The 247,476-nt window shown below is 40.7% G+C and overlaps 2 protein-coding genes across 3 annotated transcripts; one reads left to right on the top strand and one right to left on the bottom strand.

The window, feature by feature from the left end:
- Positions 1-74,416: 74,416 nt before the first annotated feature.
- SYN2 (synapsin II) lies at positions 74,417-245,051 on the bottom strand. Its single transcript, XM_082415737.1, has 13 exons — positions 244,466-245,051; positions 121,777-121,834; positions 120,415-120,506; positions 118,056-118,212; positions 113,225-113,314; positions 102,957-103,019; positions 102,408-102,550; positions 96,969-97,043; positions 96,437-96,539; positions 95,118-95,267; positions 81,997-82,057; positions 77,872-78,121; positions 74,417-75,322 (listed from the first exon to the last, which is right to left on the bottom strand). The coding sequence occupies exons 1-13, from the start codon at positions 244,843-244,845 to the stop codon at positions 75,187-75,189; spliced, it is 1,758 nt and encodes a 585-aa protein (XP_082271863.1). The 5' UTR covers positions 244,846-245,051; the 3' UTR covers positions 74,417-75,186.
- On the top strand, positions 104,942-115,788 carry TIMP4 (TIMP metallopeptidase inhibitor 4). 2 transcript variants are annotated; one of them, XM_082415798.1, is made up of 5 exons: positions 104,942-105,303; positions 106,492-106,589; positions 107,002-107,116; positions 110,040-110,164; positions 110,847-115,788. In XM_082415798.1, exons 1-5 carry the CDS (start codon positions 105,165-105,167, stop codon positions 110,943-110,945), a joined length of 576 nt encoding a protein of 191 aa, XP_082271924.1. In that variant the 5' UTR covers positions 104,942-105,164; the 3' UTR covers positions 110,946-115,788. The 2 variants fall into 2 exon arrangements, with proteins under 2 accessions (XP_082271924.1, XP_082271923.1); XM_082415797.1 differs by having other exon boundaries at positions 105,064-105,303; positions 110,828-115,788.
- Positions 245,052-247,476: the final 2,425 nt, after the last annotated feature.

Genomic DNA, 247,476 nt, shown 5'->3' with positions numbered 1-247,476 from the left:
TGTTTTGTTTTGTTTTGTTTTTTTCCTCAAGTTCTTTTCGATGACATTCTTTAAAAAAAGAAAAAGAAAAAGAAAGAAGAGCATATTTAGGATCACCTGGTTTTTATCCCATACCCAATGGCGCTGCACACTTTCTGCTCCCCCCCTTTCGCATTTGTACTTCCCACTGGTATTCATTATTCACTTAAAGCGTCAAAGTTTTAATTGCAAAAATTTAAAGTATTCATTAACCTCTGACAGAATTTTTAAACTTCTTTAGCAGTGTTTTTTACGCTGAGGGACCCGGACACATGGTGCGGGGCTGGGGCGGGACGCGGGGCATGGGAATCTTAAGTTTGGAGTTTGAGGAGCAGTTTGGGGTCGAGCTTCCTCGTGCATGGACCAGGGGGACTCTGGGCAGCTTCGTTTCCTGCCGCTCCCCTTATCGTGACCCATCCAAAGGGGGTTGATAGATACCCAGCCAGAAAGCCCCCTAGTCTTCTGGACTTGAGGCCTTACTTTCCTTACCTTTTTCCAATCCCATTTACTGAACATCCTGTTCTGGGCCTGGCCGTCCTTGGGGAGCAAAGGTGCATAAAAACTGTAATTTCAAGAAGCATATCAATTACTTGCCCAGGATTACTTGCTCCAGTCCTTTAGCGTCTTAATTGGTTGGGGATGGCTAGTTCTTTTTCCTCTAGGGCAGCTGGTCCTTGTTTGCAGTTTAAAGTAAAACATTATGAGGATAGTTATCACCTCGGAGAAGGTTCAGAGCTTAATTCAATAGATTCATGCCCTCCACCTGTCCCATAAAGTAGGAAGTTAAGAGCCACAGCTGAATAGGGACTTCAAAGAGGACCATTTTATTTATCACTGAAAAACGCCATTTCCTTGCCTGCCATTTAGGTAGTCAGATTGACACGGCTCAGCAGTCTACACTCCAGCATAGAAGTGCTGCATGCATCCCACTTCTTCTTTTTTTTCTAAAATAAATAAATTTATTTATTTATTTATTTTTGGCCACGTTGGGTCTTCATTGCTGCGCGTGGGCTTTCTCTAGTTGTGGTGAGCAGGGGCCACTCTTCCTTGCAATGCGTGAGGTTCTCATTGCGGTGGCTTCTCTTGTTGCGGAGCTGGTGCTCTAGGTGTGTGGGCTCAGTAGCTGTGGCTCGCGGGCTCTAGAGCGCAGGCAGTTGTGGCGCACAGCTTTTGTTGCTCCACGGCATGTGGTATTTTCCCAGACCAGGGCTCAAACCCGTGTCCCCTGCATTGGCAGCCAGGGAAGTCCCTAAATACCGTACATTTTAAATGTACAATCCAATGATTTTTAGTTTGAGAGAGTTTTTTCCCCCCACTTTTATTGAGAAATAATTGACATATATCACTGTATAAGTTTAAAGTGTACAGCATGATGGTTTGATTTACATAAATTGTGAAATGATTACCACAATACGTTTAGTTAACATTCATCATCTCTTATAGATACAATAAAAAGAAAAGAAAAAAATTTTTTCTCCTTGTGATGAGAACTCTTAGGCTTTAATCTCTTAACGACTTTCCTATATATCATACAGCAGTGTTAACTATAGTTATCGTGTTGTGTATTACATCTCTAGTACTAAATTATTTTTCTTCCAGTTTTATTGAGATATAATTGACATATAGCACTGTATAACTTTAAGGTGTACAGTATAATGATTTGACTTACATGCATCATGAAATGATTATCACAGTAAGTTTAGTGAATATCCATCATCTCTAGTACTAAATTATTTTATAACTAGAAGTTTGTACCTTTTGACCACCCTCCTTTAATTCTCCCTCCTCCCACCTCTGGTGGCCACAAATTTATAGGTTCAGCTCTTACATTTAGGTCTATGATCTATTTTGAGTTAAATTTTGTGTATGGTGTGAGGTAGGGCCAATCTGCTTTTCGTGGAGAAATACTCATAATTCAACAATATTGACTAAATGGAATCCCACCACAGTGAGCTTATAACTGGTGCAACATTTTAGAGTTCATCTGAATACTTTCTAAACTTTCTTCCAGATTAAAAAAAAAAGCGATTTTCTACTATATATAAAATAGGTAAACAACAAGGACCTACTGTATAGCACAGGGAACTATACTCAATATCTTGTAATAACCTATAATGGAAAAGAATCTGAAAAAGAATATATAAATGTATAACCGAATCACTTTGCTATACACTTGAAACTAACACAACAGTGTAAACTAACTATACATCAATAAAAATTGTCATTTTAAAAAGTGATCTATAGTTAGTAAAGCCTAAAAATGTAAGAAGTTAAGCAATAGAAATAGAAATAGCATAAATCTATTTTTTAAACTACTGGTCTTGATTTATTAGTGGATTATGAAATCAGTTTACTGGGTCATAACCAAATTTTTTTTATAAGTCAAATAATACAGAACACAAGAGAACAGAAACTATCAGAATTCTTCCCCTAAAGTGTTGCTTCATAACTTTTGTGTTATGTGTGTGCGTGTGTGTGTATTTGTATGTACCAGGAGTTGGTGTAAAATGTATTTCTTACTGTGGGGCCGCATTTTCAAAAGCTGGAGAAACACTGTATAAACTATAATGCAGAATTCTTTCATTCCACAAACATTTACTGAGTGCTTATTTTGTGCCAGGCCCTCTGCTAAGTCCTGGGGACAATATGATAAATAGCACATGGTCTCCACCCTGCAACAGTGCACACATGCAGTTCCATCCACATTTAGCTTCTAGAGATGAAAGATTGTGCCTTGGTTCACTTTTCCCCAACCACAAGGGCTTCTTCCAAATATTGAGGTTTGGTCCTGAGGCACTTATTTTTCTGCAGTTAATGCTCAGTTGTTAATCTCATTTGAGATTTGCAGACATATTTGCTTTTCTTCCAACTAGGGGAACTTTGTTCCCAGGTTCATAATTGCATACTGTGTTTATTATACTGGGAAGGAAGTACAGGTCTAGTAGTGGGAGTTGGCCTTAACTGAATTGATTCCCAGTTTACTCCAACTATACTTGAACTAGCCCTACTGACGGACCTCAGGTATTTTTAAACACTGGTATATTATTTTTAAAGGGAAATATTTTGAATCATGACAAAAATTTTATTTTCAAGACATTCAGCGAAACAGCATTGGCATCAATAGTGAATGACATGTAACCATTTTGCAGATTGAGTTTAGGAAAATTAATGTGCTGTATTTCCAGTCATCCAGTGGGGGCGGGGGGAGGGTCACTTATTTACAGCAGCTGTGTGCAGTCATGGCTCTGACATTTGCTCCTCTAACTGAGATACCATTTCTCAGTCTCTAGACACCATAAATTCTCAGGAGATTTAGATGCTCTTAATTTAAAATTAAAAAAAAAATGATAACCAATTCGACATGTTGGACAGGTTAAGCACACACACACACACACACACACACACACACACACGCACACACATCTACTTTGTGAATGACTCTGTTGTGTTCCCACATATGATTTTTAAGTCTAGTTATGAAATTTTACCTGCAATCTCCCAATTTGACTTTGAATTTTATTAAGGTCCTTTTCTCCTACTCTTGCTATTCTGTCTTATCTTGCCCCTCACCAAATGACTTGCTCATTTTTATAAGGTCTTAAGTACCAAAGCCAGGCTTGTAACCCATTTCTTCTGATTTCCAATTGCCTGATCCTTTCACTATACATCTCTGCTTAGCTTACATTCTCTTTCTGTTTTGAGTGATTGCCTATAAATTAAAAAAAAAAAAAGTTGCTGGAATATTTTAATAAATACTTGATTATATACAAATCATTAGTTTACAATATAATACAGCTATGTATTGGTTCAAAATTAAAATCATGGAAGATATACACCAATTCATATTTTATTTTCTCTTAATACCCCAATTTAGAGCTTTCTTTTAGATAATTTGAAAGAACTGAAAGAGACATAATTTTAAGGCCATTTCTTCAGTAATACGCTTTTCTTTAATATTGAATGAGATGACTCCTATTTTTGAAAATATTTTATTTCTCATAATCTTTAAGCACCTATGAAATTAATAATAATATTTAATTCCAAGGAAATTCCATTTGGTAATTTCAATAGTTTTGAGTTAGACTATTTAAATTTTAAAGTTTTAATGGTTTGAAAATATCTTTTAAAGGTTCAAAAATACTTTTGATATTCAGGAAATTTAAAAAAGAGGTTTTTGCCCTGCTTTATCAGTTTTTCTTCACTTTTTCCCTCAGAAATTGATGTATTTTGCATATCAGATTGGCTTGTAAGTATCAAGAGGTAGGAGGTAGCTATTAGGAAGAAGAGAATGCCTGGCAGAGTTTTCAGTTCAGGAAAATTGTCCTACTTTCTGTCTTTTCTTTTCAAGAGTTTGGTTTTAATTAAGCACTGGTAGAATGGAAAGAGCCCTGATTTTTATCTCTGCTTATTGTGACCTTGAGCAGGAGACTCACCCTCTCTGAGGCTTAGTTCCCTCATCTATAAAATGGAAATATATTCTCATAATCTCATCAGTGAGATAACATGAGAAAATGCCAAGTCAGGCTCCTAGTAGGAACTCAGTAAATGTTGTTTATCAACTATGTGAAAGCAATGAGAATATTTTTTTCTGAAAGTCACTCACTAATGTGTTAAAACACAGTTTGGATGCTAAATTGAGGGGGTTTTTTCATATATGTGTCATATTTAGTCATCAATCTACATGGATACTCTACTCTCTTTCTTGTAAGTAAAAAATCACTAGTTGAATAAGTAGATTTTGAAATAGCTATGAACCCCAGATTTCAGCATGAGAATGGTTTTCTCATGACATGCATGTGAACTTATGGGTCCTAGGCTTTGTCACATAAAACTGAAACAAAAACAAAAAACAAAACCTTTTTATGATGGAAAACATTAGACAAATATAGAAGTAGACAGAATAGTGTAATGAATACCCCTTGTACCCATAACCCGGTTTCAGTCTATGGCTAACCCTGTTTCATCTATACCTTCACCTGCCTCCCTCTTCTGTATAATTCTGTAAATCCCCCAAATGAATTTCATCATAAAACATTCAAACTGTTTTAAAATGTTGTCCTTAAGTCTTCTGTTTAAAAGTTGGTTCAAACAATTTGCCCTGGTAGATTTTGGATTTATCAGAAAAGTTTCTCTGCTGAAATTTTCTCAACTCTTAACGTCTATCGTGGGCGAGTTGTAAAACGCGTTCACTGCTCAGAGGACCGCCATCTGCACACTCCGGAGTTTAGCGACCTAAGGACATAAATGCCGTGTCCAGGCTGAGTAATGGGCAAGGAGCTTGGACCTGGGGAAAGGCAGTTATGGTACTTCAGTTGCTAACAACAACAAAACCTCCAAAACAAAAAACAAAAACAAAACCCCAACGCTTGCGTGCCCATGAAGTGTCTATCTTCCCTTACTTCCCTTATCTTGCCCAAGTACCTTGACAGCAGAAGCCATGGTTTATTGATCTTTTTACGCCCACGACCTGTTGCCCTACAAGACCTGAAACCAAATAAGTGGACAATCAATGTTTGTTGAATGATTGATTGCCAAGTGTTTAACTTGCAACCCAAGCCTACTATTAAGTAAATAATTCAAATGTCAGTTCATCAAGAGGTCCTCCATCACTATTGTTCTTTATTCTCTTAACAGTTTTATTTTTCTTCCTACCACTTATCACTACCTGAAATTATATTTTTTAACTTTTATTTATTTATTGTTTCTCTCCCCACACTAGAATGTGAACTCCATGAAGGCAGCTTTTTTTTTTTTAAAGTCTTTCTAATTTTAGAGCAGCCTTAGGTTCACAGCAAAATTAAGAGGAAGGTACAGAGATTTCCCGTACGGCCCCTAAGGCAGCGATTTTTTTATTTGCTGTTGTAGCCCTGGCTGATGGTATGCCTAACATACGGCGTACATTTTTATTATTGAAAAAATAGTAATGCCATAAATTCAGTCACCTTTAGAGGTTGTATTTTCATCCTTCATGATGTCTACAAAGTTGATGAATATCATTTATGTAAATTCTCAGGCTCAGCTACTGACCTGAGCCTTACTTACGTAGCCACAAGCCTTTCTGTTTTTATGAACATAATTTTATTTTGAATATTTGGACCCATGTGCCAACTTTGCTCTTGATACAAGGAACTGCTTCTATTGATACACAATTTCTCTTTTGAGCAGACTGAGGACAGGGAAGTTTGAGCAGAATGCTGGGGAACTGGGCTTTCTATTAGAGTGATTTCAGCTATTCTGTTTCCATGGTGATATTCCAGTAATATCATTTCCTTTATTCCTTTTTACAGCAGAGGTTTTCAGGAACGCAGGTGCCTACTTCTGAAATGCCTTAAGGTATAAGGATGCAAACTAAGCTAGCAACAGACTTCTTGCTGCCCTGGCCATCCCCACAGCTCTCTCGCCAGTCTCTAGCTGGCCAGCCCTGGCACTGACACCTAAAGGAGCATTTTTCATGCATCCAAGACAGGAAATTTGGAGCCACTTTCTGGGGATGGCACTTTGGCCCGGCGTAGACTTCTTCCTTCTGTTTTGCATTTTTACTGCGTTTTAAATAAGTAACTGGTAGGTTGATCATGAATTGCATTTATATGTTTAGAAACTTTTGTACACTAGTGGGAGGAGGTAGGGAGGGAGTTGGGAGATGTGTATGCTTTACCAAAGGGCTTTGTTTATTGACATTATGTCTGGCAGCCACTCTTCCTACCACTGTAACATGGATACATGGATATTTTTTCCTCCCCAAAGTATTTTTCTGATTTTAATCTCCTATAATTATCCATTTATTCTCACAGTAAAATTTCAGTAGATCAATTCTTTTAGGTCAATTTCTGCATACCTTCACCTAGGATGCAGAATTTTTTAAAAATTATTTTATTCCTGTGGTAGTAAGAAGTTGATTCTTCCATGTACAGGGCTTTAAAAAGATAAATTTAGTTGACGTCTTTAATTGTTCTCCTGCCAAATGGAATTGCAGTGACCTAGATGATTTGCATAATTTATTAATGACAGAAATCAAATTATTAGCATTTAGGGCAAAGTTTAGTCTGGTTTTACAGAACAAAAGTCTCACTATAATTTTTCAATTATTATATTTAATCCTAGAATATCACTAGACATTCCCCCCACCCTCAATTTTTAAATCTATGTATCATGTAGCATGTTTAAAGATGCAATGTTGTATAAAACAAATAAAACGTTTACAAACCACAAAATTAATAACAATTGTAATATAGGGGCAACAAAAGTCAGTACAACCAAATAATGGAAGGATACTTAAATCTAAGAGGAAAAACAAAAACAAAATAGAAAATAAAAAGAAATCACAGCCTTGGACTTTTATATAAATTGTGACTTTTTTCTTTTTAATTATTTAAAAAGTTATAGAAGTGATATAAGCTTCTTGTAAAAAGTCAAGCCACTTGTATACCAATGTTCATAGGAGTACTGTTCATAGTAGCCAAAAAGTGGAAACCATCCCAATGTCTATCCATTGATGAATGCATAAACAGAATGTGGTCTATCTATACAATGGAATATTATTAAGCCATTAAAAGGAATGATGTGCTGATAATACTACAACAAGTATAAGCCTCAAAAGCATTATGCTAAGTGAAAAGTCAGTCACAAAAGACCTCATACTGTATGATTCCATTTATATGAAATGTCCAGAATAGGCAAATCCATAGTGACAGAAAGACGATTAGCAGTTGCCAGGGGATTGGGGTTGTGGGGAGAAAATCAGGAATGATTATTAATGAGTACAGTTTCTTTGGGGGGTGATGAAATGTTCCCGTTAGACAGTGCTGACGGTTGCACAACTTTGTTAAATATACTAAAACCTACTGAATTGTACATTTAAAAGGGTGAATTTTACAGTATGTGGATTATATCTCAACTAAAAAAAATGGAGAAAAAAATGATTATTTGTATCCTTCCCTTACCAAATAACAACCAGCATGTTTTATTCTTTTCTCCAGCCACCTACCTCGTTTTGTCATTCTCTTATTCCAGGACTGCAGCAGACTGCTGTGCAGGTTATAACTCTGCCCAAAAGGGCTAGCCAAGTGGACAAAGAGGGTCTGAAGTCCTAGTCATGCACTCATTCTACCTGAAAGAAGAGGTGTCTTTCTTCTAATTTGCACAAAGTTTACTTATAGACTAACAGTGGCCTTAACCATTTGCCTGGGCTTTTGGAGTAGGGACAGTTGGTAAATATAGGTACTTAGTTTGCTATCTTGGATTAAAAGTCAAGCACTTCATAAATCAGAAAGAGAAAGACAAATACCATATGATATCACTTATATGTGGAATCTGAAATATGGCACAAATGAACCTATCTATGAAACAGAAACAGACTCTCAGACATAGAGAACAGACCTGTGGTTGCCAAGGGGGAGGGGGTTGGGGGAGGGATGGAGTGGGAGGTTGGGATTAGCAGATGTAAGCTTTTATATATAAAATGGATAAACAACAGTGTCCTACTGTATAGCACAGAGAACTATATTCAATATTGTATGATAAATCATAATGGAAAAGAGTATTTTTAAAAGAATATATATATATGTGTGTAACCAAATCACTTTGCTGTATAGCAGAAATTAATACAACATTGTAAATCAACTATACTTCAATAAAAAAAAATGATAAAATTAAAAAAAAAAAAGTCAAGCACTTCATTTTACTCTAATACTATAGTGGATTATTTTCCAGACTAGAACACTCTTTGGCCCTCTCTTTGCACATTGGGTTGAAACTTATCTGATTAAGCTTAAAAAGTACATTTCTAGTTTAAATGTTGTCATACAGTTCCTTTAAACTTGCCTTTTTTGTTTAAAAAGGAATTGGTGTATTGTTCAACTTTACATTATGGTCCTCCAATACAGTTTTTATGTTTGACACCACCACTACTAAGAGGATTTCCTGATACTTACTTGTTCTAACAATGCAACTTTTCTGACGGCATTCTTGTATAGATTTCAAAAGAGCTCAAATAATAGTATTTTCTACACTAAATTTAATCAGTGAGTCAACACACATTTATTGAATTATTATTATGTTCAAAATAACATTCTATTCCAAACAGGAAGAACCCCCAAATCCTGGTACTTTACATACAAATTACTTATGTGCTTGGCATATAGTAGGTACTCAATAAATATTAGTAAATGAATCAATGAATAAGAGCAATTTTGTTTATTTGTGATACCTAAAGATTAGACACTTTGACAAATAATCATAGAATTTAATAGGTCCTTAATTCTACCATTAGAGAAAGAAGACAAGATGATGTAAAAATGTGATATAATTAGTGACTACTTCTAAAATAAATCCCACAACTCTGGCAAACTAACAATTATTTTAGTGTTAAGTATTTGTAGCTGCTAGTTTTCTTCAGCAATTTTTTGTCTACTTTGCCAGTTTGTTTGTTTATGAAAGAGTATTTACTGCTAACTTCCATGATTACTCAAAGTGTTTCCATATAGAAAATAGATAATCAGTGGTTCTCAAATCTGGCTGCACATCAAACACTTGATGTTTCTGTTTTGTGCTTGTTTGTTTGTTTCCAATCCTAAAAAGGTGGAATCCAAGATTTCACCTGGTTGAGCTCGCAGATGATATTTTGAGTTTTATTTTTAACTACACAAATTGTACGTGAACAAAATTTTCTTTAAAAAAGTGTAAAGATTTCAGGACTTGCCTGGTGGTGCAGTGGTTAAGAATCTGTCTGCCAATGCAGGGCACACGGGTTCGAGCCCTGGTCCGGGAAGATCCCATATACGGCGGAGCAACTAAGCCTGTGCACCACAACTACTGAGTCTGCCCTCTAGAGCCCGCAAGCCACAACTACTGAGCTCACACGCCACAACTACTGAAGCCCATGTGCCTAGAGCCCGTGCTCTGCAACAACAGAAGCCACTGCAATAAGAAGCCTGCTCACCGCAACGAAGAGTAGCTCCTGCTCGCTGCAACTGGAGAAAGCCCACAGGCAGCAATGAAGACCCAACGCAGCCAAAAATAAATAAATAAATTAATTTTTTAAAAAAGTGGAAAGATTTCAAATAATGCCAAATTCTCATCATCATTCCCAATCTTGGTTCTTTCTCTCCTTCCCTGACACAGGTGTACTTCTTATGCACATTAAAATTTGGGAACCATTGCTGTAATGAACAGGTCAGTAGTAGTAAACTGAAAAATTGTGTTAGAACTCAAATATGAGGCCAGATTTTTAATGTTTTCTCTGTTGTGTGAATTACAGAGTCCAAGTCCCAATCAAGATAGAATTACCTCTTCAAGTATTTGAGGGCCATCATTTAAGATGATTTCTTACCGAAAGAATCTCTTCCTTCTCACGAAAAAAAAAAAAAAAATTTCAATTACCCTCAGTAAGAAATGTAAGCAATGGAAATAGTAAACATATTCAGTATATGGGGAAAACAGTTGGTATTCAGTAAACACCAAGTAATTTATTGACTTGGCAAGGCTCCCTTGAACTTTAGTATATAGTTAACTCTTACTTATCTAGGAACAGATTTACTATTTTGTAAGCTGTAATGTCATCGAGCTTCTCCCCATCATTTTGCTAAATTCTAGGCTGTTTTACAGTGTGCCTGAGATAGCAGAAGAATTAACCAAGCTGAACGGGGCAGGGGGAGGGGAGGCTGGTGTAGGTTCACTGTCAAATACACTGTGTTAGCTGAAAGACAAAAATTCTGCTTTTAGGGAGCTCACTGTCCTGTAGAGGAGGCAGACAAGCTAAAGAAAATTAGAACACAACGGGTAAGTGCAATGAAAGAGGTGTTATATAGTGCTGGGGGGTACATAGAAAGGGGAGGAATCTAACTCAGGTTGGAGAGGGGAGTAGTAAATGGGAAGGCTCCCCACAGATGTAATACCTGACCTTAATCTTGAAGAATGAGTATGATGCAGCCGTACAAAAACATTTAGGAGGTAGAGTACAAGACCTTTAAAAAAAAAGATTTGCTCCAACTTGAGCAGTGGATGGGCTGCGTTTGGGACATGCTGAGTTTTCGGTGTTTGTTGGTGGGGGTGGGTATCCAAATGAAGATGTCCGTGGACGATAGGCTCCCCACTCCTGTAACTCTGGAAGGGAATCTCAAATGGAAATACAACGTGGAGTTGTCATCGTACACTAGCAAATGAAGCCTTTGATGTGAAAGGATTGCCAGGGAGAACAAGAAGAAGAGGAGGCTGAGGAGAAATCTCTGCAGAACATGAGCTTGTAAGGGATAGAGGGACTCTGAGAAGGAGCAGCTGGAGAGGTGGAAAAAAGAAAAATGAGAACTGCCTGGTACAATGAAGGTCAAAGGAAGAAAGCAGACAGTACTCTCAGATGGCACAGAGATGTCAGTTAAGATGGGCCTGGTGACTTGGGTGAAAGAGGAGAGGGAGGTAGAAGCCTGTGTCGGTCAGGAACATTTACTGAGCAACTACTATGTGCCTGGCATTGTAAGGTATCGTGCTGTTTAACCTTCACCACAGCTCTCTGAGGTATTAATGCATCATCCTCATATTACAGATGAGTAAATGGAGGCACTGAAAGGCCTTGACCAGAGTCATACAACTAGCCTGCAACAGATGAAAGATAACTCAGCTCTACCTAACTCCGGAGTCTAGCCTCTCAGCTACTGCTGGTTACCAATGGTGGTGAAAAAGTGGACATAATGAATGTAAACAGCTCTTTTGAGATGTTTGTTTGTGAAGGGAAGAGGGTTGATTTTACAAAGGAGAAGCTGAGTCTAAACAAGTTGGTTTTTATTTTTGTTTTTTAAGATGACAGAGGTTTGCACATGATGATAAGCTGAGGAGAAAGAGCTAGTGAAAAGAAAGACACTGAAGTCTCCAGAATGAAGGGGTTGAGGCATTTCTAGCCAGACTTCTATTTCTGTGGCTAGATCAGAACAGATCTGGGGGGAAAAAAAAAACATATCTGGAAAGAGGCTCTCAGCTTGAATAACTGAAGCTATGTGGTACTGTATCAGTATGTTTTATGAAAGAAATCACCTGCAGTAAGTGTCCATCCAGTTTTTTCTCACTTTGGAATCCATTAATATAATTAATATAATTCATGATGAAGTAGACTGAATTTCTTATTTCACTACAATTCGCAACAGTAGTCACCATATCAAACTCGGCCCTATCTATCTAGGTTTAAGATCAATACTAACAGTCAGGGATAGGCCCCATTTACACCTTCCTTCCTATGTTCACACTATAAAATCTAGCATCCTATTTCCTTCCATCAGCTGCTGTGCTCCTGCGGAATGCCCAGAGTTCTTTCTTTCGTAACAGAAAAATTGGTGCCCATTGTAGAGCTCCTAGGTGATCCTGCTGTGGTACTAGAATTCACTATTTTCATTTCTCCCAAATCTTATTTTCAAAAAAAATATGCCATTTGTGGTTAAACTTTATTTAAACTGAGCTTCTACTAATTATACTAGAAAGGGCAATAAAATTCAATGTGTTTAGTTTACAAAGGACTTACAATGAATTGCCTACCGAGACCCACCAGAGCTCTTTGTAGATTCCTCTCCAAAAGATCATAGTTTTGCTGCGCTGGTGGCTTCTAAGTCATAGAGAATGAACTTATGGTTACCAGGCGGGAATGGTGGCGGGGGAAGGATAGATTGGGAGTTTGCGATTGACATGTACACACTGCTGTATTTAAAATAGATTAACCCACAAGGGCCTACTGCTTAGCACAGGGAACTCTGCTCAATACTCTGTAATAACCTAAATGGGAAAAGAATTTGAAAAAGAACAGATACATGTATATGTATAACTGAATCACTCTGCTGTACACCTGAAACTAACACAACATTGTTAATCAACTATATATACTCCAATATAAAATAAAAATTAAAAAAATCATAGTCTAGGTCATTACTTTGTACATTCAAGACAGACACACTAGGACTTCTTGTGCCAAGGCGCTAGTGCCAGGGCTGTGGGGAAAATGCAAAGTACCACGCATGTATCTCCTCTAGGAGCTTTCAACTTTCTTAGGAGAGATTAGCTGGTTACGGAAGTGACTAGAATTCAGAGCAGTGAAGGGCCAGTATAAATGGTGAAAGGATGTTAGGTCACCCTAATTTCTTCCACTTAAAAATAATTACACCAGTAACGCAGGATTTTTGTTGAAGGGAATACAGAAATATCTAGAATAAACTGTAAAAGTTCCCTCTTACTTCCTCCCCACTTCCACTTCCCTTCCCAGATTGAGGCGTTTTTTGCATTTTCATAAATATAGAAGTACATATGGACTTTAGCACACACACTTTTATAGTTGTTTAGCAAAAATTATTTGAAATGCATTGTTCTGTGAATTTTTTACTCAATAAGGCCTTTCATGTCAGAACATACAGATCTATTCTGTTTAAAGTCAATGTAGAATACATTTTAAAATGTATCTTAAGTGAGTGAAACAAAATGCCTAAGTTCTAAAACTTTTGATTGGCAAACATTAGTGATTATATTCAATTACTTCCATGTTTAATTTCACATTTGAGAAAACTAAACCTCATAGGAATTTCCTCAACTTTTCCATCTTTTAAGAACATAGATTTAATGCATTATTTTGATATATAAGACCATACATAAGTATTTTGTTCAAAACAAAGTATTCTTAAAAGGAATACATAAGTAGAATATACTAGAATACTACATAACAAGCCATAATAAGCTATAATTGAAAGCTATGGATCCCATGATGCAGAAACAGATTGAAATAAAAGAAAAAAATTCTTAAATATCTAATAATAATGGTAATTCTAATGGTACCTAAGGGCAATGGGGGTTCTTTTTAAAATTTTCAGTTCTTTTCTCATCATTGTTAAACTGATAACTAAAATCTTTAAAATAAAAACCCAAAATGCTACATACATCTTGTTTAAAAAAATATTTACATACACATGTATAGAAAAATGCCTAGAGAAAAATAAGTTTATGTTTTAACAGTGGTTATTGCTGGGTAGTGGGATGCGTTCAAGGTGATTGTTATTCTTTATCTTTTTCTGAAACTTTCCAATTAAAAAAATAATGAATACATATTCATTTTCTTAATTAGAAAAACTATTGAAGCAAAATAAAATGAATTAATAATAAATGAACTGAATGACTATGTCTCTAGATTTAAGAAAAAGAACTGTGCCCTCCTTATATTTCCCCACATTACTTTTACTCAAGTAGATGTCAAACTTTAAAAATTTATAAAGACAAAAAAATAGCATTGGATCATTAAGTATAGTGTATAAAATTATAACCTCATGTCAAATAAACTCAAAAATAGACTTGTATAAATAAGCACAGCATCTAAAGTAGCTTATTCTAGTACTGTTAGGCCAGCTCACAAAATACATTTCTATTGACTAATATGTTAAATCTCTTTTGTTAAATAATTACTATTTTTAATTTATAATTTAGCAAAATTCAGTTTTTCAAAAAGCTTATTCTTGTCATTTCCAAAAAAAGACAGGGGAAAGGAGAGAGGAAGCTGTGTTTACTGGGAAAGTTGCAACATTCAGTTCGTAAGTACTTTTTGCTTTAGATATTTTTTTCAACTACTTCTCTTACATAAGAGTCCTGTAATATCTCCATAGGGAGAAATAACACTGGGCTACATTATGTCTTTTTAATTTTTCCTCCAGATAGTGTTTACAAATCAACATGTAGCAGTGACTCCATATTCAAAGTTAGCCAATTTAGGTGTCCATTTGCCATTAAGGACAATTGGTAATTTTAACAATCAATGAGAGTTTATTTTAGGAGAAAACTTACTGAAATTTGCAGGAAATAACCTTTTTGTTCCCAAACAGCTGTCATTGAACACCATTATATCTACAACAATTAAAATTATCTCTGGTGACTTTTAGCATTTGGCATTGCTCCATTATTGTTCAGTTAAATATTTTTCAAGTTTGCTAGGACTTTTGCCCACTGTGTGCTTACGGCCCTTTATTGTCAATATGTATCTTAGAATTCACCTTTGTGACATTATTTTTTTGCATTGTGGGAGAGAATGTAATTTCTGAAGCGAATTGCCTGAGAAATCAAGTAATATGTATTAGGAAATTGCAGTACAGATTTATAAGTTACTTATGAAAATATGATTACAATGTATCCCATCATATTTGGCAACAGATAGTCCCCTTGTCTGTGTTTCTGGATCTTTGCAAAAAATTTCCAGTTTAAAGGATTAGCTAATGTTTAGTGAACAAAAAGAGCAAGGGTGACACGTGCTGTCATCTTAATAACTTGAATTTTGAAAATTGTGATGAAAAATTCTAAGACCAGACCATCAATGCAGGGAATTGATTGTCAAAACCCAAACCAAACAAACCCCAAAACATTCTATTTTGCATGCCAATGGAAGTCATAAACATGTTAGCTCAGCACCCACCCTAAATGTACTGTCTTAGAAAGAAATAACAAGCTTCAGGTAACCCAGTTTAAATCTTAAACAAGACTTCATGTTTGTTCATTTAATTTTGAAAAGAAGTAAATGTTTGTCTTCAGAAATGATTAGTTAAATACTGAAACATAATAAATAGCTTATGAACCCTAAACACATCATAGGATAAAGTATCTTGGACTTTGATCACTATTACTTGTTTACTATATTTTGAGGGAAAGCATTTATTTGCCATGATTTATTCAAACCAAAAAGTTATTTGGAAAATATTTAACAATTATTACTCATTATTTAAACCTAGGATACTGATACCAAAGAACATTTCTTATAACCTAATACTTTACTGAACACTTCCAAGCTCATAAGTAACTGTTCAGACAAAAACAAAAAAAAACAAACCAAAAACTGGAAAGGATTAGAAGGGCTCACAGAATGAAATTTATTTAAGCAACTTCAATCTGCAGGAATTCAAAGCACTGTAAGCTCTGTGTTTATGTATTTAGGGCTCATCAATTTGCATATGTTGTCTTTAGGCTAACTCTCTTTGGTGGTCTTCCCTCTGTTAGGTCACAACAGATATTTTTATTTCTGAACCCTCCTCCCCATTTCACATAATTAAATCCAGGACTTTTCTGAGGAGGAATAGTAGCTAATAAAACTGTTTTCCCATCTTAGAAAGTTGTAAATAAAGGGCATGCAATATATTATTTAAAAAGCAGATGCAAAACTTTCATAAAATTTAAAATCGACTAAAAACCTGAAGACAAATACCCCAAATTGTTAAATGGTCTTATCTCTGGGGTATGGAATACTGGTGATTTTTCTTTTCCTGACATTTTCTGAACTTTTCAGAAATTCATGTATTACTTTTATATTTAGCACAGTATGGAGAAACCGGTGGAAGAGTATCCCATTGATCATGAAAATGTGAATAAAATATGTAAAACACTGAGTTTTCTAAAGTAAATCACTTTTTACAAATTACAAAATTACTTTTGTAAAAATAATCCAGGCCTCCAAGCTCTTCCTCTCATTTGTGGAACATAAAGTATATTTTGGATCAAGACATGGAACATTCCAGACAATGTGAAATCTAGAAAGGAACTGCACCTGTATCCCCATGCAGCGCCAAAAAAATGTAGCTACTGAATAAATAGTCTTCCTAAATTAGAGAAAAGAATTAAAGCCCACTTTTCCACTTACTACTATACACAGAAGTGAAAGTTTTATCCTTGGCATGAATATGATAGAATTTGTGGGATAGTAATTATTAGTAATAAGGTATTTTTTCAGAGTTTTATTATAGTGAACAGTTTTTACATGGAAGAATAGATATTGCAGAATATAACTCAGTGCTTAACTGAAAACTTGATGATTTTGAATTAAACTATAGCTATTTACAAGTTTTAGAAATTACTTGATTAATTATTTTCCTCAAAACTGCTAATTGTACCAAACAGAAAACATTGTGTATTTGAGGATTTGTTTACCTAAACAGATGCTCTTGGTGGGGGTGAATTTAGCTTCAGCAGAATTTTTTGTAAGAAAAATAACATTTATAGAATTGCAATTCTAAAAAAAAGGATCTTTTTCATAGAAAAATGTGAAGCAATGTATGTGGAAAGCTGCAAAGTCTGGAGTTACAGGCAGATTAAGCAAGGGACATTTGGTAGTAAAATAAAAAGAATTAAATGATGGCTAAAGTTTTTTTTTGACAGAAGTAACTAATATATGGAACAAACTATTAATAAAACTTTGGGGGATGAACTATTAGTACAACTGTTTAAAAATAATCAGAAGTTGTAAAAGAATTCCAGTGCAGGAGAGGCATGAGATAAAGAGGGAAGTTGAGAAAGAAGAATAAGTATGTGACTAGACATGTGACATTGTCATATTTTTATTATCTTTGCAGAAAACCTCAGACTAATGAGGAAAGAGGATTGAGGAGAAGACAAGCTAAAATTGAGGTCTCTAGATGAGATCTTTTGCTTGGATTTTATAGTCTTCCTTTTTTTAAAAACACGTTTTTGGAGTATATTTCATGGTAGAAAAATCTCTCAAATAGTCTATAGTTTACAACAAAAATTGAAAAGAAAATGAAATATGTGGAATTCTTCTCAGATATAGATAGAGACGAAAAATAAATCTTCACCTTTGCATTTCAAAGTTCAACAGAAGTGTTGTAGTGGTTAGAGTCTGATGTTTCTGCTGCTTTTATTTTTGCAGTCCTTTTTGCCATAATCTTGGCAAATGCTTAAGGAACCTAAATTGCTAAAACCATTTCCAATCCAGTAAAATGATCTGTATTTCTTTCTTCATTGAACCTTTTTATTAATCTTCCATTTATCAGAATTTGAAGCTACTCTTGAATTTGCACTCTTCCATTTGAAGGTTTGATCATGCAATCCATTGTTTTATTATATATAAAATATATATACGTGTGTGTGTGTGTGTATATATATATATATATATATATATATATATATGCCAAGCATTGTGCTAGGCACTTGAGACAAAATGCTGAACAATTCAGAAAAGTTTCCCATTCTCACTGTACACCAAGTTCTTTCCCCAAAAAAGCTTGTAAAGGTTCTAACCATCTCTACAATGGTATCAAAAATAATCTCTCTTTTCTAATTTGGAAAACCAGAACATTAGGCGTTATTTGTTTCTTAGTAGTTTTCCACATGCCAGTCATCCTATCTTGGAACTCCTCAATCTCAGACCAAACCCCTCTACTAGTGTATGTTTTCCCATGTGACTCTTTAAATAAATTCTAAGATTTTTCCCATAATTAATTAATCTCAGAAATCAAAATGAAACATGTCACCAGGGTGTTATTTAAAGCCAAGAAATTTATTGGCTATTGTCCAGGCTTCTTTCTAAATTAAACAACCCCAAAGACTACTCTCACCATCCTTACGTCTTGACATTAGGCATTTTCTCTTTAGAGAACTAGGGCACATATAAGAAAGAGTTTTGATATGTCTATGCTTTAACCAGGACCACATTTATTTCTTATTTCAATGATACCTAAGGAAATTTTCCTCTAAAATTTCCATATCTGTGTTTTCTTAAAAAGATTTATGCACCCCATCCTTAGTAATAAAATGCTATTATACCATTTTTCATTATTTGAATGATCCAAACTATAGCAGCTCAAACTCTTTTCTCAAATCTGAGTCTTTAGGCCTGGTAACAACTTAATGTACAGCTAAATCTTTATGATTTATACATGGATTACTTGAATTATACTTTATCTTTGGTGACTCAGCTCTTTCCCACTTCTGCCACCTGAGCCAGGTTCAAGGATGCTGAAAGGAAGCTGAACTGAGTCAGGGTCAAACAAGCAGAATGAAATCGTGGGATGTGTGTGTGTGTGTGTGTCTGTGTGTGTCTGTGTGTATGAGACAGAGAGAGACACACAGAAAGACAGAGACAGATTTAATTCCCAAGTCAAACTCAAGATTGTCCATGTTTTAAAAAAAGGTCTCTCTTTTGCTGAGGTAGACAAAAAAATTACATAGAGCTAGACATACCATATGATATGACTTATATGTGGAATCTAAAATATGACACAAATGAACTTATCTATGAAACAGAAACAGACTCACAGACATAGAGAACAGACTTGTGGTTGCCAAGGGGGGGTGGGTGGGGGAGGGATGGATTGGAAGTTTGAGATTAGCAGAGGCAAACTATTATAAAGAGAATGGATAAACAACAAGGTCCTACTGTATAACACAGGGAACTATATTCAATAGCCTGTGATAAACCACAATGGAAAAGAATATGAAAAAGAATGCATATATATGTAAAACTGAATCACTTTGTTGTATAGAAGAAATTAACACAACATTATAAATCAACTATACTTCAATTTTTAAAAAAGTTAAAAAAAAAAGAACTAAGGAGAAAGTTGGGTACCTTTTCTTTCTCCTTCCTTCCATTCCTCCCTCCCCAGGAAGAATTCTTCCTTTTTCCTCCTTTTTCCTCCCCCTCCCTCCCTCTCTCCCTCCCTCCCTCCTTCCTTCCTTTGCAAAAGTGTTATCTCAGTCGAAAGCACAGGATTCTTTGGCAGCAGGGTAGGAGGTACCTACTCATCCAACCTTCAGCTTAATTGCATCTGGTCCTTAGGGAGATGTTGACCCAGCTGTTAGGACCACTGCACCCCAAACACGAAGACTGTGGCCTCTGAACAGTGCTGTGCCTCCACTAATGCACATCTCAGAGCCCACGTGCCTTGCTTCCTGTATTTCCTTCTCCCTCCCCCTTTTGTTCCCTCCTCTGTCTTCCACGTTTGTCTTTTTCTCTTTCTGTATCTGTCTGCCTGCCTCCCTCTGTCTCTATTCTGCTGTTCTCCCTGTTTCTCTTTCATTCACTAAGATTTTTTCTGTTTTTCTCGTAAAAACCTCTACATTATTATTTAAAACATTTTCTTTCTTGAATTTAGATGAGAAAGCTGGTGCCTTGATAAATATATACTTCTTCAAAGATATAGCTGTTGTAACTTCTAATTTTTGTTTCTATGTGTCAGTGATCTTTGACAGAATGAAAGCATTCTCACTACAGCTTACAGCATTACCACTTAGGAAATGTATGAGATATTCTAAGGGGCTCCTGTTAATTTTTTCTTAGTTTTTTAGGATAATTTTAGAAAGAAACTATCATAAACATTGAAAAGCATAATTATCCTTGGGTAGGGTTGCTGGATTTAGTAAATAAAAATACAGGTCACTCAGTTAAATTTAAATTTCAGGTAAACAGCAAATAATTATTTAGTATAAGTATGTCCCGTGCAATTTTTGAGACATATGTATATTAAAAAACTATTTGGTATTTATCTGAAATTTAAATTTAACTGGGTATGTTTAACTGGGTATGTTATGATTGACCTTTTATGTCTATATGCAATATTTGTAAGCTGGGTGTTTTTAATTTGGGGACTAATTGTATTTAGAGTTCCTTGCTGCTTCTATATTTAGAGTTCCCTGGTGCAGTTTCCCATTGAGATTTTACTCCTCCGGTGGATGGCCACAGGATAAAGACAAGTGACAGTGAAAAAAACTATAATTAAAATTAATTAAATTTTCCTATTTACTTCTAGCATGAGGCTCTGTGAGAGCAAACAGTAAATTTCTCAGTTGTTTGTCCCCCACTAATTCTGAATTCAAAAGAATGTCCTGACTTTATATTTTCCCCCTTGGATATATATATTTTTAATTTCACTTCCTTTCTGTTCCATCTAAAACATGCATGGTTTAAGGAGAAAAATGTACCTACATGTTCCATTCCAGATCACCTCCCGCTGAAACAGGCATGTATTTACTTAATAAACACTGTAAAAGGCAGCATTTCTGAACCTCTTATAAAAGTCAGCCTTGTGAATTGCACTAGGTCCATTTTTTTTTCTTAATCTCTCTCTCATTTTAAAATAAAATATCTGAAAGAAAGCGTGAGTGACTATAGTAATCATAATAGCTAACATTTATTGATCACTTACTATTTGACAGGCACTGTTCAAGCATTGTATATAAAATGGCTTAAATCATTTAAATCCCCCAAACCAATAAGGTGGGTACTATGATTATCCTCACTTTAGAGATCAGGAAACCGAGGCAAGGGGCAGTTAGGTAACGCCCAGTTCCTCTGATATTAACATTTTACATTAGCACGGTACTTTGTCACAAAATATATATTATTATTAAAGTCCATGCTTTATTCATATTCCCTTAGTTTTTCCTAATGTCCTTTTTCTGTTCCAGGATCCTATTACATTTAGTCGTCATGCCTCCTTTGGCTCCTCTTGGCTGTGACAGTTTCTCAGACTTTCCTGGTTTGCAATGACCTTGACAGTTTCGAGGAGTACTGGTCAGGTATTCTGTACAATGTCCCTCAGTTGGGAATTGTGTTTGATGTTTTTCTCCTGTTTAGACTAGGATTATGGATTTTGGGGAGGAAGACCATAGAGGTTTACCTGTTGCCATTCTCATCATATCATGTCAACCTTGATCTCTGGCTGGGGTAGTGTTTGCAGGGTTTCTCCACTGTGAACTGACTCCTTTTTCCCTCTTTCTACACTGCCCTCTTTGGAAGGAAGTCACTGTTCCCCACCCACACATAAGGGGTGGAGAGTTATAACTGAGCTATTATTCTAATAACAGTTTTATTGAGACATAATTCATATACCGTATGATTCATCTATTTAAAGTGTACAGTTCAGTAGTTCTCAGTATATTCACAGAGTTGTGAAAACATCACCACGATCAATTTTAAAATATTTTCATCACCCCAAAAAGAAACGCATACCCATCAAAAAGTCATTCCCCTTTTTCTCTTGTCCCCCTCCCCCAGTGCATGGCAACCTAATCTACTGTCTGTCTCTATGGATTTGCCTATTCTGGGCATTTCATACATATGGAATCATGGTGTTTTGTGACTGTCTTCTTTCACTGAGCATAATGTTTTGGAGCACGTCTGTGTTGTAGTATGTATCAGTATACTGCATTGCCCTTGATTGCTGAGTAGTAGTTCTACTGTATGGACACACCACACTTTGTTGCCCATCCATCAGTTGATGGACATCTGGACTGCTTTCCTTTTTAGGCCACTATGAATAATGTTGGTATGAACATTGTACACAAGTTTTTATGTAGACATATGTTTTCATTTCTCTTGGCTAAACACCTGGGATTGGAGTTGCTGGGTATAACTGAGCTATTTTTACAATAAGAGAAACATGACTGACTAGGCTGTGGGCTGTCCCTGCTTTCAGCCATCCACAGGGCTAGGAAAACCTAGCCAAGTGCCCTATAAAGCCAAAACAAGGCCCCACCTCTAATCTGTTGGCAGGTACCCAAACTGCAAGCATGTTGACTAAGATGAACGAAAACAGCTTCATAAAAGCCTGCCTACACATCCCGTTCTATAAACCTATGGCAAATAACATAGTTTATATGCGCTGGAAAAAAAACAGATCCCATTTATCACTCATTGCTGCTAAAAAGTTATGATGAGAAAGCTCTGCCTGTCCTAGGTCTAGATGTTCTTCAAGGTGCATAGAGTAAGTTGTTTGCCAAAATCCTCTTTTTGAAATTCTTCTAAGGCTGACACTATCATTATTAGGACTAAGTATTTTTTTTAAATATTTATTTATTTATTTGGCTACAGCGGCTCTTAGTTGCAGCACGTGGGATCTTCGTTGCCGCGGGAGGGATCTCTTTTAGTTTTGGCACGTGGGCTCTTAGTTGTGGCATGGGGGATCTAGTTCCCTGATCAGGGATCAAACCTGGGCCCCCTGCATTGGGAGCACGGAGTCTTAACAGCTGGACCACCAGAGAAGTCCCAGGACTAAGTACTATTTGTAAAGAAAACAGGAACTAAGGAAGGGGCAGTAGCTAGTACTTTCCAGTGCAAGAGATGTACACATCATTTTAAGGAATTATTTGGTGGAAGGCAAAAAGACATGATTATACAGATATTACACATAGACACTGCTACACAGGGACAGAAAAAAACAATGAATCTAGAGTCTAGAATACCACTCCCTACAACCACTCACGGTAGGAACTAGTTTAGTTATTGATTGGCATGTTTAAAAAGTCAGAAGATATTTGATCATTCTCCTCTTCTTGGTGGAAAGAAATTAAACCCAAGTACTTTGTAGTGGATATCATTTAAATTATTCCCTTAAAAAATAAGCCGTCTGTCAGCGCTTCTATGTAATGCCTTTGACCATATCCATTGTTCCCTTGAAATATGATCAGCAAAATTAAGCAGGACACTTTCAGGCCTAGTCCTTTAGCAGTGAAAGGACTTATAGCAGAGAATAAGAAAAATGGAAATAAGTCTGTTTTTAATGAATAATAAAACACCAGAAGATCGTGGTCTACACAAACCCATCATGTCTTCTCTTGTTTTCGTTCCTTGTTCTCTCCCCAAATCCCACATGCAACCCGAGAAAAATAACCGTTGGCTGATTGCTAACTGATTTACTTCAGTATCTACTTGTAGAGTTTTGCTGACCCCTGATAGAAAAGATACTTATTAAGCAATCTGTGAAAGTACAAGTCAGAGCCTGGTCACTGAGTAAGGTATGCGTTATGGAGGGTGGTTTACAGAAGAAGAAAGTGTGATAGGAAATGGCTTCTTTAAAGAATGCACTCACGAGTACACACCTAAAATAAAGTCCCTAAATGATAGTGGTGGCCTAGATTAGCATGGCGTTTGAAATAAGGGATCTCTGGCTGCTATTCAAACAGGGAAATCTGATAGCCAAAGGAAAAATTTACCTCTGAAAGAGGGGTAGAATGTCTTTTCCCGGGGACATTTCTAAACAAAATAGATGTACCTCTGGCTAAATGATGTAGATCAGAGCTGGTGTGCAGGGAATGTGTTTCGGGTGTGCAGAGATAGTGATCGTTTCAGCCCTAAGGGAAGCTGGGCAGGGCCTGTGGCCCACAGAGACCTAAGGTTGACCATCTTTGTCCACAAGTGTCCTCTTGGATTTAGCCCTGTGTGCCATATAAATGCCATTTTCCATGTGCTCCACAATACGAAAAAGTTTGGGAAGCTTGAATTTAGACAAAGCTTGACAGAGGTTGAAGTAGATGACTATTCAGTAAGGATTCGGGATATACTAAATTCTCCATCATGCCTTCTCATGAAGATAAATGATGAAAACAATAATTGCAAGTCATTTTTTTTTTTTTTTTTTTTTTTTTTTGCCGCACTGCACAGCTTTCAGGATCTTGGTTCCTTGACAAGGGATTGAACCCAGTCCTGGCAGTGAAAACGCCAAATCCTAACCACTGGACCACCAGGGAATTCCCTAACTGCAAGTCATTTTTAAATTTAGCTTTAGAATTTGATTTTGTTTTTAGACAAAATATAGCCATCTCCCATATCCTTAGGAGTGGGAATTGAAGGGTTTTAGCCCAGCAGCAGAGGACTCAGCATCAAGTAGCTCTAGTTACTAATTTAATGTGTTTCTTGGTATCCTGATTCTGATAACTGGGGTTCCTCCCTATTCCTCTCTGCCTGAGTTCCTGTCTTAGTGTTTTGCCTGATACCCCAGACCCTCTCCACCTTAGGCCCTGTCTTGTTCTTACAAGTCTTTTCTCCAAAGGAATGAATGTCTCTGCTTCTGAAATCAAGCCCAGGGCATTCCAGGAAAAACAACAAAAAAATCCAGCATCTGTAGATAAACATGGCACGTTCAGGGAGATTTAGCAAGAGGTTTCAGCATGACTGAAATGAAGGGAAAGATCTGCGAAGAGTAAACAATAAAATTAGTAAAGTAAGTAGAGAACATATCATGAAAGCCCTTATATTACATTTTTAAGGATGTATATGTCCCTATCCTGCCAGGGACACATTGTGGATATATAGATATTATATACGGCATATATAAATATAATACATATTTTAAAATCTACTTCATTGTAAAATAATGTGTGCTCATTAAAGAACATTTGGAAAATATAATGAAATTTAAAGAAAAATAAATAAATATCGCCTATCATCCCATTACCCAGGTAGTTTCACTGAGGATATTCTTTTGTATGTGTGTGTGTGGTTGAAATGTTTATTTAAAAACTAAGTATCTAAAAACAAAAAACAAAAAACTAAGTATCTAAAATAATTTATATTTTGTTTGTTTTAAAAGCACGTTTGAATTATATTCTTCTTAGAACACTGAGGATATTCTGATGTATTTCTTTCCAGATTCATTTCTTGTGTATAATATATCATGATTTAACATAACTAGAATAGTCTGCTTCTTTTGCTCAACAGTATACTTTTACTTTTCCCATGCTGCTAAAATTCTTCCAGAACACAATTTTAATGATTAAATATTATTATACCTAAAGTAGTAAAATTTACTTATGCACTTTCCTAGTACTTGACATTAGGTTGTGTTCAATTTTTTTCTTCTTATTAGTAACAGTGCAAGAAATGTTCGTGTACATAAATACCTATATTCTCCTCAGGTCATTTCCTTGGGGTGGTTTCCTGGCAACAGAATGTCTAAATCTAAGTGCAAAATCCTCAAATATTTCTTTCTAAGAATTTTCAAATTACATTCCATCAAGATTACATTCATTTTTATTTATATCAGAGTACCTCATTACACTCTTCTCAACAGTTAGAATAAAATCTTTATCTTTGTGAATTCGATGAGCAAATAATGGTGTCTTCTTTTAATTTGAATGTATTTGATAAACACTGAGGTGAACATTTTTAATGGCTATATGTACTTTTTTCCCTTAGATGGCTTGTTAATGCCATTTTCTGATTTTCCTATTGAAATTTTAGTGTTAGACTATTAATATACATGCCCAACTGACCTTTTAATGTGTGGCATAAGTTGGGTATATCTAAGTAGAAGATATACTTGTTAAAAAATCTGACAGGGGCTTCCCTGATGGTGCAGTGGTTAAGAATCCGCCTGTCAGTGCAGCGGACACAGTTTCAAGTCCTGGTCCGGGAAGATCCCACATGCCACGGAGCAACTAAGTCCGTGTGCCACAACTACTGAGTCTGCGCTCTAGAGCCTGAGAGCCACAACTACTGAGCCCGTGTGCCACAACTACTGAAGCCCACGCACCTAGAGGCCATGCTCCGCAACAAAGACAAGCCACCACAATGAGAAGCCCGCGCACCACAATGAAGGGTAGCCCCCGCTCGCCACAACTAGAGAAAGCCCGCGCGCAGCAACGGAGACCCAACGCAGCCACAGATAAATAAATAAATATATTTATTTATTTATTTAAAAAAAATCTGACAAAAGTCATTCTGTGAAAACCTAATTTATGAATATCTTGTAAGTTATTAAATTTCTTCATGCTCTATGTATTTATATTAAAGGTAAACTAATAGTGGGTAAAGAATCTTTAAGATAATGCTACTCACTAACCTAAATAGAACTGTCTGCTCTAAGTATGCTCTTATTGTAGTTACTCCTTTCCTGAAGACTTAAAAATAGTCAAATGTATTTTGCTTAAAAGATCCTTTCTTCCATCTTCTTCTGGGCTGTAGGTTGCTTGTAGGAATAAGCATGTAAAAATAGCAATAATGACCACAAAAGATATTTTAAAGAAGACCAGGTGAAAACACTCAAGTAAAATTTTGAAGACCTGATTTCCCATAGAAAATTTCAATGCAAATAATCTTCTATACTTAACTCAACCACATTCACAACAGGAAAGATATATACAATATGAACTTGGAAAGAATTTTAGATGGTAGTTAAAATGCGACATCACAAAAGAATTTTCCTCTCCTAAGTTAAGCCAAATGTACAAAATGAAGTGACAAGAGCAAGTAATATACAACTTATGGAGACCCCCTGCAAGGGTCTCCATCTCATTCTACAAACTTCAAGAAACATCATCAGATATAACACAAATTTTGCCAAGTTAAAAGGAGATACAGGGAACAGACTCTTGACTTTCTCTCTCAGGAGAGAAATGCAGTGGGATGATCAGTAGCCAGAGAAAATTCTGGGAAACCTCAGTGAGGTTTGGTATAAAGACTGGGAATAAAGAAAACAAAATGTAGAGAACTTCTAACTAAAAGCTCCTCCTTCCGACCTTAGATAAATAGTTCATGAGCCTAATTTAGAAAAACCCATAGGATTTGCCTCTTTTTCCCTTTGGCCACATAGAAAGAGAAACAGGTTTTTTGCTTTGTTTTGTTTTGTTTTAAGTAGCAAATAAAGTCTCTGGATGGTGGGTGGGAGGGAGGAATATTAGGCCACACCAAACTAAAAGTTAAAACACCCAATGCTTTCACCCTAAATACACTAGCTTGATGACCCTAAAGCAGGGAAGCATACTGAAACTCAAGAGAACCTCATTGTCTCAACTCTTTGTCTTCACGGACAGCCCATCTCCCCACAAACTCAACAAAATGACCTCTTTATACAGGACTCATTAGGAAGGCTGGTGATAAAGCTCCATGACTTCATCTGTTCCAAGTCCCAACCCTCTCAAGCCCCTTCCCACTCTCACAGGACAGAACATAACCACAACCCATTAATATGAGCCCTTAAACTCATGTTCTGAGGGGAGAATTCAAATATTACCCAGATAACAAGGTCTAGAGTCAAGGAGAACTTACCTTCTTCATTTTCCGGCAAAGAGGCCAGGATAGAATTGCTGTGGCAAAGGTGATAGGCAAAGCAAGCTGAAAGGGGAGCTGTGCAAAAATTTGTTAGTCTCCTCTCCATATTTTCCTCCCCTCGAACCCCCCGCAAAAAAAGAAACGTAGCAAAGAATCCAAATTGGAAGAAAACTTACCCTGGAAAGAGAAGAAATGTTTAGATATTATATTCTTCATACTCTTGAGGAAATGAAGAAGAAAATGAAATAACAAAATGACACAATAAGGTCCAAAAGAAGCTGGCCAAGAAAAGGAACTGAGGAGAAAACAGCACAGTCCCAGAAAAAAGAAATGTGTTAGAAATTAAAAGGCAAGGAATGAACATGTGGAAAACCATGTCAAAGATATATTCAGTGATGGAGAGAAATGTTTCTTAAATGATTAGTTCAATTTGCATATCAAAAGGTTTTAGGGAAAAAATAATAGAAAATAATTAACACCAAGAAGAATACAGGTGGGCTGCTGAAGACCAAGAAAAATTGTTACAGAACAAAAAAAAAAAGGCCTCCTGAAAAAGGGGTCAAACCATCTACATAGGAAGAGGAATCAGGCTGCCTTGAGCCTTCTTCACAGGAACATCTGAAAACAGAGAAGCAACATCTAAATGTTTTGCGTCGTAAGGGATTTTTGACTGAAAAACTCTGTACCCAAGTGTCATCAGGCAACAGATAAACACAAGCAACATACAGGGAATAGATAGCCTCTAATAGGCAAAGATTCTGGAGATAAACCATTTCTAGAAAGTCTACGTGATGATATAATTAAGTCAACCAAGAGTTGAAATAAAATGAAAAGCTGCAGTGTCTGAGTCACAGAGAATGACTATTTTCAAATTTATTAGCCATTGCCAAAATGCTCTTCAAAATGATCCTTTAGATTTATGCTGTATCTATCAAGCATACACAGTATCAACTTTCCCACCTGCTTGCCAACACTTAGTATGGTAAGAGTTTAAAATTGTTTCCAATCTGATGTGCACTGTTTTATTTTGCATTTTTCTGATGTGAAACTCTACAATGCTTTGCAAAGGGCTGTACCAACTTTCACTCCCATTAGATGCATATTAGCATTTATCTTGACCCATATGTTGTCCATGCTTGAAATGTGGGGAACAACGATGGTCACCAGTTGGCCTGACATAGCCTGAAAATTTGATATAAACTCTTTTAACCATGTAAATACTTCTAGACCCTCTCTATAAATATATGAATATTGCCCCCATTTTAAACACAGAGTGGATATGATGGTACATATCATGACCTTTTTTTATTCAACTATGCATTGTGGAGGGTTCCACAATCCCCCTTCCCTCTACCCCTCACCAACAACAAATTCTGTGAAGAAATTGTGCAGGAAAAATATTCCTTTCTTCCTTTATTACATAATTCAACTAAAACTCAGTAAAGTTTTAATGGAGTATCAAGTTGAAAATCCTAAACAACGTATGGATTTTCTTCCTGTTGATCTAGTGGACATCCAATGCATCTTCTTTTTCCTACACTACGTCACTGAGAAGATAAACTTTACCTGAAAACTGGCTGTGGTTTCACACACACACACACACACACACACACACGAATATTTATAAATAAACTATTGATTCAGTCAAATTGCTTAATTTCCAGTTAGTCATGGGATTATAAAATACAGTTTCCTTAAATACCTAGGTAATATTTTACTGAATGAATCCCTCTGTGATAAGTCAAACTGCACCCTAGGCAGATTATATTTTATAGTCACTCTCCAGCTTTGTTTTGTTTTTTTTTTTTACTATATAGAGTAAACCACAGTTTCCCTATTTCATCACTGTAACCTGGGTTTGTCTGCATTTCTGCCAAAAACACATTTTCTCCTGATGAGGATATTAATGATAATGTAGCAAGAAAATCTAGGAAGTAAGCATCTAACATTGTGCCTGGCACATAATAGGTGTTGGACATTAGTTTTGAACATGCAAAAATTGTCTTGTTTTCTGATTTAATTTTATATTAAATCTATCCTTGTATTCCACGTTATATTTGAATTGTCATTTTAAATGGTGAAGTGTAGGTCATTTGCATCATATCCATATGATAATCTCCATTACTGGGTCTTCTTAAAGTTGTTCCATTTTTCTAGATCCATCCTGTGAAGGTATGTGGGTCAATGCATATGAAATACAATTTTACCTATTATGTAAAGAAATATGATGTAAATAGTTTTTCTTGATGCCCTTCCCTGAGTAGCTACATCACATTTCTCCCCTACACTAATCCTTTAGGATCATGTCTTTCCCCTTGATCACAGAACAAACTTATGTGCACAGAACTCATACCCAGAAGCCATTTTCACTTGAACTGGAAAGGATTAAGTGAAGGTAGCTAGAATGCTGATTGTAATCTTGGACTTTGCTTCTCTTATCCTGACTCAAAATTTTGTTTGCATTCCAGTTAACAAGGTGGATCAAATCCATATCTTTAGTCTGTTTCCCTTTGAAGCATCTTCAAAATGACAGAATAGGAACTTGAAATGGCATAAATTCTACAGCACAAGGGAATGGGAGAGGAGACAACAACGGATAGAGGATTCCACACATTTCTAAAAGATGGAAAGTAGAAGGACCTGTGATAATTGATTTAGTTGAGTGGACAAAGCTAAAACCTAAGTCTACAGATGGCAGAGGGCAATGAGAAGAAAGTTCATTCTATGGAACCCTAGAAAGTTCAGGAATTGGAGGCATCAGGGGAACTTGGGATGGGGAGGATTGAGGACTGGTTGAAAGTCTGTATCAAGAACATCTAGTTCCCCACATCTCCTCCATTACTCCACCCAGTTAAGTGACTACTCCTCTCTTACCCTGCACAAGAATGGAGATTTGTTCTTCGAAGAAATTGAAAGAGAGAGAAAGAGACACGGGACTGTACGCATAATGGAGGGTGTGGGTGAGCACTGTGAAAAAGCTCCTTCTTTGTTCTCCAGCATCTAAGCTTATATTGTCCTCTTCCCTCCAATCATCTCGCCAATCATCCCTCCGACTCCCCATCCTCCCCCCTTCCCCCAACACACTTTCCCCCAAGGTAAAGAGTGGATGATATGCCCCCGGAGAAACTACCTCAAGAGAAAAAGAAATCTATAGACACTGAGATTTAGGGGCATCTCAAGAAACAAATGTGTCCTACCAAATCACATCACAGTGAAGCCCACCAGGCAGCCAACCCTGCTCATGTCTCATTCTTAAACATACTCTGTCAAAGATCACTAAACATTTGAGGAGCACCTCCAGCATGAAAGGCACAACAGTAATTAAAAACAAAAAACAAAAAAACCCAAAACAAATCATCTGGAAAAAAAGGAACTCAGGGAAAAGAAACAGAAACAACATAGGGAGTAGAAAACAGGTTCAATAATATTCCAAGAGGCAAAAGAGTATACATTGCATCTATGAAATAAGAACAATCAGAAACAAGAAAAAGCTCTTGAAATGATAGCTAGAATTGAAAATATTCCACATAAGAATTAGGAGATAAAGTTAAGAAACTGTCCCAGAAGGTAGAATTAAAAGATCAAGAGGTGAAAAATAGGAGAAAAAAGATAAGAAAATTAGAATATCATGGCAGAATTTGAAGAATAGGAATTCTAGAAAGAGAGTAGGGACAGTAATGAATTATAAACCATGGGGGGGAGGGGAGAAATCTATGAGTCAATCCATACCAAGGATAAAGAGATGATAGGGTAGATAACTGATGATAGATAGATAGATAGATAGATAGATAGATAGATAGATAGATGGTGGGTAGGTAGACAGAAGGATGGATGGATAGATGGGGAGAGAAGGGAGGGCTCTTGCTCTTGGTGGAATGCTGAGTGCTGACTGCTAAATGCAGGAGTTAAATCATCATTTGCAACCATCAAAGTAAAGATTGTTTCAGGCAAGAGTCATCAATGGATGTGAAATCTAGGGGGAAATTTCAATGATGAAGAGGATATTAGCATGGCCTTAAAGTGTCTTCCTGCAGATTTCTTGTCACAAGCAAAAGAAATAACTATCCAATGGGGAAAAAACTGAATAGCACCTGGACCAGGTGACCAAAATTAACACTATCAGTGAGAAGTGGATGGACACTGGGTGTCTCCAGATGTTACGACTTGGAAAGCACAGCATCTCTTTTGTTGTATTCTGACCAGGAATGCATAACTTGAATCTCACCACGAAGAAACACTGGGAAACCAAAATGTGGAGCATTCTACTTAAAATAAAAGGGAGGGGGACTTAACTCTTTAAAAAACAAAGCATCACAAACGATAAAGATTGGCTGTGGAAATGTTCCAGATTAAAGGAGACTAAAGAGACATGACTACTAAATGCAATGCCTGATCCTAGGCTGGATCTGTACTGGAGGGAAAAAAATAATACAAAAAACATCTTTGGATCAACTGACACAATTGATTTATTGGAATATGAATGATAGATGAAAGTATTATATCAATGTTAAATTCACCAAAGTTATAATAAAACTATAAATATATAAGATAATATCTTTATTCTTATGAAATATATATTGAAGTATTTAGGGATAAAGGGCCATCAAGTTAAGTTTTAAATGGTTCAGAAAAAATATTTTTATTATATGTATACACATCACACTTTGTGTGTGTGTGTGTGTGTGCAAATGGGGCAAAATGTTACAAATAGGAGAATCTGGGGAAAATTAAAATATATTCACGTAATCTTGAAGTCATTTACAAATATTTATATTTACAAATATTTATATTTACAAATATAAAGTTGTTAAAATTGCCTCGGACTCACCTTTTCTTAGGAAGTTAATAGGTGATGTAACTCCAACAAAGAAATGGAGTGAAACAATTACAAAGAAGAAAAAAAATCCAGGAGACTGGGAGCCACCATGGGGGAAAGAAAGGGCAATTCTCGGGATAATGGTAAAGGCAAGGTTGACAAGTTCACAGGAGACCAAAAGAACCACTGATCCTACCTGGAGCAGGAGGATGGAGAGATTCCAGAAAGATATCCCCCCAATTCCCCAAAATGATATCAATAGATTACCTGACTGCATTGAAAGGAGTTTACAGTTCTTTTAGAGGGTCTGGGAAGAATTAGTGGTAGTAAAAAAAAAAAAAAAAAAAGGCAATTAGTAACTCTAGGGGAAAATAACTTTGTACAAGAAAAGTAATGTAATGATATACTATTTGGCTCACTTGTGAACAATATTTACCTGGAAACAATACATGGGAACACAGAATGTTCATTTGTCCAAAAATTGTCATAAAACTGTACTGAGAAAAATGAAAAAAATGGAGTGAAGGAAAGGGATGGATGTGGGCAGACGGGGGTGTAAGAGCACTAAATTCACAGCCTCCATAGCTGCAAGTGAGCTAATGCCCAAGTTGACTGATAAAGAAAAAGCAGCATAAGCAAATCATTTAGAAATATGCGGGAAAATATCAGAAGAAACAGAGGAATAGCAGAAGAAAGAGGTGAAAGACTGAGAAGTTCTGAGAAGAACTCAGAGATGGTGGTGTGACAAGTGAACTGCAGTTTTTTGGGGTTTTTTGTTTGTTTGTAATAAACTTTGTAATACTATTTGATTTATATACATGTATTGTTTAGATTAAAAAAAACATTTTAAAACTCCAGATTTCTGCTCAGTATGATGATTAACAATTTATTTTGCATTTCCTTTTTTGATAGTACTAGGATATAGGTAAAGCCTAGGATATAGGTAAAGCTAAGGCGAGCTGCCAACTAAAAAAGGTGATCATTATACTCACGATAAAACTTTGTTTCTTATGTTAATTGTTTAAAGTTGTGAGTGTGGGGTGGCGTGTCTGTGTGTGTGTGTGTGTGTGTGTGTGTGTGTGTGTTGGTATTGAAAGGGAGAGAAAAAGAAAGGTTTGAGTTTTGAATAATTCAGGTATTCGCAAAACTCAAGAAGGAACCACTAGTCATTTACATGCTTTATAATATGCTTGTGCTCAAGAGAGTAATTAGGACCCAAGTGGAGTTTGATGCCTAAGCATAAGAAAAGGAAGCACAAAGAGAGGGGTTCTGATCAGATAGGAGGTTGTTGTCTTTAATTTTGGGTACAGAACAGGATGGAAAGGGGGAAACATAGAAAAGATGTTTATTTATTTGATTTTTACAGATTAGGCACTTGACATAATGTGGTACAGCTGGGGAATTATTTTACCTGCAGGACAGGTGTAACAGAGCAGGGCGCAAGAGGAGTTTCTACATGTTACATGGGTTTCAAGCTGATATTTCCCTAGGGAAGTGGGGACGCCAAGGAGAAGAGTGTGGGCGGTACCAAGTAGCTCATTCTGGTTGGTGGAAATTTCTCGGCTAGGCAGAAATACGTCGAATTTTCTTCGGCCAAAAGACATGTGTAAGAATACCAGTGATTTCTTAATCCAATTTTGCAAGTACAAACAGTGACTGTGTATTATAAAAAGGGCTATTCAGATTTAGATTTCTTCATAGTTCCAATAAGGCAAAGATCAAATTTTAAATGTAAAAAAGAAAAGACAGGCAAGCAGACAAGGAGTGAGAACGCTCTAAAAACTTGAGAGGCATTTTAATTGCTTTATAGTTTATGGCAAATGGAAGCCAACATGCAAAACTGAGTTAAAATGTTATGGTTTTGGAGTTTTTTACTCTCTTGTGTCAATCTGAAGTAAAACGAAGCATATGCTTTTTCAAAGGCTGATGATGTCAACGTTATTGATTGGAAATGCTTCTTGGTTATAACGCCAAATATCCCATCAAAACGAAAGTTTTCGAGTCCACGATCTGGATGTTTCCAAACATCTAGATATTCAGTGCCATGTAGACAAAACATACAAATGACATAACCCCAAACACACAGACATTTCACAGAAACTTGCAGGTTGTGTCCAAATATTTAGATGGTATGACTAGATGTGCCTTGCTCTTATCTCAGGCCTGAGGAAGTGGGCTGTGCAAAGCGCATGACTTTATTTAAATCTGTCTTAAGTTAGCTTGGCTTTTTGCTGAAATGAGTTATGACTGCAACTCTTTAATAATCACATGCACAAGTTTGACTGTGTTGTTTAGCACATCAAGAAAAAAAAAAAGATTTGTACCCTGGGGTTTCTAAACCTGGGTCAGGAGTTTGTTACATTTATTTTAGTGATCAATTTGGTCTCAAGTGGACAACCTGGTAGCTGAATTTTTAAACATAACAGAAATCAGGTGTGACCTGTGTTTTTTTTTTTTGGTTGAACTGAGGACAGTGCAAGAATGAGTACCCTCTCGGATGACAGTATTCCCCTAGGAGATTCAAGAATGAGGCGCACCCAGTCTACCAGAGGAACATTTTCCTAAACTCACCTACTAGCCCAAATTTTCAATTTAAGAGAGGGGGGAGAATTTAACCAAATGAGTTAAAAAAAAAAAAAAAAAGAAACGCTTCCCTTACCAATAACTCCTAAAGTTTTTAATAGGTACGTGTACATACATAGATACGGATGTAGAGACAACAACAAAAAAATCTACCTCACATAGTTCTAACATCTAAGTGAACAAAGTCCCAAATCAAATCCTCCTATGTGGTAAAGAAGTAATGGAGATGGAAGCAAACAAAAATACTTCCTGGTTTTCTCAGTTTCTGAGGTCTTTAGTGAAAGAGAGCATTTTTCTTGGCTCTGGACTATTACCTTTTCACCTGTGACCCTGTGGGAGGCTTACAGTTCTTCCATAACAATATAGGATTCTCTTTCCAGAGCTACCTATGGTTTGGTCCCCATTAAATGATGAAATTGCAACACATGAGAGCAGGAAAGAACACCTCAGAGGAAATTCAGCTCAACCCTTTTGCCCTCTCCACGAGGGAAGCAAGATGTTAAGGCTCTGATCCCGGGTCCCAGAGCTAATGGGAAGCAGAGCCCCGGTGTCCCATCGCCCGGCGCTGTGCCCTCTGCTGTGCTCCGCTTGTCACACTACTTCTCATCCGCGAGAGGGACTGGCATCCCTCCCTCATTCCCTCTCGACTCTCGTAACTTTTTCCCAGACATGCTCTTGGCTTGCCTCTGATCTTTTTCTGATTCTCCTCATAAACTAATCCTGTAGCTTCTAACCTTAAAATGTCTGAATTTTTGCTGAGATAGCATCTATAAACAACTTATTAATGCATTTTCAAAAACGTTATGGCAAAATAGCGCAATGAAGAGAATATTACGTTTGGATTTAGGAAACCTAGGTTGTAATCCTGAGTATGTCTTTAATTTTCTGTAGCTTTGGGTAAGTCGCTTTGCCTTTCTCCTACACAGTTTTCTGATCTATAAAGTTAAATATTTTCTATTTCCATAGTTGTATGATTATTTTGCTTTTTAATAAATTTAACTATGGAAACAAACAAAAAAAACTATTTTTCTTAATCGTCATAATTCCTTACCCACCGGAACAAATCTATATTCTTCATGTAGTGCCTTGGTCTCAGCTTCCCTTCCCACCCAGCAAAATGGGAATTGTCTCTATGTAGTTCTCTTTATACACTGCTTACCACGGCACCCTACAGACTCATTAGCTTAATAAGTATTTTTCAATGTGATGATGACAACAATTATAAAATATAGTGCAAACGTTGACATTCTAACGCCTGACATTTAAAAATCTTTCTGTTTTACTCCTCCTTTCAAAACATGAGTTTTGGCAAAAGAAAATTAATTAAATTGCTTTAGGGTCCATCCCTAGCCAAACTGTTAGGTTAATTAGGTTTAGAGGGATCCTAGGAGAGGCATCTTTCTTTCTTGGCCCCTAATAGCCAGGCTTTGCTTAATCTTTTCCAAAAAAGTTGGAATTCAAGTGGATAAAGAAATATTTGAGGGACTTCCCTGGCGGTCCAGTGGTTAAGACTTCACCTTCCAATGCAGGGGGTGCGGGTTCGATCCCTGGTCGGGGAGCTAAGATCCCACATGACTTGTGGCCAGAAAAGCAAAACATAAAACAGAAGCAATATTGTCACAAATTCAATAAAGACTTAAAAAAAATGGTCTACATAAAAAAAAAAAATCATTAAAAAGAAAAGAAATATTTGAGATAGAGGCTAAATAAGATTTTAGCCCTTGGGAAGACTATGGTATTTCTTTCTTTTTAAAAGTGTGTTTAAAAGAAAAAGAAACACCTTTTTAGGAGATGAAAGCAGGTAACTGGTTTATAAATAAGACTTACTTAGGTTTATGGTCTCTAGGATTTGCCATAACATGTTCCCTGGAAAAGGAATTCCATGCTATTGGAAGGTGTGCAGTATGCCTCAAGTCTAAAATGAATTTGAGTAGTCAAAGGTAACTACCCAATAGCAAATATGAGTCATCATTCCAAATGATAAGCAAAGGACAAAAATTAAATGAGAGCAGAAAAAAAGCAGAATTACTGGAAGCTTTATTGGATTATCCAGAATGTTAGTGCACCTCCTCTGCTTACAGAACTGGATTTGCCTTTTGAAGACATTCTAGCTATTAGGCACCATGCTAGCTAGCATGGCGGTGTGGCTTCACTAGTTTATTGGCAATTACAACTTTTTTCTTGTCTGATGGTGCTCTGTGTTAGAGAGATGGTTTATTTGTCCTGGTCTTCCTGAGAAAATGGATGCTCATTTTGAACTTTCTCCTGCTTGACACTGGTGCTAGGAACATGGGGGTGGCTTTAAATATGCTATGGGAGAGATTCTTGCTTTATTTGGCATGACACTTCAAGGAAAGAGCAATAAAAGGAAAAATGGCAGGAGGGAACTCTTAAGCCAAGTGCAATTAAAAACAGTGAACATTATCTGATCTTTCACTCTCACAACTCACGGTGAGTGAGAACAGAAAGTCCATTCATTAGGATGAAGCCTGACATGCAGATATTTGGGTCTCTTGCTGGAGAATAAAAGATGAGCTATCATTAAAAAGACATACAGGGCTTCCCTGGTGGCACAGTGGTTGAGAATCTGCCTGCTAATGCAGGGGACACAGGTTCGAGCCCTGGTCTGGGAAGATCCCACATGCCGCGGAGCAACTAGGCCCGTGAGCCACAATTACTGAGCCTGCGCATCTGGAGCCCGTGCTCCACAACAAGAGAGGCCACGATAGCGAGAGGCCCGTGCACTGCAATGAAGAGTGGCCCCCGCTTGCCACAACTAGAGAAAGCCCTTGCACAGAAACGAAGACCCAACACAGCCAAAAATAAATAAATAAAATAAATAAATTTTAAAAAAAAAGTGTAAAAAGACATACAGGGAACCACAAATCTTCATACTACTGCGTTCGGAATGACTAGGGAATCTCCTTGTCAACCATAAGGCCAGCTATGAATTGACCACAGTGCCTGAACGTCTTCTAGGAATTTAGAAGGATATATGTGCCATTCATCGAAATGCTTTTCAGAGGAGAATTTCTTTTCAGGGGTTCACCTTCACAATCCATGTGTACCCCGTCATAATAGAAACACATAGTTCAAAAAAATCCCTTCTGCCAAGTTGGACTTCAGTGAAATAAAGAGTTGATAATTCCATAATGCTTGTGATCATTTCTCTTCTACCTTCCCTAGGAATTTTTTTTTCTTTTTTTGCCGTATATCCCTGCTCACTAGCTTCTCCAACAGAACAAAGAGGAAATTTTAAAAGATGGCGCTCAAACAAGAATTTGAATCCTATGCAAAAGCAGCAGGTTTGGGAAAAGGTTCTAAGAGGAAGAGGCTGAAACTTTATTTACCAGGAATTTGAGAATTATGTTTTAACTGTTTCAAAGTCTGCCAGTGAGAATTTTTCCGAATTGACCACCGGAACAAACAGGAATTTTGAGACAGGCAAATCAGTAAATACCTTAAAATCACATTCCCAAAGGCCTGTCTCTCATAGCTAAAGTTTCACCATTAAAGAGATGGCCAGGGCTTCCCTGGTGGCGCAGTGGTTGAGAATCTGCCTGCTAATGCAGCGGACACGGGTTCGAGCCCTGGTCTGGGAAGATCCCACATGCCGCGGAGCAACTGGGCCCGTGAGCCACAACTGCTGAGCCTGCGCGTCTGGAGCCTGTGCCCCGCAACGGGAGGGGCCGCGATAGTGAGAGGCCCGCGCACCGCGATGAAGAGTGGCCCCCGCACCACGATGAAGAGTGGCCCCCGCTTGCTGCAACTAGAGAAAGCCCTCGCATGAAACGAAGACCCAACACAGCTAAGAATAAATAAATAAATAGAGTAAAAAAAAAAAAAAAAAAGAGAGATGGCCATTTGAATTATAACCTACCATAAAGCAAATATTCCCTGAGACATGATTACATATTAATGCACTGTTATCTCTTCATACTGCCACAGGGTGACTTCTGTAGTCTGATTCTATTTCTGGAATAATCATTGCCTGAGAGTAAATTTGAAGAGCGTGTAGGAGTGATGGGGACCCTAGTGGGGAGTGGGGTGGGGTAGAGATGGAGGGAAGGAGATGATATACGAACCAAGTAGAGAAAGTGGTGCAAAGCAAGGGCACTGACCCAGGAATTTCTGGGTTGAGCCCAGTGAGCACGTCTTGTCTGCCTGGGAGCTGCATGGGCCGCTAAGCAGCCAAAGCAAGGAGAGGAAGGAGAGGAAGGGGATCCTGAAATAAATTTTATCTTCACAGTTTGGTTTAGTTCTGACTCTTGGCCACCTAGAGAGTAGACAGGATGACAAAGATTTTAGCTTTGGTGACAGGTCAACTCTGGGGAGGAGAAGACTGCAGAACGGAGGAGGATTTTGGCCTGCCACGGTGTGTGTGTGCATGTGTGTGTGCGTGTGTGTGCATGTGTGTGTGCGTGTGTGTGCATGTGTGTGTGCATGTGTGTGTATAGAAATCGGAATCAGGAGTTTGATAGCAGAGCAGGCCCTTCTGGTTTGAAGAGCAGAGTCATCTTGGTAAGCAAACAGAAACGCATAGTAAGTCGAACTAAGAATCAGAAGAGAGGCTGGATTTGGGGGTTAGAGGATGGGTGGTGAGGAGCTCTGTGGCTGGGAAAAGCTGTACTGATCTTTGCTCTTTTTGGCATTGTGCCTTCTTTGTCTTTTTCTCTCTTGTCATTTTGTGCTTGTCTCATCTTTCCTTCTTATTTGTTTGTTTCTTTTAAATGTGGTAAAAAAAACATGACACAAAATTTACCCTCTTAACCATTTCCAAGTGTCCAGTTCAGTAGCATTATGTATGTTCACACTGATGTGCAACCAACCTCCAGAACATCTTCATCTGGCAAAACTGAAACTACTCCCATTGAACAAAGTCCCCATTCTCCCTCCCCTCAGCCCCTGGCAACCACCGTTTTACTTTCTGTTTCTATGAATCTGATGATTCTAGGGATTCTGTAAGTGGAGTCTTAACAGAATTTGTTGCTTTGCGACTGGCTTATTTCACTTAACTTAATGTCCATGTTGCAGCATATTTCAGAATCTCCTTCCTTTTTCAGGATGAATAGCGTTCCATTGTGTGTATGGACCACATTTGGTTTCTCCGTTCTCTTGTCGATGGACACTCGAGGTGCTTCCGCCTTTTGGCTGTTGGGCATGCTTTCCATTTCTAGCAGTTCCTTTCCCTCTTCCTTAATTGTATACATCAGGAAACTGAAGTATATATTTTACATTATTTATTTACTAAATAAATCATCAGGAGAAAGGCAGGAAGCATAACATATGGAAATCAGGTTAGTTTCCAGTTAACTGTATGACCTTGGACAAGTTAATTAATATTGCTAAGTCTCTGTACATCTGTAGATTGAGGGATTTGGTCTAGATGAATGTCCTCCTAAGGTCCATGATTTTTTGTTCTCTCTTTTTATGTTTAAAGCAGGAGGGTTAAATTATTATCTCAAATCAAGTAGATAGTTCCTCACTTGTATGAGACTATTTTGGATTTTTTTCCCTTAGAGTAAACAATATCTTAAGAAAGAAGCCTCCACTTCTGAACTCTTTTTATGAGACTGTTTATATTTTCCACTTGTACTGCATTTTATTTGTAATGAGTTTCCTAAGTTTCCTATAGATAAACTCTAAATTTGTCTGTTTTAAACCTAGCCTCAATCAAGTTTTTTTTATTGCACAAATATTCATTGAGCACTTATGTATGTCCAGAATTATGTTAGTCACCATGGAGGCTTTAAAAAAAAAAAAAGAGAAAAAGAGCAGTATAAGACAATGGTACTGCTCTTAAGAAGCTCAAAACCGGGCTTCCCTGGTGGCGCAGTGGTTGAGAGTCTGCCTGCCAATGCAGGGGACAGGGGTTCGAGCCCTGGTCTGGGAAGATCCCACATGCCGCGGAGCAGCTGGGCCCGTGAGCCACAACTACTGAGCCTGCGCGTCTGGAGCCTGTGCTCCGCAACAAGAGAGGCTGCGATAGTGAGAGGCCCGCGCACCGTGATGAAGAGTGGCCCCCGCTCGCCACAACTAGAGAAAAGCCCTCGCACAGAAACAAAGACCCAACACAGCCATAAATAAATAAATAAATAAATAAAAATTAAAATTACTCCCAGTCCATCTATCTTCCTAAGAGTTTGGGGTGTTCTCAAACCCTTTGAAAAAAAAAAAAAAAGAAGCTCAAAACCTAGTGAACTGCATCCCAGGTTTAGGGGATTATTAATTTTTTTAAATTTCTTTTCAAGTTATCCTAAGTTATACCTGGATTTTATCTTCACTACTGTTTCTAAAATTGATTAATCCTGTGATATTTCTCTGGTTTTCCTTCCCCATTCAGAACATTAGGTATTTTCTGATCTGGTGGATACTAACAGAAATGCAGGCCTTCATAAGCTAAAGTCCTTGCATGTATGGCATGGTATGCAGTGTTGTGTACTTCACCCATGAAGGCATATCATGAAGAAGAACTGGAGGGACTTCCCTGGTGATCTAGTGGTTAAGACTCCACGCTTCCAATGCAGGGGGGCTGGGTTCGATCCCTGATCTGGGAACTAGATTCTGCATGCCACAACTAAGAGCCTGCATGCCACAACTAAAGACCCCGCACGCTGCAACTAAGACCCAGTGCGGCCAAATAAATATTTTTTTAAAAAAAGAAGAATTGGAAACAAAATTTTTAAATTATTCAGAAGAACTGTTGAGTGTATGCAAGCAGTCTTCCTAATCTGGAAAGATGAAGGATTATGAGCACACCATCAAAGTCTAATAAATATTGATAGATGTTAATGAAGGACACTGGAACTAGGGAGATACAACAGAAGTCGAAAATGGACTCTGGACCAATTAAATAAGCCAAACAACATTTAAGAAATGTGCTACTCTGAAGAAATAGTATGGGCTTATTGAACACATTAAGTCTTGAGGCGAGGCAGAGGCTGTAAGCACAGCTTTAAATAAGAGTTTGATAGATGAATACAACAGGCTTAAAGGAAAACATGTAGATAAAAGGCCCGCCCTTCCACGTGGTTTGGCAGCTGCTGTTACTTGTGGCTGCTTCAACTCCATGTGGTCCCTCTGGAGACGAGGAGCCCCTGTTGAAGCTGTTGTTTCTATGGGCTGAATTGTGTGTCATCCCCTAGTTCATATATTGAAGTCCTAACTCCCAGCACTTCAGACTGTGACCATATTTGATGACAGCACCTCTACAGAGCTGATGAAGTTAAAACGAGGTCATTAGGATGGGCCCTAATCCAATATCACGGATGTCCTTATAAGAAGGATAAATTTGGACACAGGCACAGAAGGAAGACAGTGTGAAGACATAGGGAGAAGATGGCCATTTACAAGCCAGGGAGAGAGGCCAGGAACAGATCTTTCCATTGTGGCCCTCACAAGGAACCAGCCCTGAGGTCATCTTGATCTTGGACTTCCAGCCTCCAGAACTGTGAGACGATAAATTTCTGTTAAGCCGCCCATTCTGTGGTATATTTATGGTGCCCTGAGCTGACTGACACAGTCGTGACACACATCTTTTTTCATTTATTTAACAAACACCTATCTAGAGCTTACTATGTACCAGGCACACTTTAAGCACTTTACAAATATTAATTTAAACCTCATAATGGCTCTATGAGGTAGGGACTGCTCTAGTCCCCATTTTGCAGATGGGGTAACCAAAGCACAAAGAGAGTAAGCAACTTGCCCAAAGTCTCCTACTTGGTAAGTAATGGAGCCAGGATGTGAACCTGACCAGCCTGACTCAAGTCCGTGTGCTGAAACCCCACTCCATACTGTCTCTCTTCTTTTGTCTCCTGGGATTTAACCAGGGGTTCCAAGATACAGGTTAAAACCTGTCTCCCCAGAGAGAGAGAGAGAGAGAGTGTGTATGTGTGTGTGTGTTTAAATCTAATATCATACCATCCCTCACTGCCAAGTAGATAGAAATCACATTTCATAATGTTTTTCTAGATTTTTAAGCCTCACATCAAGGAAAATAATCCAGGATTCCTGCAAAACATTTGCTGGACCTTCCTGAGAGGCAGACCCTCGGACTCCCTGGGCTTTGAATGAATAATTCTTATTTCTTACCCAGCAACATTCCACGGAGGTATGAGAGGAGCGATGTTGTCTTCTCTGTGGGCCTGCAGGTAACTCCTTCTAGCTCTGAGGGACACGAAGAGCTGCAGGAAAGATCAGCCTCTGCGTGCAGGCAGAGGGCTTTCCTGACTGTGCTCTTGGCTGTCAACGGACCATCATCCGACATGTGTGCAGGTGCCTGACTTCAACGTGTGACAAAAATCTCTCTACAAAATCAACCAGAGAAGCCAAATTTAATTACTAAACGTTTCAGAACATGAGAAACTAGGGGAAAACATCAGTGCAGGGAAAGACAGAACTCTTTATCCCTGGCCAGAAAACACAAGGCTTTTGAAGCTTGGTGTTGTCCTGGTGGCATTCTCCACGAGGAGCATCGGAAGCTGGACAGCAGTGCAGCGGGGAGAGTTAATTCCTTTCTAATTATTAAATGGAAGGAAAGTACACATGTCCAACCTGCTGAACATGCACTGGGCTGCACGCGTTCCCACACCCTACCCTTGAGAGTTTCAGGTTGAAAGACTTTGTTTGCACTCCTTCATTGCTCAGAGTCTTGAGTGGAGGAGCCAGAAACACACCTCTTTACTCCTTCCCATTTCAGCTGACTCACCTGTAGATTTTATGGAGGTGATCACGAGAAGCCAAGGTAGGGCAGTGGAGGTCAAGGTGGTGCCAGCAAAAGTTTGGACTTTAATGAATCAACATACTTAGTGATTGAAAAGATAGAGGGAAGGACTTCTTATTTTTCATGCATTCAGTGCTTTTTCCCTTTCCTCAAGTTGATACCGGAACCCAAGTTATGCAGTGAGCACGTCGGCAGGAGAGCAACAAAGCTTTTTCCAATTATGACCAAGGAAACAAGCCAAGGTACGCTCAGCAAGAAGGGGGCTCTTCTACACCTCTCACGTCCAGTCAAAAGCCTGGTTTCTTCAAAACGATCTGGGTGGTTTTCTGTCTTGTTCTAATAGGAAGCACTGACACTTTTTTTTCTCAAGTTATCTCTGGTATTTCCAAGCAGGCCCCAGTCCTAAAATTTCCACTGCAGAGAAACCCTAAGCAAGCTTGTTGGCAAGTCTCTCCTGTTGATCTGGGAGCCAGCTCTGCCCCAGGTGTTCTAATGTTGACCTGCACTGCAGCGAGCCGACTTAGAACATCTGAAAACAAAAGGAGAAAAGCATTATGAAATGTGATTGCTACCTGGGATATGTCAGATAGGAAGGAAACAAGTCTTTTGTAAGGAAGCAGGTCTCAGCCTGAATCTCAGTGCCCCAGTAAAGAATGCCAGGAGATTGGTGGTTTGATGGTGGTGGTGATGGTGGTGGTGGTGCAGAAGGAGAGTCAAGAATTTCTAAATGAGAACACCTGGCTCTAGAGAAGCAGCTTGATGCACTGCCATTAGGTATCAGCACCTACCAAACCTGTGACAAGGACATGGTTCATTCTGGTATGGTCCATTCACTTCAGGCAAATATAAGAAGCAAGATCAGGGGCTTCCCTGGTGGCGCAGTGGTTAAGAACCCGCCTGCCATTGCAGGGGACACGGGTTCAAGTCCTGGTCGGGGAAGATCCCACATGCCGCGGAGCAACAAAGCCCGTGCGCCACAACTACTGAGCCTGCGCTCTAGAGCTCCATGCACCACAACTACTGAGCCTGTGCTCTAGAGCCCGTGCGCCACAACTACTGAAGCCCGTGTGCTGCAACTACTGAAGCCCACGTGCCTAGAGCCTGTGCTCTGCAACAAGAGAAGCCACTGCAATGAGAAGCACGTGCACCTCAACAAAGAGTAGCCTCCACTCACCGCAACTAGAGAAAGCCCGCGCGCAGCGACGAAGACCCAACGCAGCCAAAAATAAATAAATTAATCAAAAAAAAAAAAAAAAAAAAAAGAAGCAAGATCAGATCCACCCACAGCAGGCTTGTGAGAAAACTTCACGAGAAGCCAGGGAACTGGGAAATATTTCTATAACTGAAACCTTTGTAGATCTGTGATATCTTTGGAGATGTTGCTAGAGGATGAAGTTATAGATAAGGTCAAGACTGGGTTTGCCTTCTTTACTGGGTAGTTTAACTCAAATTGAAGGCTCTGGAGAGTTCTAGTTCTTCGTGTCATGCTGAAGGCAAAAAAAAAAAAAAAAAAAAAGAAACACGTTGCAAACCACCTCCCACCCAAAACTGAAGTTCTTTATCACTCTTTTAAAGAGATACCATGACAGCATAGCAGGTAGCTTTATGCTCCTTCAGGTCCTTCTAACTCGAATAACAACATTGCTAGTTTATCATTTCCAGCTAAGTCAGGCAATACCTGCTATGCAGGATTTCTAAGCAAAATGATTTACTGCAAGAAACTATCAATTGCCTGTCTGTCTTGGTGACTCTAAAGAGATTGACAAAGTCCAGAGATATGAAAGGAAAATATTTGTGAAATTAAATCAGAGTCCCTGCTCCCTCCACTTGGCACCACTCGTATCTTTCTAGAGTAATTCTAAGACTCTTATTCAAGTTGAAAGCTCACCCTGCCTTTCCACAATGAATATTCGTATAATTGGATGTTCGTTTCTTACTCATTTAGCTAACCAATTTATTTCAGGTGCAGCCTAAGTGTATAGGGTGTGAACCAATTTGCATGTACTTTTTGATCAGAATAAGAGTTTCATCCTACCACAAGTGAGGCTAAAATTCACACAAAGAAGCATAGTATGTAAGGCACTTTGTAAAAGGAACCTGATTATTTTCTGATTATTTTAGTACACTGGGTTCAAGTAGAGCTTGTAAAAAGGTCTTATAAGGTTATTCTTTAAAAAAAAAAAAAGTAGGTGGATCTAGAGACTGTCATACAGAGTGAAGTAAGTCAGAAAGAGAAAAACAAATATCGTATATTAACGCATATATGTGGAGCCTAGAAAAATGGTACAGATGAACCAGTTTGCAGGGCAGAAGTAGAAACACAGATGTAGAGAACAAACGTATGGACACCAAGGGGGGAAAGCGGCGGGGGGGTGGTGGTGGGATGAATTGGGAGATTGGGATTGACATGTATACACTAATATGTATAAAATAGATAACTAATAAGAACCTGCTGTATAAAAAAATAAATAAAATAAAATTCAAACATTAAAAAAAAAAAAACCTGATATTGATGAAAGTGCCTAAGTATTTTCTTACCCAAGCTAATTTGTGTTGGTTAAGTTATGCTGATGGATTGCATAACCGAATTAGGAAGCAGGAATGCTAGAAACCCGCTTGAGGTTGAAAGGGCAATGAAGTTAAAATAACTGTGGTCTCCAAAGTATTGACTCAAGAAAATGCTCTGGGTTCATGGAGGGAGTTGGAGAGAAAGTCAAAGGAATTCAGTGGTTATGTGGTAGAGTAGTAAGATTTCTTAATCAATAGTCAAGGGATCTAACTTCAGATTTCAGTGTTTGTCGCCTCACCCTGGGGAATTCGTTTCTTCTCTCTGGGCTTTGTCCGTAGAATGAGGTGCTTGGATTAGATGATCTTTGAGGTCCCTTCTGTGTCTATTAGTCTGTAAATAGGTGACATCAGTTTAGAGGATGCTGGTTTTGATCAGTAACACATTTTTTGTTTATACATGATTTAATTAAATGAAAATTTGTACTATAGTAGCATGCCGAGGATTTTTCCAATGGCTTTTCCAATCCCTGCATACGACTTGGTTAACCAGGCTATTTAAATGGTTTAAAACTAGAAACTTCCAGGTAGAATTAATGGGGTAGGACTGTCGATTATAGCTCAATTAAAAAAATTAATGGGGTGGGGAGATTATCAGAGAAAACTGTCAAAATAGCAGGATGGGGCTTCCTTGGTGATGCAGTGGTTAAGAATCCACCTGCCAATGCAGGGGACACGGGTTCAAGCCCTGGTCCGGGAAGATCCCACAGGCCGTGGAGCAACTAAGCCCGTGTGCCACAACTACTGAGCCTGCACTCTAGAGCCTGGGAGCCACAACTCCTGAAGCCCGGGCGCCTAGAGCCCATGCTCTGCAACAAGAGAAGCCATCGCAGTGAGAAGCCCGTGCACTGCAATGAAGAGTAACCCCCCCCCCCCGCCACTTACCGCAACTCGAGAAAGCCCGTGCACAGCAACAAAGACCCAATGTAGCCAAAAAATAAATAAATAATAGCAGGATGGAGACCTTAAATCAAACAAAAGAATGAAGGTATATAATACTTGTCTAAATTTTAGCAGCAGGAATATGAGAGCTAGGGAATTTGAAGGCCACAGTAGGAAAATATGTGTTCATAAATATTCTTTTCCTTTGGACGATAAACTTTGGTTTAAAAGAATAAAGAAAACACAGAGGATGATCAAAATAAATATTTCTAACATTGAAGAAATAAAATAACATTAAAAAATCCTTGATACTTCATAGTCTGCAGGCAAAGACATAAAGCCGCTTCAATAAAGGTGGTTAACTGAATAAATGTTAGCCTATAAGCTATCTTTGGAAGCCTAATTTTTATAACCTCAACTAGTCAACTTCAAAATCTCCACACAAAGAAGGAATTCTATAGAAAATATGGAAGTCAAGAAGCGGGAGCTGAAGGGAGGCAAGAGAGAGGTCCTGTCCTGAGGCACACGTGCATGTCCCCTTGCTGTGAAGGGCACTGGCCAGGCTGCGGTCAGCCCAGCTCACTACTGCCTGTCTTAGTGGGCGTTCCCTGGGACACAGACCCAGAGACGGAGATTTGCCTGCAGGAGGGTCAGTGGGAATTCTCTCAGGAGTGACACCTGGAAGGGAGTGAGGGAAGCAGGACTGGGCAGGAGGAGAAGTCGAGCGGTGATGCAGTTACAACAAAGGCCTCAGCCAATTCCGCGGGAAATTTCTGGAGCTGGGATGGCCTTTCCAAGTTGGCTCAAATCAAAGCAGGAAGGCTGGGCCTTTGTACAATCACCTGAACTGGTCACTGGATATAAGCTGCACCTGGGAAGAGAGCATAACCTTGGGTGAAGCAGCTCCCTGGGACTGAGGGCAATGCCCAAAGAGAAACTCAGCTGTGAGTTTTAAGCAGCCAATACTGTCAGCTGCTGGGGGAAACAGCCCTGACCTGGGGGGAAGGGGATTTGGGGTCCTACACTAGATGTCAACAAGTCTATGCACCACAGATAATGAACTTTATTCACAGGAGTCTCTGCACAAGAAACTTGGCAATACATGGTCTATGCCCATATCCAATGAGAAATAACACATTAAAAGAAGAATTTAAAATGTCTTAATAACGGGAAGTTGTGACCACTAACAACGTATCTGTGAGGGAGAAGCCAAAGAAAAATGACATGGAGAAAAAAATCCAACTTAAAGGGCACAGGTGTCTGGAATTAGTGTCATAGTGAAAACATGTCCTAGCATCTCACTATGCCTGACGGCATCATCCTATTACATACAGCCCATCACTGTGACTGATATTTATAATGATTAGATCTTCAAGAAAATAGAATTCCTTACATTTTGTTTATAAAGGAGAAACAGATTTCAGAGTAATTTCCTTCCAGAATAGTTAATGGTTTACAAACTTGACTGCTTACAGCTATTCAGACTCCACCCCCCTTCCCTGAAGGATGAGCGTAGCCAAGTTTTTACTATATGCATGGATGTGGCGATTAAAGGTTAATAGGCATGGCTTCAACAAAGGCTTTATTACGTAGATGCTCCTAGTGCAGATCTGTGGCAGCAGCTCTATATCCTATTTCTTTTCTTCCTTAATCAGGTCCCCTAGGGAGTACACTTGATAAGCAAGAGACCAGGTAAAGATTCATTTAGGTGAATTCTTTCTTTCAGGTCAATTGTTAAGTTTGGAGCATGCTCTTTGCCTCATCAGTCATCTTGCCCTTGCTAACCTGGCTTAGGAAAACTTTCTGCCAACACGTAGAATTCTGCTCTAGCTCAGCCATTCAGCCAGAGCCTCTTTTCTAACATATAAAGAAGACATGGTAAAAGCAGATACCTAACCAGCTTTCAGAAACTACGCCTGCGGCCGGGGGAGGGAGTGAGCGGTTGTTGCCTTTCAACTGACTCAGCCAAGTGTGAGGAGAAAGTATTCCTGAAAATTAACCTAACTGGAAAGTCAATGGAAGTACATTTTTTTTTTTTTTTTTTTTTTTTTTATGAAACGCTGAATCATTCTGATGCATGGAGCCAGAAGTTTATGCAATTTCTCTTTTATCACCGGAAGATCTTTAGTAATAGTGGGCACTCCTCTTATTTCAATAGCTTCAGAGAGGGATTGTTGACACCTTAGATTAAGCCAGTGGATACATGCCATCTTTTTCCATTCATAAACTCAAAGAACCAGGCATGTGCTAAAAACCTGAAAGTCGTTAAAGAACTGGACTTCAATTTTTTTTTAACCTTGAATTCTTTTTAACATTCCTGGGGACTTCCCTGGTCCAGTGGTTAAGACTTCGCCTTCCAATGCAGGGGGTGCTTGTTTGATCCCTGGTTGGGGAGCTAAGGTCCCACATGCCTTGCGCCAAAAAACCCCAAAAAACATGAAACAGAAGCAATATTGTAAAAAATTCAATAAAGACTTTAAAAATGGTCCACATCAAAAAAAAAATCTTAAAAACAAAAATTCCTGTAAGACCTCTACACCATGAAAACAATTAGGAATCCTCTATTTAAAAAAAAAAAAATTGTCACCATAGTAAGAACACTTAACATGAGATCTACCCGCTTAACAAATTTTTCAGCATACAATATAGTATTGTTGACTCTAGGTACGAGGTTGTACAGATATCTAGAACTTATTCATCTTGTTTAGCCCATTGATTAGTAACACCCCATTTCCTCCATCTCCCCGCCCCTTGCAACCACCATTGTACTCTTTGATTCTATGAATTTGACTATTTTAGATACTTCATATAAGTGGAATCATGCAGTATTTGTCTTTCTGTGACTGGCTTATTTTACTTAGCATGATGTCCTCAAGGTCTATCCATGTTGCCTCATATTGCAGACTTTCCTTCTTTTTGGGGGCTGAATAATATTTCATTATATGCATACGCCACATTTTCTTTATCTACTCATTGGTCGAAGGACATTTATGTTGTTTCTATATCTTGGCTATTGTGAAGGGTGCTGCAATGAACATGGATGGAAGTGCTGATATCTCTTAGAGATCCTACGAGTCTTCTAATCTTAAATGCATCAAAATCATATCCATTCTCTGCCTCTCTCTTCCCCTCATCATTCTTTGTCTTCAGACAAGCCTTCTGGCTTATATGGCATTTCTAGCACATGCATTGATTGCTGTGTTTTCACAGTGTGAAAAGCATAACACTTTACACCCTGGCAACCTCTCTGCTAACTAAATCGAGGAAACTGGCCATAATCTCAAAAGCAGGATCTTACATTTTTATATCTTACATCTTATAAAGAAAGACTTTATTTTCTCTATGAAATCATATACAAATATTAGTATACTTGACCTCAAAAATATCATTGGATGACTTAATTCCAATAACCTTGGAGCAAACTGAAGCTTATTATTTGCACGTCAGTGATTTAAGACACATTTGGAATATACTCAAGTCTTCCTAATTTTATGTAGAAGGGAATCACAGAAGACAGCTAATGTCACCGGAGGTAGAATTCTATCGTTGTTAAAGATCAACTAAAGGCCCATTGTGAAGGGATAATTTCTAGAATATGCATGGCCTGGGAGGAAGAATGGACCTTAAGTTAAACTGGCAATATAACTTAAAGTATTCTTGTTTAAAGTGAGAAGTTAAAGTTTCTCCAGTCTATAGGAGATCTGATTACATGAATGGTGATTTATTTTACTATATTTCATTCATTCCTACTTAACCTTGAGCAGGAACACAGCTATAAGCTATCATTGTTCCATGAGACTAAAAAACAGATTATAGTTCTGCTTCCAGCCATGATGGAATAACTAGTACCAGACTTGCCCTCCCACTAAACAACTAGAAAACTGAGCAAAATTTATGAAACTGTTTTTCAGACATTAGACAACAGAGAGCACAGGACTGTGATCCTTGACAGAAGACAAACAAAAGAGGTAACTCCTACACTCACCCCAGGTTTCCGCCAATGTACTTTCTGGACTACAGCGTGGGGAGGGGCAATGTAGGCAGAACATGTATCGATAGGTCTTGCTAAGTGAGGAGACAGAGGTTGGAGTTCTGGGAGCCTGGGGAGGCTGAAGTTCATGGGGTAGAGTAATAGTGAGGTGGGAGCTACACTGAGAAAAAGCTCCAGAAGTTGTATGAGCCTGAATACTAAACTGAGCATGCATAGATTGAGACCACAAGGCAGGGCTAATAACAACTATAACAATTACTGGGGAAAACATAACCAGCAGGGAACACAGTTCATACAGGTCACACAATGCCAGGAGACATTCAAGTGTAGACCTCTTTAAGCACCTAGATCATTCTGTAGAGACCCCAGAAAGACCATGCCTTAGAAGTAGGGCTAAACTAACTATAGATTAAGACTATTCTATACATACATAAAACTTAAAAACCAAGGCTTGAAAAGACCAAACTCATCTCCAAGTATTTTAACTCCCTACCAGAAGCCCATAATACTCTTTGAAGGAAGATAACTAAATCCAAACAATCAACACAAAACATCCCAATGTCCAGTACCCAATAAAAATTTGTTCGATTTGTAAAGAAACAGGAAATGTGATCTGTGGCCATAGTAAAACTTAGTCAATAAAGACAGTCCAAAAAATGACAGAGATGGTGGACAGACAAGAACTTTGAAAGCTAATGTAAATATACAAGGGTTTGACTAAAAACATGAACACAGGGAGGAGTGAAATTAAAGATACCTAAAAGGACTGCATAAACATTCTAGAGCTGAAAAATACAATATCTGAAGTGAAAAACTCACTGGATGAAATTAACAGTACTTTAAAAATGTGAAGGAAGATCAGGGAACTTGAAGCCGTAGCTATAGAAACTATGTAAACTAAATACAGAAGAAAAAAAGATCGGGAAAAAGATGGGCAGAGCCTTTGTGACTTGAGTGACAATATTAAGTGGTCAAACATGAATGTAATTAAAGTCCAAGAAGGAGGGGAGGCAGAAAAAAAAATATGGAGAAATAAAGGCCAATTTTCCCTCAAATTAAAAACAAAACAAAACTAACCTATGAGTCCACAAATCAAAGACATTCAATGAACCCCAAGCAAAATAAATACAAAGGAAAGTACATCAAGGCACATCATAATCAAATTGCGGAAAACAAGTTACAAAGAGAAAATCTTAAAAACAGACAGAGGAAAAAAGACACATTCTAATACAGAGGAAACAAAGATAATAATGACTTCCAACCTCTTCAGAAACCATGCAAACTAGATGATTTTTAAATGCTGAAAGAAAAAACAAACAAACAGAAAACACCCTTAAAAAGTATCCTTAAAAAATAAAGGTGAAATAATGACATTATCAGGCAAACAAACCCTGGGAGAATTCAGCAGCAGCAGACCAGCACTGCAAAAAATTCTTTTTTTTTCAGCCTATCATTACAGTTCAGTGGCTTTTTTTTTTTTAAACATCTTTATTGGAGTATAATTGCTTTACAATGGTGTGTTAGCTTCTGCTTTATAACAAAGTGAATCAGCTACACATATACATATATCCCCATTATCTCCTCCCTCTTGTGTCTCCCTCCCATCCTCCTTATCCCACCCCTCTAGGTGGTCACAAAGCACCGAGCTGATCTCACTGCAGCGCTGCAAAAAATTCTAAAGGAAGTTCTTCAGGATGAAGGGTAATGATGTCAGAGGGAAATCTGGATCTAGATAAGGAATGATGAGTCTCAGACATAATAAATGTGTGGGTAAATATAAAAGATTTTTTTCTTTTTTATTTCTTTTAAAGATAATTTACTATTTGAAGGAAAAACTAACAACAATGTATTGAGTGTTTATAATGTATAGAATTTTAAAAGTATACAAAAGCAGGAGGAGGAATGGAATATCATTTTTGAATTTTATTGTGCATATATATATATATACTATATATGTATATATATATTGTGTGTGTGTATATATATATATATATATATATATATATATATATATAAAACACATTTGTCTATTTCCAAAATATTTTCATCATCTAAAACAGAAACTCCATGCCCATGAAATAATAACTCCCTGGCATAACACTCCCAGACTTCACACAATACTACACAGCTACAGTAATCAAAGTAGCATGGTGCTGGCACAAAAACAGACATATAGATCAACAGAACAGAATAGAGAGCCCAGAAATAAACCCACATACCTATGGTCAATCTACAACAAAGGAGGCAAGAAAATACAATGGAGAAAAGATGGTCTTTTTAGTAAGTGGTGTTGTGAAAGTTGGACAGCTACATGTAAACCAATGAAACTAGCCCAGTTCCTCACACCATATACAAAAATAAACTCAAAATGGTTTAAAGACCTAAATACTAAGACATGACATCATAAAACTCCTAGAAGAGAACATAGGCAAAACATTCTCAGACATAAATCAGGGCAATATTTTCTTAGATCAGTCTCCCAGGGCGAAAGAAATAAAAGCAAAAATAAACAAATGGGACCTAATCAAACTTAAAAGCTTTTGCACAGGAAAGGAAACCATCAACAAAACAAAAAGACAACCTATAGAATGGGAGAAAATATTTGCAAATGATGCAACTGACAAGGGCTTAATTTCCAAAATATACAAACAGCTCATACAACTCAATATCAAAAAAAACAAACACCCAATCAAAAAATGGACAGAAAACCTAAATAGACATCTCCCCAAAGAAGACATACAGAGGACCAACAGGCACATGATAAGATGTGCAACATCACTAATCATTAGAGAAATGTGAATCAAAACCACAATGAGGGGTTTCCCTGGTGGCTCAGTGATTGAGAATCTGCCTGCTAATGCAGGGGACACGGGTTCGAGCCCTGGTCTGGGAAGATCCCACATGCCTCAGAGCAGCTAGGCCCGTGAGCCACAATTACTGAGCCTGCGCGTCTGGAGCCTGTGCTCTGCAACAAGAGAGACCGCGATAGTGAGAGGCCCGCGCACCGCGATGAAGAGTGACCCCCGCTTACCACAACTAGAGAAAGCCCTCGCACAGAAACGAAGACCAAACACAGCCATAAATAAATAAATAAATAAATAAATAAATAAATAAATAAATAAACATGGGGGAAAAAAAACAAAAAAACACAATGAGGTATCACCTCACACCAGTCAGAATGGCTATCATCAAAAAGTCTACAAATGATAAATGTAGGAGAGGGTGTGGAGAAAAGGGAACCCTCCTTCACTGTTGGTGGGAATGTAAGTTGGTGCAGCCACTTTGGAAAACAGTATGGAGGGTCCTTAAAAAACTAAAAATAGAGCTACCATATGATGTAGCAATCCCACTCCTGGCCATATTATCCAGAAAAGACAAAAAGTCTAATTTGAAAAGATACATGCACCCCAAGGTTCAAAGCAGAACTATAAGACATGGAAACAACCCAAGTGCACATCAACAGATGATTGGCTTAAGGAGATGTGGTATATATTAATACAATGGATTATTACTCAGCCATAAAAAAGAATGAAATATTGCCATTTGCAGCAACATGGGTGGACATAGAAAATATCATACTAAGTGAAGTAAGTCAGACAAAGAAATACAAATATTATATGATATCACTTATATGTGGACTCTAAAATATAATACAAATGAATCTATGTACAAAACAAAAATAGACTCACAGACATAGAAAACAAACTTATGGTTACCAAAAGGGAAAGGGATGGGGGGGAGGGGAGGGATAAATTAGGAGTATGGGATTAACAAATACAAACTACTATACATAAAATAGATAAGCAACAAGGATTTACTCTATAGTACAGAGAACTATATTCAATATCTTGTAATAACCTATAATGGAAAATAATCTGAAAAAAATATGTATAACTGAATCACTTTGCTGTACACCTGAAACTAACAAAATATTGTAAATCAACTATACTTCAGTACTAAAAAAAAAACTCCCCATCACCCACCCCTCAGCCTATGGTTGCCTCTATTCTACTTTTGATCTCTATGAATTTGCTTATTCCAGTTATTTCATATAAGGGGGATCATGCAATATTTGTCCTTTTGTATCTGGCTTTTTTCACAATGTTTTCAAGTTTCATCCATGTTGAAATGGATGAAATGGAGTATCAGAACTCCATTTCTTTCTGTGGCTGAATAATATCCCATTATATCTATAGGCAGACCTTGGAGATATTGTGGGTTTGGTTCCAGACCACCAAAAAGTGAATACTGCAATAAAACGGGTCACAAAAATTTTTTGGTTTCCCAGTGCATATAAATGTTATGTTTAGGGACTTCCCTGGTGGTCCAGTGGGTAAGAGTCCACGCTCCCAATGCAGGGGGCCCGGGTTCGATCCCTGGCCGGGGAGCTAGATCCCTCATGCCGCAACTAAGAAGCCCACATGCCACAACTAAAAAAGATCTCACATTCTGCAACTAAAAGATCCCGTGTGCTGCAACTAAGGCCCGGTGCAGCCAAAATAAGTAAGTAAGTAAGTAAGTAAGTAAATAAATAAATAAAATAAAATAACAATGATTCTTTAAAAAATTAAAAAATTAAAGTTATGTTTACACCATGCTATAGTCTATTAGGTGTATAATAAAATTATGTCTACAAAAAAACAATGTACATATCTTAATTTAAAAATACTTCACGGGCTTCCCTGGTGGCGCACTGGTTGAGAATCTGCCTGCCAATGCAGGGGACACGGGTTCGAGCCCTGGTCTGGGAGGATCCCACGTGCCGCGGAGCAACTAGGCCCGTGAGCCACAATCACTGAGCCTGCGCGTCTGGAGCCTGTGCTCCGCAACAAGAGAGGCCGCGATAGGGAGAGGCCCACGCACACACGGCGATGAAGAGTGGCCCCCACTTGCCGCAACAAGAGAAAGCCCTCGCACAGAAACGGAGACCCAACACAGCCAAAAATAAATTAAAAAAAAAAAAAAAAAAAAAAAAGTTCTTCTTTAAAAAAAAAAAAAAAAAAAAATACTTCACTACTAGAAAATGCTAACCATCATCTGAGTCTTCAGTGAGTTGTAATCTTTTTTTGCTGGTGGAGGGTTTTAAATATTTCAAGGATTACCACAATATGACGCATACACGAAGTGAGCAAATACTATTGGAAAAATGGCTCCAATAGACTTGCTCGATGCAGGGCTGCCACAAACCTTCCATTTGTAAAAACAAACAAACAAACAGTATCTGCAAAGCACAATAAAGCAAAGTGCAATAAAAAATATATATGTATGTGTGTTCATAGATGTACATATATAATTTAATTTTCAACAAAAAATTTCAAGGTAATTCAATAGGGATAAAAATGTCTTTTCAACCAATGGTGCTGGAACAACTGGATATCTCTGAGGAAAAAAATGAGCCTCAACCTTCACCTCACAAAGCTAGCTTGAAATGGATCATAGATCTATGTGTAAAATCAAAAATTGTAAAACTCTAGAAAAACATTTGGAGGAAAATCTTCATAACCTTGGGATAAGCAAAGATCTCTTATATAAGATGCAAAAAGAACTAGCCATAAGAGAAAAATAAACGTAAATTTGACTTCATCAAAACTGCAATCTGCTCTTAAAAGAATACCACCAAGAAAAAAAAAAAAAAGAATACCACCAAGAAAAGGAAAAAAGCCACAGAATAGAAGAAAATATTCATAATACGTATAACTGACAAGACTTGTATCCAGAAAATATAAAGAAGTTATACATATTATGAAGACAAAGAAACTAATTATTTTAAATGGATAAAAGATTTGAATAAAAACTTCACAAAAAAGGATATACAAATAACCAATCAGCACATGAAGAGATGCTTAATAATCATGAGGCATAAGGGAAATGCAAGTTAAAACCACAATGAGATACCACTATACACTCTGGAACGGCTAAAATTAAAAAGACATACTATCAAGTTTTGGCAAGGATAGAACACCTTGGACTGCTATATATTACTGGCTGGAGTGTAATATAGCTCAACCACTTTGTAAAACTATTTGTCAGTCTTCTATAAAGTTAATGTATCCTTACCATCTAACCCAGAAATTTCATTCCTAGATACTCCTCAAGAAAAGTAAAAACATAAACCACACAAAGACTTGCAAATGGATGCTTATGGCACTTTCATTTACAATACCCCCAAACTATAAACAGCTCAAATGTCCATCAACAGATAAATGGATAAACCAATTGTAGTATATAAAGAACTACCATTCAGCAATAGAAAGGAACGAACTACTGGTATATGCAACACGGATGATTTCAAAACCATTATGCTAAGCAAAGGAAGCCAGACACAAAAGAGTATCTGCTACGTGATTCCATTTAATGAAATTCTAGAACAGGTAAAACGAATCTTTAGTATTAGAAGTCAGATCAGTGATTGCCTATAGCCCGGGGGTGGGTGGGTGTTGAAGTACCAGGAATTGACTGCAAAGGGCACGAGGGAGCTTTTGGGGTGATAGAAATGTTCTCTATCCTGACTGGGGGCAGGGGTACATGAGTGTATACATTTGCCAAATCTCATCAAACTGTGTATCTTTTAAAAATGAGTAGTTTTATACCTCAAGAAAGTTTATTTCTAAAGGTTTTTAAAAAGCCGATTATAATACTAACATTCAGTTAACAGTCATATTGACTTAAAGCAATACAACTTTTTACGATATGCCGAGGAAATACAAAGTTCAATTAGACGTGGCCTTGCCCTCATATACCTTTAAGACAGATAGGTAAATAGATAATTATTGGACAAAACAAACTGTGATCACATCCTTTTATGATTTCAAAGTTCTATAAAGGGACAAAACTTAGTTCTAGCCTTCCAAAATCTTACAGAAATAATGTGGATTCAGCTGGTGGGATCATGGATTAGGGCAGGACACTCACCATAAAACCTACATACAACCATGTATGACAAAGCATTAAACATGTTAGCTCAGATCCTATTAATTATAAATTTGTAACAGTATGTGAAGTATATTTATGAAATTCTTACTGAATAGGAAGTTATATAACTTAGGACATTAGAGGTATAATTAATAGATAATGAACCAATGGGTATTATATATTTTTTTCTTTATCACATTCTTTTATGGAGATATTGGCATGATGGAGCAAGTGTGGGCTTTGGAGTAAGATCTAATAATAATAATAATGATAGTAATAATAATGATAATAGCTAGCATTTATGAGGGTTTACAAGGTGCCTGGCAGTGTGCTAAGCTTTTTTCATGCTTTACTTTATTGAATCTTCATAATAAATTAATCTGTGAAGTAGGTATTGTTATTATTATTACCCATTTACAGATGAGGAAACTGAGGATTGTAAAGGTTAAGTAACTTTGCCCAAGTATGCACAGCTTATAATTGACAAAGCCAGGAATTGAACTCAAGTCTATTGATCCTGGAACCCAAACTCCTAACCACTTTACTGCCTTAAATTCCAATTTGGTACTTATTAGTTACATGTCCTTTGGCAAGTAACGTAAGGTCTTTGAGCCTCAATTTCTTGTTTATAGGGCAAGAATAATTTATGAAGGGCTGTTGTAAAAAATTAAATGAGATTATTTAAGATAAATCACTTAGCACAGTATTTGGAAGGAATACAATAAATATTAGTTTCTCTTTCCTATTTACTTTACACTTAATTTATAACATGTATAACATAGGACTTTATGAGGATCAAATGACAGAATTATATAAAAGTCCTTTGCAACATACATACAGAACACGATATAAATTCTGATTATTACTATAAAGGAACTGGGACTTCCCTGGTGGCGCAGTGGTTAAGAATCCGCCTGACAGTGTTGGGGACACAGGTTCGATCCCTGGTCCGGGAAGATCCCACATGCCGTGGAGCAACTAAGCCCGTGCGCCACAACTACTGAGCCTGTGCTCTAGAGCCTGCGAGCCACAAGTACTGAGCCCACGTGCCACAACTGCTGAAGCTCACACACCTAGAGCCTGCGCTCTGCAACAAGAGAAGCCACAGCAATGAGAAGCATGCGCATCACAATGAACAGTAGCCCCGCTTGCCACAACTAGAGAGAGCCCGCGTGCAAAAACTGAAGACCCAACATAGTCAAAAATAAATAAATAAAATAAATACATTTAAAAATTAAAAAAATGAATAAAAAATTATTACAAAGGAACAGAGATATGAGTAGAAACTTAGTTGTGGCTTTTTAAAATTCAGTATGTAAAATTCAAACTCCTAAGACTTCCCTAAGAGAGGAGTTTCCAAAGCTGGCTACCAGCAGAATCTTTAGAGGAGCGGTTGTGAAAACCAGATTCCTTGATCACATTCTATCTATACAGACCTACTGAATTTTAAATCTCTGTATCCCTGGAATCTAGATGATTCTAATGTACTATTAAGTTTTAGGATGACTGCCCTATTTTTATATGGTATGTTTATCATTCATTCAGCAAATATCTAATGTATTTCAATTATGTCAAAGCACTGTTTAGGCCCTATGCTCAATGATTTGCAGTTAGTAATGCCAATTATTCATAATCGGATGTCTCTAAAGTGTATGAGAGCGTTCTCTTTAGTGTCTTAAATGTTCTAAGATCTTCTTTATATTTTAAATTTATCTAGAAAAACCATTTCTTTTTTTAAAAAATTTCATTGGAGTATAGTTGATTAACAATGTTGTATTAGCTTCAGGTGTACAGCAAAGTGAATCAGTTATACATATACATATATCCACTCTTTTTTAGATTCTTTTCCCATATAGGTCATTACAGAGTATTGAGTAGAGTTCCCTGTGCTATACAGTAGGTAGGTCCTTATTAGTTATCTATTTTACATATAGTAGAAAACCATTTCTTGATAAAACCCCTTTTATTATTGACCTATATAGATTGAATTAAGATAGTGAAATAAATGTGAAACAAATCCATAAATTCCTCCCATGCAAAATTCTATGTAATGACAGAAAGATATACGTGTATAAAGAATAAATAGTACGAAAAAAAAAACCCACTCACAGACCAGATTAGTGGTTTCCTAGGACTGAGCAGATAGTGGGGAGTGACTGCTAATGATACAGGGTTTCTTCTGGGGATGATAATGTTTCAAACTTAGATTGTAGTGATAGTTACACAAACCTGTGAATATACTAAATAATGTTTAGTTGGACATTTCAAGTAGGTGAATTGCATGGTATGAAATTACATCTCTTATAATAAAGCTGTTAACAAATGTGTATTGTAATCTCTAAAGTAACAATGAAAGAAAAATTAAAAATTGAATAAATACAAACTAAGAGAAGGGGTAAAATAAAATAATAAAAAATTTAATTAACCCAAAACAAAACATGAAAGGAGGTTAAAAAGGATAAAGAACATATTCAACAAATAGGAAAAAAAATTAGATGGTAGATTTGAGCCCAAATACACTGCACTTACATGAATGTAAATAGACTAACAACTCCCTTTAAAAGAGAGACTGTCTAAGTAAATTTAAAATAATCTACTTATTTATTGCCTATACAATATCCACCTTCATTATAAGGACACAGAAGAGTTGTAAGTAAGCAGGAAAAGACAGGCTATGCTGTTACAGACTGAATTGTGTCCCCTCAAATTCATATGGTAGAGTCCTACCCCCCACTACCTCAGAATGTGACTGTATTTGCAGACAGGACTTTACAAGAGTTAAAATGAGGCCATCAGGGTTAGCCCTAATCCAATCTGCTGGTGTCCTTAAAACAGGGGTCCCCAACCCCTGGGGACTGATACTGGTCCGGGGGCTGTTAGGAACCGGACAGCACAGCAGGAGGTGAGTGGCAGGTGAGGTGAGCGAAGCTTCATCTGCCTCTCCCCATCAGTCCCCATTGCTTGCATTACCGCCTGAACCTTCTCCCCCACCCCCCCACTCCATCCGTGGAAAAACTGTCTTCCACGAAACTTGTCCCTGGTGCCAAAAAGGTTGGGGACCACTGCCTTTAAAGAAGAGGAGATTGGGATTACAAGAGACACCAAGGATGTGCATTCACAGAGAAAAGGCCATGTGAGGGTACAGCAAGAAGGCAGTCATCTACAAGCTGAGGAGAGAGGCCTCAGGAGTAAACAAACCTGCCGACACCTTCATCTTGGACTTCCTGCCTCCAGAACTGTGAGGAAGTAAGTTTCTGTTGTTTAAGCCACCCAGTCTGTGGTATTCTGTTATGGTAGCCTTATCAAACTAATATACTAATGATAACAAAAAACAGTTGTTGTAGCTCTAATAATATTAGACAAAGTAGAATTATCAATATTTGGAATGAAAAAAGGTACATAAATACATGGTACTGCAGATAAAAGAATCATGAAAAACTTTATGCCAAGAAGTTTGAAATTTTAAGTAAAATGGACAAACTCCTAGAAAAACACATACTACCGGTACTGACACAAGAAGATATAGAAAATATGACTTGTCCTATATCTACTAAACAAACTAAATTATAATTTGAAACTTTCTCATAAAGAAAATTTCAGGCTCAGATGACCTCATCAGTGAATTTTCAAGTATTTAAGGAAGAAATAATATTACTCCAATGAAAAGCTTTTACAGAGAAAATAAAAAGAGAGATCATTTTCCAACTCATTTTATGAGGCCAGTATAATTGTGACAACAAAACTTGGCAAGGACATCATGAATAAAGAAAATTCCAGATCAATCTCTCTCATAAATACAGAAAAAAGATCTACGCAATATATTAGCAAAGCAAATCCATTGATATATAGAAAGGATGATCCATTTTGACCAAGTCTGGTTTATTCCAGGAATACAAGGTTGATTTAAAATTTGACAGTCAAATGATGTAATTCACACATTAACAGAATAAAGAAGAAAACTCATATGATCATCTTAATAGATGGAGAAAAAGCATTTGATAAAATTCAACATCCACTCTTGATTAAAAAAAAACCTCTTAATAAACTAGGAATATAAGGGAACCCTGTTAACCTGATAAAGAGTAAAAATTAACCAACCAAACAAATAAGAAAAGACACAGCAAATATATTTAATATATAAATATAAAATATATTTAATGGAGAAATATTGAAAGCTTTCCTCTTTAAATCAGGAACAAGACAAAAATATCTGCTATCACATCAGCCAACATTATACTGGAAGCCCTAGCTGCATAATAAGGCCAGAAAGAAAAAAAAGATACAAGGATTGGAATAAAAGAAATAAAACTATCATCATCCACAGATGACATGATTGCACATGCAGAATCCAAAAGAATCTACAGACAAACCATTAAATTGCTAGATATCAGATCAACATACAATACAAAAATATCCATTGTATTTTCATACACTAGAAATAAAAAATTAGAGAACACAAAATTTTAAATGATTATTTTAATATATATTTATAAACATAACATATATATTTATTTATAATATGAAAAAAATCAAATATCCAGGAAAAAAAACTAGCAAAATATGTGGAAGACTACACAGAAAAATACAAAACATTACTTAGAGGAATTAGAGAAGACCTAAATAAATAGAGGGATACACCATATTCATGGGTTGGTAGGTTCAATGTTGTAAACATACCAATTCTTCCACAATTGATACAACTCTAATTAAAAAGAAGGCTTTTTGTGGAAATTGACAAGGTGAAGGATAGGAGAGATAATTCTGAAGATGAATGTTGGAGGGCAAAGCTACTTGATAACAAGGTTCACTATAAAGCTACAATGATTCAGACAGTGTGGTATTTACAAAAGGATATGCCGATAAAACATAATAGAGAGTTCAGAAACAGACCTCCAGAGATTTATGATAAAATACCTAGGAAAAAAACCTAGGAATAAACCTAGCTAAGGAGGTAAAAGAGGGGATGCACCTATGTTCATAGCAGCACTACTTACAATAGCCAAGACATGGAAACAACCTAAATGTCCATCAACAGATGAATGGATAAAGAAGATGTGGTATATATGTGTGTGTGTATACATATATATGTAAATACACACACACACACACACACACACACACACACACACACTGGAATATTACTCAACCATCAAAAAGAATGAAATAATGCCTTTGGCAGCAACATGGATGGACCTAGAGATTATCACACTAAGTGAAGTAAGTCAGAAAGAGAAAGACATATATCATATGATATCACTTATATGTGGAATCTAAAATACGATACAAATCAACATAACTATGAAAAAACAGACTCAGATATAGAGAACAGACTTGTGGTTGCCATGGGGGAGGTGGTAAGGGAGGGACAGAATGGGAGTTTGGGATTAGCCGAGGCAAACTATTATATATAGGATGGATAAACAACAAGGTCCTACTGTATAGCACAGGGATCTACATTCAATATCCTGTGACAAACCATAATGGAAAAAAATATGAAAAAGTATATATATATATAACTGAGTCACTTTGCTGTACAGAAGAAATTAACAGGACATTGTAAAGCAACTATACTTTAACAAAATTAAAGAAAAAGAGGAGATGCAATTTAAAATAGGGTGGTCAGGGAAGGCCTTGCTTAGAGGGACAGTGTATGCTACACAATGGGAAGTCTTATATCATAGAGATGTCAGTTCTCCCACAAATAAATATGCAAATTCAAGGCCTTCCCAACCACAACGTCGAAAGACATTTCATGGAACTTGACAATTTGGCCCTAAGTTTCATATTGAACAGGAAGAAATGCAAGAGAAAATAACTGAGATGACTTTGAAAAGGAAGAAAAGGCTTGGATTTTCCTAACACCATCAAAACATATTGTAAAGTTATAGTAATTAAAATGGTGTGACACTGGTCCACAAATTAAAAAATAGACTAATGGAATAAAACAAAGAGTAAACAGAAATGTGGCATGTTAAATAAGTGGGGGGAAAAGACCTAATTTCCTGCTTCTTAACTAAGTTCTCTAAATATTTGTAGTTTTCCATCAAGTCTCTTGGTTTCTCCCCAAAGAGGTAATTTTTTGCTTCTTTGCCAATTGTTATGCCTTCGGTTGGTTTCTCTTATCTAACAGCATTGACTAACACCTCCAATACCAGGTTAAATAATAATGGTGATTGTATTCACCCTGACTTTAGTGGGTGTGCCTTTGGTGTTTGCCATTAAATAAGATGGTAGCCTGGGGCCTGGGGTATCTCTAGTCTATATCTCTGTCTCTATCTTTATCTGTTTGTATTTTGCAAGCCTCATGCACTGCTCCATGCCAAGATTAGGTGCCCTCTGAAATTCTTTCCAATTTTAAGATTCAATTATTCTATATGTACATGTAAATTAGATTTAATTTTTTTTTTTTAGTGAATGTTTCTCTCTGAAAGATTTTACAGCTCTCAAACAGAAAGCAAATGTCCTCGTTCTGTGCCTCACATTTAGACTGACTGCCAGCAAGTAGAAAGCTTCTTGAATGAGGTGAGTTTAGAAAAAAGTGGAAGTAGCAAAAGTGCAGGAAATGGAATACAATTCTGACCGTTGCCAACCAGAGCCCCCTGCTTTCAGGACCACCACCCAGTGTCACTTCATCCTACTCAAGACACTTCACGTTGTGTTCAGAAATCACACGTATGGTTTACCTCTAGCAACAGGAATTATGCAGCAAGGACCCAACTGACTCCTATTCATACAATGACAACCTGAAAACACCCATGCCAGCGCCTTGCTTCTACCATTCAATAACCAACCGTCTATATTTGGAAGAAGGCCACCACTGACAGCACAATTCAGAAGAAGCAAAGAGATTTTTTTTGAATTTTTTATTTATTTATTTTTGGCTGCGTTGGGTTTTCATTGCTGCGCACGGGCTTTCTCTAGTTGTGGCGAGCAGGGGCTGCTCTTTGTTGTGGTGCGCGGTCTTCTCATTGTGGTCGCTTCCCTTGCTGCAGAGCACGGGCTCTAGGTGTGCGAGCTTCAGTAGTTGTGGCGCGTGGGCTTAGTTGCTCTGCAGCATGTGGGATCCTCCCCAACCAGGGCTCGAACCCATGTGTGCTGCATTGGCAGGCGGATTCTTAACCACTGCACCACCAGGTAAATCCCGAAGCAAAGATATTGATGCTAGGTTTTGTGTTGTGTTTCAGGGTTCTGTTTGATCTCCTGAGTTCTATGTTCTGAGGGTTCACCAGGTGCTTTTCTCAGAAACACTGCTATGTTTCGCACTCTTTGATAATCACGTTATCCAGCTGGCACCTTGCTAGCATTTTACTCTTGGGCTGGTATGTGTCTACCAAAATCCAACTTTGGTTGCTTTGCTTCTTCCCAGTTTGGTTTCTAGCAGCCACACCCTTCCTCACAGTAGAGTGTGGAATCCTATGCTCAATTTAATATTGTATTTAAATACGGTATATTTAAAATGAATCACTTCCTATCATATAGAGTTATGCCTTTCTCTCTGCCCTTCTCTCTCACGAGTCTGGGCTTTGAGGGTTTGTTAGGTGTTTGCTAGACCATAACACCTAACTCAGGGGCGGGAGTGGGAACTCTGGCTTGGCCCTCCTGTGGGTACACCAAGAGGCTCTGAAGAACCACCAGCAGGAAGTCAGGCTTCCCATTTGTGCTTATCCATGATTACTTGTCACACAGTACTTTTCCTTAGTTCATTTGGATGTGGAACCTGGCATGAGGAGTCCCTCTTGCCACACTGCCATCTCTAAATGCTTATTGGTTGTTAAGAAGCTCCCTTTTCCAGAAGGAAAATACGTGTATTTTGTGATCCTGGAAGATCCCATCTATTGAAGCCTTGAACTTCGTAACAGAAGAGAGAGACCTGAGAGGGCGTTAGTGACAAAACGACAATATGAAACACATTTTTAATCTTCTCTACACTTAGTCTTTGCAACCTTTCATTAGACTAATCCTGTCACTTAGGGTGAATGTTTTAATTAAACTGATACTTCAAACAGCCAGTGGCCCCGAGGCTTAAAGCAATTGTAAGGAATAAAATACTGCCAAAGAGCCCAACCCCATTTTCCAAGGTACCCTCTTGTGGGACCCCTCCTGCCTGCCTTCCCTGGGCCGGAGGCAGTTGGCTCTGACCCAGAGGTGGACATTGCAGCCACCCCTTGTCGCTCTGAGTGCTTTGGCCAACCCTGACTGTTGGTTGACAGTTCCTGACCTGTGCATCCCAGGGGGATCTTGATTTAAGCAGCTTCTACTTCTTCATTTTGATGATGGTTATAATATGACCTTAGCTCAGATTCAGCTAAACAGGAAGTCTAAAATCTTATATTTGAAGACAGGCTGGGTGAACAATCATCAGAGATGTTGTAGACTAGATAGCAGGGTTGGACTAGACCAGCGATAAACTGGTTTTTTAGACACTGGGCTTTCCATGCAAGGAATTCAGAGATGACCTTGGGGTAAAGGGACACTAATAAATAATAATGGGGAATGATAATACAAAGTACTCACGGTCCTCCCTGTTGATGACAACCATTCACTCAGCAAGTTTTTAGAGTTATCTACAAATGGTCTACTTACAAATATAAGATAAATTTTAAAAAAGAAACAAGAAAGAAAAGACAAGAAAGCAAGTCCCTCCAGATATAATGTGTCCTTTGAAATGGCAGTTTTAGGGAAAAGGATCCTGTTGGGAATGTCCTCAGTTAATCCATGAACTTAGCTTAGGGCCAAACTGGCTTCAGAAGTCTAAAGATGAGACACCAAGCCTTGATAAATCTCTGACCTACTCCCTTGTCTTGAGACCAACCATGGACCCATTTCTTTACCTTAGAACAGCAAAATAGATCCCAACAGAACAAACATGGAAGAGAAGCTGAAATCCATAAACCATTCAATAGGAGAGAAACTTCTAGAAATTTCCTAAGGGAAAGTCATGTTTCACTCACAGTCTACTAGGAAGTTACAACTCTAGAAACAGGTAGCAAGTCCAGCTCAGGAGGCCACTCTGAAATCCTTATATCTGTAATTCTTTGATCCCACCCTATATGGGGCTTCCTGAGAGCCTAGGATTCCTTTGCCTGGGTTCATATGCTTCCTGCAGTCTGACCTGAGCATCTCTGCTGTAGCTCCCGAGAGGCCAATGTTTCTACTTCGTAGCTTTACTGAGTGGGCTCAGGCTGACATCTCCATGGTCCTGAGAGTCTTTTCTTCCATGGAGGCTTCACTTTCAACTGCCTATAGCATCTGATCTCTTCTGGAGGAATTTGTGAGGTGTCTCTTATTTTTATAATAATTTTACACTATAGTCACTTATTCACGTAGGAAAAAAAAGAGTACAGCATTATTATACATGAAAACCTTTGGAAATCAGTAACAGCGAGGGTCTGAAGATCAGAACAGTAAGTAATGACTCCTCTCAGAATCAGTTTTCTAACCCACCACTTAGCTGGATCCCCGTGTACTTTATTAGTTAACCATTTGTAACAACCTGTTCAACACCTACCTTCCCCATGAAGCTGCAAGCTCCATGATGGCAAAGCCTTTATCTGTTTCATTCATCACTATATTCCCTAGCAGAATACCAGGCACATTGTACATGATCAGTATATGTCTGTTGATCAATTGACCAGTGTTGGACTAATTGCTTAGTATTTTAGGGCTTTTAGTTTTTTCATCTATAAAATCAGTGGATAAATTAAATCATCCTCAAAGTCCTTACCAGATGGAACTAATTTGTATCATGATTTGTGAAGTGCACTGATGTCTGCTACTTACTGTGAAATGCATTAAAAACATAAGATTTTTTTGAATCTCATGCATTGTTGAATGCATAGAGGAATGGATAGATATGGGATAAAGCAAGCATAATACAATGTTAATTGTAGAATATAGGTAGTGAGTATACGGATGTTCACTGCCAGTTACTTCAACTTTCTATGTAGTTATAAAGTTTTTCATAATAAAATGTTTGGGAAAAAAATGGGGGGTTCAGAATAGCCTAAAACATGGACTTTGGTAGGCAAAAAAGCTGAAGAAAGTAATTCAATATAAAAGTCATCAACAAGGGTTCAAGATTAGAAAAAGAACAAAGAGACAAAATAGACGTACACATTTTAATAGAATTGTGTGAACTTGCAAAAAACTTATTTAAGTAGTAGAGGCAATACATGTTTGGTAAGAGTTTAGAGGAGAGAGAGCAATCATGGGGGACTACCAAGATGGGCAGAAAGTGCTTCAAGGACTAGGTGATATTTCAGCAGGGCCTTGAAGGTTATGCATAATTTGAATGGGTAATGAGTTTAAGGAGGAATTTTTAAGGGGCTGAGGACAGCTGAAAATGATAAAGTGAGCATATGTGCGGAGCAAGAAAACAAGCAAGGACAGTGAATTTCACATTGGCTTAGCTGCAACTAAATAGGGAAAGTTAAGGTTGGAAAGTAATGATGATAAATAAAATTTATTAGGATCTTCTGTATATATTTGAGGTACCTGCACACAGCACTTTCCATGCATTCTCTCATTTAATTCTCGCAACAAACATATAAAGTATTACAATTACAATAGTTGCTAGTAAGGAAACTAAGGTTTAGAGACGTATATAGTCATTTGCCCAAGGTCACAGCTAACAAGCAGTAGAACCAGATTTGTCTGACCCCAAAGCCCAAATACCTAACCATTAGACATACTGCCTCCCTGGTAAAGTGAGGCTAGACTCTAGGGGGGCCTTAAATACCAAGGTAAAAAGTTTGGGCTCTACTCCCTAAGCCTGGAGATCCACTGAAAGATTTTTGATGATCAGAGATTTTTTTAAAGAAAATTGGCAGAAATAGGCAAGAGATTGAAGCTAGGAAGCCCAATTAGGGAGCTGTCACAATAAGGTGTGAATAAAAGCCCTAATCCAGAATAATTGCTATGGGGACAGAATAAAGGAATAAGAAGTCTTTAAGAAGAAATAATCTACTGACCTCTTCCTACTAATATTATACTGAAATATATTGAGACGTTCACTGTTTTGGTATCAAATATTCCAGTTAAAAGTATCTTTAGATCCCACATGTTGTATTGTATTAGCCTGGTGAGACTCCAAAGACAAATAAGCAGCCCAAATGTCACTGCAGTCCACTTGCCAAGCCACTCAGGCCTCCGGGATGGTTTGAGGGTCTTCAGAGTGTTGATAGGTTGATAGGCTTGTCTGAGCTGCCCACAGGGATCCTTTGGGCCTACTCTTGCAATTCTCTATCACTACTGATGGGCTCCAGAATGGATCCAAGAGGCCCAAACCTGGTTGTCCCATCAGTAATCTGATAGGGCTAATCTCTCTTCCCCAAGAACTGGATCTAGAGCAACTAGGGTTGGTTAGGCTGCCACTTAACCTGATCCACTGGGAGGGCTGTGGCTTTCTGCTGTGAGCTGCCTAGAGGAGTTAGCTGAAGGGTGGGAATTCTTATCAAAAGAGATGTGTGTGCATATGCAGGCGGATGAAAATGCCCAGGGAGGTGGTGTTCCCTGGGGAGCATCTGTTTACATGTGGGTTGGGGTCCCTGAAACAGCTCTCTGGTGTTCCCTCCTCCCCTGTCTCTCCAGTATTTCCCTGACAAAGTGACATGCTGGGGAGTACAGACCATGAAACAAGAGAAGAAAAGACTCCTGAAAATATAGACCAGTGGACAGGCACAAATATGCGTGTGTGTGTGTGTGCATGTGTGTGTGTGTGTGTGACTATATCAATAGCCAAGATGGAAAGCAAGTTCTCAGACAGTGAGAGGGTGTTGAATAAGAGGAGGGTCTACCAGAGGGAATGAAGAATTGCATTATTTTCCCACATGTTTACAACCAACAGGCTTTGAAGTCCAAGGAGATTTGTAGGAAGAAGAGTACTATTCAAGTATGAGCCCAAAGCTCAGACACTCAGAAGTCACTTATAATGAGGGTTAGTTAGGCTCAGGGGACTATTGTCAGAATCTAACAAATTGAGAGATGAATCAGTGCTTTATAAACTGTAAAGTGCCTTTAAATTACGAGGTGCTATATAAACTGTAAAATACTACACAAATGTAAGGGAGAATGATGACAATTATTTGGAGAGGAGAACATTTTTCTGAATGTAGACTGTGACTTGAGTATTAGTAAGAAAATTTTTTAAACAAACAACAGAATTTGCCTGTTGAAATGTATCTTCTCTCTTTCAGAATCAATAATCTTGATGGGGCTTGACATTTATTTCAAAGAGAAACTACTCAAAACATATGAGACTCCTTTTCTGGGATTAATTTCCTTCAGAACCAGCTTACAATCCACACAAAATTATCTCATTAATTTATAGTCACACTGTGTTTTGAACCTTACATATTATCTAGCTTAATCATTAGAGCTGACCCCAAAAGAATTTTAAGTGTTTTTTAAAAATCAAAATTCACTCTCTAAAGCAATGATTCTTAATCTTTTGTGTGTGTGTGTTGAGGACCTGCCAAAATGCACAATGCACAGGACAGTTTGCATGGGAATTTCTAGATCCCAAGGTAAAGAACTCTTGATCTTCCAAGAGTTATAGAAATTCAAATTTGAGGGCTACAGATCTGAGGGCAATTATTTTCTGAACATAAGCGGCAGGTTTGTTGGAATAAATGTTTAGCCTCCCAAAGGAATTGGTTGAAGGAAACCACACCACTGTAGGAATGATCATATGGTATGAGTGTTTAAAAATTAGTCTGTTAGAGTCATATGGGGTTTGTGTCGTCATTTCTGTAGCTGCAGTGGTTTTTGCCGTGTGTGTGTGTGTGTGTGTGTGTGTGTTTGTGTTCATTGCTAGTAGGATGTTTAGGCAGCAGCATTTGCCTCCCCAGGTGTCTACCCTCAACTCAATTTAACCAACAACCTGAAAGAGCCATAGCCCTAGGAAAAGGAATCAGATGGGCTGAAATTGCCCTTGAGGCCCACCTGGTTACAGGAGAGGAAGAAAGGCATGATTGGCATTTGTGTAGCCGCTCTCGGAGGAGTCCTGGCCAAGCGGGTTTGGAGCTTACACTGCTGTTGTCTTTTTGAGACGGTGGGGATATCTTGTGATCCTCTCACATGCCAACCACTGTTAGAAACAGACTTCAGGTGAATTAGTTAATTTAACTCTTAACCTCCTCAGAAAGATAGTATTGTTCTCATAGATGAGAAAACCGAGACACAGGAAAGCTAAGGGTCTTATAATCAAAGTCAATTAGCTAACAATTAGCAAAGCAAGCATTTAAACCCAGAACTCCTTCTGCTGCCCAACACTGACTCTTCCATTTCTTCCCAGCCTCTGGGAAATGTTGCCATGAGCTCCGCCCTCCGTGGGGGCCCCTGGAAATGAAAGCCATTCACTTATCTCACCAAGGACACTGTCCCGAAAGGCCTGCCCATCAGACACCTGGGAGTAAGGCTCATTTGCTTCGATTACTAACTTCCTTCCTGACCTTGGCAAGCTCCTTAAGTTATCTGGGTTTTCTCATCTGTAAAATGTGAGGATAGAACCAGATGAAACTTCCAGCTGAAAAATTCAGTGACTGAATTCTGTGCGCTCACCCCATTCCCTGCAGCTGGCAGGCCTCCCGATCCTGTGGGCTGCTCACAGCTCCCCACTGGGTGCCACCTTCTCTGACCGCCCAGCTAGAAGGATGCTCCACTCCAACCACATGTACGGCTGCTGTCCACTTTACACTTACTTGGCTTATCTTTTCCATTTTTACTTCCATATCTTATCTGAATTCCTCAAATATTTTTGCTTATTTCTTTAACTCTTATGTAGTACTCCAATGTATGAATAAACCAATTTATGTTTTAATTCCTCCACGAGAGACAGTGGTTGTTTCCATTTTTCACTAACAATGTTGTGACTAACATTCTTTTAGTTGCCTCCTTGAGTACTTGTGCAAGAGATTCTCTAGAATGAATGTCTAGAAATGGAATTGCTGAGTCATAGGGTTTGTGTATTAGGTACTGCCAAATTGTCCACTGAAGTGCCAGTACCAACAAACGTTCCCACTTGCAATGTGTACGAGTTCTGTTTCTCACATCCTCACCAATCCTATCAAGCTTCACATCTTTCCAAACTAGCATTTTGACTGCATTTGCCTTATGACACTCAGCACTTTCTACTTTATATCTGTTTATATGCTACCTCCCCTACTGGCTGTAAACTTTGTGAGGGCAGAATCCTTGCTTAATTCATTTTTATATTCGTCCCACAGAATTTATTGAGCTTAGTAAGTACACAATAAAGAGTTATGAACAGATAAATGATAAGCAAACTGAATTCATTTTGACCCAAGGAGATGGGGATTCCACAATGGCAGGGATAAAGTGTCTATCTCTATTCATCTGGGGTGAGGATGTGGGTAGGGAATCCCCATCAGCTGCAGTGATGGTTGCACAGTGGTCAGAACTGGGTGACAGACCAAAGGTTTCAAGATCTATAAAGGACTCTCTCCAATCTTTGGAGATCCCAGCTTTAGAAAATTTTTTTATCATGGTATTCATCAGCTATTTATTGATTGTTGGGAGTAGCAAATTTCCCAGTCTCTGGGGCCATCTTTTTATATACCAAGAGTGATGTTTCTGAATGGAACTCCCCCACCTCTGGCTCCACCCCATTACTAAGGGTTGGATAGAATCCATGTGTCCTTTGGACTAGGAAGGTGCATGACCTATGGTAAATGCCTCCCCCTTTTGACACCCCAGCAGTTCCAGGCTGACTCATTTTCTAAATAAGCCACTTGTGGCTTTTGGTCTGACATCACATGTGGAAGAATGAGTAATTTTTCAAGAACCAGAGTTATATTCGATCAGAATAAGATACATTGTGTATGTTACTCATGGTTCTAGGACAAGGGGTCAACACTGGTAACAAGTACCCTAACCTTCTCCCACCCCTCCTTTCCCTGGGGCCAAGGGATAGAGAAAAGGCGAAGGAGAGGTGGTATGGATGTGAAGAATTTTTGTGTACATCTCTAATTTTGTTATCACATCATGCACAGTTTAATAAAATTGTCTTGTTGCCTCTGCTAGATTAAATAAAAGTAATATAGCAAAGTAGGCAAGGCCATGGGGCTCCGCTGCTTGGGTTCAAATCCCAGCTCCACCACATACCAGTTGGGTGACCTTGGGCAAGTTATTGACTCTTGATTTGCTTCCATTTCCTCATTTGTAAAATAATAATAAAATAATAATAGTGCCTATAATGTAGGGTTGTTGCGAGGAATAAATGAACTGATATATATGGATCACTTAGGATTGTGCCTGGAACTTAGTATGCACTATGGAAATATTAGTCAATATTTCCTTGAATCCATCACAATGTTTATGCTCATGTTAAATGCTCAATAAATGCTTTTTGATGAAATGAATTCATCTTATTAAAACATATTTGGAACTGGGAGATAGAAGTGACTACAAGTGGTAGACTCTTGGTTGGAAATGGAAGGAACCATAAAGATCAATTCCCTTGAGCACAGGTATTACCTGCCTGCCCCGCTTTTGTTTTGTTGGTTGTTTGTTCCCTAGTTATGTGCACTGTGGTGGGATAAGGTCTGCCCCCACCAGGTGTCACTCAATGGAGGTTCTACTTGCTGTTTTTTAAGTGTAGGAAGAAGGCACAAGTCTACATCCTCAAACCCTGGAAGCATGGGCTGAGTTAGAAAGGAGACCCTGGCACCAGAGAACTTCATTCTCTGACTTCTCAGCACCTACTGCTTGTGAGGAGTTAGCAAGACAGCAGCATTAGGATGGGTGTTATTTTGTTGAGTTGTTAGTAGGATGGGAACACGTGTAGGAAATTATTTAGATAAGATGTTAATATCAATGCAGACGTGGTATGCATTCTCACAGCATTTGTGGTTTTTTTGGAACATACTCCTGAGTACCGAGAGTCACGAAGAAGCCATGGTGAAATCCCTCGAAACCCGCCCTCTGTCACAGACTTCTTCAGGATGCCGGGGGAGTGGCGGACCCCATTCGTGAGAGCAGGCCCATCCTGCCTCATTGGCACCTCCGTGTGGGTTTTAGGTGAGGAGACTGATGGGCCAGACAAGTACCTCCAACTGGGCCACTACAGAAGCAAGGATGCTATGCTTATTCGAAAGGCTCCACGTTCAGTACAACTGGTAGAACTGCTGAGTTACCAGGGCGGTGTCAGGAAGCGCAGCCTGGGGGGCATCTACAGGACAGCCGTATTCTCAACCACTTGCAAAGACAGTCACACACACACACCGACACAAACAGCTTCACCCTCTTGGGTTTTTCCCTTCCCTATACTCACGCGCACACACACGCGCATGGCTCACGTACACTCTCTCAGTCAAAAGGGTGGCCTAGGGGAGACCTCATGGCTGAATCAGATGCTGGTTAATGCTGCTGCTTTTATTACACCAAAGGTCTTAACATTTATTTGGAGAGGAACACAAAACTTGGCATACTGGCATGCATTCTCTACAGCACAGTTTCGGAGGAGCTCAAGATCACTGCGCCCCACACAGGAGAACGGTGCCGGAGGTGGCAGGGGGACTGTAGGTCCTTGATCTCTCCGGTCAGCAGACTACAGGTGCTTCACTACCACAGCAACTGAGGAATCATCTGTGCTGGGCAGGTGTGTTTTCAACAGCTAAACAGGTGTGGCAAGGGATCCAGGTGTGGGTGAGTCCCTAACACTTAGAGCCGAGAGTTATTTTGGGGTAAGTATATTCTCCCCAAACAGGTAGCACTGACTACAGGGGGGCATGCTTAGCACTGCATCTGAGCTCGGTTAAGCAACCAGGTGTCCTCAGTGAAGGGAATCCTGGTTTCAAAGAAAGAATAAGACATGATGGCACTATCACAATAAGGCCACTAAAGTCACAGCGAACGAGGATCTCAGAGGAAGCTCTCACGACTACAGGAAAGCAGCTCTATCCTCTCTGACATCAGGTGCCCCTCACTGGGTAGGCGGCTGCTCTGAGACCTTCACCTGGTCCTTCCTGAGCTGCACCACATCACTGAGCACAACAGAGCAGAGGAGGGGGCCACACACGTCAAGGTCATGGGACATCACCACCAAGTGTGGCTGACTGTTGTTGGCAAACGTCTTGGATGCCTTTCCCGGTTGGGCCGGGTGCCCCTGTGTGTCTGGAGAGCTAATCTGAAAAGAGGCTGGCAAAGGACTTCCTCAAGCTCCGGATGGTCTCTGCCTTGGCTTCATCCTCACTGGCTGAAGACCGGAAGAAGGAGGACTCAGGGAAGCTGAAGGCATTTGTCAGGGACTGCGACTTGCTTGAAGATAAAAACCAGAGAGAACGTGAGAGGGTGGTGTTCCCAGTGAGGCAGGGAAGGACGGTGACACGAGGATACACGACCGGAACGCCCACTCCCACCCCAGGGAGACTGGGTGACAGAGGAGAAAGCCAGCGTGGGGCATGCTAGCGGCCCCTGGGAGGTCCCTGTGCTCTTTTCTTCACCTGCAGTGCTGCTCAAACAGGAAAGGATGGAGGCAGCGTGGGAGAGAGGGAGAAGGGGGAAAGAGAGAAGAGAAGGAAGGAGAAGGGAAAGAGGAAGAAGGGGTGGCTCAAGGCTCTTTCTTTTACTTAATGTGAAAGGGCCCACAGGCTAAATTTCAGAGCCCCAACTTGGTGAGAACTAATCCAGGAATCTCACACCCTTCCCCTTGGATGAAATGTAGCAACCAGGGGCCGGTGGACTCTTGTGCTCTCTTTCTCATCAACTGTCCAGTAGTGGAGCCAGCGTCGGAAGACCTGGGTCAAAGTCTTGGTCCCGCCTCTCACTCACTCTTGACCTTAGGAAGCCACGTGCCTCTCTGAGACTCGGTTTCTTGTTTCGTTTCTTAATTGTGTTATGTAGATGTCTGGTAAAATGATCTCTAGGCCTTTTCAGCTCTTTCTTTTTTGCTTTTTTCTCTGATTCCAAAAGAACCTTTTGTCTTGGCACGAACTCTAACAACTCTATTTACCGTCCTTACAATGGGCGTAATCGCCCTGGCAGCCTTCCTCAGAGGAGCCTAATGTGAGGTCTGTGAGTTTCAGCGTGTCCAGGGGCAACAGAGATACACATCAGGCCTACACAAGGTTACTGGGTAGTTTTCTAATGAAAAACCCCAAACTGCACACATTTTAGGGACCAATTTTTCCCTTGAGACACTAGTGAGTCAGAGAGAAAAACCATGAAGGCAAGAAGGTGGAGGGGAGGCCAGGCCCAACACTGCAGGAGAGGACACGTGGTCTGGCGTCTCCATGGCCGTCTTCTCTCCTTCTTGACTTCTGCTTGTCTCCTTCCTGCTGGTTCCTGGCTCCAGAACTCCTCTCCTGGTATCTCAGCTCTCCCAGCCCTCCCCTGAACTTGGACACAGCCCCAGAAACTCCCTTCTGCATGGGCATGAGCCTGTCTCTTCTCCCGCAGTGGCTGAACAGGTGCCCTGCCTTTCACTGGGCCTGGGATGAGCCCCAACATGCTGGCCTCTGGGAGTGGGGACTCCTCGGCATGCACAGGCCGAGGGCACAGGTACAAGCCTCCCGCTTGTCATCAGAGGCTGGCTCGATTCAACAGCTTCAGCCCAAAGGCAGTGACAGCCCACAGATCTGTCCTCAGACTGGGGCCAGAGTTGGCTCAAGAGAAGGTAGGCGAGATTAAAAAGTCAGCTGCAGAAAACGACTGGGTTGAGGGGAGGTTGTGAGGCAGGCGAGACATGAAACGTACCCTTGGCCAGAGCTGCGGAGCAAGGCCGGGGGACGGCCCTCCCATCATGCAGGACTGGAAGACCCAGAGAAGGTGGTCACCCGGACCACCCGAGCCCTCATCCCGGCTCTGCCGCTAACTAGCAGAAGGGCTTTGACAAAATCAGATCTCTCTCAGCAGCGTTTTCTCATCTGTGCAGTGACTAGAGATGATCTCTGAGTGGCTCATTTGAGCCCCAAACTCCACAGCTCCCTGTTCTCTGTCCCTGAGAGTTTCATCTCTTTACTGAGATGCACTCACGGAACGCTTCCAATACCCAGGCTGCAGCTGTCCGTGCTGACAGTCACGACAGAGGTGTGTGGTTGGGGACCTTGAAGAGAGCCGTCTCTGGTTCTGGGGGAGGGTGGAGCTGAGCACCCAGGTGCAGCTGTACTGTTTCCTAGGGGCCCTCAGTTCTGCCCTCTGAGGCAGGATAGTGTGACACGGGTCTCTAGGGTTACTGTTGGGGATGAGGGAACCCAAGAGGATGGAGTTCCTCAGGGTCTCTATATGGACCTCTCCTCTGATGACCACACCAGAAACCAACCTCCTTCTGACAAAGTTGAAGGTAAAAAGTTGAAATGGATTTAACTACTTCCCCCTTTTCCTTCTGGGCAGCCTTGCTGATTGGCACACCCTAAACTGTGAGTCAGAGGCAGAAAAGAGAATTAAATTTTTTTTTTTTTTTTTTTTTTTTTAAGAAAGAGAAAGACACATATACACACAGAGAAAAGGAATGGAAAAAAGAGTGGGAGAGAGGATTAAAAAAAAAAAAACAACGCAAACCCTAAGCGCGTACAAGAATGGGAGGGGGGTAGTAACTGCCTTACTGCCACTCCCCAGGAAGAAAGGGGAGGGTTTGAGCTTCTAGCTAGACCTTAAGACTTTCACTTCCCTCTTTCTTGCCCTCCCCAATCAACCCAACCATGCCCCCCACAAAAAAACCCACCAAAACCCAAACCCCCAAAAAACCCCACAAAAATATCTTTAGGAGGAGGTCTGATTGAAGGTGCTTCCTAGCAGCTCTGGAGCCCAAGGCCTGAGAGGAGGGGCAGGAAGAGGGGAGGGGAAGGTGCTGCTGAGTCGTCTCTTACTTGAGCTGTGGGTGAGGCTGGGGCTTCTGTGGTGGAGCAGCCGGGGGTGGCTGGACCTCTGCCAGGGAGCTGCTGCTGGAGGGTGCATCTCCGTGGGTGGTGGGGCCGCCCGGCCGCTGAGGAGCCGAGAAGGAGGAAGAGGAGGAGGAGGAGGAAGAAGAGGAAGGTGGCAGTGATGGTCCAGGGGGGAGCCGGCGTGGACGCAGCACCTCGCCTGGGGGTTGCATTCCTTGGGGTTGCCCAGGGCCCCCTAGGTTCAGTACAAGAAAAACTTCATAATTTAACCATATCAGAGGGTTTCCTTATTAGAATCTACGTCTCAAAGGGTGTGGTTATTTAATTACCAAAGGATAAGCTCTATGGCAAGAAGCCACCCGAGGCTCTGAAGGGCTCCAGAGCGGGTCCCTGGCTACCCTCAGACATTGCCACTACCAGCTCCTCCTCAGACTCACAGCGACTCAGTCACAACAGAGGGCAGAGCACGGGGGAGAAACCATGGGATGAGCGGCCCCCATCAGAGGTGAGCTCTCTTACGGAAGGCCCCCAGACCACAGGGACCACCCCTCTCCCCCAGAGGTTCCTCAGGTACAGGCCAACCTGGCCCACGGTGTACTAGGAGGTCTCAAGTTCCACACGGCAGACACGGTACAGGGCACTGGAAAGAGCCCTGGTCTGGGGGTCAGAAAACCCAAGACATAGTCTATCAGCAACTCCCTGAGCAAGTCAGCAAACTTCTCTGGACCTCGGTGTTTACAACCATAAAACTGTTAAAAATTAAGACCTAGTCTTAGTTATCTTTCAAGATAGTAGTGTTGCAAAGATGACAATGGACAAGAAAGTTCTTCAAAAAGTATTCTGTGCCTTATGATCATCGATGATCACTGACTTACATTGTTTTTTTGGAGTTGGCCTTAGTCTGTCCCGCTCCACGCCTGCATGTCTGATTGCCGTACCCCCAGCAGGGCTTCCTTTCAGCATTAACTCATGCCCATGACTAGGACCTTTCATGTCCAGTTGCCTCTTAGTACCATCCTCAGGGGCTCCAGTCCCTCCCAGGTGTATGTGGTGAAATCCTCCAGAAATCCAAGTCCCATTCTCTCCCTGGAGATGTTGTGAGCACCATTTGGCAAAGAAGAGGCCCCCCCAAAAGGACCAGGATCCCCTTCTCCCAGCATGAGACAGAAAACCATCTGGTGACCTGGAGATCTCATTTCTCAGTCTCAATCCCAGAGTCCACGTTCACGTGCCCACTGGGAGGAGTGGGCTTACAGAAACTCAATGACAGCTAAGAGTTGTACTGTAACTTAGTTTTCTAGAAACGCCAGGACACCTGTACCCTCTGGAGAGGCAGAACTGTATGTCTATACCATAGTACATCCATGATTGTAAGCCAGTTTCCCCTCTGCACGGCATGGACTCCACTTTATCATCAATGACCAATTAATACCAGGGTGAGTTACACATAAATAAGGAAATAAGTAAATTAATGGAATTTTGCATGTTGAAGAAGTTCTAAGTTCAAATCAGATAACTAGTGAAGATGATAGATTAGCAGAGCATTTCATATTAACCAGTTTTTGTCTTTTCCAAAGTTTGACATCATTTGTATCTGCATTTTCTTGTAAAGTACTGCTCGTTGATAGCTCAGCTTCTTGTACCAGAAACCTGAGTGCTTTCCCAACTGTACAGAGATGCTTGAATAGCCAGAAACTTTACAACTTAACACTGAAGACAGATATAACTTTTCCTTTATTGCACATTAAGCTGTACAAGAGTCACAAAAGAGAGGTACTTCAATCACACTTCCAGCATTGGCTGAGGTTCTCCCAGCTGGATTGGTACAAAAAAAGGCGACAACATCAGAAAAGAAATGGGTACAAAACACCTGAACGGCAATCCTATACTGTGACACGGATGCCCAGGCCACAGAGTTGTCCTTAGCATGCTGCCTGAGGGCACAGGACAGTCAGGGTGTGCTGTCTGCTTGTGTTTGGCACTGGGAGGGAGCCCTAGTCCCTTTCTCCCTCACCTGACAGACCGTGGCTGACACCACCCTGGAGCCTGACTAAATTCAAACGGCAACTTCGTATTTGTGGCTCACAAATGTCACATGAAAAGCACCTGAATGTTCACACTGATCACATGCAAAGAAGCAACACCACCGTCAGCTCACCGCTTGGACAAAAATAAATTAAAAAAATAAAATGTATTCCTCCATTCTGGGAAATGTTTCTTTATTCCTTTCTATCATTTCATCAGATTGGGAGGTATTTAAGGACCTGATTCTTATGCAACCCACCTGGAAGTGCTTAACTGCATATATATGTATATATTTACAACAGACCGACTACCATCGGCATCTACATCGTCTAAGGGAGGAATCGCGGACAAGAACATTCACACTCAGTGCATTTCCCTGTAGCTCAGAATTTGCCAGCAATCAAGACAGAAACCAGGGCACGTGCCCCTTGACACAGAAATCATGTAACACACCACCAACACCAGTTATTCCTCAAACCTGGCAATCCACAGAGGTGACATGTCAGTACAGAAGTGGGAGGGAATGCAAAAGTAGAGCTAGAAGCACTTCTTCTAAAAGGCAAACTGCTGGCGTGAACTCCCACAGCCCATGGTGCTAGAGGAGGCCACTTGGTGCCCGATCCTGGCCTGGCCAGGACACGGCAAGATGAGGCACTGACCCGAGGCCTGGTCTGGTAACTGCCTCATCCCTGCCCAGGAGCTGCATGTCGGAGGAAAGAGGACAAACGGGTGAGGGCTCTTTAAGAGCCACCGCTGTGGAACCACAGCCCCAAACACACAAGCTAAAATCTGAGACAGTCCCTCTCAGGAAAGATAAAGCTCTTCATTCTCTGGACTCTGGAGGGCTTTTGGAACAGCTGACAACTAAAGCAGGTGCCCACCTCAGAGTTCTGGAGGCAGTGTACCCACTCGAGGGAAACGGGACAGTTTCGATTCGCTCCCGTGTCGTGATGCCTCAGGAGAGGCCAAGAGAAGAATGGTTGAATCCTTCCCAGACTTTCAGTAGCTCCCTGCATTCTATGTCCCAAATTGCTAAAGAATCATCTCTGTATACAGTAAGCTTTGGGGAAAACGAAGCAGCCTCAGTTCCACAGAAGCGCACAGATGGCCAATTCAGAAACGGCAAAGTAGAAACAACTTAGAGGGACTAAGATGAACACAGGGAAAGTACTCACAAGTTCACTTTGATATTGCACATCAGCGGCCCCATTTTTTTTTTTTTTTTTTTTTTGTCTAATCTCATAGCTAATTAGTTAATAATAAAACGAAGGGTACACTGGAATGTCAAATACAGAACACATTCCTGGAAATAGCTTATTCTTTATATTTCATGTCATCACTAAAAACACAAGAGCTCTACAGGCACGGCCAGCCTATTCACATAAACTCAAATGCACCAAATTTTAGCAAATGGAGAAAAAGATGGATGCCTTCAGATTCAACGGATGAAGCTACGGAAATTAGACCTCGAAAATCTCTTAAACTTCTATCTATTTACCCTAGTCATGCAGAAAGGAAGCAAAAAGCACAGTTCATTGAAGATCCCAAGCACACTCATGGAGGTAAGCAGGGGGTGGGGGGCGGTTTATCTGAGTCTGGGGGGAGAAGGAGGGGAGTTGGGTTTTATTTTTGTGGTCTTTGTTTCTCCCCTGTCCACCCCCCCCCAGTCCTATTTCACCCCACATTATGTAATTAAAATATACTATCAAACCACCCAGAAGCTAGTCACACTGAACTTGGGAGAGGCACAATTCTTTTGTACACTGTTGACAAACAGCCCTGGAGTCACAAGGTATACAGAGAAACATAAGTGAGCGTTACAAGCACGAACAGGAACAGGTAGACAACCAGACAGAGGCGCTGACACTGCATAGGAAAAACACAGTCCAGTCAGCCTTGAAAAAACGCAGAAATGGCACCAATGGGAGGGTCTGTTGCTCCCCTCCCCGCTTTCCTTTCTTTCCTTGTTTGTTTTTGGCTTAAAATTTCTGCTTTGAAAAATTAACTACCAATCGCTTTAAGAAGCTTGGACTTGTTTTGGCCCTACTGCAATGCCATTACAGTCGAGAATATACTGTAAACAACCTTGGGGGGCTGGCCGCTGAGGTGGGGTCTTGCTCGAGTCCGGATCCTTAAGTGTTCCACTCTGGAAGACAAAAATGCAAAAGAGATAAAAACAAAACTCCAAGCAGATTCCAAAGAGAAACCCTGTGGCTCTGTGGCATGGCTGCAGAGGGATCCGGTGGGATCCAGCAGGATCTGGCCCAGGGGTTTCTGCTGTTCCGGAAACGCCTTAAAGGGATTCTCAGCCTCTGGGTCATTGCCGGGGCCGAAGTGTACGCAGTCTGGGGCTCAGAGCCACTCTGACAGGAGTGTCTGACACCTCCTTACCCTCTTTTCATTTCACTCCCTTGTAGACACTCTTTCTAGAAGCTTTGAGACTTCCAACAGCATCTGGTTTCTTCTCTGGGGGCTGCCCAAGGTCCAGCTCCCCTGGTACTCACAGGCCCAGCTTCCTGAGGAAGGATCAACACCTAACTCCCGAGAGAGTGGCTGGAGTGCCAGCGGGGGCTGCACCAGGTGATTAGCCTAGCCTTGGCTCACTTCTCCTGTGGAGTTAACCCTGGGGTGGGATCAGCTCTGGGGCTGACTCAGGGGTCAGAGCCACTCTTTGGGCTGGGCTGGAACTCCCACAGGGAGGGACTTGAAAGAGGGGGCAGTCTTTTGTTTCCCAGGACCCTCCTTAAGCAGAGGGAAGGAGTAAGATGTTAATGTTTGTAAAAGTGCTCAAGGCCAAGCTGTTTTTCCCTCTCAAACAGCATAATTGCATTTTACCCAACAACATGGCTCTACTCCCAGGCTTCCTCTCCTCCCAGCTGTGATTCTGATTATGCCCCGACAGGATCAAAGATGCACGTGACTTCAGTTTGTCTAACATTTGTACCAAAGGCAGTGAGCATTTGGAGCTTGAATTTGGCAAGGGGGAAACGCTCTGTGAAGCCTGGGGGCTGCCGAGTGTGCAGATGGTGATGTCAAAGAGGGAGATTCGGAGGCAAGGCTGTGAGAGGCTCAGCGTGTCTTCAGCACACCCCACTTCCTCTTTCACTGCTCCTCTCCCTTGTGACAGGCCCCCCCAGCCCTACTCCCACATTAAAACTGTTCCCCATTCCCATGGGCCTCCGATCTGGCCTTCAGGCCCTTTTTCAGCTCCACTACCGGGAGAGCAGAAGTGCTACCCTCTCCAGTATTATGGTCTGTTAATGACAGCACTGCCTAAAATTGTTCTACCAAGAGGATTTCAGATAGGAGGAGGCAGGGGGCCTTTGAAATGTCCTTGGTTCCACTGCATCAGAGGGTGCCCATTCCGTCTACAATCCCGACCTCTCACAGATCACAGCAAGAACACCCACACTTCCTTTCCTTTCTTCCAAGGACTTTCATGGGATCCACGAGGTGGGTCTGAACCCCAGCAATGAAACACTCACACCCAATAAGACAGCTAGAGCCCACACCATCCAGTCAGCAATCGAGACCCATCAGTTTTTCCTTCTTGGCATCTAAGATTCGCCATCTCTTCTTGACCAGCTCTGGTCAGGCCTGTATCATTTCCTGTTTAGACTACTAGAATAGTCTCTCAAATCTTTAGTCTCTTCTCCAATCGATGTTCTGGATACCTATTATTCTCTTAAACCCCTTCTCTAACTGTATCAGTTTACTGCTCTAAATAATTTATAGCTAACACTATATAGTGCTGGGTAACATGATGGACAACTTTATGCAGTACTTCCCTTAAACCTCACAACAGCTCTACGAGGTATCAACATCCCTAATTTTTAGATAAGGAAACTGAGGGCCAACTAAGCAGGTAATTTGCCCAGGGTCATACAGAGGCAACTGGCATGTGAGCCCAGGCAGTTTGACCTTCTCTTCCCATTGCCCACTGGATGACGTCCACATTCTTCAGGCTGACACCAGAAACTTGCTTCAGCATGGCTGGACTGGCCCTTCTAGCCTCTCCCCCTCATGTTCTAAACTTACCTGACCCTTTACTGTTTATTCTCTAGTCTAGGCCACTCCAATGTTTATGCTAAGTACCCTCCAGAAATACCTTTTCTCCTTTTCTACCAATCCAACCCAACATATCCTGGAGGTCTAAGTCAAATTCTACCTCATCCATGAAATCTCTCCTCTAATTGCCCCTTTCAATTCTGATCTCCTCTCTGAAATCCTATAATAGCACTTAATAGACTGTCTGGTTATCCTGAAGACTGGGATGATGCTTCTAGGGCGGTTGCCAGATCCTTGAGGGCATGCGCTGTGAGTCTTCATCTTCTCATGAATTCCTAACAATTACAGTGCCCATTTTTTTCCAAAGAAAAGTTGGGATATATGGTCTGATATGGTAACTATTTATTAAAAAGGTAAAAATACTTAAAATTGGGAGTATTTTGGAAAAATTTAAGACTATCGCCATTTTACCAATGTCATCAAGCACAGGACTGAGCACATAAGAGGTCTTTCATAAATGCTTATTAGATAAATGACCGTGCAACAACAGTGAAGTCCAAAACGGAGTAGAGTATAAATAAGTCTTTTATGAGAAAAACGTTGTTAAACCATAGATGTTAAACCACACTGTATCTGATATCGACTCTGATTAGCAGCTCTGAAAATGCTCAGGTTAGCGAATTAAACATGAGGCCTGCTACATGTGCCTGCATATTAGGTGCAGAAGGGAAAGTCAAAACAAGTCTCGAAGAAGCAGAAATTGTTTCCTTTTCTTACATCAAGCCTGAGTAATCCAGTCATGGTAGGGATACTTAAGTTCCAAGAGTTCTTTCCCATTGTGAGCTCTTCTTTCTCTTGGCCTGGCTGCCAACTGGAAGAGAAGTCTGCAGGATGGTGTTTGGTAATGGGCGCACAGGATACCAGGGCTGCCTTTTTACCCAAGCTGGGTGTCAACCCCACCCAACACACACACACACACACACACACACACACACACACACACACACACACACACTGCTGTTGGGTCTCCAATAGTAAGTCTTTAAGATTGGGTAGCAGAGTGACTGAGGAATTTGGGCTTTGGGGTTAGGAAGACGGTGGGTTAAATCTAAATCTCCCACTTACTAGCTTTGTGACATCGGGCAAGTCATTTTCCCCCCTGCACCTGCCTTTCTTCAAATGGTTTCTATGATAAAAAGTGAGGTTGCCTATTTATCTACCTACCTACCTACCTACCTATCTATCGAGACATCTATTGAGATATCTATAAGTACCTGTTCCTGGCAGGTGCTACAAAAGATACGACAGATGATGGTAATGGTGATGCTGACGGGGCCTTTTCCTCTGAAGCTTTGTTGCTTCTTAGGTCTCACTCTCATAATGGAATACCCCCTTATACAGTTTGTGGAGCCACTAGGGGCACTTGCCAGTCCCCTTCCCCAGGCCTCACCTTGTACCACTGACAGCTGCCAATGATTCACCTCAGACATTGATCAAGAGCAGCTTAAGATGCTCTCCTCCCAGAGAACTGTTATTTTCAGAGACGGTTATGGAAGACCATAGGGCACAAGGGCAGAAGAAGGGCCAGTGGGCAAAAGCTCCAAAAGGTAGACTTTCACTTACAGGAAGAACTTCCTATAGTAAAAACAGTGGGAGAGGCTGTCTTGGGAGATGGCTATGCTCGTGCAGAGGCTAGAGAATTGCCTGACAAAGATACAGTAGGGAATGTACCTTTATTGAATAAGAGATAGATTAGATGAACACTACAGTTTATCTTCCAACTCTGAGAACCTATGAGTCCAGGGAAAACTTTAAAAATCCCACAGATTAAGTGCTGATGGGGAAACTCACAGCATGAGCTGATAGGGGTAGTCATACCATGAAGCCTGGTCCTGGCTCTCCTCAGCCTCAGAAATACACAAACGAGACACCCAAGGATGAACCGAGCCCAAAAGTTCCCTTCCAAAAGCTTCATGGGGAGAGCTCCCAGAAACTTCCTTTGCACTGGAGCCTGGGAATGTGCCTTGGCCACCCTTGTCTGGCGCCTAGGGAGCTTCTCCTGCTCCCGCCCCCTGGAGCTTGTGGACTGAAGACTTCCCAGGGGTTATGGGAGCCAGGAGAGTCCCCCAGGACTGTCCCTTGCCAGGCTGAGACTCTCTGGCCCTGCCTACAAGCCTTCTGTCTGCTGGGGCTGGGGGCCTATTCCCTATGGGGTTTGGCTACCATGGAATCTGTCTCCAGTCACCAAGAGCCGCCTGGGATGCCGCATTCCACAGAAGTCTGGCCACTCTGGCGTCACTGCCAAAGTCTGGCCTGTAGCCAGCCCACAGCAGGAACTCAGGGCCACATTGAGCTGCAGCATTTCCCTCAGGAAGCTGAGTTGACTCAAACAGGTAAGAATGTGAGGGCCAATGCTTGTGCCCAGCTGCACACAAAAAAGGAGAATAAATGGCCTTAGAGCGGCATAAGGAAAACCCCCAAACAACCCTGGGCTTAGAGAAAGACGACAGGCTCAGAGGGTGTCAGCTTGTAATGCTGCTGCCAAAAATGTGATGCAGCTGGAGGTGCATCAGTGTCCCAGCGAGGGGAGGTCACAGGTCCGCTGCTCTTGTGGCTGAGAAGCCTCACAAGAGAGCACTGCGATCATCAGTGCTGGGTACCTTTTTTAAGGTGGACACCAGTGGAATAAAATGGGTACATGGAGCAGACAGGATAGTGAGAAGTGTGAAATGGCATCTTTCCTCATGGGACTTTGGGCAAGTTACTTAATCTCTGAGTCTCAGTTTCCCAAATGAGGCAAGTCTAAGGATTAAATGCGGTAACTGGGGAAGCCTCCAGGATTGAATAGAAGATCAAAGTTAGTCAAATGTAAATCTGATCAAGGTCAAGGGCTGGTGTGGGTAGTAGTGAGCCTCCTGGCATTAGTGTTTAAGCAGGGCCTGGACAAACTGTCAGAGATGCTGTGGATGGGCTCGTGCAGTCGCAGGCAGGCGACTTCTACAGGCTCTTCTGGCTCTGGGCTTCCATTAAGTCCTTCCTACGTTTTTCGGTTCTTTAGGTGTCTGAGGTATGAGACAAGCCCTCCTTAGCTGTGGAGTCTGGAGCCCAGCAAGAAGCCCCGGAGGTGTCCTGCAGGCACAGGCTTTCAGGAGAGTGTGCTGGGGCTCCCCATCCAAGCCGACTGGGCTCGGGTCCCGCTGTGCTGAGGCCACTGGCCTTAGTGACCAGGGAAGCCAGGGAGAGGAGAGCAGGAGAGAGCTGGTGAAGCACGGGTGCCTCCAGGTTGGGAGGTGCAGCGCGGGGCTGTATGAGGAGGAGGGCGAGGGTTTCCCCCCACGCAGCACAAGGGCCAGCTCTCTCCATTCTTACCATCCGTATGCTCTGGTGGAGCATCAAAAGGGCACAGTGCAGGTTGCTGCAGAGCGTTCTTGGAACTGGGGACCAGAAGATCCAGCTTTCCTGCGTATAAGCTGTGTGACCTTGGACAAATCATTGACATTCTCTTTGCTGATATGTAAAACAGAGTCAGAAATACCAGCTCAAACCGTCTCACGTAAAGGTTGTGAGGCTCAAAATAATGGCTGTGCTTTGTAAGTCATAAAGTGCCAGGTAAAGTAATGATATGAGCATCATTACTATTATTTGAATAATAATAAATATCAGTCCAAAGGAATGACGCTTTAATGGTAGGATTTCATGCATCAGTGGAGAAGATATTGTTGGGTGGTTTCCTGTCACCTGGTGCACAGTAGTTTAGGGTGGGCGGGGTAGGGTGTGGACTCTGGGCTAAGCTATGCCATGCCCTCTGTATATCACTGACTTGTTCCAGCGAGGTCCCTGAAGATGCAGAAAAGTCACTTCAAAAGCAGTAAATGTCAGCTCTTGAGCTGACTGGAAAGGAAATCACGGGTCTGGGCGAGAAACCAAGTCCATGGTTGAGAGTTTGTGGGGTTTTGCCAAAGACACCTTTAATTTGCCATCCTGTGGCTTTCAGCAGACAAGCTGGGAGAGAGGAGCTCCTATCTGAGGTCCCAGCAGGCTGGAAAGCTGAGGAAGGAAAGACATTGACTCAACTCTTGAGAGTTGCTGGCCTGAGTCCAGCTGCCCCACCATGGAGGAAAGCCTGTGCTTGCTCAGCATATCTGAGACAGGAAATTGAGAAAGGGTCTCAGGGTCTGGCCCCAGGAAAGAGGCCAGGCCAAGCGCCTCGCCGGACACGCCACAGAGCTATTCTGATCAGCTCCCCAGGCCCCACTCCCCCGGTCCAGGACCCCAGGGGGAATGAGGCAGCAGGAAGGAATGTGGTCGGGAGGCTGTAGGTTCAGCCAGAGCAAAGGGGACAGTATGTTTTCAGGCACCTTGGGACCTTTCTGGGATCACTCCTGCAGTCCCCAGTGCCCAACTGCCTTCTTCTGAAAGGGTATAAAAGGCACCCAAGGATGAGCTCCTCCTCCTTTTGTGCGGGGAATTGCTGCTCCAAGGGCAGAGCTCATCGGATTGGAGCCCTCCCATAATCAGTGATTCCCTAACGACACAAGAAATGTCCTGTGGGGCGGTCCATGAGACCTGTGGGGACCCAGAGGGCCAGGTCACCCCAGGTCAGAATGTCAGCTACAAGTGATTAAAGATGTCCCTTAAAAGTTATGACAGCCCCAAAATAGTCAGTTTCCCTGAATAGTCTGTTAAGGGACCTGGTCACTACTGACTTTATCTGAACCTGCCTCAAATCTCACATTTTCAGCTTATACTCACAGGGGAACAAATTCCCTAAAGCAGTCCAGCTGTGGGAAGCAGGAAGGCCTTTCTTTGAAATTTACTTCTTCTGAACTGAATGAAGCCCTCTTATAGTCCCGTGTTTGGGATCTGAGTTGTGTTTCCTCCTTAACTGCATGGCCCTTTAGACTCCATTGAAACCTCTTCTCAATCTTGGTCTCCTTGTACTCAAGAGACTTCATCTTTATGAGCCCTCTGTAGCTAGAAAGACCTGGCTGGAAAGGTTTTTGAGTATCTCTTTAGACCAGAGAGCCAGTGAAAAAGGACTTGCATAATGCCCCGGCAGAGGCCAGAGGTTATCAGGCCTCAGTCCTTCAATTCGGAACACTCATCACTGCCTTTCCCAGTTCTGTGGCTAGCACACGGCCTGGATCACAGCATCTTAGATCTGGAAGGAGATTTTTAAAAGTTGCCTGTTCCAACAGCCCTAGCCCCCAGCCCAGCCTTTCACAATGTGCCTGACAAGTGGCTTGGAAATCAGCAGTGACGTGGCAGCCACATACCGCTTTCCCGAGCAGCCATTTCCTCTCTTAGCATCAGAGACTTTACTCACGTCTTCCAGTAGGTTTGCCTTTGGCACCAGTTCTGCCCCCTGACAGCTGTTGGAGAGCTGAAGATACTGAGTCATGGGCTCCTTGAGACTACTGCTGCTTCACGGCAGTCCCTTTAACTTTTACTCATAGAACAGATCTGCCAAATGCCCCAACCTCTAGGTCTCTCTCTTCCGAGCACCGTCCAGTTAGAGTTCGTCCTTGTTATGCTGTGACCCTCAGACTGGAAGCAACATGGGAGGTGTGCTCTGATCCGCTCAAGATCGGGGAGGAGCCTCATCTTCCTCCTGGACACAGTATGTGTATTAATGTCTCCAAAGGCTGAATCTTAGAATCACTCCTCATGGGTCTAACCCATAGCCAAATAGAAAGCCCATGGTGTCCGAAATCCCTTCATTAGCAATTCAGCCCTTTGGCTCTGGAAGATTTTACAGGAAAATAAAAAGGGAACCATGTAATGGGAAATGAAAACAGACTAGCCACATGAAGAAGAGCCCTAGGACACCACCTCTGCAGGCATGACCTGAAAGCTCTGTCCACCTGCAGTTCTCTCCCTGGTTCCCGGGAGTCTCAGGAGTAGCACCTCTCCAGAGCCCCAGGATGTAAGGCCCAGCTCAGATCCCAGACGACAGAGCCCAGGATCGGTGAGTGTGATGGAGAGGGGAGAGCAGGCCTACAGGGAGGAGGTTCTGTAGGTAAATAGCCTAGAGGCTTTGGCCACCACTGGCCACCAGGTGTCACTGCCACCTTGAGAACAGTATCCTAAGGCACTCCAGAGTAGAGGGTCCTTTGCCGTGGCCAACTCTCAGGGCAGCCCTAAAGCCGGCAGGCCAGCCAGGCTGAGGCCAAGCTGTCATCAGCCAGATAAGGCTTTGCCACACACCCCCTCCCTCCTCTCAGAGACTTAGCGCCTCTTACACCCTCAGAACTGGGCACAGCAGGTGGCCTGGGCCCAGCCCCATGACTTTGCTCTCTGTTTTCTATAATCAAGCCACTTTGGTCTAGGCGGTTGGCTGACAACAAGGTAAGGGAGGCCCTCTGCTCACCTCCCCTGTCCCTAACCTCCTTTAGGCTCTCTTTTAGAGTCAAAGAAATGAAAGCTTTAACGGGGGAGCTGTAGGCAAGGATAGAGAGGGAGAAAGAGAGAAAGGTAGACAAATGTCTAGTCATAAGTCTGTCCTGGTCTTGACCTAGAATACTGGGCAAGAAGCAGCATCTAGGGCTTGTGACTCAGGCCAGAAGCTCTCGCAGCCTGAGCTGCCAGAGCCACAGAAGACAGAGGCCAGCAAGAGGGGCCTGACTGTGAGGAGTGGAACGTGAGTTAGTGGCAGCACCTGAGGGCTCAGTTCGCCATTCAAAGTCCTGGCTGGGACCTAGGTAACGGGCTTTGGTTTACATCTCTTCCATTTGCACTCTACTAAAATTGTTCATAGAATCCCGACACCAACTCCAATATGCTGCTAGGGCTGTTAAAGACACTTATTCCAATTGGGAACTCGTCCAACAAATATGTATTGCAATGGCAAATCAAGAGAGGGGTAGGTGGGAGTGGTTTATCACTGTTGTTTATATAGAATTGCTGTCACATGGTGATAATAAAAAGCAGACAGATGAGTTTTGTTATTGTTGTTCGACTTTTCTACCCACGATTGACTGTACCTGGGCAGACCATGCCCCCACCCCTCCTTAGTGTACCCAGGGTACATCCAGTGGCTGCCAGGGGCTGGCTACTCTGCCAGACCTGAGGGACACAGCAGTGAACAAGCCCTACTCTTGAGGCGCCGACATTCTAGTGGAAGAGACAAAGAAACACAGATGAGAATGATCGTGGCTGATAGCAAGTGATGTGCAGAAAATTAAAGAAGGGAGGGGTGGTAGCCAGTGACTAGGTGGCAACTTTGGATTGGAGGGTTTAGGAAATATGGTATACAATCAAGAAAGAGCCAGCCATGCAAAAATACGGGACGAGCACTTCAGAGAGAGGACACAGCTAATGCAAAGGCCTTACCGGCACGGCGAGGGCACAGTGAGCTAGGATGGTACGAGGGCACTGCATTTATCACTGTGGCCCTAAGTTTATTAACTAATTTTAAGCACATACTTTGGGGTAGGCCTGTGCTAGTCAGTGAAAACACAGACAAATAAGGCTTGAAAGTATTTGAGAGACATTTGCTAAATTAATTTAATTATGTATGTAGTAAAGAATTTGGCCTTGCCCAAAGAGAGATCTGGCCTTTACTCACAACCCCCTCCCCCCTTGGAAAGTAGCCTCTAAACTCTTGGAATTTCCTGAGTGACAGGAGTGTCTCTGTTATTCAAGGTGGGGGCCCCTCAGCCCACCTGATGGTGCATGATAATGAGGTGACTCATGGTGGGCCCCTCAGGCCCCTTGGTATTAGGCTGACCTCCAGGGAGGGGAAAGTTGGAGACTGAGTTCAAGGAGGTGATCAATCAATCAAGCAAGCCTACAAGATGAAACCCCAACAAAAACTCTGAACACTGAAATTCAGGTAAGCTTCCCTGGTTGGCAACACTCCATGTGCCTTATCACATATGGATGCCAGAGGATAATGCATCCTAAGGACAAAAGAAGCTTTGTGTTTGGAACCCTCCCAGACTCTGCCTTATGCATCCTTCTTTTTTTTTTTTTTTTTTTAAATTTATTTATTTATTTTTATTTTTGGCTGTGTTGGGTCTTCGTTTCTGTGCTAGGGCTTTCTCTAGTTGCGGCAAGCGGGGGCCACTCTTCATCGCGGTGCGCGGGCCTCTCACTATCGCGGTCTCTCTTGTTGCAGAGCACAGGCTCCAGACGCGCAGGCTCAGTAGTTGTGGCTCAACGGGCCTAGTTGCTCCGTGGCATGTGGGATCTTCCCAGACCAGGGCTCGAACCCGTGTCCCCTGCATTAGCAGGCAGAGTCTCAACCACTGCGCCACCAGGGAAGCCCTGCATCCTTCTTTCACTTATTTTTGACCTGTATCCTTTCCCATAATACACCTGTGAGTATAATAGCTTTCAAGAAGTTCTGTGAGTTCTTCCAGAGAATTACTGAACCCGAGGGTGGTTTGGGGAACTATCTGAACTTCCTGCTGCTGTCAGGAGTGAGGGTAGTCTTGTGGAGGACTTAAGGGCCTTTAGACTTTGCAGCTGGGCTGACTCCAGGTTTCATGTGACCTTAGAATTGAAAGGGATCTAAAGATCATCTAATCCAATTCCATTTTATAGGTGAGGAAACAGGTCTAGAGATGGGAACTGACTTACCCACGGTCACGTGATGTCACGGCAGAGTGAGACTAGCCCCTGAGTGTCTTGACTCCCAGCGTGGTGTGCTTTCCACAGTTTTACAGTTTCTGTTGTAACTTCAAATGTGAGGCTCAGCAGAGAAAAACTTACCCTGAAGCCACACTGGCTTTGCTACAAGGAAGTTTTGCAGGTGTGCCTATATTTAGGGAAGCTCATTCCCTACCAGGTTTCCTGCCTTGACTCTGACATATTTCTCTTTAAAATATTTGAGTTGAAATATTTAATGTTTACAAAGTAAGGGGGTTATATGAAAGAAGAATCAATGCTTTCATTGGGTGAAAACACTTTTTCTGGTCAATTCTTTCTTTGTTATTGAACTTCTATCATTTTCATATTATCTGAATTTTATTGTTAGAAGAGATCTTAGCGATTTTTTTTGTTCAACCCTTCATTATACACGCAAAGATGCTGGGGCAGAGAAATAGAAAGAAATCTACCAAGGTGACCTGGTGAGTCAGTGGCAAGGACAGGCTGAACTCAGGTCTCCTGACTTTCAGCGTAGCCTTCATTCAAGTCAGGATGATTTCCCTTTAGGAGGCCAAGACAGTGTTGCACACATTTATAAAAGTACTTAAGCAACCCTCACAGAATCCCAGAGAAGCCCATTTTTGTTCATCTTGCCTGGGCAGCATCAGGCTCTCTTACTCTGTCATAAATTCTTTAAGCAGCTACCAGATATTCTCTGTATTTCTCAGTGGGTAAGGGGGGAAGGGGGCTCTTGTCACTTTTCCTCTAGAGCAGGAATGAACATCAATCTGCCAATCCCATCACTGAGACAGTGTGGACTAAAAGGCAAGACTAGGACTCAAACACCTTGATTCCATCAGATTTACAAAATCATAAAATCTACTGCGGGACTCATATTATTTTAACCGGGAAAATCTTTTTATCACCTCTAGTTAAGTACAATATTTAAATAATGGGCTTGTATCTCTAACAAGCAACTAAGGTGTGTAGTCTTAATTACCCTACCTAATTATCTAGTGACTACATTCCTGAAGCACAGGAACAGATTCTTGCACTTGGTCAGAGGCCCCCAGAGCGTGAGTCACCTATAGAAGGTGTGAAACAAACACAAGAGCTGATCTATGGTAACATCCTGCCACATGGGGCCACTCCCAACTTGGATACCCAAAGACAGCACAGCTGTCTCTATGTTTCTATGCTATGATTCTGTGATGTTCAAATGATGAGAAGATAAATGTGGGCTAATTTGCTTCTATACTAAATAATCCAGACTATTTTATCTTGTTTTTTTTTTTTTTTTTTGCCCTCTCCCCCTCCTTTTCTTCTTTCTTACTGAAAGATTTCAAGAATCCAATTACTTGGCTTCTGATTGCAGTATAATCCCAGCACTGATCTTTAGAAAAGGGAGTGATGATCTCAAAGCCTAAGGCTGTAGGGAACCCACACCCAGAGGCTGCTTACGTAACAACACAGGTGGCCTTTACTGAGCATTTACCACGTGCTATGCCATGTGTTAGGTTCTTTACTTCATCTGATCCTTGTAACAACCCTAGAAAATAAGGGCTGTTGTTTAGATCTCTCCTGAGCCACAGATACGGTCATCGTTCAAGGTCACAAAGCCCGTAAATGGAGGGTCCAGGATTCAAATTTGGATAGTTCCTGCTTCAAAGCCCACATTCTGAATCACTATTCTATTCCACCTCCCTAACTGAAGTAGGATCTCGAAAGCAAGACTGCTGAGAGATTTTCATTATAAGGGATAAAACCTGAGCCCTGGAAAGGGTAGTAACTTCCCCCCAGAGTCACACAGCTGTTTAGGGGAAGAGCTAGTCTAGGACTCAGTTCTTGGATTCATTGTCCCAAGTTCTTACTACTCTATTATACGGTGGAGAGAAGAGTTTGGCGACATTTTTGAAAAATGAGCTACCTCCTAGATGACTGTCTTTAGCCCACTATAGTGCCACAGGGCCTGAGGTTTCACAAAAACCTCAGTGTGGATTTCCCACTAGACCTGCAGCTGGAATACTGTCACTGTGAATGTGACTGCCCGGAGTCACACACCACAGTCAACTGGAGAAAGCTGCCTCGTCTCCCTTAGGAAGGAAAGCAAAACTCGAATATGAGTTTTACCTTGTCACTCCTGCTCAGAATGAGGGACCTGACTCTCCCCTCTCTCCAGACTAGGAGATTTCTCAGAATCACCCTTCTTTCTCTACAAATGTGGCAGACCTCTCAGGCAGTGAAACAGCTAATGAGAGATCTGATCCAGCCCTTCCTCAGATACCTCCCAGTTTAAAAGTCCCAGGGGAAACAGGTTCTGGTTCCCTGGAGTCTTCAAGTTCAGAGGGAAGGGATCCAGTACTCCATCTCTGGACAGTTCTATAGCTGATCCTGCAGCTTGCTAATGAGAAGGTTTCTATAAGGGGTGGTAGAAGATAATCAGGTGTCCAAAGGGGAGGGAAGGGAAAGAGAGGGAGAAGGAAAAGACTACATAAAGCCCATGCAGGCCTGTAGGTATCTGACCTCTGCTCCATCCTAGAGCCACCAGTCTAGAGCAGTGGGCTTGGCAATGGTTCTTGGCTCTCCTCCGTCTCTTCCCTGCTTACCTGTGGCTGCTGAGTGGTTAAGGGTCTCTGAGGAGACAGGATAGGGGTCCTGGACAGCAGCTGGTTCATCTTGCTGATGGCCAGGTCGGTGATGAGCTGCCTGTCCTCCACTTGGTGTTCCCCCATCAGTGGCATACTACAGTCCATGACCTGGTGGAGGAAGTGGCCCAGATTAGGAAAGGGCCTGGAAACATCCAAGGCCTGGTACAGTCTTTCAGAATGAGCAGGACTTAAGCCAGCAGAGAGAGGTTGGGGTGAAGTTGGTGCTTTTGTCTTCGGCTGGAAGCATGTTCCTTTGCATATATTGGCCTTTATCCCCTTCTCCTGCAAGCCTTTGCCTTGGGCCTCCCCCAGACTTCACCCATGCCAGGGCTCAGTGAGACTTCAGTCTGGTGGCTGAAGGTGGTGGGGAGAAAGAGAAAGCAAGGAGAGAGGATGCCTTCTCTTTTTACCACCAATCCAATTTTTCCCGTACCTCAAGGTCCAGATCAATATTTTCCTCCTTTAGGGAGTGTCTGCTTGCCCAGGATCATAGACTCTGTAGTCCAACTCTCTCATTCATGGATAAGAAAACTGAGGCCCACCGAGAGGCGGAAGGTATGACCATCCAGAAGTTACGTGCCAAGCAGACCATGGAGTAGATGCCGAAGCCCACTTTGGGCTCCTGACGTGAATCCTCTGCAAATACCACCAATTCTTGGCAAGGAGCCTCTCCTGCTCCTGGGAAGACTGGACGGGAATGTGTGTGAAAGACCATATGGCCACTGACTCTCCCTTTAATACAGGAAAAGAGTCAGCAAAATTGTGCCAGAGGCTCAGGCTGAGTCAAGTGTCTCCAGGCTCCGAGAAGGGCTAAGGAGAACCTCCTGCACCCAGGAGACCTGCGTTCTAGTCCAGGCTGAGACACCGATTCACTGCATAGCCTTGGGCACATGTTCATGGCATTAGGCCTCAGTTGCCTCACTGGCAAAATGAGCAGACTGGACCAAATGATTCCCAAGACCAGCTTCCTGAGACCAAGAATGGCAAAACCACTCAAGTCTTCCCAGAGGAGTGGCAGGCTAGGACCCAGGAACCCAAGTCTGGCATCTCTTACCAATGGTGTGGGTCAGCCTAGCTGGTTAGAAATAACATCTCCCACTGGCAGGTGTGTTTTTGCTATGCATACCCCCTGGCTGTGTCATCTGGAAACCTTCCCAGGGCTCAGGAGACTCTAACATAAATGCAGTCCGTGCTGCCCATGTAGGTCTCAAGCCAAAAGCCTGGCCTCCAGCCTGGGGGGTTGTCTCGTACTGAGATACTGTGTGGGCCAGACTCACCTCAAAAATGTAGTCTTTCCCATCTTTGCCATGTACAGCTTTGACAGCACAGATGTCCAGGCCACCAAACATCTCAGAGCAGGTGTCTACCCACAGCTTGTACCTGGAGGGGAGGGGAAGGTGTCCCAAGGCTGGGGCATTAGTCCCATGCTCTCCTTGCTGTCTCTACCTCTCCCAGCCCCCGCCCCATCCCTCCCGCCCTCCACCACCATCAAATACACTGCCTTGTCTACAGGGCCCTCCTGCTTTGCTTTCCAGATCCTACCTGCCTTCCCAAGCTCAGAGCAGGTCTCACCTACTCCAGGTGGCCTTCCTTGGCCATGCCAACCCACAGTAACTCCTCCTTTCCTGGACCTTCTATGGCATGTCCAGTCTTTATCTCCACAATTCAGCACATAACCCATTCCTGCCTGATCTTGTTAACTGGGTGCTTGGGCCTTTGTGTTCCATCTGTCCGGCCTGATCAGAGGCTCCCTTTGGGCAGGGCTCATTTCTTACACCTCCTCATCTACAGAGGCCTCCCCTTACTTACCTGTCTGACATGGCGATCTGTTCCAGCATTGCAGAGCCAGTGTTTGTCTTCCAGTTCCCTGAGATCGACGTCCTCCTACAACAAGGTCCCGCCAGGACAGGACAGACAGTGAGCCGGGCCAGCAAGAGGAGGGCTCACCGCCACTTTCCCCACCTGCTTCTCCCGCAAATAGCCGGGGGCCTGTCTGCTGAGCCTAGAGCCTGGCTGCCTCTGCCAAGCCCCGCCTGCAGTGCTCTCCTCCTTTCTACACGAGTCCCACCCAGACTGCTCTGGCTCCACGGAGCCTTCACTGATCCTTTCAACCAGATGGGCACTTGCTCTCTTTAGAACACCTAGGGGACTTTGCCTGCACCTCACTTAAAATCCTGCGTCTACTTTTTACTTTAGTTATTTGAGCTTAGTCTTCTGTCTACAAGTCTATTAATCACTTGAGGGTATATATTTTGTCTTGTATTCCCAGCAGCCTACCCACTTGGTATCTGGGCTGAGTTGGTATATACAAACTGAATTCTATTGATCCTGGAAATACCTTCAGGGTTCCTGTGAATATCTCCCCATGGCTTCCTTACTAGCTCACTTATTCATTCAGTAGTTAATTTTGAGGGCCTACAGTATCAGCAACATGACTCTGGACAAGTCAGTTAACCTCTTCAGGCTTAGGCTGCCTCATCCATCACATGGAGCTGATGGAATCAAGTCCCCAACCCCTTCTCTTCCGTGCCCTCTGCGCCCTCCCTCCAAGAGCATGTGTTAGAGTCAACTAGTCTTGGACTAAATAGGAGGCAGGTGACCTGGTTTCTGGTTCTGGATTTGCTCTTGACTGGCTGGATGACCTTGGGTGAATCACTTCACCTCTCTGTGCCTCCCTTATCCCTATGTAAACACAGGGTTGTCATGAGGACCAACTGATACAGTTTTAAATAAACTGTAAAATACCAAAAATATGGCTTTTAAATTATTAGTCTTCGCTCAGACACAGTCAAGAGGAAGGGGATGGCCTAGGGGACAGAAAAGCCCTGCTCAACTACTGACAGAGCCCTTCACCTGCTGTCTTTATCACTCACTATGACTGAAGACTGGATGATGTGCTTCTCTGCTCAGCAGTTCTCAGGAGTATTCTCTCAGAGATCTGATTTCAGACACTGAGAAGCCGAGACACACGCCTGGTACTTCAGAGCCCGAGCCAGCCCAGTGAGCCGACCAATATGGTAGAAACAACCCCTCACATTTGTATAGTACTGACTACCTTCCAAGGTTCTTCCTTTCCCAAATCCCTCGCCAGAACCTCACTGCAACCGCCCTGTTTTGAGTAGGCTGCGATTCTTGCCCCCATTTTACAGACAAGGAGATTAAGATGCAGAAAGGTTAGATGACTTGTCCAGGATTGTATATCTAGTCAAAGTAGATACAAGATAAAAACTCAGGACTCTTGGTTCCTTCATTGTGCTGCGCTTTTCCCTACACCCCACTACCTAGTTCAGAAAAGACAAACAACTGACAGCTGAGTGGCTTGCAAAATATGAATAGAAACACAAAGGCAGATCATAGTAAAAATAATGCTGTCTTCCTAACACTGGTGGTTCACAGGTGTGTTCCTGTGGTGACGCTGGACTCCTCAAGGACAGGGGCAGAGAGTCCCTCACTTCCATGTCCCCAGCACAAGGCCACGGTACATAATAGGGTCTCAGAAACTTTGAGTAATAATAATGTCCCTTATACTTTACACCTTTCTCTAACAACGGGATGCAGGGCACAGATCCATGCAGGCTACCTGGAGCATGTGGGAGCAGAGGGGAAACTGAGAAGCCGTTTAGGGAGGCTCACAGGTCATCCGACCTCCACAGAGGGACCCACATTATTGCCTACTGACAGTGGAGCAGGAGCAGCGCATTCTTCCCACCAACCGTGGCTGTCTCTAGGTCTCTACGGTGAGGGCTGGGGGAGAAGGGAAGAATCGCAAACCTTATCTTGACTACTGCCAAGTCAATTCCTTCTTCTGAGAGCAAGAGAATGGCCAAAAGTTTGGGAAAGAGGAGCTGAGAGGGCCTAAACATTCCCTCAAATAACTGACGGTCCCTTGCAAATAAAAAAGTAAGTAAATGGTCATCATCAAAAAATCTACCAACAATAAATGCTGGAGAGGGTGTGGAGAAAGGGGGACCCTCTTGCACTGTTGGTGGGAATGTAAATTGATACAGCCACTATGGAGAACAGTATGGAGGTTCTTTAAAAAACTAAAAATAGAACTACCAGACGACCCAGCAATCCCACTCCTGGGCATATACCCTGAGAAAACCATCATTCAAAGAGTCATGTACCACAATGTTCATGGCAGCACTACTTACAATAGCCAGGTCATGAAAGCAACCTAAATGTCCATCGACAGATGAATGGATAAAGAAGGTGTGGCACATATACATAATGGAATATTACTCAGTCATAAAAAGAAACAAAATTGAGTTATTTGTAGTTAGGTGGATGGACCTAGAGTCTGTCATACAGAGTGAAGTAAGTCAGAAAGAGAAAAACAAATACTGTATGCTAACATATATATGGAATCTAAAAAAAAAAAAAGGTTCTGAAGAACCTAGGGGCAGGACAGGAATAAAGATGCAGACATAAAGAAGGACTTGAGGACACGGGGAGGGGGAAGGGTAAGCTGGGACGAAGTGAGAGAGTGGCATGGACTTATATATACTACCAAATGTAAAATAGATAGCTAGTGGGAAGCAGCCGCATAGCACAGGGAGATCAGCTCAGTGCTTTGTGACCACCAAGAGAGGTGGGATAGGGAGGTGGGGGAGGGAGACGCAAGAGGGAAGAGATATGGGGATATATGTATATGTATAGCTGATTCACTTTGTTATAGAGCAGAAACTAGCACACCATTGTAAAGCAATTATACTTCAATAAAGATGTTAAAAAAAAAAGGTCAGTAAATGTTTTCTAAAGCTGCTCCAGTCACCCACCCCTCATCAATGGTTGGGGATTCTTTTTTTTTAAATGTTGATTCTGGCCATTTAAATTTATTTATTTATTTATTTACTTTAAAAATATTTATTTATTTATTTGGCTGCGTCAGGTCTTAGTGTGTCAGGCATGAGGGATCTTTGTTGCAGCATGCGGCATCTTTCTTTGCAGCACGTGGGCTTCTCTCCTGCTGTGGCGTGTGGGCTCAGTAGTTGTGGCACGTGGGCTTAGTTGCCCCGCGGCATGTGGGATCTTAGTTCCCTGACGAGGGATCAAACCCGTGTTCCCCGCTGCATTGGAAGGCAGATTCTTAACCACTGGACCACCAGGGAAGTCCCCTATTTTTTTTGGCTGCGCCTTGCGGCATGCAGGATCTTAATTCCCTCACCAAGGATAGAGCCTGTGCCCCGTGCAGTGGAAGCACGGAGTCTTAACCACTGGACTGCCAGGGAAGTCCCTGACTCTCTTATCTTATGCTTCATTTAAATTGTTTTCAGAAACCCCAACCTTTAAAAATGTGGTGTCTCTTTTTAAGGATGAAGACATTCTTGCTCCACTGTCATAACTGTTTTGAGTTTATTTAGGGGATTTTAAAATTAAAGGATAGGATACCTGCTTTCCTAGGTGCTGAAGTCATCAATTCTTCTGCTTCTTTTAGCTAGTTTTTATAATGGTCTTTTAAATTATCCTGTCTTACATTGTGCATAATTTTAAAGCAACCCTAAATTCCTTTCTGAAGCAGAAAGGCTTTAAATAAAAAATTATAACTGTATGCTAACGCATATATATGGAATCTAAAAAAAAAAAAATGGTACTGATGAACCTAGTTGCAGGGCAGGAATAAAGAGGTAGACATAGAGAATGGACTTGAGGACATGGGGTGGGAGGGCGAAGCAAGACATATACCCTACCGAATGTAAAATAGTTGGCTGGTGGGAAGCAGCAGCATAGCACAGGGAGATCAGCTCAGTGCTTTGCGATGACCTAGAGGGGTGGGATAGGGAGGGTGGGAGGGAGGCTCAAGAGGAGGAGGATATGGGGAAGAGTATGCATATGACTGATTCGCTTTGTTGTGCAACAGAAACTAACACAGTATTGTGAAGCAATTATACTCCAATAAAGATTTACTAAAAAAAAAATTATAAACTTAAAAAAGTAGGAATCGGGTGAATAAAGGTAAAAAAGATTCTGTGCTTCAGTTCTTCACAAGGGCTCTTCCCTGCATACTTACTGGGGGCCTACTACACGCCTGCTACTGTACAAGGAAGCAGGGCCACAGAGATGACTCCAGTTCCGCCCAGAGAGCTCAGAGGAGCGTGGTACAAATACCCAACGTGTGAAAAGCGCTCAACTAGAAGTGTGCGAAGGGTTACAAGAAAGGAGTGCAGGGAAGGAACTCCTAACTAACTCCAGGGGTGGGGAGTATACACACTAAAAGGAAAGATGAGGGAAGAAAAATGAAAATAGATGGTGATGGAGGGAAGCTGCTCAACCCTGATGTCTGCTCAAGTCCTGAGTGGCACAGATCAAATTCATATATTGTAATGTTCTCTCTTTGTAAAGAAGAACACTACCTTAACATTTTTTACAGTGTGAAGTTAATATTTCCAAAATTGGACTTGTAAGCCATTTTTATTCTTATGTATTTTATGGAAGATCAGGTAGTCTTGAAATCTTTTCTTTTTCTAAATTGTATTGGAGGAAACCTTTACCTTTCCATTCTGGCAAATGGACACAGTTACATGGAGGAATCATCTATTCTCATAACCACTAGGCTTTTAATGTTCTGTAGTGTTTGCAGGGCTATATCGCTACGTCAGGAGTTTTTAACTTTTTCTGTGCTCTGGCCGCCTAGTGAAGCCTATGGATTCCTTTCAATGTGTAAAATATATAAGACGTGTGAATGTAAAATAAACTACAGAGAACAACAAAGGAACTCAATTATTTAAAAGAATTTACCAGAAGAGTTATCAAAAATAATAAACAAATCTCAGATTAGTAAAAAATATGTTTCTTCGTAAATAACAAATGTATTCACAGGTGTGAATGCAGTGGCAAGTCTAACTACCATGATTCTTAAATAGTGATAAAAGTAACTGGTATTTAGAGAGATCTGTCACAAGTGTATGTGAAACAAAAACCTCTGTGATGACCATTAGTGACAAATCACACATGCTGCTGCTGATACTCCAGTCTGCTCATAACTGAGGAGAACGTCAGATTCCACTTAGAGGCTAAAATGAAAATAAATACTCATTTTATTTCTCATCTTAGTTCAGGAACCCCTTCTCTGCCTTGAAAGGAAGCCAGGCTAAGACTCCCTTGACTTGAATGGCACCCTTTCTCTGTTCTCTGCCTTGTGGGCCAGAGGAGGCTAAACTGAGAGGTGGCTACTACCTGGAGGCCGAGAGTCTCCCCAGAGCTGAGGAGACAGCGAAGAGCATCTTTGGGGACCCCACCCCCACTCACATGTAAGCCTTGTAGTTGTTGCCTATCTTCTGGACCCGGATGTCATACTTGGCGTCAATGAAAGGCTCTGCTGTGGCGTAGGTCTGGGTGAGGGCCACCACGCTAGCAATGTCCTGGAAATCGTAGTGGTTTTCCACTTTGACCTAATGTTGGAGGAAGGCAGAGAGGGAGAAAGGGACACATACACACACACACACACACACACTGAGAGTCACAAGAGCCCTGAGCCCCCAAACCCATCAAGATGTTTCCATCCAGATGCAGACCTGAGTGCCACATCTCCCTAGGAAGTCCCTACTCTTGAGCTTCCCTTCCCAGGGCTCAGGAGCCACATTTGCTGCAAAGAACACAGGGACCAGTCAGGTGGCCTGCACTCTGCTTGCTGCAAGAGGACCGTTTGGGTAACACTCATGGCTTCAGAGGGGCCAAATGGTCTTCTCCTTGTAAAGAAGTCATCAGCAACAGAGGCAGAAGAATAGTCCACAACCAGGCTCTCTGAAAAGTGCCCTTTTTGTCCTCAACCCCAGAGCACAGCAGCCCCAGCCTTACCTTGCCCATGCCCGAGTGAGCATGGCCGATCTTTACCACCACAGGGAACGTGGGCAGAGTCAGCTGAAAGCAGAGGAGAAAGGAATGAATTGGTCAGAGTGTACGTGTGGAATCTTACAAATATTTTTCCTGGGAACACCCTTGGAAGGGGTCTTTAAAGAACTAGTGCAACCTACTTGCCTCACAAATTAAAAAACTGAGGCCCATAGGGTGACAGTGACTTGCTTAAGGTCACAGCATATTAGTAGCAGAGCTATAAGGACCCTGCTCTCCGACTTGGTACTCTCTACATCTTTAAAACTTATTGCTTCATCCTTCATGTGTCCAGCTTTCCTGTACTGAACCTGGCTTTTCTCCCCTCTTTCACACTCTCTTCCTTGCTCACCAACACCCCAAACTCACCACCAAACACACCTTAGTATGCGAAGGCCCATTTCTGCCCAGCTTGGGGTTTGGAAGAGAGCTGACATAAGAATTCAACATGTTTATCACTCAAAAGAGATCCTTAAGAGAGTAAACATTACCTTGAGGTAGCCGTATTTTAACAGAGGAACTATGAAAACTTAAAAGAAGAAGAACTACCCTCCAAAGGCAGGATTTCAAGCTGTTACAAAATGGCGATGGAAGAAATAACATGGTGGAGGGGAAAGAGCGCTGGACCAGATGTCAGGAGACTGGCATCCCAGTCTCTCTGCAAGTCCCTTTACCTCCCTGGGCCTCAGCCTTCACGTCTGCCAAGTGAAGAGCCTGGACTGGATGCTTTTGAGATCCCGTGCAATAACACCTCAGACTCTATCTTGGTCGGGTGTTCCATGAAGAACCAACCTGGACACCAGATCTCATCCTTCTCAGTCAGGCTCAGCTCTCTTTCAGTTTCCTTCTTTTCAAACATCACCACCACATCAAGACGAAAACATGTCTTTCAAAGGAAATAATGTTGACTCTGAAGAAAAGTCAGATTCCCATGGGAATCCTGAGTGTGTGACCAGATACTGGGAGTACCTGACCTGAGGATTTCAGTGTTCCTGGCTGAGGCCAGTTGAGACTGGGGCAAAATCATGTAGTTCAATCCTACTTTACGGAGCAGGAAGTGAGGCCCAGAGAGGCAAAGGTTGCCAAGCTACCTAGTGACAGAATCAGTACCCAGCCTGCTACCTTCTGGTGGAACACTGTGTGGAAACATCCTACGACAATAATCCCATGGGTTTCTTTCTGTTTGGAGGCTCGGAGCACTATGCCCTCTGTCAAACAGTGGACAGGACTCCAGTCCCTGGCCCCAAGTGCTTTGCTTCTTTGTTTTCTAAGCTGCCCCACCCTCTATAACAAGATGTAGTCTCTCAGCTGAGTAGGGGCCTGAGACAGGAACCAGGGTGGCCTAGGGTCTGGAGAGAGCTTTGAGAACCCAGGTTTGCCCTAAGTGATGGGCTACCCCGTGCTTTGAGCCCCCAGCAAGAGCACGGTCCTCAGCCATCTGCAGAGTCTGAGCTCTGGGCACGGGAAAGCGTTTCTAAAGCACTGGCTGCTTTCTCGGACATCTCTCCCCACCCCCCAGCCGACAGAGCCAAGACACACACACACCCCAACTTTCTCTGTCCTGTTCCATTACTGTTTGCTGTTGCTTTGGAGCCTCATAAATAGGGCATTGAAAACACTTCCTGCAGCTGAAAGAAGAAGCCCTGAGTAGCTCGTCTCATTCCCAGCGTGCAGCTCAGCAAGAGATCCGTCCTTCTCTGTCACTGTCTCTTTTGCCTGTTGTAATTCCGTCTGCCTCTCTCTGACTCCGCCTGTCTCTTCCTGTTTGTGCCTCTCTACACTCTTGTCCTTTCTGCCTGAATCACAGTTGCTTGGTCTCTGTGTCCCGGTGCATTTGTCTTTGTTGCCTTGTCTTTCAGTCCTTACACCATCCCCTTTCCCAGCCCTCCCTCTACTTCCAGAAGGCTCAGGCAAGGAAATAGAAGCTAGGAGACTCTCCTGGCTTCCCTCTTCATCTTGCTGAGCCTGCCACTGAGCCCGCCGGCCAGGAGGGCCGCTGGTCCCGCAGCCGCGGATGGCCTACAGCCAAAGGAGGGCGGAGCCCATCGGGGCGGGACTGGCCCTAGGTCCACCTCATAAAGCCAGGGGCGAGGGGCGCGACGAGTTCTGGAGAAGCCCTGGAGGGGCTGCTTGGTCCGACAGTCCCCAGAGGCTGAGTCAGGGCGCTGCCGTGACATGCCGTGGAGCCCCCGGACCGCGCCGAGCTGGGCGCTGCTGCTGCGGTTGCTGGCGCTGCTTCGGCCGCCGGGGCTGGGCGAGGCGTGCAGCTGCGCCCCCGCGCACCCCCAGCAGCACGTCTGCCACTCGGCGCTAGGTGAGTCCGGGGGAGCCCTCGAGGTCCAAGGCAGGGGGTGGCTGTGTGGGGTCGAGGCGGGGCCCAGCGGCAGACCTGGAGTCTGGAGGGAAGGGGAGGGGCTCCAATCCCGCACCAGTTGCCTCCTGCTGGGGCCCCGTGGGTCGGGCAGGGCCGGCGCCACAGCCACCTTGCAAGCGCTGCGACCCGCAGACTTGCGAGGGAACAGACTGCGTAAAGGGCCTCCGCAGCGACCCCCTCTCCCCTGCCTACTGCAGTTACGGGGTGGGGGGGCTGTCACTGAACAACAAGTCTCCGGAACTCTCCGTGGATTATTCTGATCTACTGGATGGGGGGAGGGAAAGCCAGGGGCCAGGGACTTGCGCTTTCATTATAAACATCCTTGGGTGTCCAAGCTTATAACTGAGGTTGTCACCACGCCCTGACCTCAACACACACCTTTTGCCCTCTCTCTCCCTCTGCCTGGAATGCCCTTCCTTGAAACCCTTAAATTCCTGGCAAACTCCTATTCATCCTTCAAGATCTTACTCAGGTGTCTCCTCTTCTCTGAAGGCTTCCTGACTCCTTGGTGCTACCACGGCACCTCTGTGCTCCTACCATGCTGTGCTGTTGGTCTTTCTAAGGGCGTTCTCCACCACACCAAGAGTTCTGCAGGATGCGGACCCTGTCTTAATCATGTCTGTGGGTCTAGTATCCAGCGTTAGGCCAGGCACAGAGGAGGAACTCATAAACAGGTTTTGATTAATACCCAAGTGGCAAGAGATGAACTACCTCTGTGCAGGGTCAGGACATTTATTAATTCACTAAACATTTACCAATATCAACTCGGTCAGTCTCTCTCTGAGGCCTTGGGCTACAGCAGTAGATGACCACACACCAACTGCCCTCAAGTGGCTCCTCCTTCCTCCTCTAGCTGCCGCACACCTCCACCCCACTGCACCCTGGGCTGTGGAGAACCAGACTCCCCAAACCAGCAGGTAAAGTGCAGGACCCAACAGGCCCGAGGGTTTGGGAACTTCCAGTAACTGCAGAGGAGATTCCCTCACATGCAGCATTCTCCCCATAACCCACCAAGACCTAAACCCAGAATTCCCCTGCAAAATTCTCCAGGGGCGCCACGTCATCCAGATCCCAGATGGACTGCTCCCACGTGTTGCTGCAAGTTCCCTCTTTTCTCTTCCTATGCAGCGATCCGGGCCAAAATCTCCAGTGAGAAGGTAGTTCCTGCCAGTGCAAACCCTGCTGACACTCAAAAAATGATCCGGTATGAAATCAAACAGATAAAGGTACATGGGGACAGGCCAGGGCATTTACCCCCTTGGGCTGTTAGAAGGAGTGGGGTCTGTGATCTGGGAGGGGTGGCGCTGGTAGGTGAGGCGGCCTGGCTCAGCGGTGTTGGGGTACAGATGCTCAAGTGCAGGGGATGACATGTAGGCAACAGGCCCACAGGAGCCAAGGGACAGTGCAGGACAGGCCCTCAGCGCTTGTACATAGGGCTGCTAGAGGCACCTCCCTTCTCACTGGAATCAACCAAGGTTTAGATTGTTTTAGAGAGGAAAGACCCAGTTGGGCCATCTGTGTGCAACAAATGCTGAACTAGACTTTCGCTTAATTTTTTTAGATTAAGAAAAAGTTTTCCCTGTTAAGATATAAAGTACACTCACTGACCCAGTACTGCTCTTTTGTAAATGCTTTCAGATGTTCAAAGGGTTTGAGAAAGTCAACAATATTCAGTATATCTATACACCTTTTGATTCCTCCCTCTGTGGGGTGAAACTAGAAGCTAACAGCCAGAAGCAGTATCTCCTGACTGGTAAGTTAAAGACCAGCAAGCGGCCCTAAGAGTCTCTGCCCTGGACTTGCCTGGTGGCGCAGTGGTTAAGAATCCGCCTGCCAGTGCAGGGGACACGGGTTCGAGCCCTGGTCCGGGAAGATCCCACGTGCTGCGGAGCAACTAAGCCCGTGCGCCACAACTACTGAGCCCGTATGCTGCAACTACTGAAGCCTGTGTGCTGAGAGCCTGTGCTCCGCAATGAGAAGCCCGTGCACCGCAACGAAGAGTAGCCCCCACTCGCTGCAAATAGAGAAAGCCCGTGCGTAGCAACGAAGACCCAACACAGACAAAAATTAAAAGATAAATAAATAAATAAATAAATAAATTTATTAAAAAAAAAAAAAAGAGTCTCTGCCCTAAGGAAGGCAGTCAAGCAGGAGCCAGGGCTGACCCTGGGTAGTGAGCTGAGCCAGGTGGCATTTTCTTGGCATAAAACAGAGCTGTGTTACGAAGAGGCAGCCTAGGTCGGGAGGCGCCTTGGTAACGTCCCTTTCAGTGCAAGAGTCCTCGCTGCCATTGCCTTGCTAGTTCACAGGTTGCTCTCCCAGCCTAGGGCAACTGGTTCCATTTCCAAACAGCTTTAATTGGTATAAGATTTTTGGTATCTTGAGCCAAATTCTGCCATTCTGAAACTCTCCCTTATGGGTTCAGCTCTGCCCTCTATTCTACAATGACCCTTCAGAGGGCTGAGGACGATAGATACATGCACTCTAGCTCCAGGTCTACTGGCTGTGGTTCCCAGACCCCTTCCTGCCCTGGCCACCTTCAATGGGATATAGCCTGTCCCTGTCCCTCCCCAGCACAGGACCCCGAACTGGACACCACACTGCAGGGGAGGTCTTAGTTACACAGAGTAAAGGAGGATTGTGCGTTTGCAAACTCCCCCTGCAATACACACATAATAGTCACTGTAGCCTACAATTGTATTAGCTTTAGACAGTCACGACAGGTCATACTCTTGGCTCGTGGCTGACTCACATCCAAGGCCCTATTCTGGGGGTGCAGTAAAGCACAGGCCCTAACAGGAGCCTTGACTCTTAACGTGATTCTGTCTCCATGACCTTGGGCCCAGGCAGATCCCTCATACTGAACTGGCTGGGATAGAACAGTTAAAGAACCTCACAAGAATATAATCCATAAGTGAATGAATGCAACACTGAATTATTTTGCAGTTCAGGGAAAGGTATTTGTGTGGTTGTAAACAGTTAGGGAAGCTTCACTGTGTAAGAGGGATCTGAATTGGCCCTAAAGGATGAAAAATATTTAGAAAGAAGGCCAGGAAGAGAAAAACATAGCAGGTGGGGAGGACAGGAGGAGGAATTCCACTATCTGTCCATCCCCTTAGCAATGAATGACCACCTACTCACTGCCTGGCCTGGGGCAGGAGAGTGGAGACTCAGTAAGAAGTCGCAGTCCTCAAAGAGCTCACAGTTCAAACTTCTGAGGAGTCACAGGCATTGGAGACCACACTGGTAGGGGCCCCCAGCTCTGAACATGTGCGGATCGGGGCGCCTCTGGATGGGAGAGGGAGAGGCAGAGGCAGGGCATGCCCCTGAGCCCTCCAGGTCCCAGGACTAGCCAACGAGGCCACCTCCTTCCAGAGCACCTGCCCTCTGCCTGCCTAGCCCTCTCCTAGGTACGGTGGTGCATCAGGGGAAGCAGGAAATGTGCTGGCTGCCCTCACAGAGGTCAAGTCTAAACGAAGGTGGGGTTAGGTGACGAAGCACAGGCGCACTGAAAAGTCATCAGTGGCGCCTGCAGGAGAAGGCACAAGCTCTTCTGCCTAACACTGAATGCCCTCTGTGACCAGACCCTGCTGACCTCTCCAGCCTTGCCTCCTGCCACTTCAGTGACCGTTCCCAGCCCCTCGCTTCCCCTAGAGCTGAATGAAACTACTTGTGGTTGCAGTAGGTATACTGCTGAGCTACGCCCCTCTGTCCCAACATCCAGAAGTTCTTCCCCACTTGTCTGGCAGGTGAACTCCTACCCATCCCTTCAAGGCCCAACGCAAGCATCATCTGCTCTTAGACACCCTTCTTGCCCCCAGCCCTTCCACAGACAGAGATAGTTGTTCTTTCCTTTGTTCTTATACTGCATCTTGTATATAATCACACAACAGTGTCATTTTTGCCTACTTATCTGTCTTCCTTACTAGTTTTTAAGCTCCTTGGGGGCAGAGATCCTGTCATATTTATTTCTGTATTCCTGGTACCAGGTCATTAGTAGTTGCTCAGTCAGTAAATGACTGAGTGACTGAAGTTCTAAGAGAGGTGTGGGCTAGCGGGGTCAGGGATGGCTTTGCGGACGAGATAGTACTAAAAAGGGTCTTTGGAGATAGGAAAGAGTTTGATAAGTAAAGAAGGGGAAGGGGACTCACCAAGATAGGTATCACTGGGGCAGGAGACTGGCCTATGTAGATATTGGGAAGGGTTGGAAAGGGTTGAAAAGGAAGAAAGACCTACTATCTATTGAACATCTTCTGTGGGCCCACAACTGTGCTGGGAACTTCACAGACATTCTCTCATTTAATCCTGCCAATCACTTCATTATTCTCATCTTTCAGCAGAGAAGTTACGTGGCTTTCTTAAGGTCACACACTAGTAAATGATAGAAAAGAAGGGGGTTCCACCAAGATTCTGACTTAAAGCCCACATCCCTCTGTCTACACCATGCTAACGTAAAGGCCTTCACCCCACAATTCTCTCTCATACAAACATCATCTGGTAACAGCTTTGATATAAAGACAATAGAGGTATTTCTGGTTCCTTCATTGAGCCCCATGTCACCACTGCCACCAAAAGATATTGAAGAGGCTGTGATTTGGGGCTCTTCAAGAATCCGGGCTCCTGGAGCTCCATGAGCAGATTCCTTATGCTAAGCTCTCCTCCATCTCCCCTTGAAGGTCAGATCCTCAGTGATGGGAAAGTCTTCATCCATCTGTGCAACTACATCGAGCCCTGGGAGAACCTGTCCTTTTTGCAGAGAGAAAGTCTGAATCACCACTACCATCTGAACTGTGGCTGCCAAGTAAGGAATGTCCATTTCCAAGGTCTTTTGGGGGTGGGGGAAGGGTCTTGAGCCGTGCAGCCTCACCTTTCATGTATTCCTTCCTTCATGCATGCACGATCTATTCACTTGCTGTACTATACTTGAGATCTGCGATGGACCAGGCATCGTATGAAGCTGGGGATGGGAAAGCGAGATGGCCCATAGTCCCTGATCTCAGAGTACTTACATTTTAGCTGGGAAGGCAGCCATCATATTAGGCAGACTGGGATAACACACTACCATTTAAAGAGAGTCTACTCTTTTTGCCAGGACCTGTAATCGTTAATTTATTTAAAATATTTAATTTAGTCTTTAAAACAAATCTTTGAAGACTTAAGATTTCCATATTAAGGTGAAGAAATTAATGCTGTGGGAAGTGAAGTGACCTGCTTAAGGTCAGTGGTAGAGTAAGGACCTTCAGGTCTTTCTGACTCCAGAGATGCCATTAGTGAGGCAATACTATATATATATATGCAGAGCACAGGGGGAAGGAGAACTAAGGGAGAAATTTGGAGACTAGGAAAGGCTTCATAAGGGAGGGGGCGTTTGAGTTAGGCTGTAGGAGAACATGTAGGAGTCTGAAAGGCAATAATGGAAAAAGGACATCCTACTCACTTTGACGTTGTGTGGCTATGGCTCTAGATCACCACCTGCTATACGGTGCCCTGTACCATCTCGGCTCCCAACGAGTGCCTCTGGACAGACTGGCTATTGGAACGGAAGCTCTATGGGTACCAGGCCCGGCATTATGTCTGCGTGAAGCATGTTGATGGCACCTGCAGCTGGTACCAGGGACGCCTGCCCCTCAGGAAGGAGTTTGTTGATATCATCGAGCCCTAGGAGGGACCATCACATGCCTTCAAGAATCCTGAAAACCAAGTCATTTTCCTTCCCTCAGAGCTCTGGCTGTCACCACCTGCCTCATCGCTGCCAGACAATGGGAAATAACAAGTGGATGGTCTGGCCAGCATTAGGGCAGGGATGGGGCATATCGCAGCTTGTGTCCAAGACCCCAGTCCAGAAGCTGTCAAGGGCTAGGGAAAGTAGCATGACTTTTCTCTCCTGTCCTCAGCCCTTCATCCCTGCCTCCCAAACCCTTTTAGCTGAGCTGGTATTTGTTATTGATTCTGGCTTAGTTTCTTTTCCAAAGCTAGGACTATTCCTTTTTCTCCCCAGATAAATGTGCTTTCTTTTTGTCTTAACTGATCTGACAGGGGAGAGATGGTGACTATTATACATATGAGATGGTGTGGCGGCCTTGTGATGTACAAGAACAGAAGGTGGGTTGACAGTATGATAAACAGGCTGATTTGGAGAAATGAAAAGAACAACATCCTTTGGCTGTGTATCCTCTACTCCTCCTGTCTCAACTCATTCTGATCCTCTGATACACTTTCATCTGTTTGGGGGAGTGACTTGGGGGACACGGAATCATCCAGTGTGAAGCCTACAATGGCCTAACCTCCCTCCATGTGCTGTAATCCCCTCTTATCTTGCTAATTGGGCCAGAAGGCCTGGCCCAATTAGCAAGATAAGAACAGACTTGGGTATTGTCTCTCTAGGTTAACTCTACTTAATGCCCTCAACTGATGTCCAAAAGGCTTCTCCTCTGTCTCTTTTAGAAAGTCCTTCTCTACTAGATTACTAATGTTTTCATTCCTACTTCAAAACTTTTTTTTAAGCTAAAAAAAGCCTTTCTCTTATAGAGTTGAAATTCCCACTTAGCTTTTGACACCTCAGAGAGATCTTAGGGGTCCTCTCTTGAAGGCAAATATCAGGATAGAGGACGGGAGAAAAGTAACACAAGGGCCCTTGGGGCAAAAGGATGGTAGATGAGGAATACACTTTGCACGTGTTGCAGTTTTTTTCAGTGGTCAGCCTGCTAGATGCTGCAGCAGGAAAAAGCCAGCTTTGAGAGCCCCTTCAGTCTTCAGCTCAGTCCCCTCTTGGACTCCCTGAAATCGCCAAGCACAGACCCCTAGGGTTCCTCAGCCTCTACAAGGCTTCCTGACTTGTCCTAAAAGGGAAAGCCCTGATGAGGGTCTCAAGGATTTATTAAACACAAGGGCTTAAGGTTCCAGGGCCTCTCCTGGGGAACCTCTGACAAAAATGAAGGAGGCAGTTCTTTTCGAGGCCCAGGGCTGTTATTCATCTTCTGCGCGTGGCTTGCTAATAAGCTGGGCCACGCACAAAATGCCAGGACCAGGCTCCTCATTCACAGAAATGGTGCAAATGGAGATTCCTTCTGGAGGTCTCTGTCCCAGAGCACCAGACTTGGAAAGCTATGGCAGAGAGAGTCTCCACTGGTGGGTTAAGGAGGACCACCAACTGACCATGCAGGCCTGGGGCAGAGTACGTGGGGCCAGAGAAGAAGAAGGGGGTTAAGCCCCAGGTCACCACGAGGGAAAAACATTAGTAACAGCCTCTGTACCAACCACCCATCCCATTTTTCTGCTCCTTCTGCCACCCTAGGATGGCCTCAGATAAGGCACAGTGCAACCCTAGTCTTATCGAAATTTGGAGGAAGCCAAGGGAATGGAAGGGTCTGATGAATAATAACAGGAACAACACCTTACATCTGAAGAGCACTTCACACTCTTCACAGACTATTAACGTAAAGAATCTCACTTAAATTATGCAAGTCCCATATTAAATGTCCTGGCCAGGAATAATTATGCCCACTTGCCTTTCGCATTGGGAGACTGACATGCAGTGAGGGAATGCAACCATCCCTGACTTGTGGTGCGGCTGGGCTAGGACCCCAAGCAGCTGGATCTTCTGATTGTTGATCCATGGGTTTGTTGCTCGATAAAATGCCCTTGTTTCTGCTCTTTCCTATGCTGTCTCCAGGTTTTGGAGACAAAGGGCTGTCAGCTAAAACCCAGCCACCCTGGCTTCACAAAGCAGGTCTGCAGTTCAACCTCAACAGAGTCTCTGGGGTTGGGAGGCTAAGGCCCTCTTCAGAGCCCCATAGTCACCACGTGGCTAAGCTCAGAGTGCGAACAGCAGAGAGACTGAAGCCCGCACTCAGTCACCTACCATTTCTTTGTGGTTGGGGTAGTATGTCTGCTCAATGAGTGGGAACTTTTCTCCTCCCAGTGTCTTGTAGACGGCCACCAGCTGGGCAAACTGCAAAAGAGAAGCAAAGGTTTCGGTTTACCTAAACAGCTCTGGAACAGACAGACAAAATGTCAATCCAACAAATATTTGTCTGTCAATCAAACAATTATTTATTGAGTATTTGCTCACTGACGGCTTTGTGCAAAGTGCTCTGAGGATATAAAAGAGGTGTCCCATTCCTATTCTCCAGGAACGTATGCTTTAGTTGGGGAAGGGAGAGAGTGAGCTAACATTCATTCAGTGCCTACTCAATTTTAATGATATTTCATTTAATCCTCATATCAAATTGATGAACTAGGTTCTTTATCATCTTCATTTTACATATGAAGCTCAGGGAGGGTAGGAAACTTGCCTAAAGTCACAGAGCTGCAAAGAGCTTGTAAAGCTGGGATTGAAATTTGGGTCTCTAACTCTAAACACCTTCGTCTCTAGAGATGGCAAGTGATGAAGCTGCATAGCTAACGTGGGGCCCAGTCTCGGAAGTTCAAATGCCAAGCAAAGGAATGGTAGCTTTTTCCTGTAGGGAGAATGGAGTCATGGAATGCAGGAGAGACAGACCCAGTCTTCTAGGACGTACTACTCATCTACGAACTGAACTCACTGGACCTTCACCTATGAGAAGCCAGAACAGCTCCATGGGGAAGAGATGAAGTACACATACTTAAGTGTCAGGGTTTGCCTTTGGCAAACATGTAGCACCCCTTGGTGCCCCCTGCCCCCCACACTTTATAAGTGAAGAAACTGAGGCCCAGAGAGGTCACTTGCCCAAGGTCACACAGTAGTTGAGCCAGATTCATAGCCAGGCTCCTTTATTCCTAAGCCATAACTCTCCCTACTCCTTGACATAGCAGCCTTTCAGGCTCTAAAGAGATCACGCTCTTCCCACAGGAAGCTTTCCAGTTCCGCCCACTCACACACAAGCTCCCCACATCCACCCCAGTGTGCTGGCAGCAGGGGTAATCCAGCTGCTTCTCTCTAGTGCTACTGGGTTCACGCTCTAAGCCACTGATATCTGGAACTGCTAGTAGGAAAAGTTGCCAGATCAAATCTACCTTCTGTTTATTAGAGAAAGGAAAGCTAGAACATTTTTCAAAAGCTCGGGTCCTGTTTTTGATCAGGGATGTTAGCGCATGAGTCATTGCGGGGAGACGATAAAAGCCAGAACTGGGTTGTTAGACAACTACAGTCTTCTGATTCTTCTTGTTCTGCTCGAACTTGCTAGGTGTCCTTAGGCAAATGATTTCTCCTCTCCAGACCTCCTTTTCTTCATATATAAAAAGAGAGAACTGAATTTGATCAGTTCCTCAAACTTTTTACCACAAAAGAACATCTTTTTATTACATTTCCTCCCAAACTCCATGATCAAACTGTTGTTTAAGTGATCATCTGCTGTGGTCCTTTTGTGAGTAGAGATAGAATCTGTTATTCTTGAAATGCTGAAAAACATTGGAATTTCTGGGTCACTTCCCTTAGTGACACACAGTTGGTGACTCTAGATCTCTAAGGCCTCCTCCAGGGCTGCAAGTATGATCGATGGACTCTCAAGGCCCAAAGATTTTATTATTGTCAGAGACTTGAGAGAGTCTCTAGGCCAGACATCTCATTTTACAAATGAGGAGACTGAGGCTACAGAAGCAAAGGGAAGCGCAGGCTCCCACATCATGCCTGGACTTGGGGCTGCACTGGGAGCGCCCAGATCTCCTCCTGCCCAGTGCATTCTCCATTGTACCCTGCTGTCCTCGCCATTCTCTGGTTCTTCAACCTTCTCTGACTGTCAAGACCACCCCTCAGACCTTTCCTGCCTTCTCTGATTCTCTCCACCACCTCATCTGACCTTTAAGTCCTGCCTGCCCACCTTGGCCTGGCTGGACTCCTGCTCTGTGTCTGGATACCTGCCTGAGCTCCCAAGGCTCTCCAGCCTCCCCGGAGAGCTGATACCAGTCCTGCCTCACAACCTCTGTCCTGCTGCAGCCCACGTCCTGGCATGGCACCAAGGCATGTGGGGCCCTATCTTCCCAGCACGTGGGATTGTTAAACAGACACCACACCGATGCCAAGAAGGCCCACGGCAGGTTCTCAGAGTCCCAGCACAGCCGAGACTAAAATGGCAGCCAGTTCCCGGGCACTAGCTGGGTCTCTGGGAGCTCATGCTACCCTCCTCCACTTCCTGCAGTCCCTTCTGCTCAAAGTACTGGGCTTGGCATCTAACCCCTGCCTCCTTGGAAACTTAGATTCAGTCACAAGCACACAGTCACCAAGTAAACAAAAGGAATATCTGATAAGGGTTATTTCCACTATGCCTAGACAAAAGAATGGATTTGGGAGCTGGGGGTGGTATTGGCAACGAATAGGAAGATAATGTTCAATATAACCACTTATCCAGTGTATCAGGAAAGACTTCTTGGATGAAATGGGATTTCAAGATCAGTCTGAATTTAATATGTTATCCTTATCCCTCCCGGAAATAAAATGCTTTAATTCAACTCATGTGCATCTGTCTCTAAAAACACCCAGAGTGACAGGATTTTCAGATAAATTTGCAGCAATATGGGATGGTGGCATTCTTGCACTCTCTGGAATGCTACTTTCATTGGTAGGTCTACTTCTGCTTCCAAAATCCCAGTGTGCCTGCCCTGATCAATTTATGAGATAGTGGATATGCTCAGAGACACTGTGATAGAGACAAGGTAGAGCCTTTCCCAATCCAGCCGAGGCCTCTCCTCACACCAAGAGCAGCCACAATAAAGAAATTTAGAAAATACGCACCAAAGTCATCATCTCAGAGGGACCCTCCCCTCACAGTCACCAAATTTGTTCATTCCCATTAACAGACAGAGAACGATATATAAAATGCCATCAGTGTGGCAGCTGCTTAGTGAAAACGAAGGGAGAACTTGGTGTCTTGCCAGGGAGCCCCGCTTTTCTCATGCGATGCCAACGGCAATGTGCTGGATTGTGAACGGGTGAGAATGTGAACCCTCACCAGATCCCAAATCCCAGGAGGGGCAAAGCCCCAGGCACAGGCTTTCTGATCTGCCCCTCCCTGGCCTCTGGCACAGTTTTGGAATGTAAAGCAGGGAATTAGTTTCTTTCAGATCCCCAATACTAGGGGACTGTAACACCAGGCTGGCAAGCTGGTGGAAGGTACTATGATTATTCCTAGTTTACAGACAAAGAAACCAGAGCACAGAGAGGTTCAGTCAGAAGGCTGATTAGTGAGGGCGCCCAGAAAAAAGCTGATAATAGCAGAATCGCCCTGTGTGCCTATGAGGGAGCCAAATTCTAACAGGTATTGAAGGGGCGAGGGCGGAAAGGGCTAGGACATGAGTGCAGTAGGAAAGGTCATGTGACTAAGGGGAAAGCTGGTGAAGGCCTCATATGTGCTCTTCTGTGATTAGCAACTCATTCAAATCATACAATTCCTGTAGCCTGTTTCTGCACAACTTTAGGACTCCGGATCCTCAGGCCAGACAGAGGGAAAGGCTGAACAAGTGGCAACTACAGCAGCTCCCAGATCTTTCTACTCCTTGCTCATTGGTCTTTCTCTCACACTGTCAGGTCTCCCTAGCTTCCAATGGAACAGGAAAACTGAGTTCAGGTGTAAAAGTAGAGATGATGGATCCATTTAGTTAAAAAACACCCCCTCCAGCCCCCTGAGTCTGGGAGCTTGGGGTCTGGGAACTTCACAATCAGCCACCAGTGCCATGACCCTTGGCAAGCCAGTATGTGAGACCTGAAATGGTTTTTGAAAAACAAGAAGAGGAGGATGTGATTAGGGGCAGGTGTTTCCTTCCAAGAGGACCAGCCTGGAGCAGCAAAGTTATAGGAACTGGATCCCCCAGCTGTCAGAGGGGAGGCCAGAGAAGCCCAGGACCATCACAGGCCACTTTCCCTCCTAGCGTCACTCTTCTCTCTGCTCAAACGTTTCTACTGCCTCCAAGACTTCCAGACTAGCCAAGGAGGAGAACACCAGACCAGCTTCTTCCTCACATGATAACCCAATTTATGCGAGAGAGAGTGTCATCTAGAGAAATCCTTGCCCTGAAACTTTGGTAAGTTACTTAATCCTTTCTGGGTCTCATTTCTCTGTAATAAGTGATAATAATGATAATAACTTCCTTGTAAGGTTATTGTGAGGATTAAATGAAGTTAATGTAGGAAAATCTCAGATGATGGCATCACATAGTAAGTGGTTTTATACTCTTTACCTTCCTTCTTTAATTTTCACATCTCTACGTGAAGGGGGGAGAGCTGATGATCTCTAAGGGCAGTTCCAGCACATATAAGTGTCTGATTGATATATATGTGGATGAATCTCATTTTAAGGTTGTTCAAACACTTGGTAGGACTCTGACACGAACATCCCTCTGAGCTGGACCATCCCCTTGGTCCCCACTGGCTTCAGGCCTTTCCAATGGGTAGACCTTTCACAGACAAGAAACTGGTATTTTTATTGCTGTATCCTATGGCTAAGGGCAGAGCCTACAGACCTGTAAGGGCGTCTTCACAGAATCTTTGGTGTGACTTCGCTGTGAGGCCAAAGGTCCACTCTGCAGCAAAGGCGGCCCAGCCCGTGATGACAAAGTCCTACTGTGAGAGCCTACCCTACCCTGTGTCCCAGCTGAAGCTCCTCCCACATCTTCTCAGCTGGCACCTACTGCACCTGGATCACCAGTGGTCCTCCTAGGGACTGGGAGATAAGAGGACCAGGGTCCTACCCTTTTACCTGGCGGAAGGGTAACTCACTCACCACCCACGGCTTGTCACAGAAGTTGTAAATGGATTCCAGGGAGTTGATGCTGGGGAGGCCTGCATACTGCATGCCAATGATCAGGTGGCGGAAGTCCTCATTCTCTGCCATGCCAAACGCATGCTGCCGGATGAGCACAAAGTCTGGTCGAAAGGACCTGGTAAGAACATAGAAGTCTGCCATCAACCAGAACCTCAGGTCATACATCCTCTTGTCTCCCATCTCCAAAGACCAAGACAGGGAAGGAGTCTTAGGGGTTACCTGAGCCAAGCCCCTCATTTTATCATTACTATTCTTTTATGGACTAGGAAATGAGGTATTATGTTTGGCACTTCTCAAAGGAGATTTGAACAGATTTCTGAAATTCTCTTATTCTTCTGGGTTAAGCATTGTCTTTTTCTAAGGTGCAAAAGCCCTCAGGAGGGAAGAAACACTTTAGACCCTCACACCTTAGGTCAACAAGAATTTTCCCTGTCCCTATGGGGCACGACAAGAGCTGAAGCTCCTGTGGCTCCAGAGTTGGTACCCCAAGGGGGTCCCAGCAGACTCCGAAGACAACACACTTGGCTGACTTCACTGCCCTGCCGTGTAGATCCCTGATCTCAGCATCCTGCTCTGACTCTTTAAAGCTGCTCCTTAAAATAGGCAGTGCCCTCATCAGGTCCCCTGGTGAGCAAGGGTCCAGGCTGGCTGAGGACAGATACCAGACGTCCCCATGTTATTCTTCCAAAGAGGATGCTAGGGAGGGGTGCAAATACTTTTTGCAGAACTGAGGTTGAGCAACTGGCTACAGGAAGCACTGAGAGTACAGAGTGTTCCCATGCATGGGAAGGCTCCTTGCGTTTCACCTCTAGCCAGCAGAGCTGCCAGCCGCAGCTGCTCCACAGGACCAGGGCCCCCATCTTCATGCCCTGATTCCAGAGGAACCCCACCTTCCTGGAGAGTCAGTTCTGTGGCAGCATCTGCTCTCAAGGCTCTAGGCCTTGGCCATTTCACACATGTGTAATGACCTGCCCGGTTCCCTTCCCAGGCACCCAACCAATCCCCACCTACAGCTCCAGCCCCACCTGGGCTCAGAGATCAGTCTTTTAAAGTGGGGGTGGAAGGACCTCTCCTCAGTCACTCAGGGGAGCTAGCATCAAGTCAGGTGGCATGTGCTCTGACCTCCTTGTGCCCTAGTTCTGGGAAACTGGCTCCGGCTGTATGCCTGAGACCAAACCTTATATCCCAGTTACACGCACTGAGCTCTAGGCTTGCGGTCAGCTCCTGAGTCCCCACACTGCAACTGGAAGGGCCTGCCTTATTTTTGCCAGATCCCTCCCAGCACCCTGACATGGGCCTTGCTGTCACCACCCGCTCGTGTCACGCATCCCTGTGATTCATTCCATTTGCAGCTGGAGGAGCCCACCATTCTCTCTAGAAGGAGCTTCCTGAGCTCACCCCCACGTGGACAGACATCTCTTTTTCTGTCCTCAGTCTCCAGGATGGATGAGCTCACATTTCCTGACTTGAGGCTCCAGACACCTGAGTTCTGCCTTCCCTGTCACGGACCCAGGTCCTGTTGGACACTGGCGGCCTCAGTGTCAGGGTAGCGTAGACTGAGTTAGGGAAAAGGGTGACGTGAACACTCTTCCTGGAGCAATACCCTGATGTCTGAAAACCTGAAGCCACACTGAGCCCCAGGGAAGAAGAACACTGTGGGAACCTTTCTCCCTCATCTGGAATCCTCATCACTTCCCGCACAGAACTGTTGTGTTACAATTGATGATGTCTGTAAGTCACCCAGCACCCCACCTGGCATGTAAGTGCTTTGTAATTGCAAATTTTCTTCCACCCACAATGTCCCTTCCCACCCCAGGCTTTCCCATCAGACTTATGAGTTCCCAGGAATTTGGAATACAGAAAGAACACAGGGCTGGGAGTTAAGAGAGTTCACATAGAACACAGGGCTCTGCTACCAACTTACTGAGGGAATCTAAGCAAATCAATGTAAAAAAGGAGGCTGAACCAGAGCAGAGGTTTCCAAACTTTTTTTAAAAAGCAATGGAACCCTGTTTTCCAGGGGAAATATATTCAGAGATAAAAGCCCAGAGCTGCACTGGCTGAGGTAGGGCCGGAGTCTTGGAACACCTCTTACAGTTACCGCTCAGAGAGCTCTGAGCCCATGGAGCTTTCTCTACCATTGGACTACGACCTCCCTAAAGGCAGGAGCTGGCTTCCTCTGCCTTCCTCTACCACTGCCGCACAGCACACATCATCAACTTCTGTACACTATACATAGCAATGCTATCCCACTGCAGGTCAGAGATGGTAACTGTGGTGACAGTGACAGTGACCCAGAGGACAGAAAGGACCTTACCGGACAACCTTTGTGCCATTCCGGAGCACCTGCATATCCACAGCATAGGTCCCATCTGCATGGGCCACCAGGTTGAGCTCTGAAAATTCTGCCTGGAAAATAACAGGAGGAGATTAAGAGCGTAGATTTCATGCTATGTGTTTTTTACTATGATAAAACATGAATAAATAAAAATAACAGTAGGGGAATGAGCCCACAGTCCTGATTCTGCGAGGCCCTCCGCAGAGCAGCAACAGCATCCCTTCCACCAAACATTTATTTACCGTTTGCAAAGCATTTTCCCAAACTGATCTCATCTAACTCTCACAGCTACTCTACGAGGCAGGAGGGGCAGAGATAATTATCCTTATTTACCAAAGGAGCAGTTAAGTGACTTTTCTGGACAAACAAAACTTATTGTTGGCAGAGACAGGAGCAAAACTCAGGCCTTCAGACTCCCCACCCAGCATCCTTTGTGCTGCCTCTACAAAGCGGGAATGCAAACTGGGGCAAACATGCCCTTTATCAATTTCAACATAAATGCATTAAGTTTTAGTTTAGGCAACTGGGTTTTTAGTTCTGCTCCGGCCCAACTAGCTGCATAAGATGTTCAGGCAAGTTACTTGTTCTCTCTGGGTGGACAGTTTCTCCCATCTATAAAATGGGAATAATTTTTTTATCAACCTTGCCTATCTAATAAGTTATTTTAAGAACTGAATGCAACAATGGATAGGAAAGGTACTCTGTAAATCACAGCACACCATGTAAGGAATGATGAGTAACTTCTATCATTACATAGAAAATACATGCATTGTTTAAACTGGACATCCCCCTATCCACTCGAATAGACCTAATCTCTATTTATCATGAAGCAAAGGGTACAGGAAGATAAAAAATGAGTCTTTCAGGACTTCACTGCATTAAGACCAGGAGGTGTTCTTCTCTAAGTTCTCTTTGAAGTGTAGCCTCAGGCACAGAGGAGGCACCACTGGAGGCCACACACCTGAATGGCAGATGTGTGCCTACCCAGCAAGACCATGCCACCAGCAATATGTAGGTGTGGCCATGTCCTAGGAAGACATTCCTCTAAAGTGTTCCTCAGCCTGAGAACCCTGCACCCCCAGAGGGCCCCAAGAGCCACGCTGCTTGCCTCTCTACGGACACCAGAGCCATGAAGAGAAATCAGCGAAGTTGAAAGATGCAGCCTTCAGGACCATGTCTCATAGAGAGAAAAGTCCTGGAAAGGGCTGGGGGAGGAGATGGAGAGCCTAGAAGCTAGTGATGGACACTTATCTCCACTTGGCAGAACTAAATGGTTCATTCTGGAATGTCAAGAGGGGCCAACAATGATGCAGATGTAACCCTGGGCTCCAGGCTGGTTACCTGTTCCACTTTGATATCATAATCTCCAAGGACTTTTTTGCCCCGAAAGCACTTGGCCCTGGAAAAAAGGGAAAAAAAACCCACACAAATTAGTTCTGTACAGGTGTTTGCGGTCAGAAATTCACTCTCACAAAGACGAGGACCATGGCAGACGGAATCCCAAAATGAGAGTCAAGAGACCTGGGTCAGGGTTAGACCCTAAGTCTGCTACTGGATCACCATGAGACAGCCTCAGGCAAACCACGGCCTCCCCTCTATAAAATAAACCGAAAGGCCTTTCACTCTCAGGCATTGTGATTTTTTTTTTTTTAATTGGGGAATGTGCAGCCGTTGCTTTTTTTTTTTTAAACTTTTTGGGTTTTATTTATTTATTTATGGCTGTGTTGGGTCTTCGTTTCTGTGCGAGGGCTTTCTCTATTTGCGGCAAGTGGGGCCGCTCTTCATCGCGGTGCGCGGGCCTCTCATTATCGTGGCCTCTCTTGTTGCAGAGCACCGGCTCCAGACGCGCAGGCTCAGTAATTGTGGCTCACGGGCCTAGTTGCTCCGCGGCATGTGGGATCTTCCCAGACAAGGGCTCGAACCCGTGTCCCCTTCATTGGCAGGCAGATTCTCAACCACTGCGCCACCAGGGAAGCCCAGGCATCATGATTTTATGATAACATCCTTGTTCTTTCTGCTACAAAAGGAGTCTAGAAGTAGCAATTTCCCTAATGTTACTCCTGGTAAAGACTAGGTCAATTTTATACATCCCTATAGTTTCCTTATCTTCCCCCATCTTGTGTTTCACTCTGATTTTCTAGTTGGTTTCCACCCTTGGAATTTTAGTTTCTAAGGAAACTGTTATTATTTTACCTCTTCATACCCATACTTCCAAAAAGGATTTGAGACAATAATTTAAAAAGCAAATATATCCAACAAAACAAGGATTAAAGGACAATCAATGAATGAAGGAGAGTTAATTACACCAGAAAAAAAGCAGGGGGCAGGGGGAGAGGCTGAGGAAAGCTTCTATAATTGAACACAAAACCTATCCTGTGTTTCTGAGCAGTCAAGAGAATGAGTCAAGCCTAGATACACTGTACTTATTATCTTCCCGTTTTGTCACGGAGCTGGAGGAACCTCACATTACAGCTGCTGGTAAGGGGACTGTTTATGCTTATATTTATAGCCATTGCTACGTTGCTCTTCTCCTCCCCTTCCTCTCATAAGAGTTTCTTATCTGCCTTTATAGGCTGCTTCTCTATCTGTAAAAAGGACCTGGACATGCTACCTAGGTTGGGCTTGCTTTCCCAGTGCTTGAAATTTCAAATTAGTTATGTTTCACTGGAGGTTTTCTAAAAGTCCCTCTCCAAAACAAAGGGATAAACTAACATTTATTGAGCATCATGTTCTAGGAATTATGTGCTAGTTGCTTTCAAGAACGTCTCATTTAGTCCTCATAACAACTTATGAGATAGGGAGAAAGGCATTCATTTTCGAGATGAGGAAACCAAGACTCGGGATGAAAATGGAACATTCAAGGTCATACGGCAAGTTAGTGACAGAACCAATATTCACACCCAAGTCTGAGTCCAGAGTCTTTGGCGCTGCACAGCACTGTCTCCCTCTGCTCATTCATTCTCGCCATCCTTATTCCCACCATTACAAAAACTGACTTGTCATGTATGCTGAGTTGCATGTGTCTTTTCCCATTTTCTTTCTTCTGTGCAAAAGGGACTTGATGTTGTGAGCACTAGTTCCACTACAAATACTTCCTACACCAGTTCCTGTGAACTACCCAGGACGAGGCCAGGCTATTTCCTTTCCGATCTGGTTCTGGAACAGTCTGTTCTAGGAAGTTGTCACTTGTCCTATCCAAGTCCCTGGCTCCCCTCAAATTGCTCCTCAGAGGCATTCAGCCATCCTGGAGCTTGATCACTGAAGTCCATCCCCTACCTCTGCCCCAGTTCCTTACTAAGCTTCATCAGCTTGCTTCCGGAGCCCTGTTCAACACACAGCTCAGCAAGCCCCTTGGGCAAGGGGCCTGTAGCACATCGCATCCCTTTTAGGGTTCCACCTTATTCATGGGTTTAAATAATAGTCTATGCATGGCACTATCACTGCTCTGCAGATCTCGAGGACTCCGTAGGTCTTCGTCCATGACTATAAACAGAAGGAACTGGAGTAAATGATCCAAGAGGTTCCTTCCCTGTGTTGGTGAGGTGTGCCTACCTTGTTACCAGCAATGCTTTTCTGATGCTTCCTCCCATCCTCCTGTCTCAAAATAGCTCTCCTTCTGTGAGGTAAGTCTCAGCGGCATTAACAATAACCTCTCATTCTGTATGATGCCTTGCGTTTTCAAAGCACATTCTTACCTTATTTGTTCCTTACAACTCTGTGAAGCAGCCAGGACAGACAGTGCTGTCCATTTAACCAATGGGGAAAGAAACCCAGAGCAGCTAAACAATATGCTCAAATCACAGAGAAGTTCATAGGAGCTAAGCTTAGAACTAAGAGTTTATGTCTAGGTACTTAGATGCTGCCAAGGTTTTTAATTCACTCATTTATTTTGTGGGTTTTGAACACTGATATTGAAGTATGAATATAGATTCTGTCTGCATTTATCTGTCACTTTCTGCACCTGCCCATTGACCAAGTTGGCTAATGATACTGTTTTCAGGTCTTCTGCCCACCCCCAACTCTCTAATTATCTTAATGCCATTTCCTTAAGGTAATCTGTCCTCTTGGAAATCTTAGTTTGTGTTTCCTGGCTCTGGGTGACGGACCTCTCTTGGCTGAGCCACAGTCTTATAGAAAAGGAGCCAAGATGGCAGGTGATAGAGCACAGAGTCTTCTTCCGGAGAATGAGAACATTCTCCCAGGTATTTTCATGAAAAATTTTGTAACTTACAAGCAAGTGACAGAATTACTTCCTGATCCTAAGAGAGCACTGTTAGGAAGCAGTGTGCTAGAATTCAGAGGGGTTCTGGATCACAGGGCTCTGGAATCACAGTCTGCATGGGAATCCTAGCTGTACACTTTTTTGGTTGTGTGACCGCAGGCAAGTGGCTTAAAAAAAAAAGTATGTCACATGGTTAAACCAATAAATCTAACTATCTTCAAAAGAATAAGATGGATAAGATGAAAAATACATTTTTCCTTTCCCATTTCTCTTTCATCACACACACTCCCCATTATCAGTTGCAAGCATATCCTTCCAGTGTGGGGAAACTGTGTGCATATATCTGCATACATATATGTTTCAAATATACATATGGCATCATGCTATATAAACTCTTCTTTTTTGAACCTTAATTTTTTGTTGCACTTAAAAATATACCAGTCCTTTGGGTAGGGTAGACATTTTAAAATATTAATTCTTCCCAATCCATGAACACGGGATATCTTTCCATTTACTACTTTATAATAACTTTGTATAGAATATAACCTATAAAAATATTGAATTACTATGTTGTGTGCATGAAACTAATATTGTAAGTCAGCTCTACTGCAATTTAAAAAATACATCTTAGTGATATGCTTTCAGCACATACTGATAGACCTCTTTCTTTGTAATAGTTGCATGAAATTCCATTTGAAGGTCATACAGTAATTTAACCAATATTTACTGGTGATATGGAGGTTTCTTAAAAAACTAAAAATAGAACTACCATACGTTCCAGCAATCCCACTACTGGGCATATACCCTGAGAAAACCATAATTCAAAAAGAGTCATGTACCACAATGTTCACTACAGCTCTATTTACAATAGCCAGGACATGGAAGCAACCTAAGTGTTCATCAACAGATGAATGGATAAAGAAGGTGTGGCACATATATACAATGGAATATTACTCAGCCATAAAAAGAAACAAAATTGAGTTATTTGTAGTGAGGTGGATGGACCTAGAGTCTGTCATACAGGGTGAAGTAAGTCAGAAAGAGAAAAACAAATACCATATGCTAACACATATATATGGACTCTAAAAAACAAACAAAAAAAGGTCATGAAGAACCTAGGGGCAAGACGGGAATAAAGACGCAGACCTACTAGAGAATGGACTTGAGGATACAGGGAGGGGGAGGGTAAGCTGGGACGAAGTGAGAGAGTAGCAGGACATATATACACTACCAAATGTAAAATAGATAGCTAGTGGGAAGCAGCCGCATAGCACAGGGAGATCAGCTCGGTGCTTTGTGACCACCTAGAGGGGTGGGATAGGGAGGGTGGGGGGGAGGGAGCCACAAGAGGGAAGAGATATGGGGATATATGTATATGTATAACTGATTCACTTTGTTATAAAGCAGAAACTAACACATCATTGTAAAGCAGTTATACTCCAATAAAGATGTTAAAAAAAAACAAACAAAAAAAGTATAGGGACTTGCCCGGTGGTCCAGTGGTTAAGAATCCACCTTCCAATGCAGGGGACACGGGATCGACCCTGGCCGGGGAACTAAGATCCCACATGCCAAGGGGCAACTGAGCCCGGGCACCTGAACTAGAGAGCCTGCGTGCCACAAACTACAGAGCCCACGCCCCCTGGAGCCTGCACGCCATAACTAGAGAGAAGCCCGAGCACCACAATGAAGAGCCCGCACGCTGCAACAAAAGATCCTGCACGCCTCAACAAAGATCGCGTGTGCCGCAGCTAAGACCCGACACAGGCATAAATAAATAATAAATAAATAAATCTTAAAAAAAAAAAATTTACTGGTGAGTGTTTAGATTTCCAGTGTTTGGATTGTTTTTGCTATTACAAACAGAGCTACAATGGCTTACATTTAAGATTATATTCATAAGATAAATTATTTTTTCCAGCTTTATTATGTTATAACTGACAAACAAAATTGTAATATTTTAAGTGTACACCATGATGATTTCATACATGTATACTTTGTGAAATGGGATAAGCACAGATTAATTACCACACCCATCACCTCACATTACTAACTTTTGTGTGTGTGTGTGTGTGTGTTGTGTGCGTGTGTGTGGCGAGAACACTTCAGATCTACTCTCTTATTAGCAAATTTCAAGTATACAATACAGTATCATCCACTACAGTCACCACATTGTACATTAGAAGGATAAATAATTTATTGCAGAATTGCTGGTGTAAGGAATACTTTTTACTGATATCAGCACACTGCCCCCCCACCCAAGAAAAAGATTATTATATCACTCTCCCCAGTGTTTGAAAGTTTGGGAAAGTTACTTCACCTCCCTTAGTTACCCGCCCCCCCACAATCCCTTGCTTAAGCTGGGCACAGAGAAGGTGCTCAGTAAGGACTTTCCGACTGCCAGTCTTGTCAAATCAATCCAAATTCACCCCCTGGTGCTCAGTCTAAACAGAAACCAAGATGTACATCCTTGAAGCACAGACTAAAAATATCCATGGTGCGTGTGTTGTCAATTTCCCCCTATTGTAACATTTTCTTAACAAGCCTACCAGCTGAGGATCTTTGTGAGTTTAATGGCTTGCCCAGGCAATGAACCACCTCCCCTTACCGCTAAAATGAGTAGAGGCTTCTAGGTTTAACTCTTCTTACTCAAGGCACAGAATACCCTCAGGAATTCCCATCCTCTTGCAAACTAGGGCTCATGAGGATGAGGAGACATCATCAGAGACTTCTCTGCTAAGGCTGCCTCAAAACTTGGCCCAACCTTGCTAAGCCCAGCTTAAATACTCCCTCTTTATGCATGGGGAAATGGAGAAAGGTCTAGAATTAGGAACCAGGGGAACTGAGTTCAAGCCTAGTTCTACCACTTCTCAGCTGTGTGACTTTGGGCAAGTAACAGCCTCTCTGAGCCTCAGTTTCGTCATGTATAAAATAGGGCTAATAATGATTTTAATAATAATAGCTAACATTCACTACGTACTAACCACTATCTTAAGTATTCTATGTATCTTACCTCATTTAATAATACCTGACTCACACGTTGCTGTGAAGACTTAATGAAGCCAGATAAGAAAAAATGACATGAAAGTGTTTTGGAAACTCTTAAATATTATGCAAATATAAAGTACTATTAGCAAAATGCAACAAACATTCATGTACCAGGTATTATTGCTGTTTTACTATGACCAGAGCCAACATGCCTTCTTCCTCTTCTGAACTTGCATCCCATTTATTGTCTACTCATGATATTTGGCTTATAGCATCATCATCTGATACCACCTTTCAAACTCAGTTGTCTAATAATCTGTGATACCCCTCCCCCACACCAGCCTCAGATCACTGGATTATGTAAGAATACTGAAGAGCAAGGAGTATCCATATGAGCCCTGGATTTTCCATCATTTTGGATTTAAAATATGGATTATGTCCTACTGTCATATTACATGCTCTGAGCTAAGGCTTGTACAAATATAATCAACATATCTATAAATTTCCAACTAATTCCCTAAACTGTGTACTTATTTACAACCAGGGCTTGCTTATTGACTGGAGATGTTAGGAGTGATGGTGCTGGCTGGACAGATGTAGAAAACCAGAAGAGGCCACCCTCAAGACTGAGTGGACTGAGTGTGTCTCTGCAGCCCAGCCGTCTTCTCCTTTCTTCTTGCAGGTGCACGTCCCAGGGTGTCATGTTCTTTCTTCTCTCTTCTTCCCCACATGAAAATCTGTTCTCAATCTCCATCCACACCGGAACTAAAGGACCTAAAAACAGCCTAGAGTGTAAATCCTCCCTGGGTGCCTGAGGCTCGCACAGGGATCAAAACCTCAGGCTAGAAGATGAAAGCACTAACAATGCACCTAGTAAATGCCTAGCACTGGTTAGAGATAACTGTCCAGACAAGGTGCTTAGTTTCTGGGTCTTATTGTCTATAACTCAGGCCCTATTCTTTTGGTCAAGCATCTCAAGGCATCAAGAAATTAGAAAATAAACTAGAAATAGTAGAGGAATCTATTCCCTACCCTACACTCAAAGGGTAAATCAGGCCTGCCAGTCTTGGAGAGAGTTTGTGAGCGCCTGCTGCCACCCCCTGGCAGGATGTGTACTGCAGACACGCCGTAGTCCTAGCTCACTCACCCACTGAGCTGACTCCACTGGCTGAGTGACAGCCCTCCAGGTGCTTATTTGCTGCTCTGACAAACCATGCCTGAAAATTCACTATTTCTCCTAAAAAGTGTGTGTCCACATACCCCAAGCTAGATAGTTGGCTTTTTGCCATCTGTAGAAAGAAAGGATGTGATTTATCAATAAATTCAGCAACAATTTCCTGAACACCCAGTGGTAGGTGCTGGAAATGTAAAAATGCATTAGTAGGTGCCAAGTAGAGAAAGCACAGTCTAGAAAGGGAGACCAATATACATGTCGGTAATTGCTAAGGACCCTTTCAACTCTTAAGATTTATAGCTAATATTCACATTCCCACCTTTCAATCTTTTCCTTTAAAAAAAGAATTTAATGCACACGACTAAAACAACAGCAACAAAAGTTTCATCTAGCTCAGAAAGATGTACAGTGAAAAGTAAGTTTCCTCTACCTTCATGAAGCTCACAGGTTAGCGGTGGGCAGAAGCATAAATAAAAGGTCATAATACAGGGTATAAGCTGTAGCAGGGGTGTGGACAAGGCACTGTGGGAACCCAAAGGAGGGAGTTCTCTGCCTGGAGGAGTCTGGGAAGGCTCCAGGGACGCAGCTGAGTCTTAAAGAATGAGGAGGAATTTGCCACACAAGAAGCAGAGAGTAGAATTGAAAGGCACAGAGGCTGCCTGAGCACAGAGCGCTGCAGCGGCCCAGCTGACTGGGGGAAGGGCACGCAGGCTGAGCAGCAAGAGCCGAGGCTCCTGAGAAAGGGAAGCGATGGACTGTCAACTTCAAATGTCAGGCTGAGTAGTTGGGACGTTATGGCTAGCTTCCAAAAGATTTTTTTAAAACTTTTTATTATGAAAAATTCTATCCTCAGTAATCAACATTTTGCCAGTCTTTTTCATTTATCACCCTCACTGTTGTTGTTAGGACTATCGTTTGATTGTTTTAAAGCAAACCCCAGATATCATGTTATTTCTCGTGTAGAATTTTAAGTAATATCTCTAACTGGTAATGCCTTAAAATTTTTCTTTACTGTGGCAAAATATATATAACAAAATTTGCCATTTTAACCATTTTCAAGTGTACAATTCAGTGGCATTTAGTGCATTCACAATGTCGTGCAACCAACATCGCTACTTCCAAAACTTTTTCATCATCCAAAACAGAAACTCTGTGGCCATTAGGCAGTAACTGCCCATTCCCCACCACGTCCACCCCCCAGTCCCTGGTAACCTCTAATTTACTTTCTCTTTATGGATTTGCCTATCCCAGGGTAATGACTTTTTAATAATAATTATTATTTAATAATTAATAATAACTTAAAACATCTTTACTGAGTCTATATTCAAGTTTTCCCAACTGTCTCCCAAAACACTGTCAAAGATTTTAAGCAAAGAGGTGACATGATCAGATGTGCCTAAGATCTGATAGGCCACGTTGTCTGGGACACAGAAGAGATGGCAGGGAGCCAACCAGGGCTTGAGATCATTTGGGAAGCTGGTGCAGTAATTAGACTTCAGGACTTGGTGTTTTCCCAGTATATGGCAAACCAACAGCTACTGTCCAACACTCATCAGGCAACTCAATTGATCATTTGATTGATTAGGGCTCGGAATTTAGAAGCTAGCTGGGAAACGACAGTGATAGAAAGTGGTATAGGACAGACACCTCATATAGATGTTCTGGAACAAAGCCATAAATGAGACGTAAAATAGGCAGGCCTTACATTGGTAAAGGGGCTCTTAACTCAAATTTGGATTTGTAATCTAATTCATAAACCATAAAACTTTCCTTTAGGGCTTCTCTGGTGGCACAGTGGTTGAGAGTATGCCTGCCAATGCAGGGGACACGGGTTCGAGCCCTGGTCTGGGAAGATCCCACATGCCGCGGAGCAACTGGGCCCGTGAGCCACAATTACTGAGCCTGCGCATCTGGAGCCTGTGCTCCGCAACAAGAGAGGCCGCGATAGTGAGAGGCCCGCGCACCACGATGAAGAGTGACCCCCGCTTGGCGCAACTAGAAAAAGCCCTCGCACAGAAACGAAGACCCAACACAGCCATAAATAAATAAATAAATAAACAAAATTAAAACAAAACAAAAAAAAAACTTTCTTTTAGTACATGGAGAAATGCTTGTTATAGATAACTGGTTTAGGAATAAGATACAAAGCATAGGAAGAAGTGAACAGTTTTCTGGATAAAGGCAACGTTCTGTGGCTGGTCCTTGATATTATTAATTCAGTGATTAAGTAGTTAAATCAAATTCTCTGCTACTTCTTAGATAGAAAGCAAGCTGCATGGCGTCTTAGTTAACATTCATATAAATGATCTGGAAAAGAGTGCATGGGGAAATTGCCAAGTTTGCAGATGGCATTCAGCACTTCCAGGGATTAAAATGCCAAGTTGATTAGATATAAAGTGAAAGAAGATGTGGACGTGGGCAGAAAAGTGGCAGAGGAGTTTTAATGTGACTAAGTGTAAGAAAACATATTATATTCAATGGGAAATGACTTTACCAGGGGATCATGAGTGTTCAACTACAATCCAAAAAAGAACCTGAAATAAAAGAAAATTGTTTCCTTGAGACATTAGTCCTGTGAGATGTAACAGAAAAACACAAAAAGACTGAGAGAGTGAAAGGTGAAAAATAATGTTGATTAGCATCAGAAAGTTTATTGGAAACTCAACATAAAGGGTTTCTTACACTCTGAACTCATCTTGTACAAGTCGTAGTACTTTCATATTTGTGATACAGCATTATCATGTCCTCTTGTCTAAACACAAATGACATGATGAAAGTAGGAATGGCCCAGAGAAAAACAGAACAAAATAAAAAGGTTCTGATTTTAGGAGAGGCTGATATAATGAGTCTTCTTCAGTCTGTAAAGGTAAAGATCCAAAGGGGACAGAAGGGTGTAAAGGAGGGAAAGAGAACTTGAGAGACTACATACTACACACATTATTCATCCCAGATAACCAAATTAATCTCACAATATTTCATGCCTTACAGGAACGTCATTTCAATGTTACTGGTTTTATAGGAAAAGGAAGCTCAGATAAATTAAGTGACTTGCTTAAAAGTAGCAGTGAGTAGGTGGCAGAGCTAGTAAAATTAAATTTCAGCACTTCTGATGATCAAGTTTAGAAATCGTATATTTTAGATGGGAACTGTGCTCTACTCATTTTTGCAGCCTCAATGCCTGTCTTACTCTTCAACACACAGTAGATGCTAAGAAAATGTTTATGGAGTTATTAAAATGAATACAGCTAGACATTTGGAGGTTAATATCAGAGAGAGTAACCATGCTCAATCTGATAGAGTCCTGGGCTTGTAGATCTCTGAGGATACCTACTTAGTCCTTCTCTGGAGTTTATAGAATTCCCTCAAGTGATCTGCAGAAGGGCTTCAACAGACTTAGATGGCAGATGAGACCCCTTAAGAAAAACAGCAATCTCAAAGTTCTGAAAATGACTAATTTCTGAGTAAACACACCAGCTGTGACTTCAGTTGGGAACAGCAAATCACTTTTTCTGAGCAGATTTTCTGAAGATCTCTATTTTGGGGAATAATTAAATGATGCAGTATCACAAGATAACAAGATTATCAAACACAGAAAAAAAAAAAAAGAATCCTGTAACTCAGGAGAACACATGATGGGAAGATTAGATGCATTTGTCTGTAATTATAGTGGAGCTACAGAACAGAATGCTTTGGAGTCATGGGACAGATTCACTTTCCATGACTGGCTTATAAAATTAAATCAGGCTGATTTGATATTAGAGTAAAGTAGGTCAGTATTAAAGTTTGCTTTGGAGAAATATCAAGCAAGTATAATTTTTGAAAGATATGGATTTCTTTTATACCAGAAAAACAGGGATCCTAGCATTGACAAATGTCTAGGTTTAATTCCACTGTCAGGTCACAAATCATACCCATAATCACCACTACCATCAAAGCCATCCATCTCTAGATATACAGAAATGTCCTCTATGATCTGACCCCATCCTTCTATTCTAATCTCTCACTGTTTCCCTCCTCCAAGACTGCTGCAGAGTCTGTGTGAATTAGAAAAAGGCATTCCTTCCTCCAGGTGGACACTCCTACACCAGGGTTCTTGGCTTGGCAAGCAGAGTGTGGGTCTGCGTTTCACCCCGACTTGTCTCCTCAGTCAAATGCCCTTGTGCGGTGAACAACCTGAACAAGCATACGCAGGCACCCTGTCCTACTAGCATTCAGACACTGAATGGTACTACTAGGTCAAACTGCCATTCAGACACTGTTTCCCAACTATCTCTTGTCAAACTACTGCTTCTGTGTATTGGTCCATTTAGACATCACCCTTTTCTATGGAAACAACCTAAATGTCCATTGACGAACAAATGGATAAAGAAAATGTGATATATACATACGATGGACTATTGTTCAGCCATAAAAAAAAGGGAAATACTGCCATTTGTAGCAACACGGATCAACCTGGAGGACATTATGCTAAGTGAAATAAGTCAGACACAGAATGATAAATACTGCATGACCTCATATGTGGAATCTAAAATAGTCAAACTCAGAAGCAGAGAATAGAATGGTAGTTGTCAGGGGCTGGAGGAGGGGGAAATGAAGAGATGTTGATCAAAGAATCCAAAGTTTCAGTTATGCAAGCTGAATGAGTTTTGGAGATCTGATGTATATGGCATGATAGTTAACAATACTGTATGGTAAACTTGAAATGTGCTGAGTTTTCACAGAAGAAGGAGAAGGAGAAGAAGAAGAGGAAGGAGGGGAAGAGGAGGAAGAAGAGGAAGGGGAAGAGGGAGGGGGAGGGGAAGAGGGAGGGGAAGGGGAAAGAGAAGGGGAAGGAGAAGAAGAAGGAAAAGCAGAAGAAGGAGAAGAATAAGGTAATCTCAAAGGCTTTGTTTTTCTTATTACATTTGCTTGTGTGGTAAATCACACTGATTGATATTCAAATGTTACATGAAACATGAGTTCCTGGGATGAACTCCACTGGGCCATGATGCATGATCCTTTTTATATATCATGGGATCCAATTTGCTAAAATGCTGTTAAGAACTGTTGCAACTATGTTTATTGGGGATTTTGGTTTGTGGTTTTCTATTCTTATGGTGTCTTTGGTTTGGTGTCAAAAGTAATAATTTTGGCTTCACGGAAGGAGTTGGGAAGTAAGAAATTTTGTGGAACTTGTATTATCTCTACTATAAATGTTTGAGAGAGTTCATCTGTGAAGCGATGGTAGGTTTTCCACTTTGGGTCCAGGAATTAATCTTACTTTATCATATAATGTGCTTTCTAATACTTAATTAGATTCTATTAGTTAATATGTGACAAAGAATGAATGCATCTAGATTTTTAAGTGCACTGGGACAGACATTGTTTTCTTATTGCTCTTATCCAAATCATTGTCAAGGTTATTCTAGCCTCAAGAAAACTGGATGGAGAGTCTTCCATTTTCTTTTCTGGTACAAATTTTATGAATTATTTTAGCATGTATCCTCAAGCTTATTAAAGTAACATTTAAAAAAGAAATCACCTCTCTCCTCATTTTTAAAGGCCCCAAACAAGTTCTGCCTCCCTTTTGAAATCTTCCCTGTCCTCCCCTCTGTGGTGGTTTCTCCTTCCTCTGAAAGCTTAGTCTGAAACCTATTCACTTGTCGTTTTAAATAGACTCAGCTTAGTGTCATCTGCTGATTTTCTTTATTTGTGCCCCTTCCTCCCTACCGTATCACCCTCTGAGGGTGCACACTGTCTTACACTGCCTTCCGAGTCCCCCACTACTCACCCTCACGCTCACCACTGCCTTATACAGAGCACACCTGGGATAGTTCATTTTATGTGTAAACTTGAGAGGGCCACAGGTGTCCAGATATTTGCCTAAACATTATTCTGGGTGTGTCTGTGAAGGTGTTTCTGGATGAGATTAACATTTGAATCAGGACTGAGTAAAGCAGATCGCCCTCCCCAATGTGAGCGGGCCTCATCCAATCCACCGAAGGCCTGACTAGAACAAAAAGGTGGAGTAAGGGAGAATTTACTCTCTCTGTCTTTGAACTGAGACATCAGTCTTCTGCCTTTAGTCTCAGACTGAAAGATATAGCATTCCTGGTCCTCAGGCCTTCAGAATTGGACTGGAACTATACCTTCGGCTCTCTTGGGTCTCCAGTTCGCCAAGAGATCTTAGGACTTCTCAGCCTCTATAAATGCGTGAGCCAATTCCTCATGATAAATCTCTTTCTCTCTCTTTCTATATATATCTATAATCTTATCTCTCTCTCTTGCTCTCTCTCTCTATATCTATATAAATAGATATATACAGAAAGAATATATATAATCTATTATCTATTATCTATATGTTATCTATGTGTTATCTATATATAGATAATAGATGGATGGATATAGATATAGAGCTCCTCGACTGCTATAACAAAATACCACAGACTGGATGCTTAAACAGCAGACATTTATTTCTAACAGTTCTAGAGGCTGACCAGTCCAGATCAAGGTGCTGGCCTGGTAAGACTCTTCCTGGCTTGCGGACTGCCACCTTCTTGCTGTGTTTTCACATGGTCGAGAAAGAGAAAGAGCTCTGGTCTCTCTTCCTCTTCTTATAAGGACACTAATTCCATCACTGGGTCACTACCCTCATGACCTCATCGAAACCTAATTACCTCCCAAAGGCCCCACCTCCAAATACCATCACACTGGGAGTTAGAGTTTCAACATATGAATTGGTAGGGGGGCGGGGTGTGGAGACACACAAACATTCACCCCATAACAGCACCATTAATAAAGACCTATTGCTTGATTCCTGGCAGAGGACACCCACTCAACCTGGGACTTGAGAATGAGGAACCACAATACATAAAAGAGCATCACAAGAATACACAATAGTATATGTTCCACAAATGCCAAAAACAAATAGCCATTTACCTCCTTTCAGGTGGGATATACACTCCCTGAATCAAAAGGAAGAAAGAGAACCTTCTCCACCATGTCACATAGAAACGAGTCAGTTATTCAAGCCAACTCAGAAACTTTGCATTTTAATCAATTGCTGAGTGGTATGGCACAGTGGAAAGAACATGGATTTTAGGGTCAGACTAACCTGGGTTTAAATCTCAGGTCACCAACTTACTACCTAAACTTGGGCTCTTTACCTCTCTGTATTTGCATCTGTAAGATAAGGATAATACCCATTTCTAAAGTTTGTTAGATTCAAATGACGCTGCCTTTACCATACTCCTCAAACATGCTAAACGCACCATCTCTTCTGGGCTTTTGCACTTGCTGTCAGATACTTCCTTCCCCTGGATCTTTGCATTTCCCGCTCCTTCTCACTAATTGAGTCTCAGCTCAAACATTACTTCCTCAGTTTTTTTCTGACTACCTGAGCTAGGTAGTCCCCACCCCTCCCAATCATTCTCTTTATATAATCTTCATAGATATCATCTTTATTTCAAAATTACCTTGACTATGTATTATTCATTTCCCCAACCAAAATGTAAGTTCTCTGAGAGGAGAGACCTTGCTGTTGTGATAACTGCTGTGTCAATCCCGTGTCCAGCTCTATTATAATGTCTGGTACATATTAGGTGCCCAATAATATTTGTTGAAAGAATTAATGAGTATATAAATGTGTATCTGGTATATAAATGTGTATCTAGCACAGCACCCATTCACACATTTCAGATTCTTTTCTTCCCCCTTTTTATGTAAAAATCACTGGGTTAAACAATGTGCCTGTGTGAGTCCTTTGAAATGGAGAGCACTTCAACAAAATGAATTCACTGAATGCTGATCAGGCATTTATAAATGTAGACAGAAATACAGTCATTTATTTCCATGTGCAATGAGACTATCCTCCATCTTAATGTTCTATTTTAGGTACAAATCAACATACCAGTTATTGAAGTGTTTATAGATTTTACTCTCATATGAGACGTTAATAACATAATATTCCCTCAGCCTTCTGAGAGGGAAGATTTTGCTTAGAGGTCTTTTATTTATAAGGAAACAGAGGCCCAGAGAGAGGAAACACTTGATAGTTCAAGGTCAAACACCTAGTCAGAGGCAGGTGCATTCTACCATGCTGCCTCCTTACAGCAAGAACTGCAAGTCTTCCAAAAATTGAAGAACAGTGGAATTCAAAGACAGAGATCCCTAAATGATATTATAGGATGTGGAAATTGAGGATTTGATTTCCATTTGGAGTGCTTGTGAGATCAAGTATGATAAAGTAGATAAACAGCTAAGCATTACAGAAGCATAAGAAATTTTTTATTTTTATTACTTTGCTGATGCATTGATTCTGTTTGTGATACTGCATCACCAGGGCACGGTTCATACAGCAAATTGCTGGAAGGAAATAAGAAAAGAGCTCTCCCCTCATTCTGCTCTCATTAGCAAAGGAGACTTGACCGTCTTTTCCCAGTCCAAGTGCAAACTGCCATGACTGGTATTATCAGCCTACTCACTACCATGGCTGGGCAGAAACATCCTCGTACCTCAAGGCAACAACACTCTGGATTTCCAAATCCAAACCCAAGTGGCACATTCCATTCTACAATTTTCCAACTGGCACCAATTCAGAGGGAGATGTTATTCACCAGAATAGGCACTAACAACTGAATTTTGGCAGGTTGGGAGACAAACACATGCCACAGGCTCCCAGATACACCCAAGTTTAGCAACATGGTACCAAATGTGTTCTGAATGGAAAAATGGACCTTAGATGCTATACTCTCATTTTTATAGGTGAAAAAACTGAGGCTTAAGGGGAAAAGTGGCCCAAGGTCATGAGGTGGTAACCCTCATCTCTTCTCAACAGTGCTCTTTTCGTTACACCAGGTTGAGCTCACAGTGGATCTGGATTGAAGCTCATGCCTTAGAAAATCGAAGCACAAAGATATATGGTAGTGACCTGGCTCTATTCTCCTCAGTGAATTTGTCTATCCTCTCAACCACCTCTAATGAGCCATTGAGGATACATGGTCCTCACATTCAACAAGCCCAAAGAATAATTTTAAAAACCAACCCAAACTGATTTGCCTGAAAACCTGGTTAATTTTATCCTTAGTGTCTCCATATATTCCTTTGAAATAGAGTTTACTATCCAGTGTTTTTATAATGAAATATAGTCTATCAACCTTTAAAAATATTCTCATCATTTATTCATTCAACAAAGATTCATTAGAGTAGGTACCTACTATTTTCCCAGCAGTATGCAAAGCACTGGGTGGAGGGTAGGAGAAGGAAAGACTATAGACCTCACCCAGCTCTGCCACAAAGAATAAAAATAGTGTTAACAGAAGTACAGGAGATTATTTATCCCAGAGTTCAGGTATCAAAATTATATCAACTACAGTAAAACTGATAACAGCTAATATTTATTAAGTACTTAGTAAGCACTAGTTACTGTGCTGACTTTAAACACCTTATTCAATTAATCCTCACATCAGTCATATAAGCCAGTTAGCATTATCTCCTAATCTTACAGATAAGATAACTAAGGCACAGAGAGACTAATTAACTTGTTCAAGGTCATACAACTACTGAGTGGTGGATTCAGGATCTGAGACCATGCAAACTGACTCCAGAGCAGATCTTATTCATCACTTCACACTACTTCTGAAATATGGAATTATTCAAAAAATTTTAAAAGGGGATTCATATTTTAATACTCACACAGGACAGTAAAGACAACCAATACCTTTAGATACAGTTTGGTAGATTTCTCACTAATAATCAACCACTATAAATATTAATCCTCTTCTTTTCTCCCATAGTGGCTTTCAGAAGAAAAATCTTTTCTTCATCAGGCTCCTAAATAACTCTCCAACTTTTGAAATTAAAGTTTTCAGTTTCTTTTTAATTAAGACATACAGACTTTAAAATTTCTTTATTTCTTTTATCACACCTTACATGATAAAACATCTCTTCACAATTCCTTGTGCTCTGTGGGGATTTGTTGTTTGATGGACATAGAGATTCAGTTTTGCAAGATGAAAAGAGTTCTGGAGATTGGCTGCACAACAATGTGAACGTACTTAACACTACTGAACATTAAAAATGGTTAAGATGGTAAATTTTACGTTATGTGTGTTTTACCACAATTAAAAATAAAAATTTCTTGTGCTCTTTTAGAGTTAGAATATGTAAACTTCAAAGATATTGTTAACTTAGAACAGATAAGGTCCCAGACATTCTACATATATGATTTTCTATTTGTGTTACAGTACAGAGAAAGGAGTGATAAATTTTGATTATAGGGTAAATAATAGAAATTTTGTGTAGCTTAGGAATTCATCTGAATTGCATTTTCTTCATATGCAATTGATAAAATTTAACCACATGGTTTCTTTCTTTTTTAAATTGAAGTATAGTTGATTTACAATGTTATATTAGTTTCAGGTGTACAACATAGTGATTCAATATTTTTATAGGTTATACTCTATTTAAAGTTATAAGACATTGGTTATATTCCCTGTGCTGTACATTACACCTTTGTATCTTATTTATTTTACACCTAGTAGTTTGTACCTTTTAATCCCCTTCCCCTACCTTGCCCCTCCCTTAACCACATGGTTTCTAAAGGCATTTTTAGATTCTGACAGTCTGGGAGTTAAACAGTTAGTAGGATTTCAATATGTGATGTGGAAAGGACACTTCAAAAAGAAAAGTGGCTTAAACAGAAGTATTGCAGCATGAAAGTATAATTCACAAAACCCTGCTAAGTGGTGGTGCAGTTATGGTATAACATAGGATATGCATATGGCAGAGGGGGAGTGAGGATAAGGTTGAAAGGTAGGACGGAGCCAGTTCCTTGCTTCCTGGTTTGCCAATAACCAGGAGAGGGGCCTCTGAAGACCTGTGAAGCCAATAATTTGGAATCTTGAGAATGATGAAACAGAAACCTTAACAAGTACTCTCTCGAAGACAGATTTCTACTTGAATGTTGTTTATTTCCCGGGTTCTTGATTTTGTACTTTGGGGATTTTTTTCTAAGATAAAGCTGAAATCCTGAGGCCAAAAGTAGCTTCCCCCTTTGCGTCAACAATTCTGATATGTGGCGATGTTCATTTGAATGGCTTAGAGACTTAATAGTCTGTCTCTCTAACATTCACGTGTAGGAAACTTAAAACTAGGTCATCAAATACCAACTCCCATCCCAATGCAAGAATCTACACTATAATGTTCATAACAAGGGGTCATCAGAAAAATTACTATTTTTCAGGTTTTTCTGTTTTTTGTTTTTTTCATTTTCAGACAGCTGATGGGACAAAATTTGTTTGAGGGCTTTATTACACATTTTATTTCTATCCTTGGTGTGGTTACCATTAACTTTTTTTTTTAAACATGCACACTTTAATTACCAAGTATAAATTTAATCAGTAGCTCTACTGTCCTCCCAAGTTTTAGTATGTTTTAAGACTGATCACTCCTCTTTTCTCTTTACTCCCTTGCCATGTCACATATTACTGCCCAGTATCTTAATTTCACCTTGTTTTTATACTCCCTAAATTAATCATTATTTTTGTTGTTATTCTGTAAAGTCAAGTTTTTTTCTGTTTTTGTTTGTTTTAGATTTACTCACATGTTTACCAATTTCTCTAGTCTTTATTGCTTTTTTCATGTCACTATTTCCTTTTGGATTCAATTTCTTGCTTCTTGAAGAATATCTGTTTTTAGCAGTCCTTTCAGAAATGATCTCTGAGGTGTAAATTTGATGCCTCTATCTGTCTAAAATTGTCTCTATTTGACCCTCGCTCTTGAATAAAGGTATACCTAGGTGGAAAATTCTAGATTGGGTGCGATTTCTTTTTTTCTCTCAGCTTTTGAGGGCATTATTCTTTTGTTTATTTTGCCACTGTTCTTGGTTTAATTGTGATTTCTTGTAGGGTATCTCTTTTATCTTTGGATGCTCTTAAGACCTACTTTTTTTTTAAAATTGTGTAATTTTAATTAATTAATTTATTTATTTATTTATTCATGTAATATCTTTATTGGAGTATAATTGCTTTACAATGTTGTGTTAGTTTCTGCTGTATAACAAAGTGAATCAGCTATATGTATACATATATCCCCATATCCCCCTCTCTTGAGCCTCCCTCCCACCCTCCCTTTCCCACCCCTCTAGGTTGTCACAAAGCATCGAGCTGATCTCCCTGTGCTATGCAGCAGCTTCCCACTAGCCATCCATTTTACATTTGGTAGTGTATACATGTTAAGACCTACTTTTAATCTTTGCTGCTATGCAGTTTCACTACAGTATGTCTAGAAGTGGCCTTCTTTTAATTTATCCTTTGGAACTCAGTGTGCTTCCTAATTGAGGTCTTTCATCAATTTTGGAAAAATTTCAACCATTACCTCTGAGTATTGTCTTTTTCCATTCTTTCTATTCTCTCCTTCTAGAACTATTACTAAACATGTATTGAGGATAGTATTCTCATTCTATCCTCCATGTCTCTTAACTTTGCTTTCATAGTTTTCTTTTGTCTCCTTGAGAGGCATCATGGGTCATTTCTGCCTTATCTTCCAGTTCATCCGTTTTTCTCTTCAGCAGTGTCTCATCTCCTGTTTAAACAGCCCATTATGTTTTTTAATTTTGATGACTATGTTTTTTTATTTCTGAAAGCTCTATTTGTCATATCTACCTTGTATTATTCATGGTATCCAGTTCTAAACTCATGTTTTTAGCTCTTTATTCTTAATCATTTAAAAACATTAATTTTACAGATTTTAAAAATCATCTTATAGTTTTAGATCTTTTATCATCTTAAGAAGGTTTTGCGGTTTCTTCTGCGAGGCACCTCAGGTGGGTATCACTGGCTGGGTATACTTTTTATGTTAATTAATCAGCTTGCAGGACCTCAGACCACACAGGGAGTAGAAATCTAAACTCCGAACCCACCTGAAGATAGACCTATCATTTTGAATTCTGAGAGAGACTTTTTTCTTTCCAGAGACTAGGCTGAGAAAGACAACTTTCTTGTGTCCATGTATTAATGAGAAGATTTTTTTTTTCTAACTACCATGTTACTGAAAGTCCCATCTCACTTGTGGGTTTCAGCTTTAATGCCTGTCTTGTGAAGACTCAAGTCTTCATTTTCTCTTCCTGTGTGGGTATTTAAATCCAAGTCCCAAGATTACCAAGACAGATATCTCAAGAGGCCTGATACAACATCATCTTACAGACTTACTACTCAGTCTGTCTTTATTTTCAGCCTCTGGAGAGTCCCTTACTTTCTTGCAAGTTCAGTTATGCATTAGAATGTTGTTACTTTTTATTCAGAGCTGTTAGGAGTTTAGTGGTAGAAGATTTTTAGGTTATTGAGTCCAAATTACTGCTGGAAAAAGAAGTAAGATTGTTCTATTTTTCTGAGCTTCAGATAAGAAGCTCAAAAGCATACTTCAATTCAGCAAACATTTACTGGTCACTTATTGTGATGATTAAATTTTTACGTGTCAACTTGGCTAGGCTATGGTGCCCTGCTGTTTGGTTAAACACTACTTTAGGAGTCAGGTACAAATAGATAAAATATAGCATGTAAGTACCCAGATACAGATAGGTGTATTCTATTATGTGACTAGCCTGACTTAGCTTGGAGGCATCAGGGAAGTCATCTTGGAAGAAGTGATGCCTGAGCCCATCCTAAATTTAAATCGGACTTAGCTAGGCAAAGTGAAATAAAAATTAAAGCAGGGGGGCTTCCCTGGTGGCGCAGTGGTTAGGAATCCGCCTGCCAATGCAGGGGACACGGGTTCGAGCCCTGGTCTGGGAAGATCCCACATGCCGCGGAGCAACTAGGCCCGTGAGCCACAACTACTGAGCCTGCGCGTCTGGAGCCTGTGCTCCGCAACGGGAGAGGCTGCGACAGTGAGAGGCCTGTGCACCGCGATGAAGAGTGGCCCCCACTCGCCGCAACTGGAAAAAGCCCTTGCACAGAAACGAAGACCCAACACAGCCAAAAATAAATTAATTAATTAAAAAAAAAAGTAATACATGTTCTAAGATTGTCTCAGTGGATGTTATGGAATGAACAAACTTCAAAATGAGGATATTGGAGCAAATAGATCACCAAGAAACCCTCTAATTTAAAAAAAAAAAAAAAATTAAAGCAGGGATTCTGGGCAACCGGACAGCATTAGCAAAGGTAAGGAAGTGAGAAATAACATGGTGCAAGGTTGCAGTATATAAAATATGAGGCAGGGAATGATGGGAGACGGGGCCAAAAAGTTATAACACTGCAACAGAGGGAGAGAGAATAAGCGTGGAAGTTTTTGAAAAAGGCTTCTTGAAGTGGTGTTTAAGCTTAATCTGGAGAAATGAGTAATATTTTAATAGGTGAAGATGAGGAGGAAGGGTAGAAAACATAGTACTCTGGGAGAAAACGCAGGATGCGTGAAGGGGACTCTGGGAAATAAGAATACAGAGGTAGATTATGGCGACTACAGAGAGCTTTGAATGACTGATGACTCCCAGAGTAGACGCTTAGATGTATTCCCTCAGGTAGTGGCTAGAGGCCTGTGGAAAACAGAAGCTAATCAGGAAATTGCGGTTATAAACACCCACCACCTCCAAGGGCCTGGAAGACCCTGAAAGACACACCTGGCCATGGCATTCAGCTGCCTCTGAAAGACACAGCCAGACTAGCCAAGGGACAGGAAACATCTGTGCCACCCTGACCTGTCTGAATCTGCTCTCTCCCCTAACCTTGGCACTATAAAAACTGGGAACAGAACAAAGGCTAAGGCAAGCCCCAGCCTGGGTTCTAGAGAAAAACAATAACAAGAGGAGGGCCAACCTGATTTACTAGCAGAGAAGAAGAGGTGGACCCTGTCAGGTCTCATCAAGGAGAATATAATAAAAGACCCATTGTTACTGTTTTCTCCCCCTGTGAAATGACTCTCTAAACAGTAAATTGTGGCGGAACGAGCACTGACCTGGAAAGGAAACCCGGGCGCTAGTCCAGATCCTGTCACTAGCTTGCTGTGTGGATTCGGCAAGTTGTTTTACTTCTCTGGGTCTCTGTTTCTCCATTTGTATTGTGAGGGAGTTGAACTAGACTAGTGGAGTTATGCGGACCCCAGACTATCTCTGGGAACCCTAACCCCATTTCAACTAAAGCAGATGCACTTTAACCAGTTTTATATATAATGAGTTCTGCCTAAAGCTTTGTTTGAAAAAGAAAATTCAACTACTTAACAAAATATAAGACCCTTGGATTTGAATCTTTAAGACCCTTTCTGACTTCAGTGGTCTATGAATTTGTGGTTTCATGATAAGCTGTTGTTAGGGAGCTCCCACCTTAACGTCAATTGGGGCTGAGGTTGCATAAGAAACTCATGGTGAAGGGAAGGTCCAGACAGAGGGCACAAAGGCAGATAAGAAGGCGAGAAGGAGAGGAAATGAACTGGGGAGCAACACCAGGAATCAAGAAGTAGGCAGTAAAGGGCCAAGCCTAAGAGATAGCAAAGGCTTTCCTGGCAGGTAAGATCAGGTAACCTGAAAAGTGAATAAAGATAGGGCTTCTGGAAAGAACTGGAATATGGTCTAAAATTTAAAATTTGTTTTCCTGCAAATAATAAAAACCACAAACAACAAGCGTTGCCTATAGGTGCCGCAGCATATGGTTCTGTAACAAAAACTATTGTTAGAGAGAAAACTCACTGTTGAGGGGGAAGGAAGAGCTGGTGAGGTATCCAGGAAAAGCTCATTTATTTGTTCAGTTATTTAAAATTTATCAAATTTCTGCTATGGGCCAGAACTGTGCTAGGTTGCTGGGATTACAGAAATGAATAAAACACTATCTTTTTCCTCAAGGAGTACAAAATTTAAAAGAGACAGACAAACAAGTAAAATGAGATGGGAAGCTCGGTTCAAAATAGCTGAAAGTTCACAGAATAGGAAAGGCACAGTTCAAGGAACACTAGCTGATTTCAAATAATAGCTAGAAGGGAATGTATTTTCTCACCTGAACAAAGAAGGATACCTGGCACTTAGAAAAGAAGCTTGTTTCTTGAGGGACCAAGGAAGGGAAGAATACACAGACCCATTAAAAGGAAATAATGAGGACGGGAATGAAGGTGAGGAAGCCAGAACTGAATGCTAGGGAAGAATGGGGATTGTGGAAGGCTGCACTGTCCAATAGAGCAGTTATCAACCACATGCGGCTACTGAGCAGCTGAAATGTGGCTAGGGCAAACCGAGATGTGCTGTGAGGCAAAATACACATCCAGGTTTAAAGATTTAATATGAAAAAGAATGTTAATATCTCTTTAATGATTTGTTTTATATTGATCACATGTTGAAATGAGAATATTTTGGTCTTATTGTATTAAATAAAATATATTATTAATTTCAACTGTTTCCTTTTATTTATTTTTTCTTACGGTGGTTGCCAGAAAATTTAAAATTTCACATAAGGCTCACATTTGCAATTTGCATTGTATTTCTACTGTATAGTGCTGTGTTAAACCTCCGCCATGCCCAGCGAGTAAGGTGACAGTGTATCCCTTTGACCAATATCTTTAGGAGAAAATATGGACCCCTAAACTTCCTCACACTCTAACAAAACACACTTTACATGGTGCCAACAGCATACGGGCTACTTAAAAGTCTTGCAGTGGACAAGGTCTATGAAGGAGGGAGAAAAATGAAAAAAATTGTATTTTGTGCTTAAATAATGGAGGGCTGTTTCATAGCAAGCATGTGAGACTTTCAGCAAGGTTTTTCATGTCTACACCTGTCTCCTCTACTGTAAAATTAGATAAGATCACTTTCCACCTGTGTTTGTATTTTAACTTGTGTTTTCTGAAGTTTCTCATACGATATCTCACTTGATCCTTACTACAACCTTGAGATTTAGACAGGGTAAAGATCATTCTCTCCACTTTATAGATGAGTAAACTAAGGCACAAAAAGGTTCATTTGCTCATGCACATAAAACTGAGCCTTTGAACTTGGGTCTTCTAACTGTAAGGTCACGGCTCCCTCTACTACTTTACGCTACCTCTCACTGCACAAACTTCACTTGTCTGACACTTGCTGCTCTTGCTATCTACTTAGCTCTTCCTGTATATGTCCCATCTCCTTAACCAGATTAAGTTATTTGAATGCAATATCCATGCCACATTCATCTCTGAAGCTACCATATCATCTAATATGCATCAGCAGTAGGAACTCAGAATTAAGACTAAGTAAAATGTGGCACAAAGGGCCAAGATAGGAAGATCTGCGAACCCCTATTTTCTTTTTTTTTTTTTAAAACATCTTTATTGAAGTATAATTGCTTCACAATGGTGTGTTAGTTTCTGCTTTATAACAAAGTGAATCAGCTACACATATACACACGTTCCCATATCTCCTCCCTCCTGCATCTCCCTCCCTCCCACCCTCCCCATCCCACCCCCCCAGGCGGTCACAAAGCACTGAGCTGATCTCCCTGTGCTATGCGGCTGCTTCCCACTAGCTATCTATTTTACATTTGGTAGTGTATATATGTCCATGACACTCTCTCACCCTGTCACATCTCACCCCTCCCCCTCCCCATATCCTCAAGTCCATTCTTTAGTAGGTCTGTGTCTTTATTCCCATCTTGCCACTAAGTTCTTCATGACCTTTTTTTTTTTCCCTTAGATTCCATATATATGTGTTAGCATACTGTATTTGTTTTTCTCTTTCTGACTTACTTCACTCTGTATGACAGACTCTAACTCCATCCACCTCATTACAAATACCTCCATTTCATTTCTTTTTATGGCTGAGTAATATTCCATTGTATATATGTGCCACATCTTCTTTATCCATTCATCTGTCGATGGACACTTAGGTTGCTTCCACGTCCTGGCTATTGTAAATAGAGCTGCAATGAACATTTTGGTACATCACTCTTTTTGAATTATGGTTTTCTCAGGGTATATGCCCAGTAGTGGGATTGCTGGGTCATATGGTAGTTCTATTTTTAGTTTTATAAGGAACCTCCATACTGTTCTCCATAGTGGCTGTATCAATTTACATTCCCACCAACAGTGCAAGAGTGTTCCCTTTTCTTCACACCCTCTCCAGCATTTATTGTTTGTAGATTTTTTGATGATGGCCATTCTGACCGGTGTGAGATGATACCTCATTGCAGTTTTGATTTGCATTTCTCTAATGATTAATGATGTTGAGCATTCTTTCATGTGTCTGTTGGCCATCTGTATATCTTCTTTGGAGAAATGTCTATTTAGGTCTTCTGCCCATTTTTGGATTGGGTTGTTTGTTTTTTTGTTATTGAGCTGCATGAGCTGCTTGTAAATCTTGGAGATTAATCCTTTGTCAGTTGCTTCATTTGCAAATATTTTCTCCTATTCTGAGGGTTGTCTTTTGGTCTTGTTTATGGTTTCCTTTGCTGTGCAAAAGCTTTTAAGTTTCATTAGGTCCCATTTGTTTATTTGTGTTTTTATTTCCATTTCTCTAGGAGCTGGGTCAAAAAGGATCTTGCTGTGATTTATGTCATCGAACCCCTATTTTCCAACTCACTCCAGGGAGGCTGACTCCTGCCTCTGAGGAAGATGCCACTGACTTCTGGACAGGAAGTTCTATCATTTTACAGAAGGGCAAAAGGCAGAAAACATAGATAAATAGGAGAGGACTTAAAGCTGGACAACTCTAACTACAACCTCAAGGCAGAATTTTTAGCAAGTTATATTACAGCTTCCGGCACTATCCACTCATACCATCCAGAGTGCTGTTGATTCCAGTTCCTGGTGTTATTTGGGAGGGTGGGCTGGGATACAGTCTCTGTCTTCCAGGGCCTTTATAAACAATGAATGATGAGATCTTATATGAGCCAGCACTGAATGGTACAAAATCCAGAGCAGTATATCTTTAGGAATTTCCAGCAATTCTCTGTAGATTTTGAGACCAGATTTAAACAAAATAGGATATTCCTTTTCCTAAAGCTTGTACCTTGGTAAGATATAATTTAGAGACTAAATCCATCTTTCTCAACACTGAATCCAAAGCACCTAGCAAAGCTGTCACTCAAAAAATATATGCTGAATGACTGAGTAGTCATTACTGAAAGAATCTGCTTTGTAGTTTTCTCTACGAATAAAAACTGGGTCCATTGACGCTGTATTTGGAAGCTTGTGAGCAAGGAGAAATCATGGTGATGGTACATTTTAAGTGAGTCCTTTTACACATCCATGAAGGTGGGGAAAGGGGCATGTGGTTGTAACTAACTGCACTGATTTCATGTAACTCCCATGTGATATATTTATTCTATAGAAAATTCTTGGGTGACATTGAAACTGCAATGACTTTTGCATCCCCTTGAGGTTAAACTCCAATCAAGAATGCCCTAGACTCTGGAGTTTACAGTAACATTTCTAATCAACAAGAGGGAGCCCTTTCTAAAATGTCAGGAACTCCTCTGAGAATCTTTACTGCAGAGGACAGCTGTTATTTAATGCCTCCTCCCCTCTCTCTCCACAAAAGCTGTAAAGCTCACTCTGGATCATAAGGTCCCACAAGATCTAGAAAAGGGTTAGAAGGATGGTAAATACTAAAGTCAAACCTAAGGTAGTGGATATCCTGGCCATGAAGAGAACATGGCTCTCTAGCAACAATTCCTTTGCCACCAGATCACCAAACCAATCACCAAACCAGGGTCAGGCCACAGCCACTATTCTTTCAAGTCATCTTTCTCTCCCTCTGCATTCCCAGATACCTTTTCCCTTTTTCCTCTCCCAACTGTGTCCCCACTCTCTTCCCCTCTTTTCCCAATCTTTCTCTGACCACACTCCCCCTTTCCATGCTGGCAATCGGAAACACAGCATCCTCACAAAAATCCCTAGTTTCAAGCCCAGAAATCTGATTAAGGAGGAGTTTTTCATTTACTTTTCCTAGTAGTTCAGGAAGATCCACAATATTTGCTGTCTGGGGGCTACTGGTTCATTATTGCTGGTCTTTGATTTACACAGGCCACCTCTCCAAAAAGTGCTGACATGTAGCTCCACAAATCAGCTAATAAGCTCAGTCTATCTTTTCTAGGCTATCATTAACCCTCTGATTCTGACTCAATAATTCATTTAGGGTCATTTAGACACTCCTGTCTCAGAAATTTGTAGCTAAAAGGACAGGCAGTCCTCTCAACGTGAAGTAACAATCTCAATTCAATCAATTCTTTAAAAATATCTATTTTATGCTAGTAGATATTGTACTAGGAGATGGGCATATACAGATGAGCAAGTCCAGACCCTCCTCTGAGGAAGCCAACAATTACTCAATTCATCAAAAGCTCACAGAATGCTTAGTATGTACTATTTACTGTATTATGTGCCAGGGAAAAAAGAGTGGTATCCTAGGGAGCAAAATAATACTCCCCAAACATAATCTCTCACCTTAATGTAAAATTAGGGAGGCAAACATCAAAGACTCTCAAGCCAGAAGCCATCGGATTAAAGCTCCCATGTAAACTGGAACTTCAGGTGCTTTTGCACATCTTTCCCCAGGAACTGGTTAAGAAGGATCATAGACCAGGTTATTAAAAATGCAGAATTAAAGAGGTCTTTAACACTGGGGGTTCCAGAACCCTGGAAGGTTTCATCTGACACATGGCATAAAAATTCATGTTTTTCACAGCTGATTTTCTTGGAGTGCTTTTTGTAGGTAAAGGAGAAAAAGTCTAAGGATATGAAGTTTGAGACTGCTCCTATGCTGCCACTGAGAACTCACTATAGGCTTTCTTCCCTCACTAGTTGGTTTTACTTCCAGGGCTAGGTTCTAAAGGAGGCAGCTGTCCATACACCAGGATTTAAAGGGTGAGATATGCCCTTGCTTTCTGAAACTTCACCACACATTCCTTTAGGTCCCAAAGAGCAGCGATACAATAAACTGGAATCAGGTACTCCTGGATGCAAATTCTGGCTCTGCCATATATCAGTTGTTTGACCTTGTACCAGTTATTTACCTGAGTCTAATCTAGAACACAAGTCTTCTGCCTACTAATTGACTGTTCTTTCCGCAAAAACTGACTTTGTTCAGATGAAAATTAGAAATTTCCTTGGAATGGTAAAGCGAGATCTTTTCAGGGCAATTAGACTTTTCTCCAACAGAAATAAATTCAATAATTAGGGATAAAATTGGAGACTGAAGGGCAAGTTTCTATTGTTTTCTTTGTTTCTATTTCATTTATTTCTGCCTGATCTTTATTATTTCTTTCCTTCTACTAACTTTGGGTTTTGTTTATTCTTCTTTCTCTAGTTCCTTTAGGTGTAAGGTTAGATGGTTTATTTGAGATTTTTCTTGTTTCTTGAGGTAGGCTTGTATTGCTATAAACTTCCCTCTTAGAACTGCTTTTGCTGCATCCCATAGGTTTTGGATCGTCGTGTTTTTCTTGTAATTTGTCTATAGGTATTTTTTGATTTCCTCTTTGATTTCTTCAGTGATCTCTTGGTTATTTAATAGCATATTGTTTAGCCTCCATGTGTTTGTGTTTTTTACATTTTTTTCCCTGTAATTGATTTCTAATCTCATAGAGTTGTAGTCAGAAAAGATGCTTGATATGATTTCAATTTCCTTAAATTTACCAAGGTTTGATTTGTGAGCCAAGTTGTGATCTATCCTGGAGAATGTTCTTTCTGTGTGCACTTGAGAAGAAAGTGTAATCTGCTCTTTTTGGATGGAATGTCCTATAAATATCAATTAAAACTATCTGGTCTATTGTGTTATTTAAAGCTTGTGTTTCCTTATTAATTTTCTGTCTGGATCATCTGTCCATTGGTTTAAGTGAGGTGTTAAAGTCCCCCACTGTTATTGTGTTCCTGTCGATTTCCTCTTTTATAGCTGTTAGCAGTTGCCTTATGTATTGAGGTGCTCCTATGTTGGGTGCATATAATTTATAATTGTTATATCTTCTTCTTGGATTGATCCCTTGATCATTATGTAGTATCCTTCCTTGTCTCTTGTAACATTCTTTATTTTAAAGTCTATTTTATCTGATATGAGTATTGCTACTCCAGCTTTCTTTTGATTTCCATTTGCATGGAATATCTTTTTCCATCCCCTCACTTTCAGTCTGTATGTGTCCCTAGGTCTGAAGCGGGTCTCTTATAGACAGCAAATATATGGGTCTTGTTTTTGTGCCCATTCAGCGAGCTTGTGTCTTTTGGTTGGAGCATTTAATCCATTTACATTTAAGGTAATTATCCATATGTATGTTCCTATTACCATTTTCTTATTTATTTATTTATTTATGGCTGTGTTGGGTCTTCGTTTCTGTGCGACGGCTTTCTCTAGTTGCGGCAAGTGGGGGCCACTCTTCATCGCGGTGCGCGGGCCTCTCACTATCGCAGCCTCTCTTGTTGCGGAGCACAGGCTCCAGATGCGCAGGCTCAGTAATTGTGGTTCACGGGCCTCGTTGCTCCGCGGCATGTGGGATCTTCCCAGACCAGGGCTCGAACCCGTGTCCCCTGCATTGGCAGGCAGATTCTCAACCACTGCACCACCAGGGAAGCCCTATTACCATTTTCTTAATTGTTATGGATTTGTTTTTGTAGGTCTTTTTCTTCTCTTGTGTTTCCCACTTAGAGAAGTTCCTTTAGCATTTGTTGTAGAGCTGGTTTGGTGGTGCTGAATTCTCTTAGCTTTTGCTTGTCTGTAAAGCTTTTCATTTCTCCATCAAATCTGAATGAGATCCTTGCTGGGTAGAGTAATCTTGGTTGTAGGTTCTTCCCTTTCATCACTTTAAATATATCGTGCCACTCCCTTCTGGCTTGTAGAGTTTCTGCTGAGAAATCAGCTGTTAACCTTATGGGAGGGAGTTCCCTTGTATGTTATTTGTCGTTTTTCCCTTGTTGCTTTCAATAATTTTTCTTTGTTTTTAATTTTTGTCAATTTGATTGCTATGTGTTCGGCATGTTTCTCCTTGGGTTTATCCTGCCTGGGACTCTCTGTGCTTCCTGGACTTGGGTGGCTATTTCCTTTCCCATGTTAGGGAAGTTTTCGACTATAATCTCTTCAAATATTTTCTCAGGTCCTTTCTCTCTCTCTTCTCCTTCTGGGACCCCTATAATGCGAACGTTGTTGCATTTAATGTTGTCCCAGAGGTCTCTTAGGCTGTCTTCATTTCTTTTCATTCTTTTTTCTTTATTATGTTCCATGGCACTGAATTCCACCATTCTGTCTTGCAGGTCACTTATCTGTTCCTCTGCCTCAGTTATTCTGCTATTGATTCCTTCTACTGTATTTTTCATTTCAGTTATTGTATTGTTCATCTCTGTTTGTTTGTTCTTTAATTGTTCTAGGTGCTTTTTCTTTAATTCTTCTAGGTCTTTGTTAAACATTTCTTGCAACTTCTCGATCTTTGCCTCCATCTTTTTCTGAGGTCCTGGATCATCTTCACTATCATTATTCTGAATTCTTTTTCTGGAACCTTGCCTATCTCCACTTCATTTAGTTGTTTTTCTGGGGTTTTATCTTGTTCCTTCATCTGGTACAAAGTCCTCTGCCTTTTCATTTTGTCTGTCTTTTTGTGAATGTGGTTTTCCCTCCACAGGCTGCCGAATTGTACTTCTTGCTTCTGCTGTCTGCCCTCTGGAAGGGCAAGTTTCTTGGGGGCATATGTAGAGGAGAGACTCTGGGTGACAACATAGAAGGAGTCACAGGCTGACACAGGAGTTAGGGTTAATAGAAAGTTGTTTTGCTAGCTTGGAGCCTCGTAAGTGAATTCCTGCTACATTCATCTTATCTTTCATTTGCCTTTATCTCATTATGTCCATCTTATGAAGCTGAAGAGAAGGTGGGTAGGAGAGGGGGCTCAAAGAGGAACTAATAGATTTCCAAATTTGGTTTCCTTCCCTCCCTAAACTTTTTATTATGAAGAATTTCAAACATACAGCAAAATTGAGAGTTGAAAGAATTTTACAGAGAACTTACCACCTAGACTCTACCATTAACATTATACCATACTTGCTTTATGACGTATCTGCCTACCTGTCTATATCTCTGCCTATCCATTAACCCATCTTATTTTTTTGATCAGTGTCAAAGTAAATTCAAACATCTGTACACTTCCTCCTAAATACTTCAGCATGCATATCATTAACTAAGTTTAATACTTGATTCTTTTCTTTCTTTTGGTATAAAATTTACACACAATGAAATGCCTAAGTATTAAGTGCATTTGCTGAGTTTTTATAAGAACACACGTTTCTGTAACCCAAACCCCTATAAACATATAGAATATTACTGTCACCTCAGAAAACCTCTTCATACCCTCTTCCTGTCAATTCCCATCCCAACACTCCTGGAGGCTATCAGTGATACGATTTTTTCCTTAATAGATTAGTTTGTCTCTTCTAGAACTTCATATAAATGAAATAAGATAGTAAGCCTTCTTTTTACTCAGCATAATCTCTTAAAGATTATTCGTGTTGCTCTATGCATCAATAATGTTTTCCTTTTTGTTGCTGAGTAATATTCCAGTATATGAATATAAGAGTTTGTTTGTTTAGTCTCCTTAAATGGGATGTTTCCAGTTTGGAGCTTTATGAATAAAGATGCTATGAACATTCTTGTATGAGTCTTTTTTGTGAACATACATTGGTTTCATTTTTTGTTTTACTGCATACTGACCCTAACCACAGAATTGTCAAGGTCATAAGAAAGGTCTCTCAAGTTCATAAGAAAACTACTGTGTCCCAAAAGTTCTAACGACTACAGGAAAAATATGAAGGAATTAGAGTTCAATCAAAAGAGTGTTGGATCTCTAGGGAGAAGACCTCAGCTCTAATTAAGTTTATGTGAGCCTTCAATAAACCATTAAACATGCTGAGAGCCTCAGTGTCCTTATCTGTAAAATGAGATATCATTTTGAGCCACCTTGTTATTAAAAGAATAATGAACCACCTTGTTATTAAAAGAAAAATGAGCCACTTTGTTACTAAAAGAATAAAATTAGATGTAAAAGCACTTTGCAAATTTCTTTTGTAAAAACAAAAGAAATATGTTACACTGTTTCTCACACTGGGATAATGTGTACTCCCAGTGAAGTGAAATCATATAATGCAATGGGTAATATTTTTTTAAAAGCAGGGAGGGAAGTAATTCACAGATATGATCTTATATTTAAGAAACTTTAAAGAATCCACCAAAAAATTAGACATAATAAATGAATTCAGCAAAGTCAAAGAATATAAGATAAACATGCAAGATCAGTTGTATTTCTATACACTAGCAATGAACAATCTGAAAAGGAAATTAAGGAAAGTCCATTTATAAAACCATCAAGAAAAATAAAATACTTAGGAATGAATTTAACCAAGGAGGTGCATGACTTGTACCTCTGAAAACTATAAAACATTGCTAAAAGAAATTAAAGATGACCTAAATAAATGGAAAGACATAATATTAAGATGGCGATACTCTCCTAAATGTTCTACAGATTCAACACAATCCCTACTGAAAACCTAACAGCCTTTTGTCAGAAATGCAAAAGCTCATCCAAATTGTCAGATGGAATTTCAAGGTACCACAAATAGCTAAAACAATATTGCAAAAGAAGAACAAAATTGGAGGACTCACACTCCAACTTACTACAAAGTCACAGTAATCAAGATAGTGTGGTACTGACATAAGGACAGACATACATATCAATGCAGTAAAATGGATAGTCCAGAAATAAACCCAAATATTTATGGCTAATTGATTTTAGACTATGGTGCCAAGACTAGTCAATGGGGGAAAGAATAGCCTTTTCAATAAATGGTGCTGAGACAGCTGGATATCCACATGTAAAAGAGTAAAGTTGGACCTTTACCTCACACTGTATACAAAATTAACTCAAAATGGATCATAGCCTTAAGTGTAAGATATAAAACTATAAAACTGTTAAAAGAAAACATAGGGATAAATATTCATGATGTTGGATTAGGCAATATTTTTTTAGATATGTACCAAAAGCATAAGTAACCAAAGAAAAAATAAATTTGACTTCATGAAGAACTTTTGTGCATCAAAGGACACCATCAAGGAAGTGAAAGACAACCCATGGAATGAAAGAGAATATTTGCAAACATATACCTGCTAAGGGTCTAGTACCAGATTACATAAAGAACTTTTACAACAAAACAACAGAAAGACAACCCATTCTTTTAAATGGGCAAAGGACTTGAATAGACATTTCTCCAAAGAACACGTATAAATGGCCAACAAGCATATGAAAAGATGTTCGACATCATTAGTCATTAGAGGAATGCAAATCAAAACCACAATGAACTATTTCTTCATACCCACTAGGATGGCTGTAATAAAAAAAGATAGACAATAACAAGTGTTGGCAAGCATGTGGAGAAATGGAAACTCTCGTATATTGCTGATGGGAAGGTAAAATGGTGCTGCCACTTTGGAAAACAGTTTGGCAGTTCCTCACAAAATTAAACATAGAGTTACCATATGACTCAGTAATTCCACTCCTTGGTATACACCCAAAAGAATTGAAAACAGGTGTTCAAAAAAACTTTTACATGAATGTTCATAGCAACACTATTTCCCATAGGAAGAAGATGGAAACAGCTCCAAAGTTCATCAACCAATGAATGAATAAACAAAATGTGGTATACCCATACAATGGAATATTATTCAGCCATTAAAAGGAATGAAGTACTGATACATACTACAACACAAATGAACCTTGAAAACATGCTAAGTGAAAGAAATCAGACACAAAAGACCACACTGGAGGATTTCATTTATATTAAAGATTTCATTTATATTAAATATACAGAATAAGCAAACCCACAGAAACAGAAAGCAGATTAATGGTTGTCAGGGTTAGGAAATGGAGAGCAAATGCTCAATGGGTACAGGGTTCCCTTTTGGGGTGATGAAAATGTTCTGGAGTTAGATGGTGGCGATGATTGCACAACATTGTGAATGTCAAGGATTCTCTGATTCTTCAACAGGGAACAGTAGTCAATATCCTCAGAGATGAATGGCTCAATGCAGTGAACTGATGGGTAAAGAGTTCCAGATTTCCCTTCCTTAAAAAAAAAAAGCCCACTAACTAGGACCATTTGGTAGGCTGGTAGAGTGGGCAATATATTGACACCAAAAGCAAATTCAAAGCTTTTGAGTCAGAATTCCCATTTAAGATAAAGAAGAGGAAGATCTAAAAAGGAAGACGCCCTAAAAGATGAAGACCACTTTCTCTGAGCTGTTCTACAGGACTGCTTAGGAATTGCCAGTTCTTTAAAAGTTCATTTAGGGTTGTCTAAGGACCTGAAGGGGATCTGTATGGGACGATGATAATAACAACAATGGCAACTAACACTGACTGAGCATCATAATGTACCAGGTACCATGCTAAGTATATACACACCACAACTTATTAGGTAAGTGTTATAAATATTGCCATTTTAAAAAGGAAAAAACCAGAAGTTTCATCAAATTAACTTGCCTTAGCTTACTCAGCTAGTAAATGATAGGAGCCAGGATACAAATTCATACCTGAATTTCTCCCAGGCTTGAGTCCTTAATCTATATACTCTGTGGCCTCTTACAGAAAGCCCAGATAGGCAGAGTTCCCTCCTCTCATCCTACATTTACCTCAAACCCTTGAGGGGAGTTATCTGTAAAGTTGGGTCTTATTCTCTTCCCTACAGAGAAAAGAGCTGGTATCAGGGAAAAAAATCAAGAAGTTTGGCAGTGGGGAAGGAAGGAAAGGAGAGATGAAAAGATAACTAACTGACCACTTAGCAAATGTCAGGTACTTATGTATTTCCTTTTATCAATACATTAAAGCAAAAATATCTTTACTGGTTTTCTGATACCACATAATTATCATAAAAAGTTCAAATAAAAAAGAGAAAGTAAAAAAATTTCTCAATCTCATTTCCCAAAGGCAAACTCGAATTGCTGTGATGAACATAATACAACATAATATAATAAACACTTGTACTTTGATTTACGTAATCTCCATAATCCTGAAGATAGGTAGCATTGTCTTCATTTTAGAGATCAGATAACAAGCCTAGAGAGATTAAATACCTTATCCAAGATGACATAGCTCAAAACCAGGAAGTGTGGTAACTTCAAAGTCCAGGTCCTTTTCACTGCTGTGCCTCTGGCAGCTGTATCTTCTGTGCCTGTTTCCTGCCCTACACTTCTCCAAGTCCCCAGACCTCCAATCGTGTTCCAATACTGCCTCCACTCTATTCCATTTCCTATAAAATACTCCCTTAATTTCTGATAATGGCACTTTCTGACAAGACAAAGCAAGGATAAAAAATCTTCAGCATGTATAAGAAATAGGTATTTACGGATGGAATTACAGGCTACAAGCAGGAGCAACCTGCAAACCTCATTGAGTCTTTATGGCTTTTTTCAATTGAACAGCCCAATATTCAGAATAGGTATTTGAGTTTTCTCCATATAAACTCTTTCCCCCCTACTTTCCATCTATTTCCTCCCTCTTTCTCTTTTAAGTAGATGGTCAGGAAAAGCTCTGGGAGAATTGGCTCCTAAATGGATTGTATCTTAAAAAACACCCAATCAAACAAACAAAAAACTAAAAAAAAAAAAACCGACTAATGTGTGAAGAATGCAAGTCCCCACTTGTGACATGCATTCCTATAGTGCAGACGTTAGAAAAGAACATGGCGGGGCTTCCCTGGTGGCGCAGTGGTTGAGAATCTGCCTGCCAATGCAGGGGACACGGGTTCAAGCCCTGGTCTGGGAAGATCCCACATGCCGCAGAGCTACTAGGCCTGTGAGCCACAATTGCTGAGCCTGCGCGTCTGGAGCCTGTGCTCCGCAACAAGAGAGGCCGCGATAGTGAGAGGCCCGCGTACCGCGATGAAGAGTGGCCCCCGCTTGCCACACCTAGAAAATGCCCTCGCACAGAAACGAAGACCCAACACAGCCATAAATAATTAAATAAATAAATAAAATTTAAAAAAAAAAAAAAAGAAAAGAACATGGCTGGAGCCTTATAACTTACTAAGAGTTTTTTTTTTAAAATAAATTTATTAATTTATTTATTTTTGGCTGCGTTGGGTCTTCATTGCTGCGCACGGGCCCCCTCCAGCTGCGGCGAGCGGGGGCCACTCTTCGTTGTGGTGCGCAGGCCTCTCACTGCAGTGGCCTCTACTGCCGTGGAGCACGGGCTCTAGGCACGTGGGCCTCAGCAGTTGTGGCACGTGGGCTCAGTACTTGTGGCGCATGGGCCCAGCTGCTCTGCGGCATGTGGGATCCTCCCAGACCAGGGCTCGAACCCGTGTCCCCTGCATTGGCAGGCGGACTCCCAACCACCGCACCACCAGGGAAGTCCCATTAGTAAGAGTTTTTACTCCTGAAGGGAGAAGGGAAGATAAGAAGCCTTTACTTAAAACAGGGACTCTGCACACAAAAAGAATGGAACTAGAGTTGAAAAGAGCTATTTTATGACATTCTTTAAAAAAAAAAAACAAACTCCAGTGTATTCTTTAAGTCAAAGCCCTCTTCTCACTCCTACCCCCAAACTGAAGCCCAGTCAATGTTAAAGTTATGGTCATCTTTAGCAAAAAAAGGTCTTATGGCTCACAGTTGCTAGGTGAGCTTATCAGTTTGCTAAGAACTGCATTATAGTAAGAAAAGCACAGAAGTGGGAGACAAGACATCTGAATAGTTTTCATCCAAGCTTTGCCACCAACTCACTATCCTAGGTAAGTCTCTTCAACCCTCCAGAGCCTCAGATTCTCCAGCTGTAATATGGTAGTTCAACCAAATGACGTCTAAAGCTACTTGTAATAAAAGTACTCTATAATGTTCCTTAGAGTTGGTCTTAGTTTCTTAGATTATAAAAAATCAGCCTTTCCCAAACTGTTTTCTATGAAATTTATTGGGTGTTCAGTGGCAGGGCTTCTGTAGTCAAATGATTTTAGAAAATGTTGGGTTAAAATCCATCCTGCACTGAAAAGTCAGAGATGATGAATAAGTCATATTGTTCCTCCTTACATGGTATTCTTTGAAATACAGTATTGTATTCCAGAAGCCTCCACATGAGTCATCTCAAATAGGAATGACCTCTCTGGATGACCATTAGCAACTGAGCTAAGCAGAAAATTACATTACCCAGTCTGATTACAGTGACATCATTACACAGACAAGCTCTCTGATGGGATAAGTATCCACTAATCTATTTTTTGAACAGATTATCAATAAGGGCTGAGCAAATGTCATTAAATTGCAACAATAATACCCATCACTCAAAACTACAGGTTAAAAAGCTACTCAAGCAGGAAGGAAAACATTAACATTAGATAGTCCCAGGGTAATAGACTTTCAACTCCAAAGATAAACTTGTCCTGGAACCTACTGTTGGCATCCATCCGGATGCCAGGAGGAAATGGTTAATCCCTCTGATACCTAACTTCAAGTATTTCTTTCTTCACTTGGAATACTTCTGCTGGGTATCTGGAATCAAAATGTATAAGGCACAGGGCTTCCCTGGTGGCACAGTGGTTAAGAATCCGCCTGCCAATGCAGGGGACACGGGTTCGAGCCCTGGTCCAGGAAGATCCCACATGCCGTGGAGCAGCTAAGCCGGGGTGCCACAACTACTGAGCCTGCGCTCTAGAGCCTGCAAGCCACAACTACTGAAGCCCGCGTGCTTAGAGCCCGTGCTCCGCAACAAGAGAAGCCACCGCAGTGAGAAGCCCGTGCACCGCAACGAAGAGTAGCCCCCGCTCGCCAAAACTAGAGAAAGCCTGCCTGCGGCAACGAAGACCCAAGGCAGCCAAAATAAATTAATTAATTAAAAAAAAAGGATAAAGCACAGAGTTATGTGAAATAGTATGTTTGAAAAATATAGAAGATATTTATGTGAAAAAGCAGTTTGCAAAATTTTGCTTTTAAAGCAGCAATTAAAAAATAACTAGGAGACTCTATCTGTACTCTATCATTTTATTAAAACTACAAAAAAACTACAAACTGAACTACACATGATTTTAGAAAAATATACCATGCTACATAATAATCAGAATAGTGTTCATAGCCCTGAATTATACAATTAGTTATTCATTCTTTCATTAATTCATCTAAATATTTGCTAAAACTATAGTATAAATCATACACTATGTCAGACACTAGGGATTTAAACATGAATAAGACTATACATCTCATACATAACCTCTAACATTAATTTTTAGTCACTGATGATGTAAATATCAGTATTTACTAAGTGTTATTATGTGCAAGGACTCCTAAGAGTTCTCAGGACTCTTAGGACCTAGTAAATGAGATAAAATATACATACAAATGCGGTAGGCATAATTCTAAAATGGCCCCATTCCCGCCCTAATCCCAGGATTGTTGAATATGATGGATTTTATTCCCATGAACAGCTGACTTTAACAGAGGGAGTTTATTCAGGTGGGCCTAACCTAATCACATGAGCTGTTTAAAAGCACAGTTTTCTCCAGCTGGTGGCAGTAGAAGAAGTCAGAGGTTTGAAGCACAATTAAGATTTGATGTGCCACTGCTGGGTTGAAGATTGAGAAGGCCACATGTTAAGGAATGCAAGTGGACACTAGGAGCTGAGAGTGGTCCCTGGCTGACAGCTAGCAAGGAAACAGGGATCTCTCAGTCCTATAACTGCAAGGAAATGAATTCTGCCAACAAGAGTGAGACTGGAAGCAGATTTCTCTAGACGAGAACCCAGCCCAGCCAACGCCTTTATTTTGACTTTATAATACTCTATGCAGAGAATCTAGCTACCCTGTCAGACTACTGACCTACAGAACTGTGAGCTAATAAATGGATATTGTTATGCAGCAACAGAAAACTAACACAACAAACTATTGCCATAGGAATTGTATGAGTTCAGAGTGTCTGCTAAGGTGGCAAGGTAGGCCTGGAATAATACATAGCTTCCCTTCAAGCTAGGCTAGAAAAGTTTCCCTGTACTATAACAGAGTCCATGTGTTCTCCAAAAATCTTGAGAGAAAATTTTCAAGTGTCACTATATGAATTCTACAGCTAAAGGACTTTGAGAATATTATGGATTGTTTCATTAGGAGGCTTCTGATGCTTTCCTTCTTCATGGAGCACCAGATTTGCCTTAGAGCAAGGCTGTTTTCTCGTAAGTCAGTTCTCTTTCCTCTCCTGGGCTACCCAGGACCAAACCCCCTGGAAAGCATGGATCTCCTTTCTCCCTCTTTCCCTTCTATTTTCTCATTCAAACACTTTTTAGATGACCACTTCATGCCAAACACTGTGCATAGATAAAAGACTGCAGTGACTCAGAGGAGGTGGAGGTTACTTCTGGCTATAAGGGGGTGGGGTATATTGGAAAGGCCAAAAATTACTTTACCAGGCTTTTGCATACGCAAAGAAGTCGAAATTCAGGAGTCAAGAATGCTGAAAGAAGGGTTCTGCCCCAGAATTCCAAAATCTCTATTCCTCTCATTCTAGTGACTGGATGCAAAGCCCTTGCCTAACACTGCAGCTGCTGCATGAGTTGGCATTCTCCTAATTTAAACCTGATGAACAGATGAAATCAGATTGCTCATACAATTCAATTTTGTTGTCAAAGACACAAGCAGTTCCCTCTCAATTCATGGCAGGGCTTGAAAATTTAAAATATAGATGAGTTTCACAGGGATGATCAAGGCTTCAGAAACAGTGATTACATGTATTGTGCTCACTTAGTGCTAGCAGTGCTCAAAATAAATCAAAGATTTAGAAGGAAAATCTTTTGAAGCCCATCTTATCTATAATACACCTATCTGTACCACCAATCTCTTCCTTCTTAGTTATTTTAAGTTTTGTTTTGTTTTGAAAACTGTTTCATACGTGCTTAAGAAGGATGTATAGTGACCCTGGAATCATGTGGGGGGTTACGGGCACCAATCCTTCCACTCCCCAGCTCAGTGGAAACTGCGAATAACAGTCAGCCCTCCTAACCGAATCCGAGGTTCCACATCTGAGGATTCAACCAACCACGGTAGTACTTGTGTAGTACTGTAGTAAGTACTTATCGAAAAAAATCTGTGTGTAAGTGGACCCGCACAGTTCAAACTCGTGTTGTTCAAGGGTCAACTATATATTCTCTAATTGTTGGGTGCAGGATCTGTATATGTGCCTATTAGATCATGCAAATATGTTGTTCAAGTGTTCTATATCTTTACTGCTTTTTTGATGCTTGACCTTCAAATAATTAAGAAAGATGTATTAAAACCTCTTAGCAAATATACTGCATTATACATTTCTCCCTGTGGTCCTATCAATTTTGCTTTATATATTTTGAGGTCATTTTAGTATTATTAAATCTTCTTAGTTGAACCTTTTTGCCTTAAAATATGTTTTATCTGATATTAATATGAATATACTAACATTCTTTTTTTTACTTTCTAAACAGTTTTATTGAGGTACTATTGCTCCCCTAACATTCTTTTGTTTTTGTTTTTGTTGTGATAGTAGCCCTCTAATGGATGTGAGGTGATACCTCATTGCAGTTTTTAACAAAAAAATTTTTTTTAATTTAAAAAAAATTAAAAAATTTTTTTATTTCCCCTAGCATTCTTATCTTTAGTGCTTGTCTGGTATATCTTTTTGATATTTTTATTTTCATGACCTTATGTTTTGGGTGTTTCTTGTAAAAAGGATATAGTTGAATTATCTTAAAATCCTATTTGATAAACTCTCTCTTTTAACTGGTTAATTTTGGCCACTGACATTTATTGGAATTACTGTTATGTTTCAACTCAACTGTGTTTTTTTTTTTTTTTTTTCCAACTGTGTTTTTTATTTGCCTTGTACGTCTTTTTTTTTTCCTCTTTTCCTGCCTCCTTCTTTCTTAATTTGTTAATTTTCTGAGTCAAGTTTTCTGAGTCCTGTGCTGATTTGGAAGTTATATACATGCTAATTCTTTTTTTAGTGATTATTCTTGAAATTATATTGTTGACTTTAAGTACATTTGAAGTTAATTGATATCATAATCTCCATCCCAACAATTCATGGATGTTGGAAGAGTGCATCTCAATCTTTAGTGTACATATGAATCATTTGGGGAGTGTTAAAATGCAGATTCCAATTAAGTGTGAGGTAAGCCTTGCATTCTGCATTTCTAAGCTCCCAAGTGATGCAATACCATGGAGAAACACAACCTTAGAATACTTCAATTATCCCCCTTTAGTCTGACATGCTATTGTTGTCTGGGATTTTGTCTTTTTTTAAAAAATATTTATTTATTTATTTGTTTCCGCTGGGTCTTGGTTGCGGCAAGTGGGGTCCTTAGTTGTGGCTTGCTGGCTCCTTAGTTGTGGCATGTGAACTCTTAGTTGTGGCATGCATGTGGGATCTAGTTCCCTGACCAAGGATCAAACCCAGGCCCCCTGCATTGGGAGCGTGGAGTCTTAACCACTGTGCCACCAGGGAAGTCCCTTTAATTGTCTTTTTTAAATTCCATGATTATACATCATTTTTTTACAATGTTCAGTTAGACTTACAGAGAAAAGTTTATTCATTTCTTTGCTCACCTCTCTTTCTTACATCTCAGACTTTCCTTATGGGATTTTTGCTTTCTTTATTCCTGAAGTTCCTTAAACAAAGCTCTGCTAGATGGTTCACTCTCATTCTTGAAAGACAGACTACCTGAGTTTGGATCCCTGTTCTGTTAGTTACTAATTGTAGACTTAAGGAAACTGACCTCACTTCTCTGGTTCTCAGTTTCCTCATCTGTAAAATGAGGATAATAATAGCATTTACTTCAGAGAGTTGTCGTGAGGAGTCAATGAATTAATATAAAGCTCTTATAACTGTATTTCACACATTGTAAATTCTAAATAAGTATTAGTCATTATTGGTACATAATTCTAAATTGTCAGTTATATTCTCTCATCACTTTGGAAATACCATTTCAGTTCTTCTGGCTCTTATTATCACTTTTGAGAAGTCTATTATCTGTATCAACTAGGATAGGCTAGGTTTTGCTTCAGCAATAAACAATCCCCCAAGCTCTGTGGCTTAACACAACAAAAGTTTATTTCGTGCTCACACTACGTTTTCTACACAAGTTACAGAAGGTCCTGTCCCTCACAGTCACCCGGGGACTCAGGCTTTTAAAGGTTCTGTCTTGGCACATGCTTCTGTAATAGCTTAGACAGGAAAAATGAAAGTGCTGACTCACATACAGGTCCTTCAGGGAGTGACATCATTTTTATTCATATTTCATTCATCAAAGAAAGTCACATGCTACACTTAACTTCAAGGAATAGAGAACTGCAATCCTACTATATGGCCCAAAGAAAGAAATGAAGTATTTGTAAAGACGTTGCTGCCTACAAGTCTAACTGTAGTTCTTTTATCACTTAAATTCTGGTTGTTTCAAAGATATTCTCTTTTTCTTTAATATTCTACTTTCACTACAATGTGTATAGGTGTAAGATTTTGGGTTTTTTGTTTGTTTGTTTTTTAGTATTTAAAAAAAATCCTGTTTTGTGATTCCTCTGCAGATTTTTTTTATCAGCTCAAATTCTTACTATTATCTTTTTGGATAATGCCTCTCTTTTATCTCTTCATGTCTGGGACATCAATTTAGATGTATTTTAGATCTTTAATTCTATTCTCCATATCACATAGCTTCTCTTTCATATTTTCCATCTCCTTGTCTGTGTCCTTTATTTTAGGCAATTTCTTTAGATCAACATTCTAAATCATTAATTTTCTTCACAGCTGTATTTAATCAGCTATTCAATCCAATCCATTTTTTTTTCCACTGACGGTTTGTCTTTTCTGTTTAACTCTCATACTGCATTATTTAACTTTTCAAATCACTATTGCATGTCTCAGTTGAGTTCAGCATGTGTTTACTAAGAGTCTACTATGAGCCAGACTGACATCTGCTCTCTCCCTACCACTCTTGTGAAGTATCTAAAACACAAACACAGAACCTTGAAGCCTTATTATTTTTCTTTTTACAAAAATTTTATATTGGAGTATATTTGATTTACAATGTCGTGTTAGTTTCAGGTGTACAGCAAATTGATTTAGTTATACATATACATATATCTATTCTTTTTCAGATTCTTTTCCAATATAGATTATTACAGAGTATTGAGTAGAGTTCCCTGTGCTATACAGTAGGTCCTTGTTGATTATCTATTTTATATATAGTAGTGTGTATATGTTAATCGCAACCCCCTTCCCTCCCCTTTGGTAACCCTAAGTTTGTTTTCTAAGTCTGTGAGTCTGTTTCTGTTTTGTAAATAAGTTCACTTGTATCATTTTTTTAGATTCCACATAGGAGTGATATCATATGGTATTTGTCTTTCTCTGTCTGACTTACTTCACTTAGTATGATAATCTCTAGATCCACCCATGTTGCTACAAATGGCATTATTTCATTCTTTTTTATGGCTGAGTAATATTCCATTCTATGTATGTACCACACCTTCTTTATCCATTCATCTGTCAATGGATCAATCCAATATATTGAGTTTTTTTTCAATGATAAGAATTTTTATTTCTAAAAGTTCTATTTGGATTTTTTGCCAAATCTTTCTGGTAATGTCTTATTATATTTCCTTAAACATGTCTTTCATAAAGATTTTACTTTCTTTACTTGAAAGTTCTAATATCTGAAATCCTTGGGAGTCTGAATTGGATGTTTGTTATTTATGATTGTCTCACTCATGGTGCCTTGCTTCCTCGTATGTTTAGTAATCTTTGATTGTGAGCTCATATTTGGTTGAACTTAATCTGTGGAAATCCTGAAAACCTAAATTAAGGATGTTTTCCTCCAAAAGAGGCTTTACATTTATAGCTTTCAGGAGTTGGGGAGGAGGAGGGGAGTGTGTGACCAATCTTACCATTTTAGCTTCCTTTGAGATACTATCTTAATGTGAGTCAGCAGTAAAGTTTCAGGGTCAGCATCCACCTTTCAGAGGACAGAAGGTTTAGTCTGTGCATCCCAGTGTTGATATTAGCATTCTTCCCAAGGGTAATCCAACTTTCAGGTTCATTTATTGCTTGCACTCAAATTTAGCTTGCATTCACTTTTAAATTTTTGCTTTCAATTTTTAAAAATTATTTTTTAATTGACATAACACTGATTTATAACATATGTTTCAAGTGTATAGCATTATATTTCTATTTCTGTATACCTACTACACGCTCACCATCAAAAATTTATTTTCCATCTTGTCACCATACAGTTGCTCCTCTTTACCCATTATGCCTTTCCCCCCACCCTTCCACTATGGTAACCACTACTCTGTTCTCTGTATCTATGTGTTTTTGTCGGTTTGTTCATTTGTTTTCTTTTGTTTGTTTTATTAGTTTTTTATATTCTATATGTGAGTGAAATCATGCAGTTTTTGTCTTTCTCCATTCGACTTTTTTCACTTAGCATAATACTTTAAGGTCCATCCATGTTGTCACAAATGGCAAGATTTCATCGTTCTTATGGCTGAATAGTATTCAACTGTGTGTGTGTGTGTGTGTGTGTGTGCGTGTGTGCATGTGTGTGACATCTTCTTTGTCATCTGTCAATGGGCACTTAGATTGTTTTCATATCTTGGATATCATGAATAATGCCACTGATGAACATGTGGGTGCAGATATCTTTTTGGATTAGTGTTTTCATAGTCTTTGCATGAATACCCAGAAGTGGGATAGCTGGATCATATGGTAGTCAGATTCTTTATTTTTTGAGGAATCTCCACATTGTCTTCCATTGTAGCTGCACTGATTTACATTCCCACCAACAGCGTATGAGGGTTCCTTTTTTTCCACATCCTTACCAACACTTGTTATTTATTGCTGTTTTTGATAATAGCCATTCTGACAGGTGGGAGGTGATATCTCATTGTTGTTTTGATTTGCACTTTCCTAATAATTAGTGATATTTTATGTCTTTTCATGTGCCTGTTGGTGATCTGTATATCTTCTTTGGAAAAATGTCTATTCAGCTCTTCTACCCATTTTAAAATTGGGTGGTTTTTGTTGTTGAGTTGTAAGAATTCTTTATATTTTTGAGGTATTAATCTCTTATCAGATATATCATCTGATATCTTCTCCAGTTTCATAGGCTGTCTTTTATTGATGGTTTTCTTTGCTGTGCAGAAGCTTTTCAGTTTGAAATAATCCCATTTGTTTATTTTTGCTTTTGTTTCCCTTGCCTGAGGAGACATATCTAGAAAGATATTGCTAAGACTAATGTCAAAGAGCATACTGCCTATGTTTTCTTTTATGAGTTTTATGGTTTCAGGTCTTATATTCAAGTCTTTGATCCATTTTGAGCTAACTGCTGTGTATGGTGTGAGACAGTGGTCTTGTTTTTTTGTTTGTTTCTTTTTTATTTTTATTTTTTTGCATGTGACTGTCCAGTTTTCCCAATGCCATTTATTGAAGAGCCTATACTTTCTTGATTGTCTGTTCTTTGCTCCTTTGTAGTAAATTATTTGCCCATAGATGCATGAGTTTATTTCTGGGCTCTCAATTCTGTTCCATTGATATGTATCTGTTTCTGCTGGTACCATGCTGTTTTGATTACTATGGCTTTGTAGTACAGTTTGAAATCAGGGAGTATAATACCTCCAGCTTTGTTATTTTTTTTTCTCAGGACTGCTTTGGATATTCAGGGTCTTTGTGGTTCCATATAAATTTTAGAATTTTTTGTTCTATTTCTGTGACAATGTCTTTGGGATTCTGATAGGGATTGCATTGAATCTGTAGATTGCTTTAGGTAATAAGGACATTTTGACAATGTTAACTCTTCCAATCCATGAGCATGGAATATCTTTACATTTATTTGTGTCTTCTTCAATATTTTTGAACAATGTCTTATAGTTTTCAGTGTAATGTTCTTTCACTTCCTTGATAAATTTATTCCTAGGTATTTTATTCTTTTCATTGCAGTTGTAAGTAGGATTGATTTCTTAATTTTTCTTTCTGCTAGCTCACTGTTAACATATAGGAATGTAACAGATTTCTGTATATTGATTTTGTATTCATCAACATTATTCATTTATTATTTCTAATAGTTTTTTTGGTAGAATCTTGAGGGTTTTCTATATATAAAATCATGTCATCCGCAAATAGTGACAATTTTACCTCTTCCTTTCCAACTTGGATTCCTTTCCTTTCTTTTTGTTGCACAATTACTCTGTCTAGGGCTTCCTATGTTGAACAGGAGTAGTGAGAGTGAACATCCTTGTCTTGTTCCTGATCTTAGAGGGATAGCTTTCAATATTTCACCATTGAGTATGATGTTTGCTGTGGGTTTGTCATACATGGCTTTTATTATGTTGAGATACATCCCTTCTATACTCACTTTATGAGAGTTTTTATCATAAATGGGTGGTGAATCTTGTCAAATTCTTTTTCTGCATCTACTGACATGATCAATAACAAGATGAAAGTTTTTATCCCTCATCTTGTTAACGTGGGGTATCACGTTGATTGATTTGCAGATGCTGAATCATTCTTGTGTCCCTGGAATAAATCCCACTTACCCATGGTGTATGATCTTTTGGATGTTTTGTTGAATTCAGTTTGCTAATATTTTGTTAAGCATTTTTATATCTATGTTCATCAGAGATAGTGGCCTGTAATTTTCTTATTTGTGTTGACTTTGTCGGTTTTGGTATCAGGGTGATGTTTGCCTCATGAAATGAGTTAGGAATTGTTCCATTCTCTTTAATTTTTTGGAATAGTTTGAGAAGGCTAGGTATTAAATATTCTTTGAATGTTTGGTAGAATTCACCTGGGAAGCAGTCTGGTCCTGGACTTTTGTTTTTTGGGGAGTTTTTTTTTTTTTTAAATTTATTTTTGGCTGTGTTGGGTCTCTGTTGCTGCGCACAGGCTTTCTCTAGTTGCGGCAAGCGGGGGCTACTCTTCGCTGCGGTGCATGGGCTTCTCATTGCAGTGGCAATTCTCATTGCCGAACACGGGCTCTAGGCGCACGGGCTTCAGTAGTTGCGGCACACAGGCTCAGTCATTGTAGCTCACGGGCTTAGTTGTGGCTCGTGGGCTTAGTTGCTCTGCAGCATGTGGAATCTTGCTGGACCAGGGATTGAACCCGTGTCCCCTGCATTGGCAGGAGGATTTTTAACCACTGCGCCACCAGGGAAGTCCTTTAGGGAGCTTTTTGATTACTGTTTCAATCTCTGTGCTAGTGATTGGTCTTTTTGGATTTTCTATTCCTTCCTGATTGGGTCTTGGAAGGTTGTATGATTCTAAAAATTTGTTCATTTCTTGTAGGTTGTCCAATTTGTTGGTGTATAGCTGTTCATAATATTCTCCTATAATCCTTTCTATTTCTGTGGTATATGTTGTTATTTCTTCTCTTTCATTTCTGATTTTTCTTTTTTTTTTCTTAGTGAATAGCCGTTGGTCTTATATTCAGGTCTTTGTTTTTTCCTGAATCTTTTTTTTTTTTTTTTTTTTGGCTGCGTTGGGTCTTCGTTGTTGGGCATGGGCTTTCTCTAGTTGCGGTGAACAGGAGCTACTCTTCGCTGCAGTGCACAGGCTTCTCACTGTGGTGGCTTCTCTTGTTGCGGAGCACGGGCTCTAGGCGTGTGGGCTTCAGTAGTTGTGGCATGTGGGCTCATTAGTTGTGGCTCGCAGGCTCTAGAGCACAGGCTCAGTAGTTGTGGCACACAAGCTTAGTTGCTCCACGCCATGTGGGATCTTCCTGGACTAGGGATTGAACCTGTATCCTCTGCATTGGCAGGCGGATTCTTAACCACTGCACCACCAGGGAAGTCCCTTATATTCAGGTCTTATATTCAAGTCTTTTATCCATTTTGAGTTAATTGTTGTGTATGGTGTGAGACAGTGGTCTTGTTTGTTTGATCGTTTCTTTTTTCTTGGTGAATCTTGCCAATGGTTTGTCAGTTTTGTTGATCTTTTCAAAGAACCAGATTTTAGTTTCATTGATCTTTTCTACTGTTCTTTTAATCTCTATTTCATTTATTTCTGCTCTGATCTTTATTATTTCCTTCCTTCTACAATTTGGTCTTTGTTCTTTCATTTCTAGTCCCTTTAGGTGTAAGATTAGATTGTTTATTTGAGATTTTTCTAGTTTCTTGAGGTGAATCTGTATTGCTATAAACTGCCCTCTTAGTACCGTTTCTTCTGTATCCCATTGATTTTGCTATGTCATATTTTCATTTGTCTTCAGGTAATTTTTAAACTTCTCCTTTGATTTCTTTGTTGACCCAGGAGTTATTCATTGGCATGTTTTTCAGTCTCCACAGATATGTGATTTTTCCAGTTTTCTTCTTGTGGTTGATTTCTAATTTCATTCCACAGCTCTTTTTCTTTTTCCCAATTCAGTTTGCACTCGCTTTATTTTTTCCTTTAAAAATAAAAAATTCATGGAGGGATATGAAGAAGGGGAGTTTAGAGACTTCCATTATGTTTTTGAGGGCCTAGCAATGATTAAAAATGATATTTTAACTGTAGATTATCAAGGACCTAGTTATATAATGGGAAGACTCTTTAAAATCTCCTGTAACATGCTGGAAGTTATTACAGTAAAAAGTCTTCCACATCCCCCACCACTGTCCCATCTATCTGGGTCCCATCCCCAAAGGCAACAAATGTTTTCAGCTTCTTTGCCTCTTTCCAGAGATATTCTATGCTTATGTAAGTAATTGAATTTATAATTTTTCCTCTTTTTATGCAAATGGTAACAGACTGTATATACTCTTTGTACTTCATCTCTTTTTAAATTTAAAAAGATATCTTAGAAATTGTTCCATATCAGTACATAAAGAGCTTCTTCATCTTCTTTATGGCTTCATTTTATCCCATTTTATGGGCCATCTAAAATCTCACCTGTTTCCTCAATGCTCTTTATTCCATCAGAACAATGTCCTCAGAAGACTTTTCATCTACTTGTTGGTCATGTGTTTATGTTCTTTAGAGAAACATCTATTCAAATCCTTTGAACATTTTTTTCATTGCATTGACTTTTCATTTTCAAATTTTAAGAGTTCTTTTCATATTCTATTTATTAGATGCTTATCAGATAAATAATTTGTAAATATTTTCTGTCATTCGGTGGGTTGTCTTTTCACTTTACTGATAGGGTCCTGTGAAGCACAAACATTTTTAATCTTGATGAAAGTTTATCAATTTTTTCCTTTATTGCTTGTGCTTTTGGCATTGTATCTAAAAAAAAAAGACTGTCTAATCCAAGGTCACAAAGACTAACATGTATAGTTTCTTCTAAGAGTCTTATAGTTTTTAGCTTTTATACTTGAGTCCCTGACCATTCTGAGTTAGTTTTTCATATAGTGTGAGGCAGAGGTCCAATCTAGTTCTTTTGCATGTAGATATTTAGTTGTGCTAGCATCATTTATTGACCATACTCTTCTTTCCCCCATTGAATTGTCTTTGCATCCTTGTTGAAAATCAACTGACCACAGATGTATGGGTTTAGTTTCTGGACAATCAATTCTATTTCATTGATCCATATGTCTGTCTAATGTCAGTTCCACACTGTTTTGATCTCAGTAGCTTTGTAATCAAGCTTTGAAGCAACTTTTGAAATCAGGAATTGTGATTCCTCCAACTGTCCTTTTTAAAATTGTTTTGGCTATTCTGGGTCCCTCAAATTTCCATATGATATTAAAATCAGCTTCTTTTTTTTTTTTTTTTAATATTTTAGCTTTTTTTTTTTTTTGAAGTATTTGTTTATTTATTTATTTATGGCTGTGTTGGCTCTTTGTTTCTGTGTGAGGGCTTTCTCTAGTTGTGGCAAGCGGGGGCCACTCTTCATCGCAGTGCGTGGGCCTCTCACTGTCGTGGCCTCTCTTGTTGCGGAGCACAGGCTCCAGACGCGCAGGCTCAGTAACTGTGGCTCACGGGCCCAGTTGCTCTGCGGCATGTGGGATCTTCGCAGACCAGGGCTCGAACCCGTGTCCCCTGCATTGGCAGGCAGACTCTCAACCACTGCACCACCAGGGAAGCCCGAAAATCAGCTTCTTAATTCCTTTAAAAAAGCCAGATGGAATTTGGATATGGATTGCATTGAATCCAAAGACTGATATGAAGAGTAATGCCATCTTAACAATGTCTTCCAATCCATGAGCATGTAATGAATTTCCATTTATTTAGATCTTTAATTTCTTTCAACAGTGTTTTGTAGTTTTCAGTGTTCAAGTCTTGCACTTTTGTTAAATTTATTCTGGAGTATTTTATCACTTTTGATGCTGTTATAAATGAAACTGTTCTCTAAATTTCATTTTCAGATTATTCATTGCTAGCATATAAAAACACAACTGAATTTTTCCTCTCCAACCTGGATGCCTTTTCTTTCTTTTTCTTGCCTAATTGCCCCAGCTAGAAATTCCAGTAAAAAGTTGAGTAGAAAATGGTGAGAGTTGACATCTTTATTGTGTTCCTGATCTTAGGAGGAAAGCTTTCATTCTTTCACCATTAGTATGAGGTTAGCTGTGTGTGTGGTTTTTTTTTTAATAGAGTCCCTTTATCAGGTTGTAGAAATTCCCTTTGATTCCTACATTGTTGAGTGTTTTTATCTTGAAAAGGTGTTGGATTTTGTCAAATGCTTTTTCTGTGTCTACTGAGATAATCATGTGGGGTTTTTTCTTTTATTCTATTAATATGATATATTACATTGGCTGATTTTTTTCAATGTTGAACCAACCTTACATTCCTGGGATATATCCCGTTTGGTCATGATGTATAATCCTTTTTATATAGTACTAAATTCAATTTGCTATTATTTTGCTGAGGATGTTTGTGTGTATATATACATTCATTAGGAATATTGGTCTGTAGTTTTCTTTTCTTGTAATGTGTTATCTGGGTTTGGTATCAGGGTAATATTGGCCTCATGAATTGAGTTAGAAAATGTTCCCTTCTCATATTTTTTGAAAGAGTTTGTGAAGAATCAGTGTTAATTCTTTTTTAAATGTCTGCTAGAAATCACCAGTGAAGCTATCTGGTCCTGGCTTTACTTTGTTGGATTTGAAATTATTATTGTTAATTCAATCTCTAATTTTACGGGTCTCTTTAGATATTTTATTTCTTCTTGAGTCAGTTTCAGCACTCTGTCTTTCCCAGAATTTGTCCATTTCTAACTAGGTTATCTATTTTATTGGCATATAATTCCCCCATAACCCTTTTTATTTCTCTCAGATCAACAGTAATGTCCCCTTTTTCATTCTTGATTTTAGTCATGAGTCTTCTATCTTTTGTTTTCCTTGGTCAGTCTAGCTAAAGATTTGTCAATTTTATTGATCTTTCTGAAGAACCAACTTGTGGTTTCAATAATTTTTCTCTATTGTTTTTCTATTCTCTATTTCATTTCTTTCCACTCTAATCTTCATTTTCTTCCTTCTGCTTGCTTTGGATTTAGTTTGCTCTTCTTTTCTAGTTTTTTAAAGTCAGAGGTTAGGTTACTGATTTAAAATCATCCTTTTTAAATATAGGTGTGCATAGCCATAAATTTCCCTCTAAGCACTGTTTTAACTACATCCCATAAATTCTGGTACACTGTGTTTTTTGTTTTCATTAATCTTAAAGTAATTTCTAATTTCCGTTGTGATTTCTGCTTTAACTCATTGGTTATTTTAAAATGTGTTGTTTAATTTCCACATATTTGTGAATTTCTTAGATTTCCTTCTGTTATTGATTTCTAATTTCATTTCACTGCAGTTGAAGAACATGTTGAAAATCATACATGTATGATTTAAACCTTTAAAATTTACCGAGACTTGCTTTATGAACTAACTTATGGTCTATCTTCATTAATGGTTAACGTGTATTTGAGAAAAACGGACATTCAGCTATCCTTGGGCAAAGTGTTCTGCAGGTTTCTGTTAGGTTTCTGGTTTCTGGAATCATTCAAGTCCTGTGTTTCCTTATTGATCTGTTCAGATGATATATTCATTTTTTTTAACATCTTTATTAGAGTATAATAGCTTTACAATGGTGTGTTAGTTTCTGCTTTATAATGATATATTCATTTTTGAAAGTGAAGTACTGAAGTCCTCAAGTATTACTGTTGACTTGTCAATTTCTCCCTTCAATTCTGTCTGTTTCATTTTTTTTTTCAGTCTCTGTATATGTAGGTGCATATATATTTATAATTACATTTTATTGACAGAAAAACCTTTAATCTATATATAATGTCGTTTTTTGTCTTACTAGAGATCTAGTAACAATTTTTGTCTAAAGTCTATTTCATCTATTAGTATAGCCACTCCAGCTCTCGTTTGGTTACTATTTGCATGGTATGTATTTTTCATGGTTTTAACTTTTAACCTATATGTGACTTTGAATCTAAAGTCTATCTCTTGTAGACCGTGTATAGTTGAATCACGGTTTTTTTTTTAATTCATTCTGAAATTATCTGCCTCTTGATTGGAGTGTTTAATCTATTAATGCTTAATGTAATTACTGTTAAAATAGGATTTGCATCTGCCATTTTCTTACTTGTTTTCTCTATACCTTATGTATTTTTTGTCCCTTTATTCCTTCATTATTATCTTCTTTTATGCAAAATACGTACTGTCTACTGTACCATTTTAATACCCTTGTCATTTCTTTTACTTTAAAAAAAATATTTTCTTAGTCATTGCCCAGGGGTTTACAATTAACATCTTAATTTGTAAATCTTGTTTGGATTAATATCAACTTATTGTAATAGTATATAGAAACTTTGCTCCTATATAGCTCCATTCTTTTCCCCCAATCCTTTGTGCTGTTATTATCATACAAAGTATATCTTTATACATTATACGCTCATCAACACAAATTTATAAGTATTGCTAGCAATAAATTCTGTCATTTTTGTTTATCTGGGAATACCTTATTTTCTCCATTTTTGAAGAATAATGTTGGATATTGAGTTCTTGATTCACATTCTTTCTTTTAATATTTTGAACGTGTCATCCCACTGCCTTCTGACCTTCATCATTTCTGATGAAAAATAAGCTGTTAATCTTTTTAATGACCCCTTATAAACTGATGAGTCACTTCTCTTTTGCCACTTTCAAGATTGTCTTTGGGTTTGGCTTTCAACAATTGGATTATGATGTGTCAAGGTGTAGATCTCTTTTAAGAGTTTACCCTACTTGGAATTTTTTGAGCTTCTTGAATGTATAAATTCCTGTATTTCTTCAAATTTGAGTTTTCTGGCTTTATTTCTTCAAACATTCTTTCTGTTCCTTTTTCTCTCACCTTTAAGAATGCCCATTATGTTTACGTTGGTACACTTGTTGATGCTCCACAAGACTCTGAGGCTCTGTTCATTTTTCTTCTTTCTTTTTTATTTCTGTTCCCCAGACTGTATAACTTCAACTGACCAATCTTCAAGTTCAGTTCCCTAGACTGTATAATTTCAATTGACCAATCTTCAAGTTCACTGATTTATGCTTGCTTAAATCTGCCATTGAACCTCTCTAGTGAATTTTTCATTTCAGTTACTGTACTTTTAAGCTGCAGAATTTCTTTATATGTGTATACACAGACACATGGCGTGCACACACATTTTCTATCTTTTTATTATTCCCTATTTGGGGAGACATCATCCTCATATTTTCCTTTAATTCTTTATACATAATTAGCTTTAGTTATTTAACCATATTTAGGGCTTCCCTGATGGCGCAGTGGTTAAGAATCTGCCTGCCAATGCAGGGGTCACGGGTTCAAGCCCTGGTCCGGGAAGATCCCACATGCCGTGTGCACCACAACTACTGAGGTTGCGTGCCACAACTACTGAAGCCCGTGCACCTAGAGCCCATGCTCCACAACAAGAGAAGCCACTGCAATGAGAAGCCCGCACCCTGCAATGAAGAGTAGCCCCCACTAGCCGCAACCAGAGAAAAGCCTGTGTGCAGCAACGAAGACCCAACACGCCAAAAATAAATAGATAAATAAAACAAAAATTAATTTAAAAAATATTTAAAATAGCTGACTAAAGTGTTTGTCTGTTAAATGTCCCACAACTGGGGTTCTTCAAGGATAGTTTCTATTGAGTGCTTTTTTTCTCCCCCTGCATATGGCCCATACTTTTCTGCTTATTTGCATGTCTTGCAAGTTTTTTTTGAAAAGCAGACATTTTAAATAATATAATGTGGCAACTCTAGAAATCAGAATCTCTCATGTCTCCAGGGTTAGTTGTTGTTGCTGCTGCTGTTTTTTTCTGTTTGTTTGTTTAGTGATTTTGACGAACAATAGCTGTACTCTTTGTTTTGTGTGGCCAGTGAAGTCACTGTTTGGTTAGCTTAGTGGTCTCCTAATGATTGGAGATTTCCTTAAATGCCTGGAACCAATAAGTCTCCTAGTCTTTGCTGAGGGTCTGTGTGTTTTGGGGAAGGACTTCAAAACTCAGCCAGTCTGTTTACAACTCTGATCTAGCCTATACATCCTGTTTGTACTAAGCCTCATGTCAGCTAGAGGTGAGAGATTAGGGCCTTCTCAGGTATTTCTGGTACATGAACGCAGCCCTGCATATGTGCATGGCCTTCTAGATTCCCAGAAATGTGTCAGAGCTTTTCAAAGTCCTTTATGGACATCTCATTCCTGAACTTTCCCTTTTAAGTTTGTTTCACCTCAAGCAGCCATGATGTTAAACTGCCACTGATTGCTTTTAACAAATGCCCCCAGGGAGAAGGCTTTTCTCACTGGGCAATTTTCCAATCAGGCAAGCCTTGCAAGTGAAGTCTTACAGGGAACCATAAGACAAGTCAAATAATGACAATTCTCTGGGAATAGGGCTTTGAAGGAACTCCATCCTCATTCTGTCCATCCAGTGGCTGACAGTCTGCTGGTTTTAATGGTGATTGTAGGCTACTGGTTTTTAAGGCTACAGTGGAGCTGGGGAGTGAGGATTGGAATAGGGCAAGTTACAACACCACAAGGCTTTCTGTTCTTATTGACATTTAGCCATTTCTTAAATGCTCTCTGGATTGCTGCAGGCCTTTAGTTAATTTCCATAGTTTTGACAAAGTTGATTCTGACAATTTTTGCCACTACTCTCACTGCTTTTATGGAGAGGATTGTCAGAGGTCTTCACTCCATCATTCTCACTGAGGCAACTCTTAACTTCCTTCCTGACTTGGGCACTTCTTCTTAACTTGACCCACTCTTCACCTTCCTTTATTCCTGTTTCGTCAGAGTCTCCATCTTCTAGTGCACAATTTCTTTCCTCTTGGATCTAGAGTCACTGTGCACTTTTATGAGACATTTCCAAGTCATTCTCTGATGTATTCTTACACCTATGGGCATTTTCTCTTCCTAAATACCCTCTTCCTGTTACGGCACACTCAGATTCATTCTTTATGATCTAGTTCAAATATCAACTCCTCTGTTAGGTCCTCCTCACTCCATTTAGCCATGAACCAAATCATTCATTCCTGCCCCTTCTCCTATAGCCCTCTTTACATGCATCTATTATAGCTAATGTTTAATGTATCCTATCTCCTTTACTAGACTGCAAATCTTTTAGAACAGATACTATACGTTATTCATCTTTGTACACTTAAAATCTAATACAGAGAAGGTATTGAGAAAATATTTTTTGAACTGATTCTCAGTAAAGAAGTCATCACTCCACTGGTAGTAAAAACCAACTTCATCAAAGGCACTGAGCCCTCAGACCTAAGCTGAAGCTGATGATCACAACTGAATTTTATAACACAAATCTAATAGCAAAAGTCTTATAATTAACAGAATAAACAGAAAAGCCGTGTACCTTCTTTTTATTTAACTTTGAGAAAATGTCACTTGGAATCAGATTAGTGAGAATGTCCTTCTGGTGCTCTGGACTGGTTCTCTGGACACCTGGGTTCTCTTCCAAGCCACCCCCTGACCTGCTGTAGGATTCTGAAGAAGCCAAAAAGAATCTGCCCTTTAATGTGAAAGTGATTAATTTCATCGTTAACTCGTACATGCTCAATCATATTTATTTTTTTAAGGGTTCTCTTTCCCTGCTGTATGGAGAAAGCATTACAAGAAGACAAGTAGGAAGTAGGAAGAGTAGATAGGAGGCTACTTCAAAAGTCTAGTTGAAAACTGATAGTGACCTGGACCAAAGTGAAATGAGGTGATGTGAGAAATTCTGGAGACAGAACGTATTTGATCTGGTGTTGGATTAGATGTCAAGAATGAGGGAGAAAGAGTCAAAGCTCATCCCAAAGTTTTAGCTTGAATGATTAGATGGTGGTATTATTTATTAAGATGGGAAAAAAAGTGTTGAGGAAGAGACAGGTTTCAAGGGGAAAATATTTAAGGGCTCTGTTTTGGACATGAATATAAGACATGTAAGTGGAGATGCCATGAAGATAATTGAAACTCAAAGGACAGGTCTTACCAGAGATAAAAATTTGGAAGTTATAAGATCAAGATAGTATAAAATCTACAGCATTGGTTGAGATAACCTAAGAAAATAATTTACAGAGCCTGAGGAATGCCAACATTTAGGGATCAGGTAGAGTGGGAATAACTAGGAAAGGTACTCCAAAAGAACAGCCACTGGGGTAGGGGAAGGAAAGAGGGAATGGCCAGCTGTGCTGAATGCTGCTGACAGGGCAAGTTCAATGAGGAGAGCGAAATGCCCACTAAATTTGTCCAGTTAGGAGTGCTGGTCCTTATAAAACAGTCATTTTAGTGCAGTTGAAGGGGATGGTGCAGAAGCCAGACTGTACTGAGTTGAAGAGTAAATGGAAGGTGAGAAAGAGAAGACATCATGTACAGACAAATTGCTTGAAATGTTTTTTCCCCTTGGCTTCAGTGACACTGTACCTTCCTGATTCTCCAACCTATCTGGCTGCCTTTTTTTTCAGTCATCTTTGCTGGGTTATCCTCTACTTACCTTTAAATGTTGAAGTTGGGGCTTCCCTGGTGGCGCAGTGGTTGAGAGTCCGCCTGCCAAGGCAGGGGACACTGGTTCGAGCCCTGGTCTGGGAAGATCCCACATGCCACGGAGCAACTGGGCCCGTGAGCCACAACTGCTGAGCCTGCGCGTCTGGAGCATGTGCTCCGCAACAAGAGAGGCCGCGATAGTGAGAGGCCCGCGCACCACGATGAAGAGTGGCCCCCGCTTGCCGCAACTGGAGAAAGCCCTCGCACAGAAACGAAGACCCAACGCACCCAAAAATAAATAAAGAAATAAATTTAAATGTTGAAGTTGTTCAGAATTTAGGTCATCTAATTCTGTTCTCTCTCTTCCACCTAAGGGCTTCTGTTATCACATGTATGCTAGTAACTCCCAGATTCTATTCTGTATCTTTGTCTCAGACCTCTCTGAGCTCTAGAATTGCATATTCAATTGCCTATTCAAGATCTCAAAATTAAACTCAATATTCCCCTTCCACACCTGTTTTTCTTCCAGTGTGCCAGATTCTCTGTAAATTATATCATTATCTTCTCAGTAGTTCAAGATAGACACCTGGGAGTCATGCTTCATTTTTTCTCTCCCTGTGTACCACACTAATCCAATAGGAAGTCCTGTTCATTCTACCTTCAAATATGTCTCCTGTATAGACTGTCTACAGGCCAAACATCCAAAGGCTCTTTATTACATTATCTTTCTCCTTAAGGTTCACAAATACCCAGTAGGGTAGGTATCATCCCCATCTTGAAACTGAAGCTCAGAAAGGTTAAGTAACTTACTGTGATAACACAAAAAGTAAATGGCAGAGAAGAGTGATTTAATACTAAATACTCTGACTCCACACTACCTCTGACTCCCACTACTCAACCTCTCTGAGGCCAAGTCTCTTCAGGAGTAAAATGGACCTAATATTTCCAATCTTTAGGCTATTATAAAATTTTTCAAATGAACTATAAGGTACATATACCTAGTACTGGGTATCCATTCAATAAATGTTAAGTTCCTTTACAGTCTTTTACTCCTTTCTCTATACTTTTTTTTCCCCTGGGGCCAATTCAGCAATGTTAGGATTACAGAGATGAACAAAGATTGCTCCTGATTTCAAGAAGCAAATAATTTAAGGAGACAAAATGAACATGAATAAAACAATGAGATAATAATATAAAACAGTAGATAACTAATCATTACATTGCGTTGCAGAGGCTTCTTATAAAATTTCAGAGAAAGGAGAAAGGGCAGTTGGGGGAAGGGGATGGGAGTGGGCTTTTGGAAAGGTCTATTAGAACAGTTAGGATATATAGTAAGGATATCAGCAAAGAGGGGCAGGACACTCAGAAAAAAAAGATACTGATGTGGAAATGAGAACAATACGCTCAGGGTCAATGATGAGAGCAAACAGATTTCAGCAAAAGGTACTTATTTTTCCCCACATTGAAGTATTTTTACTACCAAGTTTCCTTGAAATGATTTAAGTTCCCAATGGAACAAAGGAAAATTTGAGCCTATTATTAAGACCAAATGTCCTGGCAGGCAGAGCCATCATTAAACTGCCTACCCGCCTTCCCAGGGAATAGGAACAAGCCCTAGACTCTAACCCACATGAGATAAAAATAACTCACATGCTGGGGTATGCTTTGAGAATAAAATCACACTGTCAAAATGGGTCTAATGAAGCCAATCACCTTTTCCTAGCTTTCATCTCTCAATTGACACCAACAAACATCACCATTCCTATGTCCAAAGTATCCTTGGATAAAAACCCAGAGAGACCACCAATACTAATATACCCGCTACATCTGGGGTTTGGATTAAGAAGTTTTAATTCTCCAGAGCCTGTTCAATAAACCAATTTGGCTTCTATGACAATGAAATGTGATACATAATTTGTTCCACCATTCAGCAGAGCTTCTGGACAATGGCATCATAGAATATTAGAGCTGGAAAGAAACTTAACGATTACTTTGGTCTTATTTTACTAATGAAGACACAAGAGGCTCAAAGGGGATAAGTGATAAGCTCAAGGTCAAAGGGACCCTGCAGGAGAGAAGGTCATCAGGATGGCCAACAGACCTTGGAGAAGGAGAGTCACATAGGGCCCCTGGTGAGAATAGTAATGAAAATGGGGGAAAAGTAAAAATATTATAGAGCTACTCGCAGAGCTCCAGTGGTTCTTTGGTACTGATGAAGAAACGTAAAAGATTATTCTGAAGTCACCTCAGATTCTGGCCCAACAATCCCTTTCCCTAACTCCCCATAAGCTGCTGCCTTATATTTGATGGTCAAGCCCTCTGTTCCAGTAATCAGCAAGCAGAGATGTTGAGTCATGGGCAAAATATAGAGGCTAGACCACTGTTAAGTTCCCACTAAATCTTGATGTTTCATTATTTTGACAGAAGTAAATACATAGCATAAATAATACCCATAATCCAATTTAAGTTTTTAAAAAATCCCCCCAAATTAAGTATAAAAAAAGAGCCCGGTGACAAATCAAAAGGCATGGCTACAAGTCCTAATTCTTCTGCTTACATAGGAAGTGATCTCAGATAAGTCACCTTCCCTGTGTAGGGTCTCCCTTATAAAATAAGGACGAGATCAGCTGAGCTGTGAGGATCACAAAACAGACCTTGAATATGAAAGCTCTTTGAAAGGAATAAAGTGTTTCCTCAATAAGAAGAAAGAAGCAAGGAAAAAAACATTTAAGTGTTTAAATGCCAAGCGCTAAGTGCTAAGTGCTATGCTGGGTACTTACACATATCTTACTTAATTTTCACAACAACCTTAAAGAGGGGGTAGGGATCATCTCTGAATAAAGCCATGGAAGTTCACAGAAGTTAGATATCTTGCCAAGGCCTCATAACACATAAATAGAACTCAAGTTTCTTTGCTTTTGGTTTTTGCATAGAGATAGATTTTTTTTTTAAATCCAAAACCCAGTCCTTGTCCTGTTACATCATGCTGCCTCTCAAAAATACTGTAACCATCATACCTCCTCTCCATACCCACCCAGCTGAAATAATCAAACTTGCCCATACATATCACAGTAAACAGTTTGGGAAACATTAACATTAAAAGTTATCACTCAGCCTAAACTGTCAAAATATTTCTGAAAGAAGGTTAGGCCAAAGTAGTCATCGCCTCTTAGTCCCACGCTCCTTAAATTGGAATAATGTGTCCAAAGTACATATCTCCACAGAATGTGCATAGAGATTCTTCCTGCAGTACCAATTTTACACAATCATTTTTGGGCAGAAAGGTGGTTATTTTTTAAAATCCTACTTTTTTTGAGTATATACTGGTAATAAATTCAATATAAAAATATAAACTTAAATGAAAGTCCTCATCAATGTCTCCTCTGAAGATAAACTACTAAAGACAGTTTAATGTTTATCGTTATTCCAAACTTAACCTTTCTATCTACCAAGATTATGAGGGGAAGAGACAGAGGAAATAAGTTTTTAATTTTCTTTTCCCTAAAAATAATTTAAAACACAATGTTGATATTTAAAAAATATATATATTATGGAATAGATTTTTAAAATTTTACTTGACCTTGTCTTAATATAACATTTAAAATATATATCTATCACTCAACTTGAAGTAAACTGTTTAGTGCTATACTGTTCCCCTCTCCCACAAAACCTTGAGGTTCATCTTCCTCTGTCATTTGGGATATCGGTGGAGGAAAAGTTAGAAAAGCACTACCTGGCCAGTCGGTCAGGGGTGCAATCAGATACAGCACCTTGACTTCAACTAGGCCAAAGTACAATTGTAAGTAAAGCTCCATTTTCAGGATCTTGGCCAGGAACATCCTGCTATCCCTGCTGTCACCCCACATGACCTTCTGTCCAGAGGCTTCCAGCTCTAGTCCCTTATTTCTGAGTTGCTAAGTTGCAGTTAATAAAACTTGAAACATAGTCCAACTATCTTATTTTACAGCTGAAGATCCTGAGGCACAGAGAAGTAAACTCAGTAGCTCAAGGACTTATTGATAAGTATGTGGCAGAGCCAGGACTTAAGTCCTCAGACTCTCAATTCAATATTCGTTCTGCCCCATTGTGTCATCTTTCTTTTTGAGTCCTCTAACTCACATGAACTCACTGTTTGTATTTAACGCTTCCATGTGACCTTGGGTATGTCCTGTTTCAGTTACGTGGTCATAAAGTCTACCCCAAACCTGGCAAGTGCTGCCTAGCTATTCAGAGACAAGCTAGAGTTTCCTCATGGTCCTTTATAAATAACAACACATTTGCAATAAAATGGCTTAAGCTTTCTGAAGGCCACAGTCAGAGACTTCCTTTCTTCATCAGTTCTGGGTAAAGATCTCTTAAGGAGCTGTTGATTTTATAACCCATAAGGACCAAGGGGCCCGTCAAAAGGACAAAAAAAAGTTCGGGAATACATTCGCTAGTGTCAAAGATATGTGTCCCCTGGAGGCCAAGTCTAGGCAGAAGTTTTCTTTAAATGCAGTTAGTCTATTTCCTGGTAATCACAGCCTAGAGTGCTTTCAGGCTACCTAGTGCTTATTAAATTCTCTAATCTAACTACCTCACACTATAGATAAGAAAACTAAACACCAGAAGTGACTGCCCAGAACTACAGAACTTGTCTGGAACCAAGGCAAGATCCAGGACTCTTGAATCCAGCCCAGGATTTCCTCCTGTCCCCCACTGATCTTCATGTAACAAGCAACTGCTAGGACACCTTGTCTACCTCTCTACACCCTCTACCACTCTCCAACTATTTCCCCCTAATTCCCCTGGACACCTCATGCCCTTAGGCTTCCTATAGGCTGCAGCTGTGTTGTAACACAATTCACCCAGGATTGCTCTAAAATCTATGATCCCTTCTAGATTCTCATCCGATTCACTGTCTAGGAGGAAAGAATCTGATTAATTTGCATATGGATTTAATGGATTACACTTCCCAGAGGCATCTGCAGAGTACAAGAGAATAGCAATTAACAAAAAGAGAATAAAACTCTTTAAAATTTTGAAAGGCCCTTCACAAAATAATGGAGTAGTCTGAATGACATCAACAGACATAATTAAGAAAATTAGAAATGAGAAGATATTATAGGGAAGCAGCATTCACCTTAACACTATAGATAATATTCAAAGTGACCCAGGGGGGAATTCCGTGGCGGCCCAGTGGTTAGGACTCTGCCCTTTCACTACCAAGGCCCCGGGTTCAGTCCCTGGTGGGGGAACTAAGATCCCACAAGACTCGCAGCACGATCAAAAAAACAAAACAAAAACAAATAAACAAAACCCCCAAACAAACAAAAAACCAAGGTGACCCAACGGATTATCTCAAGGGGCAGAAATAAACTCAAGGAACAGTTTTAATTAAAACCTGATGATTACCTAATAGGGATGCCATAAATAGGATTTCTGAATTACATAAGTGAGGAGAGACATCTCTGGACAAAGGACGATCCCAGTGCTCTCCTTTGCCCCACTCCAACCCATGAAAAACATTACACAGCCTCTACGGATTTCTTGCTCCCTAGCTTTGGTCATTTTCTACTTGGTTGAGTATTGGCAACACATGGGGGTAAAATTCAGATGTTGTAGTAATTCTGCTAAGTAGATGGAGGGGTTAGGTTTTCCTCACCCCAAATGGGCTCCTGTTTCCAGACAGATTAAAACTAGCAGATGGCTGGGCTCTGCACCATCCTAACCAGAGACCACTGGTGGAACAGATGATGAAGGGTCATCTTCAGTGGGAGCAGCAGCCCACCTATAGGCTCTTTATGCTCAGGGAGAGTCACGACAGTTCACAGAAACAGAAGTTATAGGGACATAAAGAGTTCCAGAAAAATATAGCACTTCTAGTATTTTCTGAGTGTTTTCCTAAACCTGAAGACTTTCCAAATCTAAGGGGGAATTGTTGGGGGAAAAAATAAACATTTCTATTGTCCTTAGCTCTCCCCTTGAATTTTCCATTCCTCAATGCCCCAGTTCCACCAACCAGGTGTAAGATGCTAAACTCAAACTTTAGTCTGCAAGATTTGTTAGCACCAACGGCACAGGTGGTAAGACTCTTAGTCACAAGGATTCTAGGTGAAAAATGGAGATGTGTCCAAAAGACATAATTAAGAACAGGAATGGTTAGACATTATACGTAAGTAGATATTTACCTCAATATCATCAAGAACTTTGTAACCATCAAAGTAATCCAACAGACTCCCTCAAGGTGGCAGAGATAAGAGAGCTAGGCAGAACCTTCGAGATCAAAAACTTCAAGTCCTTTCTAAACAGATAAGAAAAATTAGGGAGACAAGTCAAGCGTAAGTCAAGCACTAAGTCAGTCAAAATTCAGGTCTTTTGATTTCTAATCCAGTGCCGTTCTCCAGTATAATAAGGGACTAACACATGGAACGAAGAACCTACAAAATAACATATATTATGGGACTATAAAAGTCCCAGAATTGTAGAGCAGCAATATATATCTGCTGTAGGATATATCTCCTACAAAATGTCTCATGGAGGTTTCTATCCAATTTACTTGTAAATACCTATCATTAACAAGTTAATATTTATCTCCTAAATTAGCCTATTTCACCTTCTGACAGCACTTTTTAAAAGTCTTCCTAATATCATACAGAAAAGAGTTAACATAGCATGTCTGAGACTGCTATACTGAGAAATGCCTGCTTGCAAGGTTGGCCCTTGGCTGGCATCTAGGAACCTGGATTTCAGGAGGATATCAACATTCTCAGAATTCACAAGAATGGATCACTGTGCCTAAACTGTTAGTACAAACAATGTGGTTTATGTTGAACACTTGCTTTCCTTCTAGGGGCCTAGGATTATGTATGTGCTAAGCAGAGGGTGCCCATGTGACCAGGCCCAGTAAAACCTTTGGGCACTGAGTCTCTAACGAGCTCTCTTGGAAGACAACATTTCACATTTGGCACAACGTGTGCTGTAGGAATTAAGTATATCCTGGGTGACTCCACCAAGGAGGACTCTGGGAAGCTTGCACATACTTTCCTCCAGTCTTCATCTGTGCACCTTCTCCCTTAGCTGATAACTGCTTTGTATCCTTTTGCTATAATACATCTTCGCTGTGAGTACGACTATACGCTGAGGCCTGGGAATCTTCCCTCCTAGCAAATCACCAAAACTGGGGGTGGTCTTGGGGACACCTGACACATAGATGGAGCGTAATTCTCCCTTCCTTAGTTTCTGTCCATTGGTTCTTCAGTTCTACACCTTAGAACAAATGCTAAAGTTAATGACAAACCAGGAAGCATATAAAGAAAGAACAGCATGAGCTATAGGAAAGCTTGCTAGAGGAAATAATACTTGTGTCGGGCCTTGAAGAAAGAGTGGCATACAGATAGATGGAAAATAAATTACAAATCAATCCATTTAGACAGTCGGGCAAGCACTCTGACATAGTATAAGGCTGGGGATTGGTGGGGGAGGGGCATATTTGGTGGCAGAAGGATGGGTGAGATGGCTACTGAAAAAATACATCTCAGATTCTCACCCTCTAATTTTTGAGCACTGTTAGAAATCATCAATTCAATTGCAGAACATTTCCTTACCCAGAAATGTACAGAACATATTCTTTGGGTCTATTACAAAGGATGGATCACTACTAAATTTTCTTCTCAAGTATTCTTTCAGTACACTTGCGATTTGCATAGGTAACAAAGGTAAATTAAGGGAAGAAGCTAAAAGTTCAAATGTCTAAAATGAACAATTAGATAATGTGCACTAAAATAAGGTATGCTAAAAAAGCAAATCATCTTTCAGTTACATTTTTATTGTAGAAATGCAAAATATCTGGAACAATAGCTCATTCCTTCAGAAACCAACAGAAGGTTATATTACATATTCCATTTTCCTTTCAAGTAGTTCTTTTTGTGATTTGATATTATGGACATACTTATGGCATTGCATTAGAAAAGACAATTGTGTGTGCTTAAATAAAAGGCAGCTTTTCACTTTTTTATTCAATGAGCATTCATCAAGCATCTACATGCCAAGTACTACCAGGCTAACAGTACAGATTAACCTTTGACTAAACTTCGTTGTTTGTTGTCTAAAAATGCTCTAAAATCCAGATATGATAAATCCTCTCATCAGTGAACATACACTAACAGGTGATGCTATTTACTTTCTTCATACTATTTACAATTTAATTCTTTCCTCTAAACTATCGGTCATCAAATTCTTATAGTTGAACAATTTTCTTCCACCACAGTTAGGACAGCAAAGACCCTAAAACACCTTATTCCAATTTTGTTTGAAATCTGTAGCCAGGTTTGGAGGTTATTCTTACATGAATTTTCCTGGGAGTGAATTCATCTCTCCCTGGGCTATAAGGATGATGCCAGTTTGTTTCCAGAGCAGTGTAAAGGGAGGTTCGAGGACTTTGTAATGACACAGATATAGGTTCAAAATACAGCTCTACTACTAAGGAACCATGTGACACTAGACAAGTTACTAAACCTTTCTTAGCCTTGGCAGGAAATAATACTTACCCAATAGGATTGTTGTGAGGATTAATCAATACAGGTAAAACACATGGCAGAGTGCCTGGCACCTAGTAATCACTATTAGCAATATTCCCTTGAAATTATTTTTTTCTTCAGTCTCACTCCTCATGGTGATCATGTTATCAGACTAAAAAATTGGTACACATGGTCTGATTTTTAAAAAATGCTATTTCTAGGTTCAAAAAGCAACCTGAGAAATGTATTTTACATGCCCAAACACTGGATTTTGCCTAACATTTTCATGGCTCATGGGATAAGGAGACTATTTGAAATCAGTACTGAGAAAATTTGAGCGCTATGGTAACACAGGCACTTATCAACTCACACTGGGATTCCTTCATTTGCCTCCTTACGAGCCTGCTTTTTCTCACCGTGGAAGGCAGCATAGCGTAATGAGAAAAGCATGAACTTCAGAATGTCAGACACATATTCTAGTCCTGGCTCTACCCAGTTATGTGACTGGAGCTTGTTACTACTTTAGTGGCTGTCTATAGCTGAGAAGGTGAGGGGTGACAGGATGGCTGCTAATGGGTACAGAGTTTCTTTTAGGGGTAATGAAAATATTCCTAAATTGATTATGGTGATGGCTGCACAACTCTGTGGACATACTAGAAACCACTGAAATGTACAGTTTAAATAGAGAGTTTTTTTAAAGAGAAAAAAAAATAGTATCACTGAAAAAAAAAAAGGAAGGTTAGAAGAAAAGTCGAGGAAATCTTCCTAAAAATACATTAAAAAAAACCTCAGAGATGGAAACGAGAAGAGAAAAAAATTAAGAAATTAGTTGATTGGTTCACAAGGTTCAACATCCAAATAACAGTAGTTCCAGAGAGACCAGAAAAATATGGGATGGAAATGAACAATGAAATAATTCAAGAAAATGTCACAGAATCGAAGGACTTGTTTTCCAGATTGAAAGGGCTCCAGAGAGCCCAGCACAACGAATGAAGATAGATTCTTACATGAAGGTTCAGCATTATAAATTTCAGAAGAGCAAGCCGAAGAGAAAATTCTTAAAACTTTCAGGGAAGAAGGTGGGAACAGATCACATACAAAAGATCAGGAATCAAAGTGACTTTGAACTTTCCAGAAACAATACTGGAATCCAGAAAATAACTGAGCAATGCCTTCAACATTCTAAGGGAAAATGACTTCCAATCTAAAATTCTAAAGCCAGCTAACTATCAATTAAGTACAAGGGTAGTATAAAGATATTTTCAGACATGAAAAGTGGAAATTTAAATGTTTCTATAAAGACAGAGAGAGATCAAGTACATGCCAAAAAAGCTTATTACACTTCAGTTCATTCAAACTTTAATTTAAAAAATTTAGGGGAGGGCTTCCCTGGTGGCGCAGTGGTTAAGAATCCGCCTGCCAGTGCAGGGGACATGGGTTCGAGCCCTGGTCTGGGAAGATCCCACATGCCGCGGAGCAACTGGGCCCGTGAGCCACAGCTACTGAGCCTGCGCGTCTGGAGCCTGTGCTCCGCAACAAGAGAGGCCACGATAGTGAGAGGCCCGCGCACGGCGATGAAGAGTGGCCCCCGCTTGCCACAACTAGAGAAAGCCCTCGCACAGAAACGAAGACCCAACACAGCCATAAATAAAAAAAAAAAAAAAAAAAAAAAATTTAGGGGAGACCTTCAACATGGCAGAGGAGTAAGACATGGGGATCGCCTTCCTCCCCATGAATACATCAAAAACACATCTATATGTGGAACAACTCCTACAGAACACCTACTAAATGCTGGCAGAAGACCTCAGAATTCCCAAAAGGCAAGAAAATCCCCACTTACCTGGGTAGGGCAAAAGAAAAAAGAAAAAACAGCGACAAAAGAATAGGGACGGGATCCGCACCTCTGGGAGGGAGCTGCGAAGGAGGAAAAGTTTCCACACACTAGAGAGACCCTTCACTGGCAGAGACGGGAGGTGGGTTAGGGGAAGCCTCGGAGCCACAGAGGAGAGTGCAGCAACAGGGGTGCAGAGGGCAAAGCAGAGAGATTTCCGCACAGAGGATCAGTGCAGACCAGCACTCACCAACCTGAGAGGCTTGTCTGCTCACCTGCCAGGGCAGGTGGGAGCTGGGAGCTGAGGCTCGGGCTTCAGAGGTCAGACCCCAGGGAGAGGACTGGGGTTGCCTATGTGAAGACAGCCTGAAGGGGGCTAGTGCACCACAGCTAGCCGGGAGGGAGTCCAGGAAAAAGTCTGGACCTGCCAGAGAGGCAAGAGACCTTTGTTTCAGGGTGCACGAGGAGAGGGGATTCCTTCCCAGTGTGCCCACAGAAGGCAGAGCACTGCCTAAACGAGCTTCAGAGATGGGTGCAAGCCGCGGCTATCAGCTCAGACCCCAGAGACAGGCATGAACCGCTAACTCTGCGGCCGCTGCCACCAAGAATCCTGTGTGCAAGCACAGGTCACTATCCACACCCCCCCGGGGAGCCTGTGCAGCCCGCCACTGCCAGGGTCCCGTGATCGAGGGCCAACTACCCCGGGAGAACACACGGCGTGCCTCAGGCTGGTGCAACGTCAGTCCAGCCTCTGCCGCTGCAGGTTCCCCTCACATTGCAATTATGACTACCGTACCCCTCCCTCCCCCCAGCCTGAGTGAGCAACAGAGCTCTCATCAGCTGCTGCTTTAAATCCCTCCTGTCTGGGCGGGTAACAGACTCCTGAGGGTGGCCTACATGCAGAGACGGGGCCAAAACCAAAGCTGAACCCCAGGAGCTGTGCGAACAAAGAAGAGAAAGGGAAATTTCTCCGTGCAGCCTCAGGAGCAGCAGATTAAATCCCCACAATCAACTTCATAAACTCTGCATCCGAAGAATACCTGAATAGACAACAAATATTCCCAAAATTGAGGTGGTGGACTTTGGGAGCAACTGTGGACTTGGGGTTTGCTTTCTGTGTCTAAGTTGTTTCTGGTTTTATGTTTATCTTAGTTTAGTATTTAGTGTTTATTATAATTGGTGGATTTGTTTATTGGTTTGGTTGCTCTCTTACTTTTTTATATATATATATATATTTTTTTCTCCTTTTTTCTTTTTCTGAGTGTGTATGTGTATGCTTCTTTGTGTGATTTTGTCTGTATAGATTTGCTTTTACCATTTCTCCTAGGGTTCTGTCTGTTCATTTTTTTGTTTTTGTTTTTGTTTCTTCTTTCTCCCTTTTCTTCTGAGCCGTGTGGCTGGCAGGGTCTTGGTGCTCTGGCTGGGTGTCAGGTTGAGCCTCCAAGGTGGGAGGGCCGAGTCCAGGACATTGGACCTCCAGAAACCTCCTGGCCCCATGTAATATCAATCAGTGAGAGCTCTCCCGGAGATCTTCATCTCAACACTAAGACCCAGCTCCACCCAATGGCCAGCAAGCTCCAGGGCTGGACGCCCCATGCCAAACAACTAGCAAGACAGGAACACAACACCACCAATTAGCAGAGAGGCTGCCTAAAGTAATACTAACTTCATAGACACTCCAAAACACACCACTGGACGTGGCCCTGCCCACCAGGAGGACAAGATACAGCCCCACCCAGCAGAACAGAGGCACCAGTCCCCTCCACCAGGAAGCCTACACAAGCTACTGAACCAATCTGACCCACTGGGGGAAGACACCAAAAATAACGGTAACTACGAACCTGCAGCCTGAGAAAAGGAGACCTCAAACACAGTAAGTTAAATAAAATGAGAAAACAGGGAAATATGCAGCAGATGAAAGAGCAAGGTAAAAACCCACCAGACCAAACAAATGAAGAGGAAACAGGCAGTCTACCTGAAAAAGAATTCAGAGTAATGATAGTAAAGACGACCCAAAATGTTGGAAATAGAATGGAGAAAATACAAGAAACATATAACAAGGACCGAGAAGAACTAAAGAACAAACAATGATGAACAACACAATAAATGAAATTAAAAATATGCTAGAAGGAATCAATAGCAGAATAACTGAGGCAGAAGAACGGATAAGTGACCTGGAAGATAAAACAGGGGAAATAACTGCCACAGAGCAGAATAAAGAAAAAAGAATGAAAAGAATTGAGGACAGTCTCAGAGACCTCTGGGACAACATTAAACGTACCAACATTCAAATTACAGGGGTCTCAGAAGGAGAAGAGAAAAAGAAAGGGTCTGAGAAAATATTTGAAGAGATTATAGTTGAAAACTTCCCTAACATGGGAAAGTAAAGAGTCATCCAAGTCCAGGAAGCCCAGAGAGTCCCATACGGGATAAATCCAAGAAGAAACACACCAGGACAGATATTAATCAAACTAGCAAAAATTAAATTCAAAGAAAAAATATTAAAAACAGCAAGGGAAGAGCAACAAATAATATACAAGGGAAACCCCATGAAGTTAACAGCTGAACTTTCAGCAGAAACTCTGCAAGCCAGAAGGGAGTGGCATGATATATTTAAAGTGATGAAAGGGAGAAACCTACAACCAACATTACTCTACCCAGCAAGGATCTCATTCAGATTTGATGGAGAAATTAAAACATTTACAGACAAGCAAAAGTTAAGAGAGTTCAGCACCACCAAAACCAGCTTTACAACAAACGCTAAAGGAACTTCTCTAGGCAGGAAACACAAGAGAAAGAAAAGACCTACAAAAACAAATCCAAAACAATTCAGAAAATGGTAATAGGAACATACATATCAATAATTACCTTAAATGTAAATGGATTAAATGCTCCCACCAAAAGACACAGGCTCACTGAATGAACACAAAAACAAGACCCATATATATGCTGTCTACAAGAGACCCACTTCAGACCTAGGGACACATACAGACTGAAAGTGAGGGGATGGAAAAAGATATTCCATGCAAATGGAAATCAAAAGAAAGCTGGAGTACCAATTCTCATATCAGACAAAATAGACTTTAAAATAAAGACTATTACAGGAGACAAAGAAGGACACTACATAATGATCAAGGGATCAATCCAAGAAGAAGATATAACAACTGTAAATATTTATGCACACAACATAGGAGCACCTCAATACATAAGGCAAATGCTAACAGCCATAAAAGGGGAAATTGACAGTAACACAATAATAGTAGGGGACTTTAACACCCCATTTTCACCAATGGACAGATCATCCAAAATGAAAATAAATAAGGAAACACAAGCTTTAAGAGACACATTAGGGCTTCCCTGGTGGCGCAGTGGTTGAGAGTCTGCCTGCCAATGCAGGGGACACGGGTTCGTGCCCCGGTCTGGGAAGATCCCACATGCCGCGGAGCAACTAAGCCCGTGAGCCACAACTGCTGAGCCTGCGCGTCTGGAGCCTGTGCTCCGCGACGGGAGAGGCCGCGACAGTGAGAGGCCCGCGCACCGCGATGAAGAGTGGCCTCCGCTCGCCACAGCTGGAGAAAGCCCTCGCACAGAAACGAAGACCCAACACAGCCAAAAATAAATATTAAAAAATTAAAAAAAAAAAGATTTAAAAAAAAAAGAGACACATTAGACCAGATAGACTTAATTGATATTTACAGGACACTCCAACCAAAAACAACAGAATACACTTTCTTCTCAGGTGCTCATGGAACATTCTCCAGGACAGATCATATCTTGGTTCACAAATCAAGACTCAGTAAATTCAAGAAAGTTGAAATCGTATCAAGTATCTTTTCCGACCACAACGTTATGAGATTAGATATCAATTACAGGAAAATAACTGTAAAAAATACAAACATGCAGAGGCTAAACAATACACTACTTAACAACCAAGAGATCAGTGAAGAAATCAAAGAGGAAATCAAAAAATATCTAGAAACAAATGACAATGAAAACACGACCCAACACCTATGGGATGCAGCAAAAGCAGTTCTAAGAGGGAAGTTTATAGCAACACAATCCTACTGCAAGAAACAAGAAACATCTCAAATAAACAACCTAACCTTACACCTAAAGCAATTAGAGAAAGAAGAACAAAGAAACCCCAAAATAAGCAGAAGGAAAGAAATCATAAAGATCAGATCAGAAATAAATGAAAAAGAAATGAAGAAACAATAGCAAAGATCAATAAAACTAAAAGCTGGTTGTTTGAGAAGATAAACAAAATTGATAAACCGTTAGCCAGACTCATCACGAAAAAAAGGGAGAAGATTCAAATCGAGAATTAGAAATGAAAAAGGAGAAGTAACAACTGACACTGCAGAAATACAAAGGATCATGAGAGATTACTACAAGCAACTCTATGCCAATAATATGGACAACCTGGAAGAAATGGACAAATTCTTAGAAAAGTACAAACTTCCAAGACTGAACCAGGAAGAAATAGAAAATATGAACAGACCAACCACAAGCACTGAAATGGAAACTGTGATTAAAAAATCTTCCAACAAACAAAAGTCCAGGACCAGATGGCTTCACAGGTGAATTCTATCAAACATTTAGAGAAGAGCTAACACCTATCCCTCTCAAACTCTTCCAAAATACAGCAGAGGAAGGAACACTCCCAAACTCATTCTACGAGGCCACCCTCACCCTGATACCAAAACCAGACAAGGATGTAACAAAAAAAGAAAACTGCAGACCAATATCACTGATGAATATCGATGCAAAAATCCTCAACAAAATACTAGCAAACAGAATCCAACAACACGTTAAAAGGATCATACACCATGATTGAATGGGGTTTATCCCAGGAATGCAAGGATTCTTCAGTGTATGCGAATCAATCAATGTGATACACCATATTAACAAACTGAAGAAGAAAAACCGTATGATAATCTCAAGAGATGCAGAAAAAGCTTTTGACAAAATTCAACACCCATTTATGATAAAAACTCTCCAGAAAGTGGGCACAGAGGGAACCTACCTCAACATAATAAAGGCCACATATGACAAACCCACAGCCAACATCATTCTCAATGGTGAAAAACCGAAACCATTTCCTCTAAGATCAGGAACAAGACAAGGTTGTCCACTCTCACCATTCTTATTCAACATAGTCCTGGAAGTTTTAGTCACAGCAGTCAGACGAAAAAGAAATAAAAGGAATACAAACCGGAAAAGAAGAAGTAAAACTGTCACTGTTGGCAGATGACATAATACTATACATAGAGAATCCTAAAGATGCTACCAGAAGACTACTACAGCTAATCAATGAATTTGGTAAAGTAGCAGGATACAAAAATTAATGCACAGAAATCTCTTGCATTGCTATACACGAATGATGAAAAATCTGAAAGAGAAATTAAGGAAACACTTCCATTTACCACTGCAAGAAAAAGAATAAAATACCTAGGAATAAACCTACCTAGGGAGACAAAAGACCTGTATGCAGAAAACTATAAGACACTGATGAAAGAAATTAAAGATGATACAAACAAATGGAGAGATATACGATGTTCTTGGATTGGTAATATCAACATTGTGAAAATGACTATACTATCCAAAGCAGTCTACAGATTCAATGCAATCCCTACCATCAAACTACCAATGGCATTTTTCACAGAACTAGAACAAAAAATTTCAAAATTTGTATGGAAACACAAAAGACCCTGAATAGCCAAAGCAATCTTGAGAAAGAAAAACAGAGCTGGAGGAATCAGGCTCCCTGACTTCAGACTATACTACAAAGCTACAGCAATCAAGACAGTATGGTACTGGCACAAAAACAGAAATATAGATCAATGGAACACGATAGAAAGCCCAGAGATAAACCCATGCACATATGGTCACCTTATGTTTGATAAAGGAGGCAAGAATATACAGTGGAGGAAAGACAGCCTCTTCAGTAAGTGGTGCTGGGAAAGCTGGACAGCTACATGTAAAAGAATGAAATTAGAACACTCCCTAACACCATACACAAAAAGAAACTCAAAATGGATTAAAGACCTAAATGTAAGGCCAGACACTATAAAACTCTTAGAGGAAAACATAGGCAGAACACTCTATGACATAAATCACAGCAAGATCCTTTTTGACCCACCTCCTAGAGAAATGGAAATACAAACAAAAATAAACAAATGGGACCTAATGAAACTTAAAAGCTTTTGCACAGCAAAGGAAACCATAAACAAGATGAAAAGACAACCCTCAGAATGGGAGAAAATATTTGCAAATGAAGCAACTGACAAAGGATTAATCTCCAAAATATACAAGCAACTCATGCAGCTCAATATCAAAAAAACAAACAACCCAATAAAAAATGGGCTGAAGGCCTAAACAGACATGTCTCCAAAGAAGATATACAGATTGCCAACAAACACATGAAAGGATACTCAACATCACTAATCATTAGAGAAATGCAAATCAAAACCACAATGAGGTATCACCTCACACTCGTCAGCATGGCCATCATCAAAAATCTACAAACAATAAATGCTGGAGAGGGTGTGGAGAAAAGGGAACCCTTCTTCACTGTTGGTGGGAATGTAAATTAATACAGCCACGATGGAGAACAGTATGGAGGTTTCTTAAAAAACTAAAAATAGAACTACCATATGACCCAGCAATCCCACTAATGGGTATATACCCAGAGAAAACCATAATTCAAAAATACACATGTACCACAGTGTTCATTGCAGCACTATTTACTATAGCCAGGACATGGAAGCAACCTAAGTGTCCATCGACAGATGAATGGATAAAGAAGATGTGTCATATATATATGTACAATGGAATATTACTCAGCCATAAAAAGAAACGAAATTGAGTTATTTGTAGTGAGGTGGATGGACCTAGAGTCTGTCATACAGGGTGAAGTAAGTCAGAAAGAGAAAAACAAATACCGTATGCTAACAAATATATATGGAATCTAAAAAAAAAAAAAAAAAGGTTCTTATGAACCTAGGGGCAGGACATGAATAAAGATGCAGACATAGAGAATGGACGTGAGGACACGGGGAGGGGGAAGCGTAAGCTGGGATGAAGTGAGAGAGTAGCACGGACATATATACACTACCAAATGTAAAACAGATAGCTAGTGGGAGGCAGCTGCATAGCACAGGGAGATCAGCTCAGTGCTTTGTGACCACCTAGAGGGGTGGGACAGGGAGGGTGGGAGGGAGGTGCAAGAGGGAGGGGATACGGGGATATATGTACACATATAGCTGATTCACTTTCTTATACAGCAGAAACTAACACAACATTATAAAGCAATTATACTGCAATAAAGATGTTAAAAATTTTTTTTAAATAAAATAAAATCGTGATATTGTTAAATTCTAAAAAAAAATATTTATAGAATGCTTGAAAGGTGAAGACATGAAGACAGAATAAGTTCAAGGATTTTCTTCTAGGAAAGGAACAAGGAAATTGGGTGGTAGCTATATGCAGTATGGGAGTCAAGGAAGTTTTTGTTTGTTTGTTTGCTTTAAGATAAGTTGAGTCTAGAGCCTTTATATACTGATGGAAATGATTCAGTAGAGAGGAAAAAACTGATGCTACTTGGAATGCCCCTTCCATCAGCTCTATGAGGTCTCTTTTAGAGCAGCATAAAGCTTCCAAAGGAGCTAAGTAGATACCCTCTAAATCTCTGACAATCCTCTGAATATATCAGCACCAACTGCAATCAGATCCTTAGGCTGGACCTGTGTGACTTCATATAAACCTTTCTGTGTACAGCTGCAAAGGCTCTGAAGTGAATCTATCTGGGGGGTAATACTGCTCATAGTGCCTAAAGCACTAGAGGCAATCATTACAAATAATCTGGGAGAAAATCTTGATTCTCTCAGTGCTCTGGGCTCAAGCTATGAATGTGACTGTGATTCTTGAAACTTTTATCACCCATCAGGAGCTCCAAGCAAAGCCTATCATCTTCAACCAAATACTTAAGCCATACAAGCCCTGGAATGTTAGCTCTGCAAAGGACTGCAAGAATCATCTTGTCCAGCTTCTCAGTGTGAAGATGAAGAATCTAAAGACCTGAGAGGTATAGTGATTTTCCTAAGGTTAAAAGAAGGTAAAAAAAAAAATTCTGTGTAAAATGATTTGGGACCAATAATGTTGGGATTAGATTTAAAAAACAACTTTATTGTTTCAAAAATAAAAATCAGAGGCAGAGCCAGAACCAGAACTTAGAACTCTTAAGTTTGATTCTCTTACATGTCCTCCTATCTGCCTTTCATCAATGATAACACCATCGTATACTTGCTATCTCCTCCCTGAATGCCTGACAATCCTATATTACTACATCAATGTATACTACAGAGGTTACAGTAACTCAGCTGATAAATGGGCCAAACAGAACATCAATGATATTGGCACAAGTGCAGCCACTTACTTGCCAAGGCCTTACAGAAGGCCCCAGGATATGTGCAAACAGTTTACAATGCCTGCAGCATAGAAAAGTCTGCACTCTTTAGTGTTATGTGAAATAAATATACCTTCTCATCTTTTACTAAGAATGACTGTGATATCAACTTGAAAATATAAATAACAATGACTCCGCACACAGAAACAGTGCCTGGAAAAATGTTTAATTAAAAAAAAAATTAGGGCTTCCCTGGTGGCGCAGTGGTTGAGAATCTGCCTGCCAATGCAGGGGACACGGGTTCGAGCCCTGGTCTGGGAAGATCCCACATGCCGTGGAGCAACCAGGCCCGTGAGCCACAACTACTGAGCCTGCGCGTCTGGAGCCTGTGCTCCGCAACAAGAGAGGCCACGATAATGAGAGGCCCGCGCACCGCGATGAAGAGTGGCCCTCACTTGCCGCAACTACAGAAAGCCCTCGCACAGAAACGAAGACCCAACACAGCCAAAAACAAATAAATAAATAAATAACACCCCCCCCCCAAAAAAGAAAAAAAATTATTAATATCCTAACAGGTATTCAGCCCTGTGTAAAATGCTCTGCAAGATATGAGACGAAAGACAATTTCTGCCGTCAGAGACTTTCACAAAGTGGGATGAGACTGACATACATGATTATTTTATATCAGGAAATGACCTTAGAAATCGTATAAGACAGTTCTTTCATATTGCAAGTGGGGAAATGGAAGCTAGGAAATGCAAATGACTAGTTAATGTCCCAGATCACATGAGAACCCAAGTCTACTGACTTTCTAATTACTGTTCTTATCATACCAGCTATAACCACACACCCACAAGTAATTTTAATGTTTAAATCCTTTTACAAAGGATTTAAGAGTGCTTCCTAACATACATACAATAGAGAAGAATAAAAAATAAATTATTGATGGTGTTAAGCAAGGAATATTGCAGCAGCAGAAAATAATGAAGCCAGGAGGAAGAACAGTTCAGATGCATGCCCTAAGATCCTACATACATACAGTTGCGAGTGATGGACAATAAACTTAGCACTCTGTTTCTGTAAAATAAAGCAATGAGCAAAAACCAATGACTTGTAGTATCATTAAATGAAAACAAATCTGTTAGTTGGGAGTAGCCTAACTACACCTCACAATAAGAACTAAAAGGAACTTCTCCCAGAGATTCTCACAAAAAGGAATCATGTCATATGTATGATATGTGATATCCCAAATAATCAATAATTATAATATATATTCTGACAGACTCTTATTTAAGGACCAAAGTAGTGATGTCAATTATAGTTAGAGCAACTCAACAAAGAGACATAATACGGACTAGAGAGAAACAGGTTTCATAGAAGACATGGTCTTAGAGGATGGAAAGAATTTCACAAGGAAAGGCAAGATCAGAGTCAAAACAATAAAGGAACAACATTCCCTTTTTTATCAATAAACGCGACTTGAGTTAAATCTTGACATAGGTTTGTTCTGTTTCTCTTCCCTTGCTAAAATTTGCATCCGTCCTTTCTCCCCTGGGGAGACATGAAACAGAATTTCACAAAACTGGTGAAGAGGCTCTGGAACAGAATGTAGTGCTCCTGAACCTAACTACCATGTTACTCTGTGATGTCAGGGCTCCAGCTTATTTATTTCCACATCCTACATGCTACAAACTTTCTTATATAAGTATACAAATGTTGTTAGGGAGGAGAGAGGGAAATATTTGGGCTGGAAAACTCAGTAGTTACGCAAATAAGATAACCCAGTTTGCATAAGAATCAGCCAGATTTTCTACCAATGCCTCCAAGAGTTTTGGTGAACATATTCAATCCATCCTTTGCAGTGTGATTAGATTTTTCTCTCTCTCTGAATTTTTGGGTTTTTTTCTAAAACAACTGACTCCAACTATTCCTGTTTTCGTAAGTGAGAATTTGTTTTCACTTCTGATGTTGAAACAGCTGCTTTCCTTTTTTAAAACTAACTTTATTTTTTAGGACTATTTTAGATTGAGAGTTCTCACAACCCCCAATCCCAGTTTCCCTATTAACATCTTACATTAGTATAATATACTTGTTATAATTAATAAATCACTTTTATTCATTATTATTAACTAAAGTACAAACTTTATTCAGATTTCTCTAGTTTTTTCCTTAGTTTATTGAGATATAATTCACATACCGTAAAATTCACCCTTTTAAAATGTACAACTCAGAGAGTTCCAGTGTACTCAAAGGTTGTGCAAACATCACCAACTATCTAAGTCTAGACAGTTGGCTGTAATCCAGTTATTATATCAGAGCCCTGTTAATGTGGTGGTAAGATGTGGGGAGAAGGAAGCATTCTATAGTCTTATGACTGTATCTCAGTCTTTTAGTGGGCTTGTGTCTCTGGGCTGTGACCTTCACAAGTATTTCTCAGCTTCTTTTCCCTCTCCTCACTTAGGTGAGACAGTAAGACTCGAGGGGCTGGAGTCAGAGAAATGTCCTGTCCCAGGTGGAAGAAGGCTCTGGTAAAGTCTTTTCCCCTGGAGAGCAGACCTTTGTTATGGAGAAGGCTCTAGGTATATTTCATAATGGTTACTCTTCTCCTCTTCCTGCTAGAATCAAGATGGGGTCTTTCTTGGCGCTTCATACTTTAATGTATGCTTTTAAAGCGTCTTTCTTGGCACTTGGGTTCTCACTGGCGCACAGTGAGAACCTGGTGAGGTTCCTGGATGTAAAACCCAAGAAAATGTGGGACATCTCTAAGACTGTGGCCCCTGAAGTTTCTCACTGTCAAGCTAGCCCACACTCAAGCCTCCAGCAATTACCATCTAAGTGTTCCTACCGGTTCATGACTCCAGCAGCTCCTGCTCCGAGTAAGCAGATCTCAGCTGTGATTTTCTCGATCCACCTGTCTCTCCATATTTTGGGGCAGCAATTTCAGTTCTCTGATAAGAAAACTTACTTATTACTGACTTCTTACTGTCCAAGAAAAGTTAGCAATTTTTATTTTGCTCAGCTGTTTCTTGTGTAAGGATGGGAATGTTGACTTCTAAGCTCTTTGTATGCGGGAACCAACACCTGCTGCTTGCATTTTCATCCATACGGTTTAATCAATTGCTCTCTTGAGGAATCACCTGGGCAACATGATACTTGAGATGCATGTAACCAGGTAGGTAGATTTATGTAATATATACCTTAGTGGTGAGACCCAGCTCTTGGCCAAATACTAAGGCTCCCTCATCCAAATTGATGGCGATGTGGGGCTCAAGTGCTACCATTAGAGGATTGTTTTATAAGATGAGAAAGTACTTGGAACCAGAGTGGAACTGAAACGAGAAGGGCCTCTCAGGACATGGTGGGGTGGGGTGGGGGATGATAAAGGTGAATGCTCTTTTCAGAAGCCATTCTCAGCACCTTATGACACTCCAACAGAACCTTTTAAATAGGTCAGGGAAAGTAAAATTATCAAACAGATTTCCAGCACCCATGCTCCTTTCTGGGTTTTTCTCTGCCCATGCCTCTCTTCCTGTTTCAGCACTGTCCTTGTATTTCCTTCCCCAATACTTTTATCTTCACTTACTCACTGGGTCCACTTTTACAGGCTAGAGCTTAATTGTTATCAGAAGGGCTGATACTAGAATAAGTGGAAATAATAGAGGCAAATTGTCCATCATTGCAAGGAACAGTTTGCTTCAGGAGAGAGTTTCCTGCCACTGGCATATTTAAACAGAAAGGGAACAACTGCTTGTCAGGAAAAGAAGTAAATTACGTTATCTTAAGCCACACAAACATACAAAGGTTAATAATGACTGGAATAACTGACACTCGTTCTGGAAAAAGAAATTCTGAGTCTTGATTCCTTTTTTAGTCTATATATACACACAGCATAACAATATTTTAATGTCCTTGATAATGCAGCTGGGAATCATTCAGAAATCATATACTATCATTAAAGGGATCATTAATTTGTTGGAAAGAAAATGTATTTATGCTGTCAAGATCTCCAACTTACGTCACAAATCTATTGTTTCAAAAACATGCAAATGGTCTACCAAATCAACCTCCAGATGGTCTATTGATATCTACGTCATTAAAGACATTATGGATAAGAAATAAAGGCAGAAACTGAAAAAAGGATGAGGATCAAATTCTAGACATGTGCGCTTGTTTAAAAATGCAGAAATTCTGATTCAGAAGGGCTGGAGTGGGACCTATGGAGTATGCTTTCAAAGTAATAAGCATCCTAGATTTTTTTTTTTTATTTTGGCTGCATTGGGTCTTTGTTGCTGTGCACGGGCTTTCTCTAGTTGCGGCGAGCAGGGGCTACTCTCTGTTGTGGTGCGCGGGCTTCTCATTGCGGTGGCTTCTCTTGTTGTGGAGCACGGGCTCTAGGCACACGGGCTTCAGTAGCTGTGGCACGTGGGCTCAGTAGTTGTGGCACACAGGCTCTAGAGCACAGTTTCAGTAGTTGTGGCGCACGGGCTTAGTTGCTCTGCAGCATGTGGGCTCTTCCCGGACCAGGGCTTGAACCCGTGTCCCCTGCATTGGCAGGTGGATTCTTAACCACTGTGCAACCAGGGAAGCCCACCCTAGGTGTTTTTGATGTAGGTAGTCAGACTACCACACTTTGAGAAACCACGCTCTGAAATGATCAAAACTAACAATATATTTATATAATTATTTTTAGTTTTTTAATTTTAACACGCTTTTAAAATTAAAAAACCAACTCAATTTACATGCTTATTTTAAGTATTTTCATAAAATCTTACCTGATTGTCTTATAGTAACAATAAAGGCATGCCAAGGGAATGGAAAAGCAGAACAACAGAGAGAGTAGAAGAGATCAGTTCCCTGTAAGCTAAGAGTACAAATAAAGTTATCAACAGATAAAATGCTAAGAGAAATAAATCTAAGTCAAAATTAAATGTAAATTAAATATAAAACAAACTTTCTAAAATCAAGCTGCAGCCAGAAAAATAACAGTTTGAACCCTGGTCAATCTACAGGCAAGTCTAATCCAAGTTTATACAGTGTTCAGGGCTAAAATCAACACAAAATATTAAAAATAAAACCTCTCCTGATACATATATTTCTATATGTTTAAGACTGTTCTGGTACTGTTCAGCTACTGCACTAAATTTGAAACTCATTCCAAATTTCAAATATCTTTTTTTTCATGTTTCACTAGAAAATTCCCCTAAAAACAGGAGATTTAAAGGTATCACTGTGTGATACTTATGATACTTATGTTATCTTCTTAGAAATACCTTTTTTTTTTCTGTTAGAATGAATAATATAACTGGTCTTTCTGTATCATAGATCAGCTGGAGAAAGAATTTAACATACATGTTTCCATAAAATTTTTCATATACATGAAACACACAACTTTTCAGAAGGGTGACTAATTTAAGGATAGATACTGTAGACACTGAATTTAGAGAGAAATCAGTGTACCACCCACACTTCTGCTTGCCAATAGCAGTCAATGAGAAAAGTAGAAGTAATATGTACTTTGGAACCAGGTCAAGTTTGGGCTTTAATTTCTACTCTGCTACTCACTACCATGAGTAAGTTATTTAACCTCTATAACACTCGGTAAAACAGGGATAGTCGGTTTTGAATATTAAGATATTATCTGTGAGGACTTCCCTGGTGGCGCAGTGGTTGGGATTCCGCCTGCCAGTGCGGGGGACGCGGGTTCGAGCCCTGGGCCGGGGGGATCCCACATGCCGCGAAGCAACTAGGCCTGTGCGCCACGGCTGCTGAGCCTGCGCTCTGGAGCCCGCGAGCCACAACTACTGAAGCCCGCGTGCCTGGAGCCTGTGTCCCGCAGCAAGGAGAGGCCACCGCAGTGAGAGGCCGCGCGCGCCGCCACGAAGAGTGGCCTCCGCCTCGCCGCAACTGGAGAGAGCCCATGCGCGGCAACGAAGGCCCAACGCAGCCAATAAATAAATAAATTTATAAAAAAAAAAAAGATATTATCTGTGAAACGCCCTAGCACAGAGCTCAGCATATAGTGAAAAAAAAAAAAAAAGTTTTTATAAAGCTCCCTTCTTTTCTCCTCTGTGCCAACTAATCCTCTTGTTCATTAGCTCAGACCACAGAAAACATTCTTTTCTTTAAACTTTATATTGTAAAATAAAACAAAGGGACAGAAAGTCACACCAAAAAGTGTATTGCTTAATGAGTTTAATGAGTTGTTAAAGGTAAACACTCATGTATTCACCATCCAGGTTAAGAAACAGAATTTTGCCTGCTATCCCAGCAGCTCCCGCAGTCCCCTGTCCCAAACTTAGACTCCTCCCTTCCCCTAAAAGTAATCTCTATCCTGACTTTTATAATGATCGCTCCATTATGTTTGCACCCAAGTATACATTCTTAGACACTATAGTTTACAGTTGCCCATTTGAAAAAAACAAAAACAAAAACAAAAACTTTATGTGTCTTCTAAATCCCTTTTAATCCACAGGTTTCCCCCTTCATCTGTTTTTTTTTCCCCTTATGGCTGCTATGTTGAAGAATTTGGAGCACTGGACATAAAGGCAGAATTTTCCGAGAGGAAGATAAACGTGTTCCTTGGGCCTCTGTGTTCCCTGCAAATTGGCAGCTGGATCCAGAGGCTTGATCAGACTCATGTTAGGTCCCTTTATGTTCTTTTATCAGGAGCTCATAATGTCTGCAGTCTCTCTTTTTGTGATGTTAACAGCTGTTGCTGGTCAATGCCTAGTTACATTAATTCACTAGGAGTTGCAGAATAGAAATATTCTAATTGTCTTTTTTTTTTTTTTTGTAAAAACTTACTTGTCTCTAGGTGCCAGCAACCAATAAATAAAAAATGAAATTCAAAGAATAATGCCATTTACAATAGCATCAAAAGAACCACCAAACACCCAGGGATAAAGGCAACGAAATATGTGAAAGGCTTCCACACTGAAAAACCACATAATGAAATTTAGAGAAGTTAGAGAAGCAACAAATAAATGGTGGGATACATCATGTTTATGAACTAGAAGATTCATAATTGCAAAGATGTCATTTCTCCCAAAATTGGTCCGCAGAGCCAACACAATCACAAAATCCCAGAAGGTCTTTTCTGTGTGTATGGGAATCCATGCTTTTTTCTGTATTTCTTTTTTCCTTTCAGTTTATTCTTTTCATTTCCTAACTTCATAAAATGGACACTTAGCGCATTCACTTTAAAGTTTTCTTACCTAATTTATGTATTTAAGATTTAAATTTTCTTTAAAACTCTACCTTTGCTTTATCCCTCAAATACTGCTATGTAATGTTTTCACTGTCATTCAGTTCTAGGTATTTTAAATTTGTGTTACTTATTTAGCAGTATGCTTTTTAAAAATTTTTTATTTTATATTGGACTATAGTTGATTAACAATGTTGTGTTAGTTTCAGGTGTACAGCAAAGTGATTCAGCTATACGTATACATGTATCTATTCCTTTTCTTTTTAAAATTTTTTAATTATTAAAAAATTTTTTATTTTATATTGGAGTATAGTTGATTAACAACATTGTGTTAGTTTCAGGTGTACAGCAAAGTGATTCAGCTATAGATATACATCTATCTATTCTTTTTCTTTTTTTAATTTTTAAATTATTTTTAAAATTTTTATTTTATATTGGAGTATAGTTGATTAACAATGTTGTGTTAGTTTCAGGTATACAGCAAAGTGATTCGGTTATACATATACATGTATCTATTCTTTTTCAAATTCTTTTCCCATTTAGGTTATTACAGAATACTGAGCGGAGTACTCTGTGCTCTACAGTAGGCTAAGAGTATGCTTTTAAATTTTCAAAATACATGGGGAATTTAAAAAATTTATCGTTTTGTATTAACTTCTAATTTCATTGTGTTGTAGTCGAAGATCATTCTTTATAATTTCTATTTTTGAAATCTGTTAATGTGTTCTCTAGGACTTGTTCATATTAATTTTTATAAATGTTCCATGTAAATATATCCTTAAATTGTTTGATATAAAAATCTATATAATCTAAAGTTCAAGCATCAAGCTTTTTATTTTTTAATTCTGCCTTCTTAACCTATCAACATTAAACTTCTCAAAGTAATACGAGATGGCAGAAGACAGATGGCAATAATTTTCTAAATTTGGGGGAAAAATTACTATTTTCAATCTAGAATTCTGTATTCTAGTAAACTGTAAACCAAATGTATGAGTAGAATAACATTTTTGAACATGCAATTCTCAGAAGATTCATCTCTTAGGCACTCTTTCTTAAAAACCTCCTGGAAGATGTGTTCCTGTAGAATGAGGGAATAAAAGTAAAGCAAAAAAGAAAAAAGTGGGATCCATGAAACAGTAGCTACTCCCCAGGAGAGCAGTTAAAAAAAAAAAAAAACTCCCAAGATGCAATAGGCCTAGGTAGCAAATAGTACAGATTGAAACAGAATAGAGGGTTCTGGGAGGGAGATCTCCAGACAGGGGATGGGAGAGGAGAGTATCAGTAGATTTTTCAGATATTGTTAGCAACTGATTGTATTAGACACATATCTGAGGCCAACTAGCTACATTCCCTGAGTCTCTGACTCCTCCCACAACTTCCAGATTCAGACAAGGTGTCACACTACAGAAGGTAGGATCTTGCTTCCCTCTAAATTGCCAAAGACACATCTGATGATGCAACCAGGAAAGGGGAGGTTATTCTTCATGTGGAAAATTATAACCAATGGGAAACAGAAAACAGAGGGAAGTCAATAGACAAAATCTCTTTCCCTCTTTCTAACAGACTATTCTAACAATTTTCAGTACAGCCCATATGGAAATGTCCTGAGTGGGTGAGTAGGTGAACCTGTCAAATGACCAGCTGTTATCTCTTTACGGCTTGTTGTTAAGCAGTAGCCAGTGCAGTAATGCATCACCTTGCATTTGCTTCCCATTCTTGCTGCCTCATTTCCCCTTACCCTCACTCTTGCTGCCCTGGGATTGCACCTCTCAGTCAGCATTTAATGCTTGCCTCAAGCTCTGTTTACTAGAGAACATGGACCAAGTTACAGGTGTATGATGAATTCTGATGAAACAGTATGAAAATTGAAAACTTAGATTTATAAAATTTATTCAAGGAAAAAAACATCAGAATACTGTTAACTCTAGAAAAAAAGGTGTACGGGAAGCATTACAATCAGAGTACGATATATCATCTAGCTCTGCAGAAAACAATATTTACGTAATTATAATAATGTAAACACTGATCACTGATATAAGTACAAATTGTGGAATAATTAAATTTGATGGATGGAGAGTAGACGGGGAGTGTGAGAGCTAAGTTTACCTCTACCAGGTAATGAGAAAAAACTATCATTCATCAGAATCCTATTCCCAGCTCTAAGGTACTTTAATGTGTGATCTTGTACAAATTGTCTAATTTACGTTGGTCTCGGTCTCTTCATTTATCAAATGGGAATAACATCTGCCAGGCCTTTTGCAGCACAACTACTGTAAAAGTAAAATGAAACAATGTGTATGGAAGATGTTGAGAAACAGAAAGGTCATCTTTCAGAAGAGGCATGGGAACCAGCAGCAAGTTCAAAGCAGCATTTTGGGGTCAAAGCAAGAGAAGAGGGATATGAGTCCAAATTCCCTAACCTACCACTTCTTTGAAGGCTAAACTGCAGGGGCAAAGCTAAGAATTTCAAGAATGCTATGATCCTTTGCATTAAAAAAAATTCCCTTAGAAGTAGAAAGACATGACCAGGCCTGGCTCCTATGGGTAATCTAGATTAAAACAATCTCCTAGCTTGTTTTCTGGCCTCTAATCTCTCTTCCCACTAATCTCTCTAGCTAGCTTCACATTCCCAACCTAACTCTCTACCATCTTATCCACGGATCAGGGACCTATAATGGCTCCAGATCCCTCAATTTAGGTTCTGTTTTCTCTTCATAAAATTGTATTCGTTTCTTTGGTCCACTCTGATTTTTCTTGCCCTCTTCTAACAGTTCAACTTAATTTTTTTTCTTGAACGTATAACCAACAATTAACTCTTAACACTTGATTAAGTTCTACACTGTCTTTACAAATCTTGACTCCCTCAGACACTCCCACATGAGTTCTGGAGAACAGCAAACATGTCTTTTACTTCTCTTAAGTGCTAAGGACAGTTCTAATCGGTGGTAGGTATAAAAAACCAAAAATGAATGGAATAGAAGTTGCTTAATCTCTTTAAGATTCTATTTCTCTTCTCTAAAATGTAGATAACACTTTACAGAGATGTTTAAAAATGATATATGTGAAAGACTAGCACAATGTCTAGCATGTATCTAGCATTCACAAATGTTTGCTAAATCTAAATACTAAAATGTGTATAATATCTATCTTATATGATTGGTGGGAGGATTAAATAAGGATGTGTCAACAATTTTAAAACCGAAACACCTGTCAAAGGCAAAGAATTATCGTCATTAAAAAGAACAACATAAAGAAACAGAATGGAAGAGGAAACTAGCAGAAAGCCAGCCCAGAAGCAGTAACCCACATGGGAAATATATAGTGGATTTAATAAGATTTCTGGCCTCCAAAAAACTTCTCTCTTGGAGAAGCTGAATGAATACCTGAGAAAGTTTTTGCCTGAAGAAGTGATATCCTAACACATAAGGCCAGATGCTGTTCCAGAGTGTGCTTCAAAGGATGTTCTCTGCAATTGATCCATTTAAGGTAGATTCCCTCTGGTCCAGAGAAGATCTCTGGTAAAGCATTTCCAAGTGGGCTAATGCAAGAACAAGCCTCAATGTACAGTTTCAGAGCTCTGAGACATACTTAATGTTGAAGAATAGCTCAGAACTAAAAGTAATCCGTAAAACAAAGGAGGCAGACCAAAGGTAAGACCCTTCAGCTCTGCCATTTGGGTATTTATTTGTACCAAGAAAACTTACTGGGGCTGCAGCAGTGTGAAGAACAGACCACCACCACCCAGAACTAGAAGCCCAGCAGCAGCTCTGGAGAAGAAATTATCAGAGCTTGTGCCTCTTGCAGAGATGTAGAACAATGTAGCAACTCATCTCTCAGCACAATACCCTCTGCTTATGTTCCAATTAAAAAAAAAAATTATCCATTAAAAGCCACCAAGAGAATCTAAAGAAACTGACACTACATATCCCTTTGCCTCAGTCCTATGAGGCCATCTTAAATCCCTGTCCATCCAGAAAACTATATTTTTTTGCTAAAAATATTGTGTAGGATTTATTACTTCTTTTATTCTTATAATCTGAACTGCTTTTATTAAGAAGACACTTAAAGACAGGTAGATCCATCATCACACACGAAGCACTGGTCTGTCACTCAAAAGACTTGGATTCTTGTCCAGTCTTTTCTAATGACTTGCTGTGCTCTCTTTGACAAGGCACTTGTCCTTTTGCTATTCTCGTTCTGGGTCTCTGTTTTCTCTATATTTAAAATGAAGAAGTTAGATGAGGTGACCCCAAGGATCTTTCCAAGTCTACAAACCTACAAAATCAGTCAAAACTGGAGCCATCATTGTCAAGGAATCTACACTAAATGAAGGGAATAACTTCAGGATCTGCTAACATTCTAAGATTCTTGCAGAGAATTATAATCATTGACAGCCTAAGGACTGGTTTGTTGCTTGGATCTCCTGCCTGCTTGGAGCTCTCCAGGGTACTGATTCCATCTCTGGCTGGTATCTGCTCTCCCAATCCTCTGGATACAAGCATGTTTCCAAATCCATCAACCACCCAGGCAGAGGTGTGGCACAAACATATGCGCTGCCCAATGGATATATAAACAAAAGAGAAGAATTTCGTAACAGAAAACATCACAGGACGCAAAACAAAATTAGTTCCAAACCATGGTTTTCATTCAACACGTTCTAGCCACTTTACACGAAGTACTGTACCATTTCCTATACATCACCCAAGCCGTCTATAGCACTCTGGTACTAGACTTGAACCCAGATCTCTCGAGCTTCAATCTAATGTTCTTCTCACAATTCCTCTCTGCTTCTCTTTTGAGCCCCAATGTTAAATTTCCCAAAGTTATGCTAAACCAGTAAGAATTCAGACTATCTTATATACCATACACCTAGCACAATGTCCTGACATACCCTAAGTCTTCAATAAGTTTTTGTTAAATGAATGATAAAGATGGGGCCATGAACATTTCTAAACTTCAAGTGTCTCCAGTCTCATCTGCATATTCATAAACCCTGACAATACCTTCTTATATAGAACTCAAAAAGATGGGCACACAAGCTCCCAGAGCTTAAGTCTGCATGTAATAGCAAAATTAGTAAACCAGCTGACTTAATGACCAAAAGTAGACACTACTATGTTGATTGCTGCAATTCTAGTATAGTGATTATGAACAGGGGTATGGAATTGGACAACCTTGGCTTTGAACCCCAGCTATCACTTAGAAGCTGCATGACTTGGGCATATCACTTACCTAAGCCTTACTTATCTGTAAAATAGGGGAAATATAGTTTATACCCTCATAAGACTGCTGAAAGGATTAAATGAAATACTGTATTAAAACACTAAGTAGGCACTTCCTTAGACTGTCCTATTTACTGTGTAACTGGCACAATGCCTGGCACACAATTAATGCTCAATAAATGTTAGCTATCATCATCATCTTTATAATAAATCACCAGATTCTATAACTAAAATGAAGACTTTTCATTACATGTGAAAAACAGTCTCAAAACAATGCAAAAAAATTGTAGTTAAAAAATAATGAAAAAAAATAATGAAATCTCATACTATCCTCATAGGAAAGTAAAAACAATGCAAATATTGATTGCCTCATTTTTAAAAGGCACAGAGAGGCTAAATCTTTCACTTGGGATCACAGAAAATGCTCAATCCACTAGAGACAAATAATGGGCATTTTGCCTGTAAGTCAGAAGCAAAAGGCTGCAATACACAAAGTGTGTAAACTGTATGTAATCAGGTACCTAGGAAACTAAAGTATTCTTATACCAAGAGTTACTTGCTAATTTATTGAACCTCCTTAAATCTGAATGCCTTACCGCAAAAAGCATGTTAATAGCTCTCTTCAAATTAAAGAGAACATTCACATGCTGCCTCCGTAACACCCTACCACAATCAAATGAGAAAGGCATCAGAACTTACCCTCCTATTTTACAAATGAAAGCAATCTATGTCTTCACAAATCCTCCAAATGATTCTGATGCAGACTAAAGTTTGAGAACCACTACCTCAGTCCATTGCTCCTTTCCTATCTTCTTCTGCCTCTTGATTCCATGACCTAGTATTTCAATAACCTATATTTCCTTTGCCTTTCATCGTTTCTACTTGGTAAAACCTCAAAAACCCCTGATAAGCTCAATTACACACCTTCTCCAAATATGTCCCCAAGTTGCTGAGGAATGCCAAAACACACAACAGTGCAGAAAGGCACCTCAACAAGGCCTTTGACTGTCGATAAATCATGCGTTTGTATGGTCAAAAGACAATGGTGATTTCAAATATTATTCATTCCCTTCAAATAGCACCCCTTCCTTCTTCCTTCTCAGTAGATGACCTAGCCTCCTACTTAACAAAGAAAATAGAATCCACCAGATGGATACATCCTCAACTTCCCACCATTCAATCTACACAACTTTCTGTATCTTCCCTCCATCCCTCTGTATATTCTCCTCTATCCCTTCTGTTAAAATAATAAGTCAGGTGGCCCTCCTCTAATCTAAGACCAAAACCACCTGTTAGCTGGACCTCATTTCCCCTTTCTCTTAAAGGAAACTCACATTTATAAATTACTCTTCTCTCCCATCCAAGTACTAACCAGGCCCAACCCTGCTGAGCTTCCAATATCGGACAAGATCGGGCGGGGCGCCTTCATGGTGGAACTATATTCAGTATCTTGTTATAACCTATATTGGAAAATAATCTGAAAAAGAATATATATATATGTATAACAATCACTTTGCTGTACACCTAAAACTAACACAACATTGTATATCAACTATACTTCAACTAAAAAAAAAAAGGTCTGGGCAAAAAAAAAAAATTACTCTTCTCTCTCCATATTATTTACCTTTTCCTTAGGTTAATTATGCCACATAATTGGTACCTTAGTATTTACACATGCAGTCATGAAAAAAAGAATAAGGTAGTTCTTTCTGTCCTCATAGTCACAGAATACAATATGCTTTCCTGAAGTTCAAACCCATATACCTAACTGCCCATAGTCATCCCCTACTTGGACGTCTCATAAGCACTTGAAACACAGTCAAACACATGTCTAAAATAACACTCATCTTCTCGCTCTAAAATCTGTTTCTTCAGGCTCCTCCAGTGTTCCTCATCTCAGTAAATGGCCCAGGATCTACGCAGGTGCCCAATCAGACACCTATCAGACATACTTTGCTACCTCCCTCTCCTTCATCTTACATCCAATTAATCATCAAGACCTGATAATCTTATCTAGCAAGTATTTCTTATATTATTCCACCTCCTTCCATCTCCACTGCCACTATCTTTGTCCAAGCCACCATCATCTCTCACCTGGGCTTCTCAAAGCATTTTAATGGTTTCCCAGCATCCACATTTCCCCTCCTCCAATCCAGTCCCCACTAGCTAGCAGCTAGGACAGTCATTTCAAAAGGAACATCTATCATGGCTCTCCTCTGTGAAAACTCTTACAGCATCCCATTTCTATTAGAATCAAGTGCAAACGCCTTAACAAAGCCTATAAGCCTCTGCATGATCTAGCCTCTGCTTACTCCAGTTTCATTTCACACCACCTTCCCCCTCCCTGCATTCCAGTCACACAGGGATGTGTTTCTTCAAACTAACTAGGCTCTTTCCCTTTCCCAGATGTTTTTTCCCCTCAGAACATTTTCCTCATTATTTCCCTAGCCAACTCCCATTCACCCTTCAAGTCTCAATTTAAGTGTAACATCCTCAGTGAAAAATTTTCCAACTCCTCAGATTCAGTCAAGCCAATTTTAATCCCCCTTGTCCCAATTTACCAGATTTATTCATTCAATAAATATTTATTAAGCACCTAAACTGTATCAGTTGCTGTGCTAGGTGTAGAGACTATAATTGTGACGAATACTGACAGTCTCTCTCCTGATTAAATTTGTATACTAGTGGAAAATATAATCATTAAACAAATAATTATTTAATTACAACCGCAATAAATACTACTGAGGAGAAGTACAAGGGTGCTTTGAGAATGAATGTCTGGTAAATAGGGGAAGGAATTCAAATCCAGATCTTTTGAGTCCAAATTCTATGCTTTTTTCCTGCTATGCTATGCTATAAATAGAAGCTTCATTTTTATTTCTAAGCAAACTGATTTTAACTTTTTTCTTAACTCCAACAGATTCAAAGTTTATATCGTTCTGGGAGGCAGCTCTGAGCTCCCCTCCACTCAACATGGCAGTACTAACTCCACAGGGCCCACAAATCAGTTCCCTAGGAACACTGTTCTGGAGACTATAGTTGGGTGGGGAGTAAATAACACACAAAAAATGTTACAATACAGTGCAGGGCTCTGTGCAGAGGACTATGGGAACACAAAGATGGAAAGACTAATGTTGTTTGGGCAATAACCTAAGTGAAAGTACTCTGTAAAATGTAAAACATTACTCAAATGATTGTTATTAGTGGTGGTGGTCTCCCTAAGTAATGTAATCCTCCAAGGACAAAAAAAAAAAAACCCACCCACTCAAATAGAAAAATAGCATAGCCACTTAACCCAGGAAAAAAACGTGAAATATATTTCTCCTCATTCATTCTTAGCATCTCATTTTAAATCACTTAAAATACAAAACTCTTATTTGCAGTAAAGGGAAAATTAATTTATGCATTTTGCTTTTTATTTACTCTCTTTTATTGCATCAGAAAAATCTTAAAATGCTGAAAGTCCTAATTTATTATAATCATATCTCAGTCATTAAGCAGTCACTGAAGTTAAAATTAAAAAGAAAAAACACTAAAATACTAAATGTAGTAAACTCCCTCTAAATTTCATTTTTAGCACAGATTTTGTTACACCACAAGTACCGCCCCCTGGTAGTGGTACAGTGGAATGACACCGGCTGGAAAGGGGACTGTGACTCTAGATTACGAGGAGCCCAGGCTGGGAGCCCCCAGACCACATAACCTTTAAGGCATACAATTACAGATTTTTAATTATTCTGGCTCTGCCACTTCTTAGCTGCATGACCTGGGGGTACGTTTCTTAACCTGTTAATCTTCAATCTCCTCACTCATAAAATAGGAATGATATATACACCTGAAACACTGTAAATCAACTATACTTCAATTTTAAAAAATAGGAATGATAATTGTACCTATTCTATAGGGTAACTGTGAGAATTAGTCACAGATGGTCCCCAAATTATGATGGTTTGACAATTTTTTGATTTTACGATGCTGCAAGAACAATACACATTCAGTAGAAACCATACATCGAATTCTGAATTTTGATCTTTTCCCAGGCTAGCGACAGGTAGGATGCTCTCCCACGATGCTGGGCAGCAGTAACGAGCCACAGCTCCCAAAACCAGTCAGCGACAGGAACACGAGAGTAAACAAATGATGCACTTACAACCATTCTGTACCTAGAGACCATTCTGTTTTTCACTTTCAGTATAGTATTCAATTACATAAGATATTCAACACTTTATTATAAAATAGGCTTTGTGTGACATGATTTTGCTCAACTGTAGGCTAACGTAAGTGTTCTAAGGACATTTATGGCAGGCTAGGCTGTGATGTTTAGTAGGTTAGGTGTATTAAATGCATTTTCAGCTTACAATATTTTCAACTTACCATAAGTTTACTGAGATGTAACCCCATTATAAGTTGAGGAAGATCTTTAATATATGTAAAGAAATTAGCACAGTGGATAGCACACAACTAGTACTCAATAAACATTTGCTCTATTATTCTTACTATCTCTTTCAGCTCTAAAGTCCCATGAATTCCATATGCCTAATGCCATAAAGTACAATAAAATATAGAAAACTTGTTTATAGGTATTGTTCTTATTCCCCAATAGCAGAAATATCTGTAGTTCATGACAAGAACCACAACCAGGTAGACTTATAGTTAAAAGGGATGCCAAATGCTCATCTAGAAACCTCAGTGCCTCCAAATATTTCCATAAAACTAGATGATCATGACTCAAGATAAAGAGAGTCCTCCTATTTTGAGGGGCTCTAATGTTTAACCAAATGTCTTCATTAGACTCCAAATATCTCATACCAATTCGCCTAGTTCTCTCCTCTGAAAGAATGGAAAAACCATTGCTCAGAATTGTTTCGACAGAGCAAGATAATTATAGACAGTTACTAAGTTTTCAGTCATATTTCTGGAACACTTTACTTTTCCACAAAGATCTTATTTCAAATCTTTCAGTACCCTAATTATTCATGTAGTGGGAAAGACAGAATGAAATACAATGTTCCACCAGGAATGTGAACAAGTTTGACTTACAGAAGAATTCTCATTATTTTTTGCCTTTGCTCACATCATTCATGTTCATGCCTTACCTCTCTTCTCATCTGAATCCTACCTATCCTCTACAGTCAAAATTATACTTCTCTTCTGACCCTCTGATTTCATTCCACCATTTGACTTTGTGAGTTGAACAAGACAGCTATCAGCATCAGCACCCTAAAAGGGGAAACTAAAACTCAGAGGCTAAAATATGTGGTCAAGTTTACAGACATAAGTGACAATGCTATCATTTTATAAATCCACTGAAATATCAGTAGTCAGATTTAACAACAGGGAAACACAACTTACTAGCACCAAGAACATCCAGACCACCAACCTGGGTTATTCCAATGGAAAAAAATCTAGTTTATTTCAAACAGGTATCAACATAGAAGTAAATCTACCTCTTAATGAGCCCAGTGTACTCATCTTTTTTTTTTTAATTTTTATTTATTTATTTATTTATTTATTTTTGGCTGTGTTGGGTCTTCGTTTCTGTGCGAGGGCTTTCTCTAGTTGCGGCGAGTGGGGGCCACTCTTCATCGCGGTGCGCGGGCCTCTCACTGTCGCGGCCTCTCTTGTTGCGGAGCACAGGCTCCAGACGCGCAGGCTCAGTAGTTGTGGTGCACGGGCTTAGTTGCTCCGCGGCATGTGGGATCTTCCCAGACCAGGGCTCGAACCCATGTCCCCTGCATTGGCAGTCAGACTCTCAACCACTGCGCCACCAGGGAAGCCCCCAGTGTACTCATTTTAAAGATACTAAAATAAAGGCTCAGAAAAGCTTGTTTGTTTTTTAATAAATTTATTTATTTATTTATTTTTGGCTGTGTTGGGTCTTCGTTGCTGCGTGTGGGCTTTCTCTAGTTGCAGCGAGCGGCGGCTACTCTTCGTTGTGGTGTGCGGGCTTCTCACTGCGGTGGCTTCTCCTATTGTGGAGCACAGGCTCTAGGCGCGTGGGCTTCAGTAGTTGTGTCACGTAGGCTTCAGTAGTTGTGGCTCCTGGGCTCTAGAGCACAGGCTCAGTAGTTGTGGCGCACAGGCGTAGTTGCTCCGTGGCATGTGGGATCTTCCTGGACCAGGGCTCGAACCCGTGTCCCCTGCATTGGCAGGCGGATTCTTAACCACTGCGCCACCAGGGAAGTCCTGAAAAGCTTGTTTAAAGTCACCTTTTCAGGTGACTTGCAAAAGTAAACTAGGCAAAAACAAAATTACTAATTCACATATATGAAAAGTCCAGGTTTTGAGTTCAACAGATTTTAGGAGTTCAGAGGATCTGGTTGCTTTTCATCTCTGTTTGGCTTCATTCCCAGGCAGAACTTCTCCGGAGGACCCCAGTCTTACATCTTCCCAGGTTCATATCCAATATAAAAAGAATACATACTTTCTCTAAAAAAAATTGATCAAAAGTCAGTCATAGATCCAAATTGAGATTGCTGCTCATTCCTAAATCAATCTCCATGATCAGAAAAATATAATACTCTAATTAGCAAGGCATGAATCACATGTCCATCCTTGAAGCCAGGGATGAAGTGGGCTCTGCCCAAAGCACAAGACCTGAGTTCTAGGGAGAAGATGGCTCTCCAGAGGAAAATCTGGGCATTGGTATTAAAAGAAGGGGAAATGGACACTGGAAGGCAAAAACAACAGAAGTCCACTATAATCATATAACTAATTACACTCATATCTGGGACCAGAACTTGCACTGTGACCCCCATGTCAGTGTTCTTTCTCTCATGCTACGTTACTCCCCTAGAAGAAGAAACTATAAAAGAGGATCTCGGCTTCCCTGGTGGCACAGTGGTTGAGAGTATGCCTGCCAATGCAGGGGACACGGGTTCGAGCCCTGGTCTGGGAAGATCCCACATGCCACGGAGCAACTAGGCCCATGAGCCACAACTACTGAGCCTGCGCGTCTGGAGCCTGTGCTCCGCAACAAGAGAGGCCGCGATAGTGAGAGGCCCGCGCACCGCGATGAAGAGTGGACCCCGCTTGCCACAACTAGAGAAAGCCCTCGCACAGAAACGAAGACCCAACACAGCCAAAAATAAATAAATAATTAATTAATTAAAAAAAAAAAAAAAAAAAAGAGGATCTCAACCACCTCTAAGCCTTGAATTATCTGAAGCTTAAAATGTTGTGCTTTGCTTCTTAAAAGCTATTTTCATGAAAAGACAGCTTCACAAAACTCTCCAGGAAATAAGTCTGCTCCATATGGAGAGTTTCAGCATCAGTTTTCAAGGTGATCTTGGCCTTATGATCTACTTCACATCTATACCTGGCAGGACCAGCCATCTAAAATAGAGGATAACCTATAAGGTTGAATATTAGGGGAATCAAAAGGCTCCCAACCCAGACCTCTACATCAATACTTGTTAATATTTTTAAAAATTCTACCACCAAATTCAACTGGATTTGGAAGGCCTATCAGGCTACCAGTTTTCCTAGAAAAATACAGACATCCTAGGAAGTAAAACACCATTAATTTACTCACTCAACCAACATTTAATGAATGTGAAGCAAAAAACTAGGCATTTTGGGTATTAGAATGGGCAAGAAAAACCCTTCTTTTAGAGAAATTTGTAGTTTGGGAGGCAGGCATCTAACATGATTATAACATTGTGAAAATGTTATGATAGACCTCTTATAAACTTATTTAGAATACAGCATAGCAACACTTCAGAACAGAATTAAATGAGAGTCAGCAGACAACAAGGCCCAGAGAGGGTATGACGTACACAGGGATAATAACGTCACTGAAAAGGAAGATAGGAAGAAACCAAAGATGAACTTTGCCTTCCAAAAGTTGGCACTGGAACCTGAAAACTGGGGAAGAGGGAGAAGAGGAAAACAGAAATCCAACTAACAATTAATTAGCAGATGTTATGAGTAAGGATTCCCAGTAGGTAACACAGAAGATATAAAAATGAACAAGACAAGATCCTCATCCTCAAGAAGCTGACAATGTACCTGGGAGAGTAAGACACAGGCAGAAATCACGTAATAAAATATAGACTATGATAAGCGTAATAAAATTCAGTAGATAAACGGTTATGGAGTTTCAGATGAAAGAGAGAGAAAGAGAGAGAGAGAGAGAAAATTATTAGGTAAAGAGGAATCTAGGAAAGTTTCATGAAGGCTGAGTGAATATGTAGGTAAAGAAGTTGGGGGAGAGAGGCTAAAAGTTAGGCCCAGAAGAAAGGTCATATGAGACTTCCGGCCCTCTTTTGACTAATCCACCATTCACATCTTTAACTAATCTAGTAGGGACAGACCATCACAATTCAGTGCCCAGTCACTGTGAGGACCACAAAGTAAGTTCCTCAGGCAACCAACAGAAGAAGAAAGTATTGATATATAGCTGAAAACAGAATGATAGAATATTTTTGAAACATGAGTTTTCTATTTTACCTTTCTGAATCTTATTTTTCTGATCATAAAATATGGATAAATAACCCCTACCTACATAAAGCTGTTGAGAGATAACGTAAAATAACATATTATAGTACCTAGAACAAGGCTGGTATATAAGAGACTTTTGGTAATCATTTTTTCTTCCCTTCTGTATTAGTTTCCTAAGGCTGCTGTAACAAATCAGCACAAACATCATTGCTTAAAACAGTCAAAATTTATTCTCTCACAGTTTTGGAGGCTAGAAATCTGAAATCAAGGTGTTGGCAGGGTTATGTTCCCTCTGAAAGCTGCAGGGGACCATCGGTTCCTTGCTCCTTCCAGCTTCTAGTGGCTATCAGCAATCCTTGCTGTTCCCTGGCGTGTAGCTACCTAGCTCCAATCTCTGCCTCTAACTTCACATGGCCTTTACGTCCCTGTTCCTCTCTGTGTCCTCTCTTCTCCTTATAAGGACACCAGTCATCAAATCTAGAGCCCACCCTAAATCTAGGATGATTTCATCTCAAAATCCTTAACTAATCACTTCTGCAAAGACCTTACTTCCAAAAAAGGTCACATTCTGAGGTGATGGGTAGATATGAGGGACACTATTCAACCCACTACACCTTCCTTCTTCAGATCCATTTGAGTCTGAAACATTCATAACATCTTTTATAACTGTCTAGTTCACAGGAAGACAGTACTTTTTCATTGCACTCCCAGCATATTTCCATGGTATTGAATAACAATGTCTACAAATCCCTTAAAGAAAACTGGGATTTTAAGAAAACCTGAGGTAAGTCGGCATTTTCAACAGAACTAAAAACTTGGACTCCAGTTCTGTCTACCAGTTAGCAACCGTGAGACCTTGGACAAATTATATCAAGTCTTTTTTTTTTTTTTTTTTTTAGTAGTAAGTTATTTTTATTCCTTTTAGTTCACCTTCTTACCCTCTAAAAGTAATACATAATTAAAGAATTTATGAAAATAAAAAAGCTGAAAATAAATCACCTGTAATCCCTAAACAACGTTTATTTTAAGTCTTTTAATGTATTTTTCTTATTTTTTTTCTAAGTATGATTGCATTTTTACCAATGCAATAATACTAAATGTGTGATTTTTTTGTTTGTTTGTTTTTTGTTTTTGTTTTCTCGGAGTATAATTGCTTTACAGTGCTGTGTTAGTTTCTGCTGTACAATGAAGTGAATCAGCTATATATATGTATACATATCTCCCCTCCCTCCTGGACCTCCCTCCCCACCCCCATCCCACCCATCTAGGTTGTCACAGAGCACCGAGCTGAGCTTCATCTCTTTAAGAGTCAATTTCTTCATCTTTAAATGGGACTATGACAAAATTTCTGGAAGAATTAAGTGAGATGATAAATGTAAAAGCATTTGTAAACTCTAAAATAATATACAAACACTAGTTATTATTTACAAAACTTTCAGTGTTTAATAATTTAACAAAATGTACTGACATGTGCCCAGCGCCACCTTAAATACCATGGGGAAGAGGAGGAAACATGGTCCATAACTTCAAAGGGCTCATAGTCCAACACTAACATACAAATAACCATTATGAAACAATTTATCACTACATTATTTAGAAATTACTATATATGGTTGATAGAGCACAAAAGACGGTGATCGATGCTAGCTTGAAGGAGGAAGAAATTGAGCTAAGACTTACAGGACAGGTAGGTAGGTTTTAGCTAGAGAAGAAGGCCATATATAACACATTTCAAAGCCAGACAGCATGCCTAGACTTGATGCAGAGCGGCAGCTACTGGAGCTACCTGAATGGAGAGTGCCATGATGAAAGTAGGCTTTCAGGGAAAAAAGCCTGGCAGCATTTGTAGTCTAAATTGGCAGGGGAGAGACTAAAGGCAAGAACACCAACTAAAAGGCTGTGGCCCTAATCCAGCACATGTTCATCTTCACTGGTTGCTAAAATCGTGTCTGGCAGCAAGATCTGTCATTTCCGGAAAGCTGTTTACATCTTAGGCAATAATTCTAAGTCTTTCCCAGGGTTTTTTCCTATGCTGACCTCACTAAACCAATCATGGACTATATAGAAGCTTCCAATTCACATTTCTCATAATCTCCAGGCAGAAAAGAAGCTTGGAGAACACACAGGCAATCCAATTCAATGTAAATATCCTCCCTAAAGCAACATGGATTGAGGGAGTCATCCACCGGGAGTTAACAGCCTCTGTTTAAACACTTCAATCTAAGAAATGTCCATTCCACCAAAGCCACTGTCCCTGCAAGCAACAGAGGTCAGATATCAATACTCAGCTCCTTGCCCAAACACTTGGTCTGCCTGAGTCCTGGGCAGCTCTTCGTCCAGGAAGGTTAGAGTTTGCCACTGCTAGAGTCGAAGGAGAAATAACATGATCCTGCAGCTTTTGACAGAGATTCAAGCCATCCCCAATAGTGGCTGCCTGCAGGGAGGCAGGTCTGAGTCAGTCTGTCAGGCTATGAAATCCTCACTCCATCTGCTCCGAGGGAGCTGTCTGCCAAGTTTGGTGCCTGGACACATGAGCTCCCACTCCCACACCTACCACTTTCTCCCCTGAGAAACAGAAACAAAATCTGTTTCAAAGCTTCATTTTCTTCTCCTCTTCCCAAAGCTTAGCTCTAGGAAATTACCTTTTACTTATAAGTCATGGAAGCGAAGAGAGAAACATATATTCCCCTAATAACTCTAAATGGGCAAGATCACTATAACACGACATATATTAAGCAAAGGCTGCCTGGCATTAGTTCCTTGCTGGGACTTGATTCTCTTCCTTTATTCTTCCACCTGTTTTTCTTTCATCTCCCCCTTTTTTGAAGAAATATTGGATATATTTTAAAATGTGATATACAGAGAAGTTATAAAGCCTACTAATAAAAAGAACACTCATGGATCTACCACTCATTTTAAGAAATAGAACCTACCAATACCATTAAAGCTCTCTACCATACCCTCCTGCCTCACCTTGGCTTCCATCGGAAGTAATCACTATGCAGAATTTTCTGTTAACCATTTTTCTCTCATATTCATCAGAACGAGATTAATTTGCTAATACGAAGACCTCCTACCGCCAACTTTTCCACTCTAAAGTCTACTTTCACTGCCTTTTCTGTCTGCAACTACACACTTGCCAGGCAATCTCTCATCAAATTCCAATCATCTTTGGAAGCTGAATCCCCATGAAATACTAATTCATGGTAATCCAGCTGTTGAACACCCAGGGAATCTCTGCTCCCCAAACACGGGCACAAGTCTCCCAAATCATCAACTGGTGTCCCAAATCGGCATACTTTATACTTAATCATTCCATACTTTATTATTATTAACCAAGTATACAATAAGGATTCCAGGCTCCCCCAACACCAATGCCCACCTGGTTAATGTGGGCATTGCTAGAGGCCCAGAACATCACTGTACAGCTTACATGTCATCCACACTACAACACTAACTACTTACGGGCAGGAAAAGTGTCTTCTTTAACCCTGAGGCTTAAAGATGGTTTTCATTTAAGGGTTAAGGCCTGATCCTATCTGATATCAAAAAAGGGTGGCCATACAACCAAGAAAAACTTGTATTTCTTTCTATGCCCAGCCCTTCACCTTATATAAGATCTCTAGCCTATGATTATACCCACGATGGGTCCAGTTCTGTTATTACATACATAAAACTAGCTTTATAACTTATAACACACCTTCAAAAAACCGGCTGCTTCATCTGGCTATTTGGCTCTGCCTTACTTCTTTTCCTTGCAGTATCAATCCCTATTTAAGAGAAGATAAGTGCTAAACCAAAACAAAAATTTTTTTTGCCTCTTTGTTTTCTCATCTGCAAGACAGGGACACCACTACCTAGAAGTTTAAATAAGAGCGCATACGTAAGGCCTTTAGCATGGTAGCAGCACACAGCAGTTGGTAAAATGTGAGGCACCTTCTATTTCTCTCTGTATAATGTCAGATCTACTAAAAACACTTTGCAAAAAGCTCCAGCTACAAACAGTATGCTAACAAACCAAATCTAGCAATATATAAAAAGAATTATATATAGCCAATATTTTATAATAATTATAAATGGAATACAGTTTTAAAAATTGTGAATCACTTTGTTGTATATCTGAAATTTACATAATATTGTACATCAACTAGACCTCAATTAAAAAAAAAAAACACCTCAGGGGGAAAAAAGGATTATATATGATCACTAAGTGAGATTCATGCCAGCAACGCAAGGTTGGTTCAACACATAAATATCAATATAATACACAATATTAATAAAGGACAAAAACCACATGATCATAGACACACACAAAGCATTTAACAAAACCCAATACATTTTCATCATAAAAAACTCTCAGCAACCTAGGAATCAAAAGGAAATTCCTCAACTTGATAAAAGGCATCTATGAAAAAAACCACAGTTAACATTATACTAATGGTGAAAGACTGAAAGTTTTCCCCCAAAGACCAGGAATAAGACAAAGATGTCTGCTCTCTCCACCTTTACTAAGCATTGTACTAGAGATTTTAGCCAGGACAATTAGGCAAGAAAAAGAAATAAAAGGCTTCCAGATTGGAAAGGAAGAGGTAAAACTACTGCTATCTGTAGATGACATGATCTTGTATATAAAAAATTCTAAGGAATACACATATACACACACATTCTATTAGAGCTAATAAACGAATTCGGCAAGGTTGCATGATACACAAATATAAAAAATCAGTCGTATTTCCATATACTAGTAATGACTAATTAAAAAATTAAGAAAACAACTCCATTTATAACAGCATCAAAAAGAATAAAATTATTGGTAACAAATGTTTAAAAGTAAGACTACTGAAAACTACAAAACATTACTGAAAGAAGCTAAAGAAGATCAAAACAAATGGAAAGACAGCAGTGTTCATGGACTGGAAGACTTAATAGATGCCAATATTCTTCAAATTAATCTGCAGATTCAATGCAATCCCTATCAAAATCCCCATTGCCTTTTTAAAAGAAATTAACAGGGAATTCCCTGGCGGCGCAGTGGTTAGGACTCAGCGCTTTCACTGCCAGGGCCCAGGTTCAATCCCTGGTCAGGGAACTAAGCTCCCACAAGCCACATGGCACAGCCAAAAAAAATAAAAATAAAAATAAATAAAAGACAAACTGACCCTAAAATCCATAAGAAAATTCAATGAACCAAGAATAGCCAAAAATCTTAGAAAAGAACAAAAAGAACAAAGTTGGAGGACTCACGCTTTCCAATTTCAAAGCCTACTGCAAAGCTACAGTAATGAAGACTGTGGTAGTGGTATAAGGATAGACAGTAGATCACTGGAATCCATCTCATCAACAGAATAGAACTGAAAATCCAAAAATGAATCCATAATTCTATAATGAGTTGATTTTTCAACAAGGGTGCCAAAACAATTCAATGGGGAGAGAAGAGTCTTTTTCAATGAATGTGCCGGGAAATATAGATATCCACATGTATAAGAATGAAGTGGGACTCCTACCTTATACCATAAAATTTATACTTATAAAAATTAATGCAGAATGGATCAAAGACTTAACTGTAAGAGATAAAACTATAAAACTCTTAGAAGAAAACAGGTGACTTTGAATTAGGCAATGATTTCCTAGACATAAACCAAAAGCACAAGCAACAGAAAAAATTAGATAAACTGGACTTTATCAAAATTTTAAAATTTTGCTTGTGCTTCAAAAAACACTATCAAAAGTAAAAAGATAACCCACTAAGTAGGAGAAAATATTTGCAAATCATATTCTGGTAAGGTACTTATAACTAGAACATATAAAGAAAACTCTTACAACTCACCAACAAAAAGACTCAAACCAACCCAATTAACCCAATTAAAAATAAGAAAGTATTTCAATAGGCATTTCTCCATATAAGATATACAAATAGTCAATAATCACATGAAAAGATGCTCAGCATCATTAATCATTAGGGAAATGCAAATAAATAACATAATGAGATACCACTTTATACACACTAAGATGGCTAGAATAATAATTTTTTAAAGTACAATAACAATGTTGTCGAGGATGTGGAAAAAAAATGGAACCATCACAGGACGTCCCTGGTGGCACAGTGGTTAAGAATCCGCCTGCCAATGCCGGGGACACGGGTTCGAGCTCTGGTCCAGGAAGATCCCACATGCCACGAAGCAACTAAACCCGTGCGCCGCAGCTACTGAGCCTGCGCTCTAGAGCCTGCGAGCCACAACTACTGAGCCGGTGTGCCACAACTACTGAAGCCCACATGCCTAGAGCCCATGCTGCAACAAGAGAAGCCACAGCAACGAGATGCCAGCACACTGCAATAAGACACCTGCGCACCGCAGTGAAGAGTAGCCCCCCCTCACCGCAACTAGAGAAAGCCTGCGTGCAGCAACAAAGACCCAACACAGCCATAAATAAATAAATTTATTTTTTAAAAAAAGTGGAACCATCATACATTACTGGTGGGAATGTAAAATGGCACAGCAAAAAATAAATAAATAAATAAAAATAAAAAATAAAATGGCACAGCAGCTTTGGAAAACTGTTTGGCAGTCCCTCAAAAAGTTAAACATAGAGTTACTCCTATTCCACTCCTGGGTATATACATAAGAAAACTGAAGGGGGAAGGGTAAGATGTGACAAAGAGAGAGAGTGGCATGGACATATATACACTACCAAACGTAAAATAGATAGCTAGTGGGAAGCAACTGCATAGCACAGGGAGATCAGCTCTGTGCTTTGTGACCACCTAGAGGTGTGGGATAGGGAGGGCGGGAGTGAGGGAGATGCAAGAGGGAAGAGATATGGGAACATATGTATATGTATAACTGATTCACTTTGTTATAAAGCAGAAACTAACACACCATTGTAAAGCAATTATACTCCAATAAAGATGTTAAAAAAAAAAAGAAAACTGAAAACATGTTCACATAACAACCTGTACACAAATGTTCATAGCAGCGTTATTCATAATAGCACAGAAGTGGAAAAAACCCAAATATCCATCAACTGATGAATGGATAAATAAAATATGGTACATCCATACAATGGAATATTAAGGAATAGAGGAATAAAATTCCAAAAAAAAGAACTAAGTACTACTAAGTGCTATTTACTTAGTTCTTTCTTATGTCCATGCTACAATGCGGATAAACCTTGAAAACATTATGTTAAGAGAAAGAAGCTGGACACAGAAGAAGAAAAAGTCACATGTTATATAATTCCATTTATATCCAATGTCTAGAATAGGCAAATCCATAGAGACAAAAAGTAGATAATCAGTTGCCTGGGGCTGGGGGAAGGGGGTTTGGGGAATGACTGCTAATGGGTATGGGGTTTCTTTTTGGAGTGATGAAGACAGTATGGAATTAGATAGTGGTGACGGTTATGCAATCTCATAAGTATACTAAAACCAATGAATTGTACACTTCAGAAAGGTGAATTTTATGGCATGCAAATTATATCTCAGTGTTTAAAAAAAGCCCCAGCTACGTATCATATCACTCTCTTGCTTCCTACTCTGCCTCACACCTGGATATTATCTAAACTTACCACTGGCCACAGCATAATGTGTTTCATTCCCAAAGTGGGGAAAGTACTAGAATTGCTTTAACTCTTTACACTCTATACTTTATAAGGCTACTCTTCTGATTAGCCTTTAGTGTTGATTCTCCAAAGTCTCTTTTCTGGCTCTAATGCCTAAAGGCCCCCCACCTATAATTTTTCCATTGAGCTACAAAATTGCTATGACTCTATTAGCAGAATTATTCTGCTTTCAGAGTCATGAAATGGACAAAACATGAGTTTTGAATTCAGACAAAGATTCAAATCCTCACTTACCACTTTCCAGCTATATGCAACTTTGGGGAAGTTACTTAACTATCTTTTCATATGTAAAATAGTGATAACAGCTCTTTTAAGGTGTAAGGAGTCAATGAGGTAATGTATGTGAAGTGCCTGCTCATAGTGACTTTTCAGTCAATGTCAGCTCACTCCTTCTCGCTATTTTGTAAAATGGATGAAGCTGACATTGGCCCCAACTGGGCAGATACTGTGCCCCAATCTGAAACCTGTCCTCAACCAGGATAGGACTCATGGGATATAGGGACATCTTAAGGGCACAAACGAGAAAAAGAGGGCAAATGGGTGAGACACCCTTCATACATGTTTAACTGGGAACCTGATTCCTAACCTAATGCAATTCATAGGCTCATTATTTTCAGGCTCTGAGGCTCTCTAGTCAGGGAGACGAGTGTTTGACAGGAGAATGAAAAGGCACGCTGCTCCAATTACCACGAATGTAATACATTACAAATAAACATACGTTTCCAGGGACAGAATGAGGAGATCCATTATGGAGAAGAGCTGGGAAGTTGGAGCCACAAGCCTGACTCTAATTTTTCACACAGGAGGTAAAATTACAATCTTCCACTTCCACCCCTGATGATGAGTTTAAATGGAAAGGACACCACAGAGTTTATCACAGTGTGGAAAGTCACTGCCCAGCAGCAGAGCCTCCCCCACCCCCTACCCTTTCGTTTTACACAAGTATTACACATATATATCCAGCACTCTGAGCCAATTAAGAAGAAGAAATTAATGTAGACCCAGGCCACCAAGGTTCCCTCTATTCAAAGTCACTTCTGAGTATGTGAACATCACTGCTGCCATAGCTCCTATGCAGAAACACTGCTGTGTGGATCAGGGATCCTGAGTCTAAAGGAGCCCCAAATGAATGAAGCAGGGCTAATTCAAATGATACTTACACTTCTTCATTAGCCCTCAAATGTTCAAGTCCCTTTACAAAGAGGCCTCGTCGCCTAGCTTTCCTCCTTCTTTCCCTTTCCATCATATACAATATCTATACCAAGAACACAATATTTCCAAAATAGCAATGTTTTTTCATGTCTTCCTGCCTTATTTCTCTACCTGAAATGCCTTATCTCCCCAATCTCCTAATCCACCTAGTGAAACTCTACTCTTCCTTTAAGTCCAGCTTAGATGCCTCCTCTTTGGTGAATCCTTCCCCAACCTCCTACCCTAGGCAAAATTCATTATACCCCCTCCATTCCCTCACAGTGGTCAGAGGAAAGCATGACCACAGAGGAAAGAGGAAACCTTGTATACATATTTTTTAAAAATGTAAAGGGTGAAAATTTTGCTCGTTTCAGTTTTGTCACTCATAATCTTTCATAAGGTTTTCACAAAGTGATACACTGACTTAGTAGATATCACCTAGTCTAGTGTATTTCAAGCATGTACTTGTCATATAATCTTTCACTTTAAAATCTCAGGAGGAAGCTCAATACATACACAACAAATAAAACCAGAGCTGCTCTGTTTATAATAATATACAGAGGGTTCAAAGTATCTTCTGTTTGAGTCTTTCCACAGTAAACCTTAAGGACGGCCCACATAACCACTAACCCCAGTCCAATGCCCTCTTTCTACAAATTAGAAAACCCGTGGCTTCCCTGGTGGTGCAGTGGTTAAGAATCCACCTGCCAATGCAGGGGACATGGGTTCGAGCCCTGGCCCGGGAAGATCCCATATGCCAAGGAGCAAGTAAGCCCATGCGCCACAACTACTGAGCCTGCGCTCTAGAGCCCACGGGCCACAACTACTGAAGCCCGCACGCCTAGAGCCCATGCTCCGCAACAAGAGAAGCCACTTCAATGAGAAGCCCCCACCTGTCGCAACCAGAGAAAGCCTGCACACAGCAACGTAGACCCAATGCAGCCAAAAATATAAAATAAATTTTAAAAATAAATAAATAATAGAGGAAAACAACCTTGACAAATTGACAAATTATAAAAAAAAAAAAAAGCAAAAAAAAACCCTGGGTCAAGAGCAGGTAGATGTGATATTCAAAAGCATACAATTTAGTATTAGGGTCAGGACCTAGGTCTCCTGCCTTCTAGCTCTTTCTATGATATGTCATTCCTGTCTTCCTAGTCTTGAGGGGGGAAAAAGCTACAGGAAGAAAGCTGGTAAGAGAGAGAAATAAGAGGCTTGGCTAGGGTTAAAAATTCGATGGGATTTTTGCATCTATGTTCATCAGTGATATTGGCCTGTAGTTTTCTTTCTTTGTGACATCTTTGTCTGGTTTTACCCTGAGAAAACCATAGGTCAAAAAGAGTCATGTACCAAAATGTTCATTGCAGCTCTATTTACAATAGCCAGGACATGGAAGCAATCTAAATGTCCATCGACAGATGAATGGATAAAGAAGATGTGGCACATATATACAATGGAATATTACTCAGCCATAAAAAGAAATGAAATGGAGGTATTTGTAATGAGGTGGATGGAGTTAGAGTCTGTCATACAGAGTGAAGTAAGTCAGAAAGAGAAAAACAAATACAGTATGCTAACACATATATACGGAATCTAAGGGGAAAAAAAAAAAAAAAAAAAAGGCCATGAAGAACCTAGTGGCAAGACGGGAATAAAGACACAGACCTACTAGAGAATGGACTTGAGAATATGGGGAGGGGGTGGGGTGAGATGTGACAGGGTAAGAGAGTGTCATGGACATATATACACTACCAAATGTAAAATAGATAACTAGTGGGAAGCAGCCGCATAGCACAGGGAGATCAGCTCGGTGCTTTGTGACCACCTAGAGGGATGGGATGGGGAGGGTGGGAGGGAGGGAGATGCAAGAGGGAAGAGAAATGGGAACATATTGTATATGTATAACTGATTCACTTTGTTATAAAGCAGAAGCTAACACACCATTGTAAGGCAATTATACTTCAATAAAGATGTTAAAAAAAAAAAAAAAAAATTCGATGGGAGCGTCTTCCGTCATCCTGCTAGCTGGAGCAGAGGGTGTGCCAGTATAATATCTACCTTGAGACAGTCTTAATGATCGGCTGCTAAGTGATTCAGTGGGGAAGCAGAGAGGGCACAAGGCGGGGGAGGTGCCTGGTTGGGAGGCTGCTGTTTACAGGGTCAGCTAAGTACTAAGTCTCAGAAGGGGACTACCTATATGATGGGACTTCAGGGTCCCCAAGAAGAGCCTCCTCTATCCACCAAAAAACCGAAAACACCTCACTGACAAACTGCAGTTTTATGTGATGTCATTGTTTGGATTCAAGCAGATCTAGATTGGATTCTAGACAGCAAATATGAGCTGCCGAACCTGTGAGTCTCAGTTTTCTGGCCTGTAAAATCAATATGATAACACTGATCACACAGTTTACATGAGTATTATCTTGATTAAATGAGACAATGTAAGTAAAAGCACCTAGGCAGTATCTGGTATGTGTCAGGCCTTCAATAACCAGTACAGTCGGCCCTCTGTATCTAAGATTCTGCATCTGCAGATTCAAACAACGGGGGATCAAAAATATTTTGGAAAAAAATTCCAGAAATTTCCAAAAACCAAAACTTGAATTTGCCATGCAGCAGCTATTTACATAGCATTTATATTGTGCTAGGTATTATACGTAATCTAGAGATGATTTAAGGTATACAGAAGGATGTGCATAGGTTATATGTAAATACTTCACCTTTTTATACAAGGGAGTTGAGCATCCATGGATTTTGCTGGGGGGGAGGGGGGGCTGGAACCAATCCCCTGTGGATACAGAGGGAAGAATGTAGTTCCTTTCTTCCTTTATGCTAGATATAGCCCTCTCTGTTCAAGTTTCTTATAACATAAAAGCCTTTGACATTTAAAATACTACAATACTGAGTTATTATGGACTGAATCTTTTTGTCCCTTGCCAAAATCCATATGTTGAAGCCCTAATCCTTAATGTGATGGTATTTGGAGGTGGGGAGTTTGGGAGGTAATCAGATTTAGATAAGCTTGTAAGGATGGAGCCCCTATGATGGAATTGGTGCCCTCATAAGGAGTTGAAGAGACCAGAGCTCTCTCTCTCTCTGCCATGTGAGGATAAAGAAAGACGGCATCTACAAGCCAGGGAGAGGACTTTCAACAGAACTTGATCATGCTGGCATCCTGATCTGGGAGTTTTAGCCTCCAGAACTGTTAGAAATAAGTAATTGTTCATTAAGCCACCCAGCCTATGGTATTTATTATAGCAGCCCAATCTAACTAAGACACAAGTATTGGTGAGGAACTCTTAAACTCTGCTAACAGCAGTGTAAGCTGGTAAACTCTGTAAAACTCTATAAAGTATTTGGTAGTATCTACTAAAGCTGAACTTGCATATGCCCTATAACCCAGCAGATTCTACTCCTGGGTAGGAAACAAGAGCTTATATTCACCGGAAGACATGTAAAGGAACTGTTCATAGCAGCATTATTCATAGTTGTTCCCAAACTGGGAACAACTTAAGCATCCATTAACAGCAGAATGCATAAATAAATTGTGATATATTCATACAATGAAATACAAATGAGCACTGAAAAAGAATGAACTAATGCTCTGTACCAGAAAACAGAAAAATCTCATAAACATGATGTCAAACAAAAGAAGCCAGACATAAAAGAGTTTGTACTGCATGATTCTATTTATAGAAAGCTCAAAACCAGGCAAAATTAACATATATTGAAGGAAGCCAAAATAGTGGTTACCTGTTGAGGAAGGAGAAGTAATGACCGAAGTGGGTTATAAGCTTAGCAGGTGCTGGATATGTTGTATATCTCGACTTGGGTCATACTTTATACTTTGTAAAAACTCATTGAACTATTAGTATTTGTGCACTTTTATACTTGAACTTTTAAAAAGTTTACAGGGAAAACAAACCTCTGGGAGATATAACAGACTGAAGGTCATAAGGTCCCAGAGCTCCTTCAGCCTGAGACTATACTCTCTGACATCCTTGTATCCACTCCTTCTTTTCCACGGCCATGGTCCTATTAGAAGCCTCCAGTCTCTCACAGATGGAAAACCAAAACATGCCTCTAAATTGGTCTCCAGCCCTGCCCAAGTTCTTCCTCCTCCCCATTTTCTACAGTGTCCCCAGATAAACCTTACTAAGCACGGCATTGATCAAATCACTCCCCTGTTCCAAAACCTTCACTATTCCCCACTGACTACCTCTGAGTTTTGCATTCAAGGTTGTCCTTATTGGATCCTAATCTACTATTCCAGGATCAGCTCATGATTCCTCCATATCTTAACCCACTGCCTCAATCAAATCACTTACTGCCTCTGAACACGGCCCATGCTTTTGCCATGTTCATGTTGTTTTTACTCTTCTTTTTCCTGTGCTTCATTCTCTAGGAAAAGGACTTGGGCAGAAAGAAACTAATCATTTGGTAAAGTGATAAAAAGCTTAACAAAGTCTATTCAATCCCTAAAGCTACCCAACCACATCCTCCATCCTTCCTCACTATTTCCTTGGGGGGAAAATAATACTTTAGAAACTTCTATTTCATCTTCAAATGATAGAGATTGACTGCAAAATATGAAGACTAAATCTAGCTCCTGGCAAAAAATAAAAGTAACTTTATCCCTCTGCTCCTTGGTTACGTACATGATGGTGATGATAACAAGGATTTTTTTATTCACATAGCACTTTACAGTTTACAAAGCACTTTTATAACCTACTTTATTTAAATAAAGTCTCACAACAACCCTGGAAAGTATGCATTCGCATCCACATTTACACATAAGGACACCAAAGCTCAGGTGACCACTAAGATTACATTCCTGTTCTCATATTCCTGGGAACCTCTGCAACAGGTTTATTCTTGACAACTTCCTACTACTCTTCTGAGCATCTCTCTCACCCCCTCTCCACTCCTCCATCACCAGGTATCTATTTTTTATTCCACCCCTATAGAGTATTGCTCTCGTATTATGGTTATAATCTCCGATATGTTGCCTGAGACCACCACGGCATTGATGGTATTTATAAATCCTAGAAGTATTTATAAATTCCAGGAGGTATCCTTTACAGGTATTTATAAATTCCTAGAGGCCTCCAAGATTAGAAAGTCATTGAGAACCAAAGAATGAATTTTAAATGGTGAAAATGTGAGAATGATATTTAGAGAAGGAGACTGTCCCAAGAAAGTCATATTCCTTCAACAATTTTTTGAGGCCTATTATTGGCCAGGCTGCTAAATGCTGAGTCAAAGAGTAAAACATGGCCCTTGCCCTGAAGGAATTCACAGCCCAGTACAGACCCCACAGGTGTCAGTCCTACACATAGTACTGACTCTAGCTCAAAGAATCTGACCCTTAACGCCACAATCACAGAAGTTTTCTGTCAAATTAGAGCAAATCCCCAAGAAGACAGTCTACGCACTGTTATCCATTCCTCTTCATTGACAATGAATATCCCATTCAAAATCAAGCTGTCAAGTTAGCAAATCAACCAGTAAAATGCCAAAAAACCAGAGCAATCATTTCACATAATATATTTATAAACAAACATTAGGGAAAACATTCAACTCATCTGTACTCGTAGAAATACATGGTAAAATAGCCAAATACTGCTTTTATACCTATTATATTAACACTTAAAAAGATAATATTGTATGCTGAAAAGGGAAGTGAATATAGTTGATGGACTGCAAACTGAAAAAACCTTTTATAGGAAGCAATATAGCAGTATCTATCAAAAGCTACATATATCATCCTAATTTTTTTTTTAAGCAACCCTCAGAAAGGCATAGCCCCAGTGTCCCAAAGGCATTCGAAGTGTCAGTGATCAATGTGTCCTGCAATTCTCATTAATTCTGGAAACTAATTGCGTTCTTCATTGAGGTTTGCGCCAAGAGATCCAACGTTAAGAGTCGTATTATCATAATCTTTGATCAAATAGTTCATTTCCTGAAAACTGAGAACGCCTATGGTATTACTACGTAATAATGTTGAAAAATTGGAAGTCAACAGTTCTCTAATAGAAACATAATTGAATAAATCATGGTACAACAGTTATTAAAATACATAATAATTATTAAGACTATATGACAATATGTAAACATTATTTACAAGTAGAAAAAACAAAACATGAAATTATAGCTAGACAACAATCACAATTATGTAAAAATATGCCTGCCTTTGGACAAATGTTGGAAGAGAACATAAAAATGTGACAGCAGCTGCTCTATTGCTATGGTGAAATTATGAGACAAACATGTTCTATTTAAAACTTCGTTTAATCATGTTGATATAATAATAAATCATCCTTCATTACACTGCTTGTTTAATTGACTATCTTCCCAAATAAACCATAAGCTTTGTGAAGACAGAACAACGTCTCTTGTGTTCAGCATTATAGCACTAGTTCCCATGGAATGCTTCATGAAAGAATTAATGAGATAAATGGGAAACCTCAAAATAATCCCCAAGAAGGAGAAAGGAAGTAGACCAGTAAAAACAAACAAAAGGTGGGAATTCCCTGGCAGTCCAGTGGTTAGGACTTTGCGCTTTCACTGCCGAGGGCCCGGGGTTCCATCCCTGGTCGGGGAACTAAGATCCCACATGCTCGAGGCCAAAAAAACCAAAACAAAACAAAAGGCTGATCTCTATGCCTGTTTTTAAGCTCTAACTATGGGAAAAACCAAATCAACTCATTGAAGAATCTCTGGGAAGTCTTTCTTCCCTCAAGGCCACCGCCCAGACCTTTGCTCTTGAAGGGTCTGGAGAAAGGCACAGGGTTCTGCGAAGTAGACACAGCAGCAGGGTGCTTCCACGATATTCAGGGAACATGTGGAGTCAGAAGGGACAGGAGCTTCAGGTTCTTTCTCTACCCCAAACTCACTGCCCTTTGACTCCCAGAATCTTGCAAATAACTATAGCTAGAATTAATGGGAAGAGGGAGGGGGATGTAGTGAGAGGGACCGGCTATGTGGGAAAAAAAAAAAGGGCAGAAAAAAATTGATCGGCGGGGAACAGTCTTTTTAGTAGGAACTTAAGTCTGATGCCACCCTGAGCTCTGGCTAAGAAATAAATTTCCAGGTACAAAAGGAAAATAAGAGGCTTTAAAGGAATTGAGCTCTGGAGTGAAAATCCCCTCTCCTGACAACTTAAAATCAGTCTGAAATACACCAGAGGCACCAGAAGGACTCTAAGTCATCAGAGTATTATAAGCATTAACAAAAAACACATAGGGAAAGGAGACAATCTTTAAGTTATTTTTCAACCAACCTACGCAGCACCTGTCACAGACCACACAGGCACTTTCCAGCTTAAGCAATTTCTTATCTGTTCTTGGTGCTTTGAGGCAAAGGGATCATAATTGATTAATGCAGAGCTCAGAAAGTTTAGCTGCACAGAGAAAAGGGGTACTGAGTAAGGAGAAAAGGGTACAGAGAAAGAAGAATCTAGATTTTACATACAGCTCTACCTATTTCATGTTGTAACTCTAAGCAAACCACACTCTCTTTGAGTCTTGGTTTCCTAATCAAAACAGGCAACTATACCAACTTACCTCACAAGGTTAAGGTGACAATTAAATGAGATGACACATGCAAGTCGAAGTATATAATAAATTATAAAGTTTTACTTAAACATGTGACCTAACTACAGAATCACATATGCTACAGTTTCCTTCCAGGATGAAAGTTCAGTTCAGTGCATTTTTCAACCTGATCTGACTGTATAAGTCATCTGGTGGCTACAGGAAAATCAATCTCATTCCTCTTTGCCAAGTTTTTTCTTTTAAAGAGTAGACTTTTCATGTGGGTGCAGGGCAATAAAGAATGATTCTCTTTTTCCCCCAATCTTAATGCTAAAACTGCACTATTCATTACTTAGGGTCAGAGAAGATTTTTTATTTTCCAGCTTCTTCTATGAAAATGCAAAAACTTGTGAAAAGGGATTGCCAACAGCTATTAACAACTCACACCGAGCAAAGATTAACTCAGCCTGCTGAAAACAAAAAGCTAGGAAATAAGGATGCCAACAACAATTTGGCCAATTCCCCGGAACCTCTGGATTTCAAGAAGGTTCCAACCACCAACCACCAAAATTTCCCCCCAATTCCCATATTGCAGCATCTAAAAATCTCTCAGACTGTTTCTTACACTGAAAAACAAGACCTCATGTCCCAATTTTGTTTTAGAAAATATGTTCACCTCTGGAATGGGTCCCAGGTCACAGGAGTCCATGGACACAAAGTGAAAGGCATCAGTGGGGGGAGAAGACACAGAAAAGTGAAAAAACAAAATTCACCAGCTCTGACTAGAATCAGCAGCCCTGATACTAGGGAAAAACCTATTTTCTCCCCTAAATTTTTACTTCTAATTAACTAGAAAAACTTCCCATGACAATACTTAAGAGGAAATTAAGTGGGGAATTCTTCCTCATATCTACACTCAGTCCCACCTGTTGCTACAGTTTCAGTCCATATATATTTAAATCTGTTGTGTATGTTACAGTTTGCAATCTGACCTCACAACAATCCTATGAAGAAAGTAGGGCAGCTTTTATTACTCCAATTTTAAGGATGAGGAAACTGAGATTCAGAGAAGAATAGAAGCTTGCTATGGCTGAATTAAACCCAGACCTTCTGACTCCCAATCTCCTAGATTTCTCCAAGAAACACCACGATGTTTCTTGAGGTCTTTTGGCTCCAGTCTTGCCAGAGAAGATAAATACCAGTCCCATCCTTCCTGTGACCACCTTCCATGGCTCTGTTCACTGGCTTTTTGTGTCAAATCTAGCAGTTTCTGCAAGAGAATCCCAAGGTAGCACTAAAGGGAAATCATTAAGCTAAACACCCATGGAAAACAAAGTTTAATAAATGGCTGGAAGAGCTAATATTATTGTTCACTTAATACAAGCTTCCAACTAAATTAGCTCACCATCTAGCTCTATGGCACCTGCAACTCAGTCTAGGAAGCCCACAGCAAAACACAGAAGATCCAAAGGCAGAGACCTGGGTGGGAGTCCTGACTCTGTCACTTCCTGACTATGTGACCTTGGGTAACCTCCCCATCTTAATTCCTTCATATGTAAATGAAAATAACATTAATTACTGCCCCACAAATACTGTTGTGTGGAGGATTAAATGAGACAATGGATGTGACAGTGCTCAAAGTATAAAGTTTCTACAAACAAGCCATCTCAAAAACATCTTCCCCCAAGACTGTTTCAAAACATTAGTAATCAGTGTTTTCTAAACTATGTGCAACAAACTACTCCAACCAAAATGAAGGAATATTCATTTAGGCTTGTCCTATTTTTCAAATTTACTTTTAGGGTCATAGAAACCTGTCTACAAATGACTTTACTTGACTTGAAGGCTCCTATAAAGACTCATATGGTAAGCTGTTGCCTCAAAGTTGCTATGAAAATCTGCTTGTCATGGTGGAACTTTTATTGAACATTTCCCAGGTCCCAGTCACATTAGGCATTTTGAGAGTTTATGTCAATCGATTCTCATAAGAATGAGAAATACTTTATCTCCTCTTTATAGATGAAGAAACTGAAGTTCACAAAGAACAAGAAATTGCTTGAGGTAAAACAGGTGTCCGTGTCACTGAGGAAAAGAAACACCAAGGTGTTTAGTGGCAAGGAGAAATTTGGAACACTGTTACCTAGTGATTATAGAGCATGGTGGATAAGCGCGTGGTCTCAAAGCTGCACTACCTGGATTCAAATCCTGAATTCACTATGCGTTTCCTCATTTGCAAAATTAGGTTAATAATAGTAATCTATTTCATAACTCAGTAAATCAGTTAATACATCTACTTGGAACACCTACCTATCACACTGTATACTCGACACATTAGATATTATTGCCATCATTTCTCCCACCCCGCTTATCCAAACCTCGCTCCCTCTTTTCCCTGCCCTGAAACCCGTGTGCTGACTAGCCTAAAGCTCCCTTACACACATTATACTCACTGTTGTTTATGATTTTGCTCTTTCTCTTCCTTTTAACTGAAATGCCTCTCTCCTTCCTCACCAATCTAAATCTCCCTCAGCCTTGAAAGCCTAGCTCAGACCTAGCCCCTTCTGTGAAATATTTTCTGACTTCACCAGCCCACAGTGATTTCTTCCTTCTCTGAACAACTCTTTATACTGTCAAACTATCTAACCTTTAGAAATCACTTGATTTCTAAAGTGGTTTCTAAAGGACTCTGAAGATAAATGATTTAGCTCAAATCCCTAATTTTTGAAATAGAAAAAGAGGCTTAAAGAGTTAAACTGCCTACGGTGACACAAAAAGTTACACGGCAGAGTAGAGGCTTGACCCAGATATTTTAAATGTTTGCGATGCTCTTACCACTAGACAATGCTAATTTTGCCTGCCTTGAGATTCCCTACAAGTTTTCAAAAGTGAAAGCATGTATTATATAATTGTCTGATTCCAAGTATTTCACTTACTTTGTAGCCTTCATGGAAACTAACACACTGGAGTTAGTAGCTCTTTGCTAACTGATTAGAGATCAATCTTTCACTGCTGCCCTTTTGCCCCGCAGTTAAAATGTTAGTAAACATAGGACTCTATAGAACTTAAATTCTCATCATCAGCAGTTGCCCTGCAGTTAAAATGTTAGTAAACATAGGACTCTATAGAACTTAAATTCTCATCATCAGCTATTCCTCAGGGGGTAATAAGGACTGCAGAGGGAATTATATCCATATGTGTCCCTGAGTCACATCACAGGGTCCAACAAGAACAACAAAAAACTCATTCTATATCACTGAAACCTGGAAGTATAAAAGAAAACAGTCTTCAGCTGTGCTACTATTAATACTAGGGCCCCTCTAAGGATTCAAGTCCACAATAGAGAAAGGTCACTTCAATTTCCCCCCCCCCCCGCAAAGCCCAAGCCTCTTTTTGTAGGATTAAATCGGGCTAAAGTTACTGCATAAAGTTGTTAGACCCCTTGAGTGGAGAAATAGATGAGAGGTATATATCCTGGAAAGGGATTAAAGCTGTGTTTGGGAGGAGTGGAATGGAAGAATGGTCCTAGGCAGAAAGAAAAAAGAAAGAACAGACTCTAAAATCTGAGAAAGGCTCCAGTAAACAGACATCTTAGTGCCTAGGCTGAGAGAGGGGAAGAAGCAGAGAGCACAATAGCTGTTCTCCAGAAAGGAAGGAAGTGCAAGCGTGGGGTGTTCATGCACATCCGAAAAGGGCAAGCTGGAGAGCTTAATAGCTATTTAATATTTGGAAAGCGACTACTTTTATGAGTCTGTTTTTTCATCATTTGAAGATAAAATGAGACATTGGGTGTGAATATGTTGTGCAAACTGTACAACACAGTGCACATGGCAGGGATCAGGAAATAAATGCTGTTAGCCAACACTTCAACATATGTATACAAAAGTTCTTAGAGCTATCAGGGAGAGAGGAATTCAACCACAAGTCCACAATTCCCATTACTGAGTAGGAAACATACACAGTGGGTATTACAGGATTAGCCCCTTTTTTTCAGGATACCACATGGTAGCAACACTGTAAGAAAGGGGTACTGAATGGAGAGTACTCGAAGATGAGCTTTTCATCCAAGGACATGTTTAGCCATGTACTGACCTATGCCTCCCCTTCCAAAGATTTACAAACATTACCACATAGAATAAATCATAGAGCTAAAGCTTTTGAAAGAAAATGGCACAAAAACTGTAACATGGAAATAATGTAGTGCTGTAAAGGATCTTAGAGAATGTTTCAATCCTCTCATTTGACAGAGCTTAGAAAATCAAACTCCAAAGAGGCAAAGTGGTTTATCAAAGAATACACAGTGGCACATTTTTAATGGTACAAACATTTCTAACCGCAACATCTTCATTCCTCTCTGCTCCCACAGCATCCTATGCATACTAATTACCATACTGTACTAAAATCCTATTTAAATGTCTGTCTTCCCCCCTGCTGGACTGGAAGATCCCAGGGGACAAGGCCTATGCCCAACTTAACCTTATATCCCCAGCACCTGGCTTGTGTTTAGATGCTCCACTGCACTGAACATATCCCAGTTAAAACTGTTTTGTAAATTTGAGGGGAAGGTAGGCAATTCTGGAAAACTTGCTAATTAGGCCTCCATTACATTTTGCTTAGCAAGATATTGAAAAGGCTAATGTTACCATAGACCTGAACTTGGGTACAGAAAGACCGTAAGCAATCTTAGGCAGACAGGGACACTAAGGTAAAAATGGGTCCCTGAAAGCAAGGTCATCATAGTAGCGCAGTCCTACTAACTTTATTATATATTGTTGGAGTTTGATGACTAGGTCTCTAATTAAGAGTCTCCTTCAACCATTTTACAATGACCTTTGTTGAAACAACAATAACACAAATAAGACAGTGAAACTGCTAGTGGGGATATAGTGCAATATGCTCATGTGGTTCTTTTTTAAGCACTTACAACTCCACAGTGACTCTTTAAAAGCAGCAGACACAAACAGAATTTTCAAAGAGAAAAAAGGTTAAATTTAAAGAATCTACTCATAGAGTAACTTAAGAGTCAGAAGATGCAAATTCTGGTTTCCATTCTCTCACTAACTTCTTATTTGACTTTGGGCACACCGTTCCATTTCTTTGGGCTTAGAAGAAGGACTGAAGTTCTAGATCCTAGTTCTGAGTAAATTTGAACAAGCCACTTTGCTTCTTCAGAACAAGATTTCCCCCATTTATGGGACTTCCCTGCTGGCGCAGTCGTTAAGAATCCACCTGCCAATGCAGGGGACACGGGTTCGAGCCCTGGTCCTGGAAGATCCCACATGCCGCGGAGCAACTAAGCTCCTGCACCACAACTACTGAGCCTGTGTGCCACAACTACTGAAGCCAGCACACCTAGAGCCTGTGCTCCACAACAAGAGAAGCCACCGCAATGAGAAGTCTGTACACCAAAACGAAGAGTAGCTTCGCCGCAACTAGAGAAAGCCCGCGCGCAGCAACGAAGACCCATTGCAGCCAAAAAAATAAATAAATAAATTTATTTTAAAAATTTCCCCCATTTATAAAGTAACCCGGATTATCTTCCAGCTCTAATAACCTAGAATTCTAAGCTATAAGCTACTGTTGCTATGAACAATAAAATTCAATGTAATCAGTATGTTTGTGTTAGAAACAGGACATGTAGATAAAATATTTGGCAGAGAGAAGCCTCAAACCTCACTGGAGCTTTCCCCCCAAGTTTCAATTCAAATATTTTTCTAGAACTACACACAAGCACTGGTCCAGACTTCTGTACTTCCCCTATTCTTAATGAAATGCCCAAAGACTGACCAGAAAAGAATGGGAACCGGCGCTTCCCAGATAATGCATCAATCGAGTCTCTTGGTTGTCTCCCTCTTTCCTACCAGTGCACTTTCCTTATCCCATCCACTGTCTGGACTGAGCCAACCTATCCCTTTTGATTTAAATTCTTCAAGGCTCAGTTCAAATCTCACTACTTCCATGAAGCATTCCCTTCCCATTCTAGCCCACATCCATCTCTCCCTCTTTTAAACGTCTACAGTACAATACACTGTTGTGGTAGGGATTAAATGATATTTGTAAAGAACTCGGTACCACATGTGACATATAGCAGTTACTGAAAAAGTGATAGTACTTGGTGTTGTTGCTGCATCTCTAGCACTAATCACATACCCTTCAGTTCAGTGCATCTTAAATTTAATGTGCATGTGAATCACCTGGAGATCTTATTCAAATGCAAAGTGTGATTCAGTAGGCGTCAGGTGGGACCCGATAATCTGCAGTTCAAAAAGCTCCTGGTTGATGCCTATTCTGCTGATCCAAGGACCACAGTTCAAATACAAGGGGAAGTTTTTAGTAAACTTTTTTTTTAACGTATTTATCTTGTCTATCCAGCCAGATGGAAAGATCTTAGAAGAGAGATACTATGTCTCATTTTTCTTAGCATATATACTCTATACAGAGGTGTTCAATAAACATCTGTGGACTTATCAAATCTGCAATCTCTAGATACTCTAGATAATCTCTAGAATGCCTGTAATACTGATTTTCAAATTCAAACATTGAGACATTCGAGGTTGAAAAAGCTCACTTGGTCACTGGAATTGGAATCACTGGAACAGAGAAAGGGGAGAATCTGAGAGAAAACTTACCTCATAACCAGTGAGAAGGTAAAACACAGAAAAAACAACATATACAAATGGACGCTTGTTCCTTGTTTAAGCACAAAGATCGTTAAAATGCAATCTTAACTGCACTTCTAATTTAGGTACGAATCTTGAAAGAAGACATACATTTTCAGGCATACATATATATATATATTTTTTTTTTAAACTAGTAATAATTAACTAAAAAGGTATATAATGAACTTGATATCACATTTTAGTGGAACAGAAATATTTTTCAGTGATCCGTTAATGTGCAATTAACCTAAAGATCTCAGGCAACCAATGAAAACACATTTCAAGCAAAAGAAAGAGAGAAACACCCTCCGATTTTCCCATCAACCTGGCCAGTGCTAAGATCCCCAGATTCCATTGCCCACAGTTACACTACAGAAATTCAAAAGAATCTGCTGTGTATCAAGGCTGCTCTGAGAGGCTGCCTATTTTAAGCCCTCCTTTAAATCTCCAATTATTTAAATAGTTGTTAAAACCCTCCATATTTTAGCATTCCATAATTCAAATGGGACCAATATTATTAAATTTTACTGGGAGGCTATACTCTGACTTCCTATTCAAGTACCAGGAAAATAATATCGGGCATGTATGACACCTGCTCACAGAATACTATCTAGGTAGCTTAAACTGTGAGACAAATCTATTAAAATCAGTCTTTAGAGCAAAAAGCACCTTTTTAAGTCACTGAGCTTGTCATAAACAGGCATCTGCACCTTAACTCATAGAGACCTTTCAATAAAACCACTCACCAATATTTAACTGAGACGTTTTTAACAAATACAGACACCTTAAAAGAAGACAGACTGCAAAATTCTGAGAACTGCCATTAAGCACAGAAACACAGAAGCACAGAACTGCTGTCAAGCACTAGACTCAAACTGGGTTTATGAGTTTTAATAAATCAATGTTATTACTTTAGAGAAAATCAGAAAACAGTTGGGAGTCAGCCTACAGGAAAGTGGCTTCTATTTCTTCCATCAGAAGTCTAGTCTCCTGGGCAAGGCAAGTTCTGTGGTTCATGCCAGGCAGGCAGTCTTCCTCGAGAATAATACTATCCAAGGAGAGTTTCAAATCCCAAGACACTGAAGCAGTTATAAACACATACCCATACAAATGAGTGTCTTCCTACCTGCTGGTACCTAACTAGTAATTACACCCAAAACAAACGCCTTCAACAGGAAAGGAGATCAGGACCAGGTATAGGAGGGTCAGATTCTTGCATAAAAAATGAAGCACCAATTTCATTCTCATTTCTCCCCTCCTTTTCCTGGTCTTTCTTCAAGACTCATCCTTTGTGAAGCTTTCTCCAATAACTCTGACCCTCACTCTCAATAACTAATCACTTCATTTATTGAAAGCCTGAAACACCAGTCTCAACTAATTATTCTAGATTCCTTTTTGTTAACTGTTTCAAGTTTTCATTTTGTCTCCCAAATTTGGGTGAGTTCTCTGTAAGGCCAGTACACTGCCTAGCCCCTAGAGCGGGCCAATTATTAATACTGCTAATAATATAATAATAATAATGAGGCAATATAACATAAGGGAGTGGCAAAAGTGGAGTCAAATAGGCCTAAGTTCAAATTCTGGTTCTACCATTTGACTGTGAACACATTACTTATTTTCTCTAAGCCTCAGTTTGGTGGTGAAAATTCAACAAGATATATATTAGTGCACCTAGTACAGAGTTTGGCATATAACAGATGCTCAATAAAGCTTAGCTACCTTCACTTCCCACTTAATAAGCACTTGTTGATTTGAACTGAGTTAGAGTAATTCTCCTAGGGGACTGCCAATGGCACCATCATATACTCTCTTACTTTCCCCATTACACTCTTGCGTGTGCCTGTGTCATTTCCTTACAAAGGTCCCTTCAGGTTTCCTACTCTGCTGTCCTAAGAAAAAGCCAACTACACAAGTCAGCAGGAGGGCATCTCCACATCTACATCTCACTTTTATCACAGCCACGCCAGCACTCTCTCCGTCCGGGTCTCCCAGTGAGAAAATGATAGAGAGAGAAAACCAGGGAAGCAGCCAGAAGAGGAAATGTAGATAAACAGCTCTGTGGTCCCTCTGTGCCTCCCTCTTGGGAGGAAAGACTTAGGTCTAGTCTCCAACCCCAACTCTTGTGAGGAAAGGAAAAAAAAAAAACAAAAAAAACCTTGCCATGTTCCAGAAGAAAAAGCAACCCCTTTTCCTCACCTCTTCACTTCTTCAAGCCCTTCACCAGTCAATTCCACTATCACCTCCCACCCTAACCATCCCCTGGGTCAACTTCCTCCTCCATAAAACAAAGCCTCTTTTAACTAATTTGTCTTAAATAGACCTCATTCATGCTTTTATCGACTAGAGATCACATATTCCCTCAGCCTTCACCATTCCAAGTTGGAATATCCCTTTAAAAAAAAAAAGAATTTTTTAAGTTTCCCATCTTCTGCATTAAGGCACATCTCTTTTTATTTGTGTCCCTTTAATGATCCAGAATATTGAATGATGCAGAATACCTCGGTCATCATTCTTCCAGCTGGAAAAAGCCACCATCACTTCCACCCCAAAACACATACTCCCCCCCCCAAAATTTTTTTTTAATCCACAAACTGGGGATTTGGAAAACTACAAGAATATTTGGGGCTGCAGAAAATACAAGAATTGTATTATTCTTAAACGAGTTCACCACGCTGCACGGGAACAAGTCCATGTACACCTGGGCTCCCACACCTGTGATATGATCAACTTTGATGTCAGTACTGACACCAGCCTTAATCGGACCAGGTGAAAAAACACCCCCTCGCCCTCTCCCTTCCCCGCCCCCAAATACCCATCTCCATTCCTGATTCGCCCCGGGGCCCATAAAGCAGAACCTTTCTTATTGGCCTTAATGTCCATCGGAGGATCTGGGACCCTTTTCACCTCAGCTTTGATGTATCGAGGCAGAAAAGTCTGTTCCCTCCACCCCTCCCTCAAAAAAAAAAAAAAAAAGACTATTTCTTAAGACTCTTCCTTGTTGGATAGTAGCTCCAGCATTTATGTGTTGGGGTATTTGAGTCAACTGAGGGGCTATTTTACCGCAGGCTTCACCTTTCCAGGCTGACCAGTGCCTCCCCCCGCCCTCGACACACACACGCTCGCTGGACCCCCTCTCCTCGCGGCGGGACCCCAGACCCTCCTTTTCGTTGCTCTGACACCTCCCTGGGAGCCGGAGCATCCTCGGAGCGGCCCCGAGCCCCGGGCGGCGGCGGCCGGGCACCTACCAGTCGGTGTGCGGCTCGTCGACGACCAGCAGCACCTTGGCCTTCCTGGCGGCGGCGGGCGCGGGCGCGGGCGCGTCCACCAGCCCGGCCGAGGCTGCCGTTTGCTTCACCGCCTGGGAGAGCGAGCTGAAGAAGCTGCTGCCCACCGACGGCGCCGGGGCCGGCTGCGGCGCGGGCTGCGGCGCGGGCGCCGGGGCGGGCGGCGGCCTCCGCTCGGGGCCCGGCGAGGCGACCGGGGGCGCAGACGAGGCCGAGGCCGCGCCCGGGCCGGGGGGCGGCGGCTGCTGGGGCTCCGGCCGCTGCAGGTCAGTCATGTAGCCATTGGGCAGGTTGGCGATGAAGCTGCTGTCGGACAGCCGGCGCCGCAGGAAGTTCATCATCTGGCTTGAGGGGCTGAGGGCGCGCGGGGCGGCGGAGCCGGGAGGCGCTGAGGGCGAGACGGAAGCGGCGGCGGGGGCTGAGGCGGCTGAGGCGGCTGAGGCGGCTGAGGCGGCTGAGGCGGCTGAGGCGGCTGAGGCGGCTGAGGCGGCTGAGGCGGCTGAGGCGGCTGAGGCTTGGTGCGCGGCGCGCGAGCCAAGCAGACAGCCACGGCCGACTGGGCTGGGCGGGCGGGGAGGTGCGAGGCTCAGAGCCAGGGAGAGGGCGGAGCCGGGGGCGGGGCCACGGGTTGTCCCGCCCCGCGCCGCAGAGCCGGCGCCGCCCCAGACTCGCAGTGGGTGCCGCCGGCTGTGAGCAGCGGGCCTAAGGGGGCTGAGGGCGCGCGGTCTGGGGAGGACCAGGCCTCCTGCGACCTGAGCGTGGCTCTCTGGGGAGGGCGTGGAAGCTAGTCCTGCTCCCCAGGAATAGGGACAAGGGAGCCCAGAGCCCCTACCACCTTTTTGATTGGGGGAGAAAAGAACCGTGTCCCACCCGAGATGGAGGAGAGGGAAACTGTCCCCACTCCCTTTGGAGGAAAGAAAGGTGTCAACCTCCCCACCCTGAGGTGTGAAAGAAGCCATTCCCCTCGCGCGCGCGGACATGCGCACACACACACACACACACACACACACACACACACACACACACACAAACACCCTATGGTGAGATGAAAAAGAATTATCCCTTTCTCAGTGCTGGGAGAGAAAGACATCCGCCTACCCTAATGTGACAAGACAAGACCTAGTGGGGAAGCGAAGGGTCAACTCCTCTACTTTGGGGAGAAAGGGGGTGGGAGACAGACTTTCTCCACCTGCCTTGGAAGGATGTGTGGGATGCACATTCAGCACCTGCACCTTAGGGATGGCTCACCTCAGAGCACCTACTCCTCTCCCCCATCTCTTGCACAAGAGAGAGGAAACGTGTGTAAGTCTGGAGATCCCCCCCTGCAGGACCCCTGAGTGGGATATCTAAGGCTCCCCCACCCCTTCTGCGTCCTTGCTTACAGGCATTGGTGCATCCTACGTAGTATCAAGAAGGTCACATCTTCAAGATCTTTCTGTTTGTTTTTTCCAGTTCATTCATTGGCCAGATCTGCCTCGACCTCCATGAAGGCTTTCTGATTACCACCTTCCCATGGGCACTCCCTGAATCTTGTATGCCCCCTGAACCTTTGTTTTCACCTCTCAGGAGATATACTTTTAACCCCTATGTTGAATTGGAGCAGGACGCAGCAGATATACTTTACATTCAGACCACTCTGCGTGATATGTGACCTTGGGCAAATCAGCCCTCTGAGCCTCTTTTCCTGAGCTAGTAAAAGGAGATAACACTTTTCAAAGTTGTTACACAGAGTAAGTGAGATCATGTATGTAAAGCACCTGGCACACAGTAGGTATTCTAGTAGTGGTGGCAAGATTCTTATTCGTATCGGAACTAGTTCTCAGTAAGTATTTATTGGGCTGAATGGAGTCAATGAGCAGCTTGTCACTAATGTTGGCAGGCAGTTCTTGCTTCCTACATCCCAGCTGGCACTCAGCTTGGGAGCTGGAGATGAACCCAGTGATGTCCGAGAGGTCTTCGGTCAACTATAGTAATGCAGTGGTCCTCCCATCTCCCATGTCCCAGGCATGGTTAGAGCTGGATAGACTGACATGAATGGAAAGTATCCCGTGTTTGCGAGTTCACCGTCTATGTGGGCTAGAGGGGGAGAGTAGGGAGGACAGACAAAGAAACAATCACCACAATAAGATGGGCGAGGTGTTTTAGGAGCACCAGAGAGCGAGGGATTCATTCTGCCTGTGAGGCTTAGGGATGGCTTCTCAGAAGACGTGATATTTGAGATGGGTCTTGAGGCACCTGAAAGGGTTTACAAGCAGAGAAGAGGGAAAGCACTCAGACAGAGAAGGCCTGCAGGAATGTTCCTTGATGACTCCTCCAGGAAGCCTCCCCTCAATCCTCCAGGGTGGGCTGTTTCAACGCCTGTGCTTGGTTTCGTCATAGCCCCTGAAGAAATGATAATAAAATATTCTGGTGACTAGAATATAAGCTTTTCAAGGATGGGATTGTGTCTCAGTCATCTTTGGACCCCAACACCAAGCACAGTGCCTGATACATAGCAAGGACTCTGCTGTTTGAGAATCCAGCTCTACTCTTACCCAACTCAGTTCTTGTGTCTATTGGAGAATAAAACTGATGTCACTAATAATTTAAGTAAATAAACTCAGTTTAATGTATTAAACTGAGTATTTTTTAGAAAATGAGAGGAATCTTTTCCAAAGGCATGAATCTCTACTGATGAGATTTCAGACACTGTATCACTTTAAATTTTTTGAATGAGTGGGTTGTCTTTTTTTATATATATTTCACTAATTCCCCCTAACCATTAAGCTTGTAGTGCACGTATAATATTTAAAAATCAACCAATTAACAAACATGTTTTGAGTACCTAATACACACAGGGCATCATGCTAGGCACTGGAGGGTAAAGGAGATTCAAGGATGAAGAAAATCCAAGTTCTGCCCGTAAGAAGATGACTCAGAAACACGTGAACACATAATTAGCAATAGCAGAGCATCTGTGTGTGACCAGAAAG

Source organism: Balaenoptera physalus (assembly GCF_965194825.1).
Source record: "Balaenoptera physalus genome assembly, chromosome: 11".
Taxonomy (NCBI): domain Eukaryota; kingdom Metazoa; phylum Chordata; class Mammalia; order Artiodactyla; family Balaenopteridae; genus Balaenoptera; species Balaenoptera physalus.
The sequence above is the reverse complement of the archived record's forward strand: the minus strand, read 5'-3'. Positions and strand labels throughout refer to the sequence as shown.

Coding starts and splice junctions, on each gene's coding strand:
- TIMP4 (XM_082415797.1), top strand. CDS start 105,165: ATGCCGTGGAGCCCCCGGACCGCGCCGAGCTGGGCGCTGCTGCTGCGG. Junction 105,304..106,491: donor CGTCTGCCACTCGGCGCTAG/GTGAGTCCGGGG, acceptor CTTCCTATGCAG/CGATCCGGGCCAAAATCTCC. Junction 107,117..110,039: donor GAAGCAGTATCTCCTGACTG/GTAAGTTAAAGA, acceptor CTCCCCTTGAAG/GTCAGATCCTCAGTGATGGG.
- SYN2 (XM_082415737.1), bottom strand. CDS start 244,845: ATGATGAACTTCCTGCGGCGCCGGCTGTCCGACAGCAGCTTCATCGCC. Junction 113,315..118,055: donor TCTGTGACAAGCCGTGGGTG/GTGAGTGAGTTA, acceptor TCTCTTTTGCAG/TTTGCCCAGCTGGTGGCCGT. Junction 102,551..102,956: donor CTCACTCGGGCATGGGCAAG/GTAAGGCTGGGG, acceptor CTCCAACATTAG/GTCAAAGTGGAAAACCACTA.